Source organism: Mustelus asterias, unplaced genomic scaffold (genome assembly GCF_964213995.1).
Source record: "Mustelus asterias unplaced genomic scaffold, sMusAst1.hap1.1 HAP1_SCAFFOLD_642, whole genome shotgun sequence".
NCBI classification, from domain to species: Eukaryota; Metazoa; Chordata; class Chondrichthyes; order Carcharhiniformes; family Triakidae; genus Mustelus; species Mustelus asterias.
In genome coordinates, this window is record NW_027590591.1 from 1 (window position 1) to 246,137 (window position 246,137).

A 246,137-nucleotide genomic window follows, 5' to 3' on the forward strand; every position below is an offset into this window, starting at 1 on the left:
ACGACGGGGGGGGTGAGGACGACGGGGGGGGGGTGAGGACGACGGGGGGGGTGAGGACGACGGGGGGGGTGAGGACGACGGGGGGGTGAGGACGACGGGGGGGGTGAGGACGACGGGGGGGGTGAGGACGACGGGGGGGGTGAGGACGACGGGGGGGGTGAGGACGACGGGGGGGGTGAGGACGACGGGGGGGGTGAGGACGACGGGGGGGGTGAGGACGACGGGGGGGGTGAGGACGACGGGGGGGGTGAGGACGACGGGGGGGTGAGGACGACGGGGGGGGTGAGGACGACGGGGGGGGTGAGGACGACGGGGGGGGTGAGGACGACGGGGGGGTGAGGACGACGGGGGGGGTGAGGACGACGGGGGGGGTGAGGACGACGGGGGGGGGTGAGGACGACGGGGGGGGTGAGGACGACGGGGGGGGGTGAGGACGACGGGGGGGGTGAGGACGACGGGGGGGGTGAGGACGACGGGGGGGGGTGAGGACGACGGGGGGGGGTGAGGACGACGGGGGGGGGGGTGAGGACGACGGGGGGGTGAGGACGACGGGGGTTGGGTGAGGACGACGGGGGTTGGGTGAGGACGACGGGGGGGGTGAGGACGACGGGGGGGGTGAGGACGACGGGGGGGGTGAGGACGACGGGGGGGGGTGAGGACGACGGGGGGGGGGTGAGGACGACGGGGGGGGTGAGGACGACGGGGGGGGTGAGGACGACGGGGGGGGGGGGTGAGGACGACGGGGGGGATGAGGACGACGGGGGGGGGGGTGAGGACGACGGGGGGGTGAGGACGACGACGACGGGGGGGGGGGGTGAGGACGACGGGGGGGGGGGGGGGGGGGGGGTGAGGACGACGGGGGGGGGGGGTGAGGACGACGGGGGGGGGGGGGTGAGGACGACGGGGGGGGGGGGGGGGAGGGGGGGGGGAGGTCGACGGGGGGGTGAGGACGACGGGGCAGGGGGGGAGGACGACGGGGGGGGGGGTGAGGACGACGGGGGGGGTGAGGACGACGGGGGGGGTGAGGACGACGGGGGGGGTGAGGACGACGGGGGGGGTGAGGACGACGGGGGGGGGTGAGGACGACGGGGGGGGGTGAGGACGACGGGGGGGGTGAGGACGACGGGGGGGGTGAGGACGACGGGGGGGGTGAGGACGACGGGGGGGGTGAGGACGACGGGGGGGGTGAGGACGACGGGGGGGGTGAGGACGACGGGGGGGGTGAGGACGACGGGGGGGGTGAGGACGACGGGGGGGGTGAGGACGACGGGGGGGGGTGAGGACGACGGGGGGGGTGAGGACGACGGGGGGGGTGAGGACGACGGGGGGGGTGAGGACGACGGGGGGGGTGAGGACGACGGGGGGGGTGAGGACGACGGGGGGGGTGAGGACGACGGGGGGGTGAGGACGACGGGGGGGGTGAGGACGACGGGGGGGGTGAGGACGACGGGGGGGGTGAGGACGACGGGGGGGGTGAGGACGACGGGGGGGGTGAGGACGACGGGGGGGGTGAGGACGACGGGGGGGGTGAGGACGACGGGGGGGGTGAGGACGACGGGGGGGGTGAGGACGACGGGGGGGGTGAGGACGACGGGGGGGGTGAGGACGACGGGGGGGGTGAGGACGACGGGGGGGGGTGAGGACGACGGGGGGGGTGAGGACGACGGGGGGGGTGAGGACGACGGGGGGGGTGAGGACGACGGGGGGGGTGAGGACGACGGGGGGGGTGAGGACGACGGGGGGGGTGAGGACGACGGGGGGGGTGAGGACGACGGGGGGGGTGAGGACGACGGGGGGGGTGAGGACGACGGGGGGGGTGAGGACGACGGGGGGGGTGAGGACGACGGGGGGGGTGAGGACGACGGGGGGGGTGAGGACGACGGGGGGGGGTGAGGACGACGGGGGGGGTGAGGACGACGGGGGGGGTGAGGACGACGGGGGGGGTGAGGACGACGGGGGGGGTGAGGACGACGGGGGGGGTGAGGACGACGGGGGGGGTTAGGACGACGGGGGGGGGTTAGGACGACGGGGGGGGGTTAGGACGACGGGGGGGGTGAGGACGACGGGGGGGGTGAGGACGACGGGGGGGGTGAGGACGACGGGGGGGGTGAGGACGACGGGGGGGGTGAGGACGACGGGGGGGGTGAGGACGACGGGGGGGGTGAGGACGACGGGGGGGGTGAGGACGACGGGGGGGGTGAGGACGACGGGGGTTGGGTGAGGACGACGGGGGGGGGTGAGGACGACGGGGGGGGTGAGGACGACGGGGGGGGTGAGGACGACGGGGGGGGGGTGAGGACGACGGGGGGGATGAGGACGACGGGGGGGGGGTGAGGACGACGGGGGGGGGGTGAGGACGACGACGACGGGGGGGGGGGGGGTGAGGACGACGGGGGGGGGGGTGAGGACGACGGGGGGGGGAGGGAGGACGACGGGGGGGGGGGAGGGAGGACGACGGGGGGGGGGGGGGAGGTCGATGGGGGGGGGGAGGGTCGACGGGGGTGGGGGGGGGAGGTCGACGGGGGGGGTGGGAGGTCGACGGGGGGGGGGGGGGGGGAGGTCGACGGGGAGAGGGGATCGGGGAGAGGGGATCGGGGAGAGGGGATCGGGGAGAGGGGATCGGGGAGAGGGGATCGGGGAGAGGGGATCGGGGAGAGGGGATCGGGGAGAGGGGATCGGGGAGAGGGGATCGGGGAGAGGGGATCGGGGAGAGGGGATCGGGGAGAGGGGATCGGGGAGAGGGGATCGGGGAGAGGGGATCGGGGAGAGGGGATCGGGGAGAGGGGATCGGGGAGAGGGGATCGGGGAGAGGGGATCGGGGAGAGGGGATCGGGGAGAGGGGATCGGGGAGAGGGGATCGGGGAGAGGGGATCGGGGAGAGGGGATCGGGGATCGGGGATCGGGGAGAGGGGCTCGGGGAGAGGGGCTCGGGGAGAGGGGCTCGGGGAGAGGGGCTCGGGGAGAGGGGCTCGGGGAGAGGGGCTCGGGGAGAGGGGCTCGGGGAGAGGGGCTCGGGGAGAGGGGCTCGGGGAGAGGGGCTCGGGGAGAGGGGCTCGGGGAGAGGGGCTCGGGGAGAGGGGCTCGGGGAGAGGGGCTCGGGGAGAGGGGCTCGGGGAGAGGGGCTCGGGGAGAGGGGATCGGGGAGAGGGGATCGGGGAGAGGGGATCGGGGAGAGGGGATCGGGGATCGGGGAGAGGGGATCGGGGAGAGGGGATCGGGGAGAGGGGATCGGGGAGAGGGGATCGGGGAGAGGGGATCGGGGATCGGGGATCGGGGATCGGGGAGAGGGGATCGGGGAGAGGGGATCGGGGAGAGGGGATCGGGGAGAGGGGATCGGGGAGAGGGGATCGGGGAGAGGGGATCGGGGAGAGGGGATCGGGGAGAGGGGAGGGGGAAGGGGGAGAGGGGAGAGGAAGGGTGAGGGGAAGGGTGAGGGGGGAGGTGGGAGGGGGGAGGTGGGAGGGGGAGAAGGGAGGGAGGGGGAGAAGGGAGGGAGGGGGAGGAGGTAGGGGACGAGGGGTTAAAGGGGAGGGGGAGGGGCAGAAAGTGGGGAGGTGGGAGGCGGGGTCGAGAGAGAGAGACAGAGAGAGAGAGGGATACACACAGAAAAAAAAACGCACGCGCTCAAACTCGCCCCACCTTCCCCCAGCCTTTCCACAAGGCTGGGCTTCGTCCGGGGGGGGCGGGGGGGCATAAGCTGCAACTCCTGTTCAGTCACACAGCAAACCCAATGTTGGCCATGCATCATAAGAACTAGGAGCGGGAATAGGCCATTCAGCCCCTTGAGCCTGCTCCTCCATTTAACATGACCACGGCTCATCTCATCCTCAATTCCACTCTCCCACCCGTTAACCATCGCCCTTCAGACCCCTACTCATTAAAAATCTGTCCAGCTGCTCCTTACTCAATGTCCCAGCATCCACCGCACCCTGGGGCAGTGAACTCCACACACTCACCACCCTCTGAGAGAATTCATCGCTCCTCACCTCAGTTTTAAATCCGACACCCCTTATCCTAAAATTATCACCCATCGTTCTCGATTGCCTCACAAGTGGAAACGTCCTCTCTACGTTGAGTTTGTCAATCCCCTGTACGCCTCAATTAGATACCATTAAACCTGTTCCCCCACAGCCCCCCCACCCGCCCCGAAAGCAAGCGGGACAGATATCAGTCCGAGTACGTCAGTGGGCTGTTCGAATGTGGCAAGGCAGCCGAGTCTCACCTTGCTTCCTGGTGGGAGTTGCCAGATGATGACTTTGGAGCAGGAGTCCTGCCAGGGTCCTTCACACTACCCGGGACAGGGCCAGGGTGGGGTGGGATGGGGGGGAAGATTCACAGCCGGCCATTCCTGCAGCTCCGCCATCTGCCCAGCCAAGAGCAGGGACCTCAGCACAGGCCGAGGGCAAGAACCTGGAAACCCAGTTCCAAGGGTAAATGGGAGAAACCAGGTGAAAAGTAGGTCAACGAGGGGTATAACAGGCGAGAGAGAAGGGCACTCGCTGACTGATCACAATGCTCACCACTGTGAAGTTCTAACACCCCTAGGGGGACTGAGCTGGTGGCCGACCCTTTGAAGGTTAGATTCCACAGTACTCACCGCTCGTTTGAGAGACTGCTTGGCTCATCTGTAACTGCTCCGCACCTACGTGCTAAACCCACAGAGAAACAAAGATTAACATCTACACCAGCCGCTCAATTCAAGCTCTCTTCCTTAAAGGCGCTCACCTAACGTGAACGCGGAGATGGTGGGGAGGGGAGGGGTGGACATTGCATGTCTTCCCATGGCCTGCATCGGATTGCCTCCTCTCCTTTCCTGAAGGGGACAGCTCCTGTCGTGCGAACAGCCCAGTCGGCATTGCATGGCGCTGGTCTTCAAGTGTCGCAGGAGGGTGATGTTTGGCCCTTTCCGTGGGTCGAGGGGTGCAGGCGAGTCGCATAGAAGTTGTGGGGGAAGCATGCAAGTGAGAAAGAAAGTGTTTGCCGCCAAGTTTGATGTTGCTCTAACATGGAAAGCTGGCACGTGCACAGTGATCAGCAGCAAGGCATGGAGTGACCTTCCCCCTCGGCAACCTGGGCGTGCTTTGGATAACATTGTTGTCACTACTACCACTCCAGGCGAGGCCAGCTTGCTCAGCACGCCCCTACCCAGCAAGTGCTCTGCTCAAACATCCAGCTCATTCTCACCGGAAAGGGTCACATAACAGACCTTCCAAAGTGTGAATCGTACCCAAAGCAAAAGTAACTTGGGGGGAGGGGTGGGGAAAGAGTTGCAGGAAATAGAGAATGGAAAAGAAAAGAAACTTCACTTATAACAGGTACAGCACAGGGTTAGATACAGACTAAAGCTCCCTCTACACTGACCCCAGTAAACACTCCCAGGACAGGTACAGCACGGGGTTAGATACAGACTAAAGCTCCCTCTACACTGTCCCCATCAAACACTCCCAGGACAGGTACAGCACAGGGTTAGATACAGAGTAAAGCTCCCTCTACACTGTCCCCATCAAACACTCCCAGGACAGGTACAGCACGGGGTTAGATACAGAGTAAAGCTCCCTCTACACTGTCCCCATCAAACACTCCCAGGACAGGTACAGCACGGGGTTAGATACAGACTAAATCTCCCTCTACACTGTCCCCCAGTAAACACTCCCAGGACAGGTACAGCACGGAGTTAGATACAGTGCAAAGCTCCCTCTCCACTGTCCCCATCAAACACTCCCAGGACAGGTACAGCACGGGGTTAGATACAGAGTAAAGCTCCCTCTCCACTGTCCCCATCAAACACTCCCAGGACAGGTACAGCACGGGGTTAGATACAGAGTAAAGCTCCCTCTACACTGTCCCCATCAAACACTCCCAGGACAGGTACAGCACAGGGTTAGATACAGACTAAAGCTCCCTCTACACTGTCCCCATCAAACACTCCCAGGACAGGTACAGCACAGGGTTAGATACAGACTAAAGCTCCCTCTACACTGTCCCCCAGTAAACACTCCCAGGACAGGTACAGCACGGAGTTAGATACAGTGTAAAGCTCCCTCTCCACTGTCCCCATCAAACACTCCCAGGACAGGTACAGCACGGGGTTAGATACAGAGTAAAGCTCCCTCTACACTGTCCCCATCAAACACTCCCAGTACAGGTACAGATGGGGATTAGATACAGAGTAAAGCTCCCTCTACACTGTCCCCCATCAAACACTCCCAGGACAGGTACAGCACAGGGTTAGATACAGAGTAAAGCTCCCTCTACACTGTCCCCCATCAAACACTCCCAGGACAGGTACAGCACAGGGTTTGATACAGAGTAAAGCTCCCTCTACACTGTCCCCCATCAAACACTCCCAGTACAGGTACAGCACAGGGTTAGATACAGAGTAAAGCTCCCTCTACACTGTCCCCCATCAAACACTTCCAGGACAGGTACAGCACTGGGTTAGATACAGAGTAAAGCTCCCTCTACACTGTCCCCCATCAAACACTCCCAGTACAGGTACAGCACAGGGTTAGATACAGAGTAAAGCTCCCTCTACACTGTCCCCCATCAAACACTCCCAGGACAGGTACAGCACTGGGTTAGATACAGAGTAAAGCTCCCTCTACACTGTCCCCATCAAACACTCCCAGGACAGGTACAGCACGGGGTTAGATACAGAGTAAAGCTCCCTCTACACTGTCCCCATCAAACACTCCCAGTGCAGGTACAGATGGGGATTAGATACAGAGTAAAGCTCCCTCTACACTGTCCCCCATCAAACACTCCCAGGACAGGTACAGCACAGCGTTAGATACAGAGTAAAGCTCCCTCTACACTGTCCCCCATCAAACACTCCCAGTACAGGTACAGCACAGGGTTAGATACAGAGTAAAGCTCTCTCTACACTGTCCCCCATCAAACACTCCCAGGACAGGTACAGCACGGGGTTAGATACAGAGTAAAGCTCCCTCTACACTGTCCCCATCAAACACTCCCAGTACAGGTACAGATGGGGATTAGATACAGAGTAAAGCTCGTGGGTTTATTGGTTTAGTTTGTGGACTCATTAACAGACAGAGAACAGAAAATAGGAATAATCGGCTTATTTTCTGATCGGCAGGATGTAACAAGTGGATTGCCGGAAGGTTCCGTGCTTCGGGATCAACTATTTGCAACCTATATCAATAATGATACAAAGCTCGGTGGGAAGCAAACTGTGAGGACGATGCAAGGAAGCAGCAGAGGGACTAAATGATCGGGCAATTTCTTGGCAAATGCAGTCTCATGTGGATAAGTGTGAAACTATCCACTTTGGTCAGAAGCTCTGGGGTAGCACAGTGGTTAGCACTGCTGCCTCATAGCACCAGGGACCTGGGCTCGATTCCTGGCTTGGGTCACTGTCTGTGTGGAGTCTGCACGCTCTCCCCGTCTCTGCGTGGTTTCCTCCGGATGCTCCGGTTTCCTCCCACTGTCCAAAATGTGAGGGTTAGGTGGATTGGCCATGCTAAATTGCCCCTTAGTGTCAGGAGGATGAGCGGGGTAAATGCGTAGTTACGGGGATGGGTAGGACTGTTCTCCGTGCAGGCTCAATGGGTCGAATGGCCAACTTTACTCTGTAGGGTTTCTATGACTCTATGACACAGATTCAATTCCCACCACAGCAGCTGGTGGGATTTAAATCCAATTAATAAATACTGGAATCGAAAACTAGTCTCTGCAACGGTGACCAGAAACTATCATCGATTGTCATAAAAAGCCACCAGGTTCACTAATGTCCTTCAGGGAAGGAAATCTGCCGTCCTTACCCAGTCTGGCCTATGTGACTCCGGACCCCACACACAGCAATGCAGTTGACCGACACTTAACTGCCCCTCTGAATCAGCCCTGGCCAACCACTCAATTCAAGAGGCAATTAGGGATGGGCAGCAAATGCTGGCGACACCCACACCACCCAGAATAACAGGAATAAACCTTGCCTCGGAGGGTCCACGGCTCAGCTGATTGTGGAGAGATGGAGCAGGACGCTCTCCGGAGATTAGGGGGATGAGAGATGATGCCACTGAAACCCATGATTGTCAGCGGAGCTGGATGCTGTTATCTCCAGTCCAGAGGCTGGAACTGGAGGGCACGTCGGGGAGTGGAGGGACGTGTGGGGTGGGGCACTTTACTCAAGGGTTGCAAATTCCCTACCCCAGAGGGCTGTGGATGGGTTTGAGCAAGGTTCAAGATGGAAGGGTATTTGGACAGGGCAGGAAAGTTGACTTGATTGAGTTCAGCATTTTCTTAGTAAATGGTGGAGCAGGTTGGAAGGGCTGAATGACCTTCTCCACTTTTTTATCGTTTTCCTCCTGCGCACACTTCTCTTGTGTGTATGCTCTCCTGTAAAGCTCGTTTCCACATTTCACCTGTCCCAGGGCAGGCAAAGCTCATGGACAGATAGAACAAAGTTCCCGTCCACACTGCACCGACATCTGCACCTGAGCGTCAACCATCAGGAACCCGTCCACTCTCACACTTTGGCCTCGGAGGAGCTGGGGCTGCTTCCTGTGCTGTGGTTTGGTGCTGCATGGATCTGAGATTGCTCTCGCCTCTCACTTCCTGCCGGAATTCTACGTGCTTGGAATCAGCTGATGGCGTTCCTCCTTCCAAGCCACTCTGCGGGGCACGTTGCCACATAAACCAAGGGTTGGCATTTCCCGGGGAGGGACAGTCTGGGGGTGGGGGCGCAGCAGTGCAGAAGTGTCACCACTCTCCCTCGTGGACAAAATGCAAAATGCTGAGGCCATCTTTGCGAGTGCACAGAGTTTCCCCAGTATTTTTCAACACCATTCCTTCCCCCACCACTAGATAAAACAGATTAACTCGTCATTTATCTGCTAGCTTCGGCAGCTACATCAACCCTCACTCACATCAGTTACTCAAAAGGAATTAATTATTTTTTATTCATTTGTGGGACACAGGCGTCGCTGGCTGGCCACCATTTATTGCCCATCCCTAGTTGCCCTTGAGGTGGTGGTGGTGAGCTGCCTTCTTGAATCGCTGCAGTCCACGTGCTGTGGGTTGACCCACGATGCCATTAGGGAGGAAATTCCAGGATTTTGACCCAGCAACAGGTGATGGTATCCCCATGTATCTGCTGCCCTTGTCTTTCTAGATGGAAGTGATCATGGGTTTGGAAGGTGCTGCCTAAGGATCTTTGGTGAATTGCTGCAGTGCATCTTGTAGATAGTACACACTGCTGCTACTGAGCGTCAGTGGTGGAGGGATTGAATGTTTGTAGATGTGGTGCCGATCAAGTGGGGGCTGCTTTGTCCCGGATGTTGTCAAGCTTCTTGAGTGTTGTTGGAGCTGCAGCCATCCAGGAAAGTCGAGAGTATTCCATCACACTCCTGACTTGTGCTTTATAGATGACAGACAGGCTCTGGGGAGTCAGGAGGTGAGTTACACGCCACAGTATTCCTCGTCTCTGACCTGCTCTTGTAGCCACTGTGTTCATGTGGTGAGTCCAGTTGAGTTTCTGGTCAATGGTAACCCCGAGGATGTTGACAGTGGGGGATTCAGTGATGGTAAAACCATTGAATGTCATGGGGCGGTGGTTAGAGTGTCTCTTGGTGATGGTCCTTGCCTGGCATTTGTGTAGCGTGAATGTTATTTGCCACTTGGCAGCTCAAGGGGGGCGGGGGGGCAGGGGATGATCTTCATTCGATTACTTTGTCTACGCGCCCTATTCTGAGATGTCCCTCCTTTGGCAAGGTGGGGACGGGTTGTTCAAATCACGAGGCAAAACAGCCATCCACCTCTGACTTACCACACTGCTGCTGTCAGACTGGCCTGCATCTGCGGGGTGGTGAGGGGCAGTCACTACTGCACCGTGATCGCCCTCCGCTGTATTGATCAGCATTTCTTGGGAACTTGCAATAATAGCTCGCATTTCCTCAATAAATTTCATCTTCTGCATTTCCAGCATAAAGTTATTTTCCACCTGAAGTGAGAAACATACAGCGGGTTAGCCTGCTCACAGGAAGGAACACTGCACTGGTGTGTGTGCGTGTGTGTGTGTGTGTGTGTGTGTGTGGAGTGATGCACAGCAGAATGCGGGCGGGGCGAGGGAGGCGGCGGGCGGGGCGAGGGAGGCGGGCGGGGCGGCGGGGCGAGGGAGGCGGCGGGCGGGGCGAGGGAGGCGGCGGGCGGGGCGAGGGAGGCGGCGGGCGGGGCGGCGGGGCGAGGGAGGCGGGCGGGGCGGCGCGAGGGAGGCGGCGGGCGGGGCGAGGGAGGCGGCGGGCGGGGCGAGGGAGGCGGCGGGCGGGGCGAGGGAGGCGGCGGGCGGAGCGAGGGAGGCGGCGGGGCGAGGGAGGCGGCGGGCGGGGCGAGGGAGGCGGCGGGCGGGGCGAGGGAGGCGGCGGGCGGGGCGAGGGAGGCGGCGGGCGGGGCGAGGGAGGCGGCGGGCGGGGCGAGGGAGGCGGCGGGCGGGGCGAGGGAGGCGGCGGGCGGGGCGAGGGAGGCGGCGGGCGGGGCGAGGGAGGCGGCGGGCGGGGCGAGGGAGGCGGCGGGCGGGGCGAGGGAGGCGGCGGGCGGGGCGAGGGAGGCGGCGGGCGGGGCGAGGGAGGCGGCGGGCGGGGCGAGGGAGGCGGCGGGCGGGGCGAGGGAGGCGGCGGGCGGGGCGAGGGAGGCGGCGGGCGGGGCGAGGGAGGCGGCGGGCGGGGCGAGGGAGGCGGCGGGCGGGGCGAGGGAGGCGGCGGGCGGGGCGAGGGAGGCGGCGGGCGGGGCGAGGGAGGCGGCGGGCGGGGCGGGGCGAGGGAGGCGGCAGGCGGGGCGGGGCGAGGGAGGCGGCGGGCGAGGCGAGGGAGGTGGCGGGCGAGGCGAGGGAGGCGGCGGGCGGGGCGGGGCGGGGCGAGGTAGGCGGCGGGCGAGGCGAGTGTGGGAGACCATAAGCCTCTAAGACATCGGACCAGAATTAGGCCACTCGGCCCATCGAGTCTGCTCCGCCATTCAATCATGGCTGATATTTTTCTCATCCCCATTCTCCTGCCTTTTCCCCATAACCCCTGATCCCCTTATTCATCAAGAACCTATCTATCTCTGTCTTAAAGACACTCAGTGACCCGGCCTCCACAGCCTTCTACGGCAAAGAGTTCCACAAATTCACCACTCTCTCGCTGAAGAAATTCCTCCTAATCTCTGTTTTAAAGGATCGTCCTTTTAGCCTAAGGTTGTGCCCTCTGGTTCTCGTTTTTCCTACTATTGGAAACATCCTCTCCACATCCACTCTATCCAGGCCTCGCAGTATCCTGTAAGTTTCAATAAGATCGCCCCTCATCCTTCGAAACTCCATCAAGTACAGACCCAGAGTCCTCAACCGTTCCTCATACGACAACCTCTTTATTCCAGGGATCATTCTTGTGAACCTCCTCTGGACCCTTTTCAAGGCCCGGTGCACCCTTCCTTAGATACGGGGCCGCAAAACTGCTCACAATACTCCAAATGGGGTCTGACCAGAGCCTTATGCAGCCACAGAGGTACAGCCCTGCTCTTGTGTTCAAGCCCTCTCGACATGAATGGTAACATTGCATTTGCCTTCCTAACTGAACATGCGCGTTGACCTTAAGAGAATTCTGACTCCCAAGTCCCTTTGTACTTCTGATTTCCTAAGCATTTCCCCATTTACAAAATAGTCTCTGCCTCCATTCCTCCTTCCAAAGTGCATAACCTCACACTTTTCCACATTGTATTCCATCTGCCACTTCTTTGCTCATTCTCCTAACCTGTCGAAGGCCTTCTGCAGCCCCCCTGCTTCCTCAGTACTACCTGTCCCTCTACATATCTTTGTATCATCTGCAAACTTAGCAACAGTGCCTTCAGTTCCTTCCTCCAAATCATTAATGCATATTGTGAAAAGTTGTGGTCCCAGCACTGACCCCTGAGGCACACCACTCGTCATAGAGTCATAGAGATTTACAGCATGGAAACAGGCCTTTCGGCCCAACTTGTCCACACCGCCCTTTTTTTTAAAAAACCCCTAAGCTAATCCCAACTGCCCGCATTTGGCCCATATCCCTCTATACCCATCTTACCCATGTAACTATCGAAATGCTTTTTAAAAGATAAAATTGTACCCACCTCTACTACTACCTCTGGCAGCTTGCTCCAGACACTCACCACCCTCTGTATGAAAAGATTGCCCCTCTGGACACTTTTGTATCTCTCCCCTCTCACCTTAAACCTATGCCCTCTAGTTTCAGACTCCCCGACCTTTGGGAAAAGATATTGACTATCTACCTTGTCTATGCCCCTCATTATTTTATAGACCTCTATAAGGTCACCCCTCAGCCTCCTACGCTCCAGAGAAACAAGTCCCAGTCTATCCAGCCTCTCCGGCTGCCATCCTGAAAAAGACCCCTTTATCCCCACTCTCTGCCTTCTGCCAGTCAGCCAATCCTCTCTCCATGCCAGGAACTTACTCTTAGCACCATGGGCACTTAATTTATTTAACAGTCTCCTATGCGGCAACTTGTCAAAGGCCTTCTGGAAATCTAAATAAATCACATCCACTGGTTCTCCTTTATCTAGCATCCTTGTTACCTCCTCAAAGAACTCTAACAGATTTGTCAGACACGACCTCCCCTTGACAAAGCCGTGCTGACTCAGTCCTATTTTATCAAGCACTTCCAAGTACTCTGCAATCTCATCTTTAATGGACTCTAAAATCTTGATGTAGAGATGCCGGCGTTGGACTGGGGTGAACACAGTAAGAGTTTTAACAACACCAGGTTAAAGTCCAACAGGTTTATTTGGTAGCAAATACCATAAGCTTTCGGAGTGCTGCTCCTTCGTCAGATGGAGTGGAAACCTGCTCTCAAACAGGGCACAGAGACACAAAAATCAAGTTACACAATACTGATTAGTCTGTATCTTTAAGATCTGGCTGGCTCCAGGGATTCGCATTTTGTAGGGAGGAAGGCGGGGGGGGGGGGGGGGAGGGAGGCGGGGGGGAGGGAGGGAGGCGGGGGGGAGGGAGGGAGGCGGGGGGGAGGGAGGGAGGCGGGGGGGAGGGAGGGAGGCGGGGGGGAGGGAGGGAGGCGGGGGGGAGGGAGGGAGGCGGGGGGGAGGGAGGGAGGCGGGGGGGAGGGAGGGAGGCGGGGGGGAGGGAGGGAGGCGGGGGGGAGGGAGGGAGGCGGGGGGGAGGGAGGGAGGCGGGGGGGGAGGCAGGGAGGCGGGGGGTGGGAGGGAGGCGGGGGGTGGGAGGGAGGCGGGGGGTGGGAGGGAGGCGGGGGGTGGGAGGGAGGCGGGGGGTGGGAGGGAGGCGGGGGGTGGGAGGGAGGCGGGGGGTGGGAGGGAGGCGGGGGGTGGGAGGGAGGCGGGGGGTGGGAGGGAGGCGGGGGGTGGGAGGGAGGCGGGGGGTGGGAGGGAGGCGGGGGGTGGGAGGGAGGCGGGGGGTGGGAGGGAGGCGGGGGGTGGGAGGGAGGCGGGGGGTGGGAGGGAGGCGGGGGGTGGGAGGGAGGCGGGGGGTGGGAGGGAGGCGGGGGGTGGGAGGGAGGCGGGGGGGTGGGAGGGAGGCGGGGGGTGGGAGGGAGGCGGAGGGTGGGAGGGAGGCGGGGGGTGGGAGGGAGGCGGGGGGTGGGAGGGAGGCGGGGGGTGGGAGGGAGGCGGGGGGTGGGAGGGAGGCGGGGGGTGGGAGGGAGGCGGGGGGTGGGAGGGAGGCGGGGGGTGGGAGGGAGGCGGGGGGTGGGAGGGAGGCGGGGGTGGGAGGGAGGCGGGGGGTGGGAGGGAGGCGGGGGGTGGGAGGGAGGCGGGGGTGGGAGGGAGGCGGGGGGTGGGAGGGAGGCGGGGGGTGGGAGGGAGGCGGGGGGTGGGAGGGAGGCGGGGGGTGAGAGGGAGGCGGGGGGTGAGAGGGAGGCGGGGGGTGAGAGGGAGGCGGGGGGTGGGAGGGAGGCGGGGGGTGGGAGGGAGGCGGGGGGTGGGAGGGAGGCGGGGGGTGGGAGGGAGGCGGGGGTTGGGAGGGAGGCGGGGGGTGGGAGGGAGGCGGGGGGTGGGAGGGAGGCGGGGGGTGGGAGGGAGGCGGGGGGTGGGAGGGAGGCGGGGGGTGGGAGGGAGGCGGGGGGTGGGAGGGAGGCGGGGGGTGGGAGGGAGGCGGGGGGTGGGAGGGAGGCGGGGGGTGGGAGGGAGGCGGGGGGTGGGAGGGAGGCGGGGATGGGAGGGAGGCGGGGGGTGGGAGGGAGGCGGGGGGTGGGAGGGAGGCGGGGGGAGGGAGGGAGGCTGGGAGGCGGGGGGAGGGAGGGAGGCGGGGGGGGCAGGGAGGGGGGGGGCAGGGAGGCACGGGGAGGGGGGCCAGGGAGGGGGGCCAGGGAGGGGGGAGAGAACGAGGTGGGGGGGTGGGGGAGAGCGCGAGGGGGTGGGGGAGAGCGCGAGGGGGTGGGGGAGAGCGCGAGGGGGTGGGGGAGAGCGCGAGGGGGTGGGGGAGAGCGCGAGGGGGTGGGGGAGAGCGCGAGGGGGTGGGGGAGAGCGCGAGGGGGTGGGGGAGAGCGCGAGGGGGTGGGGGAGAGCGCGAGGGGGTGGGGGAGAGCGCGAGGGGGTGGGGAGAGCGCGAGGGGGTGGGGGAGAGCGCGAGGGGGTGGGGGAGAGCGCGAGGGGGTGGGGGAGAGCGCGAGGGGGTGGGGGAGAGCGCGAGGGGGTGGGGGAGAGCGCGAGGGGGTGGGGGAGAGCGCGAGGGGGTGGGGGAGAGCGAGGGGGTGGGGGGAGAGCGAGGGGGTGGGGGGAGAGCGAGGGGGTGGGGGGAGAGCGAGGGGGTGGGGGGAGAGCGAGGGGGTGGGGGGAGAGCGAGGGGGTGGGGGGAGAGCGAGGGGGTGGGGGGAGAGCGAGGGGGTGGGGGGAGATCGAGGGGTGGGGGGTGATCGAGGGGGTGGGGGGTGATCGAGGGGGTGGGGGGAGATCGAGGGGGTGGGGGGAGATCGAGGGGGTGGGGGGAGATCGAGGGGGTGGGGGGAGATCGAGGGGGTGGGGGGAGATCGAGGGGGTGGGGGGAGATCGAGGGGGTGGGGGGAGATCGAGGGGGTGGGGGGAGATCGAGGGGGTGGGGGGAGATCGAGGGGGTGGGGGGAGATCGAGGGGGTGGGGGGAGAGCGAGGGGGTGGGGGGAGAGCGAGGGGGTGGGGGGAGAGCGAGGGGGTGGGGGGAGAGCGAGGGGGTGGGGGGAGAGCGAGGGGGTGGGGGGAGAGCGAGGGGGTGGGGGGAGAGCGAGGGGGTGGGGGGAGAGCGAGGGGGTGGGGGGAGAGCGAGGGGGTGGGGGGAGAGCGAGGGGGTGGGGGGAGAGCGAGGGGGTGGGGGGAGAGCGAGGGGGTGGGGGGAGAGCGAGGGGGTGGGGGGAGAGCGAGGGGGTGGGGGGAGAGCGAGGGGGTGGGGGGAGAGCGAGGGGGTGGGGGGAGAGCGAGGGGGTGGGGGGAGAGCGAGGGGGTGGGGGGAGAGCGAGGGGGTGGGGGGAGAGCGAGGGGGTGGGGGGAGAGCGAGGGGGTGGGGGGAGAGCGAGGGGGTGGGGGGAGAGCGAGGGGGTGGGGGGAGAGCGAGGGGGTGGGGGGAGAGCGAGGGGGTGGGGGGAGAGCGAGGGGGTGGGGGGAGAGCGAGGGGGTGGGGGGAGAGCGAGGGGGTGGGGGGAGAGCGAGGGGGTGGGGGGAGAGCGAGGGGGTGGGGGGAGAGCGAGGGGGTGGGGGGAGAGCGAGGGGGTGGGGGGAGAGCGAGGGGGTGGGGGGAGAGCGAGGGGGTGGGGGGAGAGCGAGGGGGTGGGGGGAGAGCGAGGGGGTGGGGGGAGAGCGAGGGGGTGGGGGGAGAGCGAGGGGGTGGGGGGAGAGCGAGGGGGTGGGGGGAGAGCGAGGGGGTGGGGGGAGAGCGAGGGGGTGGGGGGAGAGCGAGGGGGTGGGGGGAGATCGAGGGGTGGGGGGTGATCGAGGGGGTGGGGGGAGATCGAGGGGGTGGGGGGAGATCGAGGGGGTGGGGGGAGATCGAGGGGGTGGGGGGAGATCGAGGGGGTGGGGGGAGATCGAGGGGGTGGGGGGAGATCGAGGGGGTGGGGGGAGATCGAGGGGGTGGGGGGAGATCGAGGGGGTGGGGGGAGAGCGAGGGGGTGGGGGGAGAGCGAGGGGGTGGGGGGAGAGCGAGGGGGTGGGGGGAGAGCGAGGGGGTGGGGGGAGAGCGAGGGGGTGGGGGGAGAGCGAGGGGGTGGGGGGAGAGCGAGGGGGTGGGGGGAGAGCGAGGGGGTGGGGGGAGAGCGAGGGGGTGGGGGGAGAGCGAGGGGGTGGGGGGAGAGCGAGGGGGTGGGGGGAGAGCGAGGGGGTGGGGGGAGAGCGAGGGGGTGGGGGAGAGCGAGGGGGTGGGGGGAGAGCGAGGGGGTGGGGGGAGAGCGAGGGGGTGGGGGGAGAGCGAGGGGGTGGGGGGAGAGCGAGGGGGTGGGGGGAGAGCGAGGGGGTGGGGGGAGAGCGAGGGGGTGGGGGGAGAGCGAGGGGGTGGGGGGAGAGCGAGGGGGTGGGGGGAGAGCGAGGGGGTGGGGGGAGAGCGAGGGGGTGGGGGGAGAGCGAGGGGGTGGGGGGAGAGCGAGGGGGTGGGGGGAGAGCGAGGGGGTGGGGGGAGAGCGAGGGGGTGGGGGGAGAGCGAGGGGGTGGGGGGAGAGCGAGGGGGTGGGGGGAGAGCGAGGGGGTGGGGGGAGAGCGAGGGGGTGGGGGGAGAGCGAGGGGGTGGGGGGAGAGCGAGGGGGTGGGGGGAGAGCGAGGGGGTGGGGGGAGAGCGAGGGGGTGGGGGGAGAGCGAGGGGGTGGGGGGAGAGCGAGGGGGTGGGGGGAGAGCGAGGGGGTGGGGGGAGAGCGAGGGGGTGGGGGGGAGAGCGAGGGGGTGGGGGGAGAGCGAGGGGGTGGGGGGAGAGCGAGGGGGGGGAGAGAGCGAGGGGGGGGGAGAGCGAGCGGGGGAGAGCGAGGGGGGGGAGAGCGAGGTGGGGGAGAGCGAGGGGGAGAGAGAGGGGGAGAGAGAGAGGGAGAGAGGGGGGAGAGAGGGGGAGAGAGAGGGGGAGAGAGAGGGGGAGAGAGAGGGGGAGAGAGAGGGGGAGAGAGAGGGGGAGAGAGAGGGGGAGAGAGAGGGGGAGAGAAGTGACAGAGGGAGAGAGTAAGAAAGAGGGAGGAAGATTGTGGTGGGGTGCAGTGAAGGAAGCAGTGAATGTGGTCACCAGTGAATCAGGAATCCAATCTTCAGGCACAGCGGTGAAGCAACAGCATTTTGATCTGACTCACCATATAAACAGCTATGTCTTCTGGGTCATCACCATCCACATCAAATTTGAAGGTCACCATTTTGTTGTTGTGCGTTTCCAATTGACACTCCACCATATTGTCCCCCACATTCGAAACCTGTTAGCAAGGTGGGAATGAGGAATAACTCACCGTTACACAGTGCAGCTCAACGTGCCTGAAATCTGCTCGAATGAGATTCCAACTTTCCACTCCCACGCTATCAGGTAGACTCAGAAAGAATGTTCCCGATGGTGGGGGGAGTCCACAACTAGGGGTCAGAGTTTGAGGATAAGGGGTAAACCTTTTAAAACTGAGGTGAGGAGAAATTTCTTCACCCAGAGGGTGGTGAATGTGTGGAATTCACTCCCACAGAAAGTAGTTGAGGCCAAAACGTTGTGTGATTTCAAGAAATTAAATATAGCTCTTGGGGATAAAGGGATCGAAGGATATGGGGGGGAAGGGGGGATCAGGATATTGAATTTGATGATCAGCCATGATGAAAATGAATGGTGGAGCAGGCTGGAAGGGCCGAATGGTCTCTAGTTTCTATGTTTGTATCGTTGCACTGACCTCCACCCATTCTGACAATTCCCTCGCACATGGCAAGTTCTTGACCTTGGTACCCTGCAGGGAATGGGGTCAACTGGGTGCCCTGCAGGCTGCACAGGGAGGGCTAGATTCCAACAGGGCAGTGCTCTCCAGAGGTTCGCTGTACACTGCCTGGAGTCAGCGCGGAGTCACTCTCAATCCTTCCGGGAACTTGTGGGATACAGCAAAAGCCAGAGGTTTCTTCAGTGGGTGCTGTTCATTTATCCTTCAATAACTTGCATTGATCCAGGGCCATTCACAGTAAAACTTCCCAGGGCAAGACACAGGGGCATAAATCAAAGCAAATCTGACCCTGTGCCACACGAGAGAATATCAGGGGTGGGTGACTGGAGGTTTGGCCAAAAGGTCAATTTTAAGGAGCACCTTAAAGGAACGGAAGAGAGAGAGAGCGATTTGGGGAGTGAATTCCAGAGCTCAGTGCCCCGGGTTGTCGGAGCTGGAGGAGGTTACAGAGATAGGGAGGGTTGAAGGGGCTGGGGGAGGAGGTTACAGAGATAGGGAGGGTTGAAGGGGCTGGGGGAGGTTACAGAGATAGGGAGGGTTGAAGGGGCTGGGGGAGGAGGTTACAGAGATAGGGAGGGTTGAAGGGGCTGGGGGAGGAGGTTACAGAGATAGGGAGGGCTGATGGGGCTGGAGGAGGAGGTTACAGAGATAGGGAGGGTTGATGGGACTGGAGGAGGAGGTTACAGAGGTAGGGAGGGTTGAAGGGGCTGGGGGAGGAGGTTACAGAGGTGGGGAGGAGGTTACAGAGATAGGGAGGGTTGAAGGGGCTGGAGGAGGAGGTTACAGAGATAGGGAGGGTTGATGGGGTTGGAGGAGGAGGTTACAGAGATAGGGAGGGTTGATGGGACTGGAGGAGGAGGTTACAGAGATAGGGAGGGTTGATGGGACTGGAGGAGGAGGTTACAGAGGTAGGGAGGGTTGAAGGGGCTGGGGGAGGAGGTTACAGAGATAGGGAGGGTTGATGGGGTTGGAGGAGGAGGTTACAGAGATAGGGAGGGTTGATGGGACTGGAGGAGGAGGTTACAGAGGTAGGGAGGGTTGAAGGGGCTGGGGGAGGAGGTTACAGAGATAGGGAGGGTTGAAGGGGCTGGAGGAGGAGGTTACAGAGATAGGGAGGGTTGAAGGGGCTGGGGGAGGAGGTTACAGAGATAGGGAGGGTTGAAGTGGCTGGGGGAGGAGGTTTCAGACATAGGGAGGGTTGAAGGGGCTGGAGGAGGAGGTTACAGAGATAGGGAGGGTTGATGGGGTTGGGGGAGGAGGTTACAGAGATAGGGAGGGTTGAAGGGGCTGGGGGAGGAGGTTACAGAGATAGGGAGGGCTGATGGGGCTGGAGGAGGAGGTTTCAGACATAGGGAGGGTTGAAGGGGCTGGGGGAGGAGGTTACAGAGATAGGGAGGGTTGAAGGGGCTGGGGGAGGAGGTTACAGAGATAGGGAGGGTTGAAGGGGCTGGGGGAGGAGGTTACAGAGATAGGGAGGGTTGAAGGGGCTGGGGGAGGTTACAGAGATAGGGAGGGTTGAAGGGGCTGGGGGAGGAGGTTACAGAGATAGGGAGGGTTGAAGGGGCTGGGGGAGGAGGTTACAGAGATCGGGAGGGCTGATGGGGCTGGAGGAGGAGGTTACAGAGATAGGGAGGGTTGAAGGGGCTGGGGGAGGAGGTTACAGAGATCGGGAGGGCTGATGGGGCTGGAGGAGGAGGTTACAGAGATAGGGAGGGTTGAAGGGGCTGGGGGAGGAGGTTACAGAGATAGGGAGGGTTGATGGGGTTGGAGGAGGAGGTTACAGAGATAGGGAGGGTTGATGGGACTGGAGGAGGAGGTTACAGAGGTAGGGAGGGTTGAAGGGGCTGGGGGAGGAGGTTACAGAGATAGGGAGGGTTGAAGGGGCTGGGGGAGGAGGTTATAGAGGTAGGGAGGGTTGAAGGGGCTGGGGGAGGAGGTTACAGAGATGGGGAGCTGCAAGACCCCAGAAACAAGGAAAATTTGAAAATCGAGGCGTTGTCAGACTGGGAGCCAGCGCAGGTGAACAAGTTCAGGAGGGATAGGAAACTGAAGGGTACCGAGGAGGTGGGATTGGTGGAACTCCGGCTATCTGACAAGCCGAGACAAAGATGCCTAATCGGTCTCAATCTGGGAATGTGGTCCCTGAAAGGTGATGTGGTTGAGGATTTGGAAAGAATCGACAGAAAGGACAGAGAGTGAACAATATCCTCCGAGGGAATAATGTCTAATAACCAGAACCTGGTCATATCAAGTGAGAAGCTGTGAGCAAAGGATGGCAGTGTGGAACTCTCACCCACACATAAAAAGAGAATGTTAGCTCAATTAATCATTCAAACTGGAGATTAATCAGTGTGTTGTTGGCCGAGGGAAATGGAGTCAAGATGGGTTCAGGGAGTTGAGATACACACACCTATGATTTCATCGAATGGTGGAACTGGTTTGAGGGGCAGAGCGGCCTCTTCAAGGTTCCCCTGACGGGTGCAAATGAAAATGAATCCCTCTTTGCAAATGTGTGCAGCCGGGCTTCGGCCGCCTGGGGTTTACCTGCAGAACCGTCAGCTGGAACTTTGTCGACTTGTCCAGCCGGTCACGGGCACACAACGGCCGCTTGGCCTGAGATTTCTGGGTCTTCTCCAGCTTTCCGTTACCAACGTCGCTACCGTTGGCTCCCTCTTTAATCGCATCAGGAGTTGTGCTGAAAACAAATAATAATAACCTGGGCTAAGCACAAGTGTCTGAGCAGCCAATACAACCAATGACAGGTCATCGGAGGGCTATCTGGGGGAGCTGGCAATGGCTTTAAGAGCAATCGTACCTCAAAGAATCTTGAAGGTGCCTCGCTGGTCGCTGGGATTCAGGAGTCACCTGGTGCAAGGTGGACTGCAAGGCAACAGGGAAAATAAAAGATGAATTAATCGTTGGTATATTGTCTGGTCTCCATATCCCTCGGTTAGACCCACACTTCGAGCACTGTGCACAGTTCCAGTCTCAGTATCCGTCCATTAGACCCACACTTGGCGCACTGTGCACAGTTCTGGTCTCATATCCCTCGGTTAGACCCACACTTGGAGCACTGTGCACAGTTCCAGTCTCAGTATCCGTCCATTAGACCCACACTTGGCGCACTGTGCACAGTTCTGGTCTCATATCCCTCTGTTAGACCCACACTTGGAGCACTGTGCACAGTTCCAATCTCCGTATCCCTCGGTTAGACCCACATTGGGAGCACTGTGCACAGTTCCAATCTCCGTATCCCTCGGTTAGACCCACATTGGGAGCACTGTGCACAGTTCCAGTCTCCATATCCCTCAGTTAGACCCACACTTGGAGCACTGTGCACAGTTCCAATCTCCGTATCCCTCCATTAGACCCACACTTGGAACACTGCACAGTTCCAGTCTCCATATCCCTCGGTTAGACCCACACTTCGAGCACTGTGCACAGTTCCAGTCTCCATATCCCTCGGTTAGACCCACACTTCGAGCACTGTGCACAGTTCCAGTCTCCATATCCCTCGGTTAGACCCACACTTCGAGCACTGTGCACAGTTCCAGTCTCCGTATCCCTCGGTTAGACACCCCCGTCTCCCAACCACGTCCCGATTACACCAGCACCGAGGTACCTGCGCCTCTACATCCATGTGTGCCTGCGGTGTGGCGGCGGGGCTGTCCTGGGACGGCTGGCACTGGGGCTCCTGGGGATAAGTGGCCAACTGCTGTGTCAGAGGGAAGTGCGTTGTTGGTACAGGCACCTGCAGAGCTGGCGAAGGCTGTGCCACGGCCGGCCCCTGGTGCGGTTGAGCCTGCGAAGACGTCAGATGCTGCGGCTGGAACTGTCCAAGCTGTTGAGCAGGAGAAGCGTTGAGCAAAGCCAGCTGCACGGTGCTCTGAAACAGCGGAGGCTGCTGCGGGAGGTTTATCTGCTGCACGGGTTGCTGCTGCTGCGTGTGGGCCTGAGGGGCCAGTTGGTACGGCTCAGCTGGAGAATGGTTCTGGCCCTGCACCAGGGCCTGGTACTGCTGAGGGGAAGCCATAGCAGGCTGGTGGGGGGCGTGTGGCAGCTGTTGGTATGGCTGAGCCTGCGGCGGTGGCTGCTGGTACACGGCACGGGGCTGGTATGGAGGCTGGACCGGGCCTAACTGCTGAGCCTGCTGCTGGTACTGCTGGGCCAAGGCTGGAGTCTGGAACCGCTGGGCCAGCGGAGGCTGCTGAATCTGCGGTGTGTGCTGGTACAGCTCTGCCGAGGCCTGGGCGCTCTGCTGATATGCTGGGGAGGGCTGCTGCATGTGTGTCGGCGGCTGAGGCATCGTTGGCTGCAACTCCTGCACGGGAGCTGGCTGCGGCTGGAAGGCCAGCTGGTGCGGTGGAAGCCGGGTGTCGGTGAACTGCGGCGCCGGCTGAAGCCCCGGGGTCTGGATGTACATCGGCTGGTGATGCGGCGCAGCGAAGAGCAGCTGCTGTCCCTGGGCTGACTGTTGCTCTGTGGAGTGCTGCAGAGGGGCCGGGATTTGCAGCTGCTGCCCTGCCTCCTGTTGCTGCTGCTGCTGCTGCAGCTGCGCCGAGGGCATCTGGTGGTGGATTTGGACCAGGGTGGCAGAGCTACTCACCAACAGCGAGCCAGCATCCATCGCTGTGTTCACGGCCGGTAGCGGTGTGACCAACATCCGGTTGTGCGGGGACACTGCTGGCAGGCACTGCGAGGGCAGGGCCGTCACCGAGGTGCAGGGGGAAACCCCTGCTGCGGCGGGGTTGTACTGCGGGACGACTGGCAGGGTCTGAGAGGAAGGCATGGAGGGATGCACATCGCTGCCGTGAAGGTGTAGCTGCCCGCTCGAAGCCTATGAAAACCAAGGGGGAGGGAGCGTGGGGGAAGAAAAGAAGGAAGCTTACAACTTGAGAATCAGCACAGAAATTAATCTGAACATACAGCACTAATGATCAACCTGGACCTACGGGAGAAGGCCACTCAGCCCCTCCGGTCTGTCCCACCATTCAATTAGACCTTGGTCGATGCTGTACCTCAACCACCACCTCGGCTCTGAAACCCTTTAAACCCCCTTGCCCAACAAACATCTGCCAATCGCAGTTCTGGAAGTTTCAGCTTCGCCAATATTCAATTGATAAATACTGGAATTGAAAGCTGCTCTCGGTGAGGGCGACTATGAAGGCGGCAGCTTACCAGCTCCTTCCCCAGTGGCAGTGAGCAATGGGCAATAAATGCTGGGCCTTGCCAGGGACACCCAGGTTGCAAAAGAATGAAATAAAAAACCTCCTGTCCTTCTCGCGCTCATGTATTTACCCTGCTATCCCCCTGACACTAAGGGGCAATTTAGCATGGTCAAACAACCAAACCCACACATCTTTGGAGTGTGAGAGGAAACCAGAGCACCCGGAGGGGGCCAGTAACCTGCAAATGTCAGCAATTTTCTTCAGAACACTGCATTGGAGCTCGTGCCCCAGAGAGCACATACCAGCAATGTCAGGGAGAGGATTCAGCTTCAAGTTTCTTAATGTCCAGATCACCAACAACCTGTCCTGGTCCCCCCCATGCTGACACTATAGTTAAGAAAGCCCCACCAACGCCTCTACTTCCTCAGGAAGCTAAGGAAATTTGGCATGTCAGCTACAACTCTCACCAACTTTTTCAGATGCACCATAGAAAGCATTCTTCCTGGTTGTATCACAGCTTGGTCTGAGCTCCTGCTCTGTCCAAGACCGCAAGGAACTACAACGGGTTGTGAATGTAGCCCAATCCATCACGCAAATCAGCCTCCCATCCATTGACTTTGTCTACACTTCCCTCTGCCTTAGCAAAGCAGCCAGCATAATCAAGGACCCCCACACACCCCGGACATTCTCTCTTCCACCCTCATCCGTCAGGAAAAAGATACAAAAGTCTGAGGTCACGTACCAACCGACTCAAGAACAGCTTCTTCCCTGCTGCTGTCAGACTTTTGGATGGACCTACCTTGTATTAAATTGATCTTTCTCTACACCCTAGCTATGACTGTAACACTACATTCTGCACTCTCTCCTTTCCTTCTCCTCTATGTACTTTATGAACGATATGCTTTGTCTGTAAAGCGCGCAAGAAACAATACTTTTCACTGTATCCCCAATACAGGTGACAATAATAAATCAAAGAACATATTTTCACCTGCTGTAATAACAATAACACTTTATTCAATGTGTGACTAGTTGGGGGGAGGGGTGTTGGTGGGCACCTTACCCCGACTGTCGGTGGGTAGCCGGCCACCACCTGCTGCTGCTGCTGCTGCGACTGAAGGCCCATGGACAGCTGATGTGAGTCCACGCTGGAGCCAGAGGAAATATGCTGTATGCCCACGTTCGGCTCCGAGGCGATGGTGTAACCCACTCCGCCCTGAGAATCGGAACAGACAGCGGAGGGACCCAGGCTGTTGTCAGAAACGGCATCCACTGGCATTGGGGGAGGGTTGAGGGGAAGAAAACAGCAAGTTAGCAAGTACCTTGTAGCCACCACACGTGACTTGCCCCGAGTATTCAGCTGAAAATTTCTTTCCACCCCGATGTATAAACATTGAAACTAGAAGCCGGAGGAGGCCATTCGGCCCTTCCAGCCTGCTCCGCCATTCATTATGATCATGGCTGATCATCAAATTCAATATCCTGATCCCCTCCCCCCCCCCATCCCTCGATCCCTTTAGCCCCAAGAGCGATATCTAATTTCTTCTTGAAATCACACAACATTTTGGCCTCAACTACTTTCTGTGGGAGTGAATTCCACACATTCACCACCCTCTGGGTGAAGAAATTTCTCCTCACCTCAGTTCTAAAAGGTTTACCCCTTATCCTCAAACTATGACCCCTCGTTCTGGACTCCCCCATCATCCGGAACATTCTTTCTGAATCTACCCTGTCGAATCCTGTTAGAATTTTATAAGTTTCTATGAGATCCCCTCTCACTCTTCTAAACTCCAGTGAATATAATCCTAACCCACTTAGTCTCTCCTCATATGACAGACCTGCCATCCCAGGAATCAGCCTGGTAAACCTTCGCTGTGCTCCCTCTATAGCAAGGACATCCTTCCTCAGATAAGAACACCAAAACTGCACACAATACTCCAGGTGTGGCCTCACGTGTAGCTACACACACACACACATGTAAATCTTTCTGCATGACCATCCAGCAGTCGGGATAAAGGGAATTTTATATTTGGGGCTCTAGATCGTAGAACAAGACGAGACATGGGGAGATGATGGCGTAGTGGTAATGTCACTGGGCTTGTCAGCTGGAGGCCTGGGCTAATGCTCTGGAAGGGCACGGGTTCAAATCCCACCATGGCAGCTCGGGGAATTTAAACTCAGCTCATAAAATCTGGAATTGAAAGCTAGTCTCAGCAACGGCAAACATGAAACTATCATCGATTGTTGCAAAAAACTGATCCGGTTCATTCATGTTCCCTTTTAGGGAAGGAAATCTGCCGCCCTTACCCAGTCTGGTCTCTAGGTGACTCTGCACTTCTCACACAACAATGCAGGAAACTCTTAACCGAAATGGCCCAGCAAGTCATTCGGTTGTAGGGTGATTAAAGGGAGGTGGTGGCCTAGTGGTATCATCGCTAGACTATTAATCCAGAAACTCAGCTAATGTTCTGGAGACCCGGGTTCGAATCCCGCCAGGGCAGATGGTGTCAACAAAAGAAATGTGTGGAATTAGGAATCTACTGATGACAATGAAATCATTGTCGATTGTCGGAAAAAACCATCTGGTTCACGAATGTCCTTGAGGGAAGGAAATCTGCCGTCCTTACCCGGTCTGGCCCACAAAGCCACAGCGATGTGGTTGACTCTCAGCTACCCTCTGAAATGGTCTAACAAGCCATTCAGTTGAAGAGCAACTAGGAATGGGAATAAATGCTGGCCTGGCCAGCGACACTCACATCCAGTCAAAGAATAAAAAAAAGAAACCAACAGGACATCGGAATGAAAGTGCTAATGATGAGAGCTGCTTTACGAAGCTAAAATGGGTGATAAAATAAGCAAGAAAACCCGAGTGAAAGCAGGTGGGCTTGCAGGGTTAGCGACACAACATCAGAACTGTGGGAGGCCATTCAACCCCTTGCACCTCTTCCATCATTTAATAAGATCGTTTCTGCGATCCAACTCCAGAGAACTGATTTCTTTCCTCCCATATTCCCGAATACCGATAGCTAATAAAATAATCAATCAATCGCAGGTATTTAAATTTAGCAATCAACTAAGCATCAATTGCTGCTCGCGAGAGGGAGTTTCGAACTTCTGCGTGCGCGAGTGCGCGCGAGAGCGCGTGTGAAAGAGAGCGCGCACGGGAGAGAGAGGGGACGGGAGAGAGAGGGGACGGGAGAGAGAGGGGACGGGAGAGAGAGGGGACGGGAGAGAGAGGGGACGGGAGAGAGAGGGGACGGGAGAGAGAGGGGACGGGAGAGAGAGGGGACGGGAGAGAGAGGGGACGGGAGAGAGAGGGGACGGGAGAGAGAGGGGACGGGAGAGAGAGGGGACGGGAGAGAGAGGGGACGGGAGAGAGAGGGGACGGGAGAGAGAGGGGACGGGAGAGAGAGAGAGGACGGAGAGAGAGAGAGGACGGAGAGAGAGAGAGGACGGAGAGAGAGAGAGGACGGAGAGAGAGAGAGGACGGAGAGAGAGAGAGGACGGAGAGAGAGAGAGGACGGAGAGAGAGAGAGGACGGAGAGAGAGAGAGGACGGAGAGAGAGAGAGGACGGGAGAGAAAGAGGACGGGAGAGAAAGAGGACGGGAGAGGTGGAGGTGGAGAGATTCTTTCCACTTAGGCGGGCGGGAGAGGGGGGGGCGGGCGGGGCGGGCGGGAGAGGGGGGGGGCGGGCGGGAGCGGGCGGGAGAGGGGGGGCGGGCGGGAGAGGGGGGGCGGGCGGGAGAGGGGGGGCGGGCGGGAGAGGGGGGGCGGGCGGGAGAGGGGGGCGGACGGGAGAGGGGGGGCGGACGGGAGAGGGGGGGCGGACGGGAGAGGGGGGGCGGACGGGAGAGGGGGGGCGGTCGGGAGAGGGGGGGCGGTCGGGAGAGGGGGGGCGGTCGGGAGAGGGGGGGCGGGCGAGAGAGGGGGGGCGGGCGAGAGAGGGGGGGCGGGCGAGAGAGGTGGGGCGGGCGAGAGAGGGGGGGCGGGCGAGAGAGGGGGGGCGGGCGAGAGAGGGGGGGCGGGCGAGAGAGGGGGGGCGGGCGAGAGAGGGGGGGCGGGCGAGAGAGGGGGGGCGGGCGAGAGAGGGGGGGCGGGCGAGAGAGGGGGGGCGGGCGAGAGAGGGGGGGCGGGCGAGAGAGGGGGGGCGGGCGAGAGAGGGGGGCGGGCGAGAGAGGGGGGGGCGGGCGAGAGAGGGGGGGCGGGCGAGAGAGGGGGGGCGGGCGAGAGAGGGGGGGCGGGCGAGAGAGGGGGGGCGGGCGAGAGAGGGGGGGCGGGCGAGAGAGGGGGGGCGGGCGAGAGGGGGGGCGGGCGAGAGAGGGGGGCGGGCGAGAGAGGGGGGCGGGCGAGAGAGGGGGGCGGGCGAGAGAGGGGGGCGGGCGAGAGAGGGGGGCGGGCGAGAGAGGGGGGCGGGCGAGAGAGGGGGGCGGGCGAGAGAGGGGGGCGGGCGAGAGAGGGGGGCGGGCGAGAGAGGGGGGCGGGCGAGAGAGGGGGGCGGGCGAGAGAGGGGGGCGGGCGAGAGAGGGGGGCGGGCGAGAGAGGGGGGCGGGCGAGAGAGGGGGGCGGGCGAGAGAGGGGGGCGGGCGAGAGAGGGGGGCGGGCGAGAGAGGGGGGCGGGCGAGAGAGGGGGGCGGGCGAGAGAGGGGGGCGGGCGAGAGAGGGGGGCGGGCGAGAGAGGGGGGCGGGCGAGAGAGGGGGGCGGGCGAGAGAGGGGGGCGGGCGAGAGAGGGGGGCGGGCGAGAGAGGGGGGCGGGCGAGAGAGGGGGGCGGGCGAGAGAGGGGGGCGGGCGAGAGAGGGGGGCGGGCGAGAGAGGGGGGCGGGCGAGAGAGGGGGGCGGGCGAGAGAGGGGGGCGGGCGAGAGAGGGGGGCGGGCGAGAGAGGGGGGCGGGCGAGAGAGGGGGGCGGGCGAGAGAGGGGGGCGGGCGAGAGAGGGGGGCGGGCGAGAGAGGGGGGCGGGCGAGAGAGGGGGGCGGGCGAGAGAGGGGGGCGGGCGAGAGAGGGGGGCGGGCGAGAGAGGGGGGCGGGCGAGAGAGGGGGGCGGGCGAGAGAGGGGGGCGGGCGAGAGAGGGGGGCGGGCGAGAGAGGGGGGCGGGCGAGAGAGGGGGGCGGGCGAGAGAGGGGGGCGGGCGAGAGAGGGGGGCGGGCGAGAGAGGGGGGCGGGCGAGAGAGGGGGGCGGGCGAGAGAGGGGGGCGGGCGAGAGAGGGGGGCGGGCGAGAGAGGGGGGCGGGCGAGAGAGGGGGGCGGGCGAGAGAGGGGGGCGGGCGAGAGAGGGGGGCGGGCGAGAGAGGGGGGCGGGCGAGAGAGGGGGGCGGGCGAGAGAGGGGGGCGGGCGAGAGAGGGGGGCGGGCGAGAGAGGGGGGCGGGCGAGAGAGGGGGGCGGGCGAGAGAGGGGGGCGGGCGAGAGAGGGGGGCGGGCGAGAGAGGGGGGCGGGCGAGAGAGGGGGGCGGGCGAGAGAGGGGGGCGGGCGAGAGAGGGGGGCGGGCGAGAGAGGGGGGCGGGCGAGAGAGGGGGGCGGGCGAGAGAGGGGGGCGGGCGAGAGAGGGGGGCGGGCGAGAGAGGGGGGCGGGCGAGAGAGGGGGGCGGGCGAGAGAGGGGGGCGGGCGAGAGAGGGGGGCGGGCGAGAGAGGGGGGCGGGCGAGAGAGGGGGGCGGGCGAGAGAGGGGGGCGGGCGAGAGAGGGGGGCGGGCGAGAGAGGGGGGCGGGCGAGAGAGGGGGGCGGGCGAGAGAGGGGGGCGGGCGAGAGAGGGGGGCGGGCGAGAGAGGGGGGCGGGCGAGAGAGGGGGGCGGGCGAGAGAGGGGGGCGGGCGAGAGAGGGGGGCGGGCGAGAGAGGGGGGCGGGCGAGAGAGGGGGGCGGGCGAGAGAGGGGGGCGGGCGAGAGAGGGGGGCGGGCGAGAGAGGGGGGCGGGCGAGAGAGGGGGGCGGGCGAGAGAGGGGGGCGGGCGAGAGAGGGGGGCGGGCGAGAGAGGGGGGCGGGCGAGAGAGGGGGGCGGGCGAGAGAGGGGGGCGGGCGAGAGAGGGGGGCGGGCGAGAGAGGGGGGCGGGCGAGAGAGGGGGGCGGGCGAGAGAGGGGGGCGGGCGAGAGAGGGGGGCGGGCGAGAGAGGGGGGCGGGCGAGAGAGGGGGGCGGGCGAGAGAGGGGGGCGGGCGAGAGAGGGGGGCGGGCGAGAGAGGGGGGCGGGCGAGAGAGGGGGGCGGGCGAGAGAGGGGGGCGGGCGAGAGAGGGGGGCGGGCGAGAGAGGGGGGCGGGCGAGAGAGGGGGGCGGGCGAGAGAGGGGGGCGGGCGAGAGAGGGGGGCGGGCGAGAGAGGGGGGCGGGCGAGAGAGGGGGGCGGGCGAGAGAGGGGGGCGGGCGAGAGAGGGGGGCGGGCGAGAGAGGGGGGCGGGCGAGAGAGGGGGGCGGGCGAGAGAGGGGGGCGGGCGAGAGAGGGGGGCGGGCGAGAGAGGGGGGCGGGCGAGAGAGGGGGGCGGGCGAGAGAGGGGGGCGGGCGAGAGAGGGGGGCGGGCGAGAGAGGGGGGCGGGCGAGAGAGGGGGGCGGGCGAGAGAGGGGGGCGGGCGAGAGAGGGGGGCGGGCGAGAGAGGGGGGCGGGCGAGAGAGGGGGGCGGGCGAGAGAGGGGGGCGGGCGAGAGAGGGGGGCGGGCGAGAGAGGGGGGCGGGCGAGAGAGGGGGGCGGGCGAGAGAGGGGGGCGGGCGAGAGAGGGGGGCGGGCGAGAGAGGGGGGCGGGCGAGAGAGGGGGGCGGGCGAGAGAGGGGGGCGGGCGAGAGAGGGGGGCGGGCGAGAGAGGGGGGCGGGCGAGAGAGGGGGGCGGGCGAGAGAGGGGGGCGGGCGAGAGAGGGGGGCGGGCGAGAGAGAGGGGCGGGCGAGAGAGGGGGGCGGGCGAGAGAGGGGGGCGGGCGAGAGAGGGGGGCGGGCGAGAGAGGGGGGCGGGCGAGAGAGGGGGGCGGGCGAGAGAGGGGGGCGGGCGAGAGAGGGGGGCGGGCGAGAGAGGGGGGCGGGCGAGAGAGGGGGGCGGGCGAGAGAGGGGGGCGGGCGAGAGAGGGGGGCGGGCGAGAGAGGGGGGCGGGCGAGAGAGGGGGGCGGGCGAGAGAGGGGGGCGGGCGAGAGAGGGGGGCGGGCGAGAGAGGGGGGCGGGCGAGAGAGGGGGGCGGGCGAGAGAGGGGGGCGGGCGAGAGAGGGGGGCGGGCGAGAGAGGGGGGCGGGCGAGAGAGGGGGGCGGGCGAGAGAGGGGGGCGGGCGAGAGAGGGGGGCGGGCGAGAGAGGGGGGCGGGCGAGAGAGGGGGGCGGGCGAGAGAGGGGGGCGGGCGAGAGAGGGGGGCGGGCGAGAGAGGGGGGCGGGCGAGAGAGGGGGGCGGGCGAGAGAGGGGGGCGGGCGAGAGAGGGGGGCGGGCGAGAGAGGGGGGCGGGCGAGAGAGGGGGGCGGGCGAGAGAGGGGGGCGGGCGAGAGAGGGGGGCGGGCGAGAGAGGGGGGCGGGCGAGAGAGGGGGGCGGGCGAGAGAGGGGGGCGGGCGAGAGAGGGGGGCGGGCGAGAGAGGGGGGCGGGCGAGAGAGGGGGGCGGGCGAGAGAGGGGGGCGGGCGAGAGAGGGGGGCGGGCGAGAGAGGGGGGCGGGCGAGAGAGGGGGGCGGGCGAGAGAGGGGGGCGGGCGAGAGAGGGGGGCGGGCGAGAGAGGGGGGCGGGCGAGAGAGGGGGGCGGGCGAGAGAGGGGGGCGGGCGAGAGAGGGGGGCGGGCGAGAGAGGGGGGCGGGCGAGAGAGGGGGGCGGGCGAGAGAGGGGGGCGGGCGAGAGAGGGGGGCGGGCGAGAGAGGGGGGCGGGCGAGAGAGGGGGGCGGGCGAGAGAGGGGGGCGGGCGAGAGAGGGGGGCGGGCGAGAGAGGGGGGCGGGCGAGAGAGGGGGGCGGGCGAGAGAGGGGGGCGGGCGAGAGAGGGGGGCGGGCGAGAGAGGGGGGCGGGCGAGAGAGGGGGGCGGGCGAGAGAGGGGGGCGGGCGAGAGAGGGGGCGGGCGAGAGAGGGGGGCGGGCGAGAGAGGGGGGCGGGCGAGAGAGGGGGGCGGGCGAGAGAGGGGGGCGGGCGAGAGAGGGGGGCGGGCGAGAGAGGGGGGCGGGCGAGAGAGGGGGGCGGGCGAGAGAGGGGGGCGGGCGAGAGAGGGGGGCGGGCGAGAGAGGGGGGCGGGCGAGAGAGGGGGGCGGGCGAGAGAGGGGGGCGGGCGAGAGAGGGGGGCGGGCGAGAGAGGGGGGCGGGCGAGAGAGGGGGGCGGGCGAGAGAGGGGGGCGGGCGAGAGAGGGGGGCGGGCGAGAGAGGGGGGCGGGCGAGAGAGGGGGGCGGGCGAGAGAGGGGGGCGGGCGAGAGAGGGGGGCGGGCGAGAGAGGGGGGCGGGCGAGAGAGGGGGGCGGGCGAGAGAGGGGGGCGGGCGAGAGAGGGGGGCGGGCGAGAGAGGGGGGCGGGCGAGAGAGGGGGGCGGGCGAGAGAGGGGGCCGGGCGAGAGAGGGGGGCGGGCGAGAGAGGGGGGCGGGCGAGAGAGGGGGGCGGGCGAGAGAGGGGGGCGGGCGAGAGAGGGGGGCGGGCGAGAGAGGGGGGCGGGCGAGAGAGGGGGGCGGGCGAGAGAGGGGGGCGGGCGAGAGAGGGGGGCGGGCGAGAGAGGGGGGCGGGCGAGAGAGGGGGGCGGGCGAGAGAGGGGGGCGGGCGAGAGAGGGGGGCGGGCGAGAGAGGGGGGCGGGCGAGAGAGGGGGGCGGGCGAGAGAGGGGGGCGGGCGAGAGAGGGGGGCGGGCGAGAGAGGGGGGCGGGCGAGAGAGGGGGGCGGGCGAGAGAGGGGGGCGGGCGAGAGAGGGGGGCGGGCGAGAGAGGGGGGCGGGCGAGAGAGGGGGGCGGGCGAGAGAGGGGGGCGGGCGAGAGAGGGGGGCGGGCGAGAGAGGGGGGCGGGCGAGAGAGGGGGGCGGGCGAGAGAGGGGGGCGGGCGAGAGAGGGGGGCGGGCGAGAGAGGGGGGCGGGCGAGAGAGGGGGGCGGGCGAGAGAGGGGGGCGGGCGAGAGAGGGGGGCGGGCGAGAGAGGGGGGCGGGCGAGAGAGGGGGGCGGGCGAGAGAGGGGGGCGGGCGAGAGAGGGGGGCGGGCGAGAGAGGGGGGCGGGCGAGAGAGGGGGGCGGGCGAGAGAGGGGGGCGGGCGAGAGAGGGGGCGGGCGAGAGAGGGGGGCGGGCGAGAGAGGGGGGCGGGCGAGAGAGGGGGGCGGGCGAGAGAGGGGGGCGGGCGAGAGAGGGGGGCGGGCGAGAGAGGGGGGCGGGCGAGAGAGGGGGGCGGGCGAGAGAGGGGGGCGGGCGAGAGAGGGGGGCGGGCGAGAGAGGGGGGCGGGCGAGAGAGGGGGGCGGGCGAGAGAGGGGGGCGGGCGAGAGAGGGGGGCGGGCGAGAGAGGGGGGCGGGCGAGAGAGGGGGGCGGGCGAGAGAGGGGGGCGGGCGAGAGAGGGGGGCGGGCGAGAGAGGGGGGCGGGCGAGAGAGGGGGGCGGGCGAGAGAGGGGGGCGGGCGAGAGAGGGGGGCGGGCGAGAGAGGGGGGCGGGCGAGAGAGGGGGGCGGGCGAGAGAGGGGGGCGGGCGAGAGAGGGGGGCGGGCGAGAGAGGGGGGCGGGCGAGAGAGGGGGGCGGGCGAGAGAGGGGGGCGGGCGAGAGAGGGGGGCGGGCGAGAGAGGGGGGCGGGCGAGAGAGGGGGGCGGGCGAGAGAGGGGGGCGGGCGAGAGAGGGGGGCGGGCGAGAGAGGGGGGCGGGCGAGAGAGGGGGGCGGGCGAGAGAGGGGGGCGGGCGAGAGAGGGGGGCGGGCGAGAGAGGGGGCGGGCGAGAGAGGGGGGCGGGCGAGAGAGGGGGCCGGGCGAGAGAGGGGGCCGGGCGAGAGAGGGGGCCGGGCGAGAGAGGGGGGCGGGCGAGAGAGGGGGGCGGGCGAGAGAGGGGGGCGGGCGAGAGAGGGGGGCGGGCGAGAGAGGGGGGCGGGCGAGAGAGGGGGGCGGGCGAGAGAGGGGGGCGGGCGAGAGAGGGGGGCGGGCGAGAGAGGGGGGCGGGCGAGAGAGGGGGGCGGGCGAGAGAGGGGGGCGGGCGAGAGAGGGGGGCGGGCGAGAGAGGGGGCCGGGCGAGAGAGGGGGCCGGGCGAGAGAGGGGGGCGGGCGAGAGAGGGGGGCGGGCGAGAGAGGGGGGCGGGCGAGAGAGGGGGGCGGGCGAGAGAGGGGGGCGGGCGAGAGAGGGGGGCGGGCGAGAGAGGGGGGGCGGGCGAGAGAGGGGGGGCGGGCAAGAGGGGGGGCGGGCAAGAGGGGGGCGGGCGAGAGAGGGGGCGGGCGAGAGAGGGGGCGGGCGAGAGAGGGGGCGGGCGAGAGAGGGGGCGGGCGAGAGAGAGCGGGCGAGAGAGTGAGAGAGAGTGTGAGAGAGAGAGTGAGAGAGAGTGTGAGAGAGAGAGTGAGAGAGTGAGAGACAGTGTATCAAAGTGTTTCCTAATTTTTACTCCTGAAAGGTGTGGCTCTGATTTTTTTTAAGTGTGGCAGATTTGGGGATGGGAAAGCAGTTCAAGGAGAGAACAACATCGGAAAGCTCACGTGTGACAGTGCCCGCGAGGAGCTTATTCTGCTGCACGTGTTGGTCAACCTCAGGGTCCTCGGACTCTGTTAGGCTCGGCTGCCAGCCTGTGGCAGACAGGGACGTCACTGTGGTCTGGGACTGCATCTGCTCCATCTGGGACCGGAGTTTCTCCTGCTCCTGGCGCTCCTCCATCTCTCGGATCTGCTGTGTCCTCTGCCTCTTCCTCTTGATGAAGGACACCCGGTCTCGGATGGACTTGGACAGCAGCTTGGAATCGTTCTCATGGAAAAAGCCGGACTTGACCTAGGGACACAGAACATTTTGAATTGCATAGACAGCCTGCCAGCGTCTTTTACCACCCACCAGTACCCCTCCCAACAATCCTCTCTCGCCATGCGTGCTCACAGATATTGTCTTTTGTTGGGGTGGTTATTTCTGGACTGCCACAAAAAGCAGCTCCTCCTACCTCTCCCTCCTTCACTTGTGAACTTACACAGACAGCCAGGTGGGCATTCGACTGTGGGAGGCATGACCGAAAAAGGGCAAATGTGTCACTGCGCTCAACACCTGCAACCACGCAGACCTCCCAGAAACAGACACTAGAGCGTTAACACTGCTGTCTCACAGCGCCAGGAACCCGGGTTCAATTACGGCCTCGGGTCACTGTCTGTGTGGAGTTTACACGTTCTCCCCGTGTCTGCATGGGTTTCCTCCGGGTGCTCCGGTTTCCGCCACACTCCAAAGATGTGCTGGTTAGGTGCATTGGCCATGCTAAATTGTCCCTTAGTGTCCAATGATGTGCAAGTTAGGTGGATTGGCCATGGTATAAGTGTGGGGTTACGGGGTTAGGGCAAGGGAGAGGGCCTGGTTAGAGTCGGTACAGACTCAATGGGCCGAATGACCTCCTCCTGCACTGTCGGGATTTTATAATTGTAAACAGCGGTCAGGAGCCAGGTCGATGCTTTGCCCTGTCCATTCCAGAGGGACTGAAGGCTGATTGAAACCGCGTCACTGCTGCCTCAGCTAACAACATCCCCCACAGCATGTGCACACAGGCAGGAACGTTCCATTTCGCTGTTCCACACCAGACCCTACATTTTCTCACTGAACCAACAAGCCAGCCCCGGAAGACAAGGGGACACAGCTTCAAATCCACCACAGCAGCCAGTGGGATTTTAATTCAATTCATAAACTCTGGAATTTAAAACTCATCTCAGTTTGTTGGAAAAACCCCCCCTGCGTCACTGATGCCCCTTTGGGGAAGGAAATCTGCCGTCCTTCCCCAGTCTGGCCTACATGTGACTCCAGAGCCACAGCAATGCGGTTAATTCTTCTCATTAATTCTAATGGCCTTAGCGAGAGCAATCAAGGGGCAATTAGGGATGGGTAACAAATGCTGGGCTGGCCGCCAATGCGCAAACGAAAGAATGAATTTAAAACAATTAAAGTGCATGTGTACTTGTGATGCAGACAGACTAGCTGGCAACACCACGTTGACAGCCAGGAAGGGCACCCACAGTTTTTGGGGATAAGAAGGAGCAGGAGTCGGCCATCTGGCCTCTCGAGCCTGCTCCACCATTCAATAAGATCATGGTTGATCTTTTCGTGAACTCAGCTCCACTTACCCGCCCGCTCACCATAACCCTTAATTCCTTTACTGTTCAAAAATCTATCTATCCTTGCCTTAAAAACATTCAATGAGGTAGCCTCAACTGCTTCACTGGGCAGGGAATTCCACAGATTCACAACCCTTTGTGTGAAGAAGTTCCTCCTCAACTCAGTCCTAAATCCAGCACCTTATACAGCTGCAACATAACCTCGCTGTTTTCAAACTCCATCCCTCCAGCTTTCTTAATTACCTGCTGCACCAGCAAACCAACTCCTTGTGATTCTTGCACAAGGACACCCAGTCCTTGTCAGTTAAGAAAGGAACACTGGCCAGGACCTGGGAAAAACTCCCAGTTCTTAACATCTGTGTGAAGCAATGGAACAGAGGGGTTAATTCCTGCAGGGGTGACCCATGGCAATGCAGCACTGAGGGAGCATCAACCTGGAGAACTAGCTCAAGCCCTGGAGGGTGGCTCAATGAACTCCACATCACCTATCTGCCGACGGGGGAGGGTTGGAAACCCAGCATCTGTGGACAAATGTCAGTAATGTCAGTAAAATAAAGGAGATAGTCATCGACTTCAGGAAGCCTCGTGGTGGACATGCCTCTCTCTACATCAACTGGGATTAGGTGGAACGGTCGAGAGCTTCACGTTTCTCGGTGTCCAGATCACCAACAATCTGTCCTGGCCCCTCCTGACGCTATAGTTAAGAACAGCGAGGTTATGTTGCTTCTCTGAGTGGAGGCCTGTGACTAGTGGTGTGCCGCAGGGATCGGTGTTGGGTCCATTGTTGTTTGTCACCTATATCAATGATCTGGATGATAATGTGGTAAATTGGATCAGCAAGTTTGCTGATGGTACAAAGATTGGAGGTGTAGTGGACAGTGAGGAAGGTTTTCAAAGCTTGCAGAGGGATTTGGACCAACTAGAAAAATGGGCTGAAAAATGGCAAATGGAATTTAACGCAGACAAGTCTGAGATATTGCACATTGGAAGGACAAACCAAAGTAGAACGTACAGGGTAAATGGTAGGACTCTGAAGAGTGCAGTTGAACAGAGGGATCTGGGAATACAGGTACAGAATTCCCTAAAAGCAACGTCACAGGTGGATAGGGTCGTAAAGAGTGCCTTTGGTACATTGGCCTTTATAAATCGGAGTATCGAGTATAAAAGTTGGAGTGTTATGGTAAGGTTATATAAGCCATTGGTGAGGCCGAATTTGGAGTATTGTGTACAGTTTTGGTCACCTAGTTACAGGAAGGATGTAAATAAGTTTGAAAGAGTGCAGAGAAGGTTCACAAGGATGTTGCCGGGACTTGAGAAGCTGAGTTACAGAGAGAGAATGAAGAGGTTGGGACTTCATTCCCTGGAGCGTAGAAGATTGAGGGGAGATTGGAGGTGTATAAGATTTTGATGGGTATAGATAGAGTGAATGCAAGCAGGCTTTTTCCGCTGAGGCTAGGGGAGAAAAAAACCAGAGGGCATGGGTTAAGGGTGAAAGGAGAAAAGTTTAAAGGGAATATTAGGGGGGGCTTCTTCACGCAGAGAGTGGTGGGAGTGTGGAATGAGCTGCCGGATAAAGTGGTAAATGCGGGGTCACTTTTAACATTTAAGAAAAACTTGGACGGGTTCATGGATGAGAGCGGTGTGGAGGGATATGGTCCAAGTGCAGGTCAGTGGGACTAGGCAAAAAATGGTTCGGCACAGACAAGAAGGGCCAAAAGGCCTGTTTCTGAGCTGTAAATTTCTATGGTTCTAAAGCCCACCAACGCCTCTACTTTCTCAGGAGGCTAAGGAAATTCGGCATGTCAGCTACGACTCTCACCAATTTTTAGATGCTCCATAGAAAGCATCCTTTCTGGTTGTATTACAGCTTGGTATGGTTCCTGCTCTGTCCAACACCGCAAGAAGCTACAAAGGGTCCTGAACATAGCCCAGAGCATCAGGCAAACCAGCCTCTCATCCATTGAGTCTGTCTGCACTTCCCACTGCCTCGGCAAAGCAGCCAACACACGTTAGGATATTCTCTCTTCCACCTTCTTCCGTCGGGAAAAAGATACAAAAGTCTGAGGTCACATACCAACCGACTCAAGAACAGCTTCTTCCCTGCTGCCGTCAGACATTTGAACGGACCAACCTTGCATTAAGCTGATCTTTTGCTACACCCCTATGACTGTAACACTACATTCTGTACTCTCTCCTTTCCTCCTCCACTATGTACGGTATGTTTTGTCTGTATTGTGCGCAAGAAATAATATATTTCACGGTATATTAATACATATGACAATAATAAATCAAATCGAAGAACACATGGTGGGGTTGGCGTGGAACACTTGCCATTTCCTGTGCCACCTCTTCAGGGGTGTCATGTTCCAGGTCAAAACTGAACTCGATCGCCTCGTTGTCCTTGTGCTTCCCCTTCAGCTTCTTGGGGTCCTCCACCCAGACCCGCAGAGCGAGCGAGATGTTCTGCCCGCTGTCCTCCTTGGCCAGCTCGATGCGCAGACCGGTGTCCTCTGCGAAAAAGGCGTAGCTCAGCAGGTCCTTTATTACCAGCCTGTGTGCGAGAAGGTAAGCAGTCAGAAGGGAAAGGCCATGCGTCCTGGCAAGCCTGTTCTGCCACCTAATCCAGGGTCTCAACTCCACACAGTCCGAAAGACATGCTGGTTAGGTGCATTGGCCGTGCTAAATTCTCCCTCAGTGTACCTGAATAGGTGCTGGAGTGTGGCGACTAGGGGATTTTCACAGTAACTTCATTGCAGTGTTAATGTAAGCCGACTTGTGACATTAATAAATAAACTAGGTGACGGCCTAATGGTATTATTGCTAGACTGTTAATCCAGAAACTCAGCTGGGCGGCACGGTAGCACAGTGGTTAGCACTGCTGCTTCACAGCTCCAGGGACCTGGGTTCAATTCCCGGCTTGGGTCACTGTCTGTGTGGAGTTTACACATTCTCCTCGTGTCTGCGTGGGTTTCCTCCGGGTGTTCCGGTTTCCTCCCAAAGTCCAAAGATGTGCGGGTTAGGTTGATTGGCCATGCTAAAAAAATTGCCCTTAGTGTCCTGAGATGCGTAGGTTAGAGAGATTAGTGGGTAAATATGTAGGGATATGGGGATAGGGCCTGGGTGGGATTGTGGTTGGTGCAGACTCAATGGGCCGAAAGGCCTCTTTCTGTACTGTCGGGTTTCTAAGATTCTAATGTTCTGGGGACCCAGGTTCAAATCCCACTACAGCAGATGGTGGAATTTGAATTCAATAAAAAATATCTGGAATTAAGAATCTACTGATGACCATGAAACCACTGCCGATTGTCGGAAAAACCCATCTGGTTCACTAATGCCCTTCAGGGAAGAAAATCTGCCGTCCTTACCTGGTCTGGCCTACATGTGACTCCAGAGCCACAGCAATGTGGTTGACTCTCAACTGCCCTCCAAGGGAACTAGGGATGGGGGAAAAAAATTCAAATGGGGACAGAGGTTTTCGTGGCAGTGTGGAAACGAGGGCAGAATGCATGTCCAGACAGTGGTGAGAATCTTTTTCTTTATTCATTCATGGGACACGAGCGTCGCTGGCGACCAGCATTTATTGCCCATCCCTGGTTACCCTTGGCGGGTGGTTGAGAGTCAACCACATTGCTGTGGCTCTGGAATCACATGTAGGCCAGACCGGGTAAGGACAGCAGATTTCCTCCCTAAAGGACATTAGTGACCCAGATGGGTTTTTCCGACAATCGACAATGGTTTCATGGTCATCAGCAGATTCTTAATTTCAAATTTTTTAAATTGAATTCAAATTCCACCATCTGCCGTGGTGGGATTCGAACCCAGGTCCCCAGAACATTAGCTGTGTTTCTGGATTAATAGTGTTGCGAAGTTGAGTAGAATGTTAGAATTTGATGTTTGCAAAATTATTAAAAAATGGTAAAATACTAAGAGGTGAAAGTATTGCGTGGTCCCTTTAAAAAGGTAGCATCCTTGCTGTGCTTAGAGTTAAAAATACAGGTGCAAATGGTGCCAGTACACAGACTGAAACATTTGTATCAAAGGCCAAGCAGCAGGGTTGCCTTGGTAACAGGCTTCAGGCATTTGAATGTTTCTGAATTCAGCCCATCAGTTTAAATTAGGCACTTGGATACCATCAACCTATTACATTTGAATTTGATGGTTTCGGCAACCTGGGACCAACCCTATTGTGGGGGATGTTAATATGTCATCACAGGTATAAAAGAATAGGCAGTGGGACAATAACTGAGACAGCAACTGCCATCTGCCCAGCTCAAAGCAACATCTAAAAAGCAAAGGTACCAAAGAAGACAGAAGTTCCAGACAGAAGAATCAACAGAGAAAGCCCAGAATATTCCAGAAAATGCCAAACTTGGTTGTAATTTAGAGAACGACTAAATTCTATTTTTGTTTAATAAGTGGGAATTGTATTTATCTAAACAGCATTCCATTCAAACCATGTTTTATTGGGTTTGTTAATAGTTTAGTAAATTTGTTCACTGTTAGTTAGATAAATAAATTGTTACTTGTTGACTTTAGAGTGTTAGGGAATTATTTTGATTTAACCACTAAAAGCTGCTGAAGAGCAGATCGTACCACTTCTCACACACTTTTGACAGATTATGAGGCGAGGTACTCTTTGAGTGGTTAGATGTTAGTTCTCAGAAAGGGAAGGGGTGGGGGGAGGATCAACCTCCGCTTCATAACAATAGTCTAGCGATAATACCACCAAGCCATTGCCTCCCCTCATCTGAAACTCACTCCCACAAAGGTCAATTGAGGGAAATGGCACAGATGCATTCAGGGCGAAGATGGATATACATTTGAGAGAGGGAGGAAAAAAGGAAAAGAACTGATAGGCTGAAATGAAGAGGGGGCTCATGTGGAGCATAAACACCGGGATGGGCCAGTCAAGCTGAATGGCCTGTTTTTGCACTGTGAATGACATACAAAATGGGGACGAGACACTGCCTGCCTGCTCCAACTATTTGCCCCACAGTCTCAATGCCCCCTGTGCAATGAGGGTGAGTGAGAGTGAGTGGTGGAAGAGTTCAGACAAATGTGAATTTGGCAAATTCTGTAAGTGTGCTGTGGGGATGTGCATGCCTGGGTAAAGGGCAGACAGTGTGGTCCTGTCAACTGTTTCCAACATACGCTGGGCAGCAGGAGTGCTTTGTTCCCTTGCTGTCCTTGGACGAGCAGGAAAGGTCTGCAATTCATCTGAGGTGACTGGGGTGAGCAAGGAGGTCTGTGATGGGGCACTGAGCTCACATGTGCGAGGAGGTTGGGGCGCTGTGGGGAACCAGGTCACAGCTGAGCAGCTGAGTTGAGCTGACGGTGTTAGAAAACAAGCAAGGGTAACGCTGTAAATCCAACAGCTCAAATTTGCACGTGGACATACCAATGCATGAAATAGGGGCAGTAGTAGGCCATTCGGCCCGCCCCTCGAGTCTGCTCCGCCATTCGATAAGCTCAAGACTGATCTGTTTGCGTTTCGAATTCCACATTCCCAGCTACCCCCGAGAACCTTCAATTCCCTTGCCTAACAAGAATCTATCTACCTCCGCCTTAAAAATATTCAGCAACCACCACATGCCACCCCCCCCCCCACCGCTCACATCCACCACCAACTTCTGAAGCAGAGAATTCCAAAGTCACACAAACCTCAGAAAAAAATCTCTCCTCATCTCTGTCCGCAAAGGGCGACCCTTAATGCCCCCCCCACCCCTCCAAGTTCTGGACTCACCCACCAGAGGAAACATTCTTTCCATGTCCACCTCATCAATAACATTCAGGATGTTATAAACTTCAATCGAGTCACCCCTCACTCTTCACACTCCATGGAAACAAGCCCAGTCCATTCAACCTTTCCTCATAAGACCCGCTCATTGTAGATATCAGTGGGGGTGGCACAGTAGCAAGCACTGCTGCCTCACAGCGCCAGGGACCTGGGTTTAATTCCCTGCTTGGGTGACTGTCGGTGTGGAGTTTGCATGTTTTCCCCGTGTCAGCATGGGTTTCCTCCGGGTGCACCGGTTTCCTCCCACAGTCCGAAAGACGTACTGGCTAGGTGCATTTTCTCTCAGTATACCTGAACAGGTGCCGGAGTGTGGTGACTAGGGGATTTTCACTGCAACTTCATTGCAATGTTAATGTAAGCCTACTTGTGACACTAATAAATAAACATTTAATAAACTTTAAAACAGTCTAATAAACCTCCTCCAAACCACCTCCACTGCATTCACACCCTTCCTCAGAAGACAGTCCCGTCATCTCAGGGGTGTCCCTAGTGAACCTTGGTTCCACTCTGATAAGTGCATCCTTCTTTAGATGAGGAGGCTAAAACTGCATACTGTTCGAGATGTGGTCTCACCAATGCCCTTGAACTTAACAGTAAGTAAACTTGGGGTCAGGTAAAGGCAAAAGCACAAAGTGTTGAAACATAGGTGGACAGTATCGCCAACACAGCAGCTTCAAACTCTGCCTTTAATCAGTGGTGACCAAAGGAAAGAAAATCTCCTGCCCCCATTTCTGTATATTGGTGAACACTTTAAATGAGCCTGGGACTTTGCCAAGGTGGTCACATTGGTTAACTGACAAGACTCCCCAATCGAATCCTCTCATAACCAGGCAAGTATTCTTGCACTTTTGACAACCTTTGTATTTATTTCCCCCCCACCCCAGATTAAAACGTCCTCCCACACAGTCAGGCTCTCTCTATGGGCAATACCACAGTCATGGGCCAGTGGAGAAAGATACCATTCGAACAATGGATGCACTGTCCTTGGAACATCAAAATAATCTTGTACGTGTCTGAAGATAGGTTCTGCTTATTCGCAGTATCCACGATGACCACCTTCTTGAACTGCTGCAGCGGTGTAGGTACACCCACACGCTGCTAGGGAGGGAGTCCCAGGATTTTGATCCAGTGACAGTGAAGGAAAGGCTGACATAGTTCAAAGGTCGGATGGTAAGTTGCTCAGAGGGGAATCGCCAGTGTGCTCGGGTATCTGCCAGCCTTGTCCTTCTAGATAATTTTGTTTTGGTCTCCTTATTTGAGGAAGAATGTGGGGGCATTGGAGGCAGTTCAGAGGAGGTTCACCAGGTTGATTCCAGGGATGAAGGGGTTGATGTATGAGGAGAGATTAAACAGTTTGGGCTTGTACTCGCTGGAGTTTAGGAGGATAAGAGGGGATCTGATCGAGGTATATAAAATACTAAAAGGGATTGATAAGAGTAAATGTAGACCAAATGTTTCCTCTTGTGGGGCAATCTAGAACAGGACTTCACAGTAATAATTTGAGAAGTGATAGATTTAAAACTGAGATGAGGAGGAACTACTTCTCGCAGAGGGTGGTGAATTTGTGGAACTTGCTGCCCCATCGCGCGGTGGAGTCCGAATCATGAAATGGTTTCAGGAAGGAGATGGACAGATTTAAAAGTGGGTTAAAGGGATATGGGGAACAGGTGGGGAGGTGAATTTGAGACCAGGGAGATCAGCCATGATCTGATTGAATGGCAGAGTGGGCTCAAAGGGCTGAAATGCCTACTTCTGCTCCAAATTAATATCTTCCTATATCGTGGGTTTGGAAGGTGCTGCGTAAGGAGCCTTGGTGAGTTGCTACAGTGCATCTTGTAGATGGTACACACGGCTGCTGCTGTGCGTCGGTGGTGAATGGAGCGAATGTTTGTTGGGCTTTGTCTTGGCTGTGCTTTGACGTAAGCACTTGGAGAGGGTCACCTTTTCCACAGGTACACGATGACAGTGTCAGCAGCTGTGGAAAGCGAGCTGCAAGCCAAGGCTTTGTCATCTCTCCTCACCTGCCTCTTGCAGCGGCTCATATTCTGCCATGCAGCCCGATTAGGTTGCAGGCGCTGACCTAGATTGGAGCTGGTGAGGCTTTGCGATCATGTCAAAAAACAGAAAAGGGATCGCTTCCTTTCCTTCAACTTGGATAATACACCTTGCCTCAAAGTAGTTATTTTAACACTTTAAAAACATAAGAATCCGTTTTCCTCCTGCCGCATACCCAAAAGTATCAGGTCAGGTTAAAAAGATAGCTGCACTGAAGGGGATAACAGGTTCGCAGCTCAATGGGAAAATACTCTTTGGCTCAAGAACAACTCTGGCAGAGAATTGTACACAGTTTTGGTCTCCTTATCTAAAGGAGGATGTGCTTGTCATAGAGGGAGTGGAACCCAGACTCACCAAGCTAATCCCTGGGATGGCGTGACTGTCTTCTGAAGAGATAGTCAGGAAACTGGGCCTGTGCTCTCTCTTGCGTTTCGAAGAACGAGGGTAATCTCATTGAAACTTACAAAATTCTCTCAGAATCATAGAATCCCGAAAGTGCAGAAAGAGGCCATTCCGCCCATCGAGTCTGCACCGACTCTCCGACAGAGCATCCCACGCAGGCCCTATCCATGTAACCCCATATATCTACCCTGCTAAAGCCCCCTAACCTGCACACCCTTGGACACTATGGGGCAACTTACCACGGCCAATCTACACGTCATTGGACTATGAGACGAAACTGGAGCACCCAGAAGGAAACCCACGCGGACATCTGGGAGAATATGCAAACTCCGCACAGTTAACCAAGGCTGGAATCAAACCTGGGTTTTTGGCACTTTGCGGCAGCAGTACTAACCACAGTGGCACCGTGCTGCCCAGGGCCAGCCAGGGTAGACATTGATAGAATGGTTTCCGAGCTAGGAAGGGATGGGGGCATCCAAAACTAGGGAACACATAGTAACAAAGATTAAGGGGCAGGTCACGTAAGATTGGGATGGGGAGGAATTTCTTTTGTCAGAGGGTGCTGCATCTTTGGAAACCTCTACCAATTGGGGGGCGGGGGCGCCCGTGGGGGCGGGGCGGGGGTGCCCGTGGGGGCGGGGGCGCCCGTGGGGGCGGGGCGGGGGCGCCCGTGGGGGCGGGGCGGGGGTGCCCGTGGGGGCGGGGGGGGTACATGGGGGGAGAACACCCGATGGGGCAGGGGCGCCCAAGGGGAGGCGGGGGCGTCCAAGGGGAGGCGGGGGAGAGAGCACCCAAAGGGGGAGGGAGGGGAGAGAGAGCACCCGAGTGGGGGGCGGGGGGGAGGGAGCACTCGGTGGGGGGGGTGGGGGGGGGGGGGGGGGGGGGGGCACCTGAGCCAAGGGGGTAAGGGGAGAGCATCTTGGGGGGTGGGGTGGGGGGGGTGGCAGAGCACCTGAAGGGGGAGGGGAGAACACCCAAGGCGGGGGGGATGAGAGCACCCAAGGGGGGGGGGGGGGTTGAGAGCACCCGAGGGGTGTGGGGATGAGAGCACCCGAGGGGGGTGGGGATGAGAGCACCCGAGGGGGGTGGGGATGAGAGCACCCGAGGGGGGTGGGGATGAGAGCACCCGAGGGGGGTGGGGATGAGAGCACCCGAGGGGGGTGGGGATGAGAGCACCCGAGGGGGGTGGGGATGAGAGCACCCGAGGGGGGTGGGGATGAGAGCACCCGAGGGGGGGAGGGGGGGGGGGGGGGTTGAGAGCACCCGAGGGGGTGGGGAGGGGAGTGCCTGAGGGGAGACAACCACCTGAGGGAAAATGACAAAATCCCACCTTTCCGTTTTGTTCTGCTGAATGCATCCTTCGATGATTTCTTTGATTTCTGGATCGCTCACTTTGTTGAAGCTTGCTGGTTTAATGCCCTAGGATAGGACCACAGAAGGCCAGGGTTACAGAAGGCACCTCAGCATTTCGCAAACATCATCCGGCAAGGATTACACACCCCCTCCACACACACCCCATGCTCTAATCCTCGGCACCCAGCATCACCAGATAGAGAATAAACAAAGTTCCAACAGAGGCCATTTGGCCCATTGTATCTGTGCTGTCTCTCTCTGAAGTAGTAGTTCATCTGATGCCATTCCCCGACCTTCACCCCGTAACCCTGCACCATTCATCCCTTTTAGATAAGAATCCAATTCACTCTGGAAACCGTGGACTGATCCTTCCTCCCCCACTCTCTTTGGCAGCACATTGCAGCTCCTAACCACTCGCTGTGAGAAAATGTTTCTCCCTGTGTCGCCACTGCTTCTTTGGTCAATCGCCTTCAATGTGTCTCTCTCTGGTTCCCAATCTTTCTGCCAATGGGAACAGTTCCTCTCCCTCTGTCCCAGACCCTCCTCGTGATTTCAGACACCACGGTCAAATCCCCTCTCAGCCTTCTCCTCTCCTGGGAGAACAGTGCCAACATGACTTTGAGACGGCACCAAAGAAAGTCCCATTTCCTGTGAACTATGGGACCCACCTAGTGCCATTCACAAAACCAAACAGAAACAAAAGTGGCGCAAACAGTCCAGCATTTTGGACCAACAGTGAGGAATAAAGCTTTGATGTCCCATTCCTGGTCTGCGCTGGTGAAGCCGTGGGCAGTGCTGAAGCCACAACTGGCCTTTTCTTTATTCATTTGTGGGACATGGGCGTTGCTGACTGGCCAGCATTTATTGCCCATCCCTAGTTGCCCTTGTTAGGAGGGCAGTTGAGAGTCAACCACATTTCTGAGAGTCTGGAGTCACATGTAGGCCAGACCAGGTAAGGACGGCAGATTTCCTTCCCTAAAGGACATTAGTGAACCAGATGGGTTTTTCCGACAATCGACAATGGTTTCATGGTCATCAGTAGATTCTTAATTCCAGATTATTTTTATTGAATTCAAATTCCACCATCTGTCGTGGCGGGATTCGAACTCCAGAAGGTCAGCCAAGTTTCTGGATTAACAGTCTGGTGATGATACCGCGGGGCCATCATCTCAGCATCTCTGAGTTTGGAAAGATGGAGGGAGTAATCAAGTAAGGGGTCCCGGTGCCCGAGTCCTGGCCAGTGAGATTGGAGAGGGCCCCACATGCTTAGCGGGCAAGGACTGGAGTCAGCTTTACAGTGATGCCCAACACACAGCAATAAGGGGGTACAGGAGGGCACCAGTGAACCTGCATCCAATGACACAACTTAGAATCATCGAATCATACAATGCAGAAGAGGCCCTTCGGCCCATCGAGTCTGCACTGACACATTAGGAACACCTGAACTCCCACCTAACCCCATCTGCCAGCACTTGGCCCATTGCCCTGAATGTTATGATGTGCCAAGTGCTCATCCAGGTACTTTTTAAAGGATGTGAGGCAACCCGCCTCTACCATCCTCCCAGGCAGCGCATTCCAGACCCTCACCACCTTCTGGGTAAAAAGCGTTTCCTCACATCCCCCCTAAACCTCCTGCCCCTCACCTTGAACCTATGTCCCCTTGTGACTGACCCTTCAACTAAGGGGAACAGATGCTCCTTATCCACCCTGTCCATGACCCTCATAATCTTGTACACCTCGATCAGGTCGCCCCTCAATCTTCTCTGCTCCAACGAGAACAACCCAAGCCTATCCAACCTCTCTTCATAACTTAAATGTGCCTTGCGTGGCTGAGAGGGAAAGGAAGGGGGAGGGCACACTGGCAGATTGGAGTGGACCGTGGTGAAAGAAAGTAACCACACTCGAATCTGAGAGTTTCCAGCAAGTAAAGATTTTATTGAAGAAGGTGCCAGAGAAATTAGATCTATCCTGGTTGCTTTCGCAGGGATCTCTCAGCAATGCAAAGTCTGAGTCACAATTTATAGCGCTTGACCAAAGAACAAAGAAAATTACAGCACAGGAACAGGCCCTTCGGCCCTCCAAGCCTGCACCGACCATGCTGCTTGAGTTCACCCTTCCAGGGACCATACCCCTCTATTCCCATCCTATTCCCATCCTATTCATGTATTTGTCAAGACGCCCCTTAAAAGTCACAATTTTCAATTCCGACCTTGGGTCACTGTCTGTTCCCCCGCACAGGCAGTGACCCAAGCCAGGAATCGAACCCGGGTCCCTGGCGCTGTGTCGCAGCAGAGCTAACCACTGTGCCACAGCACCGTCCCATTTCACACTTACGCTGGTTACTTTGCGATATATCTGGGCAGCATTCTGACACTCTGAGTAAGGGTATTCTGAGGTAGCCATCTCCAACATGCACATGCCAAAGGCATAAACATCAACTGATTCGTCGTAATGCTCTTCATACATTTCTGGAGCCATGAACTCTGGAGTGCCTGCGGGAAGATGAACCAAAGACAGTCAAGATTAACACTTGTACGAACAAATGTTTTTTTTTAAATGCCCCCTCCCCCTTCTCCCCTCCTGTGGTGTCCCTGCAGCATGCACCTTTCCCTCGTTGAGCGGGGGAGTGAATGAAGAGCAAGGCCCCCACCAAAGTCACTCCCGCCAACTGGAGGTCAGGAGGTGAGTTACTCACTGCAGGATTCCCAGCCTCTGACCTGCTCTTGTAGCCAGAGTATTTATATGGCTGGTCCAGTTCAGTTTCTGGTCAATGGCAACCCCCAGGATGTTGACAGTGGGGGATTCAATGATGGGAATGCCATGGAATGTCATGGGGAGATGGTTAGATTCTCTCTAACTGGCTGGGTCCAGTTCAGTTTCTGCTCAATGGTAAATGTTGATAATGGGGGATTCAACGATGGTAAAGCCACCGAATGTCACAAAATCGCAGAATCTCACAGCGCAGAAGAGGCCCTTCAGCCCATCGAGTCTGCACTGACACATTAGAAACACCTGAACTCCCACCTAACCCCATCTGCCAGCTCTTGGCCCAGAGCCCTGAATGTTATGATGTGCCAAGTGTTCATCCAGGTACTTTTTAAAGGATGTGAGGCCTCCCGCCTCCTCCACCCTCCCAGGCAGCGCATTCCAGACCCTCACCACCCTCTGGGTAAAAAAGCTTTTCCTCACATCCCCCCTAAACCTCCTGCCCCTCACCTTGAACCGATGTCCCCCTCGTGACTGACCCTTCAACTAAGGGGAACAGCTGTTCTTTATCCACTCTGTCGATGCCCCTCATAATCTTGTACACCTCGATCAGGTCACCCCTCAGTCTTCTCTGCTCCAGAGAAAACAAACCAAGTCTATCCAACCTCTCTTCATAACTGAAATGCTCCATCCCAGGCAGCATCCTGGTCAATCTCCTCTGCACCCCCTCCAGTGCAATCACATCCTTCCTATAATGTGGTGACCAGAACTGCACACAGTGCTCCAGCTGTGACCTCACCAAAGTTCTATCCATCTCCAACATGACTTCCCTACTTTTGTAATCTATGCCTCAATTGAAAAAGACAAGTATCCCATTTGCCCTTTTCACCACCCTACTGACATGCTCTTCCATCTTCAGAGATCTGTGGACAAAGACGCCAAGGTCCCTTTGCTCCACAGAACTTCCTAGTGTCCTACCATTCATTGAGTTCTTCCTTGTCAAATTATTCCTTCCAAAGTGTATCACCTCACACTTTCCAGGGTTAAATTCCATCTGACACTTATCTGCCCATTTGACCATTCCGTCTGTATCTTTTTGTAGCCCAAGACACTCACTGTTAACCACCCGGCCAATCTTTGTCATCCACAAACTTGCTAATCCTACCCCCCCACATAGTCATCAATGTCATTTCTCTAAATGATGAACAATAGGGGATCCAGCACAGATCCCTATGGTATACCACTGGACGCTTCCAGTCACTAAAGCAGCCTTCTGTCATCACCGTCTGTCGCCTACAACTCAACCAATTTTGAATCCACTTTATCAAATTACCCTGCATCCCATGTGAATTTACCTTCCTTACAAGTCTCCCATGTGGGACCTTGTCAAGGGCTTTGCCGAAATCCATATACATTATATCGGCCGCACTAACCTTGTCTACACACTTGGTCACCTCTTCAAAAAATTCAATCAAATTTGTTCGGCATGACCTCCCTCTGACGAAGCCATGCTGACGATCCCTGATCAAGCGTTGCCTCTCCAAGTGGAGATAGATGCTCTCCTTTAGAAGTTTCTCCAATAGTTTCCTACCACTGACGTGAGACTCACTGGTCTGTAGTTCCTTGGTTTGTCTGTACATCCCTCTTTAAATAGCAGAACCGCATTAGCTGTTCTCCAGTCGTCTGGCACCTCCCCCGTGGCCAGAGAGGAATTGGAAATTTGGGTCAGAGCCCCTGCAATCTCCTCTCTTGCCTCCCGCAGCAGCCTAGGGCACAATTCATCCAGACCTGGAGATCTATCCACTTTTAAGGCTGCCAACACACTAATACCTTGTCCTCCCCTCTGTCAATTTGTTCCAGAACCTCACAGTCTCTCTCCCTGAATTCTATCACTGTCCCCATTCACTTGAATGAAGGCGGATGTGAAGTATTCGTTCAACATTCTACCAATGTCCTCTGGCTCCACCCACAGATATCCCCCTTGGTCCCTATGCTTGTCAAGGGGCAATGGTTCGATCCTCTCTTGTTGAAGAGGGCCATTGTCTGGTACTTTTGTGGTGCGAATGTTACTTGACACTTGTCAATCCAAATCACAGGGAGCTGTGGACTGCCGCAAAGGTCCACAGCAGATGCCATCTCCCTGGCCCTGAACTCAACCCTGGAACACCTAAATAACAAAGACACCTATGTCAGACTCCTTTTCATTGACTACAGCTCAGCCTTCAACACCATTATTCCCACGAAACCCATCTCCAAACTCCCTGGCCTGGGCCTCGGCTCCTCCCTCTGCGACTGGATCCTGAACTTCCTAACCCACCGACCACAATCAATAAGGACAGGAAACAACACCTCCTCCACGATCATTCTCAACACCGGTGCCCCACAAGGCTGTGTCCTCATCCCCCTACTATACTCCTTATACACCTATGACTGCGTGGTCAAATTCTCCTCCAGCGCCATTTTCAAGTTTGCTGGCGACACCACCATACTGGGTCAGATCTCAAACAATGTCGAGACAGAGTACAGGATTGGAGGATAGCTAATGTGGTCCCGTTATTTAAGAAGGGTACATAAGAACATAAGAACATGAGAAATAGGAGCAGGAGTAGGCCATCTAGCCCCTCGAGCCTGCCCCGCCATTCAATAAGATCATGGCTGATCTGACGTGGATCAGTACCACTTACCCGTCTGATCCCCATAACCCTTAATTCCCTTACCGATCAGGAATCCATCCATCCGCGCTTTAAACATATTCAGCGAGGTAGCCTCCACCACCTCAGTGGGCAGAGAATTCCAGAGATTCACCACCCTCTGGGAGAAGAAGTTCCTCCTCAACTCTGTCTTAAACCGACCCCCCTTTATTTTGAGGCTGTGTCCTCTAGTTTTATCTTCCTTACTAAGTGGAAAGAATCTCTCCGCCTCCACCCTATCCAGCCCCCGCATTATCTTATAAGTCTCCATAAGATCCCCCCTCATCCTTCTAAACTCCAACGAGTACAAACCCAATCTCCTCAGCCTCTCCTCATAATCCAAACCCCTCATCTCCGGTATCAACCTGGTGAACCTTCTCTGCACTCCCTCCAATGCCAATATATCCTTCCTCATATAAGGGGACCAATACTGCACACAGTATTCCAGCTGCGGCCTCACCAATGCCCTGTACAGGTGCATCAAGACATCCCTGCTTTTATATTCTATCCCCTTCGCAATATAGGCCAACATCCCATTTGCCTTCTTGATCACCTGTTGTACCTGCAGACTGGGCTTTTGCGTCTCATGCACAAGGACCCCCAGGTCCCTTTGCACGGTAGCATGATTTAATTTGTTTCCATTGAGATAATAATCCCATTTGTTATTATTTCCTCCAAAGTGTATAACCTCGCATTTCTCAACGTTATACTCCATTTGCCACATCCTCGCCCACTCACTCAGCCTGTCCAAATCTCTCTGCAGATCTTCTCCGTCCTCCACACGATTCACTTTTCCACTTATCTTTGTGTCGTCTGCAAACTTCATTACCCTACACTCTGTCCCCTCCTCCAGATCATCTATATAAATGGTAAACAGTTGCGGCCCGAGTACCGATCCCTGCGGCACGCCACTAGTTACCTTCCTCCAACCGGAAAAACACCCATTTATTCCGACTCTTTGCTTCCTGTCGGATAGCCAGTCCCCAATCCACTTTAACACACTACCCCCAACTCCGTGTGCCCTAATCTTCTTCAGCAGCCTTTTATGGGGCACCTTATCAAACGCCTTTTGGAAATCCAAAAACACCGCATCCACCGGTTCTCCTCCATCAACCGCCCTAGTCACATCTTCATAAAAATCCAACATGTTCGTCAAGCACGACTTTCCCCTCATGAATCCATGCTGCGTCTGATTGATCGAACCATTTCTATCCAGATGCCCTGCTATCTCCTCTTTAATAATGGATTCCAGCATTTTCCCTACTACAGACGTTAAGCTGACCGGCCTATAGTTACCCGCCTTTTGTCTCCTTCCTTTTTTAAACAGCGGCGTAACATTAGTCGTTTTCCAATCAACCGGCACTACCCCAGAATGCAACGAGTTTTGATAAATAATCACTAACGCATCCACTATTACCTCTGACATTTCTTTCAATACCCTGGGATGCATTCCATCCGGACCCGGGGACTTGTCCACCTTCAGTCCCATTAGTCTACCCAGCACTGCCTCTCTGGTAACATTAATTGTATTAAGTATTTCTCCTGCTGCCAACCCTCTATCGTTAATATTTGGCAAACTATTTGTGTCCTCCACCGTGAAGACCGACACAAAAAACTTATTTAAAGACTCAGCCATATACTCATTTCCCACTATTAACTCCCCCCTCTCGTCCTCCAAGGGTCCAACATTCACTCTAGCCACTCTATTCCTTTTTATATATTTATAAAAACTTTTACTATCATTTTTTATATTAATTGCTAGCCTAGCTTCATAGTCTATCCTTCCTTTCTTTATCGCTTTCTTATTTCTGTAGGTAGGAAGGATAACATTTTTGAGGAGGTAACTAAGTGTGTTGATGAAGGTAGGGCAGTTGATGTCATATACATGGATTTTAGTAAGGCGTTTGATAAGGTCCCCCATGGTCGGCTTATGATGAAAGTGAGGAGGTGTGGGATAGAGGGAAAGTTGGCCGATTGGATAGGTAACTGGCTATCTGATCGAAGACAGAGGGTGGTGGTGGATGGAAAATTTTCGGACTGGAGGCAGGTTGCCAGCGGAGAGCCACAGGGATCAGTGCTTGGTCCTCTGCTCTTTGTGATTTTTATTAATGACTTAGAGGAGGGGGCTGAAGGGTGGATCAGTAAATTTGCTGATGACACCAAGATTGGTGGAGTAGTGGATGAGGTGGAGGGCTGTTGTAGGCTGCAAAGGGACATAGATAGGATGCAAAGCTGGGCTGAAAAATGGCAAATGGAGTTTAACCCTGATAAATGTGAGGTGATTCATTTTGGTAGGACTAATTTAAATGTGGATTACAGGGTCAAAGGTAGGGTTCTGAAGACTGTGGAGGAACAGATAGATCTTGGGGTCCATATCCACAGATCTCTAAAGGTTGCTACTCAAGTGGATAGAGCTGTGAAGAAGGCCTATAGTGTGTTAGCTTTCATTAACAGGGGGTTGGAGTTTAAGAGCCGTGAGGTTATGCTGCAACTGCACAGGACCTTGGTGAGACCACATTTGGAATATTGTGTGCAGTTCTGGTCACCTCACTATAAGAAGGATGTGGAAGCGCTGGAAAGAGTGCAGAGGAGATTTACCAGGATGCTGCCTGGTTTGGAGGGTCGGTCTTATGAGGAAAGGTTGAGGGAGCTAGGGCTGTTCTCTCTGGAGCGGAGGAGGCTGAGGGGAGACTTAATAGAGGTTTATAAAATGATGAAGGGGATAGATAGAGTGAACGTTCAAAGACTATTTCCTCGGGTGGATGGAGCTATTACAAGGGGGCATAACTATAGGGTTCGTGGTGGGAGATGCAGGGAGGATATCAGAGGTAGGTTCTTTACGCAGAGAGTGGTTGGGGTGTGGAATGGACTGCCTGCAGTGATAGTGGAGTCGGACACTTTAGGAACATTTAAGCGGTTATTGGATAGGCACATGGAGCACACCAGGATGATAGGGAGTGGGATAGGTTGATCTTGGTTTCAGATAAAGCTCGGCACAACATCGTGGGCCGAAGGGCCTGTTCTGTGCTGTACTGTTCTATGTTCTATGACCCGGGAAATTATAGGCCAGTGAGCTTGACGTCCGTGGTCGGGAAGTTGTTGGAGAGGATTCTTAGAGATAGGATGTATGCGCATTTAGAAAGGAATAAACTCATTAACGATAGTCAGCATGGTTTTGTGAGAGGGAGGTCATGCCTCACAAACCTGGTGGAGTTTTTTGAAGTAGTGACTAGAATGGTTGACGAGGGAAGGGCCGTGGATGTCGTCTATATGGACTTTAGTAAAGCATTTGACAAAGTCCCTCATGGTAGGCTGGTGCAAAAGGTTGGATCTCATGGGATAAGGGGGGAGGTGGCTAGATGGGTGGAGAACTGGCTTGGTCACAGAAGACAGAGGGTGGTAGTGGAAGGGTCTTTTTCCGGCTGGATGCCTGTGACAAGTGGTGTTACGCAGGGCTCTGTATTGGGACCTCTGCTGTTTGTGATTTATATAAACGACCTGAAAGGTGGTGTAACTGGGGTGATCAGTAAGTTTGCGGATGACACGAAAATGGCTGGACTTGCAGATAGTGAGGAACATTGTCAGAGGCTACAGAAGGATATAGATAGACTGGAAATTTGGGCAAAGAAATGGCAGATGGAGTTCAATCCAGATAAATGCGAAGTGATGCATTTTGATAGAACTAACGTAGGGGGGAGCTATACGATAAATGGCAGAACCATAAAGGGTGTAGATACGCAGAGGGACCTGGGTGTGCAAGTCCACAGATCCTTGAAGGTGATGTCTCAGGTGGAGAAGGTAGAGAAGGCATATGGCATACTTGCCTTTATAGGACGGGGCATAGAGTATAAAAGTTGGGGTCTGATGTTGCAGTTGTATAGAACGTTGGTTCGGCCGCATTTGGAATACTGCGCCCAGTTCTGGTCGCCACACTACCAGAAGGACGTGGAGGCTTCAGAGAGAGGGCAGAGGAGGTTTACCAGGATGTTGCCTGGTATGGAAGGGCTTAGTTATGAGGAGAGATTGGGTAAACTGGGGTTGTTCTCACTGGAAAGACGGAGGATGAGGGGTGACCTAATAGAGGTGTATAAAATTATGAAAGGCATAGATAGGGTGAACGGTGGGAAGCTTTTTCCCAGGTCGGTGGTGACGTTCACGAGGGGACATAGGTTCAAGGTGAGGAGGAGGAGGGGGGGGGGGGGGGGTGTTTAACACGGATATCAGAAGGACGTATTTTACACAGAGGGTGGTGGGGGCCTGGAATGCGCTGCCGGGCAAGGTGGTGGAGGCGGACACACTGGCAACGTTTAAGACTTATCTAGATAGCCACATGAACGGAGTGGGAATGGAGGGATACAAAAGAATGGTCTAGTTTGGACCAGGGAGCGGCGCGGGCTTGGAGGGCCAAAGGGCCTGTTCCTGTGCTGTATTGTTCTTTTGTTTGTTTTTTGTTGAATGAGACAGAGAATCTGGTGAAGTGGTGCAGCAACAATAATCTCTTCCTCATGTCAACAACTTCAGGAAGCGTAGTGGAGATCAATGGGGATGAAGTAGAAAGGGTCAGGAGCTTCAGGTTTTTAGGTGTCCAGATCACCAACAACCTGTCCTAGTCCCCCCATGCCGACACTATAGTTAAGAAAGCCCACCGACGCCTCTACTTTGTCAGAAGACTAAGGAAATTTGGCATGCCAGCTTCGACTCTCATCAACTTTTACAGATGTACCATAGAAAGCATTCTTTCTGGTTGTGTCACAGCTTGGTATAGCGGCATGGTGGCACAGTGGTTAGCACTGCTGCCTCTCAGCGCCAGGGACCCGGATTCAATTCCTGGCTTGGGTCTCTGTCTGTGTGGAGTTTTCACATTCTTCCCATGTCTGCGTGGGTTTCCTCCGGGTCTTTAAACTTTTAAAAAACTTTTACAACTTTTTCCTGCTCTGCCCAAGACCGCAAGAAACTACAAAAGGTCGTGAATGTAGCCCAATCCATCACGCAAACTAGCCTCCCTTCCATTGACTCTGTCTACACTTCCCGCTGCCTCGGCAAAGCAGCCAGCATAATTAAGGACCCCACACACCCTGCTCATTCTCTCTTCCATCTTCTTCCGTTGAGAAAAGGATACAAAAGTCTGAGGCCATGTACTAACCGACTCAAGAACAGCTTCTTCCCTGTTGCCATCAGACTTTTGAATGGACCTACCTCGTACTAAATTGATCTTTCTCTACACCCTAGCTATGACTGTAACACTACATTCTGCACGCTCTCCTTTCCTTCTCCATAAACGGTATACTTTGTCTGTATAGCGCGCAAGAAACAATTCTTTTCACTGTATACTAATATATTTAACAATAATAAATCAAATCAAACTCAAACCAACATGTCAGGCACAACCAGGGGTTTTTGGGGCCACAGATCAGCCTTGGTTTGAACACGCCCATAAAGAAGTGTCTCTGCCATCCCGGCACTGCCAGCTTGGAATGAGAGTTCCCGACACGCAGGCTACCAAGTAAGCCAAGCTGATGGACTATGACGATGCTGCCGTGTTGATGGACATCATTCTCACCTGCTCCTGGGTTAAGGCCACACTCAAGCACATAATCCAGGCCAACACTCGGGCACAGTAGTGAGGGAGTACCACACTGTTGGAAGTGCCGTTTTGCAGTTAAACTGAGGCCCCCCTGGGTAGCACTATTTCAAAGAGTGGCGGAGCTCTCCTCGCTAATATTCATCCCTCAACCAACACCATGGTTGTGGGAGCTTACTGCGAGCAAATTGGTTGCCACACCTGCGACATCAATCTCTGGACTACAACAAGTACTTAATTGACTGCATAGCATCCTGGGACATCCTGAGGTCATGAGAAACGCATGATCATTCATTTGTAACAACTGAGAACAGGAGGGGAGAGAGAAAATATATAATTACCTATAACACTTTTAGCGAAGGATGTGCGCATTAGGGTAGCAAGGCCCAGATCCCCAATTTTGACAGATCCAGTGGGCCCGGTGATGAAGATGTTGTCACACTTCAAGTCTCGGTGAACAATCGGCGGTGTACGAGTGTGGAGAAAATGCAAGCCCTTCAGGATCTGCCTGCACCAGCTCCGCAAAACCTTCGGCTTCATCACTTTGAACCGCTTCAGGTATCTGGAGAGGAGAACACAGTTCACACCAATGAGCATGCATACAGCTGCCGCTGAAGCCCGCCCAGCTGCAGACATGCCTTGTCCACCATGGAAAGATTACAATCAAATCAAACATCAATCCAGGCCAAGATCACAGGATAAAAACAGATGAGGACTGGCCATTCGGCCCATCATACTTGTGCCAGTTCTTTCAAGGAGCTATCCAATTGGTTGCACAGCCCAGCTCTTTTCCTATCATATTAAGGGCGGCTTGGCGGCACAGTGGTTAGCACTGCTGCCTCACAGCGCCTGTGACCCGGGTTCAATTCCCGGCTTGGGTCACTGTCTGTGTGGAGTCTGCACGTTCTCCCCGTGTCTGCGTGGGTTTCCTCCGGGTGCTCCGGTTTCCTCCCAGAGTCCGAAAGACGCGCTGATTAGGGTGCATTGGCCATGCTAAATTCTCCCTCAGTGTACCCGAACAGGCGCCGGAGTGCGGCGACTGGGGGATTTTCACAGTAACTTCATTGCAATGTTAATGGAAGCCTACTTGTGACACAAATAAAATATCCTTAAACTTCGAAATTTGTTTTACCCTTCAAGTATTTATCTAATACCGGGGAAGATGGTGGCGTAGTAGCAATGTCACTGAGCTAGTAATCCAGAGGCCCAGGCTAATGCTCTGGGGACACAGATTCAAATCCCAGCTGGTTGAACTTAAATTCAATTAATAAATTTGGAATTGAAAAGCTGGTCTCAGTAATGGTCTTATAAACCCATCTGAGGGAGTACAGAGAAGGTTCACCAGGTTGATACCAGAGATGAGGGGGTTAGCTTATGATGAGAGATTGAGTAGATTGGGCCTGTACTCGTTGGAGTTTAGAAGGCTGAGGGGAGATCTTATAGAGACATATAAGATAATGAATGGGCTCGACAGGTTAGAAGCAGCGAGGTTATTTCCACTTACAATGGAAACAAGAACTAGAGGACACAGCCTCAAAATAAGGGGAGTCAGTTTGGGACAGAGTTGAGGAGGAACTTCTTCTCTCAGAGGGTAGTGAATCTCTGGAATTCTCTGCCCATTGAAGCAGTGGAGGCTACCTCGTTAAATATGTTTAAGTCACAGATAGATAGATTTCTGATCAATAAGGGAATTAAGGGTTATGGGGAGCGGGCGGGTAAGTGGAACTAAACCACTATCAGATCAGCCATGATCTTATTGAATGGCGGGGCAGGCTCGAGGGGCTGGATGGCCAACTCCTGCTCCTATTTCTTATGTTCTTATGTCTCACTAATGTCCTTCAGGGAAGGAAATCTGCCATCCTTACCCGGTCTGGCCTACATGTGATTCCAGAGCCACAGCAATGTGGTTGACTCTCAACTGCCCTCTGAAATGGCCGCAGCAAGACACCCAGTTCCCAAGGAGTAATTAGGGATCGGTATCAAATGCTAGCCTTGCCAATGATGCCCGTGACAGAATAGAATTTTAAAAAATTCTTCTTTTGCAAGTTCCTATTGAATCTGCTTGTGCCGTTCTTACAGGCAGCGTGTTCCAGATCATAACTCGCTGCACAAAAAAAAAACATTCTCACCTCTCCATCTCCGGTTCTTTTAGCAATTACCTTAAATTTGCATCCCCCCCACCTCCTGACCCGCCCGTCACTGGAAAGAGCTTCTCTTGGACTGCGATTATTCCCCAGTGAGCGGAGGTGGCCACAAAGACATTTAACAAACACTCAAAATTTTGAGGGGGCCTCGAGACGAACAAATGAGGAAAAACTGTTTCCAGTGGCAGGAGGCTTGGTAACCAGAGCGGACGTCGATTCAAGAGAATCGGAACAAGACCATTTCACGAATGCAGGCAGGAGGCGGCCATTTGGCCCACCGAGACTGCACTGACAACAATCCCAACCAGGCCCTATCCCCATACCTTCACGTATTTACCCTGCTAATCCCCCTGACACTAAGGGGCAATTTATCATGGCCAATCCACCTATCCTGCACGTCTTTCGGACTGTGGAGGAAACCGGCGCACCCGGAGGAAACCCACGCAGACATGGGGAGAATGTGCAAACTCCACACAGACAGTCACCCAAAGCCGGAATCAAACCTGGGTCCCTGGCGCCGTGAGGCAGCAGTGCTAACACAACAAGAATCCCTCGGCCAGACGAGCTGGGACAGGGGCGAAGGCAGATAACATTACGGAGGCAGAAACTGAGTGGTTTTAGTGACAGAACAAACATGCTGTCAGCAGCGCAGATCAGTGTCAAGTCTGACACCCTGGTCATGAACAGGCTGGCTAAGTCACAGGAAGTTAGCAGGTGGCTAGGGAATGGAGTTTGAAGTGGCAACCAAAAACAGCGGCAGCAACCTTCCAAATATTTAACTGGGGTGGGGGGAATTTATGAAGTGGTGACGCACCCCTCTCCCTCACAACCCGCCCCAGCAGAGAGAAGGACGCAAGCTGCTGAGCAACTCTAAGTCTTTCCTTTGCACCCTTCTGATGACTGAAAGGCTGGTTGCAGCATCAGAGGACCAGGGAGTTGTCTGCCACACCCTCAAGACTGGTTTTGTTCCTGGAATATTCCACCTTGCGGCAAACTATCCCACCTCGGGAGCTGGGGCAGACAAAGGAGAAAGCAAACACATGATAGGTAGGGACAGGTGGCCAAGACAACCGGCATTCAAGACAGGGACCAGGAGAATTTTCTTTTCTCTGAGAGTTGCACAACTTTGGAACTCTCCACAGAAGGTGATGGGTTTGGGGGGGGGGGGGCCGAGAGGGGGGCGCGGGCGCGGGCGCCGAGCGGGGCGCGGCGCGCCGAGAGGGGGGGCGCGGGCGCCGAGAGGGGGGCGCGGGCGCCGAGAGGGGGGGGCGCGGGCGCCGAGAGGGGGGCGCGGGCGCCGAGAGGGGGGGCGCGGGCGCCGAGAGGGGGGCGCGGGCGCCGAGAGGGGGGCGCGGGCGCCGAGAGGGGGGGCGCGGGCGCCGAGAGGGGGGCGCGGGCGCCGAGAGAGGGGGCGCGGGCGCCGAGAGGGGGGGCGCGGGCGCCGAGAGGGGGGGCGCGGGCGCCGAGAGGGGGGGCGCGGGCGCCGAGAGGGGGGGGGCGCGGGCGCCGAGAGGGGGGGCGCGGGCACAGGCGCCGAGAGGGGGGCGCGGGCACAGGCGCCGAGAGGGGGGGCCGCGGGCACAGGCGCCGAGAGGGGGGGCGCGGGCACAGGCGCCGAGAGGGGGGCGCGGGCACAGGCGCCGAGAGGGGGCGCGGGCACAGGCGCCGAGAGGGGGCGCGCGGGCACAGGCGCCGAGAGGGGGCGCGCGGGCACAGGCGCCGAGAGGGGGCGCGCTGGCACAGGCGCCGAGAGGGGGCGCGCGGGCACAGGCGCCGAGAGGGGGCGGCGGGCACAGGCGCCGAGAGGGGGCGCGCGGGCACAGGCGCCGAGAGGGGGCGCGCGGGCACAGGCGCCGAGAGGGGGCGCGCGGGCACAGGCGCCGAGAGGGGGCGCGCGGGCACAGGCGCCGAGAGGGGGCGCGCGGGCACAGGCGCCGAGAGGGGGCGCGCGGGCACAGGCGCCGAGAGGGGGCGCGCGGGCACAGGCGCCGAGAGGGGGCGCGCGGGCACAGGCGCCGAGAGGGGGCGCGCGGGCACAGGCGCCGAGAGGGGGCGCGCGGGCACAGGCGCCGAGAGGGGGCGCGCGGGCACAGGCGCCGAGAGGGGGCGCGCGGGCACAGGCGCCGAGAGGGGGCGCGCGGGCACAGGCGCCGAGAGGGGGCGCGCGGGCACAGGCGCCGAGAGGGGGCGCGCGGGCACAGGCGCCGAGAGGGGGCGCGCGGGGCACAGGCGCCCGAGAGGGGGCGCGCGGGCACAGGCGCCGAGAGGGGCGCGCGGGGCACAGGCGCCGAGAGGGGGCGCGCGGGCACAGGCGCCGAGAGGGGGCGCGCGGGCACAGGCGCCGAGAGGGGGCGCGCGGGCACAGGCGCCGAGAGGGGGCGCGCGGGCACAGGCGCCGAGAGGGGGCGCGCGGGCACAGGCGCCGAGAGGGGGCGCGCGGGCAACAGGCGCCCGAGAGGGGGCGCGGGGCACAGGCGCCGAGAGGGGGCGCGCGGGCACAGGCGCCGAGAGGGGGCTCGGGCAGGCGTCGAGAGGGGGCGCGCGGGCACAGGCGCCGAGAGGGGGCGCGCGGGCACAGGCAGCCGAGAGGGGGGCGCGCGGGCACAGGCGCCGAGAGGGGGCGCGCGGGCACAGGCGCCGAGAGGGGGCGCGCGGGCACAGGCGCCGAGAGGGGCGCGCGGGCACAGGCGCCGAGAGGGGGCGCGCGGGCACAGGCGCCGAGAGGGGGGCGCGCGGGCACAGGCGCCGAGAGGGGGCGGCGCGGGCACAGGCGCCGAGAGGGGGCGCGCGGGCACAGGCGCCGAGAGGGGCGCGCGGGCCAGGCGCCGAGAGGGGCACCCCAAGAGGGGGCGCGCGGGCACAGGCGCCGAGAGGGGCGCGCGGGCACAGGCGCCGAGAGAGGGGCACGCACAGGCGCGGAGAGAGTGGCGGGTGCGGGCACAGGCGGGGAGAGAGGCACACGCTCGCACAGGCGTGGACAGTGTTGCGGGCTCGCACAGGTGCGCACAGCCACAGACAGAGGCGCGGACGTGCACCCGCGGACAGAGGCGCGGGCGCGCACACGCCGACAGAGACGCGCGCGCACACACACCGACAGGAGGCGCGCAGGCATACACGCGGCCAATTGACCTAACCTACACATCTTTGGATACTAAGGGGCATGGCCAATCCACCCAACCTGGACTGTGGGAGGAAACCGGTGCACCCAGAGGAAACCCATGCAGACACAGGGGGAATGTGCAAACTCCACACAGTCACTCGAGGCCGGAATCGAACCCGGGACCCTGTCACCCCGCCCCAAAGGTTTTCATGGCTGAGGTGATTTTGAAGGAAGAGCCAGGCCAGAGGCAAGGCCTCCGAGGTTTTCACTCACGTCTTGAGGGTTCCCGATGTCATCAGCTCGTGACCAGCACAATGCACTTCTTCCCCTTTCAACGTCGACTCCCAGGAGTCGTAAAACCGCACGATATTGGGATGCTGCAAACCCTTCAGCATTTCCGCCTCCTCTTTGAACCTCTGCTGCTCAGCTTTGGTGAGTTTCCTGTCCTACAGAGCAAAGGGGAGAAGAGATTGTTTTATTTTTAGTGAGAGATGGACAAGAGGGTTTGGGTAAGGAGATGGAAGGTGGAGAGCGGGTTAAATGCCAGAAACATATTCTGCTGCAATAAGGGACAATGCAGCACAGATTCCCTAGGGCTCCAGCGGGGAGAGATGCATGCACTGAACAATGTGGTAGTCACACGGAGGGGGAAGGTCAGCTTAAGCTCAGTTGACTGGACGGCTGGTTCATGATGCAGAGCAATGCCAACAGTGGGGGCTCAATTCCCGTACTGGCTCAGGTTATTCACAAAGGCCCCACCTCCTCACCCTTGCCTGAGGTGTGGTGGTTCTCAGGTTAAATCACCACGAGTCAGCCTATAGTCATCTGGGACTACAACGCCTTTGCCTTTTAATTACACCCAGTAGAAGCCGCGAGCTCTGGTCTGTGCTGGTCGATTAAGATATTGATCAGTAAGCAACATGACAGGTCGACAGGGCGGTGAAGAAGGCGTTTAGCACACTGGCCTTTATCAATCAGGGCACTGAGTATGGGAGTTGGGACATTATGTTACAGTTGCATAAGTCCGTGGTGAGGCCACACTTGGAGTATTGTGTACAGTTTTGGTCACCCTATCGGAAAGACACTGATAAACTGGAAAGAGTGCAGAGCAGATTTCCGAGGATGTTGCCAGGACTACTGGGGCCTGAGTTAGAGGGAGCTGTTGGCCAGGCTGGGACTTTATTCCTTGGAGCGTAGGAGAATGAGGGGCGAGGTGTATAAAATCATGAGGGACAGAGATAGGATGAACGCACATAATCTTTTTCCCAGGGAAGGGGAATTCAAAACTAGGGGGAGGGTAGGGTAGCAAGGCCCAGATCCCCAAAGATTTCAGAGAGACTGGAGGGGCAACTTCTTCACGCAGAGGGTGGTGTGAATGTGGAATGAGCTGCCAGAGACAGTGGTTGAGGCGAGTTCAATAGCAACATTTAGAAAGCATTTGGATAAGTACATGGATGGGAAAGGATTAGAGGGAGATGGACCAAATGTGGGGAATTGGGACTAGCTGGGAGGGCACCATGGACCGGTTGGGCTGAAGGGCCTGTTTCTATGCTGTATTGCTCTATGACTCGAATGATTGGGCTGATTTGGTTGAACAGGTTTAAGGGGCTGAATCTTCTCCTGTGTTCAAGCCAAGGCAGCCACTGAATCCATCCTGAGTAGGTGTGGGATTTTTACAAGGCAGAGGTTATAGAAGTTAATTTGTGCTTTTGTGCCTTTGCTCTGCTGCCCCTCCAACAGGCTTGAAAAAGCCTCTAAAATACTGTGGTGGTGGCCTTGGCTCAATGTGTAGAATTCTAACTCCAGTGGGAAGGCCGTGGGTTCAAGTCCCACTGCCCAAAATTGAGTGCCCAATCAAGGCCAACTCCTTTGGTGCAGCGCCGAAGGAGTGCTGCACTGTTGGGGTTGCCACCTTTCATATCAGGCATTAAACCAAGGCCCTGTCTGCTCTCCCCTGGCATTGCATCAAAGAACTTTCGAAAGTTCCCCAGACTCTGGAAAGGTCCCATCAGATTGGAAAAGACCAACGGTCTATTCAAGAACTGAGGGAGACAGAAGGCAGAAAACTACAGACCAGTTCGTCTGACATCTGTCACTGGGAAAATACGAGGACCTGCTCAGGAAGTTGCAGCGAGGCACTTGGAAAATAAAATCAGACAGAGTCAACATGATTTTGTGAAGGGGAAATCATTAGCCAATTGCCCAATTCATCAAAGTTTTTTGAGGAAGAAACAAGCAATGTGAATAAAGGGGAATGTGTAGATGTGGTGGACTTGGATTGCCAAAAGGCATTTGATAAGGTGCCACATCAAAGGTTACCTAGCAAAATAAGAGCTTATGATGTAGGGGGTGATATATCAGCATGGAGAGGATTGGTACACTAACAGGACATTTTGGGGTGGCAATCTGTAAGTAATGGAGTGTCACAGCGATCACTGCTGTGGCTTCAGCTATGGCGACACAAAGGTGGGTAAGAGAGTAAGTTGCGAGGAGGACAAAAGGAGTCTGCAAAGGGATATAGGCAGGTTAAGTGACTGGGCACAAATTTGACAAATGGAGTACAATGTGGGAAGCTGTGAACTTGTTCACTGAGGCAGGTAACATAGAGAAGTAGCAGATTATTTAACTGGCGAGAGATTTCAGAACCCTTGAGGTACAGAAGGATCAGGATAACCTGGTGTACGAATCACAAAAAATTAATTTGCAAGACACAACAAGTAAGCAAATGGAACGTCGGCATTTATTAAAAAGGGAGTTGAGTGTAAAGGGAGGGAAGTTTTGCTGCATTAGTAAAGGGCTTTGGCAACTGTGTACCTGTGAGACACACACGCGCAGACACACCCGGGCCGAGGCGCACAGACACACAAAATTTTGTTTAGGGTTGGCGAGTTAGCTGAAAAGAGAGTCAGAAAATGCACATACAGAAACAGAAATGAACTAACATAGGAAACTCAGCATGGCTGGTTTCACTAAGCCTGCCACAGACGAGTACTATCTCCCATTTCAAGTTTGCTGATAGGTTCTGGACATTTATTAAATGAGTGAATAAGGCAACAGTAGCTAAAGTTTTATTTGGAACATGAACACTGACAGAGGTTGGGCTGATATATTTCTGATATATAAAACGCTGGAAAATATTCACCATTCTAAGAACAGAATCATTTTTAACTTTGCGTTGGTATGAATAAATGGCAAATATCCGGGTTGGTATTGCTCTGACACTAGGGGGCAATGCCACACACAGACACCGGTACCAGAGCTGTATGCAGGATTGGAAGGAGACACAGGCACACATACAGTTTCCTCCCTCCCGCCGCCACCCCCCCCCCCCCACCACCCGCCCCCAGCCTCTTCTCTCTCCCTCCCCCCTCCTCATCCACACAACTCTTTTCATTTTCCTCTTAAAGGCAATATGCCTTGCCTTTACACCCCAGCAGGCGCTGCCTGCGTACTCTTGTCAGCAGGCTCTTTGACCTGAGAAGGCATCGCAGCAGAATGTGGATCTGGCATCCATGAAACGCTGGCTCTCCAGCAGAGGGTGGCTGGAAAAAGTGATGAAGTTGTGGAACCATGGCTGGATTTGCTCCCGACCAATGCTTGACACATCGGGAGATATTAAGGCAGGTGAGCCAAGGCATGATCAACACATCTTAAAGGAGGAAAGATGGATGAGAGATATTTAGGCAGGGAATTCCAGAGCTCTGTGCCCCAGGCAGCCCAGGACCCAACCACACATTTTAAAAAAATAACCATTGGCAGAATGCGGGGGTCGCTGGCTACGCCCAGCAGTTTTCATCCATCTCCAATCGTTCCTCCAGAAGGTGGTGGTGATGTGCCGCTTGAGACCACTACGGGCCCAGTGGCATAGGCTGTTACGGAGGGAGATCCAGAATTTTGACCCATGAAGGGATTGTGGTGCGATTAAAACTGGCGATGTGCAAGAGGCCAGAATTGGAAAAGCGCAGAGATCGCGAGGCTGGTAAGGCTGAAGGAGGTGAGAGAAGCGGGATGGTTTGGGGTTGGGAGGAGTTTTAAGTTTTTAAGTTCATTCATCATGTTGTCTACATGGACTTTAGTAAGGCCTTTGACAAGGTCCCTCATGGCAGACTGGTACAGAAGGTGAAGTCACACGGGATCAGAGGTGAGCTAGCAAGGTGGATACAAACCTGGCTCGGCCATAGAAGACAGAGGGTAGCAGTGGAAGGGTGTGTTTCTGAATGTAGGGCTGTGACAAGTGGTGTTCCTCAAGGATCAGTGATGGGACCTTTCCTGTTTGTAATATATATATAAATGATTTGGAGGAAAATGTAAGTGGATTGATTAGTAAGTTTGCGGACGACTCAAAGGTTGGTGGATTTGCGGATAGCGATGAGGACCATCAGAGGATACAGCAGGATATAGATCAGTTGGAGACTTGGGCGGAGAGGTGGCAGATGGAGTTCAATCTGGACAAATGTGACGTAATGCATTTTGGAAGGTCTAATACAGACAGGAAATATATAGTAAATGGCAGAACCCTTCAGAGTATTGATAGGCAAAGGGATCTGGGTGTACAGGTACACAGGTCGCTGAAAGTGTTAATGCAGGTGGAGAAGGTAGTCAAGAAGGCATACGGCATGCTTCCCCTCATTGGCCGGGGCATTGAGTTTAAAAATTGGCAAGTCATGTTACAGCTTTAAAGAACCTTAGTTAGGCCACACTTGGAATATAGTGTTCAATTCTGGTCACCACACTACCAGAAGGATGTGGAGGCTTTGGAGAGGGTACAGAAAAGATTTACCAGGATGTTGCCTGGTATGGAGGGCATTAGCTATGAGGAGAGGTTGGAGAAACTTGGTTTGTTCTCACTGGAGCAACGGAGGTTGAGGGGAGACCTGATAGAAGTCTACAAGATTATGAGAGGCATGGACAGAGTGGATAGTCAGAAACTTTTTCCCAGGTGGAAGAGTCAATTACTAGGGGGCACAGGTTTAAGGTGAGAGGAGCAAGGGTTAAAGGAGATGTACGAGGCAGACTTTTTACACAGAGTGGTAGGTGCCTGGAACTCATTGCCAGTGGGGGTAGTGGAAGCGGATACAGTAGTGATTTTTAAGGGGCGTCTTGACAAGTACATGAATAGGATGGGAATAGAGGGATATGGTCCCCAGAAGGGTAGGGGGTTTTAGTTCAGTCGGGCAGCATGGTCGGTGCAGGCTTGGAGGGCCGAAGGGCCTGTTCCTGAGCTGTAATTTTCTTTGTTCTTTGTATCAATGTCACAAGGAGGCTTACATTAACACTGCAATGAAGTTACTATGAAAATCCCCAAGTCGCCACACTCCAGCACCTGTTTGGGTACACTGAGGGAGAATTTAGCATGGCCAATGCATCTAACCAGCACGTCTTTCTGACTGTGGAAGGAAACCGGAGCACCCGGAGGAAACCCACGCAGACACAGGGAGAATGTGCAGACTCCGCACAGACAGTGACCCAAGCCGGAAATCGAACCCGGGTTCCTGGTGTTGTGAGACAGCAGTGCTAACCACTGTGGGGAAGGAGGTAGTGACGAGGGTGGGGTTTGGTAACCAAGATGAGGATTTTAAAATTGACGCGTTCCCGGAAGATGTCCCATCGTGGGCTAGCGAGCACAGGTAAGTATGCACACACATTACTCTGATCCTGCACACACAGGTGCCAATTCTGTAGAGAGACAGCAGAATCGCATCAACAACTGGGGCGCAGCATTACTTCTGCACTGCTGCCTCACTTATATGTGAAGAATGGTTTGTGTTCTTGATCACTGAATACAACACCAATCAACTCTAATCACAGCCAAACATCCAAGATAAACATATTATTAACTGTGGTGATAAAAAAGGCAATAAAATTTAACCATGAATAAGCTGAAGCAATACAACTATTCACCTGGAAATACAGATTCCTCATCAGTGTTTGGACAGGTCTGTCGCTGTATAACACTTGGGTACAGTATTGGTGGGGATGGGACTGTCACTGTATAACATTGGGGTACAGTACTGGTGGGGACGGGTCTGTCACTGTATAACACTGGGGTACAGTATGGTGGGGATGGGTCTGTCACTGTATAACACTGGGGTACAGCACTGGTGGGGATGGGTCTGTCACTATGTAACACTGGGGCACAGTACTGGTGGGGATGGATCTGTGGCTGTATAACACTGGGGTACAGCACTGGTGGGGACAGGTCTGTCACTGTATAACACTGGGGTACATTACTGGTGGGGAAGGGTCTGTCACTGTATAACACTGGGGTACAGTACTGGTGGGGATGGGTCTGTCACTGTAACACTGGGGTACAGTACTGGTGGGGATGCGTCTGTCACTGTATAACACTGGGGTACAGCACTGGTGGGGGCAGGTCTGTCACTGTATAACACAGGGGTACAGTACTGGTGGGGATGGGTCTGTCACTGTATAACACTGGGGTACAGTACTGGTGGGGATGGGTCTGTCACTGTATAACACTGGGGTACAGTACTGGTGGGGATGGGTCTGTCACTGTATAACACTGGGGTACAGTACTGGTGGGGATGGGTCTGTCACTGTATAACACTGGGGTACAGTACTGGTGGGGATGGGTCTGTCACTAACACTGGGGTACAGTACTGGTGGGGATGCGTCTGTCACTGTATAACACTGGGGTACAGCACTGGTGGGGGCAGGTCTGTCACTGTATAACACAGGGGTACAGTACTGGTGGGGATGGGTCTGTCACTGTATAACACTGGGGTACAGTACTGGTGGGGATGGGTCTGTCACTGTGTAACACTGGGGTACAGTACTGGTGGGGACGGGTCTGTCACTGTATAACACTGGGGTACAGTACTGGTGGGGATGGGTCTGTCACTGTATAACACTGGGGTACAGTACTGGTGGGGATGGGTCTGTCACTGTGTAACACTGGGGTACAGTACTGGTGGGGATGGGTCTGTCACTGTGTAACACTGGGGTACAGTACTGGTGGGGACTGTTTGATTATAGAACGTCTCAATTTATTACAACCTCTAATTTGAACATCACATTGAAGAGATCTGTCCAAGTGAAACTCTGAAAAAAATCATTCAACGACCTCCTCCCAAACCAAATTGCAAATTAAAGCGTAAAACAGTTTAACCTTTACCAGTACAGTGGTTTAGATGAGGGTGGAAACAGACCATTGAGAAATAGATAAATAACAGATGAATGATCATTTCCTATTCAATTCAGGGAATAGAAAATATCAGACTGAAAAACGTAAAACAATGAGAAAACCATTCTTGTGGCTTCTCAAGTCAATTAGCTATTCGGAAACTGCATGGATTACATTCTTCAAAGATGAGGGTGGAACATGACTCAGTGATTACTCACGCTAAAACCTGCAGGACAGGTACAGCACGGGGTTAGATACAGAGTAAAGCTCCCTCTGCACTGTCCCCCATCAAACACTCCCAGGACAGGTACAGCACGGGGTTAGATACAGAGTAAAGCTCCCTCTACACTGTCCCCATCAAACACTCGCAGGACAGGTACAGCACGGGGTTAGATACAGAGTAAAGCTCCCTCTACACTGTCCCCATCAAACACTCCCAGGACAGGTACAGCACGGGGTTAGATACAGAGAAAAGCTCCCTCTACACTGTCCCCATCAAACACTCCCAGGACAGGTACAGCACGGGGTTAGATACAGAACAAAGCTCCCTCTACACAGTCCCCATCAAACTATCCCAGGACAGGTACAGCAAGGGGTTAGATACAGAGCAAAGCTCCCTCTACACTGTCCCCATCAAACACTCCCAGGACAGGTACAGCACGGGGTTAGATACAGAGCAAAGCTCCCTCGACACTGTCCCCATCAAACACTCCCAGGACAGGTACAGCACGGGGTTAGATACAGAGCAAAGCTCCCTCTACACTGTCCCCCAGCAAACACTCCCAGGATAGGTACAGCACGGGGTTTGATACAGAGTAAAGCTTCCACAGACCCAAAACACTCCATTCATTTCAGGGACAGCAAAGATCAGAAGCTGAGTAAAAGTTGTTCCATTTAATCTAACAATTCTCACCTTCAATCACAGAAAGCAGTTGTGACAAAAGTCTACATGACATTCCCATTTCTAATGCTGACCATCAAAGAACAACAAAGAACAAAGAACAGTACAGCACAGGAAACAGGCCCTTCGGCCCTCCAAGCCTGTGCCGCTCCTTGGTCCAACTGGACCAATCGTTTGTATCCCTCCATTCCCAGGCTGCTCATGTGACTATCCAGGTAAGTCTTAAACGATCCCTTGGCTTCCTAAAGATAAGAATGAGCATTAACACACAAGGACACAAGAAATAGCAGGACAGGTCCCGAGGCCCTTCAAGCCTGCCCTGCCATTCAATACGATCATGACTGATCTATGCCGGCTTCAACCCCCTTTCCGTGCTATTTCCCGATCAAACAAACATTTATCCACCTGCACATTAAATGCTTGGATCCTACCCCCACTACCCTTTGGGGTAAAGAACAAAGAACAAAGAACAGTACAGCACAGGAAACAGGCCCTTCGGCCCTCCAAGCCTGTGCCGCTCCTTGGTCCAACTAGACCAATCGTTTGTATCCCTCCATTCCCAGGCTGCTCATGTGACTATCCAGGTAAGTCTTAAACGATGTCAGCGTGCCTGCCTCCACCACCCTACTTGGCAGCGCATTCCAGGCCCCCACCACCCTCTGTGTAAAAAACATCCCTCTGATATCTGAGTTATACCTCGCCCCTCTCAGCTTGAGCCCGTGACCCCTCGTGATCGTCACCTCCGACCTGGGAAAAAGCTTCCCACTGTTCACCCTATCTATACCCTTCATAATCTTGTACACCTCTATTAGATCTCCCCTCATTCTCCGTCTTTCCAAGGAGAACAACCCCAGTCTACCCAATCTCTCCTCCTAGCTAAGACCCTCCATACCAGGCAACATCCTGGTAAACCTTCTCTGCACTCTCTCTAACGCCTCCACGTCCTTCTGGTAGTGCGGCGACCAGAACTGGACGCAGTACTCCAAATGTGGCCTAACCAGCGTTCTATACAGCTGCATCATCAGACTCCAGCTTTTATACTCTATACCCCGTCCTATAAAGGCAAGCATACCATATGCCTTCTTCACCACCTTCTCCACCTGTGTTGCCACCTTCAAGGATTTGTGGACTTGCATACCTAGGTCCCTCTGTGTTTCTATACTCCTGATGACTCTGCCATTTATTGTATAACTCCTCCCTACATTATTTCTTCCAAAATGCATCACTTCGCATTTATCCGGATTAAACACCATCTGCCACCTCTCCGCCCAATTTTCCAGCCTATCTATATCCTGCTGTATTGCCCGACAATGCTCTTCGCTATCCGCAATTCCAGCCATCTTCGTGTCATCCGCAAACTTGCTGATTACACCAGTTACACCTTCTTCCAAATCATTTATATATATCACAAATAGCAGAGGTCCCAGTACAGAGCCCTGCGGAACACCACTGGTCACAGACCTCCAGCCGGAAAAAGACCCTTCGACCACTACCCTCTGTCTCCTATGGCCAAGCCAGTTCTCCACCCATCTAGCCACTTCCCCTTGTATCCCATGAGCCTTAACCTTCTTAACCAACCTGCCATGTGGGACTTTGTCAAATGCCTTACTGAAATCCATATAGACGACATCCACGGCCCTTCCTTCATCAACCGTTTTTGTCACTTCCTCAAAAAACTCCACCAAATTTGTAAGGCACGACCTCCCTCTTACAAAACCATGCTGTCTGTCACTAATGAGATTGTTCCGTTCTAAATGCACATACATCCTGTCTCTAAGAATCCTCTCCAACAACTTCCCTACCACGGACGTCAAGCTCACCGGCCTATAATTTCCTAAAGATTCATCACCCTCCACAGGAAGGAAATTCCTACCCACCTCAGTTTTAAATGGCCCGCCCTTTATCTTGTGTAGCACTGGGGTACAGTACTGGTGGGGACGGGTCTGTCACTGTATAACACTGGGGTACAGTACTGGTGGGGACGGGTCTGTCCCTGTATAACACTGGGGTACAGTACTGGTGGGGACGGGTCTGTCACTGTATAACACTGGGGAACAGTACTGGTGGGGACGGGGCTGTCGCTGTATAACACTGGGGTACAGTACTGGTGGGGACGGGGCTGTCGCTGTATAACACTGGGGTACAGTACTGGTGGGGACGGGTCTGTCACTGTATAACACTGGGGTACAGTACTGGTGGGGACGGGTCTGTCACTGTATAACACTGGGGTACAGTACTGGTGGGGACGGGTCTGTCACTGTATAACACTGGGGTACAGTACTGGTGGGGACGGGTCTGTCACTGTATAACACTGGGGAACAGTACTGGTGGGGACGGGTCTGTCGCTGTATGACACTGGGGTACAGTACTGCTGGGGACGGGTCTATCACTGTATAACACTGGGGCATAGTACTGGTGGGGACAGGTCTGTGACTGTATAACGCTGGGGTATAGTACTGGTGGGGACAGGTCTGTGACTGTATAACACTGGGGTATAGTACTGGTGGGGTTGGGTCTGTCGCTGTGTAACACTGGGGTACAGTACTGGTGGGCACGGGTCTGTCACTGTACAACACTGGGGTATAGTACTGGTGGAGACGGGTCTCTCGCTGTATAACACTGGGGTACAGTCCTGGTTGGGACAGGTCTGTCCCCTTGTTCGAGACTCTCCCACTCATGAAAACATCTCACCATCTACTCTGTCAAGCCCCTTCAGGATGTTAGATGTTTGAATAAGGTCACCTCTCACTCTTCTGAACCCTGAGGAATTCAGACCCAGACTATTTAATCTCTCTTGATTGGAAAACCTTCTCATTCCAGGGATTGGCCTGGTGAATCTCCTTTGGATTGCCTCCAATGTTACTGAATGCTTTTGAAGGTAAAGGTGACCAAAACTGTACAGTGTTCCAAGTGAGGCCTCACCAACATCCTGTACAATTGCAACAAAACCTCCCTATTTTTAAACTCCAACCCCTGAGCAATGAAGGTCAAAATGCTGTTCGGCTTATTAACTACCTGTTGGGCCTGCTTGCTAGTTTTTGTGATTCATGCACTTAGAACATAGAACATAGAAAAAATACAGCACAAACAGGCCCTTCGGCCCACAAGTTGCGCTGGTCATGTCCCGACCTACCTAGGCTTATATATAGGCTTACCTATAACCCTCAATCCTATTAAGTCCCATGTACTCATCCAGAAGTCTCTTAAAAGACCCTATCGAGTTTGCCTCCTCCACCACTGATGGCAGCCGATTCCACTCACCCACCACCCTCTGAGTGAAAAACTTACCCCTGACATCTCCTCTGTACCTACTCCCAGCACCTTAAACCCGTGTCCTCTCGTAGCAGCCATTTCAGCCCTGGGAAAAAGCCTCTGAGAATCCACCCGATCTATACCTCTCAACATCTTGTACACCTCTATCAGGTCACCTCTCATCCTTCATCTCTCCAAGGAGAAAAGACTGAGCTCCCTCAGCCTATCCTCATAAGGCATGCCACCCAATCCAGGCAACATCCTTGTAAATCTCCTCTGCACCCTTTCAATCATTTCCACATCCCTCCTGTAATGAGGCGACCAGAACTGAGCACAGTACTCCAAGTGGGGTCTGACGAGGGTCTTATATAGCTGCATCATTATCCCCGGACTCCTAAACTCAATCCCTCGATTGATGAAGGCCAGCACACCATACGCCTTCTTAACCACCTCCTCTACCTGCGAGGCCGATTTAAGAGTCCTATGGACCCGGACCCCAAGGTCCTTCTGATCCTCTACACTGCTAAGAGTCTTACCCTTGATATTAAACTCCTTCATCCCATTTGACCTGCCAAAATGGACCACTACACATTTATCCGGGTTGAAGTCCATTTGCCACTTCTCCGCCCAGTCTTGCATCCTATCTATGTCACGCTGCAGCTTCTGACATCCCTCCAAACTATCCACAACACCACCAACCTTCGTGTCGTCGGCAAACTTACCAACCCATCCCTCCACTTACTCATCCAGGTCATTTATGAAAATGACAAACAGCAAGGGTCCCAGAACAGATCCCTGGGGCACTCCACTGGTGACCGACCTCCATTCAGAAAAAGACCCATCTACAACCACTCTCTGCCTTCTGCAGGCAAGCCAGTTCTGGATCCACAAGACAACAGCCCCTTGGATCCCTTGCCCTCTCACTTTCTCGAGAAGCCTTGCATGGGGGACCTTATCGAACGCCTTGCTGAAGTCCATGTAAACCACATCTACCGCTTTTCCTTCGTCAATGTGTTTAGTCACATTTTCAAAGAACTCCACCAGGCTCATAAGGCACGATTTGCCTTTGACAAAGCCGTGCTGACTACTTTTGAGCATACTAAACTTTTCTGAATGTTCATAAATCCTGTCCCTCAGGATCTTCTCCATCAACTTCTCCACCACCGAGGTTAGACTCACCGGTCGGTAATTTCCTGGGCTATCCCTATTCCTTTTCTTGAATATAGGAACCACATCCGCAATCCTCCAATCCTCCGGAACCTCTCCCGTCTCCATCGACGACGCAAAGATCATCGCCAGAGGCTCTGCAATCTCTTCCTTCGCCTCCCACAGTAACCTGGGGTACATCCCATCCGGTCCCGGCGACTTATCTATCTTGGTGCTATTCAAAATTTCCAACACATCCTCTTTCTTAATGTTGACAAACTCAATCTTCTCAGTCCGCCGTAATCCTGTAGTACAACCACCCAGGTCTTTTTCCACCTTTAATACCGAGGCAAAATATTCATTAAGCACCTCTGCTATTTCTTCCGGTTCCATACAGACTTTCTCACCTTCACATTTTATAGGTCCTATTCCTTCATATCTCATCCTTTTACTCTTCACATATTTATAGAACGCCTTAGGGTTCTCCTTAATCTTACCTGCCAAGGCCTTCTCGTGACCCCTTCTGGCTCTCCTAATTTCCTTCTTAAGTCCCTTCCTACAAGCCGTATACTCATCTCGATCCCTATCATCGCCTCGCTCTCTGAACCTATTGTTTCTGAACCTTTTGCTCTTGACTAGGTTCAGCACAGCTTTCGTGCACCACGGTTCCCGTAACCTACCAACACCTCCCTGTCTCATCGGAACGTTGTCATGTCGAGCTCCAGACAAACAATCCTTGAAAATCTGCCACCTTACTTCAGTACTTTCCCTCGAGAATGCCTCCTTCCAATTTATGCCTCTAATCTCCTGCCTGATGGCTTCATATTTCCCCTTACTCCAGATAAACATTTTCCAACTTGCCTGATCCTATCTCTTTCTAATGCTAGCGTAAAGGAGATAGAGTTATGATCACTATCCCCAAGATGCTCCCCCACTGAGAGATCTGACACCTGTCCAGGCTCATTAGCCAGTACCAGATCGAGTACAGCCTCTCCTCTTGTAGGTTTATCCACATGCTGTGTCAGGAAACCCTCTTGAACACACCTCACAAACTCCTCCCCATCCAAACCCCTTACCCTAGGGATATTCCAATCGATGTTTGAACACCTGGATCCCTCTGTACTTCACTCACCTGCAGTCTCTTTCCATTTAGATAATAATCTGCCTTTTAATTCCTCCTACCAAAGTGCACGACATCACACTTGCCCATATTAAACTCCATTTGCCAGGTTTTCGCCCAGTCACCCAATCTATCTATAAAGGTAAAGTCACCATTGACTCACATGACCATAGGCTGTTCTCCCCTTTGAGGGAGAGAGCTGACTGGTGGTGGTTTAACCAAGGCAAGAGGCAAGGTTTAGAAGGCGGGCCTTCATGAATAATCTTAGCCGGTACGGGAATTGAACCCACACTGTTGGTGTCGCTCTGCATCACTAACCAGCCATCCAGCCAAATGAGCTAGGCGACCCTCAATCTATCTATACCTCATTGCAGAATTACAATATCCTCATCACAACATGCCCTTCCACCCATCTTGTAAAGTTGTAGCTTTGTGCAGCTGTAGTTCAGTGAACATCCTTCAGGAAGGGAAACCTGCAACCTCTTCTCCCAGTCTCAGCGAAACAGATGTTTCCTCAAGTCAGTGGTTTTCAGAGCTCTCCTGCCCACTGGTGTCCTTAATCTAATCGTGACCATGAAACCATTTCGACTGTTGTAAAAACTGATCTGGTCTTTAGAGAAGGAAATCTGGCCTCCATGTGTCTCCAGGTTCACAGCCATCTGGTTGATTGTTAAATGCCCTCTGAAATGGCCTGACAAAAAACATAGAACATAGAACATTACAGCACAGAACAGGCCCTTCGGCCCACGATGTTGTGCCGACCTTCATCTGAAACCAAGATCAAGCTATCCCACTCCCTACCATCCTGGTGTGCTCCATGTGCCTATCCAATAACCGCTTAAATGTTCCTAAAGTGTCTGACTCCACTATCACTGCAGGCAGTCCATTCCACACCCCAACCACTCTCTGCGTGAAGAACCTACCTCTGATATCCTTCCTATATCTCCCACCATGAACCCTATAGTTATGCCCCCTTGTAATAGCTCCATCCACCCAAGGAAATAGTCTTTGAACGTTCACTCGATCTATCCCCTTCATCATTTTATAAACCTCTATTAAGTCTCCCCTCAATCTCCTCCGCTCCAGAGAGAACAGCCCCAGCTCCCTCAACCTTTCCTCATAAGACCGACACTCCAAACCAGGCAGCATCCTGGTAAATCTCCTCTGCACTCTTTCCAGCGCTTCCACATCCTTCTTATAGTGAGGTGACCAGAACTGCACACAATATTCCAAATGCGGTCTCACCAAGGTCCTGTACAGTTGCAGCATAACCCCACGGCTCTTAAACTCCAACCCCCTGTTAATAAAAGCTAACACACTATATGCCTTCTTCACAGCTCTATCCACTTGAGTGGCAACCTTTAGAGATCTGTAGATATGGACCCCAAGATCTCTCTGTTCCTCCACAGTCTTCAGAACCCTACCTTTGACCCTGTAATCCACATTTAAATTAGTCCTACCAAAATGAATCACCTCACATTTATCAGGGTTAAACTCCATTTGCCATTTTTCAGCCCAGCTTTGCATCCTATCTATGTCTCTTTGCAGCCTACAACAGCCCTCCACCTCATCCACTACTCCACCAATCTTGGTGTCATCAGCAAATTTACTGATCCACCCTTCAGCCCCCTCCTCTAAGTCATTAATAAAAATCACAAAGAGCAGAGGACCAAGCACCGATCCCTGCGGCACTCCGCTAGCAACCTGCCTCCAGTCCGAAAATTTTCCATCCACCACCACCCTCTGTCTTCGATCAGACAGCCAGTTACCTATCCAATCGGCCAACTTTCCCTCTATCCCACACCTCCTTACTTTCATCATAAGCCGACCATGGGGGACCTTATCAAACGCCTTACTAAAATCCATGTATATGACATCAACCGCCCTACCTTCATCAACACACCTAGTTACCTCCTCAAAAAATTCTATCAAATTTGTGAGGCACGATTTGCCCTTCACAAATCCGTGCTGACTATCCCGGATTAATCCGCATCTTTCTAAATGGTCGTAAATCCCATCCCTAAGGACCCTTTCCATCAATTTACCAACCACCGAAGTCAGACTAACCGGTCTATAATTACCAGGGTCATTTCTATTCCCTTTCTTAAACAGAGGAACAACATTCGCCACTCTCCAGTCCTCTGGCACCATCCCCGTGGACAGCGAGGACCCAAAGATCAAAGCCAAAGGCTCTGCAATCTCATCCCTCGCCTCCCAAAGAATCCTAGGATACATTTCATCAGGCCCAGGGGACTTATCGACCTTCAGTTTATTCAAAACTGCCAATACATCCTCCCTCCGAACATCTATTTCCTCCAGCCTATTAGCCTGTAACACCTTCTCTTCCTGAAAAACATGGCCCCTCTCCTTGGTGAACACTGAAGAAAAGTATTCATTCATCACCTCGCCTATCTCTACTGATTCCATACACAAGTTCCCACCACTGTCCTTGACCGGCCCTAACCTCACCCTGGTCATTCTTTTATTCCTCACATAAGAGTAAAAAGCCTTGGGGTTTTCCTTGATCCGACCCGCCAAGGACTTCTCATGTCCCCTCCTAGCTCTCCTCAGCCCCTTTTTCAGCTCATTCCTTGCTAACTTGTAACCCTCAATCGAGCCATCTGAACCTTGTTTCCTCATCCCTACATAAGCTTCCCTCTTCCTTTTCACAAGACATTCCACCTCTTTTGTAAACCACGGTTCCCTCACTCGGCCATTTCCTCCCTGCCTGACAGGGACATACCTATCAAGGACACCCAGTATTTGTTCCTTGAAAAAGTTCCACTTTTCATCAGTGCCTTTCCCGGACAGTTTCTGTTCCCATCTTATGCCCCCTAATTCTTGCCTAATCGCATCATAATTACCTCTCCCCCAATTGTAAGCCTTGCCCTGCCATCCGGCCCTATCCCTCTCCATTGCAATAACAAAAGACACCGAATTGTGGTCACTATCTCCAAAGTTCTCTCCCACAACCAAATCTAACACTTGGCCCGGTTCATTTCCCAGTACCAAATCCAATGTGGCCTCACCCCTTGTCGGCCTATCCACATATTGTGTCAGGAAACCCTCCCGCACACACTGCACAAAAACTGCCCCATCCAAACTATTCGACCTACAAAGGTTCCAATCAATATTTGGAAAGTTAAAGTCCCCCATGACAACTACCCTGTGACCCCCACACATATCCATAATCTGCTTAGCAATTTCTTCCTCCACATCTCTATTACTATTTGGGGGCCTATAGTAAACTCCTAGCAACGTGACCGCTCCTTTCCTGTTTCTAACTGCAGCCCATATTACCTCAGTGTGCATATCCCCCTCAAAGTGCTTTTCCGCAGCCGTTAAACTATCCTTGATTAACAATGCTACTCCTCCACCTCTTTTACCAGCTTCCCTACACTTACTGAAACATCTATACCCCGGAACGTCCAACAACCATTCCTGTCCTTGTTCTACCCACGTCTCCGTAATGGCCACAACATCGTAGTCCCAAGTAGCAATCCACGCCCCAAGTTCATCCACCTTGTTCCGGATGCTCCTTGCATTGAAGTAGACACACTTCAACCCACCTTCCTGTCTACCGGTACCCACAAGTCACTTAGTTCAAGGACAATCAGGGATGGGTAATAAATGCTGCTCCAGCCACAAATCAATTCAAGAAAAATGCAAAATGCTAGAAATCTGAATTGGAGCAACTTTAAACTGACCACTCATACCAAAGCTTCAGGCTCACCCACAGCAACCCAGGTCTAACCTTAGGAGTTAGAGAAGTTAATACGGAGGTTGGGGGGGTGGGGGAATGGCGGAACCTGGCCTGATCAGCCAAGCTCACTGTTTGTCCTGTTTGTGGTTGTGCCAAAGCTCGGTTGGAATTCAAACCTCTTTCGAAAGAGAAAAACAGTGGATCGAGAAGCTGGCGGCTTTGCCTCATCGCGACAGACAGGGGAGTTCTATCCAAGAAGGTCATGGGCAAAATAGGGCTGGGCAAGGAACAGAGGGGTACGGGCCAAGGGCAAGCAGAAGGGATTAGTTTAATTTGGCGTCATGTTCGGCGCAACATCATGGTTAATGTTTCTGGTCCCGTGACCTTTGGTCAGAACTGGGAGAGATTTGTTGAGCAAGTACAATGACTGGGCAAGGGGAAATCAATCTTCTGACAGCAGCAGATTGGTACGTGACCTCAGACTTTTGTATCTATTTCCCCACGGAAGAAAGTAAGATAAAAGTCGCATCAATAAGATAAGGCCCCATTTTTCTAAACACATAAAACATGGAACAATAAAGCACAGGCCCTTTCGCCCACGATGATGCCAAATTAAATTAACCCCTTCTGCCTACCCTTGGTCCATATCCCTCTATTCCTTGCATATTCATGAGCTCATCAAAAAGCCCTTTAATGGCCCCTATTGTATCTGCCTGCACCACCACCCTTGGCAGTGCGTTCCAGACACCCACCACTGTGTAAAAAAAAACCCTGCCCCTCACATCTCCCTATCTACGCCTCTCATCATTTTATATTCTTCTATCAGGTCTCCCCTCAGCCGCTCCAGAGAAAACAACCCTAGTTTGTCCAGCCTCCAATCCAGGCAGCATTCTGGTAAACCTCTTCTTCACCCTCTCCAAAGCCTCCACATCCTTCCTGTAATGTGGCGACCAGAATTGAAAGCAGTACTCTTAAGTGCGGCCGAACCAAAGTTTTATAAAGCTGCAACATGACATCCTGACTCTTGTACTCAATACCCCCCCCGACCAATAAAGGTAAGCATGCCATATGCCTTTTTTACCACCCTATCTACTTGTGTGGCCACTTGCAGGGAGCTATAGGCTTGGGGGCTCCAACTCCAGGGAATTTAAGTCTATTCTACTCAACGTCTCCTCACAGGAAAGTCCCCATATCACAGGAACCTTGAAAGCATACAAGCCCATTCCATGCAATCTGTGCTCACAATTAAACCCTAGAGGCCTAGTATCAGACTGGTGAATGCATGCTGCACCCCACTCCATGGTTAATGCATCTTTCCCAAAGTGCAATGCCCAGGGCTGAATGCAACACTAAGTCTGCTCTGAGCTCTACATATCACAATGTCGACTTGTGGGCAGCTTTCACCTCTCAATATAATTTCCTGCTTTGAGCACGCCAATATCTACAGTTGACACGACTGTCTCCCACACAGACATGCCACTGTAGTAGAGGCCGACTACCAAACTTGTCGACAGTTCTAACCGAGCAGCATACCACCAACGCATCACCCCCCCCCCGCCCCCCCCTCCCCCACCCCGCCCCCCCTCCCCCCCACCCCCACCCTCCCACCCACCCCACCCACCGCCACCGCCCCCCCCCCCCACCCCCCGCCCCCCCACCCCCCCCCCACACCGCCGCCCACCCCCACCCCTCCCCCAACCCCCCCCCCCCTCCTACACCGCCGCCCACCCCCCACCACCCCCCCCCCCACCCCACCCCCCCAGCATCTTCGCTGGAGAGAAACCGGAGATAACGTTTTGAGTCCAATATAAGTATTCAGAACTGAAGAGTGGTAGAACTGAAGAGTGGTAGAAATGTGATAGGTGTTTGCCTTTGTAAAAAGGGGCGTGGACCAGGTGGAATGAAAGATCAGTGATAGGTTAGAGGGCAGGGGAGATGAAACGACAAAAGAGTGCCCTGGAACGAAAGGCAAAGAGTGGGGCGGTAGTAAAAGAACAAAGCACTGTGTGGGCTAAGTGTTAACAGCGCCATAGTGGCAGAGTGGTTAGCACTGTTGCCTCACAGTGCCAGGGACCCAGGTTCGATTACTGGCTTGGGTCACTGTCTGTGTGGAGTTTGCACGTTCTCTCCATGTCTGCGCTCCGGTTTCCTCCCACAGTCTGAAATATGTGCCGGTTAGGTGCATTGGTGTGGAGATGCCGGCGTTGGACTGGGGTAAGCACACTAAGAAGTCTCACAACACCAGGTTAAAGTCCAACAGGTCTATTTGGTAGCACAAGCCACAAGCTTTCGGAGCGCTGCTCTTTCATCAGGTAAATGGGAGTTCTGTTCACAAACAGGGCATATAAAGACACAAACTCAATTTACAAAATAATGATTGGAATGCGAGTTTTTACAGGTAATCAAGCCTTAAAGGTACAGACAATGTGAGTGGAGAGAGGGTTAAGCACAGGTTAAAGAGATGTGTATTGTCTCCAGACAGGACAGTTAGTGAGATTTTGCAAGCCCAGGCAAGTTGTCGGGGTTACAGATAGTGTGACATGAACCCAAGATCCTGGTTGACGCGGTGCATTGGCCCATGCTAAATTCTCCCTCAGCGTACCCAAACAGGCGCAGGAGTGTGGCAACTAGGGAATTTTCACACGAACTTCATTGTAGTGTCAATGTAAGCTTACTTGTGACACTACTTAATAAACATAAACAGCGGAATAAAGGTTAGCGCTGTCTGAAAGCAAAAACATGAAAACAAGATACAGACTGGCACTGCGGGTGTGGGTGGTGGGGGGAAATTACAAAATGGAGGACAGAGTTCACGGTCTGAAATTGTTGGAACTCAGAAGGCTATGAAGTAGTTAATCAGAAAATGAGCTGCTGTGCCTCAACCTTGCGTTGGGCTTCGACTGCAGCAGGTCAAAGACGAATACGAGTGCGGAGCAAGATGGCAAATTGAAATGACAAGCCATCATAAGGTGGGGATAAGGCTTGCAGATTGAACAAGAGGTGTTCCGCAAAGCGGTCACCCAGTCTGCATTTGGTCTCCCCAACAGTGGAGGAGACCGCATCGCGAGTAGCAAATACAGTGGACGAAATTGAGAGAATTCAAGGAGGAATAAATCAGTTTTAGCTCCTACCCCCGATCACCGGCAATCTTTCCTTGTGTGGGGATTCCTGACAGGGACAGGCTCAGTGTCACCCTGGCACAACTCATGTATGATACACAGCTGCTTGGATCAGTAACCAGAGGGTATCTGTGGAACCAATGTGCCCCACAAGATGACAATATCTCCTCTGCTCAATTTGTCCCACCTCACTTTGCTTGCAACACTCTACAGCACCCGCTATTTGGTAAGGCCAGCACAATTAGTCTATCTCAAGCTTGCACAAGCACTGCTGGGGAAGGATATGCACCAATTGCTAAGTGAATCGAGGTGTGCTTTTTCACGGAAAAGGTGTCAGTCTGATTTGCGGGCACACAATCACAAGAGTGCAAGCTCAGGCCGAAACAGACTGGCAAAGCAGCTTCTGCCAAAGTGCAACTCGAGACTTTGGTGTGAACGGATGCTGAGAGAGAGATAAGAGTTGCATTGAGCCCACTACGTTCTGGGAACTGGAGAAACACAATGCGAAAAAACATCAGTGTCGGGCTAGGCAGGGGAGGCATTTTGTGTGAAAAGTCACAGGAAATGCAGGTAGCAAACCAAGGGCTTCACCACATCAGATCAGGACGTGTTTTACTGAACGTGGCTGCTTCTCTACTTCTCAAATGTGAAAATTATTTCAGCTGCACATTCCACACATTTTTAAAGTTTATTTATTAGTGTCACAAATAGGCTTACATTAACACTGCAATGAAGTTAGTGTGAGAATCCCCGCGTCACCACACTCTGGTGCCTGTTCGGGTACACTGAGGGAGAATTTAGCATGGCCAATGCACCCTAACCAGCACGTCTTTCAGACTGTGGGAGGAAACCCACGCAGACATGGGGAGAACGTGCAGACTCCGCACAGACAGTGACCCAAGCCGGGAATCGAACCCGGGTCCCTGGCGCTGTGAGGTAGCAGTGCTAACCATTTAGTGACCCGATAGAATTTGAAATAATTCTGATAACTGAGTCTGGTGAAAGGTCATCAACCTGAAACGTTAACTCTGTATCTCCCTCCAAAGGTGCTGAGGGTTTCCATCATTTCCCTGTTTTTGTTTCAGATTTCTGGGCATCCCTGGTACTTGCCACCTGTTGTGTTAGAATTTACACACATTCTGACTCCACTGTTTCGAAGATGCGAACGGGACAGTATTTGTCAGATTAGGGCTTCAGATTTCTGCAAACGATCCATAAGTGACAACCAGCAATAGCCAAATGTGCATCGTATACAAAAAACTGCAGTGAGAAAGAACCACAGGGGTGTTCAGGACTTCCTGTCACAAAAAAACCCATTTCATCACCCAGCAGGAAGCAGAACTGTTGAAACGCTCATCCACGCTGAGCTACTCCTGTGCATTTCAAGCTCCCAGGTAGAATCTACACAAGTAACCATCCTCCCCATACCACCCCCACCCCCCCTCCCCCGCCAGCGTTGCTGTGCAAATCATCCTGGCTCCATTGCATAGGAACAGGAGCAGGCCATTCAGCCCGTCAAGCCTGCTGCGCCATTGAGTACGATGATGGCTGATCCGACACTTCAATGACCTTTTACACACTATCCCCAGAGCCATTTAGGTCATTGTCAAGCACTTCAAGTTTCTCGGTGTACAGATCACCAGCAACCTATCCTTGTCCCTCCACCCCGATGTTGTAGTTAAGAAAGCCCACCAATTCCTCTAGTTCCTCAGAAGACTAAGGAAATTTGGCATGTCAGCTACGACTCTCACCAACCTTTACAGATGCACCATAGAAAGCATTCTTTCTGGTTGTATCACAGCTTGGTATGGGCCCCTGCTCTGACCAAGACCGCAAGGAACTAGAGGGTCGTGAATGTAGCCCAATCCATCACGCAAACCAACCTCCCATCCATTGACTCTGTCTAAACTTCCCGCTGCCTCGGCAAAGCAGCCAGCATAATCAAGGACCCCACTCACCCCGGACATTCTCTCTTCCACCTTCTTCCTCGGGAAAAAGGTACAAAAGTCTCAGGTCACGTACCAGCCGACTCAAGGACAGCTTCGTCCCTGCTGCCATCAGACTTCTGAATGAACCTACCTGATATTAAGTTGATGTTTCTCTACACCCTAGCTATGACTGCAACACTACATTCTGCACCCTCTCCTTTCCTTCTCCCCTATCTATGTACTCTGTGAATGGCATGCTTTGCTTGCATTGCGCGCAAGACAGTGCTCACAGTCTTCTAATACATGTGACAATAATAAATCAAATCCATGGCAATAATATCCTTTTCCAGGTAAGGGGACCAGAACTGCACATACTACCCCAACTCTAACCAAGTTCCTATACAACTAAAGCAAGACCTCGCAACCCCAGTACGCGCATCTTCTTCCGATAAAGGTTAACATTCTATTAACCTTCCTAATAGCTTGTTGCACCTGCACGTTAGCCTTCAGTGACTTATGGACAAGGAGACCCAGGTCCCTTTGTACATCGTCACTTTCTAATTTCTTACCATTTAGGAAATAATTTGCACATCTGTTCCTTCTACCAAAATGAATTACCTCACATTTTTCAACATTATATTCTACCTGCCATGTTCTTGCCAACTCACCAAGTCTGTCCAAATCCCTTTGCAGCTGCTTTACATCTTCCTCATAACGCACATTCCAGCCTAGTTTTGCCTCATCCGCAAACTTGGAAATATTACATTTCAATTTTATTTTGAGTCTGAAAATAACACACCCAGTCACAAAAATTAACTTCTTAACGGAGACTGCTGACCCCTCCCTCCCCACCCTCACCAATTCTGTGCCTGCAGTCTGCCTGTACCATGCCCGAAGAAAAGAAAATCCAAGCTTCCAAGAAGGGCACCAAGAAAGCCCAGAAGCTGCTGCCAGCAAAAAACGGCAAGAGGAGGAGATGGTGATCCAGGGAGGAGGGTTACTCCATCTACATCTACAAAGTGACGAAGCAGGTTCATCCTGACACCGGCATCTCATCCAAGGCTACGAACATCATGAATTCCTTATCAATTACATCGTCAAGTGCATCGCTGGTGAGACTACCCGGCCTGGCCCATTACAATAGGCAGCAGACCATCAACTCCCGGGAGATCCAGACCTGGGCAAGTGGTCAAGCACGCCGTTCTGGAGAGGTCAAAAGCAGTGACCAAGTACACCAGCTCCAAGCAAAACTGTACAATGCACTGAAAAGTACATCCAGAGACTGCAGAAGCTTTCAATTCTTCCTCTCCCAGCCACCACCTTAAAGGACAGGCCTTTGTAAATGAAAGTGACACTTGGATCAGGCATCATTCAGCGGTAGGCATGGCGAGGGATGCCATTTTTCCCCATGATTGGCTCAGTTAATTATAACGTGGGATATCCAAGCACCTGACAACTCAGCTCAGCTTAGCTCGGGGTCTCAAAGTTGGGAGTCCCAATCCAGGATTTGATGGACACACCACTGGTGCACTTAGCGAGTGGCCATATTGTCCGCTCTCGGTTACACTGTCCTTCTTTCCTGCAGCTAAGGTGAAGTGCCGAGGCAGGAGGGAAAAGAGCAACACAATAAAGGGAGGTTATCAGGGAGGAGTCATAGCCAGAATGCAGCCACCCCAGGCCTAGTTTCCCTCGGCCTCAACAAGTGAACTCCACAAACACCTATTTAATTTTACAGGTACATTTTTATTTGTTCTGACTAACACTACGTGACAATTTCTCCCATCAGTAAGCCTGGGGGCCACCATTTCGAGGCAGGGAAATCTGGGCCATTCATTTTCTCTCCTCGTCACAGGGAACCACCCGGGACACTCTGCCTACCCTCTGCTCCCCCAACCATGATGAGCCGCATACAAGCCCAGCTCATCCCTCCACTGGTGAGCAGAGAGCGAAACACGCAAAAACTCCCCCAGAGCCAGCCTGAAAATTCCAGTGGGGAACAGAATCTGCGTTGTTGCGTCACCCCAAGCTGCAAAGTCACTGTACACTTCCGAAACAACAAAATCATGAGGGCCCTGGGTAAACCACAAAGACTGTGCTGAATGTATAGATGGAGAGGAGGAGAGGGAAATGGGGGCTCTCACTCCCTCTCCTCCCCCACCCCATGTCGTTACTCTTTGGCGAGTGAGAAGATTTCAGTTTGTAGAACATGTTAAGCGAACATGTTGAGGTTCCAACATTTGGATGCTTGCCAAGGTGAGGTTCCTGAAGATTTCCCCTCATCACAAACCACCGTTACTAACCAAGGGGAATAGGAGATTCCCTCAAACATCACCACCTGGTAGACGCAAGAAATTTCTGATGGAGTATTAACTCTGGCTCAGAGAGCGCTAACTTCCAAAAAACAAAGACATCACTTCATGTTGATTTACTGTCGGGATTTACCCCAGTTTTTCTGATCACCTACCCAGGGTCTTCACCACTCAACAGCACCCCAAGGCAGAAATATCCATTCCTCAGTTGAATACACCCAGGGACTTGCCCAACCGCTCCCCAGTGCAATGAATTTCAAATACAATTCATTACACGAGTCTTCCTTTGACGTGCAGAAAATCACCAGGAAAATGGGCTGGGGGGTGCGCAGCAGCCAGTGCAATGGTGAAACAGCTCAGCTCGAGGCTCAAGAAAGGTCAGGTGGCAAAGCACTCAAAAGCTTGTTGCCAATCATAGGCAGGTGTGAGAAACTGACCAGGGGCAGGAAACAAGTATAAAGCGGAGCTAATGCACTCTCTGTACCGAGCGAGAGTGGATGTCGTTTGTGCTATACGTACTGGTGTCCATTTCAAACCCGTGAGAGGAAACACATTTCAAAGTCAGCCACAGCTCTGCATAAATGTGGAGAGAGGGAGTGCGCAATGGATATAGAGGGTGACCCTGCAATGCAAAAACTGCTCATCTATACACCAATGCTTCTTTTTACATACAAGCCAGGGTAAATCTATCAAGGAAGAAATAGCGAGACATCTGTATATAAATTGTCCTATTGGTAAGACGCAGCATGGGTTCATGAAGGGCAGGTCATGTTTGACTAATTTGGTGGAATTCTTTGAGAACATTACATGTGCAGTGGACAATGGGGAACCTGTGGATGTGGTGCATCTGGATTTCCAGAAGGCATTTGACAAGGTGCCGCACCAAAGACTGCTACATAAGATAAAGGTGCACAGTGTTACGGGTAATGTATTAGCATGGATAGAGGATTGGTTAACTAACAGAAAGCAAAGAGTGGGGGTAAATGGCTGTTTTTCTGGTTGGCGATCAGTGACTAGTGGTGTGCCTCAGGGATCAGTGTTGGGACCGCAATTGTTTACAATTTACATAGATGATTTGGAGTTGTGGACCAAGTGTAGTGTGTCAAAATTTGCAGATGACACTAAGATGGGTGGAAGAGCAAAGTGTGCAGAGGACATGAAAGTCTGCAAAGGGATATAGATAATCTAAGTGAGTGGGTGAGGGTCTGGCAGATGGAGTACAATGCTGGTAAATGTGAGGTCATCCATTTTGATAGGAGTAACAGCAAAATGGACTATTATTTAAATGGTAAAAAATTGCAGCATGCTGCTGTGCAGAGGGACCTGGGTGTCCTTGTGCAATCTCAAGGAGTTGGTTTGCAGGTGCAGCAGGTGATTAAGAAGGCAAATGGAATTTTGTCCTTCATTGCTAGAGAGATGGAGTTTAAAAGCAGCGAGATTATGTTGCAGCTGTATAAGGTGCTGGTGAGGCCACACCTGGAGTACTGTGTACAGTTTTGGTCTCCTTACTTGAGAAAGGATATACTGGCACTGGAGGTGGTGCAGAGGAGATTCACCAGGTTGATTCCGGAGTTGAGAGGGTTGGCTTATGAGGAGAGACTGAGTAGACAGGGGCTATACTCATTGGAATCCAGAAGAATGAGGGGAGATCTTATAGAAACATATAAGATTATGAAGGGAATAGATAAGATAGAAGCAGGGAAGTTGTTTCCACTGGCGGGTGAAACTAGAACTAGGGGGCATAGCCTCAAAATAAGGGGAAGCGGATTTAGGACTGAGTTGAGGAGGAACTTCTTCACACAAAGGGTTGTGAATCTGTGGAACTCCCTGCCCAGTGAAGCAGTTGAGGCTACCTCATTGAATGTTTTTAAAGGCAAGGATAGATAGATTTTTGAACAGTAAAGGAATTAAGGGTGACGGTGTGCGGGCGGGTAAGTGGAGCTGAGTCCACAAAATGATCAGCCATGATCTTATTGAATGGCGGAGCAGGCTCGAGGGGCCAGATGGCTTACTCCTGCTCCTAGTTCTTATGTTATGTTCTTTAAACATTAGGAACTGTTAGACCGCATAGCAACGTGATGTGACTCAGTTTGCAACATTCATGCAGAAGGTTGGGAGTTCAATCCCCATTCCGGGGGTCGGAGGAGTTAGCGCCACCCTGTCAGAGGAGCCAGTACAGAGGAAGCGCGACCTTGTCAGAGGGGGCAGTGCAGAGAGGAGGCAGTGCAGAGGGAGCGCAGCTCTGCCAGAGGGGGCAGTGCAAAGGGAGCGCCACCCTGTCAGAGGGGAGGGTTAGCGCAGAGGGAGCACGGCCCTATCTGAAGGGGCAGTGCAGAGGGAGCACAGCTCTGTCTGAGGGGGCATCGCAGAGGGAGCGCCGCCCTGTCAGAGGAGCCAGTACAGAGGAAGCGCGGCCCTGTCAGAGGGGGCAGTGCAGAGGGAGCGCAGCTCTGCCAGAGGGGACAACACAGAGGGAGCGCCGCCCTGTCAGAGGGGGCAGCGCAGAGGGAGTGCCGCCTTGTCAGAGGGTAGGTTAGCGCAGGGGGAGCACAGCCCTATCTGAGGGGGCAGCACACAGGGAGCACGGCCCTATCTGAGGGGGCAGTGCAGAGGGAGCACAGTCCTGTCTGAGGGGGCAGCGCAGAGGGAGCACGGCCCTGTCTGAGGGGGGAGCACGGCCCTGTCTGAGGGGGCAGCGCAGAGGGAGCACGGCCCTGTCTGAGGGGGAAGCGCAGAGGGAGCGCCGCCCTGTCAGAAGGGACAGCACTGTAGGGGAGCCATCCTGTCAGAAGAGAGCAGGTCTGTGGAAGCATCGCACTGTCAGAGGGGGCAGTGCTGAGGGAACACCGCGCTGTCAGAGGGGGAATGCTGAGGGAGCGCTACAACATCAGAGGGGGCAGTGCTGAGGGAGCGCTGCAACGTCAAAGAGGGCAGTGCTGAGGGAGCGCCGCAACGTCAGAGGGGGCAGTGCTGAGGGAGCGCCGCAACGTCAGAGGGGGCAGTGCTGAGGGAGCGCCACAATGTCAGGGGGGCAGTACTGAGGGAGCGCCACAACGTCAGGGGGGGCAGTGCTGAGGGAGTGCCGCAACGTCAGAGGGGGCAGTGCTGAGGGAGCGCCACAACGTCAGAGGGGGCAGTACTGAGGGAGCGCCACAACGTCAGGGGGGGCAGTGCTGAGGGAGCGCCGCAACATCAGAGGGGGAATGCTGAGGGAGCGCTACAACATCAGAGGGGGCAGTGCTGAGGGAGCGCTGCAACGTCAAAGAGGGCAGTGCTGAGGGAGCGCCGCAACGTCAGAGGGGGCAGTGCTGAGGGAGCGCCGCAACGTCAGAGGGGGCAGTGCTGAGGGAGCGCCACAATGTCAGAGGGGGCAGTGCTGAGGGAGCGCCACAACGTCAGGGGGGGCAGTGCTGAGGGAGTGCCGCAACGTCAGAGGGGGCAGTGCTGAGGGAGCGCCACAACGTCAGAGGGGGCAGTACTGAGGGAGCGCCACAACGTCAGGGGGGGCAGTGCTGAGGGAGCGCCGCAACATCAGAGGGGGAATGCTGAGGGAGCGCCGCAACATCAGAGGGGGAATGCTGAGGGAGCGCCGCAACGTCAGAGGGGGAATGCTGAGGGAGCGCCGCAACGTCAGAGGGGGCAGTGCTGAGGGAGCGCCGCAACATCAGAAGGAATTGTTCAGGCTCTCCATTGTTCAGGCTCTCAACAGCAGGGTTCATAACCAATCCATCTCCCATTTCCTCCTGCGTTCTAAATCAGCCACCATCTTGAACACTCGCTTCCTGATTCTTGGACGGGGAACACAGAAACAGAACTAAAAGGGGCAATCCTTGAGCAGGAAGTGCAGAGCTGAAAAGGGAAATGATCCCCTCTCTGCATTTCATTTCAAACTGCCTACGCTCAGGTCATACTGGGTCAGGGTCAACTTCGAAACAGAAGCTCACTTTTTTCCCTTCCCCACACCCACTAACTAATGCCATTATCTGCCCTCTGGGGGGGCTTAACTCTGAGCGCGCACGGAAATGTCAAAGCGTGCGAGTGAGAGACGCATCTGCGTGAGAGAATGAGAAGGGAGAATCAGTCCATTGATCAGCAGAATCTAGTAAAGTACATAAATACAGACATTAGCCAATGTGGGCAGTAGACAATCCCCTTTGCTAATCCTGCAATCATATACCAAGGCACCCCTGGCGTAGATAAGAGAGCAGAGGGCCATTTTCCCTCCTTGTGCAATCAACCTGAATGTATCACACTAATTGGAATTGATATCCACACAGCAATCTCAGAGACAAAGCAACCTCAGCGAGACTGGAAATGTGAGGGTTGATCATTACGTAAAGCCATTCACAGTGACAACATTCAAACCGTGTTGAATATGCTGACCCACTTGGGTCACACCGTCCACCATTCTGGGAGTTCTTAAAAACAATTTAATCTCACAATGCTGGGGCAAAGTTAACAAGTTTGGCGACGACACGAAGGTAGGTGGTGTTGTGGATAGTTTGGAGGGATGTCAGAAGCTGCAGCATGACATAGATAGGATGCAAGACTGGGTGGAGAAGTGGCAGATGGACTTCAATCTGGATAAATGTGTAGTGGTCCATTTTGGCAGGTCAAATGGGATGAAGGAGTATAATATCAAGGGTAAGACACTTAGCAGTGTAGAGGATCAGAAGGACCTTGGGGTCCGGGTCCATAGGACTCTTAAATCGGCCTCGCAGGTAGAGGAGGTGGTTAAGAAGGCGTATGGTGTGCTGGCCTTCATCAATCGAGGGATTGAGTTTAGGAGTCCGGGGATAATGATGCAGCTTTATAAGACCCTCGTCAGACCCCACTTGGAGTACTGTGCTCAGTTCTGGTCGCCTCATTACAGGAGGGATGTGGAAATGATTGAAAGGGTGCAGAGAAGATTTACAACGATGTTGCCTGGATTGGTTGGCATGCCTTGTGAGGATAGGCTGAGGGAGCTCAGTCTTTTCTCCTTGGAGAGACGAAGGATGAGAGGTGACCTGATAGAGGTTTACAAGTTGTTGAGAGGTATGGATCGGGTGGATTCTCGGAGGCTTTTTCCCAGGGCTGAAATGGTTGCTACGAGAGGACACAGGTTTAAGGTGCTGGGGAGTAGGTACAGAGGAGATGTCAGGGGTAAGTTTTTCACTCAGAGGGTGGTGGGTGAGTGGAATCGGCTGCCGTCAATGGTGGTGGAGGCAAACTCGATAGGGTCTTTTAAGAGACTTCTGGATGAGTACATGGGACTTAATAGGATTGAGGGTTATAGGTAAGCCTATATATAAGCCTAGGTAGGTAGGAACATGACCGGCGCAACTTGTGGGCCGAAGGGCCTGTTTGTGCTGTAGTTTTTCAATGTTCTATGATCGACGCAGGTCATAGATTCCCGGCCCACTCCCCCCACCAACCCCATAATCCCATACATTTACCATGGCTAATCCCATTAACCTACACATCTAGAGACATTAAGGGGACAATTTTGCATGGCCAATCCACCTAACCGGCACACCTTTGGCATGTTGAAGGAAACCCACACATGATCGCATTAAATGGCAGAGCAGACATGAAGGGCTAAATGGCCTACTCCTTCTCCGTATGTTCATGGGAAACATTTCCACGTGTAGGGAGTTTTCTCCTGCGCACACTAAGCACACCCTCTACCCACCGCATCCTGAAGGGTCAGTTACGAGGGGAGACAAGTTAAAAATGAGGGGTGGGAGGTTTAGGAGGGATTTGATGAAAAACATTTTTACTCAGAGGTTGGGGACAGTCTGGAATGCGCTGCCTGGGAGGGTGGAGGAGGTGAGATGCCTCACATCCTTTAAAAAGTACCTGGATGAGCACTTGGCACGCCATAACATTCAGGGCTATGGGCCAAGAGCTGGCAAGTGGGATTAGGTGGGCATGCGTTGGTGCAGACTCGATAGGCCAAAGGGCCTCTTCCACACTGTAGTATGCGATTGCATGTTATAAAAATAAATAAAAGGCTTGCAGTTGTCCAGTGGTCTTTACAGCTAAAGATGTACTTTGTGGAGTGTGCTCGCTGTGGTAATATAGGTAAGCTTCCAGAGGCAGCATGACGCAGACCTTGTCTGGCTTTTTAAAAAAAAAGTCAAGTTGGTTGAGGGATGAATGTAGGCAGCAGGGTGAACTCCCCCATCCAATCCCCAACCTGCACCCCACCCTCCCCTCCCCCCACCCCACCACCGCTCTTCTTCCAAATGGTGTCATGGGATCTTTTACACCCAACCGAGTAGACAGATGGGGACTTGGTTTGCCGTCACATCCAACAGGCAGGACACTGCTACCAATGGGGTCAATGACACATATTGAAAAGTTCCCTCCTTGTGTGCTGTGGCTACAAAAAGGCTGTTCAGCTGGCAATTTGCACAACGAGATGGATGATCTGTCAACCTGTTCTTTGGCGGGTAAATGCTGGCCAGGACACATCTTTCAAGGGCTGTGGACGTCGCTAGTCCATCCACGCCCTCAACTGCCCTAGTGGCTAAGTGCGGTCATTTGAGTCACATGTTGGCCAGACCAGGTAGAGACAGCAGATTTCCTTCACTTATTGGTTTTTGAAACATAGAAACGAGAAGCAGGAGGAGGCCATTCAGCCCTTCGAGTCTGCTCCGCCATTCATTTTGATCATGGCTGATCATCAAATTCAATATCCTGACCCCCCCCCCACTCCCCTCGATCCTTTAGCCCCAAGAGCGATATCTAATTTCTTCTTGAAATCACACGTTTTGGCCTCAGCTACTTTCTGTGGGAGTGAATTCCACACATTCAGCATGTCTGCAACAACTCACCCATTTTTACACCATGCTTTCTATGCACCATAGAAAGCATCTTTTCTGGTTGTATCACAGCTTGGTCTGGACTCCTGCTCTGCTCAAGACTGCAAACAACTACAAAGGGCCGTGAACGAAGCCCAGTCTATCACTCAAACCAGCCTCCCATCCATTGACTCCGTCTACACTTCCCGCTGCCTCGGAAAAGCAGCCAGCATAATCAAGGACCTCACACACCCCGGACATTCGCTCTTCCAACTTCTCCCATCGGGAAAAAGATACAAAAGTCTGAGGTCACGTACCAACGGGCGGCACGGTAGCACAGTGGTTAGCACTGCTGCTTCACAGCTCCAGGGACCTGGGTTCGATTCCCGGCTTGGGTCACTGTCTGTGTGGAGTTTGCACATTCTCCCCGTGTCTGCGTGGGTTTCCTCCGGGTGCTCCGGTTTCCTCCCACAGTCCAAAGATGTGCGGGTTAGGTTGATTGGCCATGCTAAATTGCCCCTTAGAGTTCTGAGCTGCGTAGGTTAGAGGGATTAGTGGGTAAATATGTAGGGATATGGGGTCGGGCCTGGGTGGGATTGTGGTCGGTGCAGACTCGATGGGCCAAATGGCCTCCTTCTGCACTGTAGGGTTTCTATGATTCTATGATTCAACCGACTCAAGAACAGTTTCCTCCCTGCTGCCAGACGTTTGAATGGACTTACCTTATATTAAGCTGATCTTTCTCTGCACCCTAGCTATGACTGTCACGCTACATTCTGCACCCTCTCCTTTCCTTCTCCTCTATGTACTCTAGTATAGTGCGCAAGAAACAATACCTTTCACTGTGTCCCAATGCGTAACAATAATAAATCAACTCAAAAACATCCACCACTCAGTTCTAAAAGGTTTATCCCCTATCCTCCAACTAAGACTCATAGTTCTGGACTCCCCCACCATCCGGAAGATTCTTTCTGAATCCACCCTGTCTAACCCTGTTAGCATTTTATAAGTTTCAATGAGATCCCCTCTCACTCTTCTAAACTCTAGTGAATATAATCCTAACCGACTTAGTCTCTCTTTATATGACAGACCTGCCATCCCAGGAATCAGCCTGGTAAACCTTCGCTCTATAGCAAGGACATCCTTCCTCAGATAAGGAAACCAAAACTGGTCAGAATAATCCAGGTGTGGCCTCACCAACGCCCTATACAACTGCAATAAATTAAATAAACTGAGGTACAAAGCAAGAAGGGCGGCCTCTTTAGAAGGGGAACTGCCCAAAACAAAAGCAAATCACAAATGAAACCTAAACTTAAACCAAAAGGTGGTTAAAGGAGCCAATGCAACCCAGTCCCTGCAATGCCAAAGGGCACAGAAGGCCTCAATGGTGCCCGTGGATACCGCATACTCCCCCTCCAGTCGTAAATGTAGCTGCGGTTGAGGGGTCAGGTCAGAACACCCCCTCGATCACCCACTGCCTGGACCTGTTTCTGACAAGTTTGGCCAGGCCCAGGAGCAGGTCCTCTTCCCTTCCCGCCACGGTTCCTTCCCTCAAGTGCATTAAGTGAACTAGCTGATAACGACGACCAACAATCACAGTTCACCATCAGTGATTCCAGGTTCTTATTAATTGAATTTAAATTCCGCCATGGTGGGATTCGAAGCAGTGAGCCATGGCCTCTTGGGGCTGACCAATCCGGTGAGATTTGCCACGACGCCAGCATCGCCCCGTGGATAATGCCACGAAGTAGCTTTCAGGAGGGACAGACTGGAAGATTCACAGAATCCTTACAGCGCAGCAGGAGACCATTCTGCCCATTGGGGCAGCACAGTGGTTAGCACTGCTGCCTAACAGCACCAGGGACCCGGGTTCAATTCCCGGCTTGGGTCACTGTCTGTATGGAGTGTACACGTTCTCCCCATGTCTGTGTGGGTTTCCTCCGGTTTCCTCCCAGTCTGAAAAACGTGCTGGTTAGGGTGCATTGGCCCGAACAGGTGCCAGAGTGTGGTGACTAGGGGAATTTCACAGCAACTTCATTGCAATGTTAATGTAAGCCTTACTTGTGACTAATCAATAAACTTTAAGTCAACACTGGCTCGCTGAAAGTGCATTACATAGGATCCCACAGAATCACAACAGTGCAGAAGGAGGCCATTCAACCCAGCGAATCTGCAGCGACTTTCGAAAAGAGCATCTTACCCAGGCTCATCCCCTGCCCTATCCCTGTAACTCCGACCTTGTCCCACTCCCTTACATTACCCTCATAAGCTTACACATTCTCTCTTCAGATAGTAATCCAATTCATGGGTACTAGTAGCAGGACAGTAGGCCATTCGGCCCACAAAGTCTGCCCCGCCATTCAAAGGAATCATGGCTGATCCTCTATCGCAATGCAAAATCCCGCTCTCTCCCGACATCGATTCTAACCTTGGGTCACTGTCTGTGTGGAGTTTGCACGTTCTCCCCGTATCTGCGTGGGTTTCCTCCGGATGCTCCGGTTTCTTCCCACAGTCCAAAGATGTGCAGGTTAGGTGGATTAGCCATTCCAAACTGCCCCTTCATGTCCCAAGATGTGAAAGTTACGTGGATTAATGGGATGAATACGTGTGGTTGCGGGGATAGGGCGGAGTAGGGCAAGATTCTTCACCAGAGTCAGTGCAGACATGATGCAGCTTTCTGTGGGAGAGAATTCCAGAGATTCACCTTTATCTGAGTGAAGATGTTTCTCCTCATCTCAGTCCTAAATGGCCTCCCCAATTCCTGAGGCTCTGATCCCTTGTTCTAGAACCGACCAGACAGGGAAAACACATTCCCGTATCCAGACAGTCCATCCCTGGCAGAATTTTATGCATTTCAATGGGATCCCCCTCTCACTCTCCTAAACTTGAGTGAACACAGGCCTGGTTGACCCAACTCCCTTTCGAATGAACCTGCCTCCACTGCCATGCATTGACAGAAAATGTCCTAAGAGAATGCAACACACCCTTCAGAACGAAAGAAGTGTCAATTTAATCTGGTTTCCTTTCGAAAGAATTTCTGTCCGAGCTAGTGAACAGGATATTGAATTCAAACCATTCATTCAACATGAATTTCAAATTAAGTTCAAACACTATGCCGGAGGCAAAATATTCAGCCTATAGGATGTGACAGATGTAGGTTCTATACATCAGTGCGAATTCCTGTCTGCCCTGGTCAATTGAAGAGCAGATGAATAATGCACAGGGACAAATAGTGTGGCTGTTTCCTAGGTAAGGTTTTGCTCCTCTTTGCTGGGCTGGTTGAGAGATTGGGCAACATTCCTCGGACATCATCAAAGCATCTCAAACCCAACCAATAGGATGCCTGCAATCTGGGAGCCTTGCTCCCAACCACAGTGAACAACAGCCGCTTCAGCGCTGACCGTCCCCCAGTGCAGCAATCCCTCGGCACTGACCCACCAACAGCGCAGCGCTCCCTCGGCACTGACCCGCCAACAGCACGTCGCACCAGCAGCGCTGACCGTCCCCCAGTTCAGCAATCCCTCGGCACTGACCCGCCAACAGTGCGGCGCTCCCTCGGCACTGACCCGCCAACAGCACGTCGCACCAGCAGCACTGACCGTCCCCCAGTTCAGCAATCCCTCGGCACTGACCCGCCAACAGTGCGGCGCTCCGTCAGCACTGACCCGCCAACAGCACGTCGCACCAGCAGCACTGACCGTCCCCCAGTTCAGCAATCCCTCGGCACTGACCCGCCAACAGTGCGGCGCTCCCTCGGCACTGACCCGCCAACAGCACGTCGCACCAGCAGCACTGACCGTCCCCCAGTTCAGCAATCCCTCGGCACTGACCCGCCAACAGTGCGGCGCTCCCTCGGCACTGACCCGCCAACAGCACGTCGCACCAGCAGCGCTGACCGTCCCCCAGTTCAGCAATCCCTCGGCACTGACCCGCCAACAGCACGTCGCACCAGCAGCACTGACCGTCCCCCAGTTCAGCAATCCCTCGGCACTGACCCGCCAACAGCGCAGCGCTCCCTTGGCACTGACCCTCCCACTGCGCGGCGCTCCCACAGCACGGCGCTCCCTCGGCACTGATCCTCCCACAGTGTGGTGCTCCCTCGGCACTGATCCTCCCACAGTGCGGCGCTCCCTCGGCACTGACCCTCCCACAGTGCGGCGCTCCCTCGGCACTGATCCTCCCACAGTGTGGTGCTCCCTCGGCACTGACCCTCCCACAGTGCGGCGCTCCCTCAGCACTGACCCTCCCACAGTGCGGCGCTCCCTCAGCACTGACCCTCCCACAATGCGGCGCTCCCTCAGCACTGACCCTCCCACAGTGCGGCGCTCCCTCAGCACTGACCCTCCCACAGTGCGGCGCTCCCTCAGCACTGACCCTCCCACAGTGCGGTGCTCCCTCGGCACTGACCGTCCCACAGTGCGGTGCTCCCTCAGCACTGACCCTCCCACAGTGCGGTGCTCCCTCGGCACTGACCCGCCGATTTGAAGGATCCATAGAACAATAGAAAATTACAGCTCAGAAACAGGCCTTTTGGCCTTCTTGTCTGTGCCGAACCATTTTTTGCCTAGTCCCACTGACCTGCACTTGGACCATATCCCTCCACACCCCTCTCATCCATGAACCCGTCCAAGTTTTTCTTAAATGTTAAAAGTGACCCCGCATTTACCACTTTATCCGGCAGCTCATCCCACACTCCCACCACTCTCTGCGTGAAGAAGCCCCCCCTAATATTCCCTTTAAACTTTTCTCCTTTCACCCTTAACCCATGCCCTCTGGTTTTTTTCTCCCCTTGCCTCAGTGGAAAAAGCCTGCTTGCATTCACTCTATCTATACCCATCAAAATCTTGTACATGTCTGTCAAATCTCCCCTCATTCTTCTCCGCTCCAGGGAATAAAGTCCCAACCTATTCAATCTCTCTCTGTAACTCAGCTTCTCAAGTCCCGGCAACATCCTTGTGAACCTTCTGGGCACTCTTTCAACCTTATTTACATCCTTCCTGTAACTAGGTGACCAAAACTGTACACAATACTCCAAATTCGGCCTCACCAATGCCTTATATAACCTTACCAAAACACTCCAACTTTTATACTCGATACTCCAATTTATAAAGGCCAATATACCAAAGGCACTCTTTGCAACCCTATCCACCTGTGATGCCACTTTTAGGGAATTCTGTATCTGTATTCCCAGATCCCTCTGTTCAACTGCACTCTTCAGAGTCCTACCATTTATCCTGTACGTTCTTCTTTGATTTGTCCTTCCAAAGTGCAATATCTCACACTTGTCTGCGTTAAATTCCATTTGCCATTTTTCAGCCCATTTTTCTAGTTGGTCCAAATCCCTCTGCAAGCTTTGAAAACCTTCCTCACTGTCCACTACACCTCCAATCTTTGTATCATCAGCAAATTTGCTGATCCAATTTACCACATTATCATCCAGATCATTGATATAGATGACAAACAACAATGGACCCAACACCGATCCCTGCGGCACACCACTAGTCACAGGCTTCCACTCAGAGAAGCAATCCTCCACAACCACTCTCTGGCTTCTTCCATTGAGCCAGTGTCTAATCCAATTTACTACCTCCCCATGTATACCTAGCGACTGAACCTTCCTAACTAACCTCCTATGAGGGACCTTGTCAAAGGCCTTGCTGAAATCCAGGCAGACAACATCCACTGCCTTCCCTTCATCCACTTTCCTGGTAACCTTCTCGAAAAACTCTAATAGATTGGTCAAACATGACCTACCACGCACAAAGCCATGTTGACTCTCCCTAATAAGTCCCTGTCTATCCAAATATTTGTAGATCCTATCCCTTATCACACCTTCCAATAACTTGCCGTCAAACTTACTGGCCTATAATTTCCCGGATTTCTTTTGGAACCTTTTTTAAACAATGGAACAACATGAGCCACCCTCCAATCATCCGGCACCTCCCCCGTGAATACTGACATTTTAAATATGTCTGCCAGGGCCCCTACAAGTTCAACGCTCAGATCCCGCAGTCATTATTTCGAAGTAGTGTTGTGGGAGGCATGGTGGGAGTGGCTGGGAGAGATCTCCACGGTGTCCTGAGGCGAGTATTTATCCATCAACCAGCCACTAAGACAGGCATTCTGCTCTCATGTATTGCAGTGCTGCTTACGAGGCCTTCCTGTGTGCAAAGTGGCTGCCGCATTCCCTACATTATAGCAGCAACGGCACCACTGAAACCCTTCCATAGCTTTGGGACAGGACAAGGTTGCAAAAGATGGTTTGCGAACACAAGTCTTTATTTCTCAAATGGTCTCGGATTTGCTAAGTGGAAGGAGTTCAAAACCTCGAGGCACCGTGTTCTACTGCTGTGTCAATTTTTAACTTCTCCAAATTTTCTCCCCTCCCCATTGTGCGCGCCATCACCAGCCCTATTCCTGTCGCTCAGCTGACGGCCAGCCTTCTCGCACGTGAGCACCCAGGCAGCAAGTGACAGTGTGTATCCGTCTGCAGAGGGCATTGCAAGAAACTACAAAGGGTTGTGAACGAAGCCTAGTCCATCACGCAAACCAGCTTCCCATCCACTGACTCTGTCTACACTTCCCTCTGCCTCAGAAAAACAGCCAGCATAATTAAGGACCCCACGCATCCCGGACATTCTCTCTTCCACCTTCTTCCATTGAGAAAAATATACAAAAGTCTGAGGTCACGTACCGACCGACTCAAGAACAGCTTCTTCCCTGCTGCCATCAGACTTTTGAATGAACCTACCTCGCATTAAGTTGATCTTTCTCTGCACTCTAGCTATGACTATAACACTACATTCTGCACCCTCCTCTTTCCCTCACCCCTATGCACTCTATGAACGGTATGTTTTGTCTGGAGAACAGTAAGAAGTCTCACAACACTAGGTTAAAGTCCAACAGGTTGATTTGGTATCACGAGCTTTCAGAGGGCCACTCACCTGATGAAGGAGCAGCGCTCTGAAAGCTCGTGATACCAAATAAATCTGTTGGACTTGAACCTGGTGTTGTGAGACTTCTTACTGTGCCCACCCCAGTCCAACGCTGGCATCTCCACATCATGTCTGTATAGCACAAAAGAAACAACACTTTTCACGGTATCCCAATATATGTGGCAACAATAAATCAAATTGATTCAAGACTGCCCTACTCTTGACCAGGAGGGAATGGCCAGGAACAAATGAGCAGTTGGAATTCGGGTTTAGCTATTTCTGTGCGTAGCCCAGTGTGCCACAGATGCTGTCCCCTTCCAGGCAAGGAGTTGCGGAAATAATAGAACTGGGCCACTCCAGTGAGATGACTCCATTTGAACAAGTCAAGCTTCTTTTTAACTCCCTACCCTTAAACAGAAGAAAAGGTACACAGGAATATGTGGCAAAAATCAATCAGCAATGGTAAATTTGTTTCTACTGGTTGAGTTTAAAGTTTATTTATTAGTGTCACAAGTAGGCTGACATTAACGCTGCAATGAAGTTACTGTGAGAATCCCCTAGTCGCGACACTCCGGGCGCCTGTTCGGGTACACTGAGGGAGAATTTAGCACGGCCAATGCACCCTAACCAGCACATCTTTCAGACTGTGGGAGGAAAGATGGTGGGTGAGTGGAATCGGCTGACGTCGGTGGTGGTGGAGGCAAACTCGTTGGGGTCTTTTAAGAGACTTCTGGATGAGTACATGGGATTTAATGGGATTGAGGGCTATAGATAGGCCTAGAGGTGGGGATGTGATCGGCGCAACTTGTGGGCCGAAGGGCCTGTTTGTGCTGTGGCTTTCTATGTTCTATGTTCTATGTTCTATGAAACCGGAGCGCCCGGAGGAAACCCACGCAGACACGAGGAGAACGTGCAGACTCGCACAGACAGTGAGCCGGGTCTCTGGTGCTATGATGCAGCGATGCTAACCGCTGAGGGATTGAGGGATAAACATTTGCCAGGGGACCAGAAACCCCTTGCTCCTTGTCACAATAGTGGCATGGGAACATGGGACATCCACCCAAGGGAGTGAATGGCACCCCGGTTAAAAGCCTCTGCTGACGGGCCCTCAGACTGCACTGGAGGGCTAGTCTAGATTCTGGATTTGAGACCTCAGGCTGGGGAGCAGAGGCACCAGCCTCCAGCTCTGGGCAGAGGGCCAAATTAACTCAGTGGTGAAACCTTACCATCGACTGCAAAGCAGACGGTGCAGTTACATTTACAACACACCGGGGAACAGTCCCCGTCTTTTAATTAAAAAAACAAATTAAAATGTTTTCAGAGAGGATGAGGTGAAACGTTCTCCCAACTCAGTGTGTCTGCACCAGACGAGAGAGCCTCGTGACTCAAGACAGGCTTTGGAGTTGAAAGGTCAGTGGTGGTAAACAGTGCTGACAGATTTCAATTCAAACCTTGGTGACAGAAATCAGTCAATCGGCTCGGCATTTTCCACAGCAGCTGCCACAAAGTGGCCATTCAGCCCGACTGATCCCTGCCAACTTGAGCTCCATTTGAAACTCCCCCCTCCCCTGCTTCACCTAACTCATGATGTGGAGATGCCGGCGTTGGACTGGGGTAACTTCTTACTGTGTTCACCTAACTCAACCAGCATATCATAAAATAGGAGGAATGCCATTCAGCCCACCATTCTCATGCTGGTTCTGTGCTGGAACTATCCAATCTGGGATTTCATTTCTCTGATCGCCATTCAAACATTTATCCAATTTCCCTTTCAAAAGTGATGGAAAATGCTTCTAGCCCTATTGCAGGCAGCGGGTGTCCCAGCTCACAGTGTCCAAACAGCCCACACTCCTGAGAAGCACCTCGGGGCATGTTGCTGCATTAAAAGGTGCTGCTGCTGCTGTTGATTGGTCTGGACTGAGGGGGCTTGGATCGAAAATTAAGTAAAAGATGTAGGACAGCGAAGCAGGAAGTTTAAAATGCATATCTATAAGAAAAGGGTGCCAATGCTGCGGAATGCATGACAACTCTCTCCCAGACAGACAAAAACGCCCGCCAAGGTGGCAGGGGGAGAGCGAGGGGGGGAGCGAGAGAGGGGCGCCCGCCCGCCCCTCCGCCAGACAGAGGCGCCCGCCCGCCACTCCGCCAGACAGAGGCGCCCGCCCGCCCCTCCGCCAGACAGAGGCGCCCGCCCGCCACTCCGCCAGACAGAGGCGCCAGCCCGCCCCTCCGCCAGACAGAGGCGCCAGCCCGCCCCTCCGCCAGACAGAGGCGCCAGCCCGCCCCTCCGCCAGACAGAGGCGCCAGCCCGCCCCTCCGCCAGACAGAGGCGCCAGCCCGCCCCTCCGCCAGACAGAGGCGCCAGCCCGCCCCTCCGCCAGACAGAGGCGCCAGCCCGCCCCTCCGCCAGACAGAGGCGCCAGCCCGCCCCTCCGCCAGACAGAGGCGCCAGCCCGCCCCTCCGCCAGACAGAGGCGCCAGCCCGCCCCTCCGCCAGACAGAGGCGCCAGCCCGCCCCTCCGCCAGACAGAGGCGCCAGCCCGCCCCTCCGCCAGACAGAGGCGCCAGCCCGCCCCTCCGCCAGACAGAGGCGCCAGCCCGCCCCTCCGCCAGACAGAGGCGCCAGCCCGCCCCTCCGCCAGACAGAGGCGCCAGCCCGCCCCTCCGCCAGACAGGGGCGCCAGCCCGCCCCTCCGCCAGAGAGAGGCACCCGCCCGCCCCTCCGTCAGAGAGAGGCGCCCGCCCGCCCCTCCGCCAGGGAGAGGCGTCCGTCCGCCCCTCCGCCAGACAGAGGCGCCCGTCTGTCCCTCCGGCAGAGAGAGGCGCTCGCCCGCCCCTCCGCCAGAGAGAGGCGTCCGTCTGTCCCTCCGCCAGAGAGAGGTGCCCGTCTGTCCCTCCGCCAGAGAGAGGCGTTCGTCTGCCCCTCCGCCAGAGAGAGGAGTCCGTCCGCCCCTCCGCCAGAGAGAGGCGTCCGTCTGTCCCTCCGCCAGACAGAGGCGCCCGCCCGCCCGAGAGAGGCATCCGTCTGTCCCTCCGCCAGAGAGAGGCGCTCGCCCGCCCCTCCGCCAGAGAGAGGCGTCCGTCCGCCCCTCCGCCAGAGAGAGGCGTCCGTCCGCCCCTCCACCAAAGAGAGGCGTTCGTCTGCCCCTCCACCAAAGAGGCGTCTGCCTGCCCCTCTACGAGAGAACGTGCAGACTGCGCACAGACAGTGACCCACGCCGGGAATCGAACCTGAGCCCCTGGCGCTGTGAGGCAACAGTGTTAACCACTGTGCCACCGTAGGCAGCAGGTTGGGGTAGCCAGGCTAAAGCCACACCTGCAGAATAGCCAGAGTGGAGTCTGCACACGTGGAACCGTCACAAGCCCGTGCCTTAAAGATGAAAACATGGGGATGCCAACTGATGGAACGCAACAAAGGTTCTTTGTTTACGCAACAGACAGAAAAGTCATCCAGCCCACAATAACTATCAACAAATTAATTAACTATTCGTGGTTTTGACAGCTAGATTTATAGATAGATTGGAGACTTGGGCACAGAAAAGGCAGATGGCGTTTAATCCAGACAAATGGAAGGTGATGCATTTTGGAGCATAGGAGACTGATAAATAAGTTAATAGCCCATGGTGTTAAGGGCAAGGTCTTGGCATGGATAGAGGATTGGCTGACTGGCAGAAGGCAGAGAGTGAGGATAAAGGGGTCTTTCTCAGAATGGCAGCCGGTGACTAGTGGTGTGCCTCAGGGGTCAGTGCTGGGACCACAACATTTCACAATATACATTAATGATTTGGAGGAAGGAACTGAAGGCACTGTTGCTAAGTTTGCAGATGATACAAAGATATGTAGAGGACAGGTAGTACTGAGGAAGCAGGGGGACGGCAGAAGGCCTTCGACAGGTTAGGAGAATGAGCAAAGAAGTGGCAGATGGAATACAATGTGGAAAAGTGAGAGGTTATGCACTTTGGAAGGAGGAATGGAGGTATCGACTGTTTTCTAAATGGGAAAATGCTTAGGAAATCAGAAACACAAAGGGACTTGGGAGTCATTGTTCAAGATTCTCTTAAGGTTAGCGGGCAGGTTCAGTCGACAGTTAGGAAGGCAAATGCAATGTTAACATTCATGTCGAGAGGGCTAGAATACAAGATCAAGGATGTACTTCTGAGGCTGCATCAGGCTCTGGTCAGACCCCAATTGGAGTATTGTGAGCAGTTTTGGCCCCATATCTAAGGAAGGGTGCACCGGGCCTTGGAAAGGGTCTAGAGGAGGTTCACATGAATGATCCCTGGAATGAAGAGCTTGTCGTATGAGGAACGGTTGAGGGCTCTGGGTCTGAGTTTAGAAGGATGAGGGGGGATCTTATTGAAACTTACAGGATACTGCGAGGCCTGGATAGAATGGACGTGGAGAGGATGTTTCCACTAGTAGGAAAAACTAGAACCAGAGGGCACAACCTTAGGCTAAAAGGACGATCCTTTAAAACAGAGATGAGGAGGAATTTCTTCAGCCAGAGAGTGGTGAATCTGTGGAACTCTTCGCCGCAGAAGGCTGTGGAGACCAGGTAATTGAGTGTCTTTAAGACAGAGATAGATAGTTTCTTGATTAATAAGGGGATCCAGGGTTATGGGGAAAAGGCAGGAGAATGGGGATGAGAAAAATATCAGCCATGATTGAACGGTAGAGAAGATGAGATGGGCCCAATGGCCTAATTCTGCTCTGATGTCTTATGGTCTCATGGAGGATAAAATTTAGGCTGTAAATGGCAGAACACTTAGGAACATTAACATACAGAGGGATCTGGGTGTGCAGGTGCACAGTTCCCAAAAGTGGCAACACAGGTGGCCAAGGTGATTAAGAAGGCATACGGCATGCTTGCCTTCATCAGCCGGGGCATTGAGTGCAAGAGTTGGGAAATCATGTTGCAGCTATATTAAACCTTGGTTAGGCCACATTTGGAGTATTGCGTGCAGTTCTGGTCACCACACTACCAGGAGGTGGTGGAAGCTTTGGAGAGAGTGCAAAGAAGGTTCACCAGGATGTTGCCTGGTCTCGAGGGTGTTGGCTATGAGGAGAGATTGAATAAACTGGGATTGTTTTCACTGGAAAGACGGAGGCTGAGGGGAAACCTGATAGAAGTCTACAAAATGATGAGGCGCATAGACAGGGTGGATAGTCAGAGGTTTTTCCCCAGGGTGGAAGTGTCAATTACAAGGGGGCACAGGTTCAAGGTGAGAGGGGGAAAGTTTAAGGGAGATGTGCGGGGGAAGGTTTTCACTCAGAGAGTGGTGGGTGTCTGGAACGCGCTGCCAGAGGAGGTGGTGGAAGCAGGTTAAAGTCCAACAGGTTTATTTGGAATCACAGACTTCAGAGGGCTGCTCTTTCTTCAGGTGAGACTCAACCTGATTGGCTTGCAACCCTGCCCTATGACAACGTGCACTGTGATACGGCTGGATCGCCATTCTCTGCGCCGTGGGTCACCGCAAATAAATCACTCCACAAACGTTTGCCAAAGCAAATCTGGCAGCTCTGCAAGTCTCAACGTCACCAAGGACACTTATTTTCGACAGTATTCCAGCGAGTGGACTGACTACCCGAAATGTGGAGTTGCCAGCGTTGGACTGGGGTAGGCACAGTAAGTAGCCTCACAATGCCAGGTTAAAGTCCAACAGGTTTATTTGGTAGCACAAGCCTTCGGAGCATTGCCTCTTCATCAGGTGAGAGGGTGGTGACTCGCAGAGGTGGATTCTCACAGAAAGTGGTGACTCACCTGATGAAGGAGCAGCGCTCTGAAAGCTCCTGCTCCCAAATAAACCTGTTGGACTTTAACCTAGTGTTGTGAGACTTCTTACTGTGCCTACCCAAAGGGAGATAAAAATCAGCTTGTGGGACCAGTCACGCACAATTATCTCAAATGTTCATCGACAGGTCTGGGTATCTTCCTGTTAAACCAAGCTGTCAATTCCAAAGCCACAAATGTAAATCGCACACCCTTCAGGTTTCACGCTCTGACAGCTCTTAGCACAACAAACCGCACTCCAAAAGGGAGTCTGATCCAGGTATACAAAATATTAAACGGGATTGAAGAAAATAAACATCGACCAAATGTCCTGTTATGGGGCAATCTGGAACCAAAGGTCACAGCTATAGGTTGAGAGGCAGTAGATTCAGCACCGAGATGAGGAGGAACTACTTCTCGAGTTTGTGGAACTCGCTGCCCCATAGCCAGTGGAGTCTGAATCGTTTCAAGAAGTAGGTGAATATATTTCTAATAAAAAAGGGATAAGGGGATATGGGGAACAGGTGTGAGGTGGATTTAAGACCAGGGAGAGATCAGCTGTGATCTGACTGAATGGTAGAGCAGGCTAAAAGGACTGAATTGCCTACTTCTGCTCTTAATTCCTATGATGGCGCCAGCATAGAGGGTAAACCTTGCCCCCCAGCACCAGCGCAGGAGTCAGCTCCCCCCCACCCCCAGTGCACATGGCAGATCTTGGCCACTGATGCCATTGCACAGGTTAGACTTCACTCCAGTTTCTACAAGACAAGCTCACTTAGACAACAAAAACAGAAAATGCTGGAAAATCTCAGCAGGTCTGCAGCATCTTAGTGTATTTATTTATTGATCACAAGTAGGCTTACATTAACACTGCAATGGAGTTACTGTGAAAATCCCCTAGTCCCCACACTCCGGGGCCTGTTCGGGTACACTGAGGGAGAATTTAGCAGGGCCAATGCACCTAACCAGCACGTCTTTCAGTCTGTAGGAGCACCCGGAGGAAACACACACAGACACGGGGAGAACGTGCAAACTCCACACAGACAGTGACCCAAGGCTGGAATCAAACCTGGGTCCCTCGTGCTGTGAGGCAGCAGTGCTAACCACTGTGCCACCTCACACTGTGGAGAGAGAATAGAGCCAACGTTGCGAGTCTGGGTGACCCTTCGTCTGGGCTCACTTAGATGCTGGTTTCGTTGGAGTCTGTGCGTCTCCATCCTGGATTCCTCAGCTCCACTGAGGCCAGCAGGAAAACCAGCCAAATACTCTGCCAGTTCGGTGACTGAACATCTTGGTTATCTATCAGCAATTCCTTTCTCACATTCCGCCTTGCAATGGCATGACATTATCCAACTGTCAGCTCCCCAGCTTGCTTGTGGAATTCCCCTCCAACCTCGCACTGCATTCCAAACATTCAGATTTAGAAGGCGTGGTGCAAATGGCAGCAGACCGGCCGGTAGGGCTTCATAGCTCCCGCCCAACAGGGAGCAGTGTCACACACAAACCAGCTCCTCGGGGAGGCTCAGGTCCGGGAGTGACTCACCCAGCAACACAGCACAGCCAACCTGTCACTCAGCTCAGCGCATGGGATTGTGGGCACTGTCTTCAGATGGAAAGCTGGTTAGCAGATAGGAAGCAAAGAGTTGGAATAAATGGGTCTTTTTCTGATCGGCAAGAGTGACTAGTGTCCTGTGTCTGCAGGGATCTGTGCTAGGACCCCAACAGCTCACATTATATATTAATGATTTGGAAAAGGGAACTGAATGTATTGTCTCCAGATTTGCGGATGATACAAAGTTGGGTGGGAGGGTGAGCTGTGAGGAGGATGCAGAGATGCTTCAGTCTGATTTGGACAGGCTGAGTGTGTGGGCATCTGCATGGAAGATGCAGCATAATGTGGATAAATGTGAGGTTATCCACTTTGGTAGCAATAATAAGACGACAGATTATTATGTGAATGGGTGTAAATTGAGAGAGGTGGATACTCAGTGAGACCTTGGAGTCCTCGTGCATCAGTCGCTGAAAGTAAGCGCGCAGGTACAGCAGGTAGTAAAGACGGCAAATGGTATGTTGGCCTTCATAGCGACAGGATGTGAGTTTGGGAGAGGGGTGTTTTGTTGCAATTGCACAGGGCGTTCATGAGGCCACAGCTGGGGTATTATGTGCAGTTTTGGTGTCCTTATCTGAGGAAGGATGTCCTTGCTATAAAGAATCAGGGTATTGAATTTCATTTTCAGCCATGGGCAGTACAGTGGTTAGCACTGCTGCCTCACAACGCCAGGATCCCGGGTTCAATTCCAGCCTCAGGTGGCTGTCTGTGTCGGGTTTACACGTTCTCAAAGTGTCTGCGTGGGTTTCCTCCGGATCCTCCAGTTCCCTCCACAATCAGGTGGATTAGCCATGCTAAATTGCCCTTTAGTGTCCCAAGATAGCCCGGTTAGGGGGATATATAATGATAATGAACGGCACAAAGGGACAAATGGCTAATCCTGCTTCTATTTTGTGTGTTCCTATGTAACTTGTGCTCTGCTTGTCAGGCAAGGATACAGAACAGCAGGAGAGTCAGCCAATGGTGACTGTGTCAGAGGGCTGGCGCTGGGGGAGGGCCGCGCCGGCGGAGGACCAGCGCTGGGGGAGGGCCGCATCGTCGGGGGGTCGGCGCTGGGGGAGGGCCGCATCATCGGGGGGGTCGGCGCTGGGGGACGGCCGCATCGTCGGGGGGCCGGCGCTGGGGGAGGGCCGCATCGTCGGGGGGCCGGCGCTGGGGGACGGCCGCATCGTCGGGGGGGTCGGCGCTGGGGGAGGGCCGCATCATCGGGGGGGTCGGCGCTGGGGGAGGGCCGCATCGTCGGGGGGCCGGCGCTGGGGGACGGCCGCATCGTCGGGGGGTCGGCGCTGGGGGACGGCCGCATCGTCGGAGGGCCGGCGCTGGGGGACGGCCGCATCGTCGGGGGGTCGGCGCTGGGGGAGGGACGCACCGTCGGAGGGTCGGCACTGGGGGAGCACCGCGCCGGCGGAGGACCAGCGCTGGGGGAGCGCTGCGCCGGCGGAGGGCCGGTGCTGGGGGAGCACCGCGTCGTCGGAGGACCGGCGCTGGGTGAGCGCCGTGCCGTCGGAGGGCCAGCGGTGGGGGAGCGCCGTGCCGTCGGAGGGCCAGCGCTGGGGGAGCGCCACGCCTTCAGAGGGTTGGCGCTGAGGGAACGCAGCGCCGTCGGTAGGCCGGCGCTGGGGGAGAGCCGCACCATCGGAGGGCCGGCGCTGGGGGAGCGCCGCGCCGTCGGAGGGCTGGCACTGAGGGAGGGCCGCGCCGTCGGAGAGCCAGCGCTGGGGGAGCACCGCGCCGGCAGAGGACCAGCGCTGGGGGAGCGCTGCGCCGGCGGAGGGCCGGTGCTGGGAGAGCACCGCCTCGTCGGAGGGCCGGCGCTGGGTGTGCACCGCGCCAGAGGGCCAGCCTGTGGGAGCGTCGCGCCGTCGGAGGGCCAGCGCTGGGGGAGCGCCGCACCATCGCAGGGCCAGTGCTGGGGGCGCGCCACGCTGTTGGTGGGTTGGCGCTGAGGGAACGCCACGCCGTCCGAGGGTTGGCGCTGAGGGAACGCAGCGGCGTCGGTAGGCCGGCGCTGGGGGAGAGCCGCACCGTCGGAGGGCCAGTGCTGGGGGCGCACCACGCTGTCGGAGGTCCAGCACTGGGGGAGCGCCACGCTGTCCGAGGGTTGGCGCTGAGGGAACGCAGCGCCGTCAGTAGGCCGGCGCTGGGGGAGAGCCGCACCGTCGGAGGGCCAGCGCTGGGGGAGCGCCGCACCGTTGGTGGGCCGGCGCTGGGGGAGCGCCGCACCGTTGGTGGGCCGGCGCTGGGGGAGCACCGCACCTTCCGAGGGTTGGTGCTGGTGCTGATTCTGAGCAATGCATTGTCAGAGGGCCAATGCTGGGGAGCATTTCCCATTCTTGTAAACTCCAGAGAAAATAGGCCAAGTCTCCTCGATCTCCGCTCGTAGGACAGTCCCTCCCACCAGCCCAGGGATTGGTCAGGTTCACCTCCTCCCTTGTGCTCCCTCTATGGCCAGCATATCCTTCCTCAGGTAACGAGGCCAAAACTGTACGCAATATGCCAGGTGCGGTCTCGCCAAGGGTCTGCACGAATGCAGCAAGACATCCTTGTTCCTCAACTCAGTTTCCCTCGAGATGAAGGTCAACATGCCATGTACATCAGAGCCAAAACACACACTGCTGCAAACGATGACAAAGCAACGGAAGAACAGACAAAGCTTTTGCGTTTGTGTCAACAACTTGCAAACCATCAGGGTGGCCCAACGGTTACAACTGAGAAATAAAAAGCAGTCGTCCATCTGCAAGATCATAGGAATTGAGAGGAAGGAGCCATTCAGCCCCTCCAGCCTGCTGCCCCGTTTAAGAAGATCACGGCAGATCTATTTGTGGCCTCAAATATCACTTTCCTGCCTGTCTCCTGACCCCTCTAATCTCCACTGCCTTGTCAGTGAGTATATTTAAGGCAGAGTTGAAATATTTCAATGACCATCCTCGCAGTCTTACACGTTTTATATTGTCCTGCCCATGAGAAAGATGGCACCACAATCCCTCTCCAGCATTGAGAGAGACTTCATTGCAGGATAAATTGTGCTGGAAACTGGTCCTGCCGCGTGTTAAGGTGACCGGTGGACTGTTAAAATGATCTGACCCAGCTCACATACGTTTCCCTACAAAAGCCAAGCTCCACACTTCAGGTTGAATGCATCTCACACACAAAACGGATCCCAAACTTTCCATATCTACCACAGAGTACAATGTGGAGGTGCCGGCGTTGGGCTGGGGTAAACACAGTAAGAAGTCTCACAACACCAGGTTAAAGTCCAACAGGTTTATTTGGAAGCAAAAGCCACTAGCTTTCGGAGCACTGCCCCCCTTCATCAGGTGAGTCTCAGAGCACACCATGGTAAACCGCGCCTGATCGCTCGGGGAACAGCCCACAGGGTCGTGTTCACCACTAGCCCTGTTTAAGCAGGGCAAGGAGTGGGATATGCTCCAGTTTCCTCCCACAGTCCAAAGATGTGCAGGTTAGGTGGATTAAGAACATAAGAAGATAAGAAATAGGAGCAGGAGTAGGCCATCTAGCCCCTCGAGCCTGCCCCGCCATTCAATAAGATCATGGCTGATCTGACGTGGATCAGTACCACTTACCCGCCTGATCCCCATAACCCTTAATTCCCTTACCGCTCAGGAATCCATCCATCCGCGCTTTAAACATATTCAGCGAGGTAGCCTCCACCACCTCAGTGGGCAGAGAATTCCAGAGATTCACCACCCTCTGGGAGAAGAAGTTCCTCCTCAACTCTGTCTTAAACCGACCCCCCTTTATTTTGAGGCTGTGTCCTCTAGTTTTAACTTCCTTACTAAGTGGAAAGAATCTCTCCGCCTCCACCCTATCCAGCCCCCGCATTATCTTATAAGTCTCCATAAGATCCCCCCTCATCCTTCTAAACTGGGGAAGGTGGGACCTGTACAAACAGGACGGGGTGCACCTGAACCAGAGGGGCACCAATATCCTCGGAGGGAAATTTGTTACGGCTCTTCAGGGGGGTTTAAACTAATTTGTCAGGGGAGTGGGAAAGGGAGTTGTAGTCCAGAAGTCAGTGAGGGTGGTGAGGTATTGGGGAAGGTATCAGGGTCAAGGGTGGGTACTGGTAGACAGGAAGGTGGGTTGAAGTGTGTCTACTTCAATGCAAGGAGCATCCGGAACAAGGTAGATGAACTTGGGGCGTGGATTGGTACTTGGGACTACGCTGTTGTGGCCATTACGGAGACGTGGGTAGAACAAGGACAGGAATGGCTGTTGGACGTTCCGGGGTATAGATGTTTCACTAAGTGTAGGGAAGCTGGTAAAAGAGGTGGAAGAGTGGCATTGTTAATCAAGGATAGTTTAACGGCTGCGGAAAGGCACTTCGTGGGGGATCTGCACACTGAGGTAATATGGGCTGAGGTTAGAAATAGGAAAGGAGCGGTCACGTTGCTAGGAGTTTACTATAGGCCCCCAAATAGTAATAGAGATGTGGAGGAAGAAATTGCTAAGCAGATTATGGATATGTGTGGGGGTCACAAAGTAGTTGTCATGGGGGACTTTAACTTTCCAAATATTGATTGGAACCTTTGTAGGTCAAATAGTTTGGATGGGGCAGTTTTTGTGCAGTGTGTGCGGGAGGGTTTCCTGACACAATATGTGGATGGGCCGACTAGAGGTGAGGCCACATTGGATTTGGTACTGGGAAATGAACCGGGCCAAGTGTTAGATTTGGTTGTGGGAGAGCAATTTGGAGATAGTGACCACAATTCGGTGTCTTTTGTTATTGCAATGGAGAGGGATAGGGCCGTACGGCAGGGCAAGGTTTACAATTGGGGGAGGGGTAATTATGATGCGATTAGGCAAGAATTAGGGGGCATAAGTTGGGAACAGAAACTGTCAGAGAAAGGAACTAATGAAAAGTGGAACTTTTTCAAGGAACAAATACTGGATGTCCTTGATAGGTATGTTCCTGTCAGGCAGGGAGGAAATGGCCGAGTGAGGGAACCATGGTTCACAAAAGAGGTGGAATGTCTTGTGAAAAGGAAGAGGGAAGCTTATGTAGGGATGAGGAAACAAGGTTCAGATGGCTCGATTGAGGGTTACAAGTTAGCAAGGAATGAGCTGAAAAAGGGGCTTAGGAGAGCTAGGAGGGGACATGAGAAGTCCTTGGCGGGTCGGATCAAGGAAAACCCCAAGGCTTTTTACTCTTATGTGAGGAATAAAAGAATGACCAGGGTGAGGTTAGGGCCGGTCAAGGACAGTAGTGGGAACTTGTGTATGGAGTCAGTAGAGATAGGCGAGGTGATGAATGAATACTTTTCTTCAGTGTTCACCAAGGAGAGGGGCCATGTTTTTGAGGAAGAGAAGGTGTTACAGGCTAATAGGCTGGAGGAAATAGATGTTCGGAGGGAGGATGTCTTGGCAGTTTTGAATAAACTGAAGGTCGATAAGTCCCCTGGGCCTGATGAAATGTATCCTAGGATTCTGTGGGAGGCAAGGGATGAGATTGCAGAGCCTTTGGCGTTGATCTTTGGGTCCTCGCTGTCCACGGGGATGGTGCCAGAGGACTGGAGAATGGCGAATGTTGTTCCTCTGTTTAAGAAAGGGAATAGAAATGACCCTGGTAATTATAGACCGGTTAGTCTTACTTCGGTGGTTGGTAAATTGATGGAAAGGGTCCTTAGGGATGGGATTTACGACCATTTAGAAAGATGCGGATTAATCCGAGATAGTCAGCACGGATTCGTGAAGGGCAAGTCGTGCCTCACAAATTTGATAGAATTTTTTGAGGAGGTAACTAAGTGTGTTGATGAAGGTAGGGCAGTTGATGTCATATACATGGATTTTAGTAAGGCGTTTGATAAGGTCCCCCATGGTCGGCTTATGATGAAAGTGAGGAGGTGTGGGATAGAGGGAAAGTTGGCCGATTGGATAGGTAACTGGCTGTCTGACCGAAGACAGAGGGTGGTGGTCGATGGAAAATTTTCGGATTGGAGGCAGGTTGCTAGCGGTGTGCCGCAGGGATCAGTGCTTGGTCCTCTGCTCTTTGTGATTTTTATTAATGACTTAGAGGAGGGGGCGGAAGGGTGGATCAGTAAATTTGCTGATGACACCAAGATTGGTGGAGTAGTGGATGAGGTGGAGGGCTGTTGTAGGCTGCAAAGAGACATAGATAGGATGCAAAGCTGGGCTGAAAAATGGCAAATGGAGTTTAACCCTGATAAATGTGAGGTGATTCATTTTGCTAGGACTAATTTAAATGTGGATTACAGGGTCAAAGGTAGGGTTCTGAAGACTGTGGAGGAACAGAGAGATCTTGGGGTCCATATCCACAGATCTCTAAAGGTTGCCACTCAAGTGGATAGAGCTGTGAAGAAGGCCTATAGTGTGTTAGCTTTTATTAACAGGGGGTTGGAGTTTAAGAGCCGTGGGGTTATGCTGCAACTGTACAGGACCTTGGTGAGACCACATTTGGAATATTGTGTGCAGTTCTGGTCACCTCACTATAAGAAGGATGTGGAAGCGCTGGAAAGAGTGCAGAGGAGATTTACCAGGATGCTGCCTGGTTTGGAGGGTAGGTCATATGAGGAAAGGTTGAGGGAGCTAGGGCTGTTCTCTCTGGAGCGGAGGAGGCTGAGGGGAGACTTAATAGAGGTGTATAAAATGATGAAGGGGATAGATAGAGTGAACGTTCAAAGACTATTTCCTCGGGTGGATGGAGCTATTACAAGGGGGCATAACTATAGGGTTCGTGGTGGGAGATACAGGACGGATATCAGAGGTAGGTTCTTTACGCAGAGAGTGGTTGGGGCGTGGAATGGACTGCCTGCAGTGATAGTGGAGTCAGACACTTTAGAAACATTTAAGCGGTTATTGGATAGGCACATGGAGCACACCAGGATGATAGGGAGTGGGATAGCTTGATCTTGGTTTCAGATAAAGCTCGGCACAACATCGTGGGCCGAAGGGCCTGTTCTGTGCTGTACTGTTCTATGTTCTATGTTCTAAACTCCAACGAGTACAAACCCAATCTCCTCAGCCTCTCCTCATAATCCAAACCCCTCATCTCCGGTATCAACCTGGTGAACCTTCTCTGCACTCCCTCCAATGCCAATATATCCTTCCTCATATAAGGGGACCAATACTGCACACAGTATTCCAGCTGCGGCCTCACCAATGCCCTGTACAGGTGCATCAAGACATCCCTGCTTTTATATTCTATCCCCCTCGCGATATAGGCCAACATCCCATTTGCCTTCTTGATCACCTGTTGTACCTGCAGACTGGGCTTTTGCGTCTCATGCACAAGGACCCCCAGGTCCCTTTGCACGGTAGCATGATTTAATTTGTTTCCATTGAGATAGTAATCCCATTTGTTATTATTTCCTCCAAAGTGTATAACCTCGCATTTATCAACGTTATACTCCATTTGCCATATCCTCGCCCACTCACTCAGCCTGTCCAAATCTCTCTGCAGATCTTCTCCGTCCTCCACACGATTCACTTTTCCACTTATCTTTGTGTCGTCTGCAAACTTCGTTACCCTACACTCCGTCCCCTCCTCCAGATCATCTATATTGGCCATGGTAAATGTGTGCGGTTACAGGGATAGAGTGGAGGAAGAGGGCTTGGGTAAGATGCTCTGTCAGAGAGTTGCACAAGCTCGATGGGTTGAATGGCCTCTTTCTGCACTGTCGGGATTTTACGGCTCTCACGTACAAGATACCAGCTCAAGCTCTGGGAGCTCGCAAACATTTACAAACTTTACTTCCCACCGTCTCCACGCCATGAGAGAGAGATTGACTTTTCGGGATTGATGCGACCGATGTCTCCAGTCAAACGCCCTTTGGCACGACAGGAAAGGCCAGTTGCCCGATCCCGATCACCACCTTACCCGGGATCAACCGCCTCAAAGACTGGGATTTAGATACGGGCTATTCCTGTGCCGTGTCAGTACGGTGCAGTGTGGTTCTACTTAGTCCAAGTTGTTGTGTAATTACCGCAGGTGAACAGAAAATGCAGAAAGAGTGCACTAACCTGCAGTTCACACCAAGCAACTTCCACCCAGGTCTCGGTATCCAGCCCTTTATACACAGTCTTGAAGGCCCCTCGGCCAAGCTCAATGTCAAACTTCAAGAACCGGCCTCCCGGAGAGGTGGCGACCGCCTTCATTTCAGCCTCCTCCTCATTCTCCTTCTCCGTCCTCTCCCGCGCCGCGTCCTTCGCACTGTCCTGGGCGGCCTTCGGCGTCCCAGGCTCACTCCTGCCCTCTGGCACGCTGGGGCAGAGCTGGGTGTCAGCAGCAGCGGCGGGCTGCCGGGCAGCCAGCTCCCGGTCCACCAGCTCCCGGTCCACCACTTCCACGCTCCGCCGCACAAAGCGGTGGTTCTCAGCGCTCCTGCCCAGCCTCGGGGGGCTGCCATCGCCGGGCTTCTCCGCCTTGCTCGGCGCCGTGATTGGGTTGGGCTCATTGCCGGCTGGGCTCTGGCCTGAGCTGGAGGGCACCCTGCCCAGTTTGCCGGAATCCCCCGGGCCGGCTGGCTCTCCTGGGTCCGTGGCCATCTCGCAAGCGTGGGGTCTCTCAATCTGGTGAGGAGGAGCAGGGGAAATAAAGAGAGACCTCCCACACTCTGTCTCCCTTTCGTCAGATCAACCAACCTTTGAAACGCTGCGTTTAGCTTAGGACATGGTGACTGGATGGCTCCCGCTGTAATCTTCAAGCAGGCATCTCGACAAGCGAGGAGAATCGTGCAGAATCCTTCCTCTTCAATTTCTAATCACACGCCGATCAATCATAGGACACAAAATTCTCTGTTCAAGAAAAAGAAAAGGGAATATAAATACATTGGGAGGGGAGAAGGGGATAGGTAAAACAAACACGCCCCAGCAACTCTTTCAACAGAAAGCACAAGAGCGTGAAAACTGTCTTCAAAAAACATTTAAAGACAATCGACTGATCTAGTCATGTTCCTTCACAGTCAGCCTGCCCTGATCGGGACCTCACTGGCTTTACAAGAAAGTCATTTAAAGTTTGCCGGCTTCTGTCAGCCTGCCACTCCCCACCCCCCACCACCCCCTCTCTACCTGATCAGATATTATCACCTACTCTCCTGAAGGGACAGGTGGCTGAACAGGGAACCTTGAACAACAACAAAGGGTCGTGAATATAGCCCAGGGCATCACGCAAACCAGCCTCCCATCCACTGACTCTGTCTACACTTCCCGCTGCCTCAGGAAAGCAGCCGGCATAATCAAGGACCCCACGCACCCCAGACATTCTCTCTTCCACCTTTTTCCGTCGGGAAAAGGATACAAAAGTCTGAGGTCACGCACCAACCGACTCAAGAACAGCTTCTTCCCTGCTGCCATCAGATTTTTGAATGGACTTACCTTATATTAAGTTGATCTTTCCCTACACCTTAGCTATGACTGTTACACTACATTCTGCACCCTCTCCTTTCCTTCTCTATGAACGGTATGCTTTGTATAGCATGCAAGAAACAATACTTTTCACTGTACCCCAATACAAATGACAATAATAAATCAAATCAAAAATCGAATCGCGCATACTTCACACCCCCAAGCAACTACTCAACTCACGACAGCAGTGATCACAGGGAGGAGGGCACCACCACCGACATGCTCTTGCCTGAACTCACTCAACATCCACACATGCAGACTTACTAAGGTGAAGGGGAACCTTTGCACTGAAACCCCCACCACCTCACTGTTGCTGCCTACTGTATCTGTGACTAATCCAGTCTCTCCGAATCAATAAAAATTAGGTGTCCATCCTAATGAGAAAACTGGAGGTCCGTTACTGCTCATCTCTGTCGGTCATTCCATGTCACATTGCCATCCCAGGAACCCAGCTTGAAATGTACAAGAGACACACAAAGGGGTTCAGTGGAGTGGAGCTACGGGACGCCCCGCCCAATTGCCTGATCAGAGCGGCACCAAGCCAGCGTTCAGGGTTGGAAAGAAACCTAGACTGGCCGAACGCAACAGATTTCAGCACAGGATGGTCACTGTCTGTGCGGAGTCTGCACGTTCTCCCCGTGCTCCGGTTTCCTTCCACAGTCCGAAAGATGTGCTGGTTAGGGTGCATTGGCCATGCTAAATTCTCCCTCGGTGTGCCCGAACAGGCGCCGGAGTGAGGCGACTAGGGGATTTTCACAGTAACTTCATCGCAGTGTTAATGTAAGCCCGTTTGTGACACTAATAAATAAACCAAAACTTTTTGATTCTCCCAAAAGAGAACATCCTCTCCACATCCACTCGGTCAAGAAACCGCCTCAGGGTCTTACAGCTTTCAATCAAGCTCCATGAGCAGCATTATTTGGTTAGCTGCTCAAATTGCACGTCTTTCAGACTGTGGGAGGAAACCGGAGCACCCGATGGAAACCCACGCAGACACAGGGAAAAAGTACAGGCTCCACATTGGCAGTGACCCAAGCCGGGAATCGAACCCAGGTCCCTGGCGCTGAGGTGGCAGTGCTGGGCGCAGGGCGGTAGATAGAAATTTCAGTCCAAAGTTATATTTCGTTTGTCCTGCAGGTATAAAATCTTTCTTAAAAAATTAATTTTGCACCTTCCAAACTTAGAAGACACTTTCCTGCTATCCTGACTGTATTTTAGAGCTAGTTCGGGCAGCGATGGGAGGCAGAAGCAGAGACAGGCAGGGGAATGAACGCAGTCTCATTGCTAAGTACTAAAATGAACACATCCGCAACGGAGGTAATCTCTAAATGACTTGACTCCAGGCAGAAGATGTTTGCAATGATTTGAGCAGCAAGTGGTTTTACTGCTTGACATTTCAAAGAATTGCACATCTATGAGGAAACAGCAGTGGCAGGAAACGAGTTCCGGTTCACACAGCCTGACTTAGAAATTAGAGCAAAGGAGATTGTTTGGCCCATCGAATCTGTAAGAGTTTTAACAACACCAGGTTAAAGTCCAACAGGTTTATTTGGTATTGGCCAGCCCTAGCTCTCTCTCTCCACTCTCATTTCCCTGCCCATTTCCAAATCCTTCGTCGCTGATCCGACAGCCACTGGCTTCTGGTGAGACTCCATTAAACCTGGAAGCGAGGGGGAAGGTCCCATAATTGGACTGTATCCCCAGACCCCCACTGGCACCAGGATCGGGCACACCCCGAATGGAGGAGGAGCGGCTGGTTAAGGATGGTGGTCTGACTGCTCTTCTGACACAAAGATTTCCCTCAGACCCCCAATGTGTGCCAAGTCGTGGCATCCCTGCCAACCTAATTCAAGGTGACACCGGAGCATGGCGACTTCCAGCGAGCTGTCCTCATTATACCCTCTAACTCTATCTTTTACTCTCATTCTATGCTCTTTAAACTGTACTCTAACTCTTTTAAAACTCTTCACACTCTAGCTGTGACTGTAACACTACATTCTGCACCCTCGCCTTTTCTTCTCCCCTATGTACTCTATGAACTGTATGCTTTGTCTGTATAGCGTGCAAGAAACAATACTTTTCACTGTATACTAATACATGTGACATCGGCGAGGGGTTGGAGGGTGGGGGAGGGAGAAGGGAGACATCGGACCTCTCTCTCGGACACCGCAATTGATACTGTGACCCAGCTGGAGGATTTTGGGGACTGTAAGGATGGGTTGCGCGGGGGGAGGGAGAGAGAGAGAGAGAGAAGAGGCACGAGAGAGAGAAAAATAAATAGAAGTCAAAGGATTAATGGGTCAAAAGATGACAAAACAAGAGAGAGAGAGAACAGATTACAGCTATTGTTACATACCCATGGACACAAACCAGGCAAAAACCATTGCTCCAAACCCACATGCTTCATTTGCTTTGCTCAACAGGCTGGTGCACTCTTGGTAATCAAAAGCTCTCTGGCAGCAGGGTGTCCCTTAAGCTTCTTAACTACACCCCTCAGGCATCATTGGCCAAACACTACCCTATCGAAAAGCCGGCAGCCAAGCATCAAAGCGACACCTCTCGGAGCTCAGCACAGAAACCTGCAGCAAACCTGGAGACTGTTTTTACTGCTGCAATCTGCACGCCCTGGGGAGCCTCATCAGCCACCCTCGTACCTGGCGATTCTTTCACCTGCGCTGAGGGGCGGGTTAAAAATAGGTGGTGACCCGCTTTGGGCAGACGAGCAACAAGCTGACAGTGCAAGATTCTCAGACTCAGGCGCACTGCGCTGCAATCAGCCAAGCAGTTTATTTCATTCATTAGTCACAAGTAAGGCTTACATTAACACTGCAATGAAGTTACTGTGAAAACCCCCTAGGAAATGATGAGTCAGACCTCAGTTCCAGGTCCCCGCCAATTTGGTCTGTCGTGAGGCAAAGCAAGAGCAGGCCAACCCAGCTCCCAAGTGAACCCGGGCCTGAGGCAGCAAAGTCTCGAACGCGGGGAGAGGAAATCCCCGATCCGGCCCCGCATAGCCTAGTTCCCGTGACCTTACAAAGGGTTGGCAGACACAGGACAGGCAGAATGACCCACTTGTGCCATCACAAACAAAGTCCATTTGTATAGTAGAAGGGCACACAATCCCTACAGTGCAAAAGGAGGCCAGCTGGCCCATTGAGTCTGCTCAGACACTCTGACAGAGCATCACAACCAGGCCCTACTCCTGGAACCCCACATATTTATCCTGCTCATCCCCCTGATCTGCACATCTTTGAACACTAGAGGGAGAGACACACACAGAGAGAGAGAGACACACACAGAGAGAGAGAGACACACACAGAGAGAGAGAGACACACACAGAGAGAGAGAGACACACACAGAGAGAGAGAGACACACACAGAGAGAGAGAGACACACACAGAGAGAGAGAGACACACACAGAGAGAGAGAGACACACACACAGAGAGAGAGAGACACACACAGAGAGAGAGAGACACACACAGAGAGAGAGAGACACACACAGAGAGAGACACACACAGAGAGAGAGAGACACACACAGAGAGAGAGAGACACACACAGAGAGAGAGAGACACACACAGAGAGAGAGAGACACACACAGAGAGAGAGAGACACACACAGAGAGAGAGAGACACACACAGAGAGAGAGAGACACACACAGAGAGAGAGAGACACACACAGAGAGAGAGAGACACGCAGAGAGAGAGACAGACGCAGAGAGAGAGACAGACGCAGAGAGAGAGAGACAGACGCAGAGAGAGAGACAGACGCAGAGAGAGAGACAGACGCAGAGAGAGAGACAGAGGCAGAGAGAGAGACAGAGGCAGAGAGAGAGACAGAGGCAGAGAGAGACAGACAGAGGCAGAGAGAGACAGACAGAGGCAGAGAGAGACAGACAGAGGCAGAGAGAGACAGACAGAGGCAGAGAGAGACAGACAGAGGCAGAGAGAGACAGACAGAGGCAGAGAGAGACAGACAGAGGCAGAGAGAGACAGACAGAGGCAGAGAGAGACAGACAGAGGCAGAGAGAGACAGACAGAGGCAGAGAGAGACAGACAGAGGCAGAGAGAGACAGACAGAGGCAGAGAGAGACAGACAGAGGCAGAGAGAGACAGACAGAGGCAGAGAGAGACAGACAGAGGCAGAGAGAGACAGACAGAGGCAGAGAGAGACAGACAGAGGCAGAGAGAGACAGACAGAGGCAGAGAGAGACAGACAGAGGCAGAGAGAGACAGACAGAGGCAGAGAGAGACAGACAGAGGCAGAGAGAGACAGACAGAGGCAGAGAGAGACAGACAGAGGCAGAGAGAGACAGACAGAGGCAGAGAGAGACAGACAGAGGCAGAGAGAGACAGACAGAGGCAGAGAGAGACAGACAGAGGCAGAGAGAGACAGACAGAGGCAGAGAGAGACAGACAGAGGCAGAGAGAGACAGACAGAGGCAGAGAGAGACAGACAGAGGCAGAGAGAGACAGACAGAGGCAGAGAGAGACAGACAGAGGCAGAGAGAGACAGACAGAGGCAGAGAGAGACAGACAGAGGCAGAGAGAGACAGACAGAGGCAGAGAGAGACAGACAGAGGCAGAGAGAGACAGACAGAGGCAGAGAGAGACAGACAGAGGCAGAGAGAGACAGACAGAGGCAGAGAGAGACAGACAGAGGCAGAGAGAGACAGACAGAGGCAGAGAGAGACAGACAGAGGCAGAGAGAGACAGACAGAGGCAGAGAGAGACAGACAGAGGCAGAGAGAGACAGACAGAGGCAGAGAGAGACAGACAGAGGCAGAGAGAGACAGACAGAGGCAGAGAGAGACAGACAGAGGCAGAGAGAGACAGACAGAGGCAGAGAGAGACAGACAGAGGCAGAGAGAGACAGACAGAGGCAGAGAGAGACAGACAGAGGCAGAGAGAGACAGACAGAGGCAGAGAGAGACAGACAGAGGCAGAGAGAGACAGACAGAGGCAGAGAGAGACAGACAGAGGCAGAGAGAGACAGACAGAGGCAGAGAGAGACAGACAGAGGCAGAGAGAGACAGACAGAGGCAGAGAGAGACAGACAGAGGCAGAGAGAGACAGACAGAGGCAGAGAGAGACAGACAGAGGCAGAGAGAGACAGACAGAGGCAGAGAGAGACAGACAGAGGCAGAGAGAGACAGACAGAGGCAGAGAGAGACAGACAGAGGCAGAGAGAGACAGACAGAGGCAGAGAGAGACAGACAGAGGCAGAGAGAGACAGACAGAGGCAGAGAGAGACAGACAGAGGCAGAGAGAGACAGACAGAGGCAGAGAGAGACAGACAGAGGCAGAGAGAGACAGACAGAGGCAGAGAGAGACAGACAGAGGCAGAGAGAGACAGACAGAGGCAGAGAGAGACAGACAGAGGCAGAGAGAGACAGACAGAGGCAGAGAGAGACAGACAGAGGCAGAGAGAGACAGACAGAGGCAGAGAGAGACAGACAGAGGCAGAGAGAGACAGACAGAGGCAGAGAGAGACAGACAGAGGCAGAGAGAGACAGACAGAGGCAGAGAGAGACAGACAGAGGCAGAGAGAGACAGACAGAGGCAGAGAGAGACAGACAGAGGCAGAGAGAGACAGACAGAGGCAGAGAGAGACAGACAGAGGCAGAGAGAGACAGACAGAGGCAGAGAGAGACAGACAGAGGCAGAGAGAGACAGACAGAGGCAGAGAGAGACAGACAGAGGCAGAGAGAGACAGACAGAGGCAGAGAGAGACAGACAGAGGCAGAGAGAGACAGACAGAGGCAGAGAGAGACAGACAGAGGCAGAGAGAGACAGACAGAGGCAGAGAGAGACAGACAGAGGCAGAGAGAGACAGACAGAGGCAGAGAGAGACAGACAGAGGCAGAGAGAGACAGACAGAGGCAGAGAGAGACAGACAGAGGCAGAGAGAGACAGACAGAGGCAGAGAGAGACAGACAGAGGCAGAGAGAGACAGACAGAGGCAGAGAGAGACAGACAGAGGCAGAGAGAGACAGACAGAGGCAGAGAGAGACAGACAGAGGCAGAGAGAGACAGACAGAGGCAGAGAGAGACAGACAGAGGCAGAGAGAGACAGACAGAGGCAGAGAGAGACAGACAGAGGCAGAGAGAGACAGACAGAGGCAGAGAGAGACAGACAGAGGCAGAGAGAGACAGACAGAGGCAGAGAGAGACAGACAGAGGCAGAGAGAGACAGACAGAGGCAGAGAGAGACAGACAGAGGCAGAGAGAGACAGACAGAGGCAGAGAGAGACAGACAGAGGCAGAGAGAGACAGACAGAGGCAGAGAGAGACAGACAGAGGCAGAGAGAGACAGACAGAGGCAGAGAGAGACAGACAGAGGCAGAGAGAGACAGACAGAGGCAGAGAGAGACAGACAGAGGCAGAGAGAGACAGACAGAGGCAGAGAGAGACAGACAGAGGCAGAGAGAGACAGACAGAGGCAGAGAGAGACAGACAGAGGCAGAGAGAGACAGACAGAGGCAGAGAGAGACAGACAGAGGCAGAGAGAGACAGACAGAGGCAGAGAGAGACAGACAGAGGCAGAGAGAGACAGACAGAGGCAGAGAGAGACAGACAGAGGCAGAGAGAGACAGACAGAGGCAGAGAGAGACAGACAGAGGCAGAGAGAGAGCGACAGACGCAGAGAGAGAGCGCCAGACGCAGAGAGAGAGCGCCAGACTCAGAGAGAGAGCGCCAGACTCAGAGAGAGAGCGCCAGACTCAGAGAGAGAGCGCCAGACTCAGAGAGAGAGCGCCAGACTCAGAGAGAGAGCGCCAGACTCAGAGAGAGAGCGCCAGACTCAGAGAGAGAGCGCCAGACTCAGAGAGAGCGCCAGACTCAGAGAGAGAGCGCCAGACTCAGAGAGAGAGCGCCAGACTCAGAGAGAGAGCGCCAGACTCAGAGAGAGAGCGCCAGACTCAGAGAGAGAGCGCCAGACTCAGAGAGAGAGCGCCAGACTCAGAGAGAGAGCGCCAGACTCAGAGAGAGAGCGCCAGACTCAGAGAGAGAGCGCCAGACTCAGAGAGAGAGCGCCAGACTCAGAGAGAGAGCGCCAGACTCAGAGAGAGAGCGCCAGACTCAGAGAGAGAGCGCCAGACTCAGAGAGAGAGCGCCAGACTCAGAGAGAGAGCGCCAGACTCAGAGAGAGAGCGCCAGACTCAGAGAGAGAGCGCCAGACTCAGAGAGAGAGCGCCAGACTCAGAGAGAGAGCGCCAGACTCAGAGAGAGAGCGCCAGACTCAGAGAGAGAGCGCCAGACTCAGAGAGAGAGCGCCAGACTCAGAGAGAGAGCGCCAGACTCAGAGAGAGAGCGCCAGACTCAGAGAGAGAGCGCCAGACTCAGAGAGAGAGCGCCAGACTCAGAGAGAGAGCGCCAGACTCAGAGAGAGAGCGCCAGACTCAGAGAGAGAGCGCCAGACTCAGAGAGAGAGCGCCAGACTCAGAGAGAGAGCGCCAGACTCAGAGAGAGAGCGCCAGACTCAGAGAGAGAGCGCCAGACTCAGAGAGAGAGCGCCAGACTCAGAGAGAGAGCGCCAGACACAGAGAGAGAGCGCCAGACTCAGAGAGAGAGCGCCAGACTCAGAGAGAGAGCGCCAGACTCAGAGAGAGAGCGCCAGACACAGAGAGAGAGCGCCAGACTCAGAGAGAGAGCGCCAGACTCAGAGAGAGAGCGCCAGACACAGAGAGAGAGCGCCAGACTCAGAGAGAGAGCGCCAGACTCAGAGAGAGAGCGCCAGACACAGAGAGAGAGCGCCAGACACAGAGAGAGCGCGCCAGACACAGAGAGAGAGCGCCAGACACAGAGAGCGCGCCAGACACAGAGAGAGCGCGCCAGACACAGAGAGAGCGCGCCAGACACAGAGAGAGCGCGCCAGACACAGAGAGAGCGCGCCAGACACAGAGAGAGCGCGCCAGACACAGAGAGAGCGCGCCAGACTCAGAGAGAGCGCGCCAGACACAGAGAGAGCGCGCCAGACACAGAGAGAGCGCGCCAGACACAGAGAGAGCGCGCCAGACACAGAGAGAGCGCGCCAGACACAGAGAGAGCGCGCCAGACACAGAGAGAGCGCGCCAGACACAGAGAGAGCGCGCCAGACACAGAGAGAGCGCGCCAGACACAGAGAGAGCGCGCCAGACACAGAGAGAGCGCGCCAGACACAGAGAGAGAGCGCCAGACACAGAGAGAGAGCGCCAGACACAGAGAGAGAGCGCCAGACACAGAGAGAGCGCGCCAGACACAGAGAGAGCGCGCCAGACACAGAGAGAGAGCGCCAGACACAGAGAGAGAGCGCCAGACACAGGGAGAGAGCGCCAGACACAGAGAGAACGCGCCAGACACAGAGAGAGAGCGCCAGACACAGAGAGAGAGCGCCAGACACAGAGAGAGAGCGCCAGACACAGAGAGAGAGCGCCAGACACAGAGAGAGAGCGCCAGACACAGAGAGAGAGCGCCAGACACAGAGAGAGAGCGCCAGACACAGAGAGAGTGCGCCAGACACAGAGAGAGAGCGCCAGACACAGAGAGAGAGCGCCAGACACAGAGAGAGAGCGCCAGACACAGAGAGAGAGCGCCAGACACAGAGAGAGAGCGCCAGACAAGAGAGAGCGCCAGACACAGAGAGAGAGCGCCAGACACAGAGAGAGCGCCAGACACAGAAGAGAGCGCCAGACACAGAGAGAGCCGCACAGACACAAGAGAGAGCGCCAGACACAGAGAGAGCGCCAGACACAGAGAGAGCGCCAGACACAGAGAGAGCGCCAGACACAGAGAGAGCGCCAGACACAGAGAGAGCGCCAGACACAGAGAGAGCGCCACCAGACACAGAGAGAGCGCCAGACACAGAGAGAGCGCCAGACACAGAGAGAGCGCCAGACACAGAGAGAGCGCCAGACACAGAGAGAGCGCCAGACACAGAGAGAGCGCCAGACACAGAGAGAGCGCCAGACACAGAGAGAGCGCCAGACACAGAGAGAGCGCCAGACACAGAGAGAGCGCCAGACACAGAGAGAGCGCCAGACACAGAGAGAGAGAGCCAGACACAGAGAGAGAGAGCCAGACACAGAGAGAGAGAGCCAGACACAGAGAGAGAGAGCCAGACACAGAGAGAGAGCCAGACAGGGGCGGGCAGGCAGAGATACAGAGCCAAAGGAGAGTGGAATGCCAAGCACATTCCCTACTAAAAGGGCACCAGAGATTATACCCCCCCCACCTACTGCCCATCGTGGCTGGTGGGGGAGGGGGGGGAAGGTAGGAAGGGAAGGAGACAAGTAATAAGCGAAAGATAAACTATTTATGACTGCACCCAGTTTTCCCAACGGGTGCAAACAATGAACACAGGCTCTGCTGGGATCTAAACTGAGGTGGTGCTGCCACTGGGCTGGAGCGGGGAGGAGGGGGCTTGTGGGTTCCACTCTCCTGGCACCAACTCCAGCTGATGGCGGGGGGGGGGGGTAAGAACAGGGCCCCACTCAGCCGTGACGCCCGCTGCAGTCAAGCAGCCAGCCGGCACTCACGTGTCCGACCTACGGAATGGTGTACCAAGCGCAGAATGTAAAAGCAGAAAAGCTTTCGCCACACACCATGCCATCTGCATTATAAAGTCACTTTCCAAACTAGCAAATAACTCGGACAGAGGTTAGATCCCAGCCGGTTATCCGACGCAGAGCAGGCATTTTGGGCCAACCTCCCTCCCTTCCCCACTCCTCTCCCCGACACAAATCATCAGTGGGCACATTGTGAAACGTCGATACCCTCTAGCCAAATCCCACACACAACATTCCGGATCTGCCTCGACCGTCCCCCCACCGCCGCAGCAGACCCGGGCTGGATTCATACCACAAGGTCCAGGCTGCGGCCTGTCCGCAGCTCCCATCATCGTAAGCCGGACAGTGCCTCCAACTCAAATCAGAAGCACAAGCAACTGTCAAGTGGACAATTACTTCCACCACCCGCTGGAGGTCACTTTCTCACTATACCGCTCATAAACATTCCATGTTCAATGTACCAACTACTGACATTAATTACACCATGAACCCCCCCTCCCCCAAGTGAAAGTGGGGGAGACCCTCCAAAGGGACTATTACGCACTGCAGTTTTCAAAGCTTCTCGTGTCACTGCCAGCTTCCCTGAACGTGTTTACCACTGGCGGAGAAACCCATTCACTTAAAAGCGGCAGTTTCCACTAACAAGCATCAGTAAGGGAAGCAGGAAAGACCAAGCAGATCTGGCATTGAAAATAAACAGCAGTGGGGGGTGAGACTGATTTCACTGGGTCAACTCAGTGACATCAACCTCAAGGTCTGAATCCCGTCACCTGCAGCCCCCCCCCCCCCCCCCCCCCCGGCCATTGAAGCTAAAGAGGCAGTTGGTCACCAGCCAGCACCCAAAGCAGAGAGAGGGGTACAGAGCACACAAGAAGCTGTTGCTCATCCATTCACAGAGTTGCCAGGCTAGAGCACAGCTTGTAATCTGGAAAGCCACTGTACCACAGGAAGCAAACGATGAGAACAGTCTTTCACCTACTTGTGGGATGGAAGTGGGGAGTGGGGGGGCAAAACAGCCCTTTCAACTCTCCGACACAGCTATTTCTGTTCAGAACAGAAATGCAAGTCTGACCAGGGGAAGCCAGCACAGCAACCCTGTCCCCAAACTTGTAACGTCTACTCCAGCTCGTCACACATACACTCGCGCGCGCGCACAACTATCTCGATTGCAACAATCATTCAACAAATTAAATCCCACATCCTCGTGCGTCGCTGGGTTTTTCCCTTGCGCATTTGTTTTTTTTTTTAAAAAGGCAGGTTGAAACGCACAAGCAGAAACACATCGCCTGGACAAAACCACCAAAACCTTTCCAAAAATAACACTCGGCTGCAATAGAGAAACAAAAAGCACGTCAGGAAAGCAAGTGCAGAGAGAAATGTTGCAGGCAGGTTATCACACTGTAGACTTCTCGCAAGTTATCCAAAAATATTGACAAATAGATATACAAGCACTTAAAACGAAAACAGTGCAAAGTTGACCCTCCATTCCAGAGAACATTCACAAACACAGCATATATCTCAATACATAAGCTTAAGTAGATAAAATATGTTCTTAGTTCATATATAGGTTAAAAGTATGCATTATACACACAAAATTTGCAGTGCGTAAGATATTATCCACAATGAGCTCAAATATACATTATCCACCATGAGCTTAAATTTTTTAATTAGTGTCACAAGTCGGCTTACATTAACACTGCAATGAAGTTACTGTGAAAATCCCCTAGTGGCCACACTCCGGCACCTGTTCGGGTACACTGAGGGAGAATTTAGCATGGCATTGCACCCTAACCAGCATGTCTTTCGGACTGTGGGAGGAAACCGGAGCACCCGGAGGAAACCCACGCAGACATGGGGAGAACATGCAGACTCCGCACAGGCACGATACACAGTGGTTAGCGCTGCTGCCTCACAGTGCCAGGGATCCGGGTTCAATTCCCGGCTCAGGTCACTATCTGTGCGGAGTCTGCATGTTCTCCCTGTGTCTGCGTGAGTTTCCTCCGGGTGCTCCAGTTTCCTCCCACAGTCCGAAAGACATGCTGGTTAGATGCATTGGCCATGATAAATTCTCTCTCGGTGTACTCAAACAGGTGACGGAGTGTGGTGACTAGGGGATTTTCACAGTAACTTCATTGCAGCGTTAATGTAAGCCAACATGTGACATTAATAAATAAACTTCAAAAGAGAGTTCAAAAGAGTGACCCAAGCCAGGAATCGAACTTGGGTCCCTGGCACTGTGAGGCAGCAGTGCTAACCACTGTGCCACCTTATATACATTATCCACTATGAGTTTAAGTATACATGTTATCCACTATCAGCTTAAATAAACGTAATATATTACCCACTATTTGCATAAACATACCTAACATATTACCAACTGTTTGCTTGTACATCACGAGCGATTTTCTACATTTATCAACACTTTCAGTCACACATCCACAAACTTTGCAATGTTATTCACTATGTACTTAAATATACATAATGAGCTGAATACATGCACTTATAAACACATTATCGGCGTCCGCTATCCCCAAGAACTTAGCAGCACATCCACAGAACATGCTAAAAATTTCATCTTCCAGCGAAACACCAATCTATGCAGATATACCCATGCATTCACAATGAGATAGCGACAGCAAAAAAGAGCAAATACGCTCAAATTTCTTAAAAAGAGAAAGGCAACATGCAGACAAAATGATGAAAGGGGTGGGACAATGGGGGTGGGGGGGGGGGGGTCAAGAGCTGATATCCGCTGTAGATGCTTTCCAAATAGACACTTTTCCTTCTCGATCCAAACATCCCACACACTTGAGGCTGCGGCGGAGGCGGGCGAGGAGGGAAGAGGAGGAATGTCAAGTTAATGAAGTTATGATGATTTCTTGAATTGGAAGGTTTATGTTTGCCCCCACCTTCTCTATACTTACTAAAGGCCAGACGGAGCAAGGAAGGGCTTGCAGAGATAGCAACCCAGGACTTGTGACTGGGAGCCATCCTTTACTCTTTCACCAACCCCCGGGGTGGAGAAAACTCAAAAGAACAAAAAAGGGGGCATTTCTCCCCCCTCTCTTTCTCAAATTTCTTTCCCCCCCAAATCTCCTCAAGGGCTTTTTTCAACCCCTTTTTTTGTAATCATCTTGGGGGGAGGGGTTCTTCCAAAAGCAAATATAAAAAATAAGCAAAATTGGAGGGTTTTTTTTGGGGGGGGGAAGCAAAGGGAAAAAGGTTTTTCTATTGAAAATTTAAAAACACAAATTGGAATTTTTTTTTGGCGGCGGGGGAAAAGTCAAAAAAGGATTTTCCACTGAATATAAACCAAATTGGAGTTTTCTTTCGGGGGAAGCAAAGTAAAAAAGGGTTTTCTATTGGAAATAAAACAAATTGGGAGTTTTTTTGGGGGGGGGAAACAAAGTAAAATGGTTTTCTATTGAAAATAAACACTCTACTAGAGCTCAATCCCCAAATTTAAAGAATAAAAGGGGTTTTAAAGAATCAAACAAGAATTATTGATCAATGAAGATTTTTTGGGCCACCCCTCAACGGAGGAGGTGGTGGGGTGGTACAAAAGCTCATTTAAAAAGCATTACAAAGTCAATCTGCTCCAAACATGAGGAGAAGTGGGGGTCAAAAGGGTTCTGTATGCTTTCTATCTGATTTTGGGAGAGGGGGAATGAAGCGCCGGCCGAGGAGGAAGGTTGGAAGAGGGCACAGGGGCGGATGGGCTTTTCCTCCTTTATTATTTCAATCGGTTGGAAAGCCTTCCCTGCGCGCTCGAGCTCGGCTTGGCGAGGGTCCGGCTGCGCCTGCGCGGCTGCTGGGCCTTCATGGAAGAGGGGGGGCGGGGGTGAGAGGAGGTGATGTGCGCTTGCCCCGAGGATAGGGAGACATCGAGTGCGCTTGCGCTGAGGCCGTGGCGGCGTCGATTGCGCCGGCGCCAATGCCGGGAAGGCGGCTAGCGCGCTTGCGCCGGCGCCGCGGTGGCGGACATTGCCTTCGCGCCGGCGCGGATGCTGGGGTAGGGCGCCGACTGCGGCGATCGTAGGTCTGCCCCCCGAGCACATCGCCGGGGGGCGGGGGAAGGGAGGCGCCGATGGAGCCTGCGTCGAAGCCGGGTAGGTGCGCCTGCGCAAAGGGGAGGGGTGGATCTCCGTCGCCGGAAGTCGCCCTCCCCAGAGGCTGCCGGGAGTTGTAGTCTTTCTGGCCAATGATTCCCCCACTTATTCTACAGGGTTCGGCTCGTAACACTGTGACCTGAGCCTCTAAACTTGCAATACTCTTGTCCTTTTATTATCTTGCCCATCGTACGGTGGCTGGAAAGCCGCATCGAGTGGGGTTGGGGAGATGGATTGTTTAACAATGATTCTCCAGAAATATCTCCCCCCCGCCCCCACCCCGCCAAGAGTGGGCGTGTGACCGGAGCCAAGCGGATTTGATTGCCATTTGTCGAAGGGTTGAATTTCTTTCCTCGGCTGCGCTGGCTGTGGGCGGACAGTTCAGAAAAGCCTGCTCCAAAAACTCCCCAATTAGCTTCCAGAATGAGTCAACCCACATTTCCCGTCAGACAAGCAAACTCCTGCAGATGCTGGAAAATCCCAGCAGGTCATAAGAACATAAGAAATAGGAGCAGGAGTAGGCCATCTAGCCCCTCGAGCCTGCCCCGCCATTCAATAAGATCATGGCTGATCTGAAGTGGATCAGTTCCACTTACCCGCCTGATCCCCATAACCCCTAATTCCCTTACCGATCAGGAATCCATCTATCCGTGATTTAAACATATTCAACGAGGTAGCCTCCACCACTTCAGTGGGCAGAGAATTCCAGAGATTCACCACCCTCTGGGAGAAGAGGTTCCTCCTCAACTCCGTCCTAAACTGACCCCCCTTTATTTTGAGGCTGTGCCCTCTAGTTCTAGTTTCCTTTCTAAGTGGAAAGAATCTCTCCCTCTCTACCCTATCCAGCCCCTTCATTATCTTATACGTCTCTATAAGATTCCCCCCTCAGCCTTCTAAATTCCAATGAATACAAACCCAATCTGCTCAGTCTCTCCTCATAATCTACACCCCTCATCTCTGGTATCAACCTGGTGAACCTTCTCTGCACTCCCTCCAAGGCCAATATATCCTTCCGCAAATAAGGGGACCAATACTGCACACAGTATTCCAGCTGTGGCCTCACCAATGCCCTGTACAGATGCAGCAAGACATCTCTGCTTTTATATTCTATCCCCCTTGCGATATAGGCCAACATCCCATTTGCCTTCTTGATCACCTGTTGCACCTGCAGACTGGGTTTTTGCATCTCATGCACAAGGACCCCCAGGTCCCTCTGCACAGCAGCATGTTGTAATTTCTTTCCATTTAGATAACAATCCAATTTGCTATTATTTCTTCCAAAGTGAATAACCTCGCATTTGTCAACGTTATACTCCATCTGCCAGATCTTCGCCCACTCACTCAGCCTGTCCAAATCTCTCTGCAGACCTTCTACGCCCTCCACACAATTCACTTTTCCACTTATCTTTGTGTCATCTGCAAACTTTGTTACCCTACACTCAGTCCCCTCCTCCAGATCGTCTATGTAAATGGTAAATAGTACCGATCCCTGCGGAATGCCACTAGTTACCATCTGCCAACCAGAAAAGCACCCATTTATTCCAATTCTCTGCTTCCTGTCGGATAGCCAATCCCCAATCCACGCTAACACCCTACCCCCAACTCCGTGTGACCCAATCTTCTTCAGCAACCTTTTGTGAGGCACCTTATCAAACGCCTTTTGGAAATCCAAAAACACCGCATCCACCGGTTCCCCAGCATCTGGATGTGGAGATGCCGGCGTTGGACTGGGGTAAACACAGTAAGAAGTCTCACAACACCAGGTTAAAGTCCAACGGGTTTATTTGGTAGCAAATGCCACTAGCTTTCGGAGCGCTGCTCCTTCGTCAGGTGGAGTGGATATCTGCTCTCAAACAGGGCTTATCTTTAAGACCTGATTAGCTGTAGAGATTTGCATTCTAATCAGTATTCAGTAACTGGATTTAGTGTCTCTATGCCCTGTTTGAGAGCAGATATCCACTCCATCTGACGAAGGAGCAGCGCTCTGAAAGCTAATGGTATTTGCTACCAAATAAACCTGTTGGACTTTAACTTGGTGTTGTTAAAACTCTTACAGCATCTGGAAGGAGAGAGGAGAGAGCTGACGTTTCGAGTCCAGGTGACCCTTTGTCAAAGCTAAAAGGCAGAGAAAGTGGGAGATATTTACGCTGCAGAGTGAGGGAATGAAAGATGAGTCATAGCCACAGAAACCAGGGTAAAAGGATGGTTCCCCTGGACCAGAATCACACCACTGAACATCGTGCTGTTCCCAGCAAAGGATTCAGCTTGGTGCCCTTACGTCCCCACCTCAATGAATTCCGGTTTCGACATGATGCTGAACTCTCCTTTCGTCACCTTTGTCTCCGTGCCCACTGCTTTGGGCAAGAGTCCTTCCCCCGTTCCACAGATTCTTTCATGTGCCTCCAACATTCTGCCTCCAATTGGACACCTCCGCCGGGACAATTACCTGCCCTCGAACTTTTCACTGGGGACTGTCAACGGGACATTGGCCGTCTTAATTTTTCTGCCCCCCCCCTCACCCATTCCAACCTCTCTCCTTCCGAACTTTCCGCTCTTCACCCCCTCAGGTCCGACCCTGACATTGTCACCAAACCTGCCGACAAAGGGGGTGCTGCTGTCATCTGGCGCACTGACCTCTACCTCGCAGCAGCTGAGCGCCAACTCTCAGATACTTCCTCCTACCTCCCCCTGGATCATGACCACACCACTGAACATCAAGCCATTATCTCCAACAACGTCACCAGCCTCATTTCCTCTGGATGCCTTTCCTCCCACAACTTCCAACCTCATAGTCTCCCAACCCCGGGCAGCCCGCTTCTACCTACTTCCCAAAATCCACAAAAAGACTATCCAGGTAGGCCCATTGTGTCACCATGCTCCTGCCCCACTGAATTCTTAGAATCTTAGAAACCCTACAGCACAGAAAGAGGCCATTCGGCCCATCGAGTCTGCACCGACCACAATCCCACCCAGGCCCTACCACCATATCCCTACATATTTACCCACTACTCCCTCTAACCTACGGACACTAAGGGCAATTTTAGCATGGCCAATCAACCCAACCCGCACATCTTTGAACTGTGGGAGGAAACCGGAGCACCCGGAGGAAACCCACGCAGACACGAGGAGAATGTGCAAACTCCACACAGACAGTGACCCAAGCCGGGAATCGAACCCAGGTCCCTGGAGCTGTAAAGCAGCAGTGCTAACCACTGTGCTACCGTGCCGCCCAATTTATTTCCTCTTGACTGCATCCTCACTCTCTTGGTCCATTTCCCCCCCACCTACATCCAGGATTCCTCTGAGGCGCTGCGCCATATTGACAGCTTCCAGTTCGCAGGCCCTAACCGCCTCCTATTCATCATGGATATGTAATCTCTCTACACCTCCATCCCACACCAGGATGGCCTGAGAGCCCTTCGCCTCTTTCTTGAAAAGAAGACTGACAGTTCCCATTCACCACACCCTCCTCCACCTGGCTGCACTCGTTCTATCTCTCAACAACTTCTCCTTTAACACATCCCACTTTCTCCAAGGAGTAGCAATGGGTACCCACCTGGGTCCTAGCTACGCTTGTCTTTTTATGGGGTATGTGGAACATTCCTTGTTTCAGGTCTACCCAGGTCCCCTCCCACAACTCCTTTACCGGTACATCGATGACTATTTTGGTGCCATTTCATGCTCTCGTCCAGACCTCAGAAAATTCATCAACTTCACTTCCAGTTTTCACCCCTCCATTGCCTTCACCTGATCCATCTCAGACACTTCCCTTCCCTTGACATTTCTGTCTCCATTTTCAGCACTAGACTATCTACCAATATCCACTACAAGCCCACTGACTCCCACAGCTATCTGGACTACAGCTCTTTGCACCTTACATCCTGTAAGGACTCCATCCCTTTCTCTCAGCTCCTTCACCTCTGTCGCATTTGTTCCGATGATCCCACTTTCCAAAGTGGTGCTTCTAAACTGTGCTCCTTTTTCCTCAACCGTGGCTTCCCATCTACAGTTGTCGACAGAGCCCTCAACAGCGTGTGGTCCATCTCCAGCACCACGACCCTCACCCCCTCCCCTCCCTCCCAGAACAAGGATAGAGTCCCCCTTCTGACATTTCACCCCACCAGCCTCCGCATGCAGAGCATAATCCTCCGCCATTTTCACCAACTCCAGCATGATGCCACCGCCAAACACATCTTCCCTTCACTCCCTCTGTCAGCATTCCGCAGAGACCATTCCCTCCGGGATAACCTAGTCCACTCCTCCACTATACCCAACACCTCTCCTGTCAGCTGTGGCACCTTCCCATGCAATCACAGACGGTGTAACACCTGCCCCTTTACCTCTTCCATGCTCACTATCCAAGGCCCAAAACACTCACTCCAGGTTAAGCAGTGTTTCACTTGGACCTTTCAATTTGGTCTATTGCATTCGCTGCTCCCAATGTGGTCTCCTCTATATCGGAGAGACCAGGTGTAGACTGGGTGATCGCTTTGCTGAGCACCTTCGGTCTGTGCGCAATCAGGACCCTGACCTTCCGGTTGCTGCCATTTTAACACACGATCCTGCTCCCCATGCCCACATGTCTGTCCTTGGCCTGCTGCAATGTTCCAGTGAAGCTCAACGCAAACTGGAGGAACAGCATCTCATCTTCCGGCTGGGCACTTTACAGCCTTCCGGCCTCAACATCGAGTTCAACAACTCCAGATGATTGGCTCTTCCCGACCTCAGCCCCTTTGTTTCCATTTCATTTTAAACCGTTCTCTACCTTTTACTTCTTTATTGTTTTTCTTCATTTTTCATACCCCCCAAACTTCCCCCTATTTTATCCCCCTTTCCTTACCTTTTTTCCCCTTTGCTTCCCCCTTTCCCCTTTTTCTCCATTATACCTCGCTCCCACCCATTCCCCCCCTCCCCCCACATCTTCATCTGTCACAGTTTACCCTCTGATTCCAGCTTCTCTGCTGTTTGGCCATTCACACCTTCTATTCTCTCTATGGGCTGCCATTAGCAGCCTTTCCCCTTTTTTTGTAGCTATTTCTCATCTTAAAGTTGAAGTTTATTTATTAGTGTCACAAGTGAGGCTTACATTAACACTGCAATGAAGTTACTGTGAAATTCCCCTCGTCGCCACAGTCCGGCACCTGTTCAGGTCAATGCACCCTAACCAGCACGTCTTTCATTCCCTCCCCCTGCAGTATAAATATCTCCCACTTTCTCTGCCTTTTTGCTTCGACAAAGGGTCATCCAGACTCGAAACGTCAGCTCTTTTCTCTCCTTCCAGATGCTGCCAGACCTGCTGAGATTTTCCAGCATTTTCTCTTTTGGCTACATCTCCCATCACTCATTGCGCCATCCCCTCCTCGTGCTATTGGTTCACTGTGCACAGGCGCGAAGCCGGGCCGGTCAGCGGTCTCGCCGGGGAGGACGTGGCCTGGACATCCCGTGCACGTGCAGGGGTAACGGGGTGCTTCCCACTCCTTCTGGTCTGGTAACCTAGCAACAGAGACCTCGCTGCAACATGAAGCCTGCAGAGATGCCAAAGGCCCAGATTCACTGGGGCGAGAGCAGGATACCTCAACAACTCAGCCCAATACAACCTCCTCCCCTTCCCTCAGCTGGAAATTTATTCTGAAATAAAAATGTAAAAAGAAAAACACAAGCTCAATGTCAATTAACCACTTAAATTCCCCTGGGTCCCATTCAAGGGGCATAGAAACTAGAAGCAGGAGGAGGCCATTCAGCCCCTCTGCCATTCATTTTGATCATGGTTGATTATTGAATTCAATATCCTGATTTCCCCCTTCCCCCCCATATCCCTCGACCCCTTTCGCCCCAAGAGCGATATCTAATTTCTTGAAATCACACAACATTTTGTCCTCAGCTACTTTCTGTGGGAGTGAATTCCACACATTCACCACCCTCTGGGCGAAGAAATTTCTCCTCACCTCAGTTCTAAAAGGTTTCCCCCTTATCCTCAAACCCTGACCCCTAGTTCTGGACTCCCCCCACCATCGGGAACATTCTTTCTGAATCTACCCTGTCGAACCCTGTTAGAATTTTATAAGTTTCTCTGAGATCCCCCCTCACTCTTCTAAACTCCAGTGAATATAATCCTAACCGACTTAGTCTCTCCTCATGTGACAGAGCTGCCATCCCAGGAATCAGTGGAGATGGTGGTGCACTGGCCTAGTGATCCCACAAAGCCAGGCTAATGCTCTGGAGGGTTTACAGCAGCTGGCGGAATTTAAACTTTAATCAATAAAATCTGGAACTGAAAGTTAGTCTCAGTGATGGTGACCCTGAAATTATCATCCTGGAATCCCTACATTGCAGAAGGAGGCCATTTGGCCCATTGAGTTTGCACCACCTCTTTAACAGAGCATCTTACCCACACCCACTCATGCCCTATCCCTGTAACCCGCACATTTATCCCACTAATCCCCCTAACGCACGTATCTTGGGAAACTAAGGGGCAATTTAGCATGGCCAATCCACCTAACCCACACATCTTTAGACACTAAGGGACAATTTAGCACAGCCAATCCACCTAACCCACACATCTTTAGACACTAAGGGACAATTTAGCATGGCCAATCAACCTAACCCACACATCTTTGGACTGTGGGAGAAAACCGGAGCACCCGGAGGAAACTCACGCAGACACGGGGAAAATGTGCAAACTCCACACAGACAGTGACCCAAGGCTGGAATTGAACCTGGGTCCCTGGTGCTCTGAAGCAGCAGTGCTAACCACAGTGCCACCATGCCGCCCTTTAACCACTTACTAATTTGCCCTGGGTCCCATTCAATGGGGGACGGTAGTGGTGTAGTGGCATTGTCACTGAACAAAGAACAAAGAAAAATACAGCACAGGAACAGGCCCTTCAGCCCTCCAACCCTGTGCCAATCATGATGCCTGCCTAAACTAAAACAATATGCACTTACGGAGTCCGTATCCTTCCATTCCCATCCTATTCACGTATTCGTCCAGTTGCCCCTTAAATGCCGCTATTGTACCTGCTCCCACCACCTCCCCGGGCAGCGCGTTCCAGACATTCACCACCCTCTGTGTAAAAAACTTGCCTCACACATCTCCTCTAAACTTTTCCCCACGCACCTTAAACTTATGTCCCGTAGTACTTGACTTTTCTACCCTAGGAAAGAGCATCTGACTATCCACTCTGTCCATGCCTCTCATAATCTTGTAAACCTCTATCAGGTCACCTCTCAACCTCCATTGTTCCAGTGAGAACAAACTGAGTTTATCCACCCTCTCCTCATAGCTAATACCCTCCAGATCAGGCAACATCCTGGTAAACCTCTTCTGTACCCTCTCCAAAGCATCCACATCCTTCTGTTAGTGTGACGACCAGAACTGTACACAATATTCTAAGTGAGGCCTAACTAAGGTTCTGTACAGGTGTAGCATGACCTGCCAATTTTTATACTCAATGCCCCGACCGATGAAGGCAAGCATGCCGTTTGCTTTCTTGACTATGTTGGAGTAAACTCAAAATTAAAGGATACAAGATGGTTACCTGGCACAAAATGGACTGTGGGAAAAGACATTAAGATGTGCTGACTTGGGCACAGACATTGCACAGCGAGTTAAAACCTGTTAGTGTCTAAATTACTGCAGGAAACAGATCAGACCTTGAGGCACCTTAGCTTGAGATAAAGCAGAACCAAAACAATGAGTATTGATAATGAGATCAGTCATTGATGGGGGGACATAAATGCATAAATGTATCTACTCTTTGTATAAGATGTGATAACTGCCGATGCCCGTCCTTGTCTATTATTTGTATAACGATGTGATAACGGCTAATGTCCGTACTTGTCCATTATTTGAAAATGTATAAAAGATGCTCAACTGCCATTGTAAAGTTGAGAAGGTGACTGCGCACACTGCGGAGAGCCCAGCGCTTCTCCCAAAGCTTTGTCCGATAAAACTGCGTGTTGAATCTTTAAGTCTGACTCCGAGTGGTGATTTTCCCACAACTACCTTATCCACCTGCGTTGCCACTTTCAGTGATCGGTGGACATGTACACCCAGATCCCTCTGCCTGTCAATATTCCGAAGGGTTCTACCATTTACTGTATAATTCCTACATGCATTGGACCTTCCAAAATGCATTATCTCACACTTGTCCGGAGTAAACTCCATCTGCCATTTCTCCACCCAAGTCTCCAACCGGTCTGTATCTTGCTGTATCCTCTGACAATCCTCTTCCCTATCCACAACTCCGCCAATTTTTGTGTCGTCTGCAAACTTACTAATCAGACCAGCTCCATTTTCCTCCAAATCATTTATATATATACGACAAACAACAAAGGTCCCAGAATTGATCCCTGTGGGACCCCACTAGTCACAGCCTTCCATTCAGGAAAACACCCCTCTACTGCTACCCTCTGTGTTCTATGGCCAAGCCAGTTCTGTATCCATCTTGCCAGCTCTCCTCTGATCCAGAGGGCATGGGATCCAAGGGGCTGTTGCCTTGTGGATCCAGAACTGGCTTGCCTGCAGAAGGCAGAGAGTGGCTGTGGAGGGGTCTTTCTCTGCATGGAGGTCAGTGACCAGTGGAGTGCCCCAGGGATCTGTTCTGGGACCCTTGCTGTTTGTCATTTTCATAAATGACCTGGATGAGGAAGTGGAGGGATGGGTTGGTAAGTTTGCTGACGACACCAAGGTAGGTGGTGTTGTGGATAGTTTGGAGGGATGTCAGAAGTTGCAGCGAGACATAGATAGAATGCAAGACTGGGCGGAGAAGTGGCAGATGGACTTCAACCCGGATAAGTGTGTGGTGATCCATTTTGGCAGATCCAATGGGATGAAGCAGCAGTATAATATGAAGGGTACCATTCTTAGCAGTGTAGAGGATCAGAAGGACCTTGGGGTCCGGGTCCATAGGACTCTTAAATCGGCCTCGCAGGTGGAGGATGCGGTCAAGAAGGCGTATGGCGTACTGGCCTTCATTAATCGAGGGATTGAGTTTAGGAGTCGGGAGATAATGCTGCAGCTTTATAGGACCCTGGTTAGACCCCACTTGGAGTACTGCGCGCAGTTCTGGTCACCTCATTACAGGAAAGATGTTGAAGCCATTGAAAGGGTGCAGAGGAGATTTACAAGGATGTTGCCTGGATTGGGGGGCATGCCTTATGAGGATAGGTTGAGGGAGCTTGGTCTCTTCTCCCTGGAGAGACGAAGGATGAGAGGTGACCTGATAGAGGTTTACAAGATGTTGAGAGGTCTGGATAGGGTAGACTCTCAGAGGCTATTTCCAAGGGCTGAAATGGTTGCTACGAGAGGACACAGGTTTAAGGTGCTGGGGGGTAGGTACAGAGGAGATGTCAGGGGTAAGTTTTTCACTCAGAGGGTGGTGGGTGAGTGGAATCGGCTGACGTCGGTGGTGGTGGAGGCAAACTCGTTGGGGTCTTTTAAGAGACTTCTGGATGAGTACATGGGATTTAATGGGATTGAGGGCTATAGATAGGCCTAGAGGTGGGGATGTGATCGGCGCAACTTGTGGGCCGAAGGGCCTGTTTGTGCTGTGGCTTTCTATGTTCTATGTTCTATGATCCCGTGTGACTTAAATTAATTAAATTACTTAATTACTGACCTAGTCATTTTTAAAAATTCATTCATGGGACATGGGTGCCACTGGCTGGCCAGCATTTATTGCCCTTGGAGGGCAGTTGAGAATCAACCACATTGCTGTGGTTCCAGAGTCACAAGTAGGCCAGACCTGGTAAGGACAACAGATTTCCTTTCCTAAATCCGGATGGATTTTTCTGACAACGGTTTCATGGTCATCAGTAGATTATTAATTCCAGATATTTTTTTATTGAATTTAAATTCCACCCTCTGCCGTGGTGGGATTCGAATCTGGGTCCCCAGAACATTGGCTTGTTAGAATGTAACCAATGATAACATTGGATCTATTATAATGTGACCTATGTAACATGCGGTGAGGGTCAGCTGACCCTGCAGACTATGTAACCAATGACAAAATGATGTGGTGGTCAGCTGACCAGCTGACTCGGTATAAATAAGAAGCAGTTGGGACTTTGGGGAGTTTGAATGGCTCAGGGTGAGGCCCCAAGTGTTGGAGTAATGATGTTTCGTTATTAAACCGGTTTCTTTGATTTATTTATTGGAGTAAGTTTGTATTTTATTTTGTTGCTTGTGATTGAAGAATTCCTTCTGCTGGATGAACATTGGTGGCATTGTAACTTTGTGTTTGTTTTTGAAGACGTGCTACACCCATGACAGAAGGCAGAAGCAAACTGACATTGTTAGATTGTCCTCCTGTCTTTGCAGCTGCCGAACCATATCGGCAATGGAAGGCAGAGGTGGGAATGTGGACCTTGTCACAATACTGAGAAAATAGCAAGGCATGACATTAGCTTTGTCACTCCCAATTAGGAGCAAGATAAGAAGCAAAGTATTTTCCGAATGGACAGCAGGTGCCCTAAGTGAAGAAGAAGGGCTTCGGCGCCTGCGATGACACTTAGATAAGTTTTACCAGAAAGATGAGTTTTTGGAGAATTACGAAGGATGAGTGATGTTTGATGGGATTCGGAGACAAGATTCCCAGTCCATGGAAGAGCATATCATGGATTCTGATAGGGGCCCTAACAGGCTAATGAAATTTAATCTGGAGATTCCAGGTGCAGTATTGGCCTTTAAGTTGTTGGACTGTGCATGTCTGTCGCACATGGATAATCTTTTAGTAATGACTGGATTACAATTCAGGGGAACAAAGCCCCTCTTTGAACAAATGGCAGCATCATTAAAAGTTTTTCAGGAAACAATCCTTCTCCGCTATCTTGTTCAATGCAAACCGGAATGTCACAGCGCCCAGAACGGAGGAGTCAATAGTGACTCAACCGCGTACCGGACCAAATGGTACACGAAGGCCTTTAAACAGAGACAGTTCCGTCCATAACAGACCGAGTGTTGAAACTGGATATAACCAATCTGATAATGGGGAAACTGATAGAAGACATTTAAATGGAAGGAATGCTAGAGGGATTGTGAATCGCTGTTTCCAATCGATTCCCCAGACCACTACATTGTAAACTGTCCAAAAAGAAGAAATTGTGTCTTTGATACCACGTGACACAGAATACGTGGAAACCGACAGTGACGAGGATAAGGACCAGGAAGGCATTGTCTTGGTGGCAGAAAGGTGGATTCCCAGAATGAGCGTCCTGATGATCGACTCTTCCAGCTGTGCTGTTTTAGACAGTGGCCAAGATTGGCTAGAATGTTATTTAGAGTCCTTTGATCATAAAGACTGAAAGCAAGAACAAGATAGTTCCACCTGCTTTGGATTTGGAGATGACAACACTCTAACATCCTCCATAAGGGTGATGCTTCCATCCCATTGGCAGTCTGCAGAGAGATTTGGATAGGCTAAGTGAGTGGGCGAGGATCTGGCAGATGGAGTATAACGTTGACAAGTGTGAGGTTATCCACTTTGGAAGGAATAATAGTAAAATGGACTATTATTTAAATGGTGAAAAATTACAACATGTTACTGTGCAGAGGGACCTGGGGGTCCTTGTGCATGAATCGCAAAAACTCAGTTTGCAGGTGCAGCAGGTGATCAAGAAGGCAAATGGAATGTTGGCCTTTATCACGAAGGGGATGGAGTATAAAAGCAGGGAGGTCTTGCTACAACTGTACAGGGTACTGGTGAGGCCACAACTGGAGTACTGTGTGCAATTTTGGTCCCCTTATTTGCGGAAGGATATATTGGTCTTGGAGGGAGTACAGAGAAGGTTCACCAGGTTGATACCGGAGATTAGCTTATGAGGAGAGATTGAGTAGATTGGGCCTGTACTCGTTGGAGTTTAGAAGGCTGAGGGGAGATCTTATAGAGACATATAAGATAATGAAGGGGCTCGACAGGGTGAAGGCAGTGAGATTCTTTCCACTTAGAAAGGAAACAAGAACTAGAGAACACAGCCTCAAAATAAGGGGAGTCAGTTTAGAACAGAGTTGAGGAGGAACTTCTTCTCCCAGAGGGTAGTGAATCTCTGGAATTCTCTGCCCATTGAAGCAGTGGAGGCTACCTCGGTAAATATGTTTAAGTCACAGATAGATAGATTTCTGATCAAGAAGGGAATTAAGGGTTATGGGGAGCGGGCGAATAAGTGGAACTAAACCCACTATCAGATCAGCCATGATCTTATTGAATGGCGGGGCAGGCTCGAGGGGCTGGATGGCCGACTCCTGCTCCTATTTCTTATGTTCTTCCCTGTAGGATTGCAGGAATCAGTTTATTTATAAGTACAGATGTAGTTTGATGCTAAGCAGGTCTGCAATGAAGAAAGCTCAGATGACCATTGATTTGAAACAGGATAAAGCTGTGGTGTTTGGGAAAACTGTGGACCTACATTTTACAAGATCTGGCCATTATTGTCTTCCTTTAAGTCAACTGAAATTATCAGACCAAAGGATTCATGAGGCATTAGTGTCGCTAACAGACAGCAGCACGATGGACAAAAAGATTATTATTCTGAAACTCCATAAGCAGTTTAGTCATCCAGTACCACACAGACCGAGAGCACTGCTGCAGGATGCAGGTGTGCTGGACAAAGGATATAATCATCTCTCAGAACAAATATCAGCCCAGTGTGAAATCTGCATAAAATATAGAAGGACATCCCCGCGTCCAGTCATGAGTCTACCACGAGCACGAGATTTCAATGATGTAGCGGCGATGGATCTAAAGATATGGGACAAGGACAAAGGCGTCTGTTGCACTTTGTGGACATGGCCACCCGGTTTAGCGTATCCACGGTGATTTACAGCAAAGATAAAAAGACCATTTTAGATAAAATTATAACCCACCGGGTTGGAACAGGATTGGGGGCACAGTCTCAATTGTTGATGGACAATGAGGGCGAATCGCAAATGATGAGTTTCAAGATGTGTGAAAATGTAAATACTGTAATAATGCACACTGCAGCAGAGAACCCATTCAGCAATGGCCTCAGTGACAGGGATCACTCGGTTATAGATGACACGCTGCATAAAATTCTGGCGGATCAACCGGGCTGTAAATTGTAGGTTGCAGAGGCAGTGCACGTGAAAAATTCATTACAAATGGTGAGGAGCTAAACCAGTTGGTGCATGGGAGGAATCCAAAGGTGCCGTCAGTAGGAACAGATGCCCCTCCAGCATTAGAAGGGACAAGCATTAGCTCCATGTTTTCTGCACATTTCAATACCACACATTCAGGGGAAAAAGACCTTCATTAAGGTTGAAGTTTCAGAACGGATAAGACAAGCCCTAAGTCATCGCATAAGACCATTGGGGATACATTTCAAAATAGGTGATATGGTCTACTATGAAAGAGTGGAAAGGGCCCAGGAAAGTGAGAGGGACAGAGGGCAAGGTAGTTATAGTACAACACAGTAACCAGACAGTGCGAGCCCACTCTTCCAGAGTAGTGGGAATTGGGAATGAATTTGGAGCATCTGAACAGGATTAGAAACACAAGAAGCACCTTGCACCTCACATACACATAGCCTGAGCTACTATGGTGATCAGACAGCTATAGACCAGAGAGATTCTGATGATCAGCTAAGTACCAGTGAAGCAGGGGATGAAGCTGCTACTTCAAAGGTTCAGCTACCCAAAGTCAGCGCAGTGGTATCATCCATACCCGAAGGGTCAAGAGAATGGAGGGAGGCCACTATAACCGGGAAAGTACAAACACCGGCTCAACATCCAAGAGCGAGGGCAAGAAGCCAAAACTATAGATTGGCAAAATGGAGTGGACAGATGGAAGCAAAAAAAGCGAGACCCAAGTCCTGAGACGGTAAACATTCATGAACCCAGGAAAAAGTCATGAATCTGTGACCGAAGTTGTATCAGAGACCAGCGGCCTGAGAGAAACAGACACAGCATAGAAATCATAGAAATCATAGAAACCCTACAGTGCAGAAGGAGGCCATTCGGCCCATCGAGTCTGCACCGACCACAATCCCACCCAGGCCCTACCCCCACATATTTTACCTGCTAATCCCTCTAACCTACACATCCCAGGAATCTAAGGGGCAATTTTTTAACCTGGCCAATCAACCTAACCCGCACATCTTTGGACTGTAGAGACAGTAGAGGCTGGAGTTTAACGAGGAAGGCTAGGAATCAAACCAATGACAGGAATCGGAGTAGAAGCCCCCATGATGGGTAAGTGTCGATAGCTGCCAATAAAATGGAGCTCACGGAGATAAGAGAAGCCAAACAAAGAGAGCTGGACAGTTGGAAGGAGTTTGGGGTGTACACCAAGGTACCAGATGAAGGACAGCCTCCTTTGTCCCTTGGGTTGGTTTGCACAGAGAAAGTTTTGCGAGATGGGACATATAAAGCTAAAGCCAGATTAGTAGCCCATGGGTATGAGGAACACGCGGATGGGAGAGACATTAGAGTTGATTCCCCCACAGCAGGGAAAGTGACACTGAATTTTTTTTTGCTGGTCCAGCATCTCATAATTGGATCGTAAATCAATAGATATCAAAGCAGCATTTCTGCAGGGCCAAACATTTCAAAGAAAAGTTTTTATTTGAAGCCAAAAAGAGGCAGGTAATACACAGGGACATTTGTGGAAATTGAACAAATGCATTTACAGATTGAGTGATGCATCAAGAGTTTGGTATTTCTCTGTACGATCTGTATTGCTGACAACTGTGTCCAGTTAAAAGAGGATACCGCAATGTTCTATTGGAAGTCGGAAGGAAAATTGGCTGGAATTTCTGTGATGTATGTTGTTGATTTTCTATGGAGTGGCATGGGCGAATTTTGGAAAGAGGGTAATTAATAGACTAAAGATAGAATTTAAAATAGGGAGTCAAGCGGCTGGTGCTTTTCGATATCTTGGTCTTGATATCTGACAAAGTAAATCCGGGGTAACGATGAGTCAATAGGGATATCTAAACAGTATTGATCCCATTACCATCACCAGAGAAAGGTCGATGGGAAAAGAAACAGAATTGTTGAGGAGTATGATAGGTTAAATTGGCTATGCAGACACAGGACCGGATGGGAGCTATAATGTCCGAGAGCTCAGTAATATGTTGAGGTACGCTTCAATCCAAGGGATCTCGCAGGCAAATAAACCGTTAAGAAAGCTAAAATTAGACAATTGTGTAATTAAATTCCCAGCACTGGGAGAACTGGAAGATATGAAGTTAGTTGTGTTTAGTGATCCTTCACATGCCAATCTACCAGCTGGACATTCGAGCAGTGCCAGTTGTACAATATTCTGCTGGGTAAGGAAGGAAAATGTTGCCCCTTGGTCTGGGAAGCAAAGGAAATAAAAAGGGTGGTCAAAAGCACATTGGCGGCTGAAACCCTGGCGTTAGCGGAGGCGTTGGATATGGGAATATATTTGTCTGACACATTAACAGAATTATTTTTTATGGGCACATCGGGTAAGACAGTACCAATTGAGTGTTACCTGGACAATGTTCACTCAACAAAAAGTGTAACAGAAAAGCGACTAAGGATTGACTTGGCCAGCAATAAGCAAATGCTGGAAAACAAGGATGTTTCCAAACTTAACTGGGTCGATGCAGATCCACAGGTATCTGACTTTCACTAAAAGGGGTGCCGGGACTGGAAAGTTGTTAAGAATACTGGAGGATGGTTGTCTTAAATTAATTTGGGGGGGAGAAAAAGGGAATCTGTTGGAATGTAACCAATGATAACATTGGATCTGTTATAATGTGACCTATGGTAACATGCTGTGAGGGTCAGCTGACCCAGCAGTCTACAGAACCAATGATAAAATGATGTGGCGGACAGCTGGGCCCAGTATAACTAAGAAGCAGCTGGGAATTGTGGGGAGCTTGGAATGGCCCAGGGTGTGGCCCCAAGTGTTTGAGTAATGAAATTTCTTTATTAAACTGTTTTTCTTTTGATTTGTTGGAGTAAGTTTTTTTTTATTGCTCGCGACCAGAGTTCCTTCTGCTGATGAACATAGCTGAGTTTCTGGATTAATAGACTAGCGATAATACCACCAGGCCATCACCTCCCCATTGAGTCTGCACTGATTCTCCAACTGAGCATCTTACTCAGACCCACCCCTGCCCTATCCGTGTAACCCTGCACATTGATCTTATTCATCCCTGAACCCACACACCCATCATTATGAAGAGCTTCAAAAGGTTAATCAACACACACATCAACTCCGGTCTCCCAGATTGCCTGGATCCACTACATTTCATATATTAAAAACCTTAAGTTGATCTTTCCCTACACCCTAGCTATGACTGTAACACTACATTCTGCACCCTCTCCTTTCCTTCTCTATGAACGGTATGCTTTGTCTGTATAGCGCGCAAGAAACAATACTTTTCACTGTACACGAAACATGACAATGATAAATCAAATCACAACAGTTTACCTATCGCCGCAACAGGTCTACAGCAGACTCCATCTCCCCTACACCCAACCTACAACACCTGGATAATAAAGACACTTATGTCAGACTCCTATTTATTCACTGCAGCTCAGCCTTCAACACCATTATCCCAACAAAATTCTTCTCCAAACTCTGTGGCCTGGGCCTCGGCACCTCCCTCTGCGACTGGATCCTGAACTTCCTAACTCACAGACCACAATCAGTAAGGATAGGTAACAACACCACATTCACGATCATCCTCAACACTGGTGCCCCATAAGGCTGTGTCCTCAGCCCTTTACTATACTCCTTTACATGCCTATGTGGCCAAATTCTCCTCCAGCTCGATTTTCAAGTTTGGTGACGACACCACCGTAGTGGGTTGGATCTCAAACAATGTCGAGACAGAGTACAGGAATGAGATAGAGAATCTGGTGAACTGGTGCGGCAACAATAATCTCTCCCTCAATGTCAACAAAACAAAGGAGACTGTCATCGACTTCAGGAAGCGTAAAGGAGAACATGCCCCTGTCGACATCAACGGGGACGAAGTAGAAAGGGTCGAGAGCTTCAAGTTTTTAGGTGTCCAGATCACCAACAACCTGTCCTGGTCCCCCCATGCCGACACTATAGTTAAGGAAGCCCCACCAACGCCTCTACTTTCTCAGAAGACTAAGGAAATTTGGCATGTCAGCTACGACTCTCACCAACTGTTACAGATGCACCATAGAAAGCATTCTTCCTGGTTGTATCACAGCTTAGTATGGCTCCTGCTCTGCCCAAGACCCCAAAGAACTACAAAAGGCCGTGAATGTAGCCTAATCCATCACTATTATACGCGGAGGCTGATCCCCCTAAAGAAGGAACGCCGAATCCCTCACCTCATAATCTGTTAAGTGTGTGGGAAGGTGTGAACTGCCCTTCAGTAATGTTCAGTGGGTAACTAACAGAAACATCCCACACTCACTTTAAAATAAACACTTAACAATTTATTTATTTAACTAACCAGGAACTTTAACTAAACAAGTAACACACCGAATAAAATAAGATTCTACTGGAATGCTGTTCAAATAAGTACAATATCCATTCATTAACAATAAAAAATAGAATTTTATCATTCTCAAAAAATATACAACCAGGTTTTGTGGCTTTCAGAAACTTTTGGAGTTCTGTGTATTCCCTCTGTCTGTGTGTTCTTTTTGATTTGGTACCTTTCTCTGGTTAAATGGCGTGTTCTCTTAAGAGATATAGACACTGGTAGGGTGGAGAGCTGCTCTCTCCCTCTCGACTCGAGAGGTGGTAGTTGCTAACCCTCGTTTTCCCTCTTAAACTCTCTTTTATACCTGTGGTGACCTATCAGTTTTCCTACAACAGGATTGGTCTGAATTTTTTGAACATCATCAAATTCAAATCTTATAGGTTCTTGGTAGCTGAGTGCTTGTTTTAAATTGATTGGGCAAAATTCAAACATTCAAATGCCTGAAGCCTGTTACCAAGGCAATCCTGTTGTCTGACCTTGGATTTGGACACAAATGTTTCAGTCTGGGGCTTTGGATGGACTTTGCATTTTAAAGCTCCAAGTACTGGAACAAAACCAGCTTTTAACGGGACCACACAATGTTTTGTCCTTCTAGCATTTTCTTTACATCTTTATAAATTCAACTTCGCAACAATCACTCAAACCAGCCTCCCATCCATTAACTCCGTCTACACTTCCCGCTGCCTCGGAAAAGCAGCCAGCATAATCACATACCCTGGATCTCTGCTGGGCGAAACATTTCAAAGAAAAGTTTATTTGAAGCCACCCAAAGAGGCAGATAATACACAGGGACAATTGCGGGAACTGAACAAATGCGTATATGGATTGATGCATCAAGGATTTGGTATTTCTCTGTACGATCTGTATTGCTGAAGACTGGCTGTGTCCCATTAAAAGAGGATCCCACAATGTTCTATCGGAAGCCTGAATGAAAATTGGCTGGAATTTCTGTGATGTATGTTGATGATTTTCTATGGAGTGGCACAGGCGAATTTTGGAAAGAGGGTAATTAATAGACTAAAGATAGAATTTAAAATAGGGAGTCAAGCGGCTGGTGCTTTTCGATACGTCGGTCTTGATATCCGACAAAGTAAATCCGAGATAACGATGAGTCAACAGGGATATCTAAACAGTATTGATCCCATTCCCATCACCAGAGAAAGGTCGACGGGAAAAGGGACTCGGTCAACAAAAAAGAAACAGAATTGTTGAGGAGTATGATAGGTTAAATTGGCTATGCACACAGACAGGACCGGATGGGAGCTATAATGTCCTAGAGCTCAGTAATATTTTGAGGTACATTTCAGTCCAAGATATCTCGCAGGCAAATAAAACGTTAAAAAAGCTAAAATTAGAGGAGTGTGTAATTAAATTCCCAGCACTGGGAGAACTGGAAGATATGAAGTTAGTTGTGTTTAGTGATGCTTCTACCAGGTGGACATTCGAGCAGTGCCAGTTGTACAATATTCTGCTGGGTAAGGAAGGAAAATGTTGCCCCTTGGTCTGGGAAGCAAAGAAAATAAAAAGGGTGGTCAAAAGCACATTGGCGGCTGAAACCCTGGCGTTAGAGGAGGCGTTGGATATGGGAATATATTTGTCTGACACATTAACAGAATTATTTTTTATGGGCACATCGGGTAAGAAAGTACCAATTAAGCGTTACGTGGACAATTGGGCTTTAGGGGATAATGTTTACTCGACAAAAAGTGTAATAGAAAAGTGACTGAGAATTGATTTGGCCAGCATTAACAAATGCTGGAAAACAAGGAAGTTTCCAAACTTAACTGGGTTGGTGCAAATCTACAGGTATCTGACTTTCACTAAAAGGGGTGCAGGAACTGACCCTACCTCGCATTAAGTTGATCTTTCTCTACACTTCTTCTCGACTGTAACGCTACATTCTGCACCCTCTCCTTTCCTTCTCTGCATGTGGTACAATTTGTCTGTGTAGAGCAAGAAACAATACTTTTCACTGGATCACAATACATGTGACAATAATAAATTACATTTAAAAAACCTATGACTGTGCGGCCAAATTCCCCTCCAACTCAACCTTCAGGTTTGCTGACGACACCACCGCAGTGGGTCGGATCTCAAACAATGACGAGACAGAGAACAGGAATGAGATAGAGAATCTGGTGAACTGGTGCGGCAACAATAATCTCTCCCTCAATGTCAACAAAACGAAGGAGATTGTCATCGACTTCAGGAAGCGTAAAGGAGAACATGCCCCTGTCTACATCAATGGGGATGAAGTGGAAATGGTCAAAAGCTTCAGGTTTCTCGGTATCCAGATCACCAACAACCTGTCCTGGTCCCCACATGCCGACACTATAGTTAAGAAAGCCCACCAACACCTCTACTTTGTCAGGAGGCTACGGAAACGTCTGCTACGACTCTCACCAATTTTTACAGATGCACCATAGAAAGCATCATTTCCAGATGTATCACAGCTTGGTATGGGCTCCTGCTCTGCCCAAGACCGCAAGGAACTACAAAAGGTTGTGAACGTAGCCCAGTCCATCACTCAAACCAGCCTCCCATCCATTGACTCTGTCTACACTCCCGCTGCCTCAGAAAAGCAGCCAGCATAATCAAGGACCCCACGCACCCCGGACATTCTCTCTTCCACCTTCTTCCGTCGGGAAAAAGATGCAAAAGTCTGAGGTCACGCACCGACCGACTCAAGAACAGCTTCTTCCCTGCTGCTGTCAGACTTTTGAATGGACCTATCTTGCATTAAGTTGATCTTTCTCTACACCCCTAGCTATGACTGTAACACTACATTCTGCACCCTCTCCTTTCCTTCTCCACTATGTACTCTGTGAACGGAATGCTTTGTCTGCATAGCAGGAAACAATACTTTTCACTGTATCCCAATATACGTGACAATAATAAATCAAATCAAAAGATCTTAGGATATGAAGGGGCAATTTAGCACGGCCAATCCACTTAACCTACACACCTTTGGAGTGTGGGAGGAAACCGGAGCACCCAGAGGAAACCCACATAGACACGGGGAGAACGTACAGACTCCGCAGAGTCATAGAGTCACAGATGTTTACAGCATGGAAACAGGCCCTTTGGTCCAACCTGTCCATGCCGCCCTTTTTTTAAAAACCTTTAAGTTAATCCCAATTGCCTGCATTTGGCCCATATCCCTTTATACCCATCGTACCCATGTAACTATCTAAATGCTTTTTAAAAGATAAAATTGTACCCGCCTCTACTACTGCCTCTGGAGCTCGTTCCAGACACTCACCACCCTCTGTGTGAAAAAATTGCCTCTCTGGACTCTTTTGTATCTCTCCCCTCTCACCTTAAACCTATGCCCTCTAGTTTTAGACTCCCCTACCATAGGGAAAAGATATTGACTATCTACCTTGTCTATGCCCCTCATTATTTTATAGACCTCTATAAGATCACCCCTCAGCCTCCTACGCTCCAGAGAAAAAAGTCCCAGTCTATTCAGCCTCTCCTTATAACTCAATCCATCAAGTCCCGGTAGCATCCTAGTAAATTTTTTCTGCACTCTTTCTAGTTTAATAATATCCTTTCTATAATAGGGTGACCAGAACTGTACACAGTATTCCAAGTGTGGCCTTACCAATGTCTTGTACAACTTCAATAAGACGTCCCAACTCCTGTATTCAATGTTCTGACCGATGAAACCAAGCATGCCAGATGCCTTCTTCACCGTTCTCCATTTTCAAGAAGCTATGAACATGTACCCCTGGATCTCTTTGTTTTGTAACTCTCCCCAGCGCCCTACCATCAACTGAGTAAGTCAGTCTACCAAAATGCATCACATCACCCAAGGCTGGAATCAAACATGGGTCCCTGGCACTGTGAGACAGCAGTGAACCCGGGTCCCTGGCACTGTGAGACAGCAGTGCTAACAACTGCACCACCGTGCTGTCCTTAATCTTTAGGGAAGGAAATCTGCTGTCCTTAACCGGTCTGGCCTACTTGTGACTCCAGAGCCACAGCAATGTGGTTGACTCTCAACTGCCCTCTGAAAAGCCCTGGCAAGCCACTCAGTTCAAGGGGCAGTTATGAATGGGCAACAAATGCTGACTTTGAAAAATGTCCCGAAAGCAATCGATAAAGAATCCACGAACTGGAGATGTGAAATGAAACCGAGTATACTGAGAAAACTCACAGGTGATGCCAAACCTAGGTGGCACAGTGCTTAGCACTGCTGCCTCACAGCGCCAGGGACCCGGGTTTGATTCCCGGCTTGGGTCACTGTCTGTGTGGAGTCTGCACATTCTCCCCGTGTCTGCGTGGGTTTCCTCCAGGTGCTCCGGTTTCCTCCCACAGTCCGAAAGATGTGCTGGTTAGGGTGCATTGACCTGAACAGGTGCTGGAGTGCTGAGTGCCACTAACCAAGACCCTCCCCCATTGAATGGGACCCAGAGCAAACCAGCAAGTAGCCAAAGGACAGCACGGCGGTGCAGCCGCCAGCACCGCCGCCCCACAGCGCCAGGGACCCGGGCCCGACTCCAGCCCTGGGCGATGCGATGCACCCCGGCAGACTGAACCAGGGCAGGACCCACTCAACCAACGGCAGGGCGCCGGGGAGAGCCACAGAACAAAGAGATCCGGGACACACGCCCATAGTGGACTTACTCAGCAACCTCATTGCAGTATCAATGCAAGCGACATGTGACATCAATAAATAAACTTTAAAACTTTTAACCCGCACAACCACCATTATGAAATGCTTCAAAAGGTTAGTCATGGCACGAATCAATTCTGGCCTCCAAGATCGCCAGGATCCACGACAGTTCGCACTGCAACACGACATTCTACACCCTCTCCTTTCCTTCTCCCCTATGTACTCTATGAATGGTATGCTTTGTCTGTATAGCGTGCAAGAACACAATACTTTCCACTGCATCCCAATGTGACAATAATATATCCAATCAAAATCTCTTCAGTAACAAGTGCAGGAGCTGAGTCTAAGTGAACACAGAGCAGCGGAGTTAAGAGTCACTGACCACCACCCATCCTCCCCTCAGTCCCCTCACCTCACCTCTCCCTCACTTTCTGTCCTCTCCCCTCCCTCCCCCCATCAGTTGTGGAGGTTGAGGGAGGGAATTCCAGAACATAGGGACCTCCCCCAGGCAGCTGAAGGCACGGCCGCCAATGGTGGAGCGATGGGAATCGGGGGATGCTCGAGAGGCTGGAATTGGAGGAGCGCAGAGATCTCGAAGAGAAGTATGGTTGCAGGAGGTGACAGATAGGGAGGATTGTAGGGGCTGGAGGAGGTTACAGAGATAGGGAGGGGTGTAGGGGCTGGAGGAGGTTACAGAGATAGGGAGGGGTGTAGGGGCTGGAGGAGGTTACAGGTATAGGGAGAGCTGTAGGGGCTGGAGGAGGTTACAGGGATAGGGAGAGTTGTAGGGACTGGAGGAGGTTACCGAGATAGGGAGGAGTGTAGGGGCTGGAGGAGGTTACAGAGATAGGGAGGGTTGTAGGGGACTGGCGGAGGTTACAGAGATAGGAAGGGATGTAGGGGCTGGAGGAGGTTACAGAGATAGGGAGAGGGTGTCGGGGCTGGAGGAGGTTACAGGTATAGGGAGAGCTGTAGGGGCTGGAGGAGGTTACAGGGATAGGGAGGGGTATAGGGGCTGGAGGAGGTTACAGAGATAGGGAGGGGTGTAGGGGCTGGAGGAGGTTACAGAGAAAGGGAGGGGTGTAGGGGCTGGAGGAGGTTACAGAGATAGGGAGGGGGTGTAGGGGCTGGAGGAGGTTACAGGGATAGGGAGAGTTGTAGGGGCTGGAGGAGGTTACAGAGATAGGGAGGGGTGTAGGGGGCTGGAGGAGGTTACAGAGATAGGGAGGGTTGTAGGGGCTGGAGGGGGTTACAGAGATAGGGAGGGGTGTAGGGGCTGGAGGAGGTTACAGGGATAGGGAGGGGTATAGGGGCTGGAGGAGGTTACAGAGATAGGGAGGGGTGTAGGGGCTGGAGGAGGTTACAGAGAAAGGGAGGGGTGTAGGGGCTGGAGGAGGTTACAGAGATAGGGAGGGGGTGTAGGGGCTGGAGGAGGTTACAGGGATAGGGAGAGTTGTAGGGGCTGGAGGAGGTTACAGAGATAGGGAGGGGTGTAGGGGGCTGGAGGAGGTTACAGAGATAGGGAGGGTTGTAGGGGCTGGAGGGGGTTACAGAGATAGGGAGGGGTGTAGGGGCTGGAGGAGGTTACAGAGATAGGGAGGGGTGTAGGGGCTGGAGGAGGTTACAGAGATAGGGAGGGAGTGTAGGGGCTGGAGGAGGTTACAGGGATACGGAGGGGTGTAGGGGCTGGAGGAGGTTACAGAGATAGGGAGGGTTGTAGGGGCTGGAGGGGGTTACAGAGATAGGGAGGGGTGTAGGGGCTGGAGGAGGTTACAGAGATAGGGAGGGGTGTAGGGGCTGGAGGAGGTTACAGGTTTGGGAGAGCTGTAGCGGCTGGAGGAGGTTACAGGGATACGGAGAGTTGTAGGGGCTGGAGGAGGTTACAGAGATAGGGAGGGGTGTAGGGCTGGAGGAGGTTACAGGGATAGGGAGAGTTGTAGGGGCAGGAGTAGGTTACAGAGATAGGGTGGGGTTGTAGGGGCTGGAGGAGGTTACAGGGATACGGAGAGTTGTAGGGGCTGGAGGAGGTTACAGAGATAGGGTGGGGTTGTAGGGGCTGGAGGAGGTTACAGGGAAAGGGAGAGTTGTAGGGGTTGGAGCAGGTTACAGAGATCGGGATGATTGTAGGGAACGCAGGATGTTACTGAGATAAAGAGGCGCTGTTACCAACTAAACTCCCCAAGGCGATTCCAGTCTGTTACTCACTCATGTCTGAGTATCTGTGATTCCATATATAAACCACCCCCGAACCCCTCAATTAGATTCCAGTCTGTAACCCACTCCCGGGTATCTGTTATTCTATATATAAACCACCCCAAACCCCTCGATTAGATTCCAGTCTGTAACTCACTCCCGGGTATCTGTTATTCTATATATAAATCACCCTGAACCCCTCGATTAGATTCCAGTCTGTAACCCACTCCCGGGTATCTGTTATTCTATATATGAACCACCCCGAACCCCTCGATTAGATTCCAGTCTGTAATACACTCACGTCTGGGCATCTGTTATTCTTTATATAAACCACCTGAACCCCTCTATTAGATTCCAGTCTGTAACTCACTCCCGGGTATCTGTTTTTCTATATATAAACCACCCCGAACCCCTCGATTAGATTCCAGTCTGTAACTCACTCCCGGGTATCTGTTATTCTATATATAAACCACCCCAAACCCCTCGATTAGATTCCAGTCTGTAACCCACTCCCGGGTATCTGTTATTCTATATATAAACCAACCCGAACCCCTCGATTAGATTCCAGTCTGTAACTCACTCCCGGGTATCTGTTTTTCTATATATAAACCACCCCGAACCCCTCGATTAGATTCCAGTCTGTAACTCACTCCCGGGTATCTGTTATTCTATATATAAACCACCCCGAACCCCTCGATTAGATTCCAGTCTGTAACCCACTCCCGGGTATCTGTTATTCTATATAAAAAGAACAAAGAACAATACAGCACAGGAACAGGCCCTTTGGCCCTCCAAGCCCGCGCCGCTCCCTGGTCCAAACTAGACCATTCTTTTGTATCCCTCCATTCCCAGTCCGTTCATGTGGCTATCTAGATAAGTCTTAAACGTTCCCAGTGTGTCTGCCTCCACCACCTTGCCCGGCAGCACATTCCAGGCCCCCATCACCCTCTGTGTAAAATACGTCCTTCTGATATCCGTGTTAAACCTCCCCCCCCACCTCACCTTGAACCTATGACCCCTCGTGAACGTCACCACCGACCTGGGGAAAAGCTTCCCACCGTTCACCCTATCTATGTCTTTCATAATTTTATACACCTCTATTAGGTCACCCCTCATCCTCCGTCTTTCCAGTGAGAACAACCCCAGTTTACCCAATCTCTCCTCATAACTAAGGCCTTCCATACCAGGCAACATCCTGGTAAACCTCCTCTGCACTCTCTCTAAAGCCTCCACGTCCTTCCGGTAGTGTGGCGACCAGAACTGAGCGCAGTATTCCAAATGCGGCCGAACCAACGTTCTATACAACTGCAACATCAGACCCCAACTTTTATACTCTATGCCCCGTCCTATAAAGGCAAGTATGCCATATGCCTTATTCACTACCTTCTCCACCTGTGATGTCACCTTCAAGGATCTGTGGACTTGCACACCCAGGTCCCTCTGCGTATCTACACCCTTTATGGTTTGCCATTTATCGTACAGCTCCCCCCCGACGTTAGTTCTACCAAAATGCATCACTTCGCATTTATAATACACCCCAAAACCCTCGATTAGATTCCAGTCTGTAACTCACTCCCGGGTATCTGTTATTCTATATATAAACCACCCCAAACCCCTCGATTAGATTCCAGTCTGTAACTCGCTCCCGGGTATCTGTTATTCTGTATACAAACCACCCTGAAACCCCGATTAGATTCCAGTCTGTAACTCGCTCCCGGGTATCTGTTATTCTATATACAAACCACCCTGAAACCCCGATTAGATTCCAGTCTGTAACTCACTCCCGGGTATCTGTTATTCTATATACAAACCACCCTGAAACCCCGATTAGATTCCAGTCTGTAACTCACTCCCGGGTTTCTGTTATTCTATATATAAACCACCCCGAACCCCTCGATTAGATTCCAGTCTGTAACTCACTCCCGGGTATCTGTTATTCTATATATAAACCACCCCGAACCCCTCGATTAGATTCCAGTCTGTAACACATTCCCAGGTATCTGTTATTCTATATATAAACCACCCTGAACCCCCCGATTAGATTCTAGTCTGTAACTCACTCCCGGGTATCTATTATTCTTTATATAAACCACCCTGAACCCCCCGATTAGATTCCAGTCTGTAACTCACTCCCCGGTATCTATTATTCTTTATATAAACCACCCTGAACCTCCCGATTAGATTCCAGTCGTAACTGACTCCTGGGTATCTGTTATTCTATATATAATCCACCCCGAACTCCTCGATTCGATTGCAGTCTGTAACACACACCCGGGTATCTGTTATTCTATATATAAACCACCCTGAACCCCTCGAATAGATTCCAGTCTGTAACTCGCTCCCGCGTATCTGTTATTCTTTATATAAACCACCCTGAACCCCTCGAATAGATTCCAGTCTGTAACTCGCTCCCGCGTATCTGTTATTCTTTATATAAACCACCCTGAACCCCCCGATTAGATTCCAGTCTGTAACTCACTCCCGTGTATCTGTTATTCTATATATAAACCACCCTGAGCCCCACCAATTAGATTCCAGTCTGAAACACACTCACGTCTGGGTATCTGTTATTCAATATATAAACCACCCTGAACCCCTCGATTAGATTCCAGTCTGTAACTCACTCCTGGGTATCTGTTATTCTATATATAAACCACCCCAAACCCCTTGATTAGATTCCAGTGTGTAACTCACTCCCGGGTATCTGTTATTCTATATACAAACCACTCTGAACCCCTCGATTAGATTGCAGTCTGTAAGTCACTGCCGTGTATCTGTTATTCTATATATAAACCACCCTGGACCCGTCGATTAGATTCCAGTCTGTAACTCACTCCCGGGTATCTGTTATTCTACATGTAAACCACCCTGAACCCTTCGATTAGATTCCAGTCTGTAACTCAGTCCCGGGTGTCTGTTATTCTATATATAAACCACCCTGGACCCGTCGATTAGATTCCAGTCTGTAACTCACTCCCGGGTGCCTGTTATTCTATATATATCCAACCCCGAACCCCTCGATTAGCTTCCAGTCTGTAACTCACTCCCGGGTATCTGTTATTCTATATATAATCCACCCTGAACCCTTCGATTAGATTCCAGTCTGTAACTCAGTCCCGGGTGCCTGTTATTCTATATATAAACCACCCTGGACCCGTCGATTAGATTCCAGTCTGTAACTCACTCCCGGGTATCTGTTATTCTATATATAAACCACCCTGGACCCGTCGATTAGATTCCAGTCTGTAACTCACTCCCGGGTATCTGTTATTCTATATATAAACCACCCTGGACCCGTCGATTAGATTCCAGTCTGTAACTCACTCCCGGGTATCTGTTATTCTATATATAAACCACCCCGAACCCCTCGATTAGATTCCAGTCTGTAACTCACTCCCGGGTATCTGTTATTCTATATATAAACCACCCTGGACCCGTCGATTAGATTCCAGTCTGTAACTCACTCATGTCTGGGTGTCTGTTATTCTATATGTGAATCATTCCGAACCCCTTGATTAGATTTGAGAGCATACCTCAGTGCTGGCTATGCAGCATCTTGTGTATAGCAGCCTGAAACATAATAGTTTATGTTTGTGATGTCAGGGGCATGTTGTTCACTCATGTATTTATGATGTAACACAATGCTGTTTGATCTAGTTACTTTGAAAAATTCTCTTCCTAAACATTATTTTATTGGTGAGCACAGAGATGGAGCCTCTGACCTCTTGCAGGGGTCAAGGTGATGCTCGGGGAGTGGAGTGGGAAAGGACCATCCCAATCAGAAACAATGGAGCATCAATAGAGGCCACAGATTCAAATCAATATATCAACCATTAAGGAGCAGATCTTAAAAAGACTGGTAGAGACTCACTCCTCTCTATCTCTGTAACCTTCTCCAGCCCCTACACCCCTCCTTATCTCTGTAACCTCCTCCAGCCCCTACACCCCCTCCCTATCTCTGTAACCTCCTCCAGCCCCTACACCCCTATCTCTGTAACCTCCTCCAGCCCCTACACCCCTCCCTATTTCTGTAACCTTCTGCAGCCCTTACACCCCTCCCTATCTCTGTAACCTCCTCCAGCCCCTATAATCCTCCCTGTCTCTGTAACCTCCTCCAGCCTCTACACTCCCTCCCTATCTCTGTAACCTTCTCCAGCCCCTACACCCCCTCCCTATCTCTGTTACATCCTCCAGCTCCCTACACCCCTCCCTTTCTCTGTAACCTCCTCCGGTTCCATACCCCTCCCTATCTCTTTAACCTCCTCCAACCCTTATACCCCTCCCTATCTCTATTAGCTCCTCCAGCCCCTATAACCCTATCTCTGTAACCTCCTCCAGCCTCTACACTCCCTCCCTATCTCTGTAACCTTCTCCAGCCCCTACACTCCCTCCCTATCTTTGTTACATCCTCCAGCCCCTACACACCCTCCCTATCTCTGTAACCTCCTCCAGCCCCTACACCCCTCCCTATCTCTGTAACCTCCTCCAACCCCTCCACCCCTCTTTATCTCTGTAACCTCCTCCAGCTCCCTATACCCCTCCCTTTCTCTGTAACCTCCTCCAGTTCCACACCCCTCCCTATCTCTATAACCTCCTCCAGCCCCTACATCCCCTCCCTATCTCTATAACCTCCTCCAGCCCCTACATCCCCTCCCTATCTCTGTAACCACTCCAGGCCTGACTCCAATCTCGATCTCTATAACTTCCTATAACCCTCCGAGATCTCTGCGCTCCTCCAATTCTGGCCTCTTTAGCATCCCCCATCACTCCACCATTGAAGGCCGTGCCTTTAGCTGCTTGGGAGCCCTAAGTTCTGGAATTCCCTCCCAAAACCTCTCATAAGAATATAAAGAAAAGTGATGTGCAGGTTAGGGGGATTGGCCATGCTAAATTGTCCCTTCGTGTCCAAAGATGTGTAGGTTAGATGGATTGGCCATGTTCTATGACGGACATAGAAAGTAGGATGGGGAGTAGGCCATTCGCGGCTGCCCTGCCATTCACTATGATCATGGCTTAGCCTCTATCTTACTGCCATACTCCACCGATCTCCCCATAAACCCCTTGAACCTTTAGAGGCTCGAAATCTATTTATTTCCTCCTTAAATATATTCAGTGGCTTGGCTTTCACAGCCTTCTGTGGTAGAGAATTCCACAGACTCCTCACCTCAGTCCTAAATGGCCTGCCCCATACCTTGAGACAACACTGGTGCCCCACAAGGCTGTGTTCTCAGCCCCCTACTATACTCCTTATACACCTATGACTGTGCAGCCAAATTCCCCTCCAATTCAATTTACAAGTTTGCTGATAACACCACCGTAGTGGGTTGGATCTCAAACAATGACGAGACAGAGTACAGGAATGAGATAGAGAATCTGGTGAACTGGTGCGGCAACAATAATCTCTCCCTCAATGTCAACAAAACAAAGGAGATTGTCATCGACTTCAGGAAGCGTAAAGGAGAACATGCCCCTGTCTATATCAACGGGGACGCAGTAGAAACGGTCGAAAGCTTCAAGTTTTTAGGTGTCCAGATCACCAACAACCTGTCCTGGTCCCCCCATGCCGACACTATAGTTAAGAAAGCCCACCAACGCCTCTACTTTCTCAGAAGACTAAGGAAATTTGACATGTCAGCTAGGACTCTCACCAACTTTTACAATTGCACCATAGAAAGCATTCTTTCTGGTTGTATCACAGCTTGGTATGTCTCCTGCTCTGCCCAAGACCGCAAGGAACTACAAAAGGTCGTGAATGTAGCCCAGTCCATCACGCAAACCAGCCTCCCATCCGTTGACTCTGTCTACACTTCCCGCTGCCTCGGCAAAGCTGCCAGCATAATTAAGGACCCCACGCACCCCGGACATTCTCTCTTCCACCTTTTTCCATCGGGAAAAGGATACAAAAGTCTGAGGTCACGTACCAACCGACTCAAGAACAGCTTCTTCCCTGCTGCTGTCAGACTTTTGAATGGACCGACCTTGCATTAAGTTGATCTTTCTCTACACTCTAGCTATGACTGTAACACTACATTCTGCACTCTCTCCTTTCCTTCTCTATGAACAGTATGCTTTGTCTGTACAGCACGTAAGAAGCAATACTTTTCACTGTATTTTAATACATGTGACAATAATAAATCAAATCAAATCACCCCTTATTCTTGCCCCTTCCCCAGCCAGTGAACCAAATATTTGGTCGTAGAGGTGAGAGGAGTGTCTTAAAGGAGGAAAGAGAGGGAGGGTGAGAAAGAGAGTATGAGAGAGATAGCAAGAGAAAGAGCGAGAGGTGGAGAGGTTTAGGGAGGGAATCCCAGAGATTAGGACTCCCCAGGCACAGGCCAAACGGTGGAGCGATGGGAATAATGGGGACACATGATGGGCCAAAATAGTCAGCTGACCGCACTTTTAGAATGCTTTCTACGGTGCATCTGTAAAAGTTGGTGAGAGTTGTAGCTGACATGCCAAATTTCCTTAGTCTTCTGAGAAAGTAGAGGCTTTCTTAACTACAGTGTCAGCATGGGGACACCAGGGCAGGTTGTGAAGGCTTTAGAGAGGGTGTAGAGAATGAATCCCAGGACGAGGAAGTTAGATTTTAGAAGTTGGGATGTTCTCCTTGGAGGAGAGAAGACGGAGTGGAGATTTGATCGAGGGATTCAAAAATCACGAGATGTGGTTGGGGTGAGTCTAGGACAGAGTAGAGAGGAAGAGAAACTGTTCCCACTGGCGGAAGGATTGGGAACCAGAGTGGAACGCAGATCGAAGGTGTGGCGAACCACTGTAGTTATCTGTTTATGTGATAGTTTATGTGATATGCCTGGACACGCCCCTGCTGCCTCAATCCGGGGCTCCGCCCTCCTCAGGGTATAAAGGTGGCTGCTCTCCGCCCCTTTTGCCTCAGTTCGGATTAGCTATCGGTTTGGGTGTGCTCCAGTTCTTTGTTAATAAAAGCCTGTTATTTCACAACAACGAGTCTTTGCGTAATCAATGGTGCATCAGAAGGCGATTGGGGAGACACGAGGAGAAACTTTTCACGCCGCCAGTGGTTAGGATTGGGAAGGCGCTGCTTTAGAGTGCAGCGGAGGCAGGTACATTCGAGAGGGAATTGGAGCATTATCTGAAAAGAAAGAATGAGCAAAGTTACATGGAGAAGGCAGGGGATGGTACTTGGTGAACTGCTCGCTCGCAGAGCTCTGGCGCAGACATGATGGGCTGAATGGCCTCCTTCTGAACTGGAGAAGCTCACGGATCAGAGGTAGGCAGAAGGCAAAGCCACGGAGGGACTTGAACATTGAAGGGAACAAACATTTACAGGGCTATTGATAAAGACAAGTCGACGGGGCAAATTTGGACAGTTTGGTCAATGGGCAAGCATGGGCACAGTGGCAGGAATGGCCTCCTTCAGGTTTGTGTCACTCAATTATACATCATGGTGGGGGCTGCAACTGGTCACCAAAAGATCCTGAAGACTTGGCCAAAGATCAGGCAAGACCTTCAGGAGTGGTGATGTTGACAGGATTGGGCCAGTGAAGGGACCTGCAGTTTCTTCTCCTGGTGGCTAGGGGGCAGTGGCCTTGGAGGACTCTGAGTAACCACTCAGGCAAGCTGTGGGAACTTGAACAAGTCAACGGCTGCCGCGCGCCTGCTCAGCGGTACCGTCATCGCAGAGAGTGCGTCGTTTCTGCGCATGCTCTGAAACCGGCCCGCCGTCCACGCGCAAGGGGGTCCCCATTCCCACGCATGTTCTGGAGCCGGCCCGTCGTCGGCCTTCGCATGCTCCGCAAGAGGCGGCCGCCATTACTGCGCAAGTGCCAGGAACGGTTCGCCGTCCGCACGCATGCTCCGTAAGCGGGTTCGCCGTGACTGCGCATATTCAGAAGCTTCATCCTGCCGGCGAGCAGCTGGCATGGCGGCGCTGAATGAGGGGGCCCGAGTGCTGTTCACCGAGAGCGTCCGGGGCGCCCTGGAGACCTGGCCCGCCTTGCAGGTAAACACAATAGGGAAAAGGGAAAGGGTGAGCGGAAGCGGGTGGGAGCGTCCGGTTTAAAAAAAACGAGTGGAGCCGCGAATCGTGGAGGTTGGGGGGGAAAAAATAAGCGGCGAAACAAGATGGCGGCGCCGCAAGGCGGCGAGCTGAGTCGGAGGTGACGTAAGAGCGACGAGGACCGGAAATGGCGTCACAAAACAGTTCTAACCAGCTGGTGAACTTTGCTCTCTGGTTGACCCTGTGACACAGTAAGGAGTCTAATAACACCAGGTTAAAGTCCAAGACTTGAAAGTTGGACTTTAAGCTGGTGTTGTTAGACTCCTTACTGTGTTTACCCCAGTCCAACGCTGGCATCTCCACATCATGACCCTGTGACCACACTGAGATGGTCCAAAACATAAAGGGCATAGGTGTCAGGTTAGAGGAGAAAGATTTCAAAGGGACTTGAGGGACAAGTCCACGAACAGGCTGGTGTGTATATTTGATTTGATTTATTATTGTCAGATGTATTAGTATACAGTGAAAAGTATAATTTTTGCGCGCTATACAGACAAAGCATACCGTTCATAGAGAAGGAAAGGAGAGAGTGCAGAATGTAGTGTTACAGTCATAGCTAGGGTGCAGACATGATGGGCTGAATGGCCTCCTTCTGAACTGGAGGAGCTCACGGATCAGAGGTAGGCAGAAGGCAAAGCCATGGAGGGACTTGAACATAAGAAATAGGAGCAGGAGTCGGCCATCTAGCCCCTCGAGCCTGCCACGCCATTCAATAAGATCATGGCTGATCTGATAGTGGGTTCAGTTCCACTTACCCGCCCGCTCCACATAACCCTTAATTCCCTTAATGGTTATAAATCTATCTACCTGTGACTTAAACACATTTAACGAGGTCGCCTCTACTGCTTCATTGGGCAGAGAATTCCAAAGATTCACTACTCTCTGGGAGGAGAAGTTCCTCCTCAACTCTGTTCTAAATTGACTCCCCTGTATTTTGAGGCTATGCCCCCTAGTTCTTGTTTCCATTGTAAGTGGAAATAACCTTACTGCTTCTACCCTGCCTAGCCCCTTCATTATCTTATATGTCTCTATAAGATCTCCCCTCAACCTTCTAAACTCCAATGAGTACAGGCCCAGTCTACTCAATCTCTCATTCCTCTACAACATTGAAGAGAACAAACATTTACAGGGCTATTGATAAAGACAAGGAAACGGGGCAAATTTGGACAGTTTGGTCAATGGGCACGGTGGCAGGAACGACACTGAGAAAGATCACCTTAATATAAGGTCGGTCCATTCAGACGTCTGCAGCAGAGAGGAAGCTGTTCTTGAGTCGGTTGCTGCATGACCTCAGACTTTTGTATCTTTTTCTCGATGGAAGAAGGTGGAAGAGAAAATGTCCGGGGTGCGTGGGATCCTTAATTATACTGGCTGTTTTTCCGAGGCAGTGGGAAGCATAGACTGAGTCAATGGATGGGAGGCTGGTTTGTGTGATGGACTGGGCTACGTTCATGACCTTTTGTAGTTTCTTGCAGTCTTGGGTAGAGCAGGAGCCCCATACCAAGCTGTGATACACCCAGAAAAGATGCTAAGAATGTGCTGTCAGGGGAAATATTGGAGGTGGGCACAATTACAACATTTAAAAGACATTTGGACAGGTACATGGATGGGAAAGGTTTAGAGGAATGTGGGACTATTCCGTTTACAAAACCTGGTTGGCATGGATGAGTTGGGCCGAAGGGCCTGTTTCCATGCTGGATATCTCTATGATGCTTTATTTGGCTATCAGAGAGGGCATAGGGGGGGTGTCAGGTTAGAGGAGAAAGATTTCAAAGGGACTTGAGGGACAAGTTCTTCACGAAGAGGCTGGTGTGTATATTTGATTTGATTTATTATTGTCAGATGTATTAGTATACAGTGAAAAGTATTGTTTCTTGTGCGCTATACAGACAAAGCATACCGTTCATAGAGAAGGAAAGGAGAGGGTGCAGAATATATCAGAGTGGAAATCGTGAGCCCCTCTCTGCTGCCTCCACGTTTTCCCCGGCTGAACCGCTATGAAGAGAGGCTGGTGTTGCTTTCCCCAGAGAAGGCTGAGGGGGGAACCTGATCGAGGTGTTACAAAATTATGAGGGACATACATAGGAAGCAACGGTTCCCCGCACTGGAGAGGTCAATGAGCAGCGGGCTTAGATTTGAGGCCAAGGGGAGGGAGATTTAAAGGGAATTTCACAATCTGCTCCCTGAAAAGCTGCTTTTTAAAATTTATTCATTTATAGGTCATGGGCGTCGCTGGCTGGGCCAGCATTTATTGTCCATTCCTAGGTGCCTGTGGACAGCAGTTGAGAGTCAAACACATTGCTGTGGCTCCGGAATCGCATTTAGGCCAGACTGGGTAAGGACGGCAGATTTCCTTCCCTAAAGGACATTAGTGAACCAGATGGGTTTTTCCCACAATCGACAATGGTTTCATGGTCATCAGTAGATTCTTAATTCCAGATTTTTAAAATTGAATTCAAATTTTGAGATCTGCTGTGGCAGGATTCGAACTCGGGTCCCCAGAGCTTCACCCGAGGTCTCTGGATTAATAGTCCAATGATAATAGTACTACGCCACTGCCTCCCCTGAGGCAGGAACCCTAAAAAAAACGTCCTGACTTAATCTGAGTTTGTTTATTTGGTTTGACCTAAAAAGAGGGTAATTGAGAAGCATTGAGATGAGAACTTGAAACACCGCAGCATGCAAGGCTACGGACCAAGTGCTGGAAAATAGGATTAGAATGGATAGATGTTTGATGGCTGGCGCAGACACAATGTTGCTGTGCTGTAAATCTCAATGAATCAAACCCATCACCTTTGGTGTCAGCAGCGGCTCAGTCAATAGCTTCATTGACCCGATTCCCAGGTTGATAAATTTTATAATTTATTTATTAATGTCACAAGTAGACTTACATTAACACTGCAATGAAGTTACTGTGAAAATCCCCTAGTGGCCACACTCCGGTGCCTGTTCAGGTACACTGAGGGAGAATTTAGCATGGCCAATGCACTCTAACCAGCACGTCTTTCAGACTGTGGGAGGAAACCCACGCAGACATGGGGAGAACGTGCAGACACCACACAGACAGTGACCCAAGCCAGGAATTGAAACCGGGTCACAGGCACTGTGAGGCAGCAGTGCTAACCACTGTGCACAAGGGCGGTGCTGAGGGAGGGTCAGTGCTGAGGAAGCGCCGCACTGTGGGAGGGTCAGTGCTGAGGAAGCGCCGCACTGTGGGAGGGTCAGTGCTGAAGGAGCGCCGCACTGTGGGAGGGTCAGTGCTGAAGGTGCGCCGCACTGGGAGGGTCAGTGCTGAGGGAGCGCCGCATTGTGGGAGGGTCAGTGCTGAGGGAGCGCCGCACTGTGGGAGGGTCAGTGCTGAGGGAGCGCCGCATTGTGGGAGGGTCAGTGCTGAGGGAGCGCCGCACTGTGGGAGGGTCAGTGCTGAGGGAGCGCCGCACTGTGGGAGGGTCAGTGCTGAGGGAGCACCGCACTGTGGGAGGGTCAGTGCTGAGGGAGCCCCACACTGTGGGAGGGTCAGTGCTGAGGGAGCGCCGCACTGTGGGAGGGTCAGTGCTGAGGGAGCGCCGCATTGTGGGAGGGTCAGTGCTGAGGGAGCGCCGCATTGTGGGAGGGTCAGTGCTGAGGAAGCGCCGCACTGTGGGAGGGTCAGTGCTGAAGGAGCGCCGCACTGTGGGAGGGTCAGTGCTGAAGGTGCGCCGCACTGGGAGGGTCAGTGCTGAGGGAGCGCCGCATTGTGGGAGGGTCAGTGCTGAGGGAGCGCCGCACTGTGGGAGGGTCAGTGCTGAGGGAGCGCCGCATTGTGGGAGGGTCAGTGCTGAGGGAGCGCCGCACTGTGGGAGGGTCAGTGCTGAGGGAGCGCCGCACTGTGGGAGGGTCAGTGCTGAGGGAGCCCCACACTGTGGGAGGGTCAGTGCTGAGGGAGCGCCGCACTGTGGGAGGGTCAGTGCTGAGGGAGCGCCGCATTGTGGGAGCGTCAGTGCTGAGGGAGCGCCGCACTGTGGGAGGGTCAGTGCTGAGGGAGCGCCGCACTGTGGGAGGGTCAGTGCTGAGGGTACGCCGCACTGTGGGAGGGTCAGTGCTGAGGGAGCGTCGCACTGTGGGAGGGTCAGTGCTGAGGGAGCGTCGCACTGTGGGAGGGTCAGTGCTGAGGGAGCGCCGCACTGTGGGAGGGTCAGTGCTGAGGGAGCGCCGCACTGTGGGAGGGTCAGTGCTGAGGGAGCGCCGCACTGTGGGAGGGTCAGTGCTGAGGGAGCGCCGCACTGTGGGAGGGTCAGTGCTGAGGGAGCGCCGCATTGTGGGAGGGTCAGTGCTGAGGGGGCGCCGCACTGTGGGAGGGTCAGTGCTGAGGGAGCGCCGCACTGTGGGAGGGTCAGTGCTGAGGGAGCGCCGCACTGTGGGAGGGTCAGTGCTGAGGGAGCGCCGCACTGTGGGAGGGTCAGTGCTGAGGGAGCGTCGCACTGTGGGAGGGTCAGTGCTGAGGGGGCATCCTAGTGCCCAGCTGAGAGTCGGCACCTTAAGGAGTGAAGGGAAGGTGAGCTGCTCCCTGGCTTGGAGACTTGACGTGTTCCTCTTGTTGCTGAATTGCAGGTGGCTGTGGAAAATGGGTTCGGTGGTGCTCAGTCCCAGGAGAAAGCAGATTGGATGGTCACCGCTGTGGCCCAATATTTCTGTGACAATGGTGAGTCGTCACTGCCTCCGATCACCAACTCCCACTGCGAAACTACCAAGTAACCAGTTGTTAACGATGCATGTAGAATCTCGGCTCCACACGCAACACTTTGTCCACAATTCTTTCAGAGAGCCAGTGCTGACTTGATGGGCCGAATGCCTCCTCTTTTTCAGCTTTATTTATTCGTCACAAGTAGGTTTACATTAACACTGCAATGAAGTTACTGTGAAAATCCCCTGGTCACCACACTCTGGCGCCTGTTCGGGTCACACTGAGGGAGAATTTAGCACGGCCAATGCACCCAATCAGCACATCTTTCGGACTGAGGGGAGAAACCGGAGCACCCGGAGGAAACCCACGCAGATACGGGACGAACGTGCAGACTCCGCACTGACAGTGACCCAAGCCGGGGGTTGAACCCGGGTCCCTGGCGCTGTGGGGCAGCAGTGCTGACCACTGCCGCCCAACGTAGATGAGTGCAGCTCCAACAACAGGCGAGAATATCGGTGCCCTCTAGGGATGGGTGGGGAGGGAGTGCCTGGGTACGGTGTTCTTTCGGAGAGTCGGTGCCGACTCAGTGGGACGAAAGGCCTCCACCTGCACTCTGGAGACTGTTCAGAAGGAGCCCCAAACACTGGAAGTGCATCTTACCAGATGGGTGAAGATATTTATTCTGGAGATTTGGGTGCCGTTGGCAAAGTGGCCATGCAATATCCATCCCTGGATTCCCCTTGGGAAGGTGGTGAATGGTTGCTGTCCTGTGTGGGGAAGGTATTCCTGTTCCCTCGCCAGAGAATTGGAGCAAGGCAGGAGAGAGATAATGCAGAAACATTACTCCACGGTAAAAGCAATGACTGTTGCTGTGACAGAATCGCATGTCGTGTGCAGGCAGGGCAATTGACGGGAAGTAAATGCATTGTGAAAGATTTTCAGTAATATTCTCGTGGTGTTACAAGGCTAGGCTGGCTCGAATTTACCCTCCAATTGGAGACATTTCTAATGGAGGTTGTCTATGTAATCATCACACTGCAGCTCACTATAGTGTGGTGCCCCCAGTGGACAGGCAGTCTAATAATAGGAGGACATTCAGCCCCCCTCTCTCTCTCTCTCGAGCCTGTTACACAGGAACAGGAGGAGGCCTTTCAGCCCTTATTGAGCCTGCAGGAACAGGGGGAGGCCCATTCAACCCATCTCTCAAGCCTGTTGCACAGGAACAGGAGGAGGCCATTCAGCCCCCTGGAGCATGTTCGGCCCTTCATTGAGATCATGGCTAATCTGTGACCTAACTCCATGGAGCCATCTTTGCCCTGTGTCCCTTAATACCTTTGCATAACAAACCTCTCGCAATCTCAGAGCAGATATCAATGATGGAACCCGGCGAGTGCAGGTATCAGCCTGCTATAGTCTCATGGAGGCTGTGCAGTCTGGATTTTCCAGGACAATTCCTGGATTCCACAATGTGGCTACTTCAAATTGTAAAACATGACACGGGAATGTTTTCTACCCATTCGAGGGGTGTGGGCGCCACTGGCCAGGCCCAGCAATTATTGCCCCTTCTTGGATTGCCCCCTTGAGAAGATGGTGGGAGAGCCGCCTTGAACCCGCTGCAGTCCCTGTGTGGTGTAGGTGTACCTACGGACTGTTAGGGAGGGAGGTCTGGGATTTTGACCCAGGCACAGTGAAGGAACGGCGATATATTTCCAAGTTGGGATGATGGGTGGCTCGGAGGGGAACCTTCAGGTGGTGGTGTTCCCATGTATCTGCTGCCCTTGTCTTTCTAGATAGTTGTGGGTTTGGAAGGTGCTGTCTAAGGATCTTTGGTGAGTCGCTGCAGTGCATCTTGTAGATGGTACACACGGCTGTCATTGTGCATCGGTGGTGGGGGGAGTGAGTGTTTGTGGTTAGCGTGTCGATCGAGCGGGGCTGCTTTGTCCTGGATGGTGTTGAGCTTGAGTGTTGTTGGAGCCGCACCCATCCAGGCAAGTGGAGAGTGTTCCATCACACTCCTGACTTGTGCCTTGTAGATGGTGGACAGACTTTGGGGAGTCAGGAGGTGAGTTACTCACTGCAGGATTCCTAGTCTCTGACCTGCTACAGTGTTTATGTGGCTGGATCCAGTTTCTGGTTAATGTTAACCCCCCCCAGTATGTTGATGGTAATGCCACTGGATGTCACGGGGTGATGGTTAGATTTTCTCTTGTTGGAGATTGTCAATGCCTGGCACTTGTGTGGCATGAATGTTTCTTGCCATTTATCAGCCCAAGCTGATCTACAAGGCACAAGTCAGGAGTGTGATGGAATACTCCCCACTTGCCTGGATGGGTGCGGCTCCAACAACACTCAAGAAGCTCGACACCATCCAGGACAAAGCAGCCCCGCTTGATTGGCACCCCATCCACAAACACCCACTCCCTCCACCACTGACGCTCAGTAGCAGCAGTGTGTACTATCTACAAGATGCACTGCAGCAACTCACCAAAGATCCTTAGACAGCACCTTCCAAACCCGCGGCCACTTCCATCTAGAAGGACAAAGGCAGCAGATACCTGGGAACACCACCACCTGCAAGTTCCCCTCCAAGCCACTCACCATCCTGACTTGGAAATATATCACCGTTCCTTCACAGTCACTGGGTCAAAATCCTGGAATTCCCTCCCTAACGGCATTGTGGGCCAACCCACAGCACATGGACTGCAGCGATTCAAGGCAGCAGCTCATCACCACCTTCTCAAGGGGCAACTAGGGATGGGCAATAAATGGCAGCAACGCCTGTGTCCCACAAGTAAATAAAAAGCAGCCGTGTGCTGGATGTTATCCAGGTTACTGAATCCTCTGTTTCTTTCACATCTTCCCATCCCTGCAGTGGAGCTGGAGGCTGAGGAGGTGGAGGAGCTGCTGGCTGACCTGCTGTACAATGAGTTTGACACTGTGGTAGAAGATGGAAGCTTATCAGAGGTAAGCGTCCCAGACCCTCACACTCCCCCCACAGACCATCACACACTTGCCCCCCACCCCCCCCCTGCACTGCCCCCACAGACCCTCAGCCCCCCATGGACCCACACACAACCCCCTCCCTCCCCCGGCATGGACCTCCCACCCCCTCCCCTCCCCACCCCCTCAGGGACTCAGACTGTAGTCCAGAGGTGGCCTCAGTAAATCTCTGTCCTTCTCTGATTGTCATTGGTTCTCCTTCCACTGGAAGCAGATATGGGGAACCTTTCGAGACGCCTGGACTAAATCTCCCCTTCAGCTGTCCGCTCTGAGGTGGTGCTCCCAGCTCCTGTCGCCTCCCCCAATATTTATAGCTGCTCTCAGCTCCCACCGGGGTGGCGGGGGAGAGAGAGATGCCCTAACTTTCTCTGTGTGTGTTGTGTGTGCGCCTTCTCTTCCCTCAGGTGGCTCTGCAGATCTGGACCTTCTTTGGGTTGTGTCAGAGGGGCCAGGAAGCTGAGGTCAGGGGTCGCATCAGCAGGCTGGCGCAGAGGAAGGGCAGCACGAAGGTGAACGTGGTGCGAGGGCAGAGCCCGGGCATCGAGGCTGGCAATGAGGACAGCGAAGAGGAGGAGGACGAGGGGATAGAAGTACGTGTGAGGCCTTTTAAACAGAGGAACGTTTTAATGGACGTCCGTTCTGGACGGTCGGTCGAAATGTCAACGGCATGGTGCAGGATGGAGGGGGAAGGGGGCGGGGGGGGGGGGTGGGGGGTGCATGGACACAGTTGCCTCACGATGGCGTGAGGTGAATGTCCTGCCCGGCGTGTTATACAGGCAGCAAAGCTCTGTTCCCAGGGTCTGGCCCAAACGTTGTCTCACCCGGGATGGTGTCAGACCCCGCAGGGGGCAGGGCTGGGCTTCCTGCCAGCCTCTGCTGCGGGGTAAGTGGTAATGTAGGGGGGAGCTATACGATAAATGGCAGAACCATAAAGGGTGTAGATACGCAGAGGGACCTGGGTGTGCAAGTCCACAGATCCTTGAAGGTGACGTCACAGGTGGAGAAGGTGGTGAAGAAGGCATATGGCATGTTTGCCTTTATAGGACGGGGCATAGAGTATAAAAGTTGGGGTCTGATGTTGCAGATGTATAGAACGTTGGTTCGGCCGCATTTGGAATACTGCGTCCAGTTCTGGTCGCCACACTACCAGAAGGACGTGGAGGCTTTGGAGAGAGTACAGAGGAGGTTTACCAGGATGTTGCCTGGTATGGAGGGGCTTAGTTATGAGGAGAGATTGGGTAAACTGGGGTTGTTCTCCCTGGAAAGACGGAGGATGAGGGGACACTTAATAGAGGTGTATAAAATTATGAAAGGCATAGATAGGGTGAACGGTGGGAAGCTTTTCCCCAGGTCGGTGGTGACGTTCACGAGGGGTCATAGGTTCAAGGTGAAGGGGGGGAGGTTTAACACAGATATCAGAAGGACATATTTTACACAGAGGGTGGTGGGGGCCTGGAATGCGCTGCCGGGCAAGGTGGTGGAGGCGGACACACTGGGAACGTTTAAGACTTATCTAGACAGCCATATGAACAGAGTGGGAATGGAGGGATATAAAAGAATGGTCTAGTTTGGACCAGGGAGCGGCACGGGCTTGGAGGGCCGAAGGGCCTGTTCCTGTGCTGTATTGTTCTTTGTAAGGGGTGCTTACCCCCCTCTTGTTTCCCGGACAAAAGGATGGAGGCCGGGTGAGAGGGGTGGTGCCAAAGTGCCAGCACGGTCTCTGTCCAGGGAGTGGGCACCGTGCCAGTCTTGCGGGTTGGCAGCCTCGTGTGAGCACCTCTCCTGACTTCACCACCTCCCCTCTCTATCAACAGGCGATGGACTGCGACCCCCACCCTCCCAGCAACGAGGCCAGCCACCAGCAGCAAGCAGGGCCCAGCACCGCGGAGGAGGAGCCGCCACAGGATGGCTGGACGGTGGTGAGGCGGAAAAGGAAGTAGTGGCTTCAGAGACTGGGTGGCCTTCCTTCCCGGCCCCCCAGCGTTGGGTAGCTCAGGAACCACAACCTCCCAGCAACTTCTCGGAGTTGGGGGGGGAACAGGGCGGATGAAGCCTGACCGAGAGACGCGAGCCTGACCGAGAGACGCGAGCTGGAAATCTGCGGTGGAATGTTGCCAATGCGTGGCCTCCCGTGGAGAAAGTGCCCAAGATCGGCCCTGCCAGCCTGTCCTTGCCTCTTCCATGCCAACTCTCCTCGCTGACAGCAATCGGGATGGCCTGCTATCTTAGCCTGCCAGAGGGTTAAATGTGCACTTTGCTGTTGTATTTCCACAGCAGCAGAATTGTGTTTGAACCCAACCTGCCCTGCAAAGCCTAACTGGCCCAAACAATCGCAGTCCAGGATCAGTCACAGCTCCATTGACGCATGTTTTGTGGAGGGGTGATGTTTCCGGTTTGCCCTGTATGTGCCTCTTGTCAGCCGTGGCTCTGTGGCTAATGCTTGCACCCTGTATCCCAGGCTTGTGCATTCAGGTCTCACTCCAAAAAAACATTCGGCCCATCACATCACATGGGTGGCACAGTGGGTTAGCACGGCTGCCTCACAGCGCCAGGGACCCGGTCACTGTCTGTGTGGAGTCTGCACGTTCCTCCCGTGTCTGCGTGGGTTTCCTCCGGGTGCTCCGGTTTCCTCCCACAGTCTGAAAGACGTGCTGGTTAGGTGCATTGGCCATGCTAAATTCTCCCTCGGTGTACCCGAACAGGTGCTGGAGTGTGGCAACTAGAGGATTTTCACAGTAACTTCATTGCAGTGTTAATGTAAGCCTACTTGTGACACTGAATAAACTTAAAAAACTAAATACTCTCGCGTGTCCCCCAGCCCCCCACTCTCTCTCTTGCGTGTCCTGCCCCCCCACCCTCCTCTCCCTTGCGTGTCCTGCCCCCCCACCCTCCTCTCCCTTGCGTGTCCTGCCCGCCCTCCCCCCCTCCCTTTCTCTCTCCCCTCTCTCTTCCTCTCCACCTCTCGTCTGGATGCTCTCCCCATTCTCCAGGGTGCCATTGTAGATCTACCTCCTTCATTGACCGTGAGCTGAGTAATAAGGGCAGCACTGAAATGAGCAGTGACCTGCTTGGAAACCTTGCTGCTAAAGATGAATATTAAAGATGAAAAATGAAGCTGGCTCTTGCAATGTTGTAAGTGTTGTCCTGTTTTTGAATTGTTTAACAAGCTGTGGGGGTGTGTCTGGGCATGGGCAGCATTTGTTGCCCATCACTAACTGCCCCTTGAACTGAGTATCTCAGAGGGCCATTCCAGAGGGGCAGTTAAGAGTCGACCACATTGCTGTGTGGGGGCTGGAGTCTCGTGTAGGCCAGACCGGGTAAGGACGGCAGATTTCCTGAAAGGACATGAGTGAACCAGATGGATTTTTACCACAATCAATGGTAGTTTCATGATCACTGTCACCAGCTTTCGATTTGAGATTTAATTAATTGAATTTAAATTCCACCAGCTGCCACGGGTGGGATTTGAACCCTTGAACCCCAGAGCATTAGCCTGGTCTCTGGATTCCTAGCTCAGTGACATTGCCACGACACTGCAGTCCCCATGAATCAAGAGGCGCCCGAGGGAATCCCTTTCCAGGATTTCCCTCTCCCTCAATCCCTTGAGGGATTGTCCTGGTGAGAGACATTCGCACCACCAGGAACACTGCTGGAGTGAACTCTCTCTGGGGGAACTACCCACTGCAGGGGAAAGGCTGCAACATTCTCTGGCCCTGTGCCCTACCCTTCTCCCCATTCCCCCCGAATATTTCTGCTTAAACACAGGATCTCATTGGAGTTGGGCAGCTTTTTAAAGAAGGACAACAGCTCCCTTTCTCCCGCAGACCCTCCCCCCCCCAGACCCGAGTCCCAATCCCTGTCCCCCAGTCAGATCAGCTTATGGTGGGGACCATGTTCCAAAAGTTAATTCAGTCTTAAATTGATGTTTTATTAAAAATTAATTCCTTACGTGTTGCAAAATGGAAGCATGATATTACACAATGCACAAATCGTTGGCTATACAGAGTTACTAAGCACAAACTTATACATTCATTCTTAACATTGTCAGTCAGGTCTTCACAGAGCTACAATTAATCTGTTTGAATCTTTGCATCTGTTCACTTGAGGCAACCCAGCTGTTATCCACTTCCGGTACCTACTCAAATACAGCGTAAGCACAGTCCCCAGCAAACAGTCCCAGGACAGGTACAGCACGGGGTTAGACACAGAGTAAAGCTCCCTCTACACTGTCCCCATCAAACACTCCCAGGACAGGTACAGCACGGGGTTAGATACAGAGTAAAGCTCCCTCTACACTGTCCCCATCAAACACTCCCAGGACAGGTACAGAACGGGGTTAGATACAGAGTAAAGCTCCCTCTACACTGTCCCCATCAAACACTCCCAGGACAGGTACAGCACGGGGTTAGATACAGAGTAAAGCTCCCGCTACACTGTCCCCCATCAAACACTCCCAGGACAGGTACAGCACGGGGTTCGATACAGAGTAAAGCTCCCTCTACACTGTACCCATCAAACACTCCCAGGACAGGTACAGCACGGGGTTCGATACAGAGTAAAGCTCCCTCTGCTGTGTCTGATTTCATGGGGAACAGTGAGTGTGCTACCCCAGATTATTCATACAATCAGTGGAAATTTGCCCCCACTCTCCCCTTAATCTGGACCTGTGTTTCCAGAGAAAGGGGGCCAGTATCTAATGGATATATAGCCTGCCTGTATCTTTATAAACCAGAAAAATACAAGCTCAGGTGAACATTGTGCGAACAATGCGATTTTCTCAGGTTTTGTTGATGCCATGGTGATGGGACTGGGATCCAGTCGATACAGAAACAATGTTTAACCCGTGAGTAATACTGCTGAAATGCGCCATTGCTGCTAGTGGGATCTTGCTGTGTGTAAATTAGCTGCTGTCTTTCTCACTATAACAGTCGGCAAGATTGATGTTTGGACTTTGCGCAGACGTGCGGAGCCACTGGATTTGGGTCGTGTACTCCCATCAGGTGAGGAATATTGGGATGTATTAGAGGGAGATTGTGACTGAGGTAAGTATTGGTCCGTGATGCAGTGTGATGGCAATGGGTCTGCTTAGATTTTCAGGCTTTCCTTGTTCACGTACTCCAGGCGCTGCGCTTTACCCTCTGCTTTGGCCATACGCACCGAGGCATAGAGTTCAGACGGCTCCAGGTCCCCACTCTCCAGGAAGCTGGGCAAAGTCCTGCTCAGTGAGTTGCTGGCAGGGACCCCTGGGACCCCTTGTTGAGCTTTCCTGTCTGCCCGACTTTTCTTCAACATGTCCAGGGTCTCGGCGTACTGTGTCTTGTTCAGCTTCCTGCCTCGGTGGTCCCGGGAAGATGCCAGCTCGAGCTTGGCATAACACATCTGCCGCGGCATGATGCCCTGCGGGAAGAGAGAGAGTGAGAGACCCTAACACATTCCCCAAGGATCCCCAGTAAATACTGACACACTCCCCCGGGGACCCCCTGTAAATACTGACACACTCCCCAGGGACCCCCTGTAAATACTGACACACTCCCCAGGGACCCCCTGTAAATACTGACACACTCCCCCAGAGACCCCCCTGTAAATACTGACACACTCCCCGGGGAACCCCCTGTAAATACTGACACACTCCCCAGGGACCCCCTGTAAATACTGACACACTCCCCCAGAGACCCCCCTGTAAATACTGACACGACCCCCCTGTAAATACTGACACGCTCCCCGGGGAACCCCCTGTAAATACTAACACGCTCCCCGGGGAACCCCTGTAAATACTGACACACTCCCCAGGGACCCCCCTGTAAATACTGACACACTCCCTGGGGACCCCCTGTAAATACTGACACACTCCACCAGGGACCCCCTATAAATACTGACACACTCCCAGAGAAACCCCTGTAAATACTGACACACTCCCCAGGGACCCCCCTTTAAATACTGACACACTCCCTGGGGACCCCCTGTAAATAATGACACACTCCACCAGGGACCCCCTATAAATACTGACACACTCCCAGAGAAACCCCTGTAAATAATGACACACTCCCCAGGGACCCCCTATTAATATTGACTCACTCCCCGGGGACCCCCTGTAAATATTGACTCACTCCCCGGCGACCCCCTGTAAATATTGACTCACTCCCCGGGGACCCCCTGTAAATACTGACACACTCCCCGGGGACCCCCTGTAAATACTGACACACTCCACCAGGGACCCCCTATAGATACTGACACATTCCCAGAGAAGCCCCTGTAAATACTGACACACTCCCCCAGGGACCCCCTATAAATACTGACACATTCCCAGAGAAACCCCTGTAAATACTGACACACTCCCCCAGGGACCCCCTGTAAATACTGACACACTCCCCAGGGATCCCCTGTAAATACTGACACACTCCCCAGGGATCCCCTGTAAATACTGACACACTCCCCGGGGACCCGCTGTAAATACTGACACACTCCACCAGGGACCCCCTATAAATACTGACACACTCCCAGAGAAACCCCTGTAAATACTGACACACTCCCCCAGGGACCCCCTGTAAATACTGACACACTCCCCAGGGACCCCTGTAAATACTGACACCCTCCCCGGGGATCCCCTGTAAATACTGACGCACTCCCTAGGTACCCACTGTAAATACTGACACACTCCCCGGGGTACCCCTGTAAATACTGACACGCTCCCCGGGGAACCCCTGTAAATACTGACACACTCCCCGGGGACCCACTGTAAATACTGACACACTCTCTGGGGGCCCCCTGTAAATACTGTCACACTCCCCGGGGACCCACCAGTAAATACTGACACATTCCCCAGGGGCCACCCTGAAAATACTGTCACACACTCTGGGGGCCCCCTGTAAATACTGACGCACTGCCCGGGAACCCCCGGTAAATACTGACACACTCTCCGGGGTCCCCCTGTGAGTACAGACACACACTCTGGGATTCCCCTGTAAATACTGACACTCCCGGGGACCCCCCGTTGTAAATACTGACACACTCCCTGGGAATCCCCTGTAAATACTGACATACTCCCCGGGGACCCCCTGTAAATACAGACACACACTCTGGGATTCCCCTGTAAATACTGACACTCCCGGGGACCCCCCCTTGTAAATACTGACACACTCCCCAGGGGCCCCCCTGTAAATATTGACACACTCGCCAGGGATCCCCTGTAAATACTGACACACTCCCCGGGGACCCCCTGTAAATACTGACACTCTCCCCGGGGATCCCCTGTTAATACTGACACACTCCCAGGGGACCTCCTGTAAATACTGACACACTTCCTGGGCCCACTCGTAAATACTGACACACTTTCCGGGAACCCCCTGTAAATACTGACATACAACCTCTGGGAACCTCTGTAAATGCTGACACACTCCCAGGGGACCCTTGTGAATCCTGACATATTCTCAGGTACCCCTTATAAATCCTGACATGCTGCTAGGTACAGAGTAAATCTCCCTCTACACTGCCTCCATCAAAGACTCCTGGGACAGGTACAGCACGGGGTTAGATACAGAGTAAAGCTCCCTCTACACTGTCCCCATCAAACACTCCCAGGACAGATACAGCCCGGGATTAGATAAAGAGTAAAGCTCCCTCTACACTGTCCCCATCAAACACTCCCAGGACAGGTACAGCACGGGGTTAGATACAGAGTAAAGCTCCCTCTACACTGTTCCCATCAAACACTCCCAGGACAGGTACAGCACGGGGTTAGATACAGAGTAAAGCTCCCTCTTCACTGTCCCCATCAAACACTCCCAGGACAGGTACAGCACGGGGTTAGGTACAGAGTAAAGCACTGTTCCCATCAAATACACTGAGGACAGGTACATCACAGGAGTAAGATTCAGAATAAAGCTCCCTCCACACTGTCCCCATCAAACACTCCCAGGACAGATACAGCCCGGGATTAGATAAAGAGTAAAGCTCCCTCTACATTGTCCCCATCAAACACTCCCAGGACAGGTACAGCACGGGGTTAGATACTGAGTAAAGTTCCCTCTACACTGTCCCCCATCAAACACTCCCAGGACAGGTACAGAACCGGGTGAGATACAGAGTAAAGCTCCCTCTACACTGTCCCCCATCAAACACTCCCAGGACAGGTACAGAACCGGGTGAGATACAGAGTAAAGCTCCCTCTACACTGTCCCCATCAAACACTCCCAGGACAGGTACAGCACGGGGTTAGATACAGAGTAAAGCTCTCTCTACACTGTCCTCATCAAACACTCCCAGTTTAGGTACAGCAGGGGTTAGATACAGAGTGAAGTTCCCTCTACACTGTCCCCATCAAACACTCCCAGGACAGGTACAGCACGGGGTTAGATACAGAGTAAAGCTCCCGCTACACTGTCCCACTCAAACACTCCCAGGACAGGTACAACACGGGGTTAGATACAGAGTAAAGCTCCCTCTACACTGTCCCCAATCAAACCCTCCCAGGACAGGTACAGCACGGGGTTAAATACAGAGTTAAGCTCCCTCTACACTGTCCCCCATCAAACCCTCCCAGGACAGGTACAGCACAGGGTTAGATACAGAGTAAAGCTCCCTCTACACTGTCCCCCATCAAACCCTCCCAGGACAGGTACAGCACAGGGTTAGATACAGAGTAAAGCTCCCTCTACACTGTCGCCATCAAACCCTCCCAGGACAGGTACAGCACAGGGTTAGATACAGAGTAAAGCTCCCTCTACACTGTCCCCCATCAAACCCTCCCAGGACAGGTACAGCACAGGGTTAGATACAGAGTAAAGCTCCCTCTACACTGTCTCCATCAAACACTCCCAGGACAGGTACAGCACGGGGTTAGATACAGAGTAAAGCTCCCTCTACACTGTCCCCATCAAACACTCCCAGGACAGGTACAGCACGGGGTTAGATACAGAGTAAAGCTCCCTCTACACTGTCCCCAATCAAACCCTCCCAGGACAGGTACAGCACGGGGTTAAATACAGAGTAAAGCTCCCGCTACACTGTCCCCAACAAACCCTCCCAGCATGGATCCAGCATGGTCATGTTCACAAGGTCAAGCTTGGCACCCATATGCAGTAGGTGTCTTTGCCGCAGTGCAATTCAGACCCAGAGTCCAGCAGTGGTCACTGGATGATCCCTTGATTAATAAGGGGGTCAGGAGTTATGGGGAAAAGGCAGGAGAATGGGGATGAGAAAAATATCAGCCATGATTGAATGGCGAAGCAGACTCGATGGGCCGAGTGGCCTAATTCTGCTCCTATGGAGGTTCTGCTCCTATACAGGATGTTGAGAGTAGTGAGGTCATGGATGAGGTTTCAGAGTCGCAGGAGTGTACTGGCAGGCAGGAAGGTGGTTTGAAGTGTGTATACTTCAATGCCAGGAGCATCCGGAATAAGGTGGGTGAGCTTGCAGCATGGGTTGGTACCTGGGATTTCGATGTTGTGGCCATCTCGGAGACATGGATAGAGCAGGGACAGGAATGGTTGTTGCAGGTTCCAGGGTTTAGATGTTTCAGTAAGTGCAGGGAAGGTGGTAAAAGAGGGGAAGGTGGTAAAAGAGGGGAAGGTGGTAAAAGAGGGGGAGGTGTGGCATTGTTAGTCAAGGACAGTATTACGGTGGCAGAAAGGACATTCGATGAGGATTCGTCGACTGAGGTAGTTTGGGCTGAGGTTAGAAACAGGAAAGGAGAGGTCACCCTGTTGAGAGTTTTTTATAGACCTCCGAAAAGTTCCAGAGATGTAGAGGAAAAGATTGCAAAGATGATTCTGGATAGGAGCGAAAGTAACAGGGTAGTTGTACTGGGGAGCTTTAACTTTACAAATATTGACTGGAAAAGCTATAGTTTGAGTACTTTGGAGGGGTTGGTTTTTGTCCAATGTGTGCAGGAAGGCTTCCTGACGCAGTATGTAGATAGACCAACAAGAGGCGAGGCCACATTGGATTTGGTACTGGGTAATGAACCAGGCCAGGTGTTAGATTTGGAGGTAGGTGAGCACTTTGGTGACAGTGACCACAATTCGATTACGTTTACTTTAGCAATGGAAAAGGATAGGTATATACCAAAGGACAAGATTTATAGCTGGGGGAAAGGAAATTATGATGCGATTAGGCGAGATTTACGGAGACGTGGGTAGAACAAGGACAGGAATGGTTGTTGGACGTTCCGGGGTATAGATGTTTCACTAAGTGTAGGGAAGCTGGTAAAAGAGGTGGAGGAGTGGCATTGTTAATCAAGGATAGTTTAACGGCTGCGGAAAGGCACTTCGTGGGGGATCTGCACACTGAGGTAATATGGGCTGAAGTTAGAAATAGGAAAGGAGCGGTCACGTTGCTAGGAGTTTACTATAGGCCCCCAAATAGTAATAGAGATGTGGAGGAAGAAATTGCTAAGCAGATTATGGATATGTGTGGGGGTCACAGGGTAGTTGTCATGGGGGACTTTAACTTTCCAAATATTGATTGGAACCTTTGTAGGTCAAATAGTTTGGATGGGGCAGTTTTTGTGCAGTGTGTGCGGGAGGGTTTCTTGACACAATATGTGGAGGGGCCGACTAGAGGTGAGGCCACATTGGATTTGGTACTGGGAAATGAACCGGGCCAAGTGTTAGATTTGGTTGTGGGAGAGCAATTTGGAGATAGTGACCACAATTCGGTGTCTTTTGTTATTGCAATGGAGAGGGATAGGGCCGTACGGCAGGGCAAGGTTTACAATTGGGGGAGGGGTAATTATGATGCGATTAGGCAAGAATTAGGGGGCATAAGTTGGGAACAGAAACTGTCAGAGAAAGGAACTAATGAAAAGTGGAATTTTTTCAAGGAACAAATACTGGATGTCCTTGATAGGTATGTTCCTGTCAGGCAGGGAGGAAATGGCCGAGTGAGGGAACCATGGTTCACAAAAGAGGTGGAATGTCTTGTGAAAAGGAAGAGGGAAGCTTATGTAGGGATGAGGAAACAAGGTTCAGATGGCTTGATTGAGGGTTACAAGTTAGCAAGGAATGAGCTGAAAAAGGGGCTTAGGAGAGGTAGGAGGGGACATGAGAAGTCCTTGGCGGGTCGGATCAAGGAAAACCCCAAGGCTTTTTACTCTTATGTGAGGAATAAAAGAATGACCAGGGTGAGGTTAGGGCCGGTCAAGGACAGTAGTGGGAACTTGTGTATGGAGTCAGTAGAGATGGGCGAGGTGATGAATGAATACTTTTCTTCAGTGTTCACCAAGGAGAGGGGCCATGTTTTTGAGGAAGAGAAGGTGTTACAGGCTAATAGGCTGGAGGAAATAGATGTTCGGAGGGAGGATGTATTGGCAGTTTTGAATAAACTGAAGGTCGATAAGTCCCCTGGGCCTGATGAAATGTATCCTAGGATTCTTTGGGAGGCAAGGGATGAGATTGCAGAGCCTTTGGCGTTGATCTTTGGGTCCTCGCTGTCCACGGGGATGGTGCCAGAGGACTGGAGAATGGCGAATGTTGTTCCTCTGTTTAAGAAAGGGAATAGAAATGACCCTGGTAATTATAGACCGGTTAGTCTTACTTCGGTGGTTGGTAAATTGATGGAAAGGGTCCTTAGGGATGGGATTTACGACCATTTAGAAAGATGCGGATTAATCCGAGATAGTCAGCACGGATTCGTGAAGGGCAAGTCGTGCCTCACAAATTTGATAGAATTTTTTGAGGAGGTAACTAAGTGTGTTGATGAAGGTAGGGCAGTTGATGTCATATACATGGATTTTAGTAAGGCGTTTGATAAGGTCCCCCATGGTCGGCTTATGATGAAAGTGAGGAGGTGTGGGATAGAGGGAAAGTTGGCCGATTGGATAGGTAACTGGCTATCTGACCGAAGACAGAGGGTGGTGGTCGATGGAAAATTTTCGGATTGGAGGCAGGTTGCTAGCGGTGTGCCGCAGGGATCAGTGCTTGGTCCTCTGCTCTTTGTGATTTTTATTAATGACTTAGAGGAGGGGGCTGAAGGGTGGATCAGTAAATTTGCTGATGACACCAAGATTGGTGGAGTAGTGGATGAGGTGGAGGGCTGTTGTAGACTGCAAAGAGACATAGATAGGATGCAAAGCTGGGCTGAAAAATGGCAAATGGAGTTTAACCCTGATAAATGTAAGGTGATTCATTTTGGTAGGACTAATTTAAATGTGGATTACAGGGTCAAAGGTAGGGTTCTGAAGACTGTGGAGGAACAGAGAGATCTTGGGGTCCATATCCACAGATCTCTAAAGGTTGCCAGTCAAGTGGATAGAGCTGTGAAGAAGGCCTATAGTGTGTTAGCTTTTATTAACAGGGGGTTGGAGTTTAAGAGCCGTGGGGTTATGCTGCAACTGTACAGGACCTTGGTGAGACCACATTTGGAATATTGTGTGCAGTTCTGGTCACCTCACTATAAGAAGGATGTGGAAGCGCTGGAAGGAGTGCAGAGGAGATTTACCAGGATGCTGCCTGGTTTGGAGGGTAGGTCATATGAGGAAAGGTTGAGGGAGCTAGGGCTGTTCTCTCTGGAGCGGAGGAGGCTGAGGGGAGACTTAATAGAGGTGTATAAAATGATGAAGGGGATAGATAGAGTGAACGTTCAAAGACTATTTCCTCGGGTGGATGGAGCTATTACAAGGGGGCATAACTATAGGGTTCGTGGTGGGAGATACAGGACGGATATCAGAGGAAGGTTCTTTACGCAGAGAGTGGTTGGGGTGTGGAATGGACTGCCTGCAGTGATAGTGGAGTCAGACACTTTCGGAACATTTAAGCGGTTATTGGATAGGCATATGGAGCACACCAGGATGGTAGGGAGTGGGATAGCTTGATCTTGGTTTCAGATAAAGCTCGGCACAACATCGTGGGCCGAAGGGCCTGTTCTGTGCTGTACTGTTCTATGTTCTATGTTCTATGTATTTAGCTGGCATAGGTTGGGGAAGGAAACTGCAGGGGATGGGCACAATTGTAATGTGGAACTTGTTCAAGGAACAGCTACTACGCGTCCTTGATAAATATGTACCTGTCAGGCAGGGAGGAAGCAGACGTGTGAGGGAACCGTGGTTTACTAAGGAGGTTGAATCTCTTGTGAAGAGGAAGAAGGAGACTTATGTTAAGATGAGACGTGAAGGCTCAGTTAGGGCGCTTGAGAGTTACAAGTTAGCCAGGAAGGACCTAAAGAAAGAGTTAAGAAGAGCCAGGAGGGGACATGAGAAGTCTTTGGCACGTAGGATCAAGGAAAACCCTAAAGCTTTCTATAGGTATGTCAGGAGTAAAAGAATGACTAGGGTAAGATTAGGGCCAGTCAAGGACAGTAGTGGGAAGTTGTGCGTGGAGTCTGAAGAGATAGGAGAGGCACTAAATGAATATTTTTCGTCGGTATTAACACTGGAGAGGGACAGTGTTGTCGAGGGGAGTACTGAGATGCAGGCTGTTGGACTGGATGGGATTGATGTTCATAAGGAGGAGGTGTTAGCAATTCTGGAAAGGGTAAAAATAGGTAAGTCCCCTGGGCCGGATGGGATTTATCCTAGGATTCTCTGGGAGGCTAGAGAGGAGATTGCAGAGCCTTTGGCTTTGATCTTTGGGTCGTCATTGTCTACAGGAACAGTGCCAGAAGACTGGAGGATAGCAAATGTTGTCCCCTTGTTCAAGAAGGGGAGTAGGGACAACCCTGGTAATTATAGATGGGTGAGCCTTACTTCTGTTGTGGGCAAAGTTTTGGAAAGGATTATAAGAGATAGGATTTATAATCATCTAGAAAGGAATAATTTGATTAGGGATAGTCAGCACGGTTTTGTGAAGGGTAGGTCGTGCCTCACAAACCTTATTGAATTCTTTGAGAAGGTGACAAAAGAGGTGGATGAGGGTAAAGCGGTTGATGTGGTGTATATGGATTTCAGCAAAGCGTTTGATAAGGTTCCCCATGGTAAGCTTTTGCAGAAAATACGGACACATGGGATTGAGGGTGATTTAGTGGTTTGGATCAAGAATTGGCTAGCTGTAAGAAAACAAAGGGTGGTGGTTGATGGGAAATATTCATCCTGGAGTTCAGTTACTAGTGGTGTGCCGCAGGGATCTGTTTTGGGGCCACTGCTGTTTGTCATTTTTATTAATGACCTGGATGAGGGCGTGGAAGGATGGATTAGTAAATTTGCGGATGACACTAAAGTCGGTGGAGTTGTAGACAGTGCGGAGGGAAGTGGGACAGAGGGACATATATAGGCTGCAGAGCTGGGCTGAGAGGTGGCAAATGGAGTTTAATGCGGAAAAGTGTGAGGTGATTCACTTTGGAAAGAGTAACAGGAATACAGAGTACTGAGCTAATGGTAAGATACTTGGTAGTGTGGATGAACAGAGGGATCTGGGTGTCCATGTGCACAGATTCCTGAAAGTTGGCACCCAGGTTGATAGGGTTGTTAAGAAGGCGTACGGTGTGTTAGCTTTTATTGGCAGAGGGATTGAGTTTCGGAGCCAGGAGGTCATGCTGCAACTATACAAAACTCTGGTGCAACCGCATTTGGAGTATTGCGTACAGTTCTGGTCGCCGTATTATAGGAAAGATATGGAAGTGTTGGAAAGGGTGCAGAGGAGATTTACCATGATGTTGCCTGGTATGGTGGGAAAATCGTATGAGGAAAGGCTGAGGGGCTTGAGGTTGTTTTCGTTAGAAGGTTAAGAGGTGACTTAATAGAGGCATACAAGATGATCAGAGGATTAGATAGGGTGGATAGTGAGAGCCTTTTTCCTCAGATGGTGTTGGCTAGCACGAGGGGACATAGCTTTAAATTGAGGGGTGAGAGATATAGGACAGATGTTAGAGGTAGGTTCTTTACTCAGAGAGTAGTAAGGGCGTGGAATGCCCTGCCTGCAACAGTAGTGGACTCGTCAATATTAAGGGCACTTAAATGGTTATTGGATAAACATATGGATGATATTGGAATAATGTAGATTAGAGGGGCTTTAGATTGGTTCCACTGGTCGGTGCAACATCGAGGGCCGAAGGGCCTGTGCTGCGCTGTAATGTTCTATATTCTATGCTCTATGTCTTATGGTCTTATAGAATTGGGAAGGACTGTCTTGGCCAGTCTGTTGAGTCAAACGTGGATTACAGCAAGGGGGCGCCTCTGGGCACCATGAACCCAAGTGACACTTGCCTCCCTTGCTGAATTCCCGCTGCCCACATGCTGAGCCATTGCAGTGTGTAATATAGGTCAGGGGCAGGAAATGCGGCAAGCAGAGGAAGCTTGTGAACCAGCAGGGGAGACAGCGTAAACATCACAGTTCAGGTAACGCACAGAAACCAGCTTCATCAATCCCATGTGGAAGAAAACGGGAGAGAGGGAGATTCAGTCCCTCCACCCACTCTCACATATCCAGCAAGTCCCGGGGAGGTCACTTTCCAGCAGTGAGCCTGGTGGATATTTTGCCATCTCCAGTGTTCACCGCCCCAAACTTGCAAGCATAAATAAACAAAACCCCAGCTTCCTGTTCGACTTGCTTTCAGCAGAAAATTCTCTGGTGAACCATGCCCCACAGAGTTTTACAGACATCCTTTTGGGCACAGAAGTTTAAAGTTTATTTATTAGTGTCACAAGTAGGCTTACATTAACACTGAATTGAAATTACTGTGAGAATCCCCTAGTCGCCACACTCCGGCGCCTGTTCGGGTACACTGAGGGAGAATTTAGCATGGCCAATGCACCCTAACCAGCACGTCTTTTGGACTATGGGAGGAAACTGGAGCCCCCGGAGGAAACCCACGCAGACATGAGAACATTACATGTGCAGTGGACAATGGGGAACCTGTGGATGTGGTGTATCTGGATTTCCAGAAGGCATTTGACAAGGTGCCGCACCAAAGACTGCTGCATAAGATAAAGGTGCACAGTGTTACGGGTAATGTATCAGCATGGATAGAGGATTGGTTAACTCACAGAAAGCAAAGAGTGGGGGTAAATGGCTGTTTTTCTGGTTGGTGATCAGTGACTCGTGGTGTGCCTCAGGGATCAGTGTTGGGACCGCAATTGTTTACAATTTACATCGATGATTTGGAGTTGGGGACCAAGTGTAGTGTGTCAAAATTCACAGATCACACTAAGATGGGTGGCAGAGCAAAGTGTGCAGAGGACGCTGAAAGTCTGCAAAGGGATATAGATAATCTAAGTGAGTGGGTGAGGGTCTGGCAGGTGGAGTACAATGTTGGTAAATGTGAGGTCATCCATTTTGGTCGGAATAACAGCAAAATGGACTATTATTTAAATGGTAAAAAATTGCAGCATGCTGCTGTGCAGAGGGACCTGGGTGTCCTTGTGCAGGAATCTCAAGGAGTTGGTTTGCAGGTGCAGCAGGGAATTAAGAAGGCAAATGGAATTTTGTCCTTCATTGCTAGAGAGATGGAGTTTAAAAACAGCGAGGTTATGTTGCAGCTGTATAAGGTGCTGGTGAGGCCACACCTGGAGTACTGTGTACAGTTTTGGTCTCCTTACTTGAGAAAGGATATACTGGCACTGGAGGTGGTGCAGAGGAGATTCACTAGGTTGATTCCGGAGTTGAGAGAGTTGGCTTATGAGAAGAGACTGAGTAGACAGGGGCTATACTCATTGGAATTCAGAAGAATGAGGAGAGATCTTAGAAACATATAAGATTATGAAGGGAATAGATAAGATAGAAGTAGGGAAGTTGTTTCCACTGGTGGGTGAAACTAGAACTAGGGGCCATGGCCTCAAAATAAGGGGAAGCGGATTTAGGACTGAGTTGAGGAGGAACTTCTTCACACAAAGGGCTGTGAATCTGTGGAATTCTCTGCCCAGTGAAGCAGTTGAGGCTACCTCATTGAATGTTTTTAAGGCAAGGATAGATAGATTTTTGAACAGTAAAGGAATTAAGGGTTATGGTGAGCGGGCGGGTAAGTGGAGCTGAGTCCACGAAAAGATCAGCCATGATCTTATTGAATGGTTAGGGAAAAAATCGGACCTCTCAGGGACAAAAGTGGGGACTTATGCTTGGAGCCCAAAGAGGTAGGGGAGATCCTAAATGAATACTTTGCGTCGGTATTCACTAAGGAGAGGGATGTGTTGACTAGGAGTGTCTCGGAGGGGAGTGTTGAACCGTTGGAGAAAATCTCCATTACAAAGGAGGAAGTGTTAGGTTTGTTAGAGAATATAAAGACTGACAAATCCCCAGGGCCTGATGGAATCTATCCAAGGCTGCTCAGGGAGACGAGAGGTGAAATCGTTGGGCCTCTGACGCAAATCTTTGTCTCGTCACTGGACACAGGTGAGGTCCCAGAGGATTGGAGGATAGCCAATGTGGTCCCGTTATTTAAGAAGGGTAGGAAGGATAACCCGGGTAATTATAGGCCGGTGAGCTTGACGTCCGTGGTGGGGAAGTTGTTGGAGAAGATTCTTAGAGATAGGATGTATGCGCATTTAGAAAGGAATAAACTCATTAACGATAGTCAACATGGTTTTGTGAGAGGGAGGTCATGCCTCACTAACCTGGTGGTGTTTTTTGAAGGGTCGTGGGGGCCTGGAATGTGTTGCCGGGCAAGGTGGTGGAGGCGGACACACTGGGAACGTTTAAGACTTATCTAGACAGCTATATGAACGGAGTGGGAATGGAGGGATACAAAAGAGTGGTCTAGTTTGGACCAGGGAGCGGCGCGGGCTAATTGTTCCTGGTTTCTCGTTTCAAGGCTTCATTCTATGATCATCTTGCTGGTGCCAGTACAGAGTGAGACTGCGGATAGTTGGGAACCTGTCTCGGGGGCAGGGAATTCATATGGTGTTCGTGGAAGTGGAAATGACTAGGGTTGGGAAGCATTTTCCGATCGGGGCCATTGTGATCTCCTGGACTCGTTTCGATCGCCTCAGGGGGTCGGAGAGGAATTTCCCAGATTTTTTTTCCCCATATTGGCCCTGGGGTTTTTCACTCTGGGTTTTCGCCTCTCCCTGGAGATCACATGGTCTGGAATGGGGGGGTGGGGGTAAGTTAATAGGTTGTAATGAACAAAGCATCGTAGCTGTGAGGGACAGCTCAGTGGATAGGATATTGGTATGTAGATAGGCTGGAAAATTGGGCGGGGATCCTGGATTCAGGATTCAATCCTGGACCGGGGAGCGGCGCGGGCTTGGAGGGCCGAAGGGCCTGTTCCTGTGCTGTATTGTTCTTTGTTCTTTGTTCTTTGGTGGAGCAGGCTCGAGGGGCCAGATGGCGGAGCAGGCTCGAGGGGGCAGATGGCGGAGCAGGCTCGAGGGGGCAGATGGCGGAGCAGGCTCGAGGGGGCAGGTGGTGGAGCAGGCTTGAGGGGGCAGATGGCGGGCAGGCTCAAGTGGGCAGATGGCGGAGCAGGCTCGAGGGGCCAGGTGGTGGAGCAGGCTCGAGGGGCCAGGTGGTGGAGCAGGCTCGAGGGGGCAGATGGCGGAGCAGGCTCGAGGGGGCAGGTGGTGGAGCAGGCTCGAGGGGCCAGGTGGTGGAGCAGGCTCGAGGGGCCAGGTGGTGGAGCAGGCTCGAGGGGGCAGGTGGCGGAGCAGGCTCGAGGGGGCAGGTGGTGGAGCAGGCTCGAGGGGCCAGATGGCAGAGCAGGCTCGAGGGGGCAGGTGGCAGAGCAGGCTCGAGGGGGCAGATGGCGGAGCAGGCTCGAGGGGGCAGATGGCCGACTCCCGCTCCGAGTTGTTATGTTCCTATGAGTAGGGGCAGAAGGTTTTTTTATGTTTAGTTGGGGCAGCATGATTGGCGCAGGCTTGGAGGGGCCGAAGGGCCTGTTCCTGTGCTGTACTTTTCTTTGTTCTTTGTCCCTAGCTGGGAAAGAGTGAAGATAAATGACCATAATCTACAACTCTAAGGGGAGGTGATGGCCTAGTGGTATTATCGCTAGACTATTAATCCAGAAACTCAGCTCACGTTCTGGGGACCCGAGTTCGAATCCCGCCACGGCAGATGGTGGAATTTGAATTGAATAAATATATTTGGAATTAAGAATCTACTGATGACCATGAAACCATTGTCGATTATCGGAAAACCCATCTGGTTCACTAATGTCCTTTAGGGAAGGAAATCTGCTGTCCTTACCCGGTCTGGCCTACATGTGACTCCAGAGCCACAGCAATGTGGCTGACTGTCCAAGGACAATTAGGGGTGGGCAATAAATGCTGGCCCAGCCAGTGACACCCGTGTCAAAGAATCATAGAATCCAACACTGCAGCAGGAGGCCATTCAGCCCATCGAGTCTGCCCCAACCACAATCCCACCCAGGCCACATCCCCACAACCCCATGTATTTACCCTGCTAATCTCCCTGACACTAAGGGGCAATTTAGCACGGCCAATCCACCTAAACTGCACATTTTGGAGTGTGGGAGGAAACCAGAGCACCCGGAGGAAACCCACGCAGACACGAGGAGAATGTGCAAACTCCACACAGACTGTGACCCGAGCCGGGAATCGAACCCGGATCCCTGGAGCTGTGAGGCAGCAGTGCGAAACACTGTGCCACCGTGCTGCCTCTTATGTCATCGTGCCGCCCCTTGTGCCACTTTGCTTCCCCTCGTGTGCCACGAATGAATAAAAAAACTCTGCATCAATTGGCTTTAGAAATGGCAAAATGCTCAGCTGGAATTGTGTTCTGTTTGGAAGCAGTCTGTGTCCAAGACCCGGATACTATTCAGGCCTGCGGCTGATGAATGATAAGTAACATCTGTGCCACCCACCTGCCAGGCACTGACAATCCCTTCAGGCAGGAGAGGGCCCGGGCTGGATGTTTGTGGAGAAGTCCATCATGTTCGTGCGTGGCTCGTGGAGTGCCACGCTCTGAATGGCACTAAATCACAACCAGCTGCTTTATGCAGACTAATAGGCAGCCCTCTCCCACAAAGCAAGATCCCACATGTCATTGCACCCCTCCCCAAACCTCACACCCCTCCCCAAACCTCACACCCCTCCCCAAACCTCACACCCCTCCCCAAACCTCACACCCCTCCCCAAACCTCACACTGAGACTGCTGTGTCCAACCCAAGCATCGTCAAGTGAACAACGTTTAGGAATTCCCAACTGGGCATCGATACCAACCTTCCGTCCTGTTTCAGGTTCCAGCGGCTGCCCGTCACCCTGCTGCTCAACCCCTGAGGAGAGACAATGGGTGAATCTGAGTGAGCAAGTCAGGGGCTGTGTTCACTGTGATTTCACAGGGATCAAGGTGGTTTAAAAATGGCGCAGCCAGCAGAGCGATGGATGGGTAATAACGGTACAGGGAGCGATGGATTAGTGTGGAATAGCAGCTGTGAATACTGGGAGATTGAAGATTGGATGAGAGTTTCTGTGTGAGTGAGTGGGAATGTGAGTGTGTGTATATATGAGTGAGTGTGTGTGAGAGTGAGTGTGTGAGAGTGAGTGTGTGAGAGTGAGTGTGTGAGAGTCCTGTAAGGTTGAAGGGTAAGTGTGGCAAGTTTCCAGAACCTTGGATAACAAGAGATATTGTGAGCCTAGTCAAAGAGAAAAAGGAAGCATTTGTCAAGTCTAGGAGGCTGGGAACACATAAGCAAACGTGAATACAAGGAAAGTAGAAAGAAATTTAAGCAAAGAGTAAGAAGGGCTAAAAGGACTCACGAAAAATAATTGGCCAGCAGGATTAAGGAAAATCCCAACGCTTTTTATACATATATAAAGAGCAAGAGTGTAGCCAGTTTCACCCACTCAAGGTCAGGGGAGGGAATCTAAGTGTGGAGCTAGAGGAAATGGGTGAGGTATTAAGTGGGTACTTTGCATCAGTATTCACCAAAGAGAAGGACTTGGTGGATGATGAGTCTGGGAAAGGATGTGTAGTTAGTTTGAGTCATGTTGAGATCAAAAAGGAGGTGGCATTGGGGTTCTTGAGAAACATTAAGGTAGACAAGTCCCCAGGGCCTGATGGGATATACCCCAGAATACTGAGAGAGGCAAGGGAGGAAATTGCTGGGGCCTTGAGAGAAATCTTTGTATCCTCACTGGCTACAGGGGAGGTCCCAGAGGATTGGAGAATAGCCAATGTTGTTCCTTTGTTTAAGAAGGGTAGCAAAAATAATCCAGGTAATTACAGGCCGGTGAGCCTTACATCAGTGATAGGGAAATTATTGGAGAGGATTCTTCGAGACAGGATTTATTCCCACTTGGAAATAAGTGGACGTATGAGTGAGAGGCAACAATGGTTTTGTGAAGGGGAGGTCGTGTCTCACGAACTTGATTGAGATTTTCGAGGAAGTGACGAAGATGATTGATGAGGGTAGGGCAGTGGATGTTGTCTACATGGACTTCAGTAAGGCCTTTGACAAGGTCCCTCATGGCAGACTGGTGCAGAAGGTGAAGTCGCACGGGATCAGAGGTGAGCTGGCAAGATGGATACAGAACTGGCTCGGTCATAGAAGACAGAGGGTGGCAGTGGAAGGGTGCGTTTCTGAATGGAGGGCTGTGATAAGTGAAGTTCCTCAGGGATCAGTGTTGGGACTTTTGCTGTTTGTAATATATACAAATGATTTGGAGGAAAATGTAACTGGATTGATTAGCAAGTTTGCGGATGACATAACGGTTGGTGGATTTGCGGATAGCAATGAGGACCATCAGAGGATGCAGCAGGATATAGATCAGTTGGAGACTTGGGCGGAGAGTTGGCAGATGGAGTTTAATCTGGACAAATGTGAGGTAATGCATTTTGGAAGGTCTAATACAGACAGGAAATATACAGCAAATGGCAGAACCCTTAAGAGTATTGATAGGCAGAGGGATCTGGGTGTACAGGTACACAGGTCACTGAAAGTGGCAATGCAGGTGGAGAAAGTAGTCAAGAAGGCATACGGCATGCTTGCCTTCATCGGCCGGGGCATTGAGTTTAAAAATTGGCAAGTCATGTTGCAGCTTTATAGAACCTTAGTCAAGTCGCACTTGGGATATAGTGTTCAATTCTGGTCGCCACACTACCAGAAGGATGTGGAGGCTTTGGAGAGGGTTGGATTTACCAGGATGTTGCCTGGTAAGGAGGGCATTAGCTATGAGGAGAGGTTGGAGAAACATGGTTTGTTCTCACTGGAACGATGAAGGTTAAGGGGCGACCTGATAGAAGTCTATAAGATTATGAGAGGCATGGACAGAGTGGATCGTCAGAAGCTTTTTCCCAGGGTGGAAGAGTCAATTACTAGGGGGCAGAGGTTTAAGGTGCGAGGGGTAAGGTTTAAAGGAGATGTACGAGGCAGATTTTTTACACAGAGGGTGGTGGGTGCCTGGAACTCGCTGCCGGGGGAGGGAGTGGAAACGGATACGATCGTGAATTTTAAGGGGCATCTGGACAAGTACATGAATAGGATGGGAATGGAAGGATATGGTTCTCGGAAGGGTAGGAGGTTTTAGTTCAGTCGGGCAGCGTGGTCGGTGCAGGCTTGGAGGGCCGAAGGGCCTGTTCCTGTGCTATAATTTTCTTTGTTCTTCGTGTGTGTGTGTTTCTGTGTGTGTGTGATTGTGAGTGTGTGTGCGTGTGTGTGCGTCAGTGTATGTGTGACAGTGTGTGTGTGTCAGTGTGCGTCAGTATATATGTGTGTGAGTGCACGTGCGTGCGTGTTATACAAACAAATCTACCGTGTCTTTGTCCAGGAAACATTAGATCGATTTAAATGGAATTAGTGGTGGTGTTGGATTAGTTATGGGATCAGCAGCCTGTGGGGCCAGTGCATCTCTCGCTCAGCACCGAGGTGTGACACTACAGGTGTGAATAGGAAGCGAAACCACTCACCAGTGTAAATGTAGTTGATATTTCCATAAACAGGACTGTCCTCCACTTCTTTTGATCGGAAACTAAAGCTGTGACAGAGTGAACGAGGTTAGATGGACAAGACCGCCAGCCAGTCAGACGGAAACGAATCAGTCTCACAAATCTGAGACAGACACACTACATCGAGCCAATTCACGTGAGACACAAAGCACACCTGGAGTGGGGGAGGAGTCTAGGATAAGGGGGACTGAAACATAGAAACTAGAAGCAGGAGGAGGCCATTCGGCCCTTCCAGCTGCTCCGCCATTCATTTTGATCATGGCTGATCATCGAATTCAATATCCTGATCCCCCTCCTTCCCCCCCATATCCCTCGATCCCTTTCGCCCCAAGAGCGATATCTAATTTCTTCTTGAAATCACACAACGTTTTGGCCTCAGCTACTTTCTGTGGGAGTGAATTCCACACATTCACCACCCTCTGGGTGAAGAAATTTCTCCTCACCTCAGTTCTAAAAGGTTTCCCCCTTATCCTCAAACTGTGACCCCTCGTTCTGGACTCCCCCATCATCCGGAACATTCTTTCTGAATCTACCCTGTCTAACCCTGTTAGAATTTTATAAGTTTCTATGAGATCCCCTCTCACTCTTCTAAACTCCAGTGAATATAATCCTAACCCACTTAGTCTCTCCTCATATGACAGACCTGCCATCCCAGGAATCAGCCTGGTAAACCTTCGCTGCGCTCCCTCTATATCAAGGACATCCTTCCTCAGATAAGGACATCAAAACTGCACACAATACTCCAGGTGTGGCCTCACCAACGCCCTATACAATTGCAGCAAAACATTCCTATCCCTATACTCAAATCCTCCAAAGGGTTTGGGAGTCTGGAATTCTGATCCACAAATGGCAATCAATGGCAGGTTTGCCAGTCTATCACCAGGAATGGGCGGCTTGTCCTATGAGGAGAGGTTGGAGAGGCCCGGCTTGTATCCACTGGAGTTTGGAAGAGAGAGGCAACTCGGTTGGACCATAGAAGATTGACAGGGTGGATGTGGAGAGGATGTTTCCTCTTTTGGGGGAACCTGGAACTAGGGAGGGACATTGTTTAAAAATAAGAGGGAGGTTAGGGGAATTGTTCTCTCTGGGAGGGTCTCTGGAACTCTTCCTCAGAGGGCAGTGTGGAGGCAGAGCCTGGGAATATTTTTTAAGGCGGAGGTGAACAGATTCTGGATTAACGGGGGGGGGGGGGGTGGGTGGGTGGGTGGGCGGGGAGAGGTGATCGAGGGGTCAGCGGGAATGTGAAGTTGATGTGACAATCAGATCAAGCTGTGATCTTATCGAATGGGAAGCAGAGCTCAAGGGGCCGAGTGGCCTTCTCCTGCCCCTAATTCGGATCTACGCATGGGTCAATGATTAATTTTAACACCGTGAGATTGTTATACATTGAGGTTGTTAATGGATGAAAACAAAATCTAATTGATATCAAATGCTGCAAGTTGGTCAGGGAATGCCCCAGTCTCTCCCTCAATGTCAGCAAAATGAAGGAGATTGTCATCGACTTCAGGAAGCTTCGTGGAGAACATGCCCCTGTCTACATCAACGGGGCCGAAGTGGAATCGTCGAGAGCTTCAAGTTTTTAGGTGTCCAGATCACCAACAACCTGTCCTGGTCCCCCCACGCTGACACTATAGTTAAGAAAGCCCCACCAACGCCTCTACTTTCTCAGGAGACTAAGGAAATTTGCCATGTCAGCTACAACTCTCACCAACTTTTACAGATGCACCATAGAAAACATTCTTTCTGGTTGTATCACAGCTTGGTCTGGGCTCCTGCTCTGCCCAAGACCGCAAGGAACTACAAAAGGTCGTGAATGAAGCCCTGTCCATCACGCAAACCAGCCTCCCATCCATTGACTCTGTCTACACTTCCCGCTGCCTCGGAAAAGCAGCCAGCATAATCAAGGACCCCCCCACGCACCCTGGATATTTTCTCATCCACCTTCATCCGTCAGGAAAAAGATACAAAAGTCTGAGGTCACATACCAACTGACTCAAGAACAGCTTCTTCCCTGCTGCCATCAGACTTTTGAATGGACCGACCTCGCATTAAGTTGATCTTTCTCTACACCCTAGCTATGACTGTAACACTACATTCTGCACTCTCTCCTTTATTAAACTAGAAAGAGTGCAGAAAAGATTTACTAGGATGCTACCGGGACTTGATGGATTGAGTTATAAGGAGAGGTTGAATAGACTGGGACTTTTTTCCCTGGAGCGTAGGAGGCTGAGGGGTGATCTTACAGAGGTCTATAAAATAATGAGGGGCATAGATCAGCTAGATAGTCAATATCTTTTCCCAAAGGTAGGGGAGTCTAAAACTAGAGGGCATAGGTTTAAGGTGAGAGGGGAGAGATACAAAAGTGTCCAGAGGGGCAATTTTTTCACACAGAGGGTGGTGAGTGTCTGGAACGAGCTGCCAGAGGCAGTAGTAGAGACGGGTACAATTTTGTCTTTTAAAAAGCGTTTAGATAGTTACATGAATAAGATGGGTATAGAGGGATATGGGCCAAATGCGGGCAATTAGGACTAGCTTAGTGGTTAAAATAAGGGGTGGCATGGACGAGTTGGGCCGAAGGGCCTATTTCCATGCTGTAAACCTCTGACTCTATGACATCCTTCTCCCCTATGTACTCTATGAACGGTATGCTTTGTCTGTATAGTGCGCAAGAAACAATACATTTCACTGTATCACAATACATGCGACAATAATAAATCCAATCAAAAAGTTGTTTTCAAGCTTACCTTCTCCGGAATCGAGGTAGGAACTTTGAGGAATGGTCTGGGTGGGAGAGGGAGGACAATGAAATTCATGTTACTGATCGATCACAGACCCCAGGTGGACAGACTATTGCAATCACTGCCAAATCAACCCATTCTGGCTTCAAGTTATGAAGCATTTCTTACCAACAGTGTTTGTATTTGTATCAGTGATAGTGTGACAGAACTGCCATATACACCTGCTCCGAGACTCATAGAAACATCAAAACCACAAGCAGGAGGAGGCCATTCGGCCCTTCCAGCTGCTCCCCCATTCATTTTGATCACGGCTGATCATCAAATTCAATATCCTGATTCCCTTCCCCCCCATATCCCTCGATCCCTTTAGCCCCAAGAGCGATATCTAATTTCTTCCTGAAATTACACAACGTTTTGGCCTCAGCTACTTTCTGTGGGAGTGAATTCCACACATTCACCACCCTCTGGGTGAAGAAATTTCTCCTCACCTCAATCTAATAGGTTTACCCAAAACCATTTCTCGACTAATGCTGATTTCATTCAGTTCCTCAATGAAACTTGTTTCTCTCGGAACTTCAGGCACATTATTCATGTCTTCCTTTGCAGTGGCACAGTGGGTTAGTACTGCTGCCTCACAGTGCCAGGGAGCCGGGCTCGATTCCAGCCTCGGGTCACTGCCTGTGTGGAGTCTGCACGTTCTCCCTGTGTCGGCGTGGGTTTCCTCCGGGTGCTCCAGTTTTCTCCCACAGTCCGAAAGATGTGCAGGTCGGGTGGATTGGCCATGCTAAATTGTCCCTTAGTTTCCAAAGATGACTCGCGAGGGTAAATACATGGGTTACAGGTATAGGGCTTGGGTGGGATTGTTGTTGTGCAGGTTCGATGGGTCGAATGGCCACCTCCTGCCCTGCAGCGATTCTGCTATTCACTGATTGAATCAGAGTACGAATTTAGTTCCTCAGCCATATCCCCCGTTTTCTAACTGGAAGCTCCAACTGAGGTTCCTTCCCACGACCCAGGGTGCGCACCCTCGCTCACAATTGGCTTGGCTTCTCGCGCTCCCTCACCGTAGGGTCTGGCCTGATCATATGGCCCTGGGGAATTGCCCCCTTAAAGGGCCATGCCACCACAGCTATGCGGCTGTTATTCTGACACTGATCATCGACGGGAGACAGCTTCACAACCTCCCCCTACATCACAGTTTGTTATCAAAGGGCAGATGGTGGCACACTGATAATGTCACTGGGCTAGGAATGTGCACTCCAGGCTGCATCCTGGGAACGGAGTCAGGTTTAACTCTCAGCTGGTGGAATTTAAATTCAATTCATAAGATCTGGAATTGAACACTGGTCTCAGTGACGGAGAGGCTACCTGCTAGTGCGGCACTCTCTCAGCACTGACCCTCCCTCAGCACTGACCCTCCCTCAGCACTGACCCTCCCTCAGCACTGACCCTCCCACAGCACTGACCCTCCCTCAGCACTGACCCTCCCTCAGCACTGACCCTCCCTCAGCACTGACCGTCCCTCAGCACTGATCCTCCCTCAGCACTGACCCTCCCACAGTGCGGCGCTCCCTCAGCACTGACCCTCCCTCAGCACTGATCCTCCCTCAGCACTGACCCTCCCTCAGCACTGACCCTCCCTCAGCACTGACCCTCCCTCAGCACTGACCCTCCCACAGTGCAACGCTCCCTCAGCACTGACCCTCCCACAGTGCAGTGCTCCCTCAGCACTGACCCTCCCACAGTGCGACGCTCCCTCAGCACTGACCCTCCCACAGTGCAGTGCTCCCTCAGCACTGACCCTCCCACAGTGCGGCACTCCCTCAGCACTGACCCTCCCACAGTGCGGCGCTCCCTCAGCACTGACCCTCCCACAGTGCGGCGCTCCCTCAGCACTGACCCTCCCTCAGCACTGCCCTCCCTCAGCACTGACCCTCCCACAGTGCGGCGCTCCTTCAGCGCTGACACTCCCACAGTGCGGCGCTCCCCCAGCACTGACCCTCCCACAGTGCGGCGCTCCCTCAGCACTGACCCTCCCACAGTGCGGCGCTCCCTCAGCACTGACCCTCCCACAGTGCGGCACTCCCTCAGCACCGACCCTCCCACAGTGCGGCGCTCCCTCAGCACTGACCCTCCCACAGTGCGGCGCTCCCTCAGCACTGACCCTCCCACAGTGCGGCGCTCCCTCAGCACTGACCCTCCCACAATGCGGCGCTCCCTCAGCGCTGACCCTCCCACAGTGCGGCGCTCCCCCAGCACTGACCCTCCCACAGTGCGGCGCTCCCTCAGCACTGACCCTCCCACAGTGCGGCGCTCCCTCAGCACTGACCCTCCCTCAGCACTGCCCTCCCTCAGCACTGACCCACCCACAGTGCGGCGCTCCTTCAGCGCTGACCCTCCCAAATGCGGCGCTCCCCCAGCACTGACCCTCCCACAGTGCGGCGCTCCCTCAGCACTGACCCTCCCACAGTGCGGCGCTCCCTCAGCACTGACCCTCCCACAGTGCGGCACTCCCTCAGCACCGACCCTCCCACAGTGCGGCGCTCCCTCAGCACTGACCCTCCCACAGTGCGGCGCTCCCTCAGCACCGACCCTCCCACAGTGCGGCGCTCCCTCAGCACTGACCCTCCCACAGTGCGGCGCTCCCTCAGCACTGACCCTCCAACAGTGCGGCGCTCCCTCAGCACTGACCCTCCCTCAGCACTGCCCTCCCTCAGCACTGACCCTCCCACAGTGCGGCGCTCCTTCAGCGCTGACCCTCCCACAGTGCGGCGCTCCCCCAGCACTGACCCTCCCACAGTGCGGCGCTCCCTCAGCACCGACCCTCCCACAGTGCGGCGCTCCCTCAGCACTGACCCTCCCACAGTGCGGCGCTCCCTCAGCACCGACCCTCCCACAGTGCGGCGCTCCCTCAGCACTGACCCTCCCACAGTGCGGCGCTCCCTCAGCACCGACCCTCCCACAGTGCGGCGCTCCCTCAGCACCGACCCTCCCACAGTGCGGCGCTCCCTCAGCACCGACCCTCCCACAGTGCGGCGTTCCTCAGCACCGACCCTCCCACAGTGCGACGCTCCCTCAGCACTGACCCTCCCACAGTGCGGCGCTCCCTCAGCACTGACCCTCCCACAGTGCGGCGCTCCCTCAGCACCGACCCTCCCACAGTGCGGCGCTCCCTCAGCACTGACCCTCCCACAGTGTGACGCTCCCTCAGCACTGACCCTCCCACAGTGTGACGCTCCCTCAGATCTGACCCTCCCACAGTGTGACGCTCCCTCAGCACTGACACTCCCACAGTGCGGCGCTCCCTCAGCACTGACCCTCCCACAGTGCGGCGCTGCCTCAGCACTGACCCTCCCACAGTGTGACGCTCCCTCAGATCTGACCCTCCCACAGTGTGACGCTCCCTCAGCACTGACCCTCCCACAGTGTGACGCTCCCTCAGCACTGACCCTCCCACAGTGCGGCGCTCCCTCAGCACTGACCCTCCCACAGTGCGGCGCTCCCTCAGCACTGACACTCCCACAGTGCGGCGCTCCCTCAGCACTGACCCTCCCACAGAGCGGCGCTCCCTCAGCACTGACCCTCCCACAGTGCGGCGCTGCCTCAGCACTGACCCTCCCACAGTGCGGCGCTCCCTCAGCACTGACCCTCCCACAGTGCGGCGCTCCCTCAGCACTGACCCTCCCACAGTGCGGCGCTCCCTCAGCACTGACCCTCCCACAGTGCGGCGCTCCCTCTGCACTGACCCTCCCACAGTGTGGCGCTCCCTCAGCACTGACCCTCTCACAGTGCGGCGCTCCCTCAGCACTGACCCTCCCACAGTGTGGTGCTCCCTCAGCACTGACCCTCCCACAGTGCGGTGCTCCCTCAGCACTGACCCTCCCACAGTGCGGCGCTCCCTCAGCACTGACCCTCCCACAGTGCGGCGCTCCCTCAGCACCGACCCTCCCACAGTGCGGCGCTCCCTCCGCACTGACCCTCCCACAGTGCGGCGCTCCCTCAGCACTGACCCTCCCACAGTGCGGCGCTCCCTCAGCACTGACCCTCCCACAGTGCGGCGCTCCCTCAGCACCGACCCTCCCACAGTGCGGCGCTCCCTCAGCACTGACCCTCCCACAGTGCGGCGCTCCCTCAGCACCGACCCTCCCACAGTGCGGCGCTCCCTCCGCACTGCATGACGCGAAGTTGCTCGGAATTTATCCTTTGTGTTGGGGACTGAACCCAAGTCTGTTTGTCCCCTGAGTTGAGTGTTTTACCCCGAGAGCCGCAGTTCACAGTGTGACGGCTCGACAGCCGAGATAACTGACGAATGCTGATCTCCTCAACCCTGTGGTCAGGGATTGTCCGCCCCTCTCCTCCGAGTCCCGTTACTGAACCAACCTGAGCCCAAATACAGCCGCCCCTCCTCTCCCCTCTCCCCATAGCCAGCTCTGTCCCAGAAATTCTGTGATTGTGGGGGGGGGGCACGTTACCTTTCCTGTAGTTCCGAGTACAGCTGAGAATGTTACCCGTCAGGGACAGGAGCAGCACGAACCCTGTTGCCCCGAAGATAAGCCACATCGAGGTGCTGCAGCACCAGTCCTGAAACCCTACAATAGCAACAGAGTCAGAGTTAACCATCTCCCACAGCAGAGAATTTAACCGTCTCCCCTTCACATCGCCACCGTTATATCACATCCTGGATGGGTTACCATTCAACAGAACCTGAACTGGAAACCGGCCAACATGATGGCACAATGGTTAGCCCTGCTGCCGGCTTCCATTCCCGGCTTGGGTCACTGTCTGTGCGGAGTCTGCACGTTGTCCCCGTATCTGCGTGGGTTTCCTCCGGGAGCTCCGGTTTCCTCCCACAGTCCAAAAGATGTGCTGGTTATGATGCATTGGCCGTGCTAAATTCACCCTCAGTGAACCCGAACAGGCACCGGAGTGTGGCCACTCGGGGATTTTCACAGTAACTTCATAGCAGTGTTAATGTAAGCCTTACTTGTGACACTAATAAATAAACTTTACCAGAGCAGGTCAGAGGCTGGGAATCCTGCGGAGAGTAACTCACCTCCTGACTCCCTCCAAAGCCTGTCCGCCATTCACAAGGACACAAGTCAGGAGTGTGATGGAACACTCCCCACTTGCCTGGATGGGTGCGGCTCCCAACAACACTCGAGAAGCTCAACACCATCCAGGACAAAGCAGCCCCGCTCGATCGACACGCTAACCACAAACACTCACTCCCTCCACCACCGACGCACAGTGACAGCCGTGTGTACCGTCTACAAGATGCACCGCAGCCACTCACCAAGGCTCCTTAGGCAGCACCTTCCAAACCCAACTCTGCTGCCTAGAAGGGTCCCATTTCCCTCTCTTTCTACCCGAAGGATTAAGGCAGTTGCCATCTCTTACCGCTGCAGACCTGATCATGCTGATCATCGACCATTTCCCCGCCTTTGCCCTCGCGACAGCCCCTCTCTCTCTCCGTCTCCGGTGTGGGCTGGGGATCAGTTTGCAGCTCTGTCCAGGGTAGCCCTTCCTCGGGTCTCTCGCCAGGGTGCGGGGGGGACGGGGGGGGGACGGTGGTTTGACTGACTTGGGATGATTACCGTGTCACACGGGGCCCTTCCATCTGAATGGTGGAGACCAGTTCCTTCTGTTTCTCCTACTCTGGTGGCCTTTTAGCCCTCTTTGTCTTCGATGTCACGGTCCCCTTCTCTCGGTGCACCAGTCCCTCTTCAGATACAGCTGCCTACCCTCCTCTCCGACCTGTACCTGTCCAAACGTCCTGCTCCTTATCCCTCACCGCCTATCGCTGTCTGACTGTAACCCCACTTCTCTCTCTGTCTCCCTCTCCCTCTCTGTCTCACTCTTCCTGGTCTCTTTCTCTCCCTCTCTCTGTCTCACTCTTCCTGGTCTCTATCTCTCCCTCTCTCTGTCTCACTCTTCCTGGTCTCTATCTCTCCCTCTCTCTCTGTCTCTCCTCTCTGTCCGCCTCTCTTCTCTCTCTTCGTACTGTGTCTCTCTCGGTTTGAGTGCGGGTGCCGTTCTCTCCCCCCGATGCCCTTCCCGTCTCTGTCTCTCTCGCTTCCCCACCCACTTGTCGACAACGCCCCTTTCTCTGTCTCTCTGTCGCTCTCTCTGTCTCTCTTGTTCTCGCTCTCTCCCGCTCACTCTCTCAGAGGAGCGGGTGACAGTTTAATATTTCAGAAAGTACGGCCTCACCACAAGAGAGACATGAGGCGAGAGTCTGGGGTGCGAAAACCATCTGCCGCTTCCTGTCGCACCCGCCCTCCCATCCCGCTGAGGATCCTGGACCCTCACAAAAAAACAAATGGCAGGGCGTGGAACGGCCGCCGCCAATAAAACAATCCTTTTCCAAGTAATTGGTGAAGTTAGGGAGACATGTCAGTCAAGGTTTGTTTGAGAAAAATGCTTAACTGGATCATGACAACTTGGCGGGGTGAGCTTTGCTGCATCGATGGAACAGGAAACCGCAGCTGCCTTCCCCTCCTGCACGCGGCAGCTGGAACAAAGTGACAAGATTCAAAGTCTTTCTCAGTAGAACCTTCCGGCACCTTGGATTGAGATTTGGGGGGTGTTGTGGGGGTGGGGGGTTTGGGGGGGGGGGTGCAAACGCCATTGGTCGGGCTGGCTCAGGCATTGTTGGAAGCCTCCTCAGTTCCCGCTTGCACGCCCCCCCCCCCCCCCACCCGTGTGTGGCCTGGTCCTCGGCACCGCGGGGGGAGGGGTTCCAGCTCCGGCCTGTTACCCAGGCCTGGCAGGGCCCCGCTGGGGAACGGGTCAGCTCAAGGGGAAGGGGTGTTAATTGCTGCCCATCGCCAGCCACGCTCACGACCCCCACGACGCAAAAACGAAAGGTCAAGCGTGAGGAGATTGGAGCGGGAGGAGGCTATTCGGCCCCTCGAGCCTGCTGGGCCATTCGATAAGATCAGGGCTGCTTCGATTGTGGCATCAACTTCACTCTCCTGTCTCCCCCTCTCCTCCATAACCCTCGGTTCCCCCCCACCCACCCCTTTGTCGATCAGAAATCTGTCTAACTCACCCTTGTATATATTCAATGAGCCGCTGCCCCCTGTCGGGGGGGAGGGGTGTGGGGGGGGGGGGTGGGGGGGGGGGGGGAGGGGTGTGGGGGGGGGGGGATTCCACAGACTGACCACCATCTGAGAGAAGGAATTCCTCCACGTCTCCGTCTTCAATGGGAGAGCCCCTTATTCTGAAAGAGTGGCTACCCCGCCCTCCTCAGTTCTAGATTCCTCCTCACGAGGGGAGGGGAAACATTCCCTCAGTATTTATCCCCAAGCCTCACCCCCTCAGAATCCAATGTGTTTTAATCAGATCACTTCTCATTCCTCTAAACTCTAATGGGTGCAGACTCTGACCTACTCCAACCTTTCCCCATGAGACAAAATCCCCCTTCATCCCAGCAATCAGCCCAGTGAACCTTCTCTGAGCTCCTTCCAAGTTTCTCCTTTCCTAGGTAAGGGGGCTACAACTGTAGACCTTACTCCAAATGTAGTTTCCCCAAGGCCCTGTAAAGCTGTAGCAAGCCTTAGAATCATGGAATCCCTCCAGTGCAGAGGGAGGCCATTTGGCCCATCGAATCTGCACTGACTCTGTGGTAAAGAATCGCCCTGGGGTGTGGTGGGCCAGGCCCTCTTTCTGGACCCCCATGTATTTACCCCACTAATTCTCCTAATCCGCACATCTTTGGGCAGTAAGGGCCACTCACCTGATGAAGGGGCAACGCTCCAAAAGCTCGTGCTACCAAATAAGCCTGTGTTTAACCTGGTGTTGTGAGACTACTTAGAACATAGAAAAAATACAGCACAAACAGGCCCTTCGTCCCACAAGTTGCGCCGGTCATGTCCCGACCTACCTCGGCTTATATATAGGCTTACCTATAACCTTAATCCTATTAAGTCCCATGTACTCATCCAGAAGTCTCTTAAAAGACCCTATCGAGTTTGCCTCCACCACCACTGACGGCAGCCGATTCCACTCACCCACCACTCTCTGAGTGAAAAACTTACCCCTGACATCTCCCCTGTACCTACTCCCCAGCACCTTAAACCTGTGTCCTCTCGTAGCAGCCATTTCAGCCCTGGGAAAAAGCCTCCGAGAATCCACCCGATCTATACCTCTCAACATCTTGTAAACCTCTATCAGGTCACCTCTCATCCTTCATCTCTCCAAGGAGAAAAGACCGAGCTCCCTCAACCTATCCTCATAAAGCATGCCAACCAATCCAGGCAACATCGTTGGAAATCTTCTCTGCACCCTTTCAATCATTTCCACATCCCTCCTGTAATGAGGCGACCAGAACTGAGCACAGTACTCCAAGTGGGGTCTGACGAGGGTCTTATAAAGCTGCATCATTATCTCCCGACTCCTAAACTCCATCCCTTGATTGATGAAGGCCAGCACACCATACGCCTTCTTAACCACCTCCTCTACCTGCGAGGTCGATTTTAGAGTCCTATGGACCCGGACCCCAAGGTCCTTCTGATCCTCTACACTGCTAAGAGTCTTACCCTTGATATTATACTCCTTCATCCCATTTGACCTGCCAAAATGGACCACTACACATTTATCCAGGTTGAAGTCCATCTGCCACTTCTCCGCCCAGTCTTGCATCCTATCTATGTCACGCTGCAGCTTCTGACATCCCTCCAACCTATCCACAACACCACCAACCTTCGTGTCATCAGCAAACTTACCAACCCATCCCTCCACTTCCTCATCCAGGTCATTTATGAAAATGACAAACAGCAAGGGTCCCAGAACAGATCCCTGGGGCACACCACTGGTGACCGACCTCCATTCAGAAAAAGACCCATCTACAACCACTCTCTGCCTTCTGCAGGCAAGCCAGTTCTGGATCCACAAGACAACAGCCCCTTGGATCCCATGCCCTCTCACTTTCTCGAGAAGTCTTGCATGGGGGACCTTATCGAATGCCTTGCTGAAGTCCATGTAAACCACATCCACTAAGGGGCAATTTATCATGGCCAATCCACCTAACCTGTACATCTTTGGACACTAAGGGGCAATTTAGCATGGCCAATCCACCTAACCTGTACATCTTTGGACACTAAGGGACAATTTAGCATGGCCAATCCCCCTAACCTACACATCTTTGACTTCCCGACTTGAATATTCCATTCCCCGAAGACTAATGTTCCATTCCTAATCATTTGCGAAACCTGTGGAGTTGCTGTGGAATGAGCGAATCCCAATCCAGTGGTTTTATGGGCCTTTCTCCCCCCTCAAGGCCAATTGCGCTTGATCACTAGCTGTGGTGTGGTTGTATGGATATATAAAACAGGCAGAGTCCAATCAGCCCATCAGACATAGCCGCACACCATGGCCCAGGATTTTCCAGCCCTTACACTGGTGAGGATCTTCTGATCACATCAAAGGCAAACCGTCCCCCACCCCCCACCCACTCCCCCCCCCCCCACCCCCACCCACCTCCCCCCCCCCCCCCCCCCCCCCCCCCCGCCGTCCCAGCACACCCCACCGCAGCGGGTTCCCTAGCCGGCAAGGAACACAAATGACCACTGACATTGGCGGATATGGAAGATCATTGCCCTTGGCCAATGACGAGATTCCCCCCTGCTGGAAAATGCACTGTGAGGAGTCGTGGGATGGCGCTGGAAAATGCTGGCCCGGGATAGCAAGTGTCTCAGGACTAAACATTGCACACACCCACCACCCCACCACAACCACCGCCCCCCCCCCCTCCAACCCCCCCAGACCCCCAACACCACCCCATCTCCCAGAGACATATTCCTCAGTGCGAAGAAGTTACACCTCAGGTCCCTTTGAAATCTTTCCCCTCTCACCTTTAACCTCTGCCCTCTAGTTTTCAATTCCCCTTCCCTGGGAAAAAGACTCTGTGTGTTCATCCTATCTCTGTCCCTCGTGAGTTTATCCACCTCAGTAAGGTCACCCCTCATTCTCCTACGTTCCAAGGACTAAAGTCCCATCCTGGCCAACCGCTCCCTTTAACTCAGGCCCCAGTAGTCCTGGCAACATCCTGGGAAATCTTCTCTGCACTCTTTCCAGTTTATCAGTGTCTTTCCGATAGGGTGACCAAAACTATACACAATACTCCAAGTGCAGCCTCACCAAGGACTTGTACAATAATGTCCCAACTCCGATACTCAGTGTTCTGACTGAGGAAGGCCAGTGTCTAAACACCTTCTTCACTGCCCTGTCTACCTGTGACGCCGCTTTCAACAAACTATGTACTTGTTCTGCGGTTGAAGGAACAGTGAGTTTAGAGTGATGGTTTGTCAGTGTCTTGGAGAGAGATACAAGTTGGGTGAGAACCATCGTGGGAATGCTCAAGAATTCGCTGGAAGAAAACCATTTGCAACTGTGCCAGTTCCAGACAAGAAATCTTTGTGTCCGGCTGGTGGTGACTCTTCACTGGTTTATGTGTCTGGAGAGATATTGTCGTGGGGAAAGGAATAATGAGAATTTGAATTGCCTTCTTGAGTTTGTATCATCATAAACATTTTCATCACAGAAAATAATTCATTTTCAAAGAGTAAGATCCTTCTGGAAGCATTTCTGAAAAAAACACACTGTGGCTTAAAGGGTTGCTGCAAGAATCTGCTGTTCAGCTTTTCTCAAGAAAAGGTAACTAAGCAGTTTGAAAGATGCTGGGAACCTCTTGGCCGCTGGTGGACGGTGTACAGAAGGGTGACATGGTGGTTTATGGTTTTTGAAAAAAAAAACCATGTCTGGAAAAGTGGGCACAGGTGAGGCTGCCCTCGGCCATTGGCAGAGTGTATCTCCACCTCAATGTGCTTCTGCCTGGCACGCAACACAGTCAACCAAGTGCACAGTTTGAGTGGAGCTACAAGGAGTAGCATCACTGCGCCTGCTACCAGTGCAGTGGTGAGTATCACAGGCCAGGCCCAGCACTTATCCCTCATCCCTAATTACCCCTTCAGAAATTGGTGGTGAGCTGCCTTCTTGAACCCGCTGCATTCCCGTCTGTGTAGCTACACCCACAGTGCTGTTAGGGAGGGAATTCCAGGATTTTGACCCAGTGACTCTGAAGAAACAGCCGATATATTTCCAAATCAGGATGGTGAGTGGCTTGTAGGAGAACTTGCAAGTGGTGGAGTTCCCAGGTATCTGCTGCCCTTGTCCCAGATGGAAGTGGTCATGGGTTTGGAAGGTGCTGCCTAAGGAGCCTTGGTGAGTTGCTGCAGTGGATCTTGTAGACGGTACACACGGCTGTCACTGTGTGTTGGTGGTGGAGGGAGTGAATGTTTGTGGTTAACGTGTCGATCGAGCGGGGCTGCTTTGTCCTGGATGGTGTTGAGCTTCTCGAGTGTTGTTGGGAGCTGCACCCATCCAGGCAAGTGGGGAGTATTCCATCACACTCCTGACTTGTGCCTTGTAGATGATGGACAGGCTTTGGGGAGTCAGGAGGTGAGTTACTCACTGCAGGATTCCCAGCCTCTGACCTGCTCTTGTAGCCACAGTATTTATACGGCTGGGTCCCAGTTCAGTTTCTGGTCAATGGTAACCCCCAGGATGTTGATGGTGGGGGATTCAATGATGGTAACACCATTGAATGTCAAAGGGCGATGGTTAGATTCTGTCTTGCTGGAGATGAAATGTTTTAATACAGGCAGGTACCCACTGCTCTGTCCCGCCTCACCCCCACTCTCTCTCTCTCTCTCTCTGTCTCTCAGGGCATTGGATTAACAAGCAGAGATCATAGATTTGATATTATTGTGAAAGGATTGAGAGCAGGAGAAATGTTTCCATCCAGGACTTGACACGTTTGACCTCAAAGCAAAGTCACCTCCTGAATCCATTGATAACTTCAAGAGGGACTTGGACAGAGGCTCGAGGGTAAAGAGTGTATGGATGTTTGAAGGTTACGGACACAGAACATCCCAGAACACTAAGGGACAATTTAGCACGGCCAATCCACCCTAACCTGCACATCTTTGGACACTAAGGGACAATTTAGCATGGCTAACCACTGAGCTCCACTTGGTGCGAAAACGGTGAGAGAGAATGTGGGACTGGACGTGACCACTCTTTCAACAAGCCAGTATGGGTTATGACTGGACTCCGCCTTGTTAACGATTGCAGATGGGATCTTGCTGTGCACCACACAGTGCTGCCGCGTTGCCTGAGGTAACAGCGTTAATAGCTGCAGGAATCGAGCTGCGTGCAGGGCGTGGGGCATGAGGGAGCTGATTGGGGGAGTTGAGGGGGGAGGGTGTAGGTGGGCGTGCATGGTGGGTTTTAGAAAGAAAGAAACCCTACAGTACAGAAAGAGGCCATTCGGCCCATCGAGTCTGCACCGACCACAATCCCACCCAGGCCCTACCCCTATATCCCTACATATTTACCCACTAATCCCTCTAACCTACGCATCTCAGGACACTAAGGGCAATTTTTTTTTTAGCATGGCCAATCAACCTAACCCGCATATCTTTGGTCTTTTGCAGGGAGACCTTCAGTAAGGTACGTGTCCCTGTGTGCTGCTGAGGGGCAGCACTGCGCATTTGGAGTATTGCGTCCAGTTCTGGTCACCACACTACCAGGAGGATGTGGAAGCTTTGGAGAGAGTGTAAAGGAGGTTCACCAGGATGTTGCCTGGTCTCGAGGGTGTCGGCTATGAGGAGAGGTTGAATAAACTGGGATTGTTTTCACTGGAAAGACTGAGGCTGAGGGGAGACCTGATAGAGGTCTACAAAATGATGAGAGGCACAGACAGGGTGGATAGTCAGAGGCTTTTCCCCAGGGTAGAAGTGTCAATGCAGTATACAACGGGCAGCGTCGGGAGCGGGCAGTGGAGTGAGTGGGAAGCAGAGTGTGAGCTGTAAGGGCTTTGGCTCACAGGGCTTTGGGGGACAGGGCGAGCAGGGGTGAGTTTTTAATTTCTTATTTACTTTTCTCTGTGTATCTTGGTATAAAGGGGCAAATATGAGTGTGAAGCCAGTGTGTTGTTCCCAGTGTAGGATGTGGGAGGTCCTGGAGGCACCTGGCCTCCCGGACATCCACATCTGTGAGGGGTGTGTCGAGCTGCGGTTCCTGAGGGACCGTGTTAGGGAGCTGGAACTGCAGCTCGAGGATCTTAGGCTGATGAGAGAGAATGAGGAGGTGATAGACAAGAGCTATCATCAGGTGGTCACACCAGGGCCACGGGAGGAGGCCAAGTGGGTGACAGCCAGGAAGGGTAAAGCTCGGGTGATTGAGAGCACCCTGGTGGATGAGCCCCTACACAACAAGTACTCCTGCCTGAGTACTGCTGGGGGGGACAGCCCACCTGGGGGAAGCAGCAGTGGCCGTGTCTCCGGAGTGGAGTCCGGCTCTGTAACTCAGAGGGCTAAGGAAAAGAGGAGGAAGGCGGTATTAATCGGGGACTCGACAGTAAGGGGGTCGAGCAGGCGTTTTTGCGGAGGCAGGCGGGAGTCTCGGATGGTGGTCTGCTTCCCTGGGGCCGGGATCCAGGATGTCGCTGGTCGACTCCCAGAAATCCTGAGGGGGGAGGGAGAGGTAGCGGTACATATTGGTACCGCTGGTGTGGAAAGGAAGGGGGAAGGGATCATGAAAAGAGAGTACAGGGAATTAGGGAGACAGCTGAGAAGGAGGAAAGCAAAGGTAGTAATCTCAGGATTGCTGCCTGTGCCACGGGAAGGTGAGGGCAGGAATGGAGTGAGGTGGAGGATGAATGTGTGGCTGAGGGACTGGTGCAGAGGGCAGGGATTCAGGTTCCTGGACCATTGGGACCTCTTTAGGGGCAGGTGTGACCTGTACACAAAAAACAGGTAGCACTTGAATCCCAGGGGGACCAATATCCTGGCGGGAAGGTTGTCTAAGGCTACTGGGGAGAGTTTAAACTAGATAGGTTGGGGGGAGGGGATCGAGACGAGGTGACTGGGAGCGAGGAAGTTAGCTTGCAAACAGAGAAGGGTTATAGACGGTGCAAGAGGGAGGATGGACGGGGGATAGAGAAGGGGAGAGCTCAGACCAAAGGATTGAGATGTGTTTACTTTAATGCCAGGAGTATAGTGAATAAAGGGGATGAGCTCAGAGCGTGGATCGATGCCTGGAAGTGTGATGTGGTGGCCATTACGGAGACTTGGATGTCTCAGGGACAGGACTGGATACTACAGGTGCCAGGATTCAGATGTTTCAGGAAGGACAGGGAGGGAGGCAAGAGAGGGAGTGGAGTGGCACTGCTGATCAGGGATAGTGTCACAGCTGTAGAGAAGGTGTATGCTGTGGAGGGATTGTCTACAGAGTCTCTGTGGGTGGAAGTTCGGAGTGGGAAGGGGTCGATCACTTTGCTGGGAGTTTTCTATAGGCCGCCCAATAGTGACAGGGAGGTGGAGGAGCGGATAGGGAAACAGATCCTGGAGAGATGCAGTAATAGCAGAGTTGTTGTGATGGGAGACTTTAATTTCCCAAACATAGATTGGAATATCCCAAGGGTAAGGGGATTGGATGGGGAGGAGTTCATTGGGTGTGTTCAGGAGGGTTTCCTGACACAGCATGTGGACAAGCCTACAAGAGGAGAGGCTGTACTTGATCTGATACTGACCAATGAACCTGGACAGGTGTCAGATCTCTCAGTGGGGGAGCATCTTGGGGATAGCGATCATAACTCTATCTCCTTTATGCTTGTATTGGATAAAGAGAGGATCAGGCAAGCTAGGAAAGCGTTTATATGGAGTAAGGGGAAATTAGAAACATAGAAACATAGAACAGTACAGCACAGAACAGGCCCTTCGGCCCACGATGTTGTGCCGAGCTTTATCTGAAACAAAGATCAAGCTATCCCACTCCCTATCATCCTGGTGTGCTCCATGTGCCTATCCAATAACCGCTTAAATGTTCCTAAAGTGTCTGACTCCACTATCACTGCAGGCAGTCCAGTCCACACCCCAACCACTCTCTGCGTAAAGAACCTACCTCTGATATCCTTCCTATATCTCCCACCATGAACCCTATAGTTATGCCCCCATGTAATAGCTCCATCCACCCGAGGAAATAGTCTTTGAACGTTCACTCTATCTATCCCCTTCATCATTTTATAAACCTCGATTAAGTCTCCCCTCAGCCTCCTCCGCTCCAGAGAGAACAGCCCCAACTCCCTCAATCTTTCCTCATAAGACCTACCCTCCAAACCAGGCAGCATCCTGGTAAATCTCCTCTGCACTCTTTCCAGCGCTTCCACATCCTTCTTATAGTGAGGTGACCAGAACTGCACACAATATTCCAAATGTGGTCTCACCAAGGTCCTGTACAGTTGCAGCATAACCCCACGGCTCTTAAACTCCAACCCCCTGTTAATAAAAGCTAACACACTATAGGCCTTCTTCACAGCTCTATCCACTTGAGTGGCAACCTTTAGAGATCTGTGGATATGGACCCCAAGATCTATCTGTTCCTCCACAGTCTTCAGAACCCTACCTTTGACCCTGTAATCCACATTTAAATTAGTCCTACCAAAATGAATCACCTCACATTTATCAGGGTTAAACTCCATTTGCCATTTTTCAGCCCAACTTTGCATCCTATCTATGTCTCTTTGCAGCCTACAACAGCCCTCCACCTCATCCACTACTTCACCAATCTTGGTGTCATCAGTAAATTTACTGATCCACCCTTCAGCCCCCTCCTCTAAGTCATTAATAAAAATCACAAAGAGCAGAGGACCAAGCACTGATCCCTGTGGCACTCCACTAGCAACCTGCCTCCAGTCCGAAAATTTTCCATCCACCACCACCCTCTGTCTTCGATCAGATAGCCAGTTACCTATCCAATCGGCCAACTTTCCCTCGATCCCACACCTCCTTACTTTCCTCATAAGCCGACCATGGGGGACCTTATCAAACGCCTTACTAAAATCCATGTATATGACATCAACTGCCCTACCTTCATCAACACACTTAGTTACCTCCTCAGAAAATTCAATCAAATTTGTGAGGCACGACTTGCCCTTCACGAATCCGTGGTGACTTTCCCGGATTAATCCGCATCGTTCTAAATGGTCATAAATCTCATCCCTAAGGATCGTTTCCATCAATTTACCAACCACCGAAGTAAGACTAACCGGTCTATAATTACCAGGGTCATTTCTATTCCCTTTCTTAAACAGAGGAACAACATTCGTCACTCTCCAGTCCTCTGGCACCATCCCCGTGGACAGTGAGGACCCAAAGATCAAAGCCAAAGGCTCTGCAATCTCATCCCTTGCCTCCCAAAGAATCCTAGGATACATTTCATCAGGCCCAGGGGACTTATCGACCTTCAGTTTATTCAAAACTGCCAGTACATCCTCCCTCCGAACAACTATTTCCTCCAGCCTATTAGCCTGTAACACCTTCTCGTCCTCAAAAACATGGCCCCTCTCCTTGGTGAACACTGAAGAAAAGTATTCATTCATCACCTCGCCTATCTCTACTGACTCCATACACAAGTTCCCACTACAGTCCTTGACCGGCCCTAACCTCACCCTGGTCACTCTTTTATTCCTCACATAAGAGTAAAAAGCCTTGGGGTTTTCCTTGATCCGACCCGCCAAGGACTTCTCATGTCCCCTCCAAGCTCTCCTAAGCCCCTTTCTCAGCTCATTCCTTGCTAACTTGTAACCCTCAATCGAGCCATCTGAACCTTGTTTCCTCATCCCTACATAAATAGGCTGGAAAATTGGGTGGAGAGGTGGCAGATGGAATTTAATCCAGATAAATGCGAAGTGATGCATTTTGGAAGAACTATTGTTCCACAGGAGCAGGCTGAGGGTAAGGGAGCTTGTTTGTGCACTAATTTATTTAATTATTTTTCAGTTAAATTTGTGAAAAAAATCGGAGGTTTTTTTTCCAAACAGGAAATAGGCCCAGCAGCAGCCTGGGAAGGTTTTGGAGGGTTTAAAAGTAGGCCGCACCTTTGAGCGGGCAGCGTCGTTAGCGGGCAGTGGAGTGAGCAGGGGACAGAGTGAGAGCTATAAGGGCTTTGGCTCACAGGGCTTCGGCGAAGGCGAGGAAGGTTGTTTGCTTGTTTTTCTTCTGTTACACCCCCTTTTTGTTTTATCTCCCAAAAACTAAAAAGGACATGGCTGGTATGAGTGGGAGGCCAGTATACTGCATTCGGTGTGGGATGTGGGAGTTCCTGGAGACAACTTGCCTCCCGGAAGTCCATATCTGTGCCAGATGTGTGGAACTGCATCTCCTGAAGGATCGTGTAAGGGAGCTGGAGCTGAGGCTCGATGAACTCAGTTTAGTTAGGGAAAATGAGAGATTAATAGATAAAAGTTATAGTCAGGTAGTGACACCAGGGTCTCGGAAGGAAGACACGTGGGGCACAGTTAGGAGGGGTAATAGTCAGAAGGGTGATGTGCCAGAAAGTACCCCAGTGGCAGTCTCCCATAAAAGAAAGGGATGGGCAACAGATGGGAGAAGGGAAGGGAGTGAGCAGTCTGTGGAGGGATCCCCTGTGGTTGTCCCCCTCCAAAATAGGTATATTGTTTTGGATTCTGTGGAGGGGGATGACCCTCCAGGGGTAAGCCACGAGGACCAGATCGCCTCCACGGAGACAGGCTCAGGGGTCCGGAAGGGAAAGAAGGGGTTTAGGAGAGTGATAGTTGTGGGGGACGCAATGGTTAGAGGCACGGACAGGCGGTTCTGTGGGAGTGAACGAGAATCCAGGATGGTAGTCTGCCTCCCTGGTGCCGGGGTACTGGATGTCTCCGAGAGGGTAGGAAGCATATTTAAAAAGGAAGGTAGTCAAACGGATGTGATTGTACACATTGGTGAAAATGATGTAGGTAGGAAGAGCAGGGGGGGTCATACGAGAGAAATTCAGGGAGTTGGGTGCTAGGCTAAAAAGTAAGACCTCCAGTGTAGCAATCTCTGGACTGCTCCCGGTGCCTAGTGCAAGTGAGGCTCGGAACAGGGAGATTCTACAGTTGAACGCGTGGCTAAAGGACTGGTGCAAGAGGGAGGGTTTTAAATTCATAGATAACTGGGAAATCTTCAAGTCAGGATGGCAACTGTACAGAAAGGATGGGTTACACCTCAACTGGAAGGGAGCAAATATCCTGGCTGGGAGTTTTGCTAGAGTGTTTCGGCAGGATTTAAACTAGTGTGGCAGGGGGGTGGGGAACAAAACAGGAGGTCAGTAAATACTGAGACTGGGGTTGAGCTGGGGGCCAGGGCAAGGCTAGCTAAGAAGAGGAGCACTCTGGAGGAGGAGAACCTGACTGGGCCTGGAGGTCTGGAGTGCATCTGCTTTAATGCGAGGAGTGTAACGGGTAAAACAGACGAACTTAGGGCCTTAATGCTTATGCGGAATTTGGATGTGGTTGCGGTGACGGAAACTTGGTTAAAAGAAGGACAGGACTGGCAGCTGAATATTCCGGGGTATAAGTGTTTTAGGCGAGACAGAGGAGGGGCTAAAAAAGGTGGGGGAGTAGCGATATTAGTTAAGGAGCATATTACCGCGGTGCAGAGGGTAGACAATTTAGAGGGGTCATGTACTGAGTCGCTGTGGGTGGAACTCAGAAACAGGAAGGGTGCAGTCACTATGCTGGGGGTGTACTACAGACCACCCAACAGCCCACGGGAAGTGGAGGAAAGGATATGTCAGGAGATTCTGGATAGGTGCAGAAAAAATAGGGTTGTTGTAGTGGGGGACTTTAATTTCCCTGGCACAGACTGGAAAGTGCTTAGAGCTGGGGGTCCGGACGGGGAGGAATTTGTAAAATGCGTACTGGAAGGTTCTTTGGAACAGTATGTAGATAGCCCGACTAGAGAGGGGGCTATACTGGACCTAGTTCTGGGAAATGAGCCCGGTCAGGTCGTCAAAGTTTCGGTAGGGGAACATGTGGCAAATAGTGACCACAACTCTGTTAACTTTAGGATAGTAATGGACAAGGATGAGTGCTGTCCTACGGGCAGGGTGCTAAATTGGGGGAAGGCTGACTATAGCCGGATTAGGCAGGAATTGGTGGATGTTGATTGGGAGAGGATGTTCGAGGGTAAGTCCGCGTCTGGCATGTGGGAGTCTTTTAAGGAACTATTGATAAGGCTGCAGGATAGGCATGTGCCTGTAAAAAGGAAAGATAGGAAAGATAGGATTCGAGAGCCGTGGATAACCAGGGAAATTGAGGATCTGATTAAAATGAAAAGGGAGGCGTACGTTAAGTCCAGGCAACTGAAAACAGATGGAGCTCTGGAGGAATACAGAGAGAGTAGGAAAGAACTCAAACGGGGAGTTAGAAGGGCAAAAAGAGGTCACGAGATGTTCTTGGCAGGCAGGATTAAGGAGAATCCTAAGGCATTCTATTCATACGTTAGGAACAAAAGAGTTGTTAGGGAGAAAATCGGACCTCTCAGGGACAAAGGAGAGGAATTATGCTTAGAACCCAAGGGAATAGGGGAGATCCTAAATGAATACTTTGCATCGGTATTCACGAAGGAGAGGGGCGTGTTAACCGGGAGTGTCTCGGAGGGAGGTGTTGACCCGTTAGAGAAAATCTCCATTACAAGAGAGGAAGTGTTGGTTTTTTAGGGAACATTAAAACTGACAAAGCCCCAGGGCTTGATGGCATCTATCCTCGACTGCTCAGGGAGACGAGAGATGAAATTGCTGGGCCTCTGACGGAAATCTTTGTCACTTCTTTGGACACGGGTGAGGTCCCTGAGGATTGGAGGATAGCGAATGTGGTCCCGTTGTTTAAGAAGGGTAGCAGGGATAACCCAGGAAATTATAGGCCGGTGAGCTTGACGTCTGTGGTAGGGAAGTTGTTGGAGAGGATTCTTAGAGACAGGATGTATGTGCATTTAGAACGGAACAATCTCATTAGTGACAGACAGCATGGTTTTGTAAGAGGGAGGTCGTGCCTTACAAATTTGGTGGAGTTTTTTGAGGAAGTGACAAAAACGGTTGACGAAGGAAGGGCCGTGGATGTCGTCTATATGGATTTCAGTAAGGCATTTGACAAAGTCCCTCATGGCAGGTTGGTTAAGAAGGTTAAGTTTCATGGGATACAAGGAGAAGTGGCTAGATGGGTGGAGAACTGGCTTGGCCATAGGAGACAGAGGGTAGTGGTCGAAGGGTCTTTTTCCGGCTGGAGGTCTGTGACCAGTGGTGTTCCGCAGGGCTCTGTACTGGGACCTCTGCTATTTGTGATATATATAAATGATTTGGAAGAAGGTGTAACTGGTGTAATCAGCAAGTTTGCGGATGACACGAAGATGGCTGGAATTGCGGATAGCGAAGAGCATTGTCGGGCAATACAGCAGGATATAGATAGGCTGGAAAATTGGGCGGAGAGGTGGCAGATGGAGTTTAATCCGGATAAATGCGAAGTGATGCATTTTGGAAGAAATAATGTAGGGAGGAGTTATACAATAAATGGCAGAGTCATCAGGAGTATAGAAACACAGAGGGACCTAGGTGTGCAAGTCCACAAATCCTTGAAGGTGGCAACACAAGTGGAGAAGGTGGTGAAGAAGGCATATGGTATGCTTGCCTTTATAGGACGGGGTATAGAGTATAAAAGCTGGAGTCTGATGATGCAGCTGTATAGAACGCTGGTTAGGCCACATTTGGAGTACTGCATCCAGTTCTGGTTTGCGCACTACCAGAAGGACGTGGAGGCATTAGAGAGAGTGCAGAGAAGGTTTACCAGGATGTTGCCTGGTATGGAGGGTCTTAGCTATGAGGAGAGATTGGGTAGACTGGGGTTGTTCTCCTTGGAAAGACGGAGAATGAGGGGAGATCTAATAGAGGTGTACAAGATTATGAAGGGTATAGATAGGGTGAACAGTGGGAAGCTTTTTCCCAGGTCGGAGGTGACGATCACGAGGGGTCACGGGCTCAAGCTGAGAGGGGCGAAGTATAACTCAGACATCAGAGGGATGTTTTTTACACAGAGGGTGGTGGGGGCCTGGAATGCGCTGCCAAGTAGGGTGGTGGAGGCAGGCACGCTGACATCGTTTAAGACTTACCTGGATAGTCACATGAGCAGCCTGGGAATGGAGGGATACAAACGATTGGTCTAGTTGGACCAAGGAGCGGCACAGGCTTGGAGGGCCGAAGGGCCTGTTTCCTGTGCTGTACTGTTCTTTGTTCTTTGTTCTTTGTTCGAGGGGGGAGTTATACAATAAATGGCAGAGCCATCAAGAGTATAGAAACACAGAGGGACCTAGGTGTGCAAGTCCACAAATCCTTGAAGGTGGCAACACAGCTGGAGAAGGTGGTGAAGAAGGCATATGGTATAGGACGGGATATAGGCCTTTATAGGACGGGGTATAGAGTATAAAAGCTGGAGTCTGATGATGCAGCTGTATAGAACGCTGGTTAGGCCACATTTGGAGTACTGCGTCCAGTTCTGGTCGCCGCACTACCAGAAGGACGTGGAGGCTTTGGAGAGAGTGCAGAGAAGGTTTACCAGGATGTTGCCTGGTATGGAGGGTCTTAGCTATGAGGAGAGATTGGGTAAACTGGGCTTGTTCTCCCTGGAAAGACGGAGAATGAGGGGAGATCTAATAAAGGTGTACAAGATTATGAAGGGCATAGATAGGGTGAACGGTGGGAAGCTTTTTCCCAGATCAGAAGTGATGATCACGAGGGGTCACGGGCTCAAGGTGAGAGGGCGAGGTATAACTCCGATATCAGAGGGACGTTTTTTACACAGAGGGTGGTGGGGGCCTGGAATGCGCTGCCAAGTAGGGTGGTGGAGGCAGGCACGCTGACATCGTTTAAGACTTACCTGGATAGTCATATGAGGAGCCTGGGAATGGAGGGATACAAATGATCGGTCTAGTTGGACCAATGAGCGGCACAGGCTTGGAGGGCCGAAGGGCCTGTTTCCTGTGCTGTACTTTTATTTGTTCTTTGTTCTTTGTTCAAACCAGCCCCCCCATGCAATCCATCACTCAAACCATCCTCCCATCCAATCATCCCTCAAACCAGCCTCCCATCCAATCATCACTCAAACCAGCCTCCCATCCAATCATCACTCAAACCAGCCTCCCATCCAATCATCCCTCAAACCAGCCTCCCATCCAATCATCACTCAAACCAGCCTCCCATCCAATCATCACTCAAACCAGCCTCCCATCCAATCATCACTCAAACCAGCCTCCCATCCAATCATCACTCAAACCAGCCTCCCATCCAATCATCACTCAAACCAGCCTCCCATCCAATCATCACTCAAACCAGCCTCCCATCCAATCATCCCTCAAACCAGTCCCCCATCCAATCATCACTCAAGCCAGCCCCCATCCAATCCATCACTCAAACCAGTCCCCCATCCAATCCATCACTCAAACCAGTCTGAGGTCACGCACCGACCGACACAAGAACAGCTTCTTCCCTGCTGCTGTCAGACTTTTGAATGGACCGACCTCGCATTAAGTTGATCTTTCTCTACACCCTAGCTATGACTGTAACACTACATTCTGCACTCTCTCCTTTCCTTCTCTATGAATGGTATGCTTTGTCTGTAGAGCGCGCAAAAATCAATACTTTTCACTGTATCCCAATACATCTGACAATAAATCAAATCCAATCAAATCAATTGAAGGGCCTTCGGTGTGTGACTGGTGATTAATTGATGTGCTCCCCCTGCCTCCTCAGCTCTAAACCCCCACCATCCGGAAAATACTGCCCCCCATCTAGTTTGCCCACCCCAAATATGATATGTCAGGGTTCAACTCCACATACCATGGCTGCACCAAGCCTTCCAATCTGATGTTTGGGAAGGCTAACTTTAGTGGGATTAGGCAGAAATTGTCAGCTCTTGATTGGGAGAGGCTGTTTGAGGGTAAATCCACATCTGGCATGTGGGAGTCTTTTAAGGAACAGTTATTAGGACTACAGGACAGGCAACTGCCTGTAAAAAAGAAGGATAGGAAGGGTAGGATTCGAGAACCGTGGATAACCAGGGAAATTGAGCGATTGGTCAAAAAGAAAAGAGAGGCGTATGTTAGGTCCAGGCAGCAAAAAACGGAGGGAGCTCTGGCGGAGTACAAAGAGAGATCCGCAGTGCATCCGAAGAGGAAAGAGTCGAATTGGATTCCTCCGGAAGGCCGCTGCCCTCGACTTGACATGTATGCCCAAGCCGTCAGGAGGTGCGTCAACACCAAATTCATCAGCCGCACTCACAAGACAGCCCCGAACATCACCCAAGCACAACGCAACGCCATCCACGCTCTCAAGACCAACCGCAACATTGTCATCAAACCAGGAGACAAAGGAGGGGCCATCGTCATACTGAACAGAACGGATTACTGCAAAGAAGTGTACCGACAACTCAACAACGAGGAACACTACAGACAGTTACCTGCAGATCCGACCAAAGAACACACCCGTCAACTCAACACTCTGATCAAAACCTTTGATCCGGACCTTCAGAACACCCTCCGTGCTCTCATCCCACGCACTCCCCGCGTTGGAGATCTCTACTGCCTCCCGAAGATACACAAGACAAACACACCCGGCCGTCCCATCGTATCGGGCAATGGAACCCTGTGCGAGAACCTCTCCGGCTATGTCGAGGGCATCCTGAAACCCATTGTACAAAGAACCCCTAGCTTTTGTTGCGACACAACGGACTTCCTACAGAAACACGGCACACATGGAGCAGTTGAACCAGGAGCGCTCCTCATCACAATGGATGTCTCGGCACTCTACACCAGCATCCCCCATGACGATGGCATTGCTGCAACGGCCTCAGTGCTCAGCGCCAACAACTGCCAGTTTCCAGATGCAATTTTACATCTCATCCGCTTCATCCTGGACCACAACATCTTCACCTTCAACAACCAGTTCTTCATCCAGACACATGGGGACCAAATTCGCACCTCAATATGCCAACATCTTCATGCACAGGTTCGAACAAGACTTCTTCACCGCACGGGACCTTCAACCGATGCTATACATTAGATACATCGATGACATTTTCTTCCTTTGGACTCATGGTGAACAATCACTGAAACAACTCTATGATGACATCAACAAGTTCCATCCCACCATCAGGCTCACCATGGACTACTCTCCGGAATCGGTTGCATTCTTGGACACACGCATCTCCATTAAGGACGGTCACCTCAGCACCTCACTGTACCGCAAGCCCACGGATAACCTCACGATGCTCCACTTCTCCAGCTTCCACCCTAAACACGTTAAAGAAGCCATCCCCTACGGACAAGCTCTCCGTATACACAGGATCTGCTCGGATGAGGAGGATCGCAACAGACACCTCCAGACGCTGAAAGATGCCCTCATAAGAACAGGATATGGCACTCAACTCATTGATCAACAGTTCCGACGCGCCACAGCGAAAAACCGCACCGACCTCCTCAGAAGACAAACACGGGACACAGTGGACAGAGCACCCTTCGTTGTCCAGTACTTCCCCGGAGCGGAGAAGCTACGGCATCTCCTCCGGAGCCTTCAACATGTCATTGATGAAGACGAACATCTCGCCAAGGCCATCCCCACACCCCCACTTCTTGCCTTCAAACAACCGCACAACCTCAAACAGACCATTGTCCGCAGCAAACTACCCAGCCTTCAGGAGAACAGTGACCACGACACCACACAACCCTGCCACAGCAACCTCTGCAAGACGTGCCGGATCATCGACACAGATGCCATCATCTCACGTGAGAACACCATCCACCAGGTACACGGTACATCCTCTTGCAATTCAGCCAACGTTGTCTACCTGTTATGCTGCAAGAAAGGATGTCCCGAGGCATGGTACATTGGGGAAACTATGCAGACGCTGCGACAATGGATGAATGAACACCGCTCGACAATCACCAGGCAAGACTGTTCTCTTCCTGTTGGGGAGCACTTCAGCGGTCACAGGCATTCGGCCTCTGATATTCGGGTAAGCGTTCTCCAAGGCGGCCTTCGCGACACACGACAGCGCAGAGTTGCTGAGCAGAAACTGATAGCCAAGTTCCGCACACACGAGGACGGCCTCAACCGGGATATTGGGTTCATGTCACACTATTTGTAACCCCCACAGTTGCCTGGACCTGCAGAGTTTCACTGGCTGTCTTGTCTGGAGACAATACACATCTTTTTAGCCTGTCTTGATGCTCTCTCCACTCACATTGTTTTGTTTCTTAAAGACTTGATTGGTTGTAAGTATTCGCATTCCAACCATTATTCATGTAAATTGAGTCTGTGTCTTTATAAGCTCTGTTTGTGAACAGAATTCCCACTCACCTGAAGAAGGGGCTTAGAGCTCCGAAAGCTTGTGTGGCTTTTGCTACCAAATAAACCTGTTGGACTTTAACCTGGTGTTGTTAAACTTCTTACTGGGAGTACAAAGAAAGCAGGAAAGAACTCAAACGAGGAATTAGAAGGGCAAAAAGGGGTCACGAAATGTCCTTGGCAGACAGGATTAAGGAGAATCCCAAGGCATTTTATTCATACGTTAGGAACAAAAGGGTTGTCAGGGAAAAAAATTGGACCTCTCAGGAACAAAAGTGGGGAATTATGCTTGGAGCCCAAAGAAGTAGGGGAGATCCTAAATGAATACTTTGCGTCGGTATTCACAAAGGAGAGGGATGTGTTGACTGGGAGTGTCTCGGAGGGGAGTGTTGAACCGTTGGAGAAAATCTCCATTACAAGGGAGGAAGTGTTAGGTTTGTTAGAGAATATAAAGACTGACAAATCCCCAGGGCCTGATGGAATCTATCCAAGGCTACTCAGGGAGACGAGAGATGAACGGAGTGGGAATGGAGGGATACAAAAGAATGGTCTAGTTTGGACCAGGGAGCGGCACAGGCTTGGAGGGCCTGTTCCTGTGCTGTATTGTTCTTTGTTCTTTGTGGCAGAACTATCAGAGGATCCTCCCACAGTGCGGCGCTCCCTCAGCACCGACCCTCCCACAGTGCGGCGCTCCCTCAGCACCGACCCTCCCACAGTGCGGCGCTCCCTCAGCACCGAACCCTCCCACAGTGCGGCGCTCCCACAGCACCGACCCTCCCACAGTGCGGCGCTCCCTCAGCACCGACCCTCCCACAGTGCGGCGCTCCCTCAGCACTGACCCTCCCACAGTGCGGCACTCCCTCAGCACTGACCCTCCCACAGTGCGGCGCTCCCTCAGCACTGACCCTCCCACAGTGCGGCGCTCCCTCAGCACTGACCCTCCCACAGTGCGGCGCTCCCTCAGCACTGACCCTCCCACAGTGCGGCACTCCCTCAGCACTGACCCTCCCACAGTGCAGCGCTCCCTCAGCACTGACCCTCCCACAGTGCGGCGCTCCCTCAGCACTGACCCTCCCACAGTGCGGCGCTCCCTCAGCACCGACCCTCCCACAGTGCGGTGCTCCCTCAGCACTGACCCTCCCACAGTGCGGTACTCCCTCAGCACTGACCCTCCCACAGTGCGGCGCTCCCTCAGCACCGACCCTCCCACAGTGCGGCGCTCCCTCAGCACTGACCCTCCCACAGTGTGGCGCTCCCTCAGCACTGACCCTCCCACAGTGTGGCGCTCCCTCAGCACTGACCCTCCCACAGTGCGGCGCTCCCTCAGCACTGACCCTCCCGCAGGAGATGGGCCACATGCAGGAAAATGGGGTTAGTGTAGATGGACATTTTGGTTGACATGGAGCAGTTTGGGCCGGAGGGCCTGTTTCCGTGCTGTAACCCTATGATTCTGTAGCACATAATGAGGCCCTTTGGCCCATCGTGCCTGTGCCGGCTGTCAAACACCTATCTGATCTAATCCCATTTCCCTCGCCTTGTAATGTTACGGTGTTTCAGGTACTTACCTCAATGCTTCTTAAAGTGTGTGAGGGTTCTCGCCTCTCCCACCCTTTCAGGCACAGAGTTCCAGATTCCCACCACCCTCTGCGGGAGAAAGCTTTTCCTCAAATGCCCTTTCAATCTCCTGTCCCTTCCCTTAAATCTGTGCCCCCTGGTTACTGCCCCCGCACCCCACTTGGGGAAACGTTTCTTCCTATCCACCCTGTTTATGTCCCTCATAATCTTGTATACCTTGATCAGGTTCCCCCTCCTCAGCCTTTCTGTTCTAAGGAAAACATCCCCAGCCTAACCAGCCTCTCTGTATAGCTGAAACACTCCAGCCCAGGCAACAGTGGTGGCACAGTGGTTAGCACTGCTGCCTCACAGCGCCAGGGACCCGGGTTTGATTCCGGCCTCAGGTCACAGTCTATGTGGAGTCTGCATGTTCTCCCCGTGTCTGCGTGGGTTTCCTCCGGGTGCTCCGGTTTCCTCCCACAGTCTGAAAGATGTGCAGGTTAGGTTGATTGGCCATGATAAATTGTCCCTTAGTGTCCAAAGATGTGCAGGGTAGGGGGATTGGCCATGCTAAATTGTCCCTTAGTGTCCAAAGATGTGCAGGTTAGGGGGATTGGCCATGCTAAATTGCCCCTTAGTGTCCAAAGATGTGCAGGTTAGGGGGATTGGCCATGCTAAATTGTCCCTTAGTGTCCAAAGATGTGCCGTTTAGGTGGATTGGCCATGCTAAATTGCCCTTAGTATCGGGGGATTAGTAGGGTAAAAACGTGGGGTTACGGGGATTGGGCCTGGGCGGGATTGTTGTCGGTGCAGTCTCAATGGGCCGAATGGCTTCCTTCTGTTTGATTCCATTTGATGTTCTGTGAACATCCTGGTGAATCTCCTCTGCACTCCCTCCAGTGCAATCACATCCTTCCTGTCATGTGGCGACCAGAACTGCGCACAGTGCTCTCGCTGTGGCCTCACCAGTGTTTTATACAGTTCCACCATAACCTCTCTGCACTTATATCTTCACTTATGACTGTCTCCCGCTGTCCTCTTTCTGTCGCTTTCTCTCTCTCTCTCTCTCTCTCTCCCTCAAGACGCTCTTTAAAACCAATCTCTTTGAGCAAGCTTTGATTCGCCAATCCCTTCTAATATGAGTACTTCCTGGAGAGTTAATGACCAATCCTCAGGGAACTCGTATTCAGGTTTGGCGATGGCCCAGTGGGATTACCGCTCGGCTAATAATCCAAAAACTCAGCTAATGTTCTGGGGACCCGGATTTGAATCCCGTCACGGCAGATGGTGAAAAAAATCTGGAATTAAGAATCTACTGATGACCATGAAACCATTGTTGATTGTGGGAAAAATCCATCTGGGTCACTAATGTCCTTTAGGGAAGGAAATCTGCCGTCCTTACCCAGTCTGGCATGTCCGCTACGACTCTCACCAACTTTTACAGATGCACCATAGAAAGTATCCTTTCTGGATGTATCACAGCTTGGTCTGGCTCCTGACTCCGTCTACATTTTCCACTGCCTTGGGAAAAGCAGCCACGCACCCCGGACATTCTCTCTTCCACCTTCTTCCGTCGGGGAAAAGATACAAAAGTCTGAGGTCACGCACCAACCGACTCAAGAACAGCTTCTTCCCTGCTGCTGTCAGACTTTTGAATGGACCGACCTCGCATTAAGTTGATCTTTCTCTACACCCCTAGCTGTGACTGTAACACTACATTCTGCACCCTCTCCTTTCCTTCTCTATGAACGGTATGCTTTGTCTGTATAGCACGCAAGAAACAACACTTTTCGCTGTATCCCAATACACGCGACAATAATAAATCAGATCAAATCCCTCCTTCAAAAGTTTATTTGTGGTTTGGTGGATTGACTCGAACCGGCACCAGACTGTGGTGACGAGGGGAATTTCACAGTAACTTCATTGCAGTGTTAATGTAAGCCTTACTTATGACTAATAAATAAACTTTTAACTTTTTAGTCGCAAGTAGGCCGACATTAACACGGCAATGAAGTTACTGTGAAAATCCCCTGGTCGCCACACTCCGGCACCTGTTTGGGTAACACTGAGGGAGAATTTAGCACGGCCAATGCACCCTAACCTTAAGTAAGAAGACCAGAACCTGTGCTCAACCTGGGAGCGGAAGGTGGGAGTGGCTGGTGGGAGGTACAATGTGATCAGTAGCGAATGTGATCAGTGGCTCGTGCTATCAGATAAACCTGTTGGACTTTAACCTGGTGTGAGACTCCTTACTGTGATCAGTAGCGAAGTAAGAAGTCTCACAACACCAGCTTAAAGTCCAACAGGTTTATTTGGTAGCAAACGCCACTAGCTTTCAGAGCGCTGCTCCTTTGTCAGGTGAGTCACCTGACGAAGGAGCAGCACTCCGAAAGCTAGTGGCTTTTGTTATCAAATAAACCTGTTGGAATTTAAGCTGGTGTTGTGAGACTTCTTACTGTGTTCACCCCAGCCCAATCTCCACATCATCAGTACTGAAGGCAGAGCCTGCTGGGATGGGACTTTCTATCCTCTGCTACCACCTAGTGGACAATGGTGTGATTGTGGTGTCTGACAGTCAAACTTGAAGCTCTCGACCCTTTCTACTTCATCCCCATTGATGTAGACAGGAGCATGTTCTCTTTTACGCTTCCTGAAGTCAATGACAATGATATACTTGCAGTGGAGGCAGTTGTAAGGTGTTGGGCCTCGTTAGAGTGACTGTCTTGAGTCAGGAGTGTGATGGAATACTCCCCACTTGCCTGGATGGGTGCAGCTCCAACAACACAAGAAGCTCAACACCATCCAGGACAAAGCAGCCCCGCTTGATTGGCACCACATCTACAAACATTCAATCCCTCCACCACTGACGCTCAGTAGCAGCAGTGTGTACTATCTACAAGATGCACTGCAGCAATTCACCAAAGATCCTTAGGCAGCACCTTCCGAACCCACGGCCACTTCCATCTAGAAGGACAAGGGTAGCAGATACATGGGGACACCACCACCTGCAAGTTCCCCTCCAAGCCACTCACCATCCTGACTTGGAAATATATCGCCATTCCTTCACAGTCGCTGGGTCAAAATCCGGGAATTCCCTCCCTCACGGCATTGTGGGTCAACCCACAGCACATGGACTGCAGCGATTCAAGAAGGCAGCTCACCATCACCTTCTCAAGGACAACTCGGGATGGATAATAAATGCTGGCCAGCCAGCAACGCCCATGTCCCACAAATGAAGAAAAGGATTCGCAGGCAATTTAACAGTAAATACTTATTTATATTTATTTTAAATATTTATTTGCCAGTGGCCCTCTACACATAGATACAGCAGAGATCCAAGTGAGGAACTGTGTCCATGCTTGCTTCTACACACTTCTCTGTCCAACATTTCACTGACCCCATTGCGAGTGAGAATGGAAATGTTTGAGCCTTCCCGGCAAAACTCCACTCAAAGGGACTGGAAAATCGCAGCCCAGGAGCGAAGATGGAAGACAATTGGTGGAAAATTCCAGCCTCGGTCACCCCGGAACCGGAAAATCCCACCCCAGGTCCACGTGCCTTTCCGTGACCTGCCCCTCGCCCGCTCCGATTCCAGCGGTGGGCAGAATGGGAACATTTGCCCCAATGGGTGCGGTTTTCCAGTCCCGCCCACCACGGGAATTGGAGCGGGCGAGGGGCGGACCATGGGAAAGTCCGTTGACCTTGGGCGGGGTTTTCTGGTTTCGGGGTGAGCGAGGTTGAAAGATCCTGCCTGAAATGTCTAACACTGGGGGGGCACTGAAGGTGAGAGGGGGATCGTTCAGGGGAGATGTGAGGGGTAAGGTTTTTACACCGAGGGTGGCAGGTATCTAGAACGCGCTGCCAGGGGTGATGGTGGAGGCAGATACGATAGGGGTGTTTAAGGGGCTTTTAGATAAGCATAGGAATATCCTCTTCTACATCCTTTCCAAAGCCTCTGCATCCTTCCTGTAATGGGGAATATGGACCAAGGACAGGAAGAAGGGATTTGTTTAATTTCGTGTCAGGTTCAGCACTACATCATGGGCTAAACGCAGCATTTTTAGCCCATACTGCCCCTTGAGAAGGTGGTGTGGTGAACCTGCTGAATTTCCATGTGGTGTAGGCACACCCACAGTGCTGTTAGGGAGGGAGTTCCAGGATTTTGACCCAGCGACAGTGAAGGAACGGCCGATGTATTTCTAACTGGCACGGTGACACAGTGGTCCAAAGATGTGCGGGTTAGGGCTATGCTAAATTACCCCAGGGGACGAGCTAGGGTAAATCCATGAGGTTACGGGGATAGGGCCTGGGTGGGATTGTTGTCAGTGTAGACTCGATGGGCTGAATGGCCTCCTTCTGCACTGTAGGGACTCTACGATACAATGATTCTAAGTCGGGATGGTGAGTGGCTCGGAGGGGAACCTCCAGGTGGGGGTGTTCCCAGGTATCTGCTGCCCTTGTCCTTCTAGATGGTGGAGGTGGTGAGTTTGGAAGGTGCTGCCTAAGGAGCCTTGGGGAGTCGCTGCCGTGCATCTTGTAGACGGTACACACGGCTGTCACTGTGCGTCGGTGGTGGAGGGAGTGAATGTTTGTGGTTAGCGTGTCGATCGAGCGGGGCTGATTTGTCCTGGATGGTGTTGAGCTTCTCGAGTGTTTTGGGAGCCGCACTCATTCAGGGAAGTGGGAGAGCAGAGAATGGAGCAAAAAGGTGACATCTTATAGAAAGGAAAGCAGTATTCTGAGTGACAGGGATCCCCGTGGGGGAACGTGGCTAACAGAGGGGTCAACTCAGGAGAAATTGTGTTGTGGATATCACAGAGCAGGCAGAGTGGATCCGAGAGGATATGGTGAGACAAACTCAAATAGCGTGGAAATCTCCTGGTCGGACGAAACATTGCAGCCGTTATTTTATACCCAGGGTGCAATATCATTCAGAAAGGGGCGACGTTCTTCCAGGAGGTGTTTTTCTCATCTGGTAACAGAGTTTGTTATTAAATAAACAGGGTAAGCCAGCGGAATCTCCCAATCAGCTCCTGCGTCTCTGAACCGATTGACGGGACTAAATTCCCATTCCTGGTTCCAGGGAGCGCGAGGCGAGTGGAGTCAGATTCATCCGAGGTCTCGGGGTCTTCAGATGTCCCGGGCGGGCGAGGGGCAGGAGGTGGTGGGAGGGTGCCCGGGGCCTTCTGGTTTTGACGGTCAGTCTTGAGCGGGTGCGGGGCTGGAAGTCCGTTCATTTTCCACGAACAGCTGTTCCGCCTCCCCTTGCGTCCACACTCCTGGGAAGCAAAATGCAGTCAGGTTATATTGACAGCTAACAATATGGACGGCAGCATTCACATCCCGGTGGCACAGTGGTTAGCACTGCTGCCTCACAGCGCCAGGGACCCAGGTTCGATTCCCGGCTTGGGTCACTGTCTGTCCTCCCCGTGTCTGCATGGGTTTCCTCTGGTTTCCTCCCACAGTCCGAAAGACGTGGTTAGGGTGCATTGGCCGTGCTAAATTCTCCCTCAGTGTACCCGAACAGGCACCGGAGTGTGGCGACTAGGGGATTTTCACAGTAACTTCATCGCAGTGTTAATGTAAGCCTACTTGTGACAATAAATAAATAAACTTTAAACTGAATAATAGGATGACAGTAAGATTGGGTGGTTAACAGTGAGGCGGAGTGTCTTAGGCTACAAGAATTTATAGATGGAAAGGTCAAATGGGCGGATAAGCGGCGGATGGAATTTAACCCTGAAAAGTGTGCGGTGATCCACTTTGGAAGGAGTAATTTTACAAGGAAGAACTCAATGAATGGTAGGACACTGGGAAGTTCTGTGGAGCAAAGGGACCTTGGTGTGTTTGTCCACAGATCTCTGAAAGTGGAAGGGTGTGTTAGTAGGGTGGTGAAAAAGGCACATGGGACACTCGCCTTTATCAATCGAGGCACAGATTACAAAAGTAGGGAAGTCATGTTGGAGTTGTATCGAACTTTGGTGAGGTCACAGCTGGAGCACTGTGTGCAGTTCTGGTCACCACATTATCGGAAGGATGTGATTGGACTGGAGGGGGTGCAGAGGAGATTCACCAGGATGCTGCCTGGGACGGAGCGTTTCAGTTATGAGGAGAGGTTGGAAAGGCTTGGGTTGTTTTCATTGGAGCAGACTGAGGGGCGACCTAGCCTCAGCCAATTAGAGTCAACCTGCCAACACCCTTGTTTATTCTGTGTTGCCAATGCCACCCCCTCTCCCATCTAGAAGGACAAAGGCAGCAGGTACCTGGGAACACCCCCACCTGGAGATTCCTCTCTGAGTCACTCACCATCCCAACTGGGAAATATATCGGCCGTTCCTTCACTGTGGCTGGGGTCAATATCCTGGAACTCCCTCCCGAGCAGAGCTGTGGCTGTACCTACACCTCCCAGACTGCACTGGGTCCAAGATGGCGGCTCACCCACCACCTTGGGAAATCCCCTAGTAGCCACACTCCGGTGCCTGTTCGGGTACACTGAGGGAGAATTTAGCACGGCCAATGCACCCTAACCATGTCTTTCGGACTTTATTATCTGCTACCAAATTTATTATTTGCTACCAAATTTATCAATTTTATCAAATTTATTATTTGCTACCAAATAAACCTGTTGGACTTTAACCTGGTATTGTGAGACTTCTTACTTTGATAAAGTAAACATGGACCAAATGTTTTCTGTTTCAGAGAATATCATAGAATCCCTACAGTGCAGAAGGAGGCCATTCAGCCCATCGGGTCTGAACCGAACACAATCCCACCCAGGCCCTATCCCCATAACCCCTCATATTTATCCTGCAAGTCCCCCTCACACTAAGGAGCAATTTAGCATGGCCAATCAACCTAACCCGCATATCTTTGGACTGTGGGAAGATACCGGAGCACCCGGAGGAAACCCACGCAGACACGGGGAGAATGTGCAGACTCCACACAGACAGTGACATTGACAGTGACTGTTGTGGGACAATCTAGAACAGGAGGTCACAGGCGTAGGTTGCGAGGCGGTGGATTTAAAACTGAGATGAGGAGGAACTACTTCTCGCAGAGGGTGGTGAATTTGTGGAACTCGCTGCCCCATCGCGCGGTGGATTCTGAATCATTGAATGGTTTCAGGAAGGAGATGGATATATTTCTAATAAAAAAGGGATTCGGGGATGTGGGGAACAGGTGGGGAGGTGGGTTTGAGACCAGGGAGAGATCAGCTGTGATCTGATTGAATAGTGGAGCAGGCTCGAAGGGCTGAATTTGCCCAATTCTGCTCCTAAATCCTATGTTCCACCTTCTCAAGGGGCAGTTAAGGATGGGCAATAAATGCTGAGTCTAGTCAGCCACGCCCACATCCTGTAAATGAAGAAAGGAAGAAAGAAATTGTCATGATGGGTTTGAAATTTGGCGCTCTGGCGTTGGGGCTGATTTCCCAACTCTTGTACTCAATGGAAGAGAGTTCCAAACTCCCACCACCCTGTCCGAATGCGACCTAACCAAGGTTAGGGAAGGAAATCTGCTGTCTTTACCCAGTCTGACCTACATGTGACTCTAGACCCCACACAGCAATGCGGTCAACTCCTAACTGCCGCCCCTGGAATGTCTCCAGCGCGACACTTGGGTCAGTGGGAAATTAGGGATGGGGACAAGTGCTGCCCCTCCCCATGGTTCCCACATCCCATGTGCAGATAAAGGGACAATGCTGTGTGGCTATGTGTGGTTGTTTGAGGCTGATCTGTCACTATGTTACCTGAGTCTGCTGCAGAGGAATCGGGATTGACGCATCTCTGGTTTGGCACAGCTTCAGAGCCACAGGCAGGGAACCCTGGGAAAGCAAGAACCAACGCACACTCTGAATACACGGCCGACATTCCCCACCCCCCAACCTCTCAGAGATCTGTGAAGCCCATTCTCCAGTGAAACGCAGTGTGGAACCTGGTTGTCTTTAACGGGAGAAAGATGGAAGGAACAGCCAAACCCTTGAGCCAAGTGCTCCTGTTTGCACCGACCGTCCTCGGCTGCACATACACAGGCCAAAACACAAACCCCTCTGCCTCTCACAGAGGCAACATTAGATAATGGAATGTAGACATGGCTGGCAAGGCCAGCACTTATTGCCCTCTAGTGGCACGTGTTTGTATGGTAGCCTCAAACAGACAGAATGCATGTTGCATTTTTCACTACACTACAGTTATATCCCTCAGACAGTCAGAAAACACATAACAACATAGGAATTACAAACAGAAATCGGTAATTCAGCCCTTCGAGCCGGCTCCGCCATTCAATCAGATCATGGCTGATCTCTCCCTGGTCTCAAACCCACCTCCCCACCTCTTCCCCATATCCCCGAATCCCTTTTTTATTAGAAATATATCCATCTCCTTCTTGAAACCATTCAATGATTCAGACTCCCCCGCGCGATGGGGCAGCGAGTTCCACACATTCACCACCCTCTGCGAGAAGTAGTTCCTCCTCATCTCAGTTTTAAATCTATCGCTTCTCAACCTATACCTGTGACCTCCTGTTCCAGATTGCCCCACAAGAGGAAACATTTGGTCTCCATTGACTTTATCAATCTCTGATAGAATTTTATATCCCTCGATCAGATCCCCCCTCATCCTTCTAAACTCCAGCGACTCTGAGAATGCGGCCAAGGTGGCCTTCACAACACACAACAGCGCAGAATCGCTGAGCATAAACTGATAGCCAAGTTCCACACACATGAGGACGGCCTCAGCCGGGATCTTGGGTTCATGTCACACTATCTGTAACCCCCACGACTTGCCTGGGCTTGCAAAATCTCACTAACTGTCCTGTCTGGAGACAATTCACACCTCTTTAACCTGTGTTTAACCCTCTCTCCACACACATTGTCTGTACCTTTAAGACCTGATTATTGTAAAGACTCGCATTCCAACCATTATTCTGTAAATTGAGTTTGTGTCTATAAGCCCTGTTTGTGAACAGAATTCCCACTCACCTGATGAAGGAGCAGCACTCCGAAAGCTAGTGGATTTTGCTACCAAATAAACCTGTTGGACTTTAACCTGGTGTTGTGAGACTTCTTACTGTGTTTACCCCAGTCCAACGCCGGCATCTCCACATCATTACTAGCCCAGTGACATCACCACTGCGCCACCAGGCAAAGGATTCATTATAACATGCATTAATACTCTTACCTCTGCACCTGCCGATCCCTCCAGCCAGGGCAATGATGATTCCGGCAACCCCGATTACAATCCCAGCCACGTAGCCATGAGTTGGCCAACTTTTCACCTTGGGAGCTGGGGAACAAGTTAGAATTAGGGTCGGAAGATGTCACAGTTCTGGGTGGGATTGAACCTGCTTTGTTTCCTCCCCTGGGGCCCCGTGCTACCTCACATCATGGGTCACAGCGAGGTCCAGAGGATGGGCAGCCATGCCTGCTCTCATGCCTGCACCCACACCCCTGGCTTCTTGCTCCTAGAAAGTGCTGGAAACCAATCAAGTGACATTTCCACTCCAGTTATCCCTGCGCATCACCACAACCCCAACAGAGAGGGGTTACACACGCAGTCCAAGGCCCCAGCGCTCCCTGGAGTTAAGAAACTATCAATGTCACGACACCACTGACTTCCCAAAGCTGACCCTGAACACCAATCCTTGCCTAAACAAAAACCCACCAATCACAGCATCGAAATAGCCCGGAATCTCCCTTTGTAACTCAGAGGCTTGGAACCCAATCAACAGTCTTGTGAGAAAGAAGGACATTTAGTTTAAATGTGAGCACCCTGTGAATCAGAGCCTCCACCTGTCCCCACACCCTGAGAACTAACGCATTAACAGTTACCCGCTGGTTCCAAATGAACCACCTGTTTGACCTTAAATGTACTAAATAACAGAGGTCAATCATCCTGTTCAGGCTAAAAATGAGTGGTTAGATTTATTTACGTATAAGATTATACAGAGCAATAATCAATGCAAGGGGCTAATTGTCCTGGCCCAGTAAGGGAGCAGGCAATGTTTCTTTGTGCCTCGAATGATTGTGGGAGAGGGCTTACCCCAAGTCGCTGTTAGTTTGTCGGTGCTACTGCTGTGCTCCACCTGGCAGGTGTAGATGTCTCTGCTTTGGGGAGTGATGCTGATCTGCAGGGTGGTCTGGAATGTTCCGCCTGTGTTTGGTAAAATCCTGCTACTCAACACCTCCTGCTGGACCGTGCCACCATTGTGCAGCCAGGTTGCGTTGATGCCGCTTGGATAGAATCCGTTCACGTGACAGATAAGAAGTAAAGGGTCTTTCCCTCTGTGCAGGCGATGTGTGGTTATGTTGATGGAGGGCTTGGCTGCAGAGAGGGAAGGACGGACAGTTTAACCATCGCCAGATAAAGTACACACAATATACTGGGAGATCTGTCTCCCGCCGCCCCCCACAGATATTGCTTCCTCCACCATTGTCGCCCTGGATGATTGCCCCCTCTACCTGATGGCCACCACGGAATGATTGCCATCCCCACCCCCACTCCCGCATCGCTGCCCCGAGTGATCAACCCATCCCTGCAGGAGTTCCCCTTTTTACTCATTCCTGGGACACGAGCGTCGCTGGCTGGACCAGCATTTAGTGCCCATCCCTAGTTGCCCCTTGGAGGGCAGTTGAGAGTCACCCACATTGCTGTGGCTCTGGAGTCACATGTAGGCCAGACCGGGTGAGGACGGCAGATTTCCTTCCCTAAAGGGAACCAGGTGGGTTTTTCCGACAATGGGGCATCAGTAGATTCTTAATTCCAGATATTTTTTATTGAATTCAAATTCCACCATCTGCCGTGGCGGGATTCGAACCCGGGTCCCCAGAACATTAGCTGAGTTTCTGGATTAATAGTCTAGTGATAATCCCACTAGACCATCACCTCCCCTCCCCTCCCCACCCCTCAGGCCTCATCCCCTTGGCACTGCCTGTGTGCCATGGCGGCAGAGACAGGGTGCCCAATTGGCAATGCCATGGTGCCATGCTGGCACTGCCCCATGGGAACCTCCCTGCCCCATCCCCCGACCACCTCGGGGGCTTCAATGGGCTGCGGTCCCACTGGTGAAACATTATAACATCGTGCCCAGCCCCTGTTGGTGAGGCCCACCTGTGATCCTCGCCAGTGAGTACCTTGCCTGGGGGGGTGGGGGGGGGGGGGGGGGGCAGGCGGGTGGTTATGGTAAGGGAGCCCGGCCGAAAGCGTCCGGCGCTTGTTAATGACATTAAATATTGAAATCAGGAAGGGGGTGAGGCTGATTTTGCCGGAAAAATGGGGCCGGCAAGATCTTGAGGGGTGTGGAATCGGTGGTGAACTGGATTCTTCGCCACTCAGCCGATCTTACTGGGTGCTCGGCCAGTCAATTGATCGATCGCGCCCCCAGTGTTTGTTTTAACCTGAACTAATGCAGAGTTCTGTTGTTTGATGTTTTGCCCTGGGATATTACAGAATGGGGCCTGATTGGGTTGATTGACAGGTAAGGTTATAGGACATGGGGGGGCTAGGCTTTCACAGAGAACTCAAGCTGGTCTGCTTATGGATCTTCAGAGAGAGGTCGCTTTCTCTGTATCTCTCGCTCCGTCCGACGTGGAGTCTGGAATCTGCCAAGAAATAAGGGTTTTTTTTCTGAGATGCGACCGTTTGTGGGAGTGGGGGAGTTTTCTCTGGAGGGTTCGGCCTGAGAATGAGAAGACTCTCTGTCTGGATCACTCTCCAGAGGGGTTAAAAGGCTGGAAATCTAGTACCTATGTAAGCATCTTTGGTTTCTGTGCTATCTGGTTCTAAAGAAGAGGTTTGAGTCTGTGGGGGATACTGCTACATTGGAACAACAGAGAGAGCTAGCTGTTAAGAGTTATACTTTGTCCTGTTTAAGCATTTTTATTGATGAACGTTATGCTCATTCTTTTTGTTATATTCGAACTGTGTTCTTAAATAAACTTGATTTGATAAAAGCTTCCCAGAGGGTCACTGGGATCACACATTATACTCACCCGAATGCTCACTCCATAAAACACAGAGTTTCTGATCTGCTCCTTAACACTCTGTCTAGCACTGTCTCCCTTTGTCTGCCTCTCGCTCTCTGTCTCTCTCTCTCTCACTCTCTGTCTCTCTCTCTCACTCTCTGTCTCCCTCACTCTCTCTCTCTCTCTGTCTCTCTCTCTCTCTGTCTCTCTCTCTCTCTGTCTCTCTCTCTCTCTGTCTCTCTCGCTCTCTGTCTCTCTCGCTCTCTGTCTCTCTCTCTCTGTCTCTCTCGCTCTCTGTCTCTCTCGCTCTCTGTCTCTCTTTCTCTGTCTCTCTCGCTCTCTCCTGCTCTCTGTCTCTTTCTATCTGTCCTATTCTGTCCGTCTCACTCTCTCTGTTTGTCTCTCCATCTTTTTCTTGCTATTTGTCTCTCTCTCTGTTTCAGTCTCTCCCTCTGTGTGTCTCCCTCTTTCTTTCTCTCTCTGTCTCTCTCTCTGTCTCTCTGCCCCTCTCTATCTCTCTGTCTTGTTGTCTGTGTCTCTCTCTGTGTCTGTGTTTCTCTCTCTCTCTCTGTCTCTCTCTCTCCTTCTCTGTGTGTGTCTCTCTCTCTCTCTCTGTCCCTCTCTCTCTCTCTCTGTCCCTCTCTTTCTCTCTGTCCCTCTCTCTCTCTCTCTCTGTCCCTCTCTCTCTCTCTGTCCCTCTCTCTCTCTGTCTCTCTCTGTCTCTCTCACTCTCTGTCTCTCTCTCGCTGTCTCTCTCTCTCTTTGTCCCTCTCGCTCTGTCTCTCTCACTCTCTCCTGTTCTCTCTTTCTATCTGTCCCATTCTGTCTGTCTCACTCTCTCTCTCTGTCTCTCTCTCTGTCTCTCTCTCTCTGTCTCTCTCTCTCTGTCCCTCTCTCTCTGTCCCCCTCTCTCTCTGTCTCTCTCTCTCTCTGTCCCCCTCTCTCTCTCTGTCCCTTGCTCTCTCTCTGTCCCTCTCTCTCTCTCTGTCTCTCTCTCTCTGTCTCTCTCTCTCTGTCCCCCTCTCACTCTCTGTCCCTCTCTCTCTCTGCCCCTCTCTCTGTCTCTCTCTCTCTGTCTCTCTCTCTCTCTCTGTCCCCCTCTCTCTCTCTCTCTGTCCCTCTCTCTCTGTCTCTCTCTCTCTCTGTATTTTCTTTTCAGACGCTCCATGAATCTAATCTTATTATTGGCCACATGCCCCTGTCACCTGCCTCAGGTGTGGAGATGCCGGCGTTGGACTGGGGTAAACACAGTGAGAGTTTTAACAACACCAGGTTAAAGTCCAACAGGTTTATTTGGTAGCAAACGCCACTAGCTTTCTGCCTCAGGGTCAGAGGTTGCTTCCTAGTGTCCCTGTGTGGCCCCCTGGGGATGTTCCTTGCTGTGTTAAGGAGTTATATTGTGGATAGATTGCTGTGTTTGTTGTGGAGTGTGGGGGATCTGTGCTCGGACACACAGAGGGGGTCAGTACCCTGCCCGAGGGCCTTGTGTTGTAAATGAGGGTGCGGGCGGCTTCTCCCTGACAATCACAGTGAGAAGTCTCACACACCAGGTTAAAGTCCAACAGGTTTATTTGGCAGCACTAGCTTTCGGAGCGCTGCTCCTTCATCAGGTGAGTGGGAGTTCTGTTCACAAACAGGGCATATAAAGACAAAAACTCAATTTACAAAATAATGGTTGGAATGTGAGTCTTTACAGGTAATCAAGCCTTAAAGGTACAGACAATGTGAGTGGAGAGAGCGTTAAGCACAGGTTAAAGAGATGTGTATTGTCTCCAGCCAGGACAGTTAGTGGGATTTTGCAAGTCCAGGCAAGTCGTGGGGGTTACAGATAGTGTGACATGAACCCAAGATCCCGGTTGAGGCCGTCCTCATGTGTGCGGAACCTGGCTATCAGTTTCTGCTCAGCGACTCTGCGCTGTCGTGTGTCGTGAAGGCCACCTTGGAGAATGCTTACCTGAAGATCAGAGGCCGAATGCCCGTGACCACTGAAGTGTTCCCCAACAGGAAGAGAACAGTCTTGCCTGGTGATTGTCGAGCGGTGTTCATTCATCCGTTGTCGTAGCGTCTGCATGGTCTCTCCAATGTACCATGCCTCGGGACATCCTTTCCTGCAGCGTATCAGGTAGACAACGTTGGCCGAGTTGCAAGAGTATGTACCGTGTACCTGGTGGATGGTGTTCTCATGTGAGATGATGGCATCCATGTCGATGATCCGGCACGTCTTGCAGAGGTTGCCGTGGCAGGGTTGTGTGGTGTCGTGGTCACTGTTCTCCTGAAGGCTGGGTAGTTTGCTGCGGACAATGGTCTGTTTGAGGTTGTGCGGTTGTTTGAAGGCAAGAAGTGGGGGTGTGGGGATGGCCTTGGCGAGATGTTCGTCTTCATCAATGACATGTTGAAGGCTCCGGAGGAGATGCCGTAGCTTCTCCGCTTCGGGGAAGTACTGGACGATGAAGGGTACTCTGTCCACCGTGTCCCGTGTTTGTCTTCTGAGGAGGTCGGTGCGGTTTTTCGCTGTGGCGCGTCGGAACTGTCGATCGATGAGTCGAGCGCCATATCCTGTTCTTATGAGGGCATCTTTCAGCGTCTGGAGGTGTCTGTTGCGATCTACATCTACATGCACACCAAGAACAGGAAACTTGAGAAACTCGGCATCTCCACCAGCAGCAACCAAGCCTCCCCCGGTACCACAGTAGAAAACAGTACCACTGCAGGGAAGCCCATTGTCAACTTGTCGGACTCCACACTTCAACCAGATGAAATCGAAGTTCTCAGCCGAGGGCTCAATTTCTGCCCCACCACCAAAATAGACCCCATCAGTCTCGCAGCAGACACAGAGGAATTCATCAGGCGAATGAGGCTGCGGGAGCTCTTCCACAAACCCCAAGAGGCCAACAGCGAACACAATGAGACAGCCAATGAACCGGAACAGCCGACAGAGAGATCCACAGTGCAACCGAAGAGGAAAGAGTCGAATTGGACTCCTCCGGAAGGCCGCTGCCCTCGACTTGACATGTATGCCCAAGCCATCAGGAGGTGCGTCAACACCAGATTCATCAGCCGCACTCACAAGACAGCCCCGAACATCACCCAAGCACAACGTAACGCCATCCACGCTCTCAAGACCAACCACAACATTGTCATCAAACCAGCAGACAAAGGAGGGGCCATCGTCATACTGAACAGAACGGATTACTGCAAAGAAGTGTACCGACAACTGAACAACGAGGAACACTACAGACAGTTACCCACAGATCCGACCAAAGAACACACCCATCAACTCGACACTCTGATCAAAACCTTTGATCCGGACCTTCAGAGCACCCTCCGTGCTCTCATCCCACGCACTCCCCGCGTTGGAGATCTCTACTGCCTCCCGAAGATACACAAGGCAAACACACCCGGCCGTCCCATCGTATCGGGCAATGGAACCCTGTGCGAGAACCTCTCCGGCTATGTCGAGGGCATCCTGAAACCCATTGTACAAAGAACCCCCAGCTTTTGTTGCGACACGACGGACTTCCTACAGAAACTCGGCACACATGGAGCAGTTGAACCAGGAGCACTCCATAGAACCATAGAAAATTACAGCTCAGAAACAGGCCTTTTGGCCCTTCTTGTCTGTGCCGAACCATTTTTTGCCTAGTCCCACTGACCTGCACTTGGACCATATCCCTCCACACCCCCCTCATCCATGAACCCGTCCAAGTTTTTCTTAAATGTTAAAAGTGACCCCGCATTTACCACTTTATCCGGCAGCTCATTCCACACTCCCACCACTCTCTGCGTGAAGAAGCCCCCCCTAATATTCCCTTTAAACTTTTCTCCTTTCCCCCTTAACCCATGCCCTCTGGTTTTTTTCTCCCCTAGCCTCAGCGGAAAAAGCCTGCTTGCATTCACTCTATCTATACCCATCAAAATCTTATACACCTCTATCAAATCTCCCCTCAATCTTCTACGCTCCAGGGAATAAAGTCCCAACCTATTCAATCTCTCTCTGTAACTCAGCTTCTCAAGTCCCGGCAACATCCTTGTGAACCTTCTCTGCACTCTTTCAATCTTATATACATCCTTCCTGTAACTAGGTGACCAAAACTGTACACAATACTCCAAACTCGGCCTCACCAATGCCTTATATAACCTTACCATAACACTCCAACTTTTATACTCGATACTCCGATTTATAAAGGCCAATGTACCAAAGGCACTCTTTACGACCCTATCCACCTGTGACGTCACTTTTAGGGAATTCTGTACCTGTCTTCCCAGATCCCTCTGTTCAACTGCACTCTTCAGAGTCCTACCATTTACCCTGTACATTCTTCTTGAGTTTGTCCTTCCAAAGTGCAATATCTCACACTTGTCTGCGTTAAATTCCATTTGCCATTTTTCAGCCCATTTTTCTAGTTGGTCCAAATCCCTCTGCAAGCTTTGAAAACCTTCCTCACTGTCCACTACACCTCCAATCTTTGTATCATCAGCAAACAGGGGAGACACTAGCACAGTGGTATTGTCACTCGATCAGTAACACAGAGACCCAGGGCAATGTTCTGGGGACATCAGTTCAAATCCCACCACGGCAGATGGTGAAATTAGAATTCATAGAACATTACAGCGCAGAACAGGCCCTTCGGCCCACGATGTTGCACCGACCAGTTAAAAAAAAAACTGTGACCCTCCAACCTAAACCAATTTCTTTTCGTCCATGAACCTATCTACGGATCTCTTAAACGCCCCCAAACTAGGCGCATTTACTACTGATGCTGGCAGGGCATTCCAATCCCTCACCACCCTCTGGGTAAAGAACCTACCCCTGACATCGGTTCTATAACTACCCCCCCTCAATTTAAAGCCATGCCCCCTCGTGCTGGATTTCTCCATCAGAGGAAAAAGGCTATCACTATCCACCCTATCTAAACCTCTAATCATCTTATATGTTTCAATAAGATCCCCTCTTAGCCGCCGCCTTTCCAGCGAAAACAATCCCAAATCCCTCAGCCTCTCCTCATAGGATCTCCCCTCCATACCAGGCAACATCCTGGTAAACCTCCTCTGCACCCTCTCCAAAGCCTCCACATCCTTCCTGTAATGTGGGGACCAGAACTGCACACAGTACTCCAAGTGCGGCCGCACCAGAGTTGTGTACAGTTGCAACATAACGCTACGACTCCTAAATTCAATCCCCCTACCAATAAACGCCAAGACACCATATGCCTTCTTAACAACCTTATCTACTTGATTCCCAACTTTCAGGGATCTATGCACACATACACCTAGATCCCTCTGCTCCTCCACACTATTCAAAGTCCTCCCGTTAGCCCTATACTCAACACATCTGTTATTCCTACCAAAGTGAATTACCTCACACTTCTCCGCATTAAACTCCATCCGCCACCTCTCGGCCCAACTTTGCAACCTGTCTAAGTCTTCCTGCAAACTACGACACCCTTCCTCACTGTCTACCACACCACCGACTTTGGTGTCATCAGCAAATTTGCTAATCCACCCAACTATACCCTCATCCAGATCATTAATAAATATTACAAACAGCAGTGGCCCCAAAACAGATCCCTGAGGTACACCACTTGTAACCGCACTCCATGATGAATATTTACTATCAACCACCACCCTCTGTTTCCTATCCGCTAGCCAATTCCTGATCCAATTTCCTAGATCACCCCCAATCCCATACATCTGCATTTTCTGCAGAAGCCTACCATGGTGAACCTTATCAAACGCCTTACTAAAATCCATATATACCACGTCCACTGCCTTGCCCCCATCCACCTCCTTGGTCACTTTCTCAAAAAACTCAATAAGGTTAGTAAGGCACGACCTACCTGCCACAAAACCATGCTGACTATCACCTATCAATTCATTACTCTCCAAATAACTATAAATCCTATCCCTTATAATTTTTTCCAACATCTTGCCGACAACAGAAGTGAGACTCACCGGTCTATAATTCCCGGGGAAGTCTCTGTTCCCCTTCTTAAACAATGGGACAACATTCGCTAACCTCCAATCTTCTGGTACTATACCAGAGGCCAACGACGACCTGAAGATCAGAGCCAGAGGCTCTGCAATCACTTCTCTTGCCTCCCAGAGAATCCTTGGACAAATCCCATCCGGACCAGGGGATTTATCTATTTTCAGACCCTCCAGAATATCCTGCACATCCTCCTTATCAACTGTAATACTGTCTATTCTACTCCCTTGCAACCCAGTGTCCTCCTCAGCTATATTCATGTCCCCTTGCGTGAACACCGAAGAGAAATATTGGTTCAATGCTTCACCAATCTCCTCCGGTTCCACACATAACTTCCCTCTGCCATCTATAACTGGCCCTAAACTTGCCCTAACCAACCTTCTGTTCTTGACATACCTATAGAACGCCTTAGGATTCTCTTTAACCCTATCCGCCAAAGTCTTCTCATGTCCCCTTTTAGCCCTTCTAAGCTCGCTCTTCAACTCCCTCTTAGCCAATCTAAAGCTTTCTAGTGCACTACCCGAGTGCTCACGTCTCATCCGAACATAAGCCTCCTTTTTCTTTTTAACCAACAAAGAAACTTTTTTGGTGCACCACGGTTCCCTAGCCCTACCAATTCCTCCTTGCCTGACAGGGACATACCTATCACAGACTCGCAGTAGCTGCTCCTTGAAAAAACTCCACATGTCGGACGTTCCCAGTCCCTGTAATCTCCTAGTCCAACCTATGTTTCCTAATTCTCTCCTAATAGCCTCATAATTACCCTTCCCCCAGCTAAAACCACTGGCCCGAGGTTCATGCCTATCCCTTTCCATCACTAAGGTGAACGTAACCGAATTGTGGTCACTATCACCAAAATGCACACCAACTTCCAAGTCTAGCACCTGGTCTGGCTCATTTCCCAGCACCAGATCCAATATAGCCTCACCTCTAGTTGGCCTGTCTACATACTGAGTCAAAAAACCTTCCTGCACGCTTTGAACAAAAACTGACCCCTCTAACGAGCTAGAGCTATAACAATTCCAGTCAATATTAGTCAAGTTAAAATCCCCCATAACAATTGCCCTATTACTTTCACTCCTAAGCAGGATTGACTCCGCAATCCTTTCCTCAACCTCTCTAGAACTTTTAGGAGGTCTATAAAAGACTCCCAACAGGGTGACCTCTCCTCTCCTATTTCTAATCTCCGCCCATACTACCTCAACAGATAAGTCCTCATCAAACCTCCTCTCTGACACTGTGATACAATCTCTGACCAATAATGCTACCCCTCCCCCTCTTCTACCTCCTTCCCTACTTCGACTAAAACATTTGAACCCCGGGACCTGCAGCATCCATTCCTGCCCCTGCTCTATCCATGTCTCTGAAATAGCCACAACATCGAAGTCCCAGGTACTGATCCACGCTGCAAGTTCACCCACTTTATTGCGAATACTCCTGGCATTGAAGTATACACATTTCAAACCCTGCTCCACCCCACCTCTGCAATGCCGTGCATTGCAGTCCCCATCCATGCATCCCTCACTTTCAGCCCCACTACTCAGGATCCCTCCCCCCCCCCGAATCAGTTTAAACCTCCCTGCATGGCCTTAGCAAATTTACCCCCCAGGATATTGGTCCCCTTCTGATTAAGGTGTAGACCATCCTTCTCATAGAGGTCACACCTTCCCCAGTACGAGCCCCAATTGCTTAAGTACCTGAACCCCTCCCTCCTGCACCATCCCCTCAGCCATGAATTCAAACCTTCCCTCTCCCTATTCCTCTCTAAACTATCCCGTGGTACAGGCAAGAGTCCAGAGATAACCACTCTGTCAGTCTTGGCCTTTAGTTTCCACCCCAACTCCATAAATCCCTGCCTAATATCCCCTTCCCCTATCCTCCCTATGTCGTGTGTCCCCACATGTACAATTCAATAAAACTCTGGAATTAGAAGTTTAATGATGACCATGAATCCATCGTCAATTGTCGTAAGAACCCGTCTGGTTCACTCATGTTCTTTCGGAAAGGAAATTTGTTCAGGGAGGCACGGTGACACAGTGGTTAGCACTGCTGCTTCACAGCTCCAGGGTCCCGGGGCGGCACGGTGACACAGTGGGTTAGCACTGCTGCTTCACAGCTCCAGGGACCCGGGGCGGCACGGTGACACAGTGGTTAGCACTGCTGCTTCACAGCTCCAGGGTCCCGGGGCGGCACGGTAGCACAGTGGTTAGCACTGCTGCTTCACAGCTCCAGGGTCCCGGGGCGGCACGGTAGCACAGTGGTTAGCACTGCTCCCTCACAGCTCCAGGGACCCGGGGCAGCACGGTGACACAGTGGTTAGCACTGCTCCCTCACAGCTCCAGGGACCCGGGGCAGCACGGTAGCACAGTGGTTAGCACTGCTCCCTCACAGCTCCAGGGACCCGGGGCAGCACGGTAGCACAGTGGTTAGCACTGCTGCTTCACAGCTCCAGGGTCCCGGGCGGCACGGTGACACAGTGGTTAGCACTGCTGCTTCACAGCTCCAGGGTTCCGGGCGGCACGGTGACACAGTGGTTAGCACTGCTGCTTCACAGCTCCAGGGTCCTGGGTTCGATTCCCGGATCGGGTCACTGTCTGTGTGGAGTTTGCAAGTTCTCCTCGTGTCTGCGTGGGTTTCCTCCGGGTGCTCTGGTTTCCTCCCACAGTGCAAAGATGTGCGGGTTAGGTTGATTGGCCAGGTTAAAAATTGCCCCTTAGAGTCCTGAGATGCGTAGGTTAGAGGGATTAGCGGGTAAAATATGTGGGGGTAGGGCCTGGGTGGGATTGTGGTCGGTGCAGACTCGATGGGCCGAATGGCCTCCTTCTGCACTGTAGGGTTTCTATGATTTCTAAACTTGCTGATCCAATTTACCACATTATCATCCAGATCATTGATATAGATGACAAACAACAATGGACCCAGCACCGATCCCTGCGGCACACCACTAGTCACAGGCCTCCACTCAGAGAAGCAATCCTCCACAACCACTCTCTGGCTTCTTCCATTGAGCCAGTGTCTAATCCAATTTACTACCTCCCCATGTATACCCAGCGACTGAACCTTCCTAACTAACCTCCTCGTCACAATGGATGTCTCGGCACTCTACACCAGCATCCCCCATGACGATGGCATTGCTGCAACGGCCTCAGTGCTCAGCGCCAACAACTGCCAGTTTCCAGATGCAATTTTACATCTCATCCGCTTCATCCTGGACCACAATGTCTTCACCTTCAACAACCAGTTCTTCATCCAGACACACGGAACAGCCATGGGGACCAAATTTGCACCTCAATATGCCAACATCTTCATGCACAGGTTCGAACAAGACTTCTTCACCGCACAGGACCTTCAACCGATGCTATACACTAGAACATTTTCTTCCTTTGGACTCATGGTGAGCAATCACTGAAACAACTATATGATGACATCAACAAGTTCCATCCCACCATCAGGCTCACCATGGACTACTCTCCGGAATCGGTTGCATTCTTGGACACACGCATCTCCATTAAGGACGGTCACCTCAGCACCTCACTGTACCGCAAGCCCACGGATAACCTCACGATGCTCCACTTCTCCAGCTTCCACCCTAAACACGTTAAAGAAGCCATCCCCTACGGACAAGCCCTCCGGATACACAGGATCTGCTCGGATGAGGAGGATCGCAACAGACACCTCCAGACGCTGAAAGATGCCCTCATAAGAACAGGATATGGCGCTCGACTCATTGATCAACAGTTCCGACGCGCCACAGCGAAAAACCGCACCGACCTCCTCAGAAGACAAACACGAGACACGGCGGACAGAGTACGGGCATTCAGCCTCTGATCTTTGGGGAAGCGTTCTCCAAGGCGGCCTTCACGACACACGACAGCGCAGAGTCGCTGAGCAGAGACTGATAGCTGTGTGTATGAGTGTGTCAGTGTGTGTGTGCAAGTGTGTGAATGTGTGTGTGTGTGAGTGTGTGTGTGTGTGCGAGTGTGTGCGTGCGTGTGAGTGTGTGCGAGTGTGTGTGTGCGAGTGTGTGTATGTGTGTGTGTGTGTGTGTGTGTGTGGGAGTGTGTGTGCGAGTGTGTGAGTGTGTGTGTGTGTGTGTGTGTGTGTGCGAGTGTGTGAGTGTGTGTGAGTATGTGAGTGTGTGTGTGCGAGTGTGTGTGTGAGTGAGTGCGTGAATGTGTGTGCGTGTGTGTGTGTGAGTGCATGTGTGTGTGAGTGTGTGTGTGTGTGCGAGTGTGCGAGTGTGTGTGTGAGTGTGTGTGCAAGTGTGTGTGTGCAAGTGTGTGTGCGAGTGTGTGTGCGAGTGTGTGTGCGAGTGTGTGAGTGTGTCTGTGCGAGTGTGTGAATGTGTGTGTGTGTGTGTGTGTGTGTGTGCGAGTGTGGAGTGTGCAAGGTGTGTGTGCGAGTGTGTGAATGTGTGAGTGTGTGTGTGTGTGCGAGTGTGCGAGTGTGCAAGGTGCGAGTGTGTGAGTGTGTGAGTGTGCGAGCGACTGTGTGCGAGTGTGTGAGTGTGTGTGCGAGTGTGTGAATGTGTGAGTGTGTGAATGTGTGAGTGTGTGTGTGTGTGTGTGCGAGTGTGTGAGTGTGCGAGCGGCTGTGTACGAGTGTGTGAGTGTGTGTGCGAGTGTGTGTGTGTGAGTGTGTGTGTGTGCGAGTGTGTGCGTGTGTGTGTGTGAGTGTGTGTGTGTGTGAGTGTGTGAATGTGTGTGTGTGCGAGTGTGTGTGTGTGTCTGTGCGAGTGTATGAATGTGTGAGCGACTGTGTGCGAGTGTGTGAGTGTGTGTGTGCGAGTGTGTGAGTGTGTGTGAGTGTGTGTGTGCGAGTGTGTGAGTGTGTGTGTGTGCGAGTGTGTGTGTGAGTTCGTGTGAGAGTGTGTGTGAGACTGTGTGTGTGTGTGTGTGTGTGAGTGTGTGTGTGAGTGTGAGTGTGAGTGTGTGTGTGTGAGTGTGAGTGTGAGTGTGTGTGTGAGTGTGTGAATGTGTGAGTGTGCGAGTGTGTGTGTGTGCGTGTGTGCGCGAGTGTGTGAATATGTGAGTGTGCGAGTATCTGAGTGTGTGAGCGAGTGTGTGCGTGTGTGAGTGTGTGTGAGCGAGTGTGTCATAGAAACCTTAGTGCAGAAAGAGGCCATTCAGCCCATCGAGTCTGCACCGACCACAATCCCACCCAGGCCCTACTCCCATATCCCTACATATTTTACCCACTAATCCCTCTAATCTACGCATCCCAGGATACTAAGGGGCAATTTTAGCATGGCCAATCAACCCAACCCGCACATCTTTGGACTGTGGGAGGAAACCGGAGCACCCGGAGGAAACCCACGCAGACACGAGGAGAATGTGCAAACTCCACACAGACAGTGACCCGAGCCGGGAATCGAACCCAGGTCCCTGGAGCTGTGAAGCAGCAGTGCTAACCACTGTGCTACCGTGCCGCCCCATTCACACTGAGGTCACTTACCAATCAGCCTGCGAGCTGCCTGTATAATTGCCTCTGCTACGAGCGGTGCGAATGCGCCGTAACGGATGTACTGTTTGATCAGCCTCTCATTCGCATTGAGACTCTGGACCAATGGTTCTGCTACTGGCTTCACGGCCAGGAACTGATTGGTGGAATAGTCGAATCGGATAAACTCTGTCCCGTCGTAAGCGGCACTCAGCTTTGTGGCTGGGGTTTGGGAATTATCGAAGGTGAGCATGAACTGGGTGATGTGTGTCCCTGGATGGAGGGAAAAGCGAGGCAGTTAGTCTGAGTAACAAACCCCCATTCCGAATCCAACCACCACAGCTGGCCTTTCCCTCTGCAATCCCCCCCTCCCCCACAAATTCCTTCCCTTCATTGACTATGTTGGGGGTAGGATTAGTTTGTGGATGACAGTAAGATTGTCCGGGTGGCTAAGAGTGAGGCGGAGTGTCTTGGGCTACAAGAATTTATAGATGGAATGCTCAAATGGGCGGATAAGTGGCGGATGGAATTTAACCCTGAAAAGTGTGAGGTGTTCCACTTCGGAAGGAATAAATTGACAAGGAAGAACTCAATGAATGGTAGGACACTGGGAAGTTCTGTGGAACAAAGGGATCTTGGCATTTTATCCACAGATCTCTGAAAGCGGAAGGGCGTGTTAGTAGGGTGGTGAAAAAGGCAGATGGGACAATCGCCTTT

The 246,137-nt window shown here is 52.6% G+C and overlaps 4 protein-coding genes across 5 annotated transcripts; 1 reads left to right on the top strand and 3 right to left on the bottom strand.

Moving 5' to 3' along the window:
• Nucleotides 1–4,597: 4,597 nt before the first annotated feature.
• LOC144487196 (serine/threonine-protein kinase WNK2-like) lies at nt 4,598–128,741 on the bottom strand (the record flags this gene model as incomplete). Its single annotated transcript, XM_078205250.1, has 15 exons — nt 128,582–128,741; nt 114,735–115,508; nt 61,283–61,455; nt 56,107–56,327; nt 47,123–47,280; nt 44,766–44,854; nt 37,513–37,732; nt 33,583–33,868; nt 24,083–24,291; nt 21,477–22,691; nt 20,670–20,734; nt 20,399–20,549; nt 17,243–17,359; nt 9,788–9,961; nt 4,598–4,649 (listed from the first exon to the last, which is right to left on the bottom strand). Coding segments are annotated over exons 2-15 (3,655 nt in total), but the record flags the coding sequence as incomplete, so codon positions are not given.
• Nucleotides 128,742–161,625: 32,884 nt separating this feature from the next.
• tsr2 (TSR2 ribosome maturation factor) lies at nt 161,626–172,866 on the top strand. The gene is made up of 5 exons (XM_078205251.1): nt 161,626–162,018; nt 166,666–166,756; nt 169,611–169,702; nt 170,143–170,328; nt 171,553–172,866. Exons 1-5 carry the CDS (start codon nt 161,869–161,871, stop codon nt 171,676–171,678), a joined length of 645 nt encoding a protein of 214 aa, XP_078061377.1. The 5' UTR covers nt 161,626–161,868; the 3' UTR covers nt 171,679–172,866.
• A 107-nt stretch (nt 172,867–172,973) lies between these two features.
• LOC144487199 (uncharacterized) lies at nt 172,974–201,658 on the bottom strand. 2 transcript variants are annotated; one of them, XM_078205252.1, is made up of 6 exons: nt 200,644–201,658; nt 199,719–199,835; nt 195,253–195,289; nt 192,470–192,537; nt 189,784–189,836; nt 172,974–175,135 (listed from the first exon to the last, which is right to left on the bottom strand). In XM_078205252.1, exons 1-6 carry the CDS (start codon nt 200,675–200,677, stop codon nt 174,824–174,826), a joined length of 621 nt encoding a protein of 206 aa, XP_078061378.1. In that variant the 5' UTR covers nt 200,678–201,658; the 3' UTR covers nt 172,974–174,823. The 2 variants fall into 2 exon arrangements, with proteins under 2 accessions (XP_078061378.1, XP_078061379.1); XM_078205253.1 differs by lacking the exons at nt 192,470–192,537; nt 199,719–199,835; nt 200,644–201,658 and adding an exon at nt 195,415–195,596.
• Nucleotides 201,659–225,022: 23,364 nt separating this feature from the next.
• Nucleotides 225,023–245,693, bottom strand: LOC144487200 (DLA class II histocompatibility antigen, DR-1 beta chain-like; the record flags this gene model as incomplete). Its single annotated transcript, XM_078205254.1, has 5 exons — nt 225,023–227,315; nt 229,784–229,858; nt 231,213–231,317; nt 232,074–232,355; nt 245,436–245,693. Coding segments are annotated over 5 exons (800 nt in total), but the record flags the coding sequence as incomplete, so codon positions are not given.
• Between the last annotated feature and the right edge of the window lie 444 nt (nt 245,694–246,137).

What these genes read in the sequence shown, in the direction of transcription:
- LOC144487199 (XM_078205252.1), bottom strand. Translation starts at nt 200,677, where the DNA reads ATGGTCGATGATCAGCATGATCAGGTCTGCAGCG. An exon ending in CTACCTCGATTCCGGAGAAG is followed by an intron (nt 192,538 to 195,252) that starts GTAAGCTTGAAA and finishes ACTCTGTCACAG; the next exon opens with CTTTAGTTTCCGATCAAAAG. An exon ending in TATCAACTACATTTACACTG is followed by an intron (nt 189,837 to 192,469) that starts GTGAGTGGTTTC and finishes GTCTCTCCTCAG; the next exon opens with GGGTTGAGCAGCAGGGTGAC.
- tsr2 (XM_078205251.1), top strand. Translation starts at nt 161,869, where the DNA reads ATGCTCCGTAAGCGGGTTCGCCGTGACTGCGCATATTCAGAAGCTTCA. An exon ending in AGACCTGGCCCGCCTTGCAG is followed by an intron (nt 162,019 to 166,665) that starts GTAAACACAATA and finishes GCTGAATTGCAG; the next exon opens with GTGGCTGTGGAAAATGGGTT. An exon ending in CCAATATTTCTGTGACAATG is followed by an intron (nt 166,757 to 169,610) that starts GTGAGTCGTCAC and finishes CCATCCCTGCAG; the next exon opens with TGGAGCTGGAGGCTGAGGAG.